This window comes from Phodopus roborovskii, unplaced genomic scaffold, assembly GCF_943737965.1.
Source record: "Phodopus roborovskii unplaced genomic scaffold, PHOROB, whole genome shotgun sequence".
Classification (NCBI taxonomy): domain Eukaryota; kingdom Metazoa; phylum Chordata; class Mammalia; order Rodentia; family Cricetidae; genus Phodopus; species Phodopus roborovskii.
In genome coordinates this window covers 28,329,773-28,618,130 of record NW_026126469.1, presented here as the reverse complement: position 1 = coordinate 28,618,130, position 288,358 = coordinate 28,329,773, and the positions used below count along the sequence as shown (strand labels likewise).

The 288,358-nt window shown below is 43.0% G+C and overlaps 3 protein-coding genes across 4 annotated transcripts; 1 reads left to right on the top strand and 2 right to left on the bottom strand.

The window, feature by feature from the left end:
- Positions 1-86,041: 86,041 nt before the first annotated feature.
- Boc (BOC cell adhesion associated, oncogene regulated) lies at positions 86,042-160,210 on the top strand. Of its 2 annotated transcripts, none has more exons than XM_051191527.1 (19): positions 86,042-86,493; positions 121,788-121,964; positions 122,572-122,850; positions 141,112-141,258; positions 143,110-143,253; positions 144,408-144,701; positions 145,037-145,309; positions 148,853-149,157; positions 151,993-152,152; positions 152,540-152,650; positions 152,891-153,097; positions 153,441-153,622; positions 154,126-154,231; positions 154,541-154,663; positions 156,571-156,792; positions 157,453-157,688; positions 157,816-157,895; positions 158,382-158,572; positions 159,445-160,210. In XM_051191527.1, the coding sequence occupies exons 2-19, from the start codon at positions 121,868-121,870 to the stop codon at positions 159,630-159,632; spliced, it is 3,345 nt and encodes a 1,114-aa protein (XP_051047484.1). In that variant the 5' UTR covers positions 86,042-86,493; positions 121,788-121,867; the 3' UTR covers positions 159,633-160,210. The 2 variants fall into 2 exon arrangements, with proteins under 2 accessions (XP_051047484.1, XP_051047486.1); XM_051191529.1 differs by having other exon boundaries at positions 86,043-86,493; positions 157,819-157,895.
- A 2,816-nt stretch (positions 160,211-163,026) lies between these two features.
- Cfap44 (cilia and flagella associated protein 44) lies at positions 163,027-231,253 on the bottom strand. Its single transcript, XM_051191526.1, has 34 exons — positions 231,144-231,253; positions 229,277-229,402; positions 228,656-228,806; positions 226,905-227,067; positions 225,173-225,275; positions 224,184-224,400; positions 222,481-222,595; positions 219,337-219,501; positions 217,050-217,205; positions 216,708-216,755; positions 216,144-216,243; positions 214,917-215,011; positions 213,636-213,845; positions 212,718-212,828; positions 210,649-210,807; positions 209,411-209,650; positions 205,322-205,467; positions 203,253-203,523; positions 202,018-202,073; positions 201,691-201,853; positions 199,994-200,124; positions 198,224-198,420; positions 195,630-195,804; positions 191,921-192,098; positions 187,116-187,628; positions 183,965-184,168; positions 181,966-182,161; positions 172,890-173,000; positions 172,213-172,343; positions 171,123-171,239; positions 170,094-170,295; positions 166,493-166,653; positions 165,391-165,525; positions 163,027-164,121 (listed from the first exon to the last, which is right to left on the bottom strand). The coding sequence occupies exons 1-34, from the start codon at positions 231,229-231,231 to the stop codon at positions 163,930-163,932; spliced, it is 5,526 nt and encodes a 1,841-aa protein (XP_051047483.1). The 5' UTR covers positions 231,232-231,253; the 3' UTR covers positions 163,027-163,929.
- Positions 231,254-246,847: 15,594 nt separating this feature from the next.
- Positions 246,848-283,380, bottom strand: Spice1 (spindle and centriole associated protein 1). The gene is made up of 17 exons (XM_051191525.1): positions 283,285-283,380; positions 282,674-282,721; positions 280,937-281,080; positions 274,739-274,841; positions 273,621-273,727; positions 273,059-273,171; positions 264,012-264,151; positions 263,674-263,811; positions 263,085-263,350; positions 261,127-261,258; positions 257,646-257,796; positions 256,183-256,407; positions 253,926-254,410; positions 252,026-252,209; positions 249,703-249,805; positions 248,788-248,875; positions 246,848-247,749 (listed from the first exon to the last, which is right to left on the bottom strand). The coding sequence occupies exons 1-17, from the start codon at positions 283,378-283,380 to the stop codon at positions 247,696-247,698; spliced, it is 2,577 nt and encodes an 858-aa protein (XP_051047482.1). The 3' UTR covers positions 246,848-247,695.
- Positions 283,381-288,358: the final 4,978 nt, after the last annotated feature.

Sequence of the window (288,358 nt, the reverse complement as noted above, 5' to 3'; positions counted from 1 at the left end):
AAGTTGTACACTGCCACCACCGGATTCTCTGTCCTTTCTTTCATTCAGGACAGGTTTTGTGTAGCCCTGGCTGTCATACTAGAACTCAACTTATAGACCATGGTGGCCTTGAACTCAGATACCTGCCTGCCTCTGCCTCCCAAGTGCTGGTCTGAAAAATGTGCACCACCACACCCAGGTTTCAGGAGTAACATTTAAGTCTTACTTACTTGACTATTTCTTTTAACAGAATATAACAAACTGGGTGCTTTGCTTATTCATCTTGTTTTTATACTGGACTTTTCACCTGGAAAGAGGGTGTTCCCTTCCATGAGCTAAGACAGATGCCACACTTGTGTGTTTGTCAGATGTTGAAGGTGTCTGGGAGAGCCAAGATGACTAAAATGACTCACAGAATTAGATAATGACTTGTTTTTGTTTTCTTCTGCACTTGCCTGTTTTGCTTTGTGTGACCTTCTGCTGCCCTGTGCTAATCATAAACTCCATCTTCCCTAAGGCAAGTCTGTGTAAGCTCACAGAGAGTAGTGTAATAGTAGTAGCATTTCAACTAATGGGCATAGTTAAAAAAAAAAAAAAAAAAAAAAAAAAAAAAAAAAGAGGCTAGAGCTGTTGGCTGTCTTTTCTGAGGCCTTCAAATAAGACATTTCTAAATAGCTCTGGGGTAAATAGTCTTGGCTGAGAAGTCTAGTATAAAAAACAAGATGAGGTCTGTAAGTAAAGCATGCAGTTATTTGTGTTTAGTTCATTTCTCCCCAAGGAATAGGTAAGAGATGAAGCATTTAAAATTATTGTTGAGTTGTCATGATCAATAGATGGGACACACATCATTTTCATTTAAAATATAATACCTGTGGCCACACCTAAAGACACCACAAAGAAGTGCCTTCCTTGTGAGTTCTGCTCTGTTCCTTCTCTAACTTGTGAGGTGGCTTCTATCGTCCCATTTGGTTGTTCTTGACTTCTGCCCCTGAACAGCACCACTGCTTTTTCTTGGCAATTCTTTCCATCTAGGGCCCTGATTTTCCAGTCCTGGTGTAACTTCCCAGTGCTAAGTGGTTTCATTTCTCTCCGTGTCCTCATGAAAGGTCTGCCTGTGAGTCTAGCCTTTGCCAATCCTCCTTGACATTACGGAGAATTTTAAGTGCTCAAGCCACGCCCAGTGTCTCTCTCTGCCTGTTGTTTGCAGATCCTGATGTATAATTCTCATCTCCTTCTCCAGCACCATGTCTGCCTGCATGCTTCTGTGCTCCCCACCATGATGATAATGGACTAACCCTCTGAAACTATAAGCCAGCCCTCAACTAAATGCTTTCTTTTATAAGAGCTGCCAAGCTCGTGGTGTCTTTTCATAGCAATAGAACACTAAGACAGGGCATTTTCTCAGTCAAGGTTCCCTCTTCTTCCCTTACAACTGAGCAGTATAATAGCTTATGCTGTGACACACAGGGATACAGAAAAGATCCACCAATGGGTTTGACCTCTGAGTCACATGACTGGGTTTTCAGGCTCCAAATTTTGATGTAATTGTGGTACCATCCCCCCATGCCCCAGGTGTCATCACAGAAACACCAAAATCGGGGGAATGGGGGGAAGAATTGTCCTGCAAAATGCCAGCTTGTTAATTTACCTAGATTAGTAAAAAGGGGCTGGCCATTCACTCTGGCCTGATCAGCACAGTGCCTCAGTGTGATCAGAGGCAGTTGACCCTCAGAAATATCTCTCTGTAGAGGAGCTCTGGGCTGTTACCAAGTACAGATCGACCTCTGTCTGGGACTTTGTCCAAAGCTACCAGTGTTGCTTGGTTTTCATTGTTCTTATGGTCAATCATTGCCTCCTCTCCAATTCCCCAGGCTGACACAATCTGACCAGACACGCACTGGCTGGATTATGAGAACTGCCGAGCTCACTGACCTGGGATTGCATCTCATTCATCCTAATTGATTTCTTTTATCTCCCTAGGCCTTTGGCTCACACATTTAGGGACAATCTTGTTTATTCACATATCTCTCATACTTGGATTTAGTAGTATGCCTGTGAAGATGAACTGCGTCCTAGAGTCACAGCAGTTGTCTTATAGAAATCTGAAGGCCTACAATGTTCCCTGAGCTTCTCTTCTGTTGGCAAAATCAAACATTGCAGAAATCATAGCTTCTAAAAGCCACATACAGAAACTGATGTGTATATTCCAGCCACTGTCCCTTCTCTGAGAAAGACATTGACTTTCACTCCTTCAATTAAACCAACTTAAGCTTTCTTTCCACACTTTATGTAAGCACCTGAGATAATAGCTAAATCCCTATGCAGAAGCAGTAGACACAGATCTTGAAGCATCACTTGCTTAGCAAATCCCTATTGGTAATCTCCATTGTGCCCAGGCTCAGGATGTGGTCAGGGGAGGTAGGCACGAATAAGACATGATGCCTGTACCGGAAGTCAACAGGAATTTTTCTTGGAAAATCTCAGCCTCCAAGATCCAACCTGGAAGTGTCACTTGTCATTTCCAAACGAAATTCATATAACAAGAGGCTAAGAGTCTGGCTCAGTGATAGAGAGCTTGCCTAACAAGAGCACCACCAAAAATAAATTAAATTAAAAAAAAAAATCAGAGATTTTAGTCGCAACACTCCATTACACCTGATCTGTCTTAGTTAGGATTTCTATTTGCTGTGAAGAGACACCATGACCACAGCAACTCTTACAAAGAAAAGCATTTCATTGGTGTTGGCTTTTTCAGAGGTTTAGTCCATGATCATCATGGAGGGACATGGAAGCATGCAGGCAGACATGGTGCTAAGAAGGAGCTGAGAGTTCTACATCTTGGTCTGCAGGCAACAGGAAGTGAACTGTGTCACTGGGTGTAGCTTGAGCACAGGAGACCTCAAAGCCCACCCCCGCACGACACACTTCCTCTCACAAGGCCATACCTACCCCAACAAAGCCATACCTCTTAATAGTACCACTCTCTATGTGGGCCATTTTCTTTCAAACTACCACATAATCATAGCAATCTAAGACATTTGATACACCCTGTGTCCAGAAGTAAGGAAAAGGAAATAGTTGGCAAACAGAATCACTAACTACTGAGGTGGTGGGAAGCAAAGTTTGCAGTGTGGTCTCCATCCTAAGATGTGTTCCTGGCTGATCCCAACCTCTTCAAAGTGAATTACGCCTCTTTAACTTTAAAGTAAAATAGGAAATGGTCCATTATCAGGTATCTTTCCAGAACCATCTGATTCCAGAGTGTCCTAATTTGCTGTCTGTCACTGTGACAAATATTGTGACAAAAAGCAACTTAGTGTGGAAAGGGTTTTGTTGACTTATGCATCCCAGGTCACAATCCATCATTGGGGGAAGCCAAGGCAGGAACCTTAAGCAGGAACTAAAGTAGAGATCATGGAGGAATGCTGCTTACTGGTTTCTCTCCCACAGTTTGCTTAACTATTTTTTGTTTTAATACAACTTAGGACCATCTGTCTTGTAACCATTATGGACAGTAGTAAGTTTGGAATAAGAAACATCAGGGCAATTATCTGAAAGACATCATCATGTAACAGATTAAAGATTTTATGTGTTTGGCAATCTGTTGCCTCTTTTTTAATTGCTCAAAGGAAAAGGAATAGAGGCAAGACATGACCACAGGTAATGTAGGAGACAACAAGTGCAAGCACAACTGGAACAGGCTTCCCCACATAAGATTTTAGGAATACTGTATATGTATGTGTACCTCTAAAATCATCCCAGAAAACCCTCTCAGTGCTTGGATATGGCAGTACCTGCTTGTAATTCTAGCACTCAGGAGGCTAAGACAGAACAGCTGTGGGTCTAAGGCAGCATGGACTACACAACACAACCATGCGTCATAAAACAAAACAAAACAAGCCCTCTGTGCTGGAAAGTCAGGGATGGCTACCTGACAGCAGCGTGGAGAAGAAAGTACACTCTGGTGTGGGCTGGATGTGTGTAACTCTCCTCTCCTAGTACATGACTTCATAACTGCTGTTCACGTCACCCTTCCTCACCTATAAAGTGGCAGTAATTACATGGTATGGAATTGTAAATGCTGCTGAAATAAATAACACACATTAAATCCTGAGCCTGGGTCTGGCATGTCAGAAGGGCTCCGTGGATGTTAGAATTATCAAACATGAGGAAATCAAGACTCCAAAAACTTAAGTCACTTGCCTGGGGTCACATGGTTAGTAATTAGCAAAATTTAAACTCTGGACTTTCCAAATCCAAAGCACATGTGTCTGTGTTTTACCACATCATTCCATTATTTACACTCCCATAATTGCCCTTAGGACTGCATTAATCCGAAATTTGGGTCAAGCAGTTATTAGGCATAATTGAAGAATAGCAAGAAATCATGCCATGGCCAACTCTGACAGCGATCTCGAGTAAATGGAGCCATCCCATTTCTCTAGACCAGTTCCAACAGGATCCTTAAGATGTTTCTCCTGTGAGGAGTGAGGGATATTGGAGCACTGATCTGGCAGCCTCTGTAGGACAGGATTCACTACTTTTTGTCACTTACATTCAAAGAAGCCTTGGAGGGGGGAAGTATTAATTATTCCCATGTTGATAAGGAAGAAACTAAGATTAGAGGGGTGAGCATCTTCCTTAGGGTTTCTACTCTGTGAAGAGGCATCATGACCACAGCAACTCTTAGGATGGAAAACATTTAATTGGAGCTGGCTTACATTTCAGAGGTTTAGTCCATTATCATCATGGTGGGAAGCATGGCAGCATGCAGGCAGCCATGGTGCTGGAGAGGTAGGGTAGAGTTCTACATCAGGGTCAGCAGGCAGCAGGAAGAGAAAGAGAGATACTGGAACTGACTTGAGCTTCTAAAACTTCAAAGCCCACCTCCAGGGACACACTTCTTTTGACAAGGCCACACCTCTATGAATATATGTATGCATATATGTTCATGAATACATGTGTATACATGCATGTACATATGCATGCATGTATACATAGGTGTGTCACTATAAGAAGATAAACATATATACTTTTGTTTAGATCATTAGAAAAATAAATGCATCTTTTTTTAAAAAAGCTGAAAGCAAAGTGTAAAAGAAATGGGAAGAATTATTCACAGCCCTGCTCCCTGAAGTCAACAGCTGTCACCTCTACCACAGTACCTTCAAGACTTTGGCCTTCCTTTTTAATTTTATAATTGAGATCAGACTTCACAATTCCATAGGGCAATTCTTTTAAGAGACCAAGGATTAATTGAATGAGAGTTTCTAATTAATATAGCAAAATCCTTGGCTGTTAGATTTGGGTCGAGACAGCAAGATAGCTCAGTGAAAGGTGCTTTACTCTAAGCCTGATGATCTGAGTTCAATCCCAAGGACCCACAAGGTGAAATAAGACACTCAAACTCTGAAAGTTGTTCTCTCTGACTTCCACACAAGTGCCTTGGCATGAGAGTGTCCACATACACATACAAACATACATACATGTAACATAAAGAGATTTGAGGGAACTACAAATAACCAAAAGATTTGTGTAACTACTATTTTTAAAGATTCGTTTACTTTTCAATTGTGTGTGTGGGGGGTATGGACATGTACATGCCAGTGTAGGTGCCTCTTGGAGGCCAGACGAGCGAGGTTCCTAGAGCTAGACTTGTAAACTATTGTGTGATGCTTGGAACTACATGCTCTTAACCTCTGAGGCATCTCTTCAGCCCCTACAGATATTATTTTCTTATGTTACTTTTAAGAGGAAAAGGTAAACAACAAGTAAGCTGAGAGATAAGTTTATTTTTTTAATTAAAAACATTTTATGCACATAAGTGTTTTGCCTGAATGTGTCTGTGAACTCTGCATGTGCAGTGCCCGTGGAAGGTCCAAAGAGGGCATCATGTCCTCTGGGACTGAAGTTACAATGGTTGTGAAACTACACGTGAGTGCTGGGAACCAAACCTGGGTCTTCTAGAAGAGCAGTCAGTGGTCTTAATGGCCAGAATCAAGTCTGTGTTGGCTTGCCATACATTCTTTCTGTTTTCATCTACAGGAGTGAAGACTGGTGTCCATGATTAACCAAAGGATACTGAACAACACTTCTCTCCTTGGCTTGGACATGGCCAGGCTTATGCTTGAGCATCCCATGTTATATGGGACCATTCTGTGGATGTAAGAAACAGGAAATGAATCATTTCTCCCTAAAGCAGCTTGAGTCGTGTTCCACTTTCCTCTTTTGGCCATTTTAGCTGGCTCCACAGGAACCCACTGGTCTATGAAGCTGGGTAGCAAGCCTTGTTTTTTGCTTTGGCTCTCAGAAACTTATTTGACAAGCCATAGAGTTAGTAAAAGACGGTAGTTGAATTGTGGAAGACAGGAAGGGAAGGAAAGAAGAGAGGAGATCTTTTGAGATGGCCATACCCTTAGTCAAGTAAACTCTAATATAGCTAATGTGTTTTCAGAACATGCAGCCCTCATGGGTCCTAAAGAGATGCCAGAGGAGGCTCCAGCTACAGAGACATTGATGGTCAGGAGTTGGCTTTGGGGTTTTCCATTTTATATGTTTAAAGACCAGGTCTGTGTTTTGACAACTGAACTTGCTAATAGCCAGCCACTGGAGTTGCTGCTTCCAGCTCTGTTTGTTTTAAATAAGGAGATTCCACCAGTAAGTGAGGGAGGAGCTGCAAATGACTTCCTCTGGCTGGGAGCGCCTGCTTATTTTTCCTACAGCCTGACCAAGCTGATGTGCAGGCTACACTCAAAGCTCACGTCTGAGAAGGCAGCCCAAGGGACTTCTTGATCTGTGTATTTTTATAGGTTGTGTGCCTAAGTGGGTGTCAAGTATCAAAACACATAGGTAACCATGGGCAAGAGCTTAAATATACCATCTTATACATCTCATTCCTTATTAAATTATCTGACAAGCCTTTGCTGGGAGCACAGAGATATGCTATTTTCAATGAGACCTGCTAAGATTCCTGAAAGATCCTCCTTCCTCCCCTTCAGATGTGTATATATAAATATGTGTTCATATACACACACACATACACACAAACACACACAAAGACTGAGAAATGCAAAAATATGCAAAAGCTCATTATTCAAATTACCCATACTTCTAGGTGGTGGATATGTTTAGTGATGTGTATTACACCTGTAAAACTATCAAGAACCAAGGAGAATGAAATAGGCTGTAGTGAGGTAGTCCTTCTGTAGCACTGACCACGCCCATTGGGGGGTGGAGCTATGGGCGGAGGTGACCTGAGGAAGGAGGTCGGAGGGGGCCAGGAAGGCGCTCTCTTGCTGGCTTGACTCAGACAGGAGAGGATCGGGTTGAATTTCCTGGTGTTCATCTGTCTAGGTTGTAAGTTATTTCTCCCTGAATAAACATCTATCCGGCCTATTTGTTTATCCTGATCCTTATTTACCGCAATATCTGGTCTTTGGGTTGGTTTTAGTTATTTGGGATTGGGTGATGCTTACACTTGGGTTTATCTTTTAGACAGGAATAGGGAATGGTGGGTAAAGGTATGGTTTAGATGGGATATAAGTAGATTAGCCTATTTCCTTGAGAATTTGAGTATGAATGAGATAGTATTTTACAGCTTACATTGTTATGTATTCCTATGTGGTAAGCTATGTAAAATTAAGTTTATATTTTGTTATATTGTGTTAAATGTTTCCACTTATAATATTTATGCACATTATTTTTTACCATATTCTATGTATGTATACTTTTCCTGTATTCAAGACATTTTGTATATTGATACAATTTGGGATATTTATCTTGCTGCCCTTTATAGTTCTACCTCTTGTCTTGACACTCTATTTTAGGGATTTACATGTAGGTATATGTAAATAGTTATATTGTTTAAGTATTTGTTCCTGCTTTACTCAGGAAAGTTTTAATCAGTCTTTTAGCTAAGTTTCCGAGTATTACAGATTATCTTCACTCACATTTCCTGTACCTATGAGATTAGTCAGATATAGATGCTTAATCTTCAATCACTTCATAGACATGCAGAACATGGCATTTAAATGTTTTAATATTAGTACTCCATTGACATGAGACACTGTTGCTCCTGACAGCACCGTGCACTTTCCCGAAAATATGTTGGACACTGTTGTTGCTCCTGCTGGAGTTCAATCTCGCCTCAGCTAATGGCCTGTTGGGCATAGAATTGCCCCCATCTTGACCACTGATTTGGACATGCAGTCCTATGTGCTTACAGGAGACAAATATAGAAGACTGCTTGACCTTGCCAAGTCAGGGTAAGACAGCCATTCTATTTCCCTGCTGTTGTTGTGGTCTGTCAAGTTCTCTTGGCCTTAGCCAAATCTGGGTGTACCAACGTCGCTGTGAGACCTAGGGTGACTGTTCAGGTGGCTTGCTGTTTCTGTCCTTGCTACACCTTTTGGAAGTTGTCCATCCGCATTTCCTGTCTACTCTAGTATTGTTATTTACCTTCTCAGGTCTTGATGAGGTTGAAGATTAAACTATTACAACTATTATTCTCTCTTCCTAGTTAGATATATTAGGTACTAGACTTACGTTTTCCAGCTTAGGACAACTCTATTGTAAACTCCATTATGCCCTCACCCTAGGACTAGATATGTAGGTCATTTTGTTCTCGATTTTCCTTTTCTTAGAGCACACTTGTTATTCACTGTTTTGTATATAGTTTTGTATTAAGCCTAAATCTTTTCTTTAGACTAAAAGGGGAATTGTAGTGAGGTAGTCCTTCTGTAGCACTGACCACGCCCATTGGGGGGTGGAGCGATGGGCGGAGGTGACCTGAGGAAGGAGGTCGGAGGGGGCCAGGAAGGCACTCTCTTGCTGGTGTGACTCGGACAGGAGAGGATCGGGTTGAATTTCCTGGTGTTCATCTGTCTAGGTTGTAAGTTATTTCTCCCTGAATAAACATCTATTCGGCCTATTTGTTTATCCTGATCCTTATTTACCGCAATAATAGGCTTATACTAAAAAGCCCTAGATGTTTGTACTTTTTTAAAAGGTATTTTTAAAGTTATTTATTTTTATTTCATGTGCATTTGTGTTTTGCCTGCATATATGTCTGTGTGAGGGACTGGAGTTACAGATGGTTACCAGCTGTCATGTGGGTGCTGGGAATTGAACCCTGGTCCTCTGGAAGAACAAGTTCTCTTTAACCACTGAGCCATCTCTCCAGCCCATTGTTTATACTTTTTAATGAAATGGTATCAGCAAAAGATGTGCCCAGAACACACCTAAGCAATCTCAAAACACACCATGAAATAAAACAAATTTGTATGTGTGAATAAAATAATATAATGAGCTCTTGAGCCAAGAAGAGATAGATGGATGATACACAAACATTTAAAAGTTATTCAACAACATTGGCCACTAAGGGAATGATAACTCAATCCATAGTGAGTTACTACTGCATGCTTATAAAAAAAAAAATGGTTAAAATACTAAGAAGCACTAAGTCAAGTCCTGATAGGAATTCATATTGTCTGAAACTTCTGTGCAGCAGAAGTATACATGTAAAATGCTAAAATTCTGGACAATGGTTGAATTCCTTAAAAAGTTAAAATGTCTGCAAATCACATGAGCAAATAATTCCAGCATTAGAGTATGTATTTTACAGAAATAAAAGCTTATCCATACACACATGTGCATGCTTATAGCAGATCTAGTCATAATCACCCTGAATATGAAAACAGCCTAATGTCCTCCAGTAGATGACTGAGTGAATGAATGTTATTTGGGGATCTTACACAATGATTAAGGCATTATGCTCAGTCAGGGTTTTGAGGTGACACCCTCAAATGCTCATATTTTTTATTCTACTACTTAAGATTCCAAACACTATGAGGATTTTGTGTCCCTATTTAGAGAAAAGTATGAGGGCTACCAGGAGGAAAACTCACATTAGCCCTACTGTATACGAAAGTTTCATCTCATCGTGTAAAAAATAATGGATTAGGTGTGAGAAAAGCAGGAGAGTCAATTACAAGAGCAGCAGAAGCAAGAGAGAGAGGCCACAGGTGGACTTACTGAGGCTGTATTCACCAGACTTGATTTCAATCCCAGAGGATGAATGGAGGGGAGGGGGGCAGAGGGAGGGAGGGAGGAAGAGAAGATGCAGTATGTTTATTGAGAGACCCAAACACTTTGATTAATAATTTTAAAAAATCAATACTCAAAATTGTTCAGTGTTTGTAAACACCAGTCTTATGCTGGGAGGAGATACCCCATATTTAGACGGATGCCAGAGGAGGCAATCTCCTAAGCAGGTGGGCAGGCATCTACCCCTGGCACCCTGGTGGGGTCTACACACCAGGCTGCTGCACTTTTTACTTCTATGCTATCTACACACTGAGGGACATGGCATCATCCCTCAGAGTTTACCCTCCTGATTAATTGCCACATGTGGAAACTAGTGGTCACTGCCACATCTGTGAAATTTCTTTTGCTGCTCATTTCTCTTCTGGTTGAAACTTTGTTTAATTAGAGGCAAGAAAACCATTAGCTGAATTAAATGAGACCCAAGCAAATTTACCAGCAGATGGCAATAGAGTTAATTGGGTCTCCCAGTCCATTAAACTTGAATTATTTTCTAAGACAAATTGTAGAGATGGGAACTTTTAAAGCTCAACTGCTTCCCAAGGTAAACTCCACTTTGTCTGCCTGTCATTCTGTAAGATAGATTTTTTTAAACCATGATGCAACAGGCAAAAATACCCCCCCCCAGTTCTATAATGGAGCTGTATTCACAATACTCTTTTGTTCGTTTATTTAGAGAAAGGGTTTCACTAAGGATACCCAGGAAGAGCCTTGACTTCATACTGTAGTTGAAGCTAGCCTTCAACCTGTGATCCTCCTGCCTCAGTGTCTCAAATAGCAGAGATACAAGCCTGAATCACCAAAGCCCAGCTTCAGATCTTCTTTTTAACTGGGATGCTATTGTATTTTATTCCCTCAAAATAGATACTCTGGATGGCATTGGAGTTAAAAAATTGGAAATAATAATGAAAGTATATCTAGTCCCATAAATTAGGTATTTGGTGAAACTAGGTGAAGTAAACTATGCTTACAATATCACTTTTTGGCATTACTTAATGATTGGAGCCCAAACACTCATTTTAACAAAGATGAAGCAATTTGAACACTCAAGGGATGCTGTTTCTAAAGAAGTTCATCAAATCTTTGTTATCCCCTCCATTGCTGAGAAAACCTGGAGATTGCAACGGAAAATTCAAAGTTTTGATTTTTCACAGAATAAGTTAGAAGTTTGGTGGGTATGACAGTTCCAAAGTTTATGAGCCAAGGGGATCAGTTTCCAAAGCTATGATATACAAAAATCCAAATGCTGCGATCTTCAAATTGTCCACAACTTTCTAGTCATCTTCCATCTCTGGTTGCCTGGCCCTGTCTCCTGGGTGAGATCCAAGTTTGTGGCTGAGGAAAGGGCTAAACGATAAAGGTGTTTACCCTGTACCATTGCACTTTTGAATCTAATGGGTATGTGAACTTATTTAAACATGAAGCCAGATAATGAAAAATAATTTATACCTGTTTTTTTAATAGATATGGAAATGACTCAGTCTTTCAGATCATGAAATAACAGTGATGAATAGTTTTTAGTTTTGAAATTAGGTGTTCTAAGCTTCTGTTTAGTATTAGGAGAGAGAATTGGGGAAATGAAAGGAATGATGAACCCTAGAATGGAGGAACCTTGGAAAAATGAGACCAAGTTAGTCGTCATGTGGTTCAATAATGATTGTTATTTGAATTTAAATTTGCTTCCAGATGTATTTCCTATTCTGATTAGTATTGCTACTAATGTTATGGTGCTCTGTTTTTACACTTTCAACACATTTAATGATTTTCATTGAGTTTCATCTTCATTTTAAAACCTTTCAATCTTTCATTAATTCTCATTGTGTACATTTAAATACTCTAATAAAGTTTTTAAAGTATTTTCATCTTTCCATTTTGTGAATTTGTCATTTACTGGATGTTTGTACCCCATCAAAATTCATTTGTTGACTCCCTAATCCTTAATGTAACTTCTTCTCTAAGAAAATAATTAAGGTTAAATGGTGCCTAAAGGGCAGAGCCCTGATTCAATAGGATTAGTGCCCTTATATGAAGAGATTCATACATTGTGAGAAGGCAACACTTACAACCAAGAAAAGAGGACTTGTCAACCCTAATGGACCTAAGGCTCTCAGAATCTAAGACTGTGAGAAAATACATAGCTGATGATGATCAAGTCACTTTGACTGTGGCATGTTTTTGTTTAATGCAGCCTGCACTGACTAAAACAACCTATAATTTTTTTTTTATTTCATTAACTGCATTGGCCAGAAACAGTACAATGAAAAGAAATGTGTTGATTGCAGATATCTTCTTGATTTTCAATAACTTTTGTCTATTGTTTGTTGAATAATTTGGGAATATGTTCTAATATCGATGATGACACTCACATGACTTTTGTCCTTAGATCTATTGACAGAGCAAAACAGTGTAATTTCTTTTATTTGTTGTGTTTTTGTTTGTTTGTTGTTGTTTTTCAGTTTTTCAAGACAGGGATTCAGCTTTGGAGCCTGTCCTGGAACTTACTCTGTAGACCAGGCTGGCCTCAAACTCCCAGAGATCCATCTACCTCTGCCTCTCGAATGCTGGGATTAAAGGCGTGTGCCACCACCACACAGCTAGCGTAATTTCTTAAAGTGTGGGTCCACCACCCAACATGTTCTTGACAGCAGCCTACATTTATCTGTATGATCCCTCTTGTTCCCTAGCTAGTTTCTCCTGTGTCCTTCCCATGCTCCCAAACAAAGATAAGCATCAGGCTGACTTTTCTATATTTTGCCTGTATGTATGTATGTGGACCATGTGCATACACCACCTTCAGGGGCCAGAAAATGGCATCTGGATCTTCTGGAACTGGTGTTACAAACAGATGTGAACTGGCCATATGGGTGATGGGAATCTAACCTGGGTCCTCTGGAAGAGTAGCCATCACTCTTAACTCTCTAGCCCCAAATATACTTCTATTAAAAAAATTTAAACTGCTTATTCTTTTCTGTATGTTCTATAGTCTTGATTTTTATTTCTTCTATAATGAGAGGTGAAGGGAGGGAGAGTGGGAGGGAAGGAGAGAGATTGTGGAGACAAGAGATGGATGCCAGATTCCTTCCCCAATCACATTCCACCTTATTCTTTGATAGAATCTCTCAGTGAACTGTAGTTCACCAAATGGCTAGACTGGCTGTGCAACAAGCTCCAGGAATCCTCTGAATGTTTTTATTGAATTTATTTATTTATGTGGTTGCATATGTATGCAGGGAGAGGTGTGTATGTATTCATGCATGTGCTCAGATGTGAATGGGGAGGTCATGGGGCAACTTGTTGGAATTGGTTCTCTCCTTTTTACCATGTGGGCCTGAGGAATTAAATGCCTATACCCACTAAACTATCTTGCCAGCCCCCCAAGAGTTATTTTTCTAAACATTTAAGAAATATATTTATTCTGTCGGGGGAGGAGGGAAGAAAGACATACATGAGTATGCCATGGTGTACATGTGGAGGTCAGAGGTCAACATGGAGATGTTGGTTCCCTTCTTCCAATGTGGGTCAGGAGAATAAAATCCAGGTCATCAGACTTGGCAGCAAGTGCCTTTACTTGATGAGTCATTTAGCTGCCCTTTCTTCTTCATCGTGTGTGTGTGTGTGTGTGTGTGTGTGTGTGTGTGTGTGTGTGTGTGTGTACAGAATGATGGAGGTCACTCCAGAATTACAAGTTGAAAGCCAACCTCAGGTAAGTAGCAAGACATTATCTCAATAAAATAAAGTAAAATGGGTATCCTCGATCCTATCCCAACAACAAAAGTCACTTAATCACTGTCATATAAACCATGGTTTTTCTCTAGGTGTTCCTTATCGAGCCAAGGGCCTCTCTATTCCTGCTTTGCCCAGGCTAGCCTTGAAGCAACTGTGTAGCTCTGTCAGGCCTTGCACATGTGATCTTCCTACCTCAGCTTCCCTAGCCCATTGGAACTTACAAGCCTGTGCCCCAAGTCCCGGATGAATGTTTTGTTTTGCATTTGATTCATCATCATCTCTTAGCTTCCTGGATTTATAGATTTGCATCTAACACCAATTTAAGGAAACTTCCCAGCTATTACAACTTAAAACAGGCCCTTTATCTTCTCTTATGGTATTCCCTTTATAGATGTTTATATCTGCTGCAATTGTCCCCTGGTTCTTGGATAGTCAAGTCTTGTCATTTGTTTGATTGGGTTGGGCTTTTTCTTGCTTTTCAGTTGATTTCCTGTTTTTGAGCCTTTGATACCCACCACTTCATTTCTTATTTCCATCTTTCAGCTTATGTCACCCAATGATTTGCCTTTTTTTTCCCCCCTTCTTCTAGTGTTTTCCCCACTGGAGTCCTCAGTGTGGAAACTACTGCTGTTTTAAACTCCTGGTCTACCAATTCTAACAGCCTTGCCAGATCTGCAGCTTTTTCTGGTACTTTCTCTGTCTACTCAAGCTGTGGATACCCCTTGCTTTTTAGCGTGCCTTGTAGATTTTTGTTGTTGTTGAAAGATAGGAAGTACTGGATAAAAGCAACTGCACTCTCAGGACTTGATGCAATGGTACACTGGAGAAAGAACACATCCCATGCATCTATGAGGAGCCCCCTTCCTAGGTAATCCTGTGAACTTCTGCAGAGCACTCTTTGGGTAGGACAGAGGAGGTAGAGGGTCTGGAGATTGGTGTGTTCTTCCTTCAAGGTTAATTGAGTTCTAACATTCCTGGAAATTAGACATTGAACACCAAGTGTTTTCTGAGTGTGGGCCATGGTAAGAACAGAATGTTCTAAGTTATTTCAAAATCGTTTTTCTTTTCCCACCCCAAACTTGGCTGTGAAAATTTGATATTGCTTCTAAAGCATGCACACATGAGAAAGAGAGAGAGAGAGAGAGAGAGAGAGAGAGAGAGAGAGAGAGAGAGAGAGAGAATAAGCACCTCCTTCCTGTTCCTCCTGACTGGGACCCCACAGTAGTTTTTAGGTCAGACTAGTCAGTGTCTGGCCTCCAGCAACTCATCAGCACGGCTCAGACTTTCCAACCCTGGCACTGGTTCCCATATCCATAGCGTTTGTTTTGCTAGATTGAGATTCACCATGTCCACTCAGCTGTCTCTCACATTGGGAAGGCAGGTTATGCCACTATCTCAGCTCTCTGCCAGAGTGGAGAAGAGCTGCTGATGTCTCAGTTTGATTAAGTCTACTTTTGAAGTGCATAACATAACATTTTGATATGCATGTGAATAGTGAAAGGATTTTTTTTGAGCAAGTGAATTAGCTTCCCCACTGCCATCCATTATTGCCAACCTTATATGTAGGTGGGAGATGAGTTCTAAAATAGCTAAAAATTTCTCTTTCGATTGCTTCGATAAAAGCACGTGACAAAAACAACTTACAGGAGAAAGGGTCCATTTTGGCTTAGAGGTCAAGGTATAGTCCATGCATGGTGGGAAAGTCAAGGCAGCAGGTGCTTGAATCAGCTGGTCAATACAAGTCCACAATCAGGAAGCAATGAATAAGATCGAGGGTTTCTCAGATCCCTTTCTCTCCACAGTGGGTGGAACTTACCACCTTGATTAGCACAATCTGGATAATCTCCCTTTGGGCGGGGCCAGCTGTTAAATATCCAAGTGAGTCTTAATTCCATCCAGTGGCAATTAACACTAACCATCACATCTGCTCTCAGCAAACTTTCGGTAGAGAATACATTTAACTGCCTTCCTCACACTGTGCAATGGTCCTGTATACTGCCTCACACAATTGTAAATTTGTATATTGACTTTCCTCTCCTTTTTTTTCACCCTGGTTGTCTCTGATAGCAACCATTTAACCTATTAGATTTAACTTCTTCACTACATTTGGGATGAAGGAGTAACTCTAAGCTCCTTCCATGTCAGGCTAAAAACTGTGTGTTCCATATTTGTTTGGTTTTTTACTTAGTTTTTGTATTGATATTTTTAAAATAAGTTTAAAGGTGATAATTAGTTCACCCTTTCAAAACTTTCATTAACTAAGTCAGAATGACTCTACAGTGGCAATTCAGAGTCTTCTGGCACCTAAAAGCTTACTCATGGGCCCACAACAGTCTAGAAGATGAGCAGAGACTAGCTTTGGAAGGCCTGACTCCCAGCCACAAGGGTAGACCACACTATCTGTAGTCTGGCTAACTAACAACTAAAACAGATAAACGTGCATGGAAAGGGTCACGCGTGGCTGCCAAACTTGGCTTCTTGTGTAGGATCCAAAAATCAAGACCTTTTGAATACACGTCATCCTGAGAGCACAGCCCTCAGAGGCTATGCCCCATGAAGCAAAGGCCCAGCAGTCTTTGGTGGTCATCAAGTGATCGTATGTTGCACTTGGAAGATTTTCTCCAGTGTTTGGAACACTTTTATGTGCCTGTGAGGTATAGAAGGAGACTAGGAACATCATCTCTTTCACGTTAATAACAGTCAATCTCATGAGAAGCTGGTTACACAGCACTGGGTGCTGGACCTACGGTAATGAGTATAAGGAAGTGAGATGATTCCCTGATCTCCAGGTAAACAGGAGGTGATCTTGGGGATCAGAGCTAAGTAGGATGCACAGGACTACCCTGAGAGAAGCAAGGGGAGATGCAGCTTGGATGGGGCCTTGTGTGCCTCTTGGCTACTCATATGAAGAAAGATCCAGCTTAGGTTGTGCCCCATTAAGTATGTTCTTAGGTTTATTTTTACACCATACCTGTCACACGGTGTGGTATACAGAAGGCACCCTCTGCACATTGTCCAAGAATGAATGAACATTGTACTTCCTGTACAATGGTGTTAGCTTACTCTTCCTCCTTATTTGGAGATAAAAAACGGTTACTAAGCATCTTTCAGGTTAAGAGTTTGTGGTGGTTTGAAAGAAAATGACCCCCAAACAGAGTGGCACTATTGGGAGAGATGGCCTTATTGGAAGAAGCATGTTACTGTGGGCCTGGGCTTTGAGGTGTCCTATGCCCAGTGACATGGGTCACTGTCTGTTGTTGTCTTCAGTTCAAGATGTAGAACTCCCAGCTCCTCCTCCAGTACCATGTCGGCCTGTGTGCTGGTGTGTCCTGCTTGATGATAATGGACTAAACCTCTGAAACTGTAAGGTAGCCATCTCAATTAAACATTTTCCTTTGTAAGAATTGTCATGGTCGCCTGGCAGTAGTGGGTACACACCTTTAATCCCAGCAGCATTCAGGAGACAGAGGCAGGTGGATCCCTGTGAGTCCCAGGACAGGCTCCAAAGCTACCCAGAGAAACCCTGTCTCAAAAAAATGTGGGGAAAAAGTTGTGGTCATGGTTCCTTTTCACAGCAGTAGAAACCCTAACTAAAAGTGGAATGTCTTTGGATGCATTATTTAATTTGCAAATTTGCCGTCCCTAGGCAGGTGGTCCTGGGCTGTGTAAAAAAGCTAGCTTAGCATGACCCAGAGATACAAAGGAAGCAAGCTAGGGTGAATCATCGAACAACTAGCATTCCCCCATGATTTCTGCTTCAAGTCCCTGCTTGACTTCCTGCTCTGACTACCCTCAGTGGTGGCCTGAGACCTAGAAGTATAAGCCAAATAAACTCTTCCTCCCTTAAGATGCTTTTGGTCAAAGTATTGTGTCACAGCAACAGAAAAGTAGTTAGACACCTTTCTTTGTTTTCTTTGCCCTCCTTTTTATCTAAATATTTTCATTGCTACCACCTCCTTCCTCTTCTCTTCTGTGGAGTTTGTTGTTGTTGGTGGTGGTGGTGGTAGAGTGTGTGTGTGTGTGTGTGTGTGTGTGTGTGTGTGTGTTGGCTTGCAATGATAAAGTTCCCCTTTGACTTTCTTCAAGTTTAAGGGTTGACATCATGCATTTTGTTCTCGTCTCTTTCCTGTTTTAGTCATTCTACTACATGCCTTCTTTGACAGTTGGATTGCAAGTTAATCTTTAAGAACGGGGCTTATGTTTGGTAGAGTACCTAGCATAGCTCCAACTATACAAGGGCAGTTCTGAAAATAGCTTGATCAACAATAAAAACATGTCTGACAACAAACAAACAAACAAACAAAAATATCCAAGAAGGCTCCCTGTGATAGCCACCATTTAGAAACCTCCTAGAAGTCACAGGATATTAGACATACAACATCCTCAGCCTTGCTAAAGTGCTAAAATATAAAGTTCTCCTCAAAGCCAAAGGAACCAGCCCCCATCTTCAGCCTCCTTTACTATTAAGCAGAGTAATCTCAGCAGCAAGCTTCATTCTTCCAGCCAGCTCTAGCTTCCTGAGCTATCTATTGCCTCCAGTCCTCCAACTCCATGAGCTGCCATGATACTGCCTCTTGGCTCCACCCACTCACTTACCCACAGGGCTCACCCTAAGCCTGAACCATGCACCCAGCTCTCTCTAACAACTGGCCAAAAGCATATGCACAGAATGACTGAAACTTTAGAAAAATTAAACAAGGGCTATGCAATGTGACTACTGTAACTCAGTAGTATTAAAATTATGTTTTATAATTAAATTATAAATTCAAATATAAAATACAAATTTAAAAATAATTCATTAAATTCAGATCCTTGTTTGTTTATGGGCCTGACACATATTAGAGACCTGATACATACATCAGGGGAGCTAACTCCAGCCCACTCAGAAGAATAGAACACTGAACCCTATTCTAGTAGAAGTTGCTAACCCTACCAGATGTTCAGAAAGAGGTAAATCAGACCATTATAGTATTAAAGCCATGTCCTATGAGAAGCAATAAGAGTAAGAGAATGTCAGGGCATGTACCTTGTGTGTGTATGATGTGTGTGTGTGTGTGTGTGTATAGTGTGGTATGTAGTGTATGTGTGGTATGTGTGTGGGTAGTATGTGGTGTGTGTGTGTGGTATGTGTATGTGTGGTATGTGTGTAGTGTGTGTATAGTATGGTGTGTAGTTTGTATGGTGTGTGTGGGTAGTGTGTGTAGTGTGTGTGTTGTGTGTGTGTGTTGTGGGGGGATAATGTGTCTAGTGTGTGTGTAGTGTGTACATGTGTGGGTTGTGAGGTGTGTGTATAGTGTGTGTGTGAGAGGTGTTTGTGTGTATAGTGTGTGAGGTGTGTGTGGTGTGTGTGTGCACGTGTATGTGTGTGTGTATGTGCATGTGAGTGTGTGTGTTGTGTGTAGTGTGTGGGGGATAATGTGTGTAGTGTGTGTGTGTGTAGTATGTTCATGTATGTGTTGTGAGGTGTCTGTGTATAGTGGGGATGTGTGTGATGTGTTTGTGGAGGGGAGTAATGTGTGTGTATAATGTGTATGTGAGGTGTGTGTGTATAGTATGTGAGGTGTGTGTGTGTGTGGGGGGGAGTTAGGGATGGAAAGAGAGGGATAATGTGAATCGCAACTGCCTTTTAATAATTGGGAAACTGGCCATGAGGAAGAATAGGTGGGTTCCACGTGGATTACTACTTTGCAACACTGTGGAAAGTGATCCTATACTGGGTATGAAGTTATTCAATGACTTCTCTTCTGGAGGTTCCAAATTGATCCCCAAGAAACCTTCAGTTGTAAAACATCAGGAAATGCTGCTGTTCCAAGTTTCCCTGGCTTCAGAATTTCCGTGCCAACTCTGTCATTCCCAGAGAATGACTCTGGCTTATTGCAAAGGTGAGAGGAGGTTTGTGAAAGTAAGAGCCGTGTGTTACATCAGAGAATAGGCTTCAGAGATAAGAAAAGCATTCCACTACTAAAGACCCTCTTTTCAGATGTGTAAATTTAGTTAAAGCTTTAGCCAGAATACCTGCTGAAAATATGGCTCAAATTGATTATTGCTCAATTTCAACACAGATTGTTCCCTCTGAAGGTTGCTGTGTCATAAGTTTGGTCTCTACAATGGTTGCTTTGAGATGAGTTGGACCTTGAAGAGATAACTAGGTCATCAGCAAGGCAGCCCTTAAAAAGCATTCAGCTTTGTGGGGTATGATGCTCTGACAAGAAGGGACCTTATAAAAGAGCGAGATTAGCCCTGTCTCATTTCCAACTCCGTCTAACTACATGATCATCCCCTCTGTCATTGTGATGTCTCCCTTCAGGGAAGAATAAGATTGCCCAATCTTAGGCTTTCAGCCTCTCAAAAGCTATGCAATAAATAAACTTCCTTTCTTTATGAAGCACCCTGCCTCAATTATTTTGTTATAGCAATGGAAAACAGACTAGCACAATTGCCCACATCATAATGATTTAAGAGATCAGTGTCTTTATAAGAAGGAAGAAAGGCTTCATCATGTGGGTTTTCTGTGAAGATCAGACTCAATTAGGCACCAGGAAAAAAATGCCCAAAGATGGTAGTGTGGGGGCTGGGGTGGCCTGGGGTAATGCCAAAGTTAAGGAGTGAAAAATGGAGTAAAGCAGAGTTTTGCCTACTTTGCAGTTTAGCCTGAGGCTTTGGTATGGTGCTGAGAATGTTCTAGGAACTACAGGATTTTTTCTTTTTTTTTTTTCTTCCTTTTTTTTCCCCAACACCCAAGCTGGAATGTGAGGACTTGTTTATAAACTGAAAATAGTTTACTCTATCTTAGTCCAGGCTTCCCAGTCTAGGCCAGTCTAGACTCTTTGGGCTCAAGTCTGTGTCTCTTTATCCCTCTCTCCAAAAGTGGAGGCAATAAAGAGCTGGCTGAACTAAGTCTTCTCCTGGAGGTCTCCCTATCATTCCTATGATAGGCCAGCCACCTACTCCCAACTAACTCTTCCCTGTCCAATTTGACTCCACAACATAATCCCAATACAAATCTATAGTTTTTCTGTCAGAAGATTCCTGGAACAATTCAGCAAACAATGCCTCAATATCTAAACCAGTGTTTCTCAACCTTTCTAATGCCAAGACCCTTTAATACAGTTCCTCTTATTGTGGTGAACCACCTAGCCATAAAATTATTTTAATTGCTACTTCATAACTGTAATTTTACTATTGTTGTGAACTGAAATGTAAATATTTGTGTTTTCTGATGATCTTAGGATGATCCCTATGAAAAGGCCATTCAACCCCCAAAGGGTTATGACTCACAGGTTGAGAACCACTGCTCTAAGGCCTAAACAAAGAGTATCCCAAATAAGAAGGCAGGCTGGGCACTGCATGTCATCAGGTGACATACAGGATTAAGATGACCTCAAGTCAAGAAAGCCTTCACAGGGTAAGAGGGAAAAAATAGCCCAAATCTTGAAGAAATACCAGTGTCCAATTATCCAGCAAGACAGCAAGAGACTTTCAGGCTGGATAAAAGAGTGTCCAAGAGGATGGGAAGCCAATATGTGGAAGAGCCAGGATGGATGAGCTTATTGAGGGAGGTAGTACTTCCATGTAGCAGCCTTCTACATCCCTCTGTCTCCACGCCATACCCTTTCTGTGTCCAAGACTGTGAGTCTCCAGACAGGGATGGCCATTCCCTTGTTAGACTAGTAATTAGGAGTTGTGTGCTTTGATAAGGCTGAGCTGTCAAACATGTGACTAAACCTCTCATGAACCTTCTGACCCAATGGAGAAAGGCTACTTGGATAGGAATAGGATTAACGGAGATACTTAACTGGTTCAATCACTGAACCAAAATTAGATTCATCTCTAGTCCCCAAATCTACCACTGCTCATGGTTTTCCCACCTCTATGAGGGGCAGTGAGATTGTGGTTTTTTGAATCATCTTACATGCAGATGAAAGTGGTTTCTTCAGGACCTATATGCAGTACAAAACAAAGAACAAAACACACACACACACACACACACACACACACACACACCAGGAAAACCAACCAAACAACAACAAAAACCTCCCTCCAAAATAAAAAAGTAAAAATAAATAAAAAATAAATTTAAAAAAGTATTTAAAGGAAGGCATAGCAATGATCCTTTAAATTTTCAAATTCCAGAATTTCAACGACTTTTCCTCAGATTGACAGAATCTGTGAACCTGTCTCCATTTATTGCACATTGATGGACACTTCCTGGATAGTTAGGAGAAAGACAGTCAATAACCTGAGTACAAGTTCAAATCCTCAGTGTTTCTCATGCAGGCCAGCTTTAACTAACAGTGGGGCTTCCAGACAGCATTTAAGATAAAGAAAAGAGGAGGTCTAATTAAAAGGACTCTCTGCAGCTGCCCTCATCATTCTGGTGTATATTATAATATTAGGGAGTGTTGTATTGGGGCCATCAAGAATCAGATGCAGGGAAGTTCTCTGCCGTTGTCTAAGAGAACATTGGACTTACAGACAAAGGCATCTTTCTCCTTCCCTTCCCTAGGGAGAACAAAAGTTAGCCACTAAAGGCAACTTGGGGTTCTTAGCAGCCTGGATCTGGCTCCAGAGAGATGTCATGGAAATACCTTTCTAACTAGTGTTCGACACTAGTGTGCTAGCAGCATTTACATACAGAACGTGGTGCAATCTAAATTTTAGGAATTGTTCATTTCTGAAGCTTTACTTTTTTTTCTTGCAATAATGTGGTTTCCTAATTAGGTTTCTATTGCTGTGATGAACACCATGACCGAAAGAAACTTGGGGAGGGAAGGGTTTATAATTTGTCTCACATTTCCAGGTCACAATTCATCACTGAGGGAAGTCAAGGCAGGAGTTAGAGGCAAGAGCCTGGAAGCTATAATGGAAGTAGAAGTCATGAAGGAGCACTAGTTACTGACCTCCTCCCTCTGGTCTGCTTAATTTCCCTTCCTACATACCTCAGGACCATCTGTCCATAGGTGGTACCATCCACAGTGGCACCCTGTCACATACCAATCATTAGTCAAGGAAATGGTCCACTGGCGTACCTATAGGCAATCCCATGACACCTTCTCCATTGAGGTTCTTCTTCCCGGATGACTGACAGGTTTGTGTCAAGATGACCCCCACTCCCCAAAAAGTATAGTAAGAGGAATTGTGGATAAAAGGATGAGGGCTGGCTGTATTTGCCTTCCCTCCAAGCAGGTAGCCAAAGACTACCTTTTCCTCTGGCTTGTCACTTTTTCTGAAAATGTACTGGCTTGGGTTGGCAATGACCTATAAATGCTGGATAAAAAGCCATCTCACTGAAAGGGACTCTTCCTTGAGCAGCATCTGATGAGTATGCTTAGAAAATAAACTCCTTTGTTTTTCTTGTGAATATGCAACTAAGAGCTTATGAAAGGGGGTAGAGCGATGGCTCAAGGGTTATGAACACTTTTTGATCTTTGCAGAGGATCTCGGTTTGGTTCCCAGTACCCACATGGTGGCTTACAACTGTATTTAACGCCAATTCAAGGGTATCTGGCACCTTCTGACCACCTTAGGCACCAGGCACACACATGATGCACATACATACATGTAGGCAAAACACACACACACACACACACACACACACACAGTTTTAACCCCCCAAAAAAGTTTTTAAAAGAATTTATGAAGGTTTAAGAAAATAATTTTTCTTCTGCTATACCCTCTTTCAACAAAAGTGGCATTCATTTAAAGCAAGTTTTCATTCAGCTTTGTAGGAAATAAAGTTAACATGAAGGACCATTCTCTAAAGGAAATGATGTATTTAAACAGAAATCTTCTCAACAATGAGGTATCCCTGGAAACCGAAGCCAAAGGGTCCAAGGAGGGTAGTCACATTCTTAGCTCAAGTAATATCACTTTTCCCTGAGCAGGAAGATGGCCAGCCAGCTGGTGTCCCCGCCCCCATCATCCCCACTTCATCACTCATTCTCTCCTTCCCTTTCTCCCTCCCGTCCCCTCCCTTCCTGAACAAATATTGCATTCATGCCAATTAGTCACATACAGGACTGATTCCATGATTCATGGATGTGCTCCCTCCAACTCACCCAAGTTCCGAGGAGGGTGAGAGCTAGAAATGCCACCTGGGGTCCAACACCCACCAGGGAGGGCTTCAACTCCAGGACAATTCAGCCTCCAGAAAGTGCCTGGCTTTTGTCTTTTGTCTTTCTAAAAGTCTGCCTGATCCCAGCCCTAAAACATCACACTCCCCACTTTTGAAACGTGTTCTTTACACAACTTTTGGAACGAAGCGTTTGGTCCAGAGACCTTGAGAAAGAAAAAGGCACAGATTTCTGGGAAAGGGTCCTGGAAAATCTCACACAGACACATCTTCACTGCAGCCCTGTGGACCTGTGGGAGAGAAAGCGCGCCCAGAAGGATCAGCCCTGAATTCGTTCCAGCTCCAGGCTCTCAGCCACTCCCTTCTCTCCATTTGGCCAACATGTTCATCTTTCCATCTCCCTCACTCCCTCCCTTCCTCCCTCCCCACCCCCTGTTTATTCACCTTTTCCATTCCCTTGTCTCATTTTCTCATTCTTTTTGATTGCCCCACTCCCTCACACTCGTATCCCCTCACGGATCATCTTTCTGTTGGAGCCTGTACCGGTGGCCTCTTTCCAAGAGCAGCAGGTTTGAATCAGCTCCAGTTTGAAGTGAAGGCAGGAGGTGGGGGTGGCGGGGAGAGCTGAGATCTGATGCCCAATGTACAGAGAGCACAACCCTCCCCCAGCCTCCAGCCGGGCTCCAGGGCACACATATTCTCTCTTAGTATCTTTCCCCTCCCAGACATGTACATGAAAAATCCTAAAAACTCCCCCATAAACAAACAAACAAAAAAATTTCCCACTCCCCCCAACCAGGCAGCTGGTTCCCATTAGATGTTACAAGCCCTATAAATATTCTTTTTTTTTTTTCTCACTTATCTCTTATTATTTTTCCTTTCCCTTTCTCATGTTCCTGCCTCAGGATCCCCTCCTGAGAGTAGGCCTAAATTAAGAAGGAAGAGATTGCCAAGCTTTGAGTATAGCATCCTGTCCTGCCCCAGGCTTCTGGCAGAGCAGAACCTAGGAATGATGGATGGTGATGGGCTTGTCCGGTTTTCAGCACTGCATAGCCTAGGCTGAAGTGACCACCCCCACCCCCACCCCACCCAGGACAGCTACAGAATTGAGCTTGGCTTGAGTTCCCATCTAAGCCTGCTAGGTCCTCAAGAGGCAGAGCTGTACTGAGCACTGGACGTTGTAGGTGTCTTCAGTCTGAGGGTCAACATGCTAGGGTTCAGATCCCAGCCCCTTTTCACCCAGGTCAACCTGACCTCAGAGGTTACACAACTTTCCTCGTTGGTAAAATTGTGCTGATAACACCTGCCGTCAGGTGGGTGAAAAAACAAAACACTTATCTTAAGGTCTGAAGGTGGCATATGCCCATCTCCTCTCCCACACTTTGTAGGGTTTACCGTAGAAGAACCCAGCTCTCTTGCTGCAGGGCCTCAGATACCATCTAAGCTGTTAACTGGGCAACCAGAGGTGAACTAAGGCCACAGTACCCAAGGAGTCTACAGTGATCGCTTCTTATTCTGCCCTCTAACCCGCTTTAGGATGCAGATGGGGAAAGAATGAATATAAAAATCCCTGAATTAGAACACTGTTTACAGTGATTAGAAGCTCTTATAAACCAGGCAACAAGAAGCTATGTCGTTTGAGCCCATGACCCCAGAGCTAGAGTTCCAAGCATCTCATCCTAAGCCCTGGCGGCTAAGAATGCAGCCACTGCTCAGATAGTTTGGGGTTCCACAGTCTTGCCCCTCCTCATCCTAGCGGTGGAACTAGGCAGCTGACCACATGAGCTTCCTTGCCTCTCTAAGGACAGCAATAGTGATGACTTCATAGGGGTGTTGCAAAGACTGGCCAGCTGAGGTAGCTAGCTGATTCTCAAACCATCCAAACATCCTCTGGCAGAATGAATGCACAGTACAGTACAGGTACATGCCAGCCATATGGGACTTGCCCAAACTGACCCCTGTGTACTGACAACAATCCGGCTAGGACTGGTTCCTCGACAAAGTCTAGCCACATCCGGTGGCACATTAACGACCCACCCGGAAATACCCGACTGGCCTTCCCATAGGGATGAACCTTTAGGAGAGAGTGCACTGAGTGGTTGGGGTGTTCTTCTGGGGCCCAGCAATCCACAACTAACATCATCCCTTTGCTGTGACTAGGGCCTTCCTCTTAAAGTGTGCTCCATGACAAGCAACACCGATGGCTATCACAAATACAGCCAGTCTCCAGGGTTCCCAGAAAGGACAGTGCCCACTCAACCTGTCTTTTGGGCTAAGGGCTTGGGTGGCCTTTGCACCCTTAGCACAAAGGCATGTAGAGTACCCAACCCTCAAATCTACACTTCACACAGATTAACTCCCTGAATTGTGTATAGACATAGATGCATCTCAACTAAGAGCGCTTTGTAATGTGATACCCCCCCACCCCGCCATTATTTATTTTTCCCCTCTGTGTCAACTTCATGTTACTGTAGAGTCAGCTAGAAGTGGTTCAGTGTGGCATCAGGCAAGTTTCTTAACCTCTCTGAACTGCCATTCATTGCTCTATAAAATGGGGCTAACAGCTTTACAGCCCTGTATATAGACATCACATATCTCTCGATAGAGTTGAGCGGAGGCAGCTCACTTTTATGACTACTTCTTCTCTCATTTTGCCACAATCTCATTCCGCTCCCTTTTACTCTATACTTAGGGCCGTCAGAAAGCAGCTGGTCACCATCATTGCTATGTCTAACTACCTTCCAGAGACCTGAAAATAGTTAATAAATCAATCTTCCGCCTAAACTGAACTTCAGGATAAGTAACAATTTCTTTCATCTTCTTCTCAAGGTCCTCTCTGAGAATTGTGATGCTTTTGGCTCTCTCTGAAGCTTGATGGGTTTTAGTGCCCAAACATGAATGTAAAGTTTTTATATATTCCCCGCCAGCAAATTTTACCATTTAATTAATCTAATATGTGCTCGATTCACACACCTGCTAAAGGCTGCCTTGTTTATTTGTTTTAACTTAATTTTACTGGCTTTTTCATACATAGTGAAAATATGAAATAGTGAACAAAGTTCAGTGTTCCTGTACAAAAACAGCCTTGAAATTTAGTTGGTAAACTTTGGTCCATTTGCCAGGGTAGAATGAAAAACAAACAACTAGGAGACACTCTGGAGAAAATTATAGAGATAAAAACTTTTAAGGGCTGTTTTCTGCCCTCTGCACCTTCCTAGCTCCGGGTCCAGTCTCTGGTGGTGACAGTACCATTAATGGACGTCTGTGCTCTGTGAGGCTCCTGCTGAGCGGAGCTGGGGTAGGACAGGAAATCGCCACTCAGAAAATAAATGACCTGTCCCAGAGTCTTTTGTTAATGAGTCCAGGGCATAATAAATCAAGGTGACCCAGTCTCAAGAAACACAAGCCTGTTTAAAAAAAAAAAAGCCTGAAGCCCCAAAGCCCCAAAGCCCAGAGATGAAGAGGAGGAGAAGCTCCACAGAGAAACTACAGGGACACATTGTAAATCACACCCAGGCGAAGCCAGGGCAGATGTGTTCCAGTTTCAACCCCACTCAAGAGACAGAATATATGCCTGGAGTCGTGAACAGAAAAGGCTGCCTAAGCCAGAGGAAAGATGGAGATGGGGGCTCAAGGAACACAGCCTGCCCCGGGGTTTTCAGTGCCCGCAGACCCTTGCCCTGTGTCCCACCAGTATCACGTTGTCTCTGCTGGGTCTCCCTCGGCAGCAGGGTGTGAATGCTATATTCTGTGGTTGAGGAAACCGAGGTCTCCTTGTGGAATGGGGACCCAGCTGCCTGCAGTGTCAGGCCCCAGTGAAAGGGTAACGGTGGTTAGAGCACAGTGACTCAATGTTAGCTTATCGTGTAAACTGCAGACTTACCTATGGCGAGATTTGACAAGAGAGTTAGAGACAATTGACAGGAAAGCCCACAGTGAGCTTACTGTGAGACCTGGTTACGTAGACAGAGAGGGCTTTACAAGGAGCTGTAATAACTTGGTGACATAGGTGTCACTGCTCGTGTTTTGCAAATGAAGAAACCTACGGGAAGGAAAACAAACAGCAATAATATGCATTTCTGCTGCTCCTTAGAGTTTGCTGTGTCACAAATACCATTTCACCTGGGACTGCCTGGGCAGAAGGTGAAACACTCAACTCACTCTTTCCCTAGAGAAGAAAAAGGTGAAAACCCTTCTCCTCCGGGTCACACAGACAACCTGTCCTTCAGGACACCACACGGCCATTGCGTGGTACACCAAGCACACCTGTGGATGGATGGTAGGGCTGCTGGAGCAGGTCAGGTCAACGGCAGCTCTGCCAAGGCAGACCTCAGTGTGTCCTTTCTTCTCCTTGCCTTTTGCTCTTCTGCGTTGTGGTCCTGCTCTATCCACCTAAACCTTTCATACTCAGATAGTGACTTTTAGCTGGGGGCCAGAAGCAAGCCCTCCCAGGGATGCCGGCTTTCCAGTGAATTCTGGCATATTAGTCTTTATTGTAAAAGTCATCCACCCATTCCAGAAATATCCATGGATTTCTCCTAAGTCCGGGTGTCTGTGTTGAGTATGAAGAAGGCTGAGACTAGACTTTTTGCAAGGAACTGACAGGAAGACCTTAGGAAGACCTCCCCCTCCTCAGGCAACTCCTGCCTCTATAAAGTGAACGTAGATTGTTCAGGTTCTAAAAACTTTCTACCCTGCTACTGTGCCAATAAATAAATAAATAAGAAAGTAAAAAAGCAATTAGAGGAAGACACTCCGCATCTGCCTCTGGCCTTCATGCTCACACATATGAGCACACACATATGTCTACACATACATATACCACACACCAAAAATAAAAAAAAAAATAAACTATTGTATGTAATGTGATGAGAAAATTCTCAAAAGCACACATCACATTATGTTTTTTCCCATCGTATACTGTATAAGCTATGATCAATGCCTGTACAGTGGCTTCCATCCTTTCAACACTAGGATTTACATACATTCTGTGTAACTCAATGTTTTCTTGAGCATCTCACATTTTCATACCACAGCTTACTTATCTACTCCCCCAATAATAGGACATGGTATTCAGTCTTCTTATTTAATTAGTGGTACTGGCATAACTTTTCCCCTAAATTAATTCCTTTGATCACCTGTTGACTCCCACTCGGTGTTGTGAACTTACTTTTCCAGAAGACCCAGCACGTTCAGAACTATGTATATCAGAAGTTTGTGAGCATCCCTACTTTCCTTAAGTCCCTTCCACTCAAAATGTAATAATTTTTATCTTGTTTTGATGATTTAAAAATAATATAGTTTTCCCACTACCGTGAAGTTTTTATACTTTTATTTATTTCATCGTTATCAGGCTGTTTCCTGCACGTCGAGTAATCTGTATTTTCTCCCTTGAAAATAACTTACTCATGCCTCAGTCTAATATTTAGTGACTTTCCCAAAATATATGAGAACTTTTGCATTCTAAGTTCTTATATTTTTGTTCTTTGAGACTGTTTCTCTGTCTTGACATTGGACAATTGACTGCACATTTTTAGGCTCCTCCACTACCATGTGAGTCACCTGCCTAACTACAATGTTAGCAAAATGAAATGTGATCTATAAAATTTTTTATGATTTATTTATTTTTGAAGTTTGTGTCTTCATGTATGTCTGTGTGCTACCTTCATGCCTGGTGCCCTCAGAAAAGGCATCACAGAACTTGCCACAGAAGAAGACATCAGATCCCCTAAAACTGGAATTATAGGTTGTTGTGAACCATCATGTGAGTTCTGGGAATAGAACCTGGGTCCTCTGGAAAAGGAGCCAATGCTCTTAACCACCAAGCCATTCAATGAGCCAGCATAATGTGAATTTAACTCAGACAATGAACATTTGTTCAGTTCTTACTAATCCATGCAGGCACTATACCAGCTGCCATGTTCACTGACAAGTACGAGGCACAGTCAGTATGTGTCCCTAGAATGGAACACTATTTACAAGCCAACAGAATGACCTGCTGATACACACAGCACAATAGGTAAATCCCAGAAGAGCTCATGGTAAGTGAAAGATGTGAGATGGGAAGGAACATAGATGGTGAGTTTCCCCATCTATGAAATGTGGAGACAGATCTAAGGAGAAAAGTCTAGATTTGTGTGACATGTCCAGACACATCCACAGAGATAAAGAGAAAACCAGTGACTGTCTGGGGTAGTGGTGGCCCGGGGGTGACAGCATACAGACATGGGGATCTCTTTCCGGTAGAATCATTCAAACAGTGCACTATGGCGAGAATCCATTAACTCCTACTCTTAAAAATGAGTTGACTGTATGTAATGTAAGTCAGGCCTCAATAAAGCTGGTTAGTCAAAAAAAAAAAAAAAAAAATTAGAAGGTGAGTGGCCACTGAGTCCCATATTCTTTTAAACAGAGCTGACATTTAGAACGTGGGTAATAGTGACAATACGGTGAGTCCAGGGGCCTATTCCAACACCTGATACCTAACCCAAACCTGGGGCTCAGGAGACATTTCACAGAGAAGAATAATTCCAGGCTGAGGAAGTGGAAGGTGGATGTGTGTGACAGGTAGTTTTGAGGCTGATGCCGGTCTTGGTTGGACAGAGCCGGTTTCTGGGGGAAGCTCCACACTGAGAAGAGCATCAATCACTGTCATCTTATGAGCACTGTGCTTTGGAACTTGAGCAACAACTATCCTGAAGGACAGAATTACAGGCTAAGCAACGGCAGTGAAGCAACTCTTCACTCCTTGCGGGGGTCACATTCCTTGCAGAGCTGAAGCCCATGTCGTTTGTGCCCTGCTCTCTGCCTATTATGGGGGTGGGATCAATTAATGAATTAATATTGGGAAGGATGTAGGGTTTGCTTCTCTCCTCTAAAGAAGTCATAAAAGCCCTTCTACAACGAGGTCTGCGACCTCCGTGTGACAAGGCCAGGGAGCCACAGCCCCCGTCATCCTCCACTGTCTTGGTGCCCTGTTCTACGTAAGCAAGCAGGCAGTTAGGATGGTGCTGCTCTGTTTAGCTTTGGATGTGTGAATAGAGACTTCTCCGGGCTCAAGAGAAATGCAAGGAATGTGATTTTTCTGAAGTATCAAGAAAAATTTGAAAGGCTACAGAAATCCCTTCCATAACACAAATCCCTTCCATATCCACAAATCTGTATTAACTGCTCTCCAATAATAATTTGAAAAAGTGTCACAAAGCACTTAAGAAGACATGGCCCTTGCCAGAAACATGATGTGATGGGAGATGCCATTAAAGGACTATCTCACTACAATGATGTCTCTAACAATTGCACTCTTTCTCTTGGCTTTCTTGAGGGCTGTTCCTTCCTCCTTTAGACAAAGTCTACTTGCCCTTTATGGGAAATTGTTGATTGGCTTGGGTGAGGCAAAAACACACATTCTTCCCTTGGAAGAACAGACTTGCATTCCTGGGAGTAAAATAAATTAAGCCCAGTTTCTCTGTCCATTAATTATGTGGAATAAACAACCTTCTCCTGGTCTCCAAGAAGCACAGGAGACCAGCACAAATTTCCTTCCAGACCGGGGGGATTGGAGATGGGGGGTGGGTGGGAGGGGACCACTTGCCCATCCAAGAGAACCCTGTGGTGTGGGAGGACTTGGAGACCTGCTAAGAGACAAGCAGAACTACCAGACACTTGTAAGAAATCCACTAATGGAGACATGGTAGATCCATGGAAATTTGCTGCCCTGGGAAGGGGTGGGTAGCAATTGCAGAAGGGCAACTGTGCAAAGGAAGCCGCGCAGACCAGACTCGGTGGTCGAGCACTGGCCTAGGTACTCACATTAGTTTGAGTCTTACAGTACCATTTCTTTAGGGGGCCTGGAGGGGCAGGCAGAGAAAGGCACTGCCCCATTTTTGATGGTCTCAGTTAAATGGAACTTTCTGGGCTGTGCACTGTCACCTCTCTGACCTGAAGGATGGAAGGATGAAACAGAACACTTTCAGCATGGAGCATGTTCCTCCGAGCCCTAATTGTATGTTATTTCATTATCCTCATTGACTTCACTGGCACAAACTTAATGTTTTTAAGCCATTGCACCTTAGGGGAAGCCCAAGGAACCCACTTACAGACAATGTGAATCAGTGGGAAGTCTCTGAGCTGGGGGTTGTTAAATCACACTGCTTCTGCCCTTGCCCACAGCCTCTCTTAGCACCCATCTTTAGATGGTTAGTCTAAGTTAGTCTAGCAAGCAGAAAGACAGCAGCAGCCCAGATCCTAGATGGATCGCAGTAAACATTGCCCTGCACGCTGGCTGCTACAGCCACACTTCATTTGTTTCTGTGTTTGTTTTTCTCTCCAATGTTGGGGATTAAACCACAGGCCTCCTGCTAAGCAAACACTGTCACTGTGTTGTGTCACCCCTACATCTTGTTTAAGCCATGCCTTGTTGGGCCTTTGCTACACACAGCCAGGCATAGCCCTGATAACTGCCTGAGTTCAATTCAGTTCCACAGTGATCCCATAGGATGTACCAGCACCACACTGAGTTTGGGACACAAAGATGAGAATTATAAACCACTACCTTCAAAAGGGTCACAACTGAGTGCATTAAAATGGGTAACATAAGCAAACCATTATCGCATAACTCATATGTTCTTTTAAACAGATTTGTATTACACTTATGGATTTCTGGGGGTAGGGGTGGCATGCAGATCTTTGGGGAGGGGGTTCTAGGAATCAAACTTGGGTCATCAAGCTTGGCAATAAGTGCCTTTCTCCAGCTCATGTTTTTATGTGAAGGTTTGTTTAAAGTATATTAGAAACACCAGACATGGTGGTTCCCACCTGGAATTCTAGCACTCAAGAGGGTTGGTAGTTCAAAGCCAGCCCGTATAGTCAATGAAGGCTGTAGTGAAATCCTATCTCAAAAAAGAAAAATCAAGGTTGGGGATGTAGCTCAGATACTAGAGTGTTTGCCTGGCATGCAATCCCCAGAACTGCCTGAATCAGGTATGGTGGTCCATGCCTGTAACTCGATGCTCAAACAGTGACAAATAGGGTCAGCAATTCGGTGTCATCCTCAGATCCATGTGGAGTTTAAGGTCAGCTTGAGATACACAAGACTGTCTTTTTAAAAAGTGTATTGGGAGCACATATTCACAAGGAACAACTATAAAGCTTAGATGGAATTTATCTCAGTAAGATTCTCATACCTCACACTAATATGTATGCCTATGTGGGTGGCTCCTACTAACTCAATATCCAGTGTTCACACTATTGATGAAGTCTGTGGAGCTATGAAAATCACAGTTATTTTACCCTCCCCTAAGTGACACTTTACACTTGCTTATTTTCTCTGGTGGGGGTCAAAAGACCTCTGTGTTTCCTAAGTACGTTTCTCAAACCTTTCGATGTCTAATACACAGGCGAAACCCCGAGAAGTCCATGGAAAAATAAACTCCATCTCAAAGAGCAACAGTAGCAAAGGACAGTTTGGTCTGAAGCACACCCACAGGGATGCTGAAGTACAGACTGGCATTTTATCCTACAACGGGGCCGCCTCTGCCTGGCTTCCTCCTTTCTGTGACTCTTTCTTGTCTGTCTGTCTGTCTGTCTGTCTGTCTCTTCTTCACTGCCTCTTCATTGCTAGTCTCCTGAGTATTAACTGGTACTCCCATGTTTTCACCCTCTATCTCCTTGTCCCTTATCCAAAGTGAGTGAGGAATAAGAACTTTGGGCTAGGGGAATGGCTTAGTGGGTACATCATTTGTTGTTCTAGCTACAGGACCTGAATGCAGAGCCCCGAGCACCCTCCACATGAAAGCACATCTATAACTGCTTATTGCAAATGAAGTTTTACAACTTTCACACATTTGCAGCTAGTAGTGTATTCTTTTCTGTTAAATGTTCTTTATTCTTTCTATGGAGTCCATAGGTTTTTAATTGATATTCCATGTTCTTTAGTTATTAGCAGAATGAACCATTTGTTATGATTTAAGATGCATGTTTGGGCTGGAGAGATGAATCAGTAAAGAGGACTTACTGTTCTTCCACAAGACCTAACCAAGTTCAGTTCCCAGCATTCACATCAGTGGCTCAGCTCACATCTCCTGTAACTCCAGCTCTAGGGGAACTCATACTGTTTCTGGTTTCCACTGGTGCCTGTACTCACACAAGCACAGGGGTCCACACACTATTACAACCATACACACATACTTCAAAATAAAAACAGCAAAGAATCATTTTCTCACATGTCATATATCCTTCACTCTGTATAGTAGAGAGCTTTACCTTACAAAGATATTAGTTTCTGAATAATCAAATTTATTCATCTTTTCACTGCTTATTTCTGGGTTCAGTTTCCTACTCAGAAAAGCCTCGTAATAGGACAAGAATTTCTCTGTACCTTCTTATCCATAGATTGTATTGAGTTTTTTTCAATATGTTTGTTTTATTTGTTTGTTTGTTTTTATTAGGGAATGGGAGGATTAAAAGTCAGGGCAAACTGGGCATGGTGGCACAGCCCAATAGCCTAAGCACTTGGGAGGCCGAGGCAGTAGAATCAGAGGATATTATGAGAGCTTGCCTCAAAAAAGAAAAAAAAAGTCAATATTGAAGATGGGGGGGGGAGCAATGAGAATCCAAATTCCAGCACTCTCCACTCGGGGTAATCTTGCTGGACAGGAGCACTTGGATTGTTGTTTTCCCATCTATCCCATTTGTCTCTAGGGAACCAAGGGCTAGTGAGCATGCCCAAAGTATTAGCGAGAACATGAAGTGCAAGTGCTACAGTGCTTTAAGGGCGTGTGCATGCGCACTTGCACTCCTCTGCGTGGGCATACCACAGTACCATTCATCCATGTACTGTCATGGCTGTAGTTCCTCCCAGTGGGCAAAGATTCTGTCGTGGAAATTATGACTAAGTCCACAAGCTTGAAAAGGGAAGTAGGGGAAATAAAAGATGGCCAACACATGGCAACAGAAGGAAAGTTACCAGCTGAGATGCAAATGCCTATACTTGGAGTGGTAGAGCACGCCTTTAATCCCAGCATTCTGGAGACAGAGGCAGGCAGATTTCCGGGTTCAAGACCAGTCTGGTCTACAAAGCTAGCTCCAGAACAGCCAGGCCTACACAGAGAAATCCTGTCTGGAAAAAAACCAAACACAAAGAAAGATACAAGTTCCTTGATTATGTGGGCTTGAGAGTGAGTGAATGAACCAGCTTAGACATATCTAAGAAGGCAGCTGCCACTACGTAGAGTCACTTGCCTCCCCTGGCCTCCCTCATCCTCAGGTACAGACTTTCTACTTCACAAAGCCCAGCCCGCTTCTCAAATGAGACCAACATTTCAGAGAGGCAGCTGGCAGAAGAGCTGCCATCCTGTGTGATTGTGACACTTCAGTTAGGCAGGGAGGGAGGGTCCCAAGATGGCAGTGTCTGGGTGTTCAGCATCATCAGTGCCCAGTTCACAGCCCTCAGTCTGCACAAGAGCAGAAGAGTTGGCTAGCCCAAACTGCTCCAGAGTAGCTTGGCGTTCTTCCAAGAAGCCCTAGTCACAATAATCTAATGCTTTGTTCTTTGATTTTTTTTTCCCTCTCATTTTAAAAACATGTTGAGGCAATCGTGGAGTAGGAGTTAGAATCTTGGGGCAGAGTTAGAAGAGGGAACTGAAATGGAGCCGGCCCCCCTGTGTCTGTTTGTCATAACAGGTAAGATGGTAGAGGTCTGATGGTGTTCTTTTACTAGCTCGCTACACAGTTGTTTAACATTTCCGGCACTGATTGCTCATACTGGTGAGAGGCGGCTAGCCTTGCTTGCTTCAGGACAATCTCATCTATATCTAATTTGGGTAGAGAAAAGGTGTTCATATGAGTGGAAATGCTCAGAAGAGTTTGTCAGCAGCCTGAATAAGGATGAATATATACTCAGGGAAATTCTTCAGTTACATCTGACAACCCCCAAGTTGGGATTCAAGTATTTGAAGCCATTTCTACCTGAAGCTGTAGTTGTAAGACAAATTATTAAAGCCTGCAACCTGAGGATTGATTCTAAGAAGAGACCACAGCTATGAGAGAAATTCCTGCCATTTATAGACTGAAAGATAAAGGTGGTTCCCACCAGGGGGCTGGAGAGATGGCTCAGCAGTTAAGAGCACTGACTGCTTTTCCAGAGAACTCAGGTGTGATTCCCAGCATCCACATAGTGGTTCATAACTTTCTGTAACTCCAGTTCCAGGGGACCTGACACTCATTATCAAAACACTAATGCACATAAAATACATTTTTAAAATGGGTATTTATTTTGATAGATACTTTTGAAAGGTACCAATAACATAGCAGCGAATAAACAAAATCCCTATTCACGGGATGGCTACATTTGACTGTGGGAGATAGATGATAAATGAGTAAAATGAATTATAAAATGTTTTACCTTTATAACAAAATGATAAACTAGTTAGGTACAGCAGTGGTGGTAAGTGTAATAGAGCCAAGTAACAAAATAGAACAGGAAGAGAGAGAGAGAGAGAGAGAGAGAGAGAGAGAGAGAGAGAGAGAGAGAGAGGTGTTAATAATTAAAGAAGAGTACCAGAGAGCACTTTGGTCCTTGGTATTAATGAGACATTTGAGCAGAGTTGATATATAATCAGAGGGAATTTGTGTAAGTATCAGGGAGAAAATCATCCAAGGGAAAGTGAAAATAAAGGTCAGAGGAACAGTGAGGGCCCCTAAGAAGGCCTTTGTGGCTGGAAACTAGAGGGTGAGGAGGTGTGGTGGGAGAGGAGTACACAGAGGTTGAGGTGGGAAACCTTTCAGATGATGGTGAATGTTAGGTCTCACTCAGTACCTGTGGTCCTTTCATTATTTCTCACCTCTATCCTACCCTAAACCTCTCCCTCCCAGGGGCTGGCCTTCCAAAAGCTTCCCTTTCCCAAGCTTGATCCCTATCTAACTCTGCCATTTTGGCTACCCTGTCCTCTTGGCTTGGCTGCTTCTCTTGCTGTCCCTCCCATCTCCTCTCATGGTCTGGTTTAGTGTGCTGGCCATGTTCAGCCTGGCTCTTCCCTCTGACTGCTTTCTCCCTTATATCTACAATAAAAATCTCCTTCATGCTTTAGGAGTAGTCATGTTCTCCTTTTCTTTCATTATTTCATTGAGTAAGGATTAGGAAATTCCTTCTGCGCAGAGGGAGAGGATACTGGAAGATTCCACACCTGCCAGGTTACTGAGGGCTTGGAAGATGGACTCTAATTTTATCAGTGTGTTTCTCCAAGATGCTAGTTACTTTCTGCCCTGTGAATAGACTGTATGTCCCCAACTTCAACCCAGGTAAACCAGTTATCCTGTTTCAACGAGGAGCTATGTAGCTCCAAGATAGGATTTGAACAAAGGTGCAAATATTAGATCACTCGAGAAAAAATTTCATCCCCTAGATGCTGGGATCCACACTGCAGGTTGTAGGTGGGAGTTATTTTGCCCCCTGAAAGTGTATCATATGTACCAGTGTATGGCTGTTGCCTGAACATTCAGAAACACCCCAAATTCTGCATCTCAACTTCTCATCAACCGGCCTAAAGGAAGACACCTGCTACGCCCATTTCCTTCCATCTGTGACAAAGTACAGGCAGGCCTTCGCAAGTTTCTTCCTTATGTAGGCAGTGAGACCCCTCCCTCCACCCCATTCGCCACACAGGTAAAGAAAGAGATTTGTCTAGTACATTTATAGATTCAGTCTGCAGTCTCCCAAGACTCAAATGAATTAGCAGATCTGTGCACAGAAGGAAGCCAGGTACTAGAAACTGATCTCTTTCACAGGTGTTCTTTCTTGAAGCCTTAGACAGTGCAGATGGTTTTGTTGCTGTTTGTATTTTATCATAAAATTCTTAAACCTGCACATACCAAAATTGTCATGTTGTCAAAGACTAGTTCCTTGGGAAATGGTGAAATTGCATGCTCATATGAGCATGTGTGTGTTTTCAATGAATATCAAAGTATGTGTAAATATTTTGAGATATATCCATCAAAGTAGTAGGATTATGGGCGATTTTTACTTATCTTTATGAGTTCATCTTAAAATTTAAGTGTGTTTAAAATACCTTTATGTACCAACTAGTTGGACATGTCAGAAAGCTTCAGTCAGTCCTCCATTTATAACTACAAGATGGGGCCTCATGTGTCCTTCCAGAAGATCTCTTTTTGAAACAGAGCATATAAGCTGGGTGTTGGTGATGGTGCAGGCTTTTAATTCTAGTACTCAGAGTCAGAGGCAGCCAAATCTCTGAGTTCAAATTCAGCCTGAGCTACAGAACAAATTCCAGGATGGCCAGGGCTACACAGAGAAACTTTGTCTAGAAAAGATAGATGATAGATAGATAGATAGATAGATAGATAGATAGATAGATAGATGATAGATAGATGAAATAGAGCATTCATGCATAGTGAATAATACCTCCACTAATCCCCTGATCTGCTGACCAGTTCCCTTCTGTTAAGTACCTGAGCATGGCTTAGAATTGTTTATATACAAGAACCCAGAATGGAAGAGACTTCAGAAATGGTCTTGCTTAGCTTATGGCTCAAACCCTAGCCCTCCTCATCATACTTCTAGCTGGGACTCATCTCGCTTTTGCTTAACTCTGTCCTAAGATAGGGAACCTGGGGAATAGGCCCAGCCATTGGTAGATTATGGTTTTCATAAGAAGGACTGCCTCATAGAACAGAAGTATCTGTCTGTCTGTCTCCACACTAATTCCCACCACAGATCCTAGCCCTTGGATCTATGGTACGTCAGGGTTGTGGGAGAGCTGGCTCTATAAGGTTAAGAGCATTCCTTCCTTTTCCAGAGGATCTAAGTTTAGTTCTCAGAACCCACATCTGGTGGCTCACAACCAGTCTAGCTCCAGGGACTCCAACACCCTTTCCTGGCCTCTTCAGATATCCATACACATGCCCAGACCCAGACCCAGACACACATACCTACTCATAAATTGTTTTTTGAAAAATATTTTTTAAAAGTAGCCTTGGACCCATGAGATGGCTCAGTAGGTAAAAGTGTCTACTGCCAAGTCTGACATGAATTCAATCTTTGGAACCCACGTGGCATAAGGAAAAAAAAAAAAAAAACACCTGACCCCTGCAACTTGTCCTCTGACCTCAACAAGTGTGCATGTTCATGCTATCCTCCACTCCACTTAAATAGATGAATGTAAGCAAAAAAATTTTAAAAAGAAAACAACAACTATCTCATCTCACTAGGAACGGTGACACATGCCTGTAATCCCAAGCATTTGGGGCTGAAGACAGGAACATTAAGAGCCCATAGCTATCCATGACTACATAGCAAGTTGGAGGCCAGCCTGGGCTATATGAGATCCTGTCTTAAAAAACAAACAAAAGAGCCCCTCAGGTAACAGGAGATAAAAGGCAGGTGAGGTGAGGCATGACCTTTACAGAGTATTTTTCATTTTGCTTCTCCTCTGTCTTATTGGTTTTTCCTACTCTGCCTAAGACTTACCTGTCTCCTAAGCAGAAAACATTATGAATCCATTTGCCTCCCTCCTTGGCCACATTTTGCCCATGGCTTTCAATGACCTACTGTACAGATGGCTTTCCCACATCTACTCCCATCACTCTTTTACCTTCATTCTTCAGCATTTCTTACCCATCCATCTTCTTTCCCTTTTAGGGTCCCTTTAACATGCTAACTGTCTGGAATACTAATCAAATGTATTGTAGCACCACCTTGTACATGAGCCCACTTAAAAGTGGTACCTACCTATAGACCAACTTTTCGGGATATTCAGAGTGGTTATTACAATGATTTTTCTTGTTGTAGAAAATATGCAGATTATGAAAGTTATCATTTGAAGATGTATGACTTGGTGGCATTATATATGTCCATGACATGATGCCACCAGTGTCTCTCCCTAGTTCCTAGAACTTTCCCATCACCTCAAAAGGAAGCTTTATACCTAGTGAGCAATTTCTTCCTTGTCTCTCTCCTGAGAGCTCTTGGCCTTGACTAAACTGTTCTGTTACTATAGATTAGCCATTTCTGGGTATTCCTGGTAAACTGAAATCACAAGAATATGGCATCTGGGGCCTGGCTTCTTCACTCGCATACAATTTTCAAGGTTGGTTTATGTCACTGTGTACATTATTATTTCACTCCTTCTTGTGGATGAATAATATTTTACCATACAGACATAACACGTTTTGTTGACTCACCAGTTGATGGACATTTGGGTTGCTTCCATCTTTTGGCTATTGTCAGTGATGCTGCTATGAATATTTGTGTACAAATTTTTGTTTGAACATGAATGTCGCTTTTGAAGTATTAATTTTTTCCTCCAAAACACAAGCTTGTTTACTTGTGTCTTGCTGGGGGCAGGGGTGGATCTGCCACCACTTTGCTGATGTACTAAGTATGGCTTAGCTTGTCCATGGCAAACCTCCATCTGTCTGTCCCTTCCACCTTCTGTTTCTCTGCCTAAGTGTGTGTGTGTTGGGGGGGGGGGAGGTTCTCTCTCACCTTGAACAATGTGGAATTCATATCAGCAAGTGAATTTCTTCCCTCTTAATAGAGGTGACCCACCCCCACCGCCTCCATCTCTTTACATAATAAGTACAGTGAATGTGTCCAATTCAGAAAACCCTTGGGCTTCAGTTCTCAGCCTCCCCTAATAAGGCCTCTTTCCAGGCCAGTTCCAGGAAAGCTGGCTGCAGGAGCTCAAGCCAGGAGAGGCCGCCTCAGGCCTCAGCTCATAAAGCCAAGGTGTGTCTGAACCTCTCAACCCTGTCAGACTTGGATCTTGAGCCTTCATTCTCTGGCTGCTGTCAAGAGTACCCTGCTTCCTGCCAAAAAGCCTAGGCTGGAGACAGAGAGGTGTCAGATTTCTGTCTGCAGAAGGGACAGGGTCTCCCAGGCTCCCCAGGGCTGGCCTGTAGCAGCCAGCAGCATTATCAGCAATCTGCATCACATCCAGAATACTGTCTTGGTCCCTTCTTCCTTGCCTCCTGTCAGTTGCAGACAGCGGCGGCCCTCCCTCTTTCCCCCCAGTTGCTGCCGTCCCTTCCCTTGTACACCTCTGCTTTCTAGTTTGGTCTTCTTTGCTCCCAAGCCCTCCTACCCCACTCCCACCTCCCACCAGCCCCCACCGAGGGCTCTCTTGTTCTCTCACATCGCCCCCTGGTTCCCTGCCCCCCCCTCCTTTCATCCTCCAAATCTTTTTCTATGGACTCCCTGTCTCTGCCTCTCCTCTGAGTTCCTTTCGGGTCTGTTTCCTTTGACACTGCTCCCAGGCCCAATGCCAAGTTTCAGACCCATTAGTGAGGTGCCTTGCTGACTGAAACACAAATCAAGACTGATCCGGGTACAATTAGCAGCTGCTCGCACCTCATCTGGAAAGCATTAGGCAGCGCTGGGAGTGGAAGGGGGAGACGGGGAAATATTGATGCCAAACAGAATAGATCTCCTATTTGGAACATGAAAGAAACCTGACCCTGTAGATATATAACTGACAAGAAGATATGAATAGACAAGGCGGAGTGGAAAGATCTTACCTTGGGTATCCCTCAATGTCTATGCATTTGACAGGGTTGTCTTTGTTCTTGATTTGAGGGGTTAACTGTCAGGCAAGAAAAGGGGTGTGTTCCACTTCAAGTATGATTCGGGAATCCTTTGCTTTCTTGCAGCATGCTCTTGTCTTCCAGAAATGAAAGGTGCTTTTTAAGAGTCACCTGGCCCCAAGTTTAAATTGTGAACTTTAATTCATCAGGACTGGGGAGAATCTCAGACTCTGCATCAAATCAAGCTGATGGCTGTGTCACATTTTAGCACAGAGCCTACTGCAATATAATTTGTTCAAGTTCTCTGATAATGCCTTCCTCTAGCACTCTGTTCTTTTCCCTTTTAACACTCACAGTTACAAGTAAGGATGCCTGATGTCGTGAGTTGCTGATGTCTATCTTCTCAACTCAATTCGAGCTGCTGGGTGGGGGATGTGTAAAAAAGTAGATGTGTTCTCTTCTGAATTATCAGTACTAGTGTTGCACATTCTAGTTTTCCAATGAATACTTCAGATATATGTTCTCCCCCTTTTCTTGGCAACACTGGGAATTGAACCTAGGACCTACAGCTTGCTAGGGAAGTGTTCAGCCACTGAACTACACTTCCAGCACTACAAATGCTTTTTTGTCACATCTCAGTGAATTAGCTCAATCCTCAAGGCCCATCAAAAGGCACCAGCTTTTTGCCAAGCCTGATGACCTGAGTTCAAACCCCAGTTTACCTGGGGTAAAAGGAGAAAGGTTTGTCCTATGAATGTGGGATGCATGCCGCCATCCCCCATATCCACACACACAAAAAGAAATAAACATTAAAAACATCTTTTGAGGGACTGGCTCAGCAGTTAAGAACACTGACTGTTCTTCCAAAGGGCCTGGGTTCAATTTCCAGCACCCACATGGCAGTTCACGCCTGTCTATAACTCCAAGATCTGAGACCGTCACACAGACATGCATGCAGGAAAAACGCCAATGCATATAAAATAAAAATAAATATAAAAATAACTTTAAAAATATTTTTAAAAATCACTCTTTGATGGGTGGTGATGGTACATGCCTTTAATCCCAGTACTTGAGAGGCAGAGGCAGACAGATTTCTGTGAGCTGGAGGCCAGCCTGATCTACAGGGTGAGTTCCAGGACAGCCAGGGTCACATAGAGAAAACCTATCTCAAAAAACAAAACAACAAAAAATCATTATTCTTCAAATGGGTCTTCATAGTCTAACATTCCTAATCTAATGCAGCTACTGGTACATTCGATAATTTCCTACGTGGCTAAGCCTCGCAACTATATCATGAGGGGAAACTTGAAGCTTAGACTACTGGGTCTCCCCAGCTTCTGAGATTTGGAATATTCTTAATGCCCATCTTCCTTTCCAACCTCATTTTCGTGTACTTGCTCATTCCAATACGTATTTGGTGTTAATTGATTGGGAGACCTTAGGACAGCCAAACACTGCTTAGACTTCAACTATAGTGCTCAAGGGGTGGCTGGATTTGAACTTGGGAAAAAACCAAGACTTCATGTGTCCCAGTGGTAAACCTTTAGTACTACCTAACATGTTTGGGAGACACAAGTCTGAGATATCATGTGGGTACAAACTCAAGGGATATGATATTGTGAGGCTTCCAAAGCAGTTGTAAATCACAGCACTCCAGAGTGCTCACTCTGGGTGGTGGCTACTACCTCATTCCTTTTTCTCAGCTGAGTAGCATGAGCCACAGAGCCAGGCTTTCTGGGAGGGACTGTTGTCCCCCCAAACTCAGAGGACCATTCCTCTTGGAAATACAGAAAACTAACTCGCAGTATTCTGTCATAGACAGAAGAACTTGGTCATGTGTGAAATTCATCAAATACTTCTACAGTTTCTCAAACACTTGGGGCTGCCTGCAACACAGCGCATCCATTTGCAAGCACTCCCCACCCACCCCCATCTCCATCATCTTAAACCACATGTGTATTTTAAGGGATGTTTAATCCATAGGCTTTTAATTTACTTGCCCTTAAATCATGAAAAATATTGTTATGAAAGTCTTGTTTGATGTCTAAGAAACTTTATGAGCATTATTTGGAAATTTTAAAACCCTCTTTTAGCAGGGAAAAAACAGGAATTTGGATTTTTCTTTCAAGCATTTGTTGCCTTTAACACAAAAAGATTTGACAGTTTTTTGTTTTTGTTTTGTTTTTTACAGATCTTAATGTCACAGGGTCTGAGGAGTCTAGGGCCAGTGGCCTAGGACTCTGTCTCTTCTACAAGTTGTAAATAGATGTCTCAAGCATGTGAGACTGGGACTAATCTGATCGGAATCTGTTACCCTTAATGCAGAGCAACAAGAATGCCTCATATGTATAGGGTCCCAAGTGTATTTTACAACCCTTACCCCAGAGGTGAATTTCATATGCATTCCATGTACAAATGCCTAGCTGGGGCCTCAGTACCTTCTCAAGTCCATGAGAAACGAATCCAACAGGATTAGAGAAAACATTAGAAGTGTGGAAGAACTGAACAAAGAAAATCCTGCTGAATAGTGTGAAGATGGAGCTGTCTGTAACAGACTTGCAATGATTTGGCTCAACACAGAGAAGGTCAAGAGGCAGGAAACGTGGGCTTTCCTATACTGTCTATTAAAGCCTTTCCCCCAAATCTATATACAAGGGAAGTCAGCAGACAGGTGAGGTATAAAACCAATGCTGATGCCTGCATGCACACACATATGCACAATGCTTGTACACAAATGACCATATCCAAACAATAAGGCCAGAGAGTGTAAATGGTAAGGATCAGAGAGAGCCTGTGGTACTTCTGGCAAACCAAGCTCAGGGTACAGCTGTTGAATGAATTGTAACTGCACATTGCCTGTGACAGGAATTTGTGTCCATAGCTTCATAGACCCAGATAATAAGTTCCCCAATTCCAAACATAAGTACATTCAGAGTGGGTTGGATGATGAGAGGGTGGGTGTGGGCAGGCAGCAGTGGCCTAAGCAGGTGCTGGGAAGTAGAAGTGTGTGCAGGTCAGTATTACCCAGGCTAGCTGGCCTGCCTCCCATTGTCTCCTCTGCTGTGATACCTTGGAGCGCAGCCTAAAAGGAACAGAATCGTGCCCGGGGAATGAGGCTCCCAGGAGTGATAGCATACATTCATGGAGGGCCTGCCATCTGTCAGGCATGGCACAGCCACCACCTCAGAGCACAATGATGGGATGATGGATTTGCTTTTGGTCCCCACCCTCAGAGAGCACATTCTGGTGCAAGAGATCATCTTCGTTTTTTTGTCTGCAGTGAGTGGTATGAATGGAAACAATAGAAGGAATGATGAAGAAGAGAAGGAACAGAAAGCCTTCAGACCTAAGTAGCCATAAGGTTCATGGAGAAAGGCAATATCCAGGACACATAGAGGGAACACATAAAAATAACAGGAAGTTTAAAAGGAGAAAAGCAGTTGAGTGGGGATGCTAAGGTCAGTTTGGAACTTACCTGCTAAGTTTGGTGAGACATCCCTGTAAGAAGACAAGAGAGAGAAGAGTAGTGGCCTTTCCAACGGGAAAAACGGATGTCTAAAAATTCATACAGTGGCAACAAAGGGAGCAGAGGATGAAGTATGAGCCCCGAGAGCTCTTCCAGAAGGGGTTATTTTGAGCTAGCAGGAAAAAAGTCGGGGTAGGGGGCTCTCCTGGCATAAAGAGGCTTCGCTCAAAACTGGCACAATCCTGCCTCACTTTTGGTCCTGTTTCCAGTGTGAAAGAAAAGAGTAGTCTGCTAGCCCAAAACGCTGGCCCAGATGTGTGTGCTCCCGCGGGTAGTGTGAATCCACACATGGAAAACTATTCAGAAAGGCCTGACTCCAGCACTTACTTCCCATGGTGCACATGGAAGGAATAGAGGAGACAGCCAAAGCTACAAAGAGTCCCCCCACACTGGGAGGGATGGTGTCCTGATGCGCTTTGGAAACTGAAGAGAACTCTGGCGGGGAACCCTCCCCGGAGTTAAACACGAGCACCTTGAGCCTGGACTTGGCTGTTTGTGAGACTCTTAGTTCACTAAACTTGTCATGTTCTTTAGGTAGGGCATGGACTACTGTCTCTGGCAATTCACAGGTTTTTGGAATACTGAAGAAGTTTGGTTGGAGGAGCTAAGCATTCTAGACAGCCAAGTGTTTAGTCTTTCAGTGACAAAACTTCATTTCTTTCAATGATTTTTTTTTTTGAATGAAGTCTCTCTCAAAGGGATAAACACTTTTCTTGGTTTCTTAAATTGTGGATTTAATTCTACTTAAGAACTGTGGACCACAAATTATGCTATAATAAGACAGTCTAGATTAAAAGTTCTGTGAACAATGAATGTATTCAGAAAGTGGTAAACCTCAAATAAGATCGATAGTCTAGCTAGTAGCATTGCACTGATATCTACTTCCCTGTCCTGAGTGTGGGTCATTATGTAATGTGATAGAATTGGGGAAAGCAGGGAGAAGGATATCAGGATTCTTTCAGTAGCTCTGTGTGTGTGTGTGTATGCATGTGTGTGCATGTGTATATGCATGTGTGTTTGTGTGTGTACACATGTGTGTTCATATGTATGTGCATGTGTGTTTGTGTGTGTACGCAGGTGTGTGCATATGTATGTGCATGTGTGTTTGTGTGTGTATGCAGGTGTGTGTATGTGTATATGCATGTGTGTTTGTGTGTGTATGCAGGTGTGTGCATGTGTGTGCATTGTGTATGCATGTGTGTGCATGTATGTATGCATGAGTGTGTGCATGCATCTGTGACTGTGAGTTCACGTGTCCCACTCTCTCTCTTTCCACCTTTATCCTTTGAGACAGGGTCTCTCGCTGAACCTGGAGCTAGGCTGGCAACCAGCAAGCCACGGTGATCCTCCTGTCTCCACCCCATAATTACAAACCTCTGCATTAGCCACCCCTGGCTTTTTATGTGGTTCTGGGGATCCAAGTTCAGGTCTTCATATTTGGGCAACAAGTTTCTTAGAAGCCTAAAAGGGTTCAAAGTAAGCAGCTAAGGAGGGGCTAGGGAGATAGCACAGCCAACAGAGTGTTTAGCTTCTAAGCATGTATCTGTGAGTATGACTCTCAGGACCCACATTTAAAAATCCACTTGTGACAATATTCCCTGTGAGCCCAGTACTGGAGGAAGATTCCTGGGCTTACTAGTCAACCAGCCTAGCTCACTTAGTGGGTGAGTCCCAGGCCAATGAGAGAACCCTGCCCAGGCATGGTGGCTCAAACCTTTAATCCCAGCCCTCGAAAGGCAGAGGTAGGCAATGCTAGATGATTTCAAGGCTGACCTGATTTATAAAGCGAGTTCCAGGCCATCCAGGGTTACATAGTGAGACCCTCTCTCAAAAAATAAAATAAAATAAAGCAGATGACTGAAGCGACACTGAAGATTGTCTTCTGACAGATAGACTGTCAGACTACTATGTTAGTTATCAAGTGGAAGAAGGAAAAAAGAGGGAAGGAAACGGGAAATAGAGGGAGAGAAGAATGAAGAAAGGGAAAAATCTATAGATCTACAAAGCTATGAGGGTGTGTTGTATGTACTGTACCAAGTGTAGGCTGTTGACCTTTGTGATGTCTGGGATGCAAAATACATCCTGCAGAAGATGTAGATTAAATTGAGAAGAATGCCCAGTATACCTAGTAGAGTATTTATCACCCAGGACACATTCATAAATTACTCTATTCCAAGTATCTTTGGATAACATAGATTGAAATTCATTCGTCTTTCTTTTGAAGTTCTGGTTGCCAACCATCAGGCTTGGGCTCTCTCCCTGGAATGCTATTGGCATGTTTCCTGCCAGATGAGTTGCTTGTCCTTCTGCTGTGGACCTAGATACAGTTCCATCTGCAGCATTCATTACACTCAAGAAGAGGATCCCATCTGTGAATAAAGCATTTTTGCTTTAGCCTGCACATGTTCATTTTATCCTGCTAAAATGCTTTTTTTTTCTTTTGACTTACTTTCTCAATTTTGGCTAACTCCCAGATAGATAAAGGACTTAGGTCTAAGTTAGATTAGATGAGGCAATGAAATTAGCAAAAAGTTGTAGTGGTCTATTGATCCTTAGAGACATGGCCATGCTCAGCTTTCTACACATAGAGTCTCACTCCATTCTCTCTGTGTGGGAGAACTGTTCATGTCTCTATCTTCTTGCCCAACGTCCCAAAACTAATTATCTATAATACCAGCAGGACTAGACCTGGGAGACTCCAGAGCCCAAGCTTCTAGATGGTTCAGTTCTGTGATAGCTTTGTTCCTTCCATGTAATCAAAGGGCTTTGAAAGAGCTTCAGGCTTTGGGAAAGGAGGTTGGTTCTTTTGATAAAGTAGGTTAAGAGGATGTAAGAAGAAAAGGAAAGGATAATAAGAAAGCTATAATTGAGGGAGATCAAAATATCCCACCCTGGGGCAGAGGAGGGGGTGGACGAGAGGGATAACTAACATGAAGGATGATTGGAAAGGCCAGAAAGCTGCTATTTTATAAGCTTTCTAAGTATATATTTTATGTTTTTACAAGCTACCCAAATACATATTCATGTCAAAGAGTTTAAATGGAGTTATATGGGAATGATGCTTCTCCCAGAATCTATAGGATGCCAAATAAAAAGCCCAATGCTTGGTGTGGGATATCTCCTTTAGAGTTATTGGTCTGGTGTCTCAGAGACCTTAAAAACAATACATGGTCTTGCCATTTCTCTTGGTTGCCCATGAGCACTTAATGGAGACCCTAATATTGAAGACATTCCATGCCTTGCTCACAAAGACATGGGAAAATCAAGTTGATAAGAACTAGGAAGCTTTCCCCCTGATGGCTAAATATCATAGTACTGGAAAGTGGTATGCCGTCTGCTGTGGGAGAAGAGTTATTAACAGCCTCACCTAACTATGAGCCCTGTGAACTATAACAATAACTGTTATAGCAAGATTGCCCATAGGTGCAATAGTGGAATGAATGTTATGTAGGTAACCAACCACTTTCTAACTGAATTTAAAGGTTGCTCTATAGGAAATGCCTGACTGATACTGTACATCTGGCCAACAGCCCATGATTGGGGCACTTATAGATTCCAGGGGTTAATCTACAATTATTTTGCTAAATGGACATAGTATCAAACTGTTCTCCAAATTTGGGACTCTATACCTATAAATTAGTGCAGCTGTCAGTCCTCATCAGAGAGAAGTGTTGTAACGAGTATGGTTTATCCTCCCACCGCCAGTCTTGTCCCACCGCCGCGGCTGCCCCAAATAATACACAGAGACTCTGTATTTGATACAATGCTGTTGGCCCAGTTACTTGTTTCTTATCTGCTAGCTCTGCCTTAATTATTACCTCATTTCTGTATCTATGTATTTCTCTTACCGAGGAGCCGGCCGGCATATTGCTTTCTCCAGACTCTCCATCTTGACTCCTTACTTACTACTTCCTCTCTCCTCCTTGTCTCCTAGTCCCTCCTATCTTGCTTTCCTATTGGCCAACAGTGCTTTATTCATTAACCAGTATGAGAAGCATATATACATAATGGCATCTCCCATCATCTCCTCTTTTCTGTCTAAATAAAAAGAAGGGTTTTAACCTTAACATAGCAAAATATATTATACAACGGTTACCAAGTAAGAATCACAGTTAACAATATTTAGTCTATTAACATTTAGTAAGATTTGAAGAAAATATTCTATCATCTATTCTATCTTTGTGTGTCTAAAGTCTAAGTAACTTATCTTTAATCCTAACTAATGAAAACTATACCATAACTATCTGTCTTCAACTTCTTTAAAGACCACAGAAGGATATTATATAAACTCTAGAAATGACAGAGACACCTGACTGCCTGGCAAGTCATTGGAAGTTTTGTAATCTTTCATCTTTAGCCCATAGGCCATAGTGTGTCTAGCAGACTCTTCAGCAAAGCAGGAAACTTTAAACTGTCTTCTTGTACTGGCAGTTTGTCAGTCACTTTTCTCTGTGTCATGTAGACTGTCTGGAAAACTCTTCCATGAAGCAGGAACTCTGTAGCAATGTCCATCTTAAAATAGCAGTCACTTTTCTGTGGGTCCTGCATGTCCAGTTTATACAGCATAAAGTCAAAGAGTCCAGACAAGAGCAGTATCTTGTCCAAATGGCTAGTCTTGTCACATTGGAGGCAAACTCCATAATGAGTTTCTTTAATGGCTATCTTCCTTTCTGACTCAGGTGGTGTTGCCAGGAGCATTTATGTCTCACTGTCAAGAAAAACCCTAAACCATTTTAAATGCCATATTCTGTAGGTCTTTGAAAGGTTTGAAGAATTTCTATCTATCTTAAATACATCTCTATATATCTAGAAAACCTAACTCACCTAGCTATTATAAGTTTTTACTATTATAGGTAACTATCTAAAATCTGTACTAAATTATACATTACATTTTTAAATGAGCTATATAAACACAATACCTAAATAAGAGGAGAAATATACATATCACAAAATCGACCTTAAATTGTATTAATAAATGAAAATCCATTCCAAAACAAAGTTGACATCTCCCATCAAAGTGTCTCTGTTCAGTATATATAGTTAATGCAGGAACTCACCCTGATTAGTGCCAAGAGTTAAGTGTCTGTGGAGTATTCATCCACAAATAAGACATCTATTTAGCATCCCATCTCCCAAGGTTCAGGGACCATTATGGTAAGTAAGGGAAACAGAAAGATTGCAAGATCCAGAGTTCAGGGAGGATCTGACCAAAACAGTATCTTCTGGACAGGTCCAAGGCACTCATAAGCTCACAATAGCCATGCTGCTTGCATAGGATCAAGGCAGCCAACCCTCCAGCATGGAGGTGGGGAGCTTCCAAGCCTTGACCACTGCCTGAGGTGCTATTAACGGTTAATCGGTTTTCCTTAAGTGTATGGCCCCTGGTAAACCAACCACATGCCAGTGAATGGCTCCATACCCATAGACTCGATGAGTTATAGAGAGAGAGGAAAGAAAAGATGACATAAAGTTGGGAGGGAGTAGGGGTTAAAGGTGTACCTGGAAAGGGTTAGTGGTAGGAGTGTGAGGCAAATATAATTAAAATACATTGTATTGATGTATGAAATTTTCAAAATATTGATAAAAATATATTTAAAATGTAGCTCAAATAATAGTTTGATATTTTCAAGCTGGATAACTAAAGAAGCTCCAAGGCTCTGTGGATGTGAGACTACCTCTCAAAAGCTGTCCTTCTAAAAAGGGGGATTTAAGTATACCTGCTTTAGTAAAATAGCAGCCTGGTATAAGGGCACAGGTCTTTAATGCTGGCACTCAGGAAATAGAGGAGGTGGATCTCTATGAGTTCAAAGCCAACCTGGTGTACCTAGAAAGCATCAGTCCATCCAAGGCCAAATAGTGAGACCTTGTACCCCCCATCCCATCCCAACCCCACCTCTTCCCAAAAAGGTAAACCAAGTAAAAGCTTGGGGAAGGAAAAGAGAGAGAGAGAGAGAGAGAGAGAGAGAGAGAGAGAGAGAGAGAGAGAGAGAGAGAGAGACTTGTCTATTAGTCTTCTTTCTGTATAGGAAAGACATTTTCACAGGACAATGATGGGGTCTGCTATCTGCTCAGGCACAGATGAGCAAAGCTGACTATTCCCCAGGGGCTTCATCAGCATGAGATGATCCCTGCTGGTGTGCACACCCTCCCTAGCCTGGGCCACCTACTTCCTGCCAGCTGCCAAGCCCCTGGTTTGCTAAGCTCAGTCTAAGGCTGGCTGTCTCCTGCCACTCAAGGCTCACACATCACAGAAGGCTTCTGTGCCAATGTCGCAAGTAGATTTGTAGGCTTTATTTTTTCTTAAATCCCCATTAATCTGTATATTGAAGTTGCATTTCGTGGACTAAAATTAATGACCTTTTCACAGGAGAAAGGGTAAACTTAGATTTTTTTTTTCCCTGTACAGTCAAAAGAATCCAATTCCTGGGGCTGGAGAAATGGCTCAGCAATTAAGAGAACTACTGCTCTTCTGGAGGACCCAGGTTCAATTCCCAGCACCCACATGGCACCTCACAACTGTCTGTAACTCCAGTTCCATGGGATCTGGCATCTTCACACAGACATACTTGCAGGCAAATGACCAATGAACACAAAATAAAACTTAAAATAAAAAAAAAAATGGAACCCAGTTCTTTAAAGACCCCAAGAAGACAGCAAGTTAGGGCACTGGTTTATACTCTTGGGTCCTTCATAATGTCTGTTGGGGAGACTTTGGCTAGAAAAGGCTGTCCTGGTCTGGGCATGTGTGTTGCAATGGGTTGTGGTGTGAGGGATGTTTGTGGCAACTGTAAACAGGAACTGTTATGTCCTTATTAGGAATAATCATTTCTCCAGGCAAAGCAGGGACCCTTGAGGCTTTTAAACACACTCTTCTTGTGAATTCCTTTCTCTGCCGAAGGCCTCGCCTGTCTTCTCCAGTCCTCTGAGAATAACTCACTGAAGCTCGGTTCTATGCTTGTTTTTGAGACTGCTGTTTGGCAGGACCCAAGAAAAGAAGAAACTGGAGACCCCATGGATCTGGTTCCACCTTGATCCCAGCTGCTCACAAGAGCTGTTTATTCCTCAACACAGGGCCTTGTGCGGTCTTTCTCCCCCTAGGGTGGCCTTAAGAGCTGTCCAAGGGGCATGGTAAACTTTTTGCCAAGGCAGAACACTGGGCTGAAATTCAGGGGTAGAAATTGATGCCCAGCAGGCTGCATTCGGAGCATGAAGCATTCAGCAGAGTGAGGGCCAGGGAAAGAGCACAGGGGTGTCTCAGGTCTCCTGAAGGATGGGTAGAAGAACCCACAGACCTCAGTGCCCGGGGCCACTTTGATCTTCCTCACCAATAAAGAGCCGATTAAACACAAACTATGACTCAAATAGAATGGTTTGAAAAAAATCTTGCTTTGTCTCTTCCTATATTAGTCTTATTAAGTACTACAGTAAGACTAGCCAAGTACAGTCATGCTGGCTTAATGACAGGCACCCAGCTTGAGAAATGCATCATTAAGTGATTTCATCACTGTGTCAATATCACAGGGGTGTTCACAGAAGTCTAGGTGTTACAGCCTTCTACACACCTAGGCTTCGTGGTGAAGGAGGTAGGGAGCTGAGAGTTCCAGTCACAGGGGACATTAGGGACAGGAGAAGCTCGAGCAGAGCTTTACAGTGAGCAGTTGTTGGGAATTGGGTCACCTGGGTGAATGCAGAAGAAGGGCTAGGCAGGGGCCCCAAGGACAGAGAAAACAAACTTGGCAGTGGGTACCACTCTATACTTTGTTGTTTTATGATCTTCATAACTACATAGTCGAACAGGTATCCCTAAAGATGTCCTAAAGCACCATACTCAGGTTCACAGCAGTGGAGTCTGAAGCACAAGGCTTCTGTCTCTAGATTTCTTTCCCTTTCCTGGTCCACAGCTCCTACTCAACTGTTCTAGCATCCACTCACATATCACCTCAAAGTTCTCACCTCACTCCTGATGGGGTCAGATGGTGTGGTAGTTTCAATGTAATTGGTTCCCATAATCTCATAAGGAGTGGCACTATTAGGAGGTATGGTTTTGTTGAGGAAGGTATGGCCTTATTGGAGGAAGTCTGTCACTGTGGGGGTGGCCTTTGAGGTTTCCCATGTTCAGAATACCACCCAGTGTCTCAGTCAACTTCCTGTTGCCTGCAAGGTGTAGTGCCCTCATCTCCAGCACCAAGTCTGTCTGCATACTGCCATGCTCCCCATCAAGATAATAATGGACTGAACCACTGAAACAGTAAGCAAGCCACTCAATTAAGCATTTTCTTTATATGGGTTGCTGTGGCCATGGTGTCTCTTCACAGTTATAGAAAACCCTAAGACAGATGGCCAGATGTGAGTCCATATTTCTTCATGTAATTTTATGTCTCAATTGTTTATCTATATGCCTCTTTCCAGCTAAAGCAAAAGTGACTGTGTCTTATTTATTTCCAGTGCTGGGTACCATTCTTGAGTCACAATGGGCTCAGTGTAAGTTATGGAGTTAATTCATACATTCCAAAAAGTAGACTGGTCCCAGAAACATATTAATCCAGGTCTCTGTGATGTTTGGGCTCATCGTTCCCTTAAGTTTGGCTTTTTTTGGTAGGGAAGGGGAGTGATTATTTGTAAAATAAATACAAGTCAGTGTGGAAGAGATTAATGGAATGCAGGGAGAGGAGTTTGGAGAATGGGTGGGCCCAAATGGCTAAGAATGATTTGAGAAAAGAGTGAAAGAGGTACAATAGGTACCCAATAGGCATTTGTTGAAGTTGGTCCTTAATTATAAGCTCCTGGCTCCTGGGTCACTAGACAAAACTCTAGCTGCCCTCCAAAGAAACCCCTGCCTATATTGCCCCAACCCCAGATCTGAGAAGTCTCTGCCTGGTTCATTCCCCACTCACTCCCTACAGATGTCCATCCCTCCTCCCTACCCCCAGATGAGGGAGGAAGCTTCTTCTTAGTTTCCCAGACTGTGAGAAGCCTGTTTTCAGTTAGTTTTGGTCACACACAGATGCCTTTTCCATTACTCTTGTTTTCCTTCTTGAAGTGTAACATTTCCAATTAACTCTCCACAGGGGAGCCCGTCCCGCTGAAGGGTGGAGGGAGCATGTGGACAGGGAAAAGGGGGCAGGGTCCTTGGAGGCCTGCCCTGGTCAGGCTGCAACTGACTCCTGGACAGGCTGTAACAGGAGCTTCCTTCCTCAGGGTTGAAGAAGGTGACCGCGTGGCCAGTTTCAGCACATGTCACAGGTCAGGTCTGCCGTCTCAGTACTAAATCTGTGAAGCGGACTGTCCCCTGATCCCCTTTATTGATCCTTTAACTCTTAACTGCCTCAAGACACTAAACAAAACTAGCCCATCTGTGGGTGGTGGCAGGTGGGCACGAATGGCTTCTGGGACAATTTTCCTTATCAGTGGCCTTTGAAGTTTTCTGACTCTACCCCTCTCAGGACAGCCAAGCCAGATTCCAGGAAGAAAGGCTCCTCTTTCTTCACATGTCCCTTGTATTGTCTAGCTTTTTAAATTTTGCTTCAAGTCCCGTGAAGATGGAATTCGGCTTGTTCTTAGGATCCTATGTAAACAGTTTAAAAGCAAAGACCTACAGCATCCATCCCTCCCAGCTCTCCAATTTTGAGCACACCTCTATAGTTTATCTGCCAGAAAATTCCTGCAGGATGGAAATGACAACATACACAGGATTTTGTCTTCTCACCCATCCAGGGAGCTGCTTGTGTGATGGAAACTGCTTAGCATTAAGATGCTAAGGGGACTGAGCTAATTCAGTCACTAGTACACACTCATGTGAGCGAGTGCACAACACACACACACACACACACACACACACACTAGCTCTTCAGTCTGGAAATTCAAACTTGCTCCTTAAGAAAAGATATTTTCATGAATCCTGAAGGCTGGCCCAAAGTTGTCAAAGCAGCGAGTGCCTCAGTTGTGAATGTCAAGTGTTGCTTTTTAAGAGTCCTTGGTGTGATTGTTTTAAAACATGAACTATTATAAAGCAGGCCTTGTGCTAGGGAGCCTCCACAGCACTTGAAGGTTTGCGGAGATTGACTGCCACGAAGCAACCCCAGCCAGCCATGCAAGCGGGCTGGGCTCCATCTCTGCCCATTTGGAGCTCCACTTCAGGACTCCTTGACCCTGGGTTTCATGGCTGGAGAATTACCTGATTGGTTCTGGCATAGGGAATTGAAATAGTCATCTTCGTCGCCACCCCCTTCCCCAGCAGGAGGAACAAAAGCTGCGGAAAATGGACTGTGGGGAACAGTAGGGGGTCAAGAGCTCTTTACTTTGAAGGGAAGAACTGGAGATTCCTGTCAGATTGGAGGTCCAGAGCACTCTAAGAACACAGGCCATTTATAATCCTATGCAAAACAGGCTTGATTACACCTTGAAGCTCCCGTGCCCCGCCCCCAGGCACCTGGCTGTAATTATCGGGGTCCCCTCCACCTAGAAGAGCATCTGGCTCTAGTTCCCAGCCAGATTTTCACTTCCAGTTTTGGAGATGGACTTAAAGGAGCCAGATGATGCGGACCCTGAAAATACATCAGTTTTCCTTAATATACCTCTTCCTGAAGCTTTGCCACCAGCGACTTGTCGATTCCTCTGCATAGTAGCTGATTTAAATCGAGACAACCGGAAGGTCTGGTGTGTGTGTGTGTGTGTGTGTGTGTGTGTGTGTGTGTGTGTGTGTGTGATATTAAAGTAGTGATATTCACTGCACAATCCTTGCATGAAGAGTGCAAAATGGGAACTTTGAAGAGGAAAGAACATGGCCCTACTCTTCAAGGATCAAACCTGTTACACCAATCTTTTTCCCCTCTCCAACACACTTGTTGAAAGTTCATCCCCAATGCAACAGTATTGGAGAGAAAAGACATGATCTGAGATGTTAGTCATCTGCCCTTGTGAATTAATTCAAACTATTTTTCAGCAGACTTGCAGCGTGGGTTTTGCCCTCCTCTTCTTCAAGGCCATGTTTGCAGGTGGCAAGCCCAGAAGCTCATTGGCCAATAGCTTCCCAGGCTCAGAAGTGGTGACAGACACATTATCCAGACTTGACATTTAGAGCAGCATAAAATGTTCCAATTGGCCTTCCAAATGGAGTAGTAGAACCACCCAAAGGAGAATTAAGTGCTTCAGTATGGAGGACACTCAAATGGAAGATTTCCATGGGCTTTGAATGGGAAAAGTGTCTCTGAAATGATGCATTTGAGACAAGAGATGAAAAACGAAAAGGAGCCAGGCTCACAAAGTACAGGAGACAGTTCTTTGCAGAGGGGAAACTAGAATATGCAGAGTCCTGTTGGCTAGGATGTTGTATTTTAGGTAATAGGGAATATATTTCCTATGTTATTTTTTTTCCAAAACAGTTTTAGCTGTAGAGTTTTTAGTTTGGTTTCTGTTGCTTTGATAACACATAGACCAAAAACAACTTGGGGAGGAAAGGCTTTATTTCTTCTTACACTCTATAGTCCATCAAGGGAAACCAGAGCAAGAGCTCAAGGCAGGGACCTGGAAGCAGGAATGGAATCCAAGATCTGGACTGACTCCCCCTGGCTTGCTCAGGCCCATCTGCAGTTATGATGAGGAAAATAACTGATTGCTGTGTGGTGGTAACACACACCTTTAATCCCAGCACTCTGGAGGCAAAGGCAAGTGGATCTGTGTGAGTTCGAGGCTAGCCTGGTCTATAGAGTAAGTTCTAGGACAGCCAAGCCTACACAGAGAAACCCTGTCTTGGGAAAACAAAAAACTTGATGGGTAAAATGAGAAGAAGTAAGATATGTTAGGAATAGAAATTACTTCAAAATATGTAGACTCAAATATATGCAAGAGTCAGTACAAAAGTACTTACCAAGCCAGTTTACAGCTTGAAGAAAATTATTTGGGAAAAATAGAAATTTCCCTCTTACCTTATATCATATACTAACCTATGTTCTGGATGGATGAAAAAGCTAAAACTAAAAGGGAAACTATCAAAACAAAACAAACACTGCATTCCAAGAGAGTGTGTTTCCTTGAATCACAGGCAAAGGCAGAAAAAAAGACAAGAAAGAAGATGTAAAGGAAAAGATCTATACATTTTTAACTTAGCCAAAAGGTTTCTTCATGCACTGGGACTGGAAAGATGGCTCAGCAGTTAAGAGTGTTGACTGCTCTTACAGAGGACTGGGTTTCAGTTCCCAGCACCCATGTCTGGTGTTTGCCAGCAAGTTGAAGTCCTTATAAAAAGTCTTCTGCACTGACAGGTGGTACTCAGGTTTCATTGATATTAATGATCTGCATGGCAAAAGCATGTGTATAATTTAAAAACTGATCATTCCAGGTCCCCAGGAGAAATGTAACTACAACTGATGCATTCTCAGCTTTAGCAGGTATAACACAGATATGTGTGAAAGAAGAAGAAGCCATATGGGCCTCTCACAATAAATCCAATTTTTCCTATAGGAGGCTAGTTTGTAGATTTAGTTTTAAAATGCCAATTTTTACTAGATTACCGAGTGTGTTTTGGGTGGCTAAGGCTATAGCCAATTCATTTTATTCACTGTGCTTGCAGTATTTACAGATTGGGTGAGGGCTATCCTTGAAACTGTTGCTGCAGTGGCAGAGGCAGCAATGGTAATAACAATCGCAGGTGTGATCCCGAAATCTCTTTTTCCTTTGTGCACAAGTTGGTCATCTGTAGAACAGGTCTCCAGCATAGGTACCACCCTATGAGAACCACGACAGCTGTTGTTTCATACATCCAGCCGCTAACCAATAGGCAGACCTGCTGAGAACAATTTTGACTTCCTCCAAAAAAAATTAGTAGCATTAGTTAAAATGAAAAAGAAGGGAGCCAGAACACAGGTGCTTGAAATGAATGTGAAATTCTTATCCTTTGAACCAAAATGTAATTTTATAGCTGCTTTACCCAAACTATAATTAGTGGTCAGGAAAAGTGGCCACACCTGTGAGCATCTGAGAACCCTCTGAGAAAAGGTAATGGCTAGCGCCTGTGTGGCGCGACAGAGCTGCATCCAATAGCCAGGGGTGCAATTTAATGCTGTGAAAGACTCAAAACCTGCCCAAGTAAAAGAAGCATGGGGCCCATAAGCAGTGACAACCTCCTTAAATTGTTTTATATCCTTGAAATTTAGTGGTTTGTGCTCCCTAATCCTGTTACCCTGAGGATCCACTGTCTCAATCACAGGACAAGCTTGTCTTTCCTTTCCTAATGCTTCTACCTTGGTTATTAAATCTTTGATCTTCTCCTCTATCCCTTGTGGCTTAGAGGTCCTACTAAAGGGATCACAAGAAAAGGGGTTGTGCCATGGCAGAATGCATTTGTGCTCATCAGCTTCAGCAATTGTTTTTAATTGTTCAATTTCTGCTTCCAAAGTATCTTCTTCATCAGTTACGGTAGGACTATCATCTCCTAGTTGTGATCCCTCTTGTTCCCTGATAGATTTCACAGATTCTAAATCTTGTACTTCCTCAAAAGTCTTATTCATCCCTGCCATTTGTTCTTTTACTTTGACATTGTTGCTCAGGAGCGCATCTTTAGATGCCGAAGGGTAAAGATGGCAATAGGAAAATTATCAGACCCCTCTTCTTTATAAGCCTTTTGGAGATCTCCTTTTACCTGTTCCCCATCGGGGGTGTTTAAGCCTCCAGAGTGTATAAACCAGGGACTATGTTTCTCTAATGTGGCAATGAATTCTTTAGCTGTCATAGTTTTAATCCCAGAGCCCTGTCTTTTCAATAGGGCCACTCATTGCCCACTGAGAATATCCTTAGAGTTACTGGCACTAAATACACCCTCATTTACTTACTTTGCCAGCCAGCCTCTGAGGGCGAACTCTTACGTGATCCCTTTTTACCCCAGATCTCGATGGGATCTCCACGTGTAGTCCCACGCTACAATATATTCCACTAATCAAGCAAAGGCCTAGAGATTTAAATAAAAGTCCGCAGATCATTCCACAACAGGAATGCTAGAATGCCAAATGCAGTTTATTGAGGGGAAGATGTGGGCTTATGTACTGACTCACAGCACAGTGGAAAACAATTCAGGGTTAAGAGTGAAAGCTCTAGGGCTTAGTTCCTCCCCAGCAGATGTGTGTTAGCAAATCAGGCAGAGTACCAGTAACAACTCTGCAGCAAGATGCTCCAGCCAACAGCTTCAGGCTTGCTCAAGGTACCTTGGGGGTCCATGCAGGGCTGTACAAAAAATAAACATTAGAAAATATTTCTTTATACACAGGGAACTGTGTGCAATCCAGCCTGATAGGAACATACATTATAACATATACATCAAGGACTATTTCAGAAGTCCTGTAAATGTAAATTCATCTTCTAAGAATAAATTGGTGCCACGAATAAATAGATAGCAACAGCTAATGTGTTAAGTCCTTACAAGGCATTCTTGGAAGTATGTAATTTATTTGCCTCTCTCTCTCTTCCTTCCTTCTTTTTTCTTCCTTCTTTTTTCTTCCTTCCCTTTCTTCCTTCCATCCCTTCTTCTTCACTTTATCTTCACAAAAATCCTATTACTGTTTACTCTAGTCTTTGCAATTATTACATGATGGTCATTCTGTTCGAATTAGTGGAGATTGTTTTTAAAAGAGAAAATGACAATAAATATAGTTTAGTATATCTTAATTGGCTTTCATTTGAGAGTCTAGAATTGAGTAGCAATTTAGCCTAAACTCAGTTCAGAATGTTCCCCTCTACTTTATATGCAGGCTATCTGTCCAGCCAGAGAAGGGAAGTAGCAGACAGAAAGCAGAAGTGAGGTGTGGACATGGATGGCTAAGCTTTGTGTTTACCTTTTTAATCTATGAGTGGTTAGTTGTTTATGACTGGAGCTAAGCTGCTGTGATTGCCCGAGACTTTGCTCCCTGTGACAAGAGTAGGTTATAGTGTATGTCCATATCAGGTTGGACTGTATACAGTTCACTGTGTATGGAGAAATGTTTTCTAAAATTTATATTTCTATTATTTTAGCTCTCTCTCTCTCTGTATGTGTGTGTGCGTGTGCATGCGTGCATGCATGCGTGTGTGTGCGTGCGTGCGTGCGTGCGTGCGTGTGTGTGTGTGTGTGTGTGTGTGTGTGTGTGTGTGAAGGTGCCAGCAAAAGGCCAGCGGTATTAGAGCCCCCCCCTGCCCCAGTCACTGGCAGTTGTGAGCCACCAGACATGGGTGCTGAGAACTGAAGCCCAGTCCTTTGTAAGAACAGTCAATACTCTTAACTGCTGAGCCATCTTTCCAGTCCCCATGCATGAAGAAATCTTTTGGCTAAGTTAAAATGTGTATGAAAACAGGTTTAGTCTGACTTAATTAAACACTCTTGCTGTCAACCAGAGTTACCCCCAGGGTCATGCAGCCACAGTAAAATTGGGTCTCTGTGGTGCACTGGTCATTTCATTCAGGATACTTAGGCCCTGCCCTCCTTTTGCATTGCTCCCCAGACATTAGCTGACCACCAGATAGCCATCTGCCCATGCATGGCAGTTGGATGTATCGTTTACTCCTCCTCTCATTCCATCATCTCATCTCCTCCTCGAGCTGAGGAGTGTAGTTTCACAGATACCAGCCCCCCTGAGACACATGGGGAACCATCCAACACTTAAGGGAGCCATTTGGGGATCCCACTTATTGTGTTTTTTCAAAGTAAGGCCAATCGAAGATGTCAGTGGAAATTGGGGCTCATATCTGGCTCTGAAACTAAAAATAAATACAGCACTTACAAATATAGTTGTAAACAAAGGGTCAACCATTACCCTGGTTCATCCTCCATGAGCCTCCTATATCCAAAGCTCAGCTATTTACCAGTTGGGAACAGCATTCTCTGTAATCCTTATATTTTCATGGAGGACATGGTATGATCTTAATCAAGACTGTATACTCTGCAAGCTTAAGCTTAAATTTCACCTCTTTCTTCTTTTTCTTTTTCTTTCTTCCTTTCTTTTTATGAAGGACCTAAACGTAGAACTTTTGATAGTAACTTTTCCCTTTCCCTTCTCTTCTTTAGACAGCTGCAGCTTTGGTTAGCGCTGTCTCTGTCATCTGCTTGGACCACAATAAAAGCCTCTCCTGTACCCTCTGGGTCACTAAAATGCACCCCAGTCACACCCTCTGACTTTCTCCTCTACTGTCTCAGCCATGTCAGAAGGCACCACAGGAACCAGGAACAGAAAATATTATTCGAGCTGGTATCATAATTCCAGGAACTCTTTCCATGAAGCTAAAACAGAAGATTGATGTGTTTATCAAGAAAGATAACACTTGTCAACAAAGAGCCCCTTTCAAGCCCTAGGATAAACAGAGGGTGTCTCTGGATTGGCCTCTGGCTTGGTGCCTGGACAGGGCTTCTGTCCTGCTCCAGTGAGAAGCCTGTTGACTTCACCCAGCCTCCAGTCCTTCACCACAAAGGTCCCGGCTCTCAGGCACAGGCTGCTGTTCCTCCGTGTTGCTTTACTTTAAGGAAATACTCAAGGATGATTAACAGTGTAGAAGGAAATAATTCCTCAGAAGAGATTTAAAAGGCTAGACGTGCACAATACAGTTAAACAATGACTAACACTGGCCCGTTTAGTCCCTTGCCTATTCCTTTGGGCCATGGCATTGTTTAGACTAGCTTGAGGGCTAAGGGCAAGGGCAAGGGCTGGCTCATCCCCAAGTGGCCCTCACTACCAAACATTGCCTCACTCTTTGGGGAAGGAGTTCAAACCCTTCATCTACAGCATGTTTTAGTGAAGTGGTCTTGAACAAAATCCTGAACCTAATCTTTTAGTTTCATTATTGGTTAAACAAAGATAATATTTCCCACCCCTTAGAACAGCAGTTCTCAACCTGTGGGTCACAACCCCTTTGGAGGTCACATATCAGATATTTACATTATAATTTGTAAGAGTAGCAAGATTCCAGTTATGAAGTAGCAATGAAAATAGTTTTTATGGCAAGGGGTCACCGCAACATGAGGAGCTGTGTTAAAGGGCCACAGCATTAGGAAGGTTGAGAATTACTGGATTAGAACTAGTTTGATGATTGATAATAAGATATTCAAGGAATGCTATTACCATTTTTTAGAATTAAACATTACCTTCCCTACCACTATATTTTCCTGAATCCCCTTTCTGTCCCTCTCTTTTCTGAATAATAATAATAATAATAATCATGATAATAAATGAGTAGGTTTTCAAAGAAAGTACCAAAGAAGAGAGTACCAAAAACAACAGTCCCCTACCTTACCTTTCCCAAAACCTAGTCTCACTGGACCAAACAAACACTTTTCTAACAGTCTCTTCTTGTTCTCCCACTTTGCTAATCACATGCTTAGATGGTTTTTTCTTCTTCTTCTTTTAGATAAAATAGACACGACAAAAATAAAACTTCAAAAGTGTAAAGAGAACCATCTGTCATTGTTGTGAACAGTGCTGCTCAGGTCTCCAGGTGCTACCTACATTCTGAAATCTATCCCCACAGGATGCAGTGATGAGAGGCTGTGAGGAATACTAAGGAAGGCCCATCCCTGGAAGAGCAACCTTGCTGCAAGAATGGCCCCATCTACCTGGGGACCCACCTTGTAGACTGCCTCATCTGGCATTCTCTTGTCATCCTTCTTTACTGGTAACAGGGCCAGATACCATGATTTGGACGTGCCTTCCATGCTTCCATCCTATGGGATAGTTTGAGAAGAATTAGTTCCTTTTCCTCCTCCCAGCTCCCCCTCCCCCAGGGGTTTCAACTGAAATGACGTAACAAGTTACAATAAGACTAGTCACAAACCCTCATATCAAGTCTGGATGAGGCAACCCAATAGGAGGAAAAGGGTCACAAGAGCAGGCAAAAGAGACACAGACACCCCCACCTCCACTGTTAAGAATTCCACAAAAGCATCAAGCTAACAATCATAACATATTTGCAGAGGAGCTAATGCAGACCCACGCAGGCACTGCGGTTGCCGCTTCAGTCTCTGTGAGCCCTGCTCTGTTGTTTCTGTGGGCTCTGTTCTCCTGGTGTCCTTGAGCCCCTTGACTACTGCAATCCTTCCTTACCCTCTTCTACAGGATTTTCTGAGCTCCACCTAATATCTGGCTGTGGGTCTCATCTGCTCCCATCAGCTGCTGTGTGAATCCTCTCTGATGACTCTAGGCTCCCATCTATGAATACATCAGAGTACCATTAAGAATAACTTTCTTCTTCTTCTTCTTCTTCTTCTTCTTCTTCTTCTTCTTCTTCTTCTTCTTCTTCTTCTTCTTCTTCTTCTTCTTCTTCTTCTTGCTAGAGTTAACTGTGTTTGGTTCGTGCTAGGTCTCTGAGCTATCCAGTCTCTGGTTCCTGGCCCTTGAGGTGGTGTCAGGTGTGGCCTTCCTCTCATGGCGTGGATTTCATTAGACCAGCCATTGGTTGGCCACTTGTACAAGTTCTATGCCACCATTCCCCTAGTACATCTTGCTGGCAGGACAGATTATAGGGCAAACGTTTTGTAGCTTGGTTGGTGTCCTAGTACTTAATTCTTGCTTAAAATTTCAGTAAAGCCCTGCAATGAAGCCCACCCAGCCCAGGCTTTTCTTCACTGGGAAGTTTGTTTGTTTGTTACTCTAGCTTTTATGTTGTTGTGGTTCATTTTTGGTAGATAGTAAATTTGGTAGATAGTAAAAAAATATATTTTTCCATTTCTTATATTTAAGTATGATGGCACATGCCTCTAACCCTAGCATTTAGGAAGTGGAGGTAGAAGGATTGTGAGTTTGAGTTCAGTCTGAGTAACACAGTGTAACCTTATTTCAAAACAAAACCAATGAAACAAAACCCTCCAGGGCTAAAGTTCTAATTTAGTACCGTTATATTTGCTTAATGTGCAGGAGGGTTCCAGCCTCAACATTGCAATAAGTTCATTTCTTATAGGTTTTCTAATTTTCTAGCACACAGGTTTTCATAATTGTGCCTAGCAAATCTGGGTATTCTATAGTATCAGTTGCAATGTCTTCATCTTCTTTCTTTCTTCCTGTTTTCTTCCTTCCTTCCTTCCTTCCTCCTCCTTATTCCTCTTTTTTTTTTTTTTTTTATGTTTTTTCAAGACAGGGTTTCTCCGTGCAGCCCTGGCTGTTCTGGAACTCACTGTAGACCAGGCTGGCCTTGAGTTCAGAGATCTATGTGCCTCTGGCTCCTGAGAGCTGGGATTAAAAGTGTGTGCTATGCCTGGCTGCAATGTCTCCATTTGCACTTCTAATCTTACTCATTTTGGTCTTTCCTCTGTTTTCTTGGTTATCCTAAAACATGATTAACATCTTTACCTTCATAAACACTTTTTATTATGTTGATCTTTCATACCTTTTTTTTTTCTATTTTGTTTACTTCTGCTTTGATCTTCATTGTTTCTTTCCTTCTACTAACTCCAGCTTTGACTTCTTTTTCTTTTTTCTAAATTTTTGAGATGCATCATTTGGGGATTTATTTAAAGTCTACTTTGGGGAGTTTTAGTTGGTAAAGTTCTTGCTAAACATGCATGAAAACCTGGATTCCATACCTAGCACCATAGAAACTCAACATTGTAGCTCACAACTACCATCTCCATCCTCACTTGGAACATAGAAGCAAGAAGACCAGCAGTTCAGTCATCTTTGGCTGCATGGCAGGTTTGGGTTTGAGGACATCCTGAGACTCATGAGGCCCTGTTTCAAAACAACAGCTTACTTTTTTTTTTTTGTTTTGTTTTTGTTTTTTAAACGTAGCTCCTTGTTACTATAAACTTCCCTCTTGGCAGGGTGTGGCAGTCCATATTTGTAATCTCAATATGCTGAAGGCTGAAGCCAGAGGATCACAAACTTGATACAAGTCTTGGCTGTCTTGTGAGATTCTCTGAAAAAAAAAATCTGACAAACAAGAACAAGATATATTTCCTGTCTGATGATGATAAACCAGAATGCAGATTATGTAACTGTCTCCATTTTGTAGAAAAGAGTCTACTGTATTCATCTCACTTTGTTGTTGGTTTATTGTGTTTTGAGACAGGGTCTCTTTATATAGTCTCAGATGTGCTGCAGTTTTTACTGTGTATACCAGGCTAACCTCAAACTCACAGAGATCCTCCTGCCTCTGCCTTGTGGATGTCGGGACTAAAGGCATGTACCACCATGCCCAATTTAATCTTATGTTTAATTTCAGGCCAGCCTTGGATAGATAGTATGATCCTGACAAAGCAACAAGATGAACTCAATTCTTACTGTTTCATTGCTAAATCCCGGGAGTTTTAGTATGTTGTATTTCCATTTTGATTTATTTTTCATTTCTTTGATGACTCATCCATTCAAAAGTATGTTGTTCCGCCTTCAAGTATTTGCATAAATTTTAATTTATTAACTATTAATTAATAACTTATTCATTATAAACAAGAATTTAAATATTAATAGCTAATAAAGCTTATTAATAAAATAAAATTATTTTGTGTAATTGCATTTTAGTCATAAAATATATAGGACATGACATAAATCTTTTTTAAAGATTTATTTTAAGGTACTTTTTCCTAAGATTTTAAAATTCATCTTTTATGTGTTTGACGTTTTGCCTGCACAAGCACCACATGTATGCATTGCCTGAGGAGGACAGAAAAGGTTGTCAGATCCTCTGCAAATGGAGATGGTTGATGTAGGAAGTGCCACCCCTGGGCAGATGGTCCTGGGTTACACAGGAAAGAGAGCTGGGCAAGCCATGGAGTGCAAGCCAATAAAGAGTGCCCCTCTGTGGTCTCTGCTTCAGCTCCCTTAATGGTGGACTGTCCTCTGTAAGCTAAAACAAACTTGCTCCTTTCCAGGTTGTTTGGGGTCAGGTTTTAGTACAACAGAGGCCAAACTAGGACACTAAACCATAGCCCACAGCCCATCTGTGACTTTCCTGGTGTGATGAGTCTCTTGGGCAGAATGGTCTTCAATGATATTAACACTGTTCTTTCAGCCAGTTTGTATCTTTCCATTGGAGAACTGATTCCATCCATAGCCACAGATCTTGTTGATAAGTGAGGACTTCCTCCTGTCTTTTTCTTTCTCTCTCTGTGTGTGTGTGTGTGTGTGAGAGAGAGAGAGAGAGAGAGAGAGAGGAGCATTCTTTGTTTTTCCTTCTGCTTTTGTTTATCTTTGTACTTTAGTAGTTTGCTGTATTAGTGATATTTGATTATTTTCCTTGTCTCTTTTGCATATCTACTCTTCTACTGGAATCTCTATTTTCATAGGCTTTCAATGGTTGTTAGCTTTTTTTCTTTCTGGGTATAATCCCTGTTATGCAAGGCTAGTCTCTGGTCATGAACTCCCTTGGTTTCTTGTGTTAGAAGGATTTTCTTTTTCCTTTATTTATAAAGCATAGGTTTGGTAGGCGCAGCAGATACTTTGTTTCAGGACTTATATATAATATGCCATTCTATTCTTCCCAAGCAATAGGATTTCTGCTGAGAAAGATGTCATTAACGGTGAGACATCTTGTATGCAACCTCTTGTAGTACAGTCTTTAAGATTTATTTTTGTATTTTATGCAAAATTACCACAGAACCAATTTAATGAATTTTTTAAACTGGTGAAAAGAGATTGTCTCAAGTCACAGAAGAGACACTGAAATGTTTGAATATGGTGAGTTTATTGAACTATAAGAAGTTTGGGAGTTGGATTAGTGGATTTTACATTATAAGATGGCTTATTATTACTATTTTGCATTATGAGAACAGAAGGTTATAGTATGAATGTGAACTGCTCACCTTAGGATTAATTGTTTGAATACTTGGTTTCAAACTAGTGGTGCTGCATTGGGAGGTTTTGGAGAAAGCAGGTCACTAGGAGACAGGTCTTAGGGAAGCTAAGCCTGAGATCTTAGCTTCTTGGTCAGTGACACATATTAAGCTGCTTCACAAGCTGTCACTGTCAAGGACCTGCCCACTTCAGCCTTCTGCGTCAAGATCAACTGTAGTTCCAAAACCAATCCTTCCTTTCTTAGGTTGTTTCCTCAGATGTTCGCCACAACAGTGAGAAAGGCATTTAACACATACTGCTCTATTGAGATGTGCCAATCTCCAGAACAGGGTATCTCTACCACTTTTAAATACCTTCATAATAAGCAAATTTCCCCTAAAGATGTGTTCTGAGGTGTTGTTATGTAATGTTAGCTTTATTCACCACAGTGTGGTCTCCTTATAGCTTGTTGGGCTACAACTAATGACCACGCACAAATATGTACAAAGTGACAAATCAGTCTGCCTTTCTTAACAGGAGTAGGGACACTCTAGGAGTCTGGGAAAGTGGGGTACAATCAACAGTAGGGCTAGGGTAATACTGTATAGCTATCCTTACACTGGGAATGGAGGTCCCTATTGAGTGATAATGCTTCTTCAGAATGCTGATGCAATGGGCCTGAAGCATTTGTCTGGCTGGTCAGTGGTATCAACCCACAAACGGAATAGTAAAGGAAGCACCAGACACTACATCAACCCCTCTGTGTCATTCACGTCCAGGCCTGATAGAAACACATGGTCAGCCAAGGTCTGGGACCCTGAAGTAGTGGGAGCTATGTAAGTGGAGTGGCAGTGGGAACTCTCCTGTCATAGTGTACACTAGAGAATGGGACAGAGGCTGACATGGACAATGCTCATCTCAGCACTTGGGCTGAGATGGGCCTGCAAATGAGGCGTCTCCCTCCATCATGTGCACACGGGCTCAGGAAGCTGGAGCCAGAGTTGTACAAAGCTGCCTTAGCATGCCCTTGTGAGTGAGCCAGCATGTGGTATTCTCTCCTGCTTCAGTAACAGGCACCTTGTAGAAGTGTAGCTGAAGGCCTGTTACTGACCGAACAGGGAGGGGACATCAGAGCCAAAGACCATGCATAGCTAGGACAAGTGCCCTGTATCGCGGTTAAATAAGGATCAGGATAAACAAATAGGCTGAATAGATGTTTATTCAGGGAGAAATAACTTACAACCTAGACAGATGAACACCAGGAAATTCAACCCGATGCTCTCCCGTCCGAGTCACACTAGCAAGAGAGCTTTTCAGGGCTCTCTCTCCGACCTCCTTCCACAGGTCACTTCCGCCCATGGCTCCACCCCCCAATGGGCGTGGTCAGTGTCACAGAAGGACTATTCTCACTACAGCCCTGCTTTCTTGCTTCTTGAAGGTGGCATCTTCTCTCTGACTTTCTCTGTATGGCCACATTATCTCCTACAGTGCGGGGCACTTCATGAAGCCTGCATAATTGATTAGCATGTACACCACATGTGTGCCTAGCCACCGCAGAGGTCACAAAAGGACATCAGAGTCTCTGGAACTAAGGCACAGGTGGCTCTACTGTATGGGTGCTGGGAACTGAACCCAGGTCTTCTGCAAGAGCAGCAAGTGCTCTTGACTACTTAGTCATTCTTCAGCCTGTGATTCTCAAATTTTAAATTATTATTATTAGGTTGTTATTATATGTTATCCTATATTACTACTACTACTATTATGGGTTGGGTTTTTGTTTTACTTTGGGTTGTTTTTTTTTTTTTTTTTTTTTTTTTTTTTTTGAGACAGGTTTTCTCTGTGTAACAGTCCTGGCTGTCCTGGAACTTGCTCTATAGACTAGGCTGGCCTTAAACTCACTGAGATTCTCCTGCCTCTGCCTCCCGAGTACAGGGATTAAAGTTGTGTGCCATTACTTCCTGGTTCACATTTTTACTTTTAGTTATTTCATTTTTGTTTCTTGGGAGTTTCTGTGGTTTTCTGCTTCACTTTATAATGTTCCACAATTTCATAATTGATTCGTGGAGAGCACCTTTATCCCTCCACCACAGAACATCCTCAGAACTCCAAACGCTGGACATCCAAACATGAAGGAAAGCCTCTCAAAACATTACTGAAGGACTATGCGTGTTCCCCAAGAGGAGAGCCCAACCCCTTGCTCCATGTCTCCATAACCAAATGCTGAGGCTGGCATACATGTGGCTTTTCTGACTTTGAAGAAATAGCCTTCTATGGTTACCTTTCTTACCACTGACCAGAGTTTATCTCTTGGAACCTGGGGAAAAAAAAAAGAAAAAGAATATATATATATATATATATATATATATATATATATATATATAGAGAGAGAGAGAGAGAGAGAGAGAGAGAGAGTAAATGGATGCTATTGTTACTATGCTTGTTTGGGGGAGAATCTTTGAAGTCCTTGGTTTCAAACCAGATAAATCCGATAAACTAATTTATGCTAACATGCTAATGGGAAAACCCAGAGACCCAGGCTCTCAGGACCTGGCAAGCTTTTGAACTAGAAACCCAACCCTTCTTATCTCTAAAGACCTAGCAGCCAGCCATTTGCCTCACTGGGGCCCCTAGCTACCAACAGAGAGCAGAGGAGAGAGGGAAAGAAAACAGAGAGAAGGGAGCAGAGACAGCTCAGGTGGGCTAGTGATGGATGGCAACTCAAAAAAGTCAAGCAAGCACCCTTGAGGGCATGCGTGTTAGAGGATGGGTCTAAGGTGAAGGAAGACTCATGGAACCAGATCAGTAGATGTGAATAAATATTGAGAATTGCCTTGATCTCTTTATCTCCTCTCCATCAGGTAGAGCAATCTTTACTTATTTGAATAATTAGGTCAAACTAGTATAATCGTGTGATATAGTCAATAGGCCTAATTAACTAGGATGGAAACCAAGGAACAGCTCTTGTCCTACACAGATACAGACTTCATGAGTTCAACATATCTATATTAACTGGATGTTTTGGAGGGGAAACAGAAGGTACACACATGCCCTATTTATGTGCACATGTTTAGCCACGTGTGTGTGCACCCACATACACTCTGGATAGCAAGGAGCTAAGGGAAAATCCTTTTGCTTTTAGCTAATCTTTCTGTTAGTGAGCCAGGAGGTTATAGAATCCTCCCAAGATGCCTTATAACTTCCCCCACCAACTGCAAGCTCAGATGCAGTTTGGCCACTCACATTTTAAATCCAAGCTCTTCCAGGTAATGAGCCAGGGAGCTAGGGCTCCCAGGATGTCTCTTGTGTGCAGTGCCAGCAGAGGAAGGAAACTTCTAGTTTCAGCTCTTTTTTGTCTGGGGTTTTCTAAGTTTGATTCCATTGTGGAGCCTGGAGCCAGGAGAGGGATTAGCGAATGTTTCCCTTCAATGTTGTTTCAGAGGATTCCTGACAGAGCCTGAGCTGCCTGTTATCGCATACCTTACTTCATCTGTCCTGGCTCACAGACACACGAGTTCCCTGCTGGATTAACTGGGCCTGCATTCACCCTCAGGATGTGGGCCACTGGGAGGGAGGAGGTGGGGTGAGCTGGAAAAGGAGGAAAATAAAGTGAGAAGAGAAAGAAGAAACACTGGAAGGACTAAATGACATGCCCGGGAAGGAAAAGCACAGCAAGCTAATTTGCAAGGCTAAAGGAAATACAGCTTGAACACATAGAAACAAAAAATAAATCTACAACAGAAAGTGAAAGGGGGCCCAAGAGAAGGACCTAGAATGTGAGGCTCATTCCATGTCAAAGGAGAGACTCAGAGGTGCTAACACTGCCAGAGGTGGTTAATATTTTTTGTTTTTATAGGTTCATACGTTTTCATTAGATATACATTTGTGGATAGCTCTCATGAAAAGATGTATTGCTATAACCCACTGGAAAGTATCATGGACCCAGGTCTGGCCCCCAGTTTCCTCTAAGACAATCTAGGTCATTGAAGGGATTTTCAGATACAACGGTTTCTAAGGTTTTGCCCTTGCAAACCATGTGTCCACAGGGAACCCAGTGGAAAAGCACTGCATGTCCCTCTCTAGGAAAGTCAGGACTACTCTCCTAGACCTCACAAATTCCAGTCCATAGACAGTCTCCATGTGCACTGGTAACATCTCCACAGGCTCACCAGAGCTGCAGCCATTTGAGAGTACAGAGACAGAACCACGTGTGTGAGCATCTTGGGGACAAAGATGACATCTGTGGTCCCTCTGCATGCTGCTCCTTATACTTCCTAGATGCTCAGTTAGTTTCATTGATCAAGAAGAGTCAGAAAGCAGGAGAAAAATTCCACAAACAAGAGTTGTAACTCAATAAACGAAGCTCAGTGAGTCTGTGGAAAGAAAAACAAAACAAAACACAGAGGAGCTAGACAGTGGTCCACGTCTTTAATCCCATAACTCGGGAGACACCGGCAGGCAGATCTCTGTGAGTTCGAGGCCTGCCTGGTCTACAGAGCAAGTTCCAGGACAGCCAGCACTATTACACAGAGAAACCCTGTCTCTAGCGGAAAAAAAGGAAAAAAAAAAAAAAAAAAAAAAAAAAAAGCGGAGGGATTGAGAAATAAAACACATACTGCCTTCAAGGAAAAGAGATTTGTTTGGAGTGGTGAGGTCAGCACCCTCCTTTCATACAGGTACCTGGGGTCTCTACATGATGACACTCTGACTCTTGGCTTCAGAGGCAGGGCAGAAGCAGGGGCATCTGCATTTTGTATAGCTCTGCCGATCTATTTTGTGTCAGGTAGCCAGCAGACTGCACTTTTGGAAACAGGCAGGCCTAGAGATCTGGGGATGGGGGGGAGGAGGTGAGGGGGTAGAGGGCCCAGCGGAGGGAGTCTGTGGAAACAGAAATCTGAGTTGGCTTGGAAGACTTTGGAGTCTTTCCAGGCAGGGGCCCCTGCAAGGTTTCTAAGCAGGGTCGTGACAAGGCTAGGGATGTGATGGAAAGCAACTGTTCTCACTGAAGCTCAGGTCATTTTCTCTTTGCTTCTGCCGCATTAGATAATACTGTTTCAAGGGCCCTGCACAAGAAACATTCCACGAAAGCCCGCAGGTTCTGTAGGATCCAGCATTCCAGTGCCCAGCAGAATGCGTGGTGCACAGGCTGCGTCCAGGCTTGCAAGGAGAGGATTAATTAGGTAAAAAGGCAGTTGCACATATAAGTGGGTGCCCACACCCGGGTCTGGCCTGATGTTTTGGTGCGCTCATTCAGGCGTACAATGCGCTCTTCAGTTCTAAGCACCACCTCTTGAAACAAGTTAAAAAGCAAGTTCCAAGTGAGATGCCCAAGTGTTGTATTTTACACAGACTAATGATCAACGACCTTCTGTTTTTACGGCACAGTCTGGGCTCACATTGCTAAGAACACTATAAAAAAGAAACACACGTCAGTCAAACATCTGACTGCATGGCTAAACGCTAAAAAAAAAATATGGTTTGGGTTTTTTTTAAAAAAAAAAAAAAAAGATGGAGGATTGCTTTATTAAAATTGTTTCTGGAAATTCCTGCTTTGTGAGTTTTTTTTTTTTAAACATTAAAAATGACATATGTTTAATTGTACTAGGACAGGAAAGTTATAATTAGCACCCATAATGTGCTTTACTTTTTAGGGACCACTTTATGTCAGAAAACACAATGTAATCTTGGTATCTTGTTTAAAGCCATACAATTTGAATCCACATGCCAGGCAGCTTCTGGAGCCTCCCAAGCTGGGGACTTAGGAATCTGAGGTCAATGGGAGTGTGGCCAAGCCAGGAATCGCCTGCACACTCAACAGGATGCTGAAGGGTAGCCCCAGAGCTCATGTCAAATGCACTGTACCCAGAAAGAGGTCTTGATCTCAGAGTGAGGCTAGTACGCCATACCAGAAACAGGCTAGACTGCAGTTTGTTATGGTTTGTCTGTCTTGTTAGAGATGTCAGTTCAACACTTGGAACTTAAAGTATCTCTCAAAAACTTGGAAACTCGAGACTTCAAATATAAAATATATTAATGCTAGTGGACGTTCCCACAGTGATTTGCACTGCATCAGACAATTTCAAACATGCCTTTCTTCTTCTTTCTTGCCTCTGTTCCCTCTTTTATCTGCATGGCCATATTTTTTTTCAACTTTGATTTCTTGATTTTAAACTTATAGAAATTTTGCACATATAGTACATGGAGTTCAGACATATTTTTCACCTATTTTCATCGCCCTTAGTGATGAAGTCCAGCAATCAAAACTAAAAAAATAAATATTAAGGGCTAAGGAAATGGCTCAGTGGACAATGTGTTTGGTGTGTGAGTATCAGGAGCTGAGTTCAGATACCTGATACACACACATGAAAGGCAGGTGTGACAGAACACAACAGTGACTTTGGCATGTTAAATACAGGGGCAGAGAGAAACAGGTGGACCCCTGAGCTCTCTAGACATCTGGTCTAGACAGTTGGTGAGCTATATGCCCAGTGAGAGATCTAGCCTCCAAAGAGAAGATGAACACCTGATGTCAATTTCTGGCCTGCACATACATGCACACGCATGTATGCACACACATCTATGTTCATTCTCACACAACGCATGCACACTATGACCTATAAACACCCACAAATTACCAGCGTTATACTACCACTAAGTACAGCATCAACTTTACTTGGATTCCACCTACTTTTTAACCAGTTTCTGTTCCACTTTAAGATTCAGTCCATGGTGCTATGCTGCACTCAGTCATCATAGTCCCTTGCTCTTTTCAGCCTGTAACAGTTCCTTTCCCTGACTTGACACGTTTGAATACCATTGGTCAGCTGTTGCATCAACTCAGTATTGATCGTGCAATGTTTTCTATTGGGGAACATGACTACCATAGACATGTTCCCAGTACGTCACACTGAGGGTACCTAACACCTGTATGCCCTTTTACTGGTGATGTTTGAACACTGATCGCTTGGTTAAGTGATTTCTGTTGGGTTTTAGCCCATGAAAGGTGATTAAGAGGAAAAAAATGTTGTATGACTAGAGGTGTAACTTAGTAGTATAGCACTTGTCTGTTGGGCATGAGGCTCTGGGTTTGTTCCTCAACCCCATAGAGAAAATAATAAAATCTTAGAACCAGTACATTGTCTTGTGGAGCAGGAGTTGGGAGGTGGTCTGGAAGTTAAAATCATACACTGTTTCTACAGAGGTCTGGAGTCCACTCCCAATACCCATGTTGGGTAACTCATAACCTCCTATAACTCCAGTTCTAGGGAACGTGATGCCTTTGACCTCTCCTGGCATCTGTACTCATGTACACTCCCCCCCATACACAATTAAAAATAAAAATTAAAAAATATAAATCTTTAAAATGTCTTGGGATCTCCTCAAGATGATGTTTTGAGACTATTTAATTATATTATATCTTTAATGTCCTCAAATATCTACACGAATGCTAGCATGTGTCATTGGATCTTGACCTGACATTTATGGATTTTTTTCTCGTGTGTGTGTGTGTGTGTGTGTGTGTGTGTGTGTGTGTGAGAGAGAGAGAGAGAGAGAGAGAGAGAGAGAGAGAGAGAGAGAGAGACTGGAGATAGAACCCAAGGCCTTGTGTACGTTAAGTATTCTAGCTCTTGATCTAAAATTTCATTGCTATGGTATTGTAATAACTATTCTTTTAAAACAAGGGTTCTCTGTGGTTTTGAAGCCTGTTCTAGAACTCCCTCTGTAGACCAGGCTGGCTTTGAACTCACAGATTCTCCTGTGTGTGCCTTCTAAGTGCTGGGATTAAAGGTGTGTGCCACAACCGCCTGGCCTATTTCTATTTCTGTAACTCCTTCTATATTTGTTCTTTGACTTTACCTCATTCATTAATTCTATCATTCATTTATATCAGAGGGACTTGTGACTAACTATTGCATTTTAAGAGTTACAACCCCAAGCAGAAGCAAGTAAATCTCTGACTTTGAGGCCAGCCTGGTCTACAGAGCCAGTTCCAGGGCAGGCAGAGCTATGTAGAGAAGGCCTGTCTTGGCGGTGGGGTGGGGTGGGAGGTCTAACCTGATACATTTGATATTTATTAATTGTCCCACTTTCAGTTCCAGTTTGGCTTCTTTGCCTTTTCAGCTCTTCTCTCCATTCTTTTTTTGAGCACTTGCATTTTGACAACACAGAATACTCCTAAGTCATTTGCAACAAACACTTGAGATGTGTAGAAACCAAGGTTTGGATTCAGAGCATTCTCACTGCTACTAAAATGTCATCTCACCCATTTCCTCTCAGGAGACTTGTATGAACATTAGGTGGACCCTCAGTTCACATACAAAGGCACTGTAGGTATACACACATGCATACACACATAGGTATATTCTTTAGAAGCAGAAAGATGAAACATAAAAATCTTTTAGCATTTATTCAATACCCATTATTTACCAAATGCTTTGCTGGATGCTTTGTGTGTGTATGTTTTACACCATGAATTCCCAGTGATACCCCAGACTCTAATACAACATCAGGATTTAACGTCTTTGTCTAACCCTAGCATGCACAAAACACCCACCTGAGAAATAGACTTATTAACTACAGTATAATATTTGTGTACACTTCTTACTTTGTGTTCCAATACCCTTGCGATAGTCCTCTAACATAGTTCACATGGTCCCCACCTCTCTGTTATGGCTATGCTATTCATCTGAAATATGGTTAGATCCAATTTTACAATTTTAATACCATTTTGAGTCCCCTATTATCATGGTTGATCTATTTTTTAATTTTTATATACAGTGGGAGCCTCCTCTTGTGGAGTACAGTTTTATGGACTTCTTTTTCTTGAGATAGTATTTCACTGTGTATGTAGTCCAGGCTGGTTTTGAACTCACAGTCATCTGTCCTAAGTATGCTTCCTTGCCCAGCTCCTTTCTATAGATTTCATCAAATACACATTGAGCAACTTGAAGTTGTTTTTCTATGTCCATGAAGCTTGAATTTTCTTTCTTGTTGTACAACATTGGCCAATTCTGTTTATTTTCACAGTGCCTTACAAAAATGTTATGAACTGATTAACCCCACAAGAGTAAAGTGTCAGGATTTCTTGTCTCATGTAATCACTCCCAAGCTGAGGGGCCAGCTGTGTCTATATGAAGCCACCACATGAATTTGATCAAATCATTTTTTCCATCACCTAAACAACTGTGCCTGCGTGGTCAGCTAGAATGGCTTTTCGGAGAACCCATGTGGACACCTAAGACCCAGCAGCTGATAGGGAGAGCATGCTAGTCCACAGCTGGAAGGAAAAGAATTATTACAAGCTGGCAGCTGGTCAGTTCCTTTCTTTCCTTTCTTCAGCAAACATCTGGCCGTTACCTATCTTGTTCCAAAAACTCTCCAAGGACAGCAAGGATGCTAACCAGGCCTGAGCATCATGAATTTCAACTCAAGTACAGAAAATGCAGACAGACCAGGTAACTTCCAACTGTGAAATGTAGTGGGTAGTACAGTAAGGGATTTGATAAGAATAAATACCAGCTGAGAGGTGGACTCAAGTAATAGGCATCTAGCACAGCCTGAATGAATGTGGTGGGCAAGGAGGGCCAGTGGTATTAAGTATTGAGCAAGATTTTACATGACAGGTATGAGTTTGGTGAAGTCAGTAGAGGTATAGCAAGCAGAGCACCATCTGCCCAAAGCACTGGAGACATAAAAGATCCTGGGGCATTTTGCAAAAGTTGACCAGCAACTGGGGTGGATGGGGAGTGATTGGGAACCACATTGGTGGGTTATTGGGACCAGTATAAAGGATTTGGTGTCCTTTGTTAAGGAGTTTGAGTTCATACTAAAAGCAGATGCTGAGGTCAACCAACAAGTGTAGAGGGTACATGATGCAGCTAAATTTGCCCCTTCTTTTTGTTTGTTTGTTTGATCTTCTTCCTTCTTTTCCATTCTTTCTCCCCCTTCCTTCCTGTCTTTGTGGGGTTGAGGATTCACATGTACCCTTTCAAAGGTGTCTCTCACAGGAATGTGGAAAGTAAAGCTGTGCTGGAGGCAGACGGAAGCTTTTGTAACATGCCAGGTAAAAAGTGATAAAGGTCTGCACTAGGGCAATTGTAGAAGGGAGTAGGTGCCAGGATTTAGAACGTGGCACTGTGCACTGTGGGAGTTACTGACCACGTGGTGTGAGCTGTGAAGAAAATGGGAGCAGGAAGGGTCAGTTTCTCTTTCAGCTAGGCAGCTGTGAGGTTAAAGTGACTTTTAAAAAATGTGTGTGTGTGTGTGTGTGTGTGTGTGTACACATGTATGTGTGTTTAACCATTTCAAGAAATTTTTTTATGACATGGTAGATAACCTTGCCATTTGTTGAATGGTAATTGATGAGCAAAATTAGCATTTCTCTAGCTTTCCTGTTGACACTCCTGACAAGGGTCATTGGGCCATATGTGTGAGGATTTGTTTTGGGCTCTCTACATACTGATTGTCTATTCATCATTATATGACTCTAATAATGCAATAATTGCTATTGCTTTGTAGAATGCTTTGAAATCAGAGCATGCAGCCCTAAGCTTTGTTCTTTCTCAAGATAATTTGGGCTAGTCAGGGTCTCCTGAAGTTTATATGGCTTTTAGAATCGTTTTTCTCTATTTCTGTTGAGATTTTGATATTGAATACACTACATCTGTAGACTTTCTTGAGCCCCAAATTTTTTTAAACACATACAACTATTCACTAAATTAAGCATGTAAGCCTGGCAAAATCTGAATGCAATTGATGGTGATATCATGCCAATTTATTAAAATATTGTACTATAGTTTGAATAGTGATTTTGTTGTAGCTGGAAGTGAGCAAAAGGTATATGGGATACTTGTGCATTGTTATTCTTACAATTTATGTGATTTATAATTATTTCAAAATTTTTTTTTAAAGGCCATACTGCCGAAAGTCATTTCAGACATACCATTCATTTCTAAAACGAAATGTGATGGCCATACAACTTTACATCTAAGATAAACAAATCTTAACTTGCTTTAGGTAAGAGATTATATTTTGCTTTTCAAGTTATGATTCACCTGAGGCCCAAGGTTTTGGAATCCTTTCAACATTCCAGCCCACACAGGTACATTTGGCTTCCACGGCTGTGACAGGATGCTTGGTTTTAATTCTTCATTCATTCATCCATTTGATTTACTATATATTGTTCAGATGTGTTGAACATTGGAGGTACAAATATGAAAAATTAGGAATTGGTTTTGGGCTTGCAGGTATTCGAGCCAAGAATACCTGCAAGAGACAGGTGGAAACACCCCCACCCCCATCCCCTGTGACCATTACAATCATAATGCTCATAGCAGATTCAAGATGAAGGCAAGGAGGATTCCATGTACAGCGGAGTCGGGGAGCTGGGAATAGAGGCTCCGCTGAGGCTTCCTAGAGGAGATGCTGCCATAAGGAAGTCTGGAAAGAACGTTAGATGGCAGAGAAGAGAAGGCAAAAAGTGAGCCATCTAGGAAGGAAAGACAGCATGGTGCTTAGATGAAGTTCAGGGAGACACATGGGAGGAGAAGGTACAGGTGGGTAGATCAGGGGGAATCAGCTCAGCGAGCTGAACTAAGCCAGATTGGTGCTGGCCACTGTATCAGAAAACTTGGAGAAAAGTCAAAGAAAGGAACATGACTGAGCCCATCATTACCTCTCTTAGATGAATCATAGGTTTTGACGGTTCTTAAGACTAGAGACTTTAAATAAAGCAGCACTTAAAAAGAAGAACAATTGGCATTGCTGGATTGTATGATTCATTTTCTTAGTCCTTCCTTATCCCGAGAAGAGACCAATACACTTCTTCAACTGGGGCCCTCAAGCCTCAAGCAACTTCATTTCCTTGTTGGCAAATCAACTAATGTGAGGTAAGGAAGAAGGAATGATTTTTCATTCTGAGGGAGAGACGTGCTTCCCTTCCTTCCTCGTGGCTCAGTCAGGAATTAGAGACCTTCCAGCCACCGTCTAAAGAGACTGGCCAAGCTTCGGTTATGCCAAGGAGAGCAAATGGCAGGGCTCAGTTTCCATCAAATTTTGCCTGTGGGTGAGGGGTGGAAAGGGAGGAGAGTGTGAAGTTGAATGGCACATGGTGGGTTTTTCTGCTGCTGTGGCCCAATGTTCCAACGGCTCCCCAGTATTTTATGAAGAAGAAAGAAATTAATGTGCTTGAAACAAAACAAGCAAACACGCTAACCAAGTTTGCAGCCGTAGCTTTGGCATTCGATTGTGCACTGCTCAGTCCCGGGAACACTGATCTCTCCATGGAAGCATCCCCTCACTATAAATCCTTAAGGGGTGTGTGAGAAACTTCATTCCCTGGTGAATGGCTGACTGAACAAATTTAACGGAGGTTGTTACCCACTGAGTTTGGTATCAATGCTCCGAGGTCCGGTTCTCTTTGAGTTTTGCTTTCATCTGGAATCTCTCGCCTCTGTCCCCTTTACCGCTGCTGCCACACAATATTAAACAGCTGGAGTCTGGGCAGCTCCAGAATCCAAGTTTCTCAGCCTCACACGTGAGGGTGGGGGCAGGGGAGGACAGATGGAGGCATTTGTGGAAGGTGGGGGTTTCATGTGGACTCCGTGGGGGCAGTGCTTTCTTCAGAGAAGTGGAACTCGGGGTTAACAGACAGATTTTGTTTGTGTGGGGCTTAAGATGTGTGCAAAAGCAAGCGTGCCAGGATGGGTCACAAAAATGGCTTTCAGTAACTACCCTCTTTTCCATTTGTGTAGCTCATACTCAAATTTTCAACAATATAACAGCTCTTTATTACAAGGCTACCAAAGGTTTTTGATTAAATAAAGTGTTACAATGGTCAGAACGGAGAACTCAGTAGTCAGAATAAACATTAGCCCTAAATAGCTGGTGTAGCTATAACAGATGACCCATTATGACCCATTCAGAGTTATATCGTAAGAGAGATAGGCCATATAAATTATTTCTAACTTTCACAGATGAAGATATGGGGAGGGTTTGAAAGAGGCAATTTGTCTTTGCTCACAGACTTTTTGAAGACAAAATTCAAATCTCAATTTGCTTTGTGCCTATGATATCCTCTTTTTACTGTATGTCACCCTTTCCTAGGGTACACTTGTCCATAGGCAGCATTAGGGGAATCTAGTGACTAACCCCTTAAAGTCAACAGAACACATGGCCATAGGATCCCTGAGTTGACAGCCTCAGGCTAGAGATGTCAGTCCTAGTCAGTTCAACTTGTACCAGGGATCAATGGCACCATGCCAGACTCACCTGTAATTTTTCCTGAACCATGCAATTTAGGCTCTAATTACATGCTGTCATGCACTGCTTGCTAATTGTTGCATAGGTCAACCTAACACATTCATTCATCATTCTTTATTTTGTCAGACAAGCAGTGCAGAGCTTGTCCAGAAGCCCCTGTTTTACCCAGTGTGGAGAGGAAGCCAACTCAGATCCTTGATGAAGGACCTGCTAATGAGCAAGCGAAAGCTGAATTTTGAAATGTAATTTTATGGATCACATAATGCATTTATTTTGAAATATATTTAGGTGGTATCTGAACAAATAAAAGAAATAAGCAATAAACAAATAAAGTAATATTCAGCAGCAGTCGGAATTTTTAACTAGAGAGTTGAATTCAGGAGTAGTTCATATCTAACAACTCCTACCAAGGCAAAGCATTTTATCCAAATGTTGACTTTGAGAAGACGAATGTACACACAACCAGTTTACCACTTACAACTTACTGCATGCTACTTGTTAGAACTGAGTTTTGGTATCCTGTTTCTAGTCTTAGATCAAACATCAGAACTTAGCCTCTTATGGGATATAACTCCTATATCCTTTTTGTTGTTGTTGCTTCCCCCCCCCCCCATTATTTTTTTATTTTGGTTTTTCTTGAGACAGGGTTTCTCTGTGTAATAGTCCTTGCTATGCTGGAACTCACAGAGGTCTTCCAGCCTCTGCCTCCTGAGTGCTGGGATTAAAAATGTGTGCCACCACAACCTGGCATTCCTTTATTTGATTTAATTCTTTTTCTTTTATGTGCATTGATATTTTGACTGTATGTATGTGTGTCAGATCCTCTGGAATTGGAGTTACAGATGGTTGTGACCTCCCATGTGGGTGCTGGGAATTGAACCCCAGTCCTCTGGAAGAGCAGCCAGTGCTCTTAACCACTGAGCCTTTTCTCCAACCCCAACTTGTAGACTCTCAAGTTATTAACACTTAGTTACTTTGGTTCTTTGAATATACTGTAATGCATCTCCTTGGAAAACCATTAAAGACTCTTTAATGGCTTGCCAAATTTCAGGCATTGTTAGATGTACTTTTCTTTTGGGGCATGGACTCACCCGGTAGGCCAGTTTGGGTCTAAAACTCTTAATTCCACTACCTCAGCCTCCTGAGTGCTGGAATTATAAGCATAAACTATCACATCCAACTTAAATGCATCTTTTAAAAACTATTTATTAGATTTATTTGTTGTTATGTTATATAAGTGTTTTAACTGCATGTATGTCTGTGGACTGTGTGTGTGCTCAGTGCCCATGGAGTCCAGGCTTGGGGGGCAGGTGTATCAAATCCCCTGGAACTGGATGGCTATGAGCTGCCACTTGGATAGGTCGTGAGCTGTAGTGTGGTACCTGGGTCCTCTGGAAGAGAAGCCAGTGCTCTTAACCACCTCTCTAGCCCCAAAATGTACCATTCTTATTCCAAGAAGCAACAGCCTATAACTCATGAAAAAGCAGTGAGAAAATACTGTGTTGCAAGGTTTGAGATGAGTACCACCTTTGTTGTTGGAGATCATGGGCAAGTTAGGTAAGTTTCCTTATCTGCAAAAAGGAGAAGGCAATTCTACCCAAATAGGCTGTTATGGGGATTCTACACAAAATCCATCCCAGAGACTAGAAAGGAAAGTGGTCAGGGGTTATTCTTATTAGCTTATTTCTTAGAAGGATATTGAAAAGATTAAACAAAATAATAAATATAGGCCAGGCAGTAGGGTTGCATGCCTTTAATCCCAGCACTCAAGAGGCAGAAGCAGGCGGACCTCTGTGAGTTTGAAGCCAGCCTGGTCTACAGAGTGAGTCCCAGGACAGCCAAGGCTACACAGAGAAACCCAAAAAATCAAAACTAGGAAGAAGAAGAAGAAGGAAAAAAAAAAAACAAATATAAGCCGGTTCTACTAAGTGGTAAGCAATCATTGCTCAACTCTCACACTTCAGGGTTGTCTTCTCTGTGGATGCTTGGAAATTTTTTTCCCTTATCTGGTGAGTACAATCCTCCCAACTGGGTAATTCAGTCAAGTCTCCACTTGGGGCCTTGTGTTTAATGATGTCATTGTTGTTTTTGATTCAGAGAGTTGGAAATGGATACTGGCCTGGGGGAGTTCATTGTTTGAATACAGACAAAAGCAGCAGTAGTATTTAGAAGGTGTTTGCTATCAACTGATGCAAAATTCTTCTTCTAGAAATTAATGTTCGGGAAATAATCAGAATCATAAAGATTTGTGGTAAGATATTTAGTCAACTGTAAAATAGGAGACCAATGTAAATAAAGCCTCTGAAATGTATAAAAATAGAATGACAAAAAAATAACCTTTTTGATGCAATAGCATATCAATTGTTGAAATCACACTTTGAAGATAATTCAAAGTCATGGGGAAAATAATCATATTAGATTGTTAAACTTAAAAAAAAGCAACAAACTCAGCCAGGTGTTGGTGGTGCATGGCTTTAATCCCAGCAGAAGCAAGTGGATCTCTGTGAGTTCAGGTCTAGCCTGGTGTACAAAGTGAGTTCCAGGACAATCAGGGCTATGCCACAGACAAACCTTGTCTTGTTAGACCAAGACCAAAGCAAACAAACAAACAAACAAACAAAAAAAGATTTGGAAAGACATTCAGCTACAGATAAATCAGTGAAGAAACTGGCTTCTGCCTGAATTGTCAAGTACATAAGAGAAAGGGTAATACAATTTTGAATGCATGTCTCTGACTGATACTTGTCCTTTAAATATATTCTGATTTTTGATTCAATGAAAATCATATACTGAGTATAAACTACATGTTGATGAGAAACAAAACAAGAAAGAAAAAAAAAATGACTAAAACCAAATCCACTCTACTATGTTAACAATGATGTGCTTAGATGATAGGTTTACTGTGATAACAACCCTGCTGGGTCTTGCTGTAGTCTGGATTTTCTTCAGTGCACATATTTTATAATCAAGAAAACAATAAAATCAAGAACAAAAACAAATATAGTCAAGAAAATATGAAGACAAAGGGATTAACTGCTAAGTTCCCAGTCACTTTTAGCCTAGACCATAGTAATTCTCGTAGCACAAGCTCCTATAGGAACTCTTTCTGACTAAGGAATCCTCAGTTTCTATGACCTGTGGGAGTGTCTGCAGCCCGCCTAAAGGGAAGCAACATTACTCTCTGGGCTCCTGGGTTATTCTGTGCAGTTTAACATCAGTGACCAATGTAGACCTGCAGTCCCTGCCTATCCTACCACTTCCCAGCAGGATACATTAAGAAGTTATTATTAAATAGGACTAAATGCTTCCTTCCTGGTGACCTTAAAGTCCTTCCAAAGCAGGAAGCCAGAGGTAAGTTACCGTTGACAGAACATAGAGCTGAGCACCTTATTGAGCTCACAGTTCATCTAGCGGTTACAGCAGCTGGTGTACTAAGATGAGGCCAGGGAGGTTAAGAAACTACAGTCGAGCCAGGTGGGGTGGTGCACACCTTTGTTTTTAGCACTCAGGAGGCACAGTCAGGCAGATCTCTGAGTTCAAGACCAGTGTGAGTCCCAAGACAGTCAAGTGAGTTCCAAGACAGTCAAGTCTACACAGAGAAACCCTGTCTCAACATAAATAACAAGGAAAAAGAGAGAAACACACACACACACAGAGAGAGAGAGAGAGAGAGAGAGAGAGAGAGAGAGAGAGAGAAGCAATGTGTTCCATGCAGAGAGTGAGGAGACACAGTGTGCCAGAGAAGCTGTAAAAAATAAACACAATCACATTAATAAAAAGATCATGAAAACAATAACCACATCCAAGATGCCAGCAGTGGGCCTGGTGCTGCTGGCAAAACTAAATCCTCCTTATTAAAAGCTCTCATATATGTTCTGCCTAAATTATAGCGCAGGCCAGCGGGCGTGGTGACCGGAGGAGGGCCTGAGGCATAGGTTCCTCTCCAGGCTGAATAATGCTGGCAAGAATGAATACTTTGATTTGGACTGCAAAGACTGTGTAGACCTAAAGGTCAATGTGGAAATAGTGGAGAGCCCTAAGAAAAGAATAATTGGAAGGGGTAGGCGGTGTCTTCGAGGTGTGAAGCCATAATAGATTGTCTACGTAGGAAAATGGAAATCTGCTAACTTCAAGCACCTTGTTCTTACTGGATCCCACAATCGCTAATGCGGATGGTACATGAAAAGTGTTCCCGAAAAACAGAAATCTGAGACTGGACAAAAGCTAAGTGATTAAGGGCACTGGCTCCTCTTGCAGAGGATTCAGGTTCGATTCCCAGCACTCACAGTGCAACTTCCAACTGTCTGTAACACCCATTCCAGGAAGTTCACTGCCCTCTTCTGGCCTCCACAGACACCAGGATACATGTGGTATTCACCCAAACACATGAGAAAAGTAAACTGAAAACCTTGCAAACTTCAATAAAGCACACAATTGCCCTGCTCAGGGCTCTAGGAAAAGGCGGTACTTGCACAATAGAAGACCGACGGTCAGCTGATCCATTCACTACCTTTGGGAACTCCGAGTTCTGTTCCCAGGGTGGTTCTCAGGTGTTCCTAGCCTCACTGTGCCACAGAAGGACAGTGAGAGGACAGAGGCTAGCATCGTCATTGAACAGGGGAAAAAAAACCCAACCAACTGATGAAAACTAAAAGAGAAGGAGGTGTGCTGCATGTGAGCATGTCTGTGTGTGTGTGTGGGGGGGGGGGGATGCGAGTGGGAGGCTCAAAGAGGGATTCCAGAACCTTTTCATTGTCTTTTTAAAAATGTTTCATCCACTTGATCCATTTTGCCCCAGGGACTATGCCCACCAATGTAAGCATATAGATAAAGCCAGAAGTGCCAGATAAATCAATGCAGAAACTGGCTTCTCCTTTAATTAACAAGCACAGGAAGAAAGGGTAGTGTAAAATGTGGATGTAGATGCTTTCCCTCTCTCCTCCTGACTCAATTAGAATCATGTGCTGAGCACAAACTTTTTTTTTTTCCTGATGAGAACCAAAAACAACAGAAAACAAAATCATGGCCTAAAGAAATTATGCGACTTCTTCTGTCACATAGTGACTGAGTCCCAAAGCCACTGTTCTGCCATTCAGGAGTACCTCTGTTCACCATGCTCTTGCCTGGCAGACCCATTCCAAGGGCCTCCGCCTCTCCACCTTGGAACGTGGCTTTGGCAAATGGCTTCACTACTGAAGCATGAGGCATAAGGAAGACTTACAGAGTCTGTCTCATCCTTAGGAAAGGACTCGTAATTCGGTTTCTCCGACTTAACTCAGCATTGGGCTTGTGTAAAAGACTTAAAAAAAAAAAAAAAAAAAGTGGACCCGAAGAATCCTCAGTGTCAGTTCGCCTGAAAATTAGTAATTCTTGCTCAGACCAGACCTACTCAATCAGAGATCGGAGGCGGAGCCTATCCATCTAAGTTGTAACAATTTGTCCCAAGAAGTCCTGCTAGAATGGGTTTGAAAGTTACTGTTGTGGATGTTTTCTGTCCAACCAACACAGAGGTAATGAGCTAACTCTGTGACACCGCCCCCGCCCCGCCATTTCTAGGATGATGAATGGAGGCCAAGCCAAGGACCTGGCAAACCCTTCCAAGCCAGCCTAGTGAGTGTGCAGAGGCTGCCTTATGGCTTTGCCAGGATGCGTTTTCTTGTCGGTTTTCCTTATTGCTCTGCCCCACTTTTTTTTTAGGGGGGGGGCCTGCTCTTATTAATTATGGTTTTGTTTTTACTGGTTTATCTGGTAGGTTTTATTGCGGAATGAAAGAGACATTGAAAGGTGAGTGCTAGTGGGAAAAATGCTGGGGTTGTGGGGGAGGATAGACTAGCCTTAAAAAGGGTAGTACTGACAAGAGGATGACTCCAAGGTGAAGCTAAGCAGGGTGGAGGGCGCCCCGCGAGTGGCAGAAAGCACTTTTGATGTGGGCAAGAGAACGGAGTTGGAAGGACTGAGTGAGTCTAACGCTGCGTGGAGAAAGTAGGCGTTAAGGGGGAAATTGTCCTAGAGTTTGGGGGACCGTGTGTGTGTGTTTCCCCCCAGTTTCCTTTCCAATACTTTTTCTTTGCTCCCTTTCGCTCCTCCCCCTCTCCCCGCCTCCTCGGCTCCCCGCCCCTCCTCGAGCGGTAAGGGGAGGCTCCTAGGCAGGAGAAGCAAAAGAAGGAATTGTTTGCAAGTTCAGTCATCCAAAAAAGCGTCTTCCATATGGAGGGGTTGGGTGCGCTGGGCGCGGCGTCTCCTGCCTGGTCCTCCTGCTGCCGCTGCTGCCACCACGGCTCCCGCTTCCTGCAGCGGGGACCCTGAGCTTGGGTTTCGCCGGTGTCAGCTCTGGCCGCGCTCACTCACTCTCGCACCTCGTACCCGCCGCGGCCACACAAGCCCTTCCTTGTCGGCCCGCAACTTCTGGGTCCCGGGCTCCTTTGTTGCTCCGGCTGCGGCCACTCTCCCGTGGCGTGTGTCCCCGTGTGTCACCACGCTGTGCGAGTGTGGCGGTGCTGCACGGGGCCGTGTGGCCCTCTCCGCGCCACCACGCGGGACCCGGAGCCCCGGCCCCCTCTTCCCAGGATCTGGCTGCAGGAGAGGTGAGTCATGTCACTGAAGTTTGTTTTCTTTTCATAAAAAGTTGTGTTTATTTGTTGGTTTGGGGCTAGGAGGCGTGTGGGAGGCGGCCGCCCGCCCCGTGATGCCGACGGCTCCTGCGAGGAGTGCTGCCGGGCGCGGGCTCCGAGTGCTGGGCTGCGGCTCCCAATGGGGCTCCGAGCGCTGGGCTAGAGGGCCGGCCCGGGAAGGGGCTCCCAGTGTTTAACTGGGATTCGGGTTTGGGTTGGGGCTCAGTTGGGGCTCTGAGTGTTCTTCTAGGGCTCAGATGGGGTTTGGACCCTGGGCTGGGGCTCGAGCTGTGAGCTGGGGCTCGGAGCGCTGAACTGGGCTTGTGTTTTAGCTCCGATCTCTAGGCTGGGTTCGGTTTGAGCTCCGATCACTGAGGGGGACAGAGCTGGGGTTCCGAGCGCTCGACTGCCTCCGGCTGGTGTCAGGCCCTGACGCTGCACCAAGTTCCCGGGGCCACCGCTGGTTGTGCCCGGCTCAGGGCTGCCGCGCCTCCCTCTCTAGCCGGGTCTGGAGCTCCCGCGGTTCCCGGAAGCTGCGCCGGTGGTAGGAGGGCGCGGACATCTTCCCAAACTTACCCCGAAGGCTGACACTGTGCCCCGGCTGACAAGCCTACACTCAAAACCCATTTGCCTCTTTGGGGGGAAAAGTTACCACTGGCGTTTTGAAAGGAAAAGCCTTAAATAAGGGACCGAAAGAGACCAAAAGCTAAACTGCCCCCAAAGAATCCCCTTGGCTGTACGGTGGATGGGAGATACTGAATTGGCATCCAGAGGTGTTTGTGAGGCTAGGTGTCTGTCTGTCTGTCTGTCTGTCTGTCTCTCTCTCTCTCTCTCTCTCTCTCTCTCTCTCTCTCTCTCTCTCTCTCTGTGTGTGTGTGTGTGTGTGTGTGTGTGTGTGTGTGTGTGTGTAGTATTCCACTGGAATTGTGTTTTGGGAATTTTGTTTCTGTTAACTATGAGAAGATGGGGAAGTAGCTGCTGGGTTTGGAAGGGCCTGTCTGTTAGTTTTCCATGCGGAAAAGCTGTGAGAGGTGGGAGGCAGGCAAAGCTGGGGAGCCTAAAGGAGCCTTGCAAGTGCTTTTGTTGACATGTGGAGATGACCCAGGCCCAGTCTCCTCTAGAGATGTGGCAGTTATGCCTAAGAATACGCAAACCACATACCAGCAATCCCAAACAGGCACTTTCTGGGTGTGGCGAAGTGTTCTGGGCTCCCCTGGTCCTTCCCTGCAAGCTCCCTTCCCATAGGCTTTTGAACTGAAGTTACCTCTTACTGGATTAAGTGACAAGAATATTCTGTTTCAGGCCTGTGTTGCCAGCACATTTGTCACCTAGCTCTTTGTTGTACAGAATTTTGTAAACACAGACTTTTATTGAATGTAGCTTCATGAATTCTTGAATATGTAAACACTTTTGATTTTTTTAACCACTGGATGCTAATTGTAAGAATGTAGTCCAATACCATGACAATTTTCTTTTTCTTTCTTTCTTTTTTTGCATATCTTTGGTTTGGCCAGTAAGTCTGTCTCCATTTCCTCAAGAATAGTGTGGAAAACATTAAAAAGATCCTGTTGGACCAATGTGAGGGACTGGGCTGCCTATACATCTGGATGGCCTGTTTCTCGAGCTTTAAAGTGACTCTGATGCAAGAGGCTGGCCATTTTGAGGTGTATAACAGGTTTCCCAGGAGCACTCTGAGGTCTTATAATTGGCCCTTTTTAATGGTCTCATAATTGAGACCCAGGAGGTTCCCATGGTAATCTGGAAGCACTCTGGGGTCAGCGGGACAGAGTTGAGGTGGAGACTGCAGTAGAGTTATGATTTCCCAGCTAGACGAGACTTTGGGTTGAGTTTATGCAAAGAGGAGGAAAAATAAAGGAAGTTATCATTCTCTCCTTGTGTCTCTTGGCTGTCACTGGCAGCCCTTGTGGGGAATGAGGATTTGTCCCTTCAGGAGCTGGCTAGAGGCTGCCTATACCTATGAAGTCCAAGGACTGAGATGTCAGACACTGCCCCTTTGACCCACTTTTGTGATATCTCAGAAGTGTAACTCTGCAAGAGACTTTCACTCAGGGGAAGGGGCCAAATCATGGGCAGTTGGAAGTGGATGTTGACAGAGTCCGGAATGGGCAAGTTCTTTGACCACAGCTGGGGAGGAAGACTGTAGGCAAGACCTTGAGAGGAACCTGCTTAGCTGCTAGCTGGTTGGCCAGTTCAAGATAAAGGGTGTAATTTATGTCCCTTCCCATCCTCCAAATGGGTCCAGAGATTTTACTGTCTTTGAAGTGTTTTATTTTTTTTCCCCCCAATGGCATGAGATCCCTGCTCTCTTAGAGGCCTCTCTGTGGTTTCCATGGCCTGACATGAATAGGAGATTATTCATGAAGTAATTCTGTTGACTTCCTCAGGGACTCCTGGGGTTTAAGAAAAGAGGGTAAGAAGTAGGGATCATAGTATTCCATGGGCCCTAGGGGGTCTGGGTTCAAATATCAGCAGTCACCGATATGCTTAATGACTTAGGGTTTTGTCTCTGTGTCTTTCCAACAACAGCTGAAGACCCAACTACACTAGGTAATTACTGTCTAGTGTTTTCTGGACTCTAAATAAGAAAGAGTTAACTAAGCTTAAAAAGATGTCATTATACATTGGGAGTTTGCTTTCTTTCCTTCACACTCTAAGCTCCCTTGCCTTTGAGGGGAGGTAATGGAAATGAGAGAGGGAAAGGGAAGAGTGATATGCTTCCATTTTGAAAAACACATTTACTTTAACGTATGCAATTTCTTGTCACCTCTGCACTCAACAAATATTTATGGTGTACCAGACAGCAGGATGGGAGCTTCCTTCTCCCAGGACAGTTTTCTTTATCAAAGAGTAGTTCCCCTCAATTTTTCTTGATTATATAAACATCTACTACTACTACTCACAAAAATGTTTTGATGATTACCCATAATCCCATTCTATACCCAACTTCTCAATTTTCATTTGTGCATATGTGTTTTCCACAGCTGTGATGAAAGTGAAGGCCATTGTCATTAGACATTCTGAAGTGTCTTCATAATTTGACCAAAGACCCAGAGAAAGCACATATATCCTATCACATTGCTGTTGATGGAATAAATGGATAAATGAATAACTGTTGATGGAATAAATCAAACCCTAACTATGCTCTCCCTAATATGCAGCATTTTTATAATGGGTGAGCTTGAATCAAATATTTGGAGTAGGTGAGCTGGTAGAACATGTTTGTTTTTAATCTAGAAATCCACGCTTACAAAAGCTTTCGCTGGGAAGAATGTTGCCTCTTTGGATCGCTCAGGACTGGTTAGAGTGGGGAGGTGGGATTCTTCGGGAAGAGGCTCTAAGGAGGTCTCAGGTGGTATTCCGAGCACCAGCCCACTGCTTCCAGCTGCTGCCCTCATCTGTCCCTGCATCCTTCACCTTTACCCTCCTTCTTCACTCTTGCCCCATGCCCTTTGCTCTATCTTTTGTTATGCTGCCATCCCCTCTTCATTCCCACTACCGCCACTCTTCATTCCCACAATTGCCACTGCCCACCTGTCACCCCCTTACCATCACCCACCATGGATTCATCACGTGCAACAGCTTTAAGATTCAAATCTCTCATCTTTTATATGTGCTCCATCCCATTTTGTGGTGCTAATACCTTCTGCTCTGGGTTGACTATTGATATCTGATGAGTCTATTCCCTGTCTCCTACCTTGCCATTTGGGGCCCTGTCCTTATTAACTATGAGTCCTGCTTATGTGTTCTTCAGAAGTACTTTATGAATGTTAATGAAAGTGTCCTGCTGGATGCAAAGACAATGGTTTTGTAAAATAATAATCATTGCTCTTTATTGCTCATCAGTGCTAGCAAGGAGGTAGGTAACTGGAAAATTAAAGAGGCCTGTGATCTTAGAAAACAATGTTTTTCTTCTCTTTTCTTATCCATAAAATGGATAATTAATAAGGGACTGCTGTTGTTCACAGCACCACACTTATAAATAGCAAGGACTTCAGAACTCTGTGTATTCCCATTGTTCACAGGGTGAAACAGCTCTTTGTCTTCAGTTTGGACACAGGCTTCGTGGACTCCATGACCCATGAAGTCTTATCAACATCCACCTAAGGGTATCAGGGAAGAAGCAGAAGACATAGATGATGTTTTCTGCTCATTGTCCCCTCGCTCTCTGGCCCACTGACTCAGCTGTTTCTTCATGTTCTGTTACCACCCAGATGCCAGTGTTTCCCATCCAGTAGTTCTGGAAGAGTCCAGCTTTGACTCGCAGCTCATACACTCTCATAGGCAAAGCTTGTGGTGGCCATGGGAACCCCCTCTCCCAAGGCGAACTCTGTCAGATATGTTGGAGTCAGGTCATTAACCTAGAGATTTGGAGTCTAAGCTTGCTGTGGAAAAGTGCTGTGCAAGTTTGGGTGAGGAATGCCAAGTGTTTATGCCTCTGTCAGTGGTATCACAGTGAATGCCTTGTGGGCTGATGTACCAGGCGTTGTTTATCTCACAGAACCCAGAGAGATTCTGCTTCTTGCCGTCTTCTAAAATACAGCTAGAGAATAACTTCTCTTTTCCTAATGACGAATTTGGCCTTATCTTCAAAGGAGGCCTTTGATGTTTGGGACAGGATTATCGGGCAGAAAGAAGAAATCATAGCAGTAATGCACATTGAATTCATTGCAGTTGCCAGAGAACATGTTGAGAAAGTAACCGAGAGTGCAGGGTAAGCAGTCCTGACAAAAAAATAACCCAAAGAAGCGCCGAGAAGTATGGAAAAGAGCATTATTCTTCTCAAATGAGTTTGAACGATGTTAGGCAAGATGAGGGTGAGGAAGGGTGGCCAGGCCAGACCCTCCATCCTCTCACTGGCCTTTTACTGCATCCATGCTATGCCCCTGGTATCATGGCATGAGCTTTGCCAGCTTTCTTCAAGAGTCCATTTCTAATGTTTGCTGGGAGAGCCCATAGCAGCCAGCAGTCTACTGCTGGCTGTAAGGGAAGAGCAGGGCAAACCCTAATGTTAGTGCATCAGCTAAGAAGTACTTCCTGAACCAGGGGACACAAAAGCTCAGATGGAGTCAAAGCCAAACATGGGGCCCGCAGTCCCGAATGCTCTTTTGCATATTTGCCTGTATGAATTGTTCCCTAGTTTCTCCCTGAAAATTCAGTTTTTCCCCCTCTATGGGTGATTAAGCATGCTGGAGACATCAGACACCAAAGTCAAAGTAATTTTGTTTGCATTTTTTCCAAGAGATTCTGAATTGAAAGCAGAATCTCTTTAGTTTGGGTCTTGGACATGTTTCTAAGATCAGTCACTGGACATTTTTCAGGGTGAAAGGGATAAGTAGATGATTTTGTTCCTTTCTCAACTCCATCAAGTGTTTCTTGAGAATTAAAGAAATGTTCTGCATGGTGGTGCACACCTTTAATCCCTGCACTAGGGAAGTAGACATAGGAGAATCAATGTGAGTTTGAGGCCAGCCAGGACTACATAGAGATACCCTGTCTCAAGAAACAGACAGGCAGACAGACAGATAGACAGAGAGACATGGAGAAACTCGTGCTTGAATTTAGCATTTTGCTTATCAGTTGCATTTGCTCCCTTGCATATCTCTGGATATGTAAACATCTACAGCAGGTTTAGATGACTGTGAAGTCTATCTCAGAGTAGCAGGTGAAGAGAGATGTATTTTAGGGGCAACCAAGTCACTAAGCTTCCCAGTTGCTTCCAAACCTCCAGAACTTCCAAGAGATAGACGTCACACATGATGGGAGGTAAAGATGGTTGCAGATGGCTGATCTTTGGAAGACCCCACCCAGAAAAGACTAGACATGGACTCCTACCACCACCACGTTCCCTGGCTCCGCCAATACTTTCCCAGATTAGTCTAAACCAAATACCTCTACTTGTCCAGGTTTACCTAACATAATCCCGGCAGGTTTATTAGGTATGGGTCACAGTTAATTGGAGAGGAAAATTGGGGGGTTCTGGGTTTATTGGTTTTCCATGAAAGTAGAGGCTGTCCTTAATTATCTCACAAATAACCTCTCCCACGTGATGCTTTTTCTGAAGCGACTGTCACCTTCCAGCAGTTATAGTAGCCCTTCCTTTTTCCATAGGTGCGCTCAAGGGAGGGCGATGTAGTAACATGTCTGTTAGCACCGTGCCTCCTTTTACAGATGCAGCCACAGAAAGTCACAGCTGTTTACCTCTGTCATTATGAAAGGATGTTTTGTAGTGGGTGAGTATACTTGTATACTCATTTGTTGTCCTATAGCTTGGAGTGAGAGTTCAGCGTATGGCCGCATAGACAGATATGCAACCCTTTCTTCAGACCTTGAGACCCCTGGTGGTCTGCCATCTGTAAGGTCGAGTCAGCCCAGGTGACAACCCAGTCAGGTGACTTTTCTTCTCTAAGCTTCTGTTGCAGACACGGAGGCTGGGACAGCAGCCTGGCTCTCACCCTGCTGGACTGTGGCAAGTTGCCAGCTAGTTCCAGTGGGTGGTCTTTGACAATAAAAGAAGGGGGTTGGAGGAGCTTAGCTCTCCTCCCAAAAGGGGAACAACAAGGTGGCTTTCTATAGGTGGGCTTTACATGGGCGGCCAATGCCCTTGTCGAAAACACACCACTCAGGTCTTGAATGTGGGAGAAAAGAATTGAGAAGCTTGTCTGAAGGTGGTATTGTATGGCATTCGTTTTTTGTTCCCTTGATTTTACAGACGAAGCCTTGTGTTTAGGTACAAGTGCGTGAGCATACATGAGCAGCAGGTACCCTTCAGGAAACAACGGAAAGATTTCAATCTCACTTCTCGGAGAAGCAAACCCCACACAGCTTCCTAACTCTACCACTCTGGGAGGCAACCATGAACAAAGGGCAGGAGAGCAGCCTGCTCAGTGCCAAGAGGCAACGGCGACCGCCTTTGCCTTTTCTAAAGATGGACAGACTTAGAGTTGTTTACAAAGCACCTACTGTGTGCCAGGCCTCGAGCCCAGCACTCCATTACCCATGCAGCCCTCCAGTGGCCCCTTGAAGACATTGCTTCTTTCTGCAGACAAGGCCGCAGAAGCCGAAATAAATGCAGTGACTTATTTTGATCTCTTAGCCGGTAAGGGGCAGAGCCAAGATTTCATTAGAGTCCGATAACTCCCAAACTCTCATTTTAAAACAAGCAAAAACAAAACAAAACAAAACAAAACAAACAAACAAACAAACAAACAAAAACAGTAGACATGCTCTTCCCCAAGCAAAGCTCCCTGACTTAGGGGGACTATTTCTTTTGTAACTGCAAATAAGGGGCAAGTGGGATCCTTTCTGTGACTGGCCTTAAATGCCACTGGTATAAAACTAGAGCCACAACCGGAGAATACATCAGCACTAGGGATGCCAGGCTCTGCAGCACAGCCGATGGTGGATTTTGTAGGCAGTGGTGAGAGTCACAGCCGCACTGGGTTTCATATCAGAACATGTCTCTTGAGACTTGCCCCTCCCCTGGGACATTGTCTGAATCTCCTGGATCTCAGCTGCACTGTAGTTGCCAGATGAATCCATTTGCACCTAGGATCTTTGCAAGTCTAATCAAGCAGGTCCTCCATTCTCTCCGTGGGGTGAGGGGGAAGAGCTGTTAGGCCTAGTAGACACTTTGACTGGTCAGGAGAAGTGGCAGCTTGTATAGAAAAATACCCCGGGGAAGGAAGAAGCAGCCTTGACAGACAGGTAACTGACAGGAGATGCTTCTTTGCAGGCAAATATTCAGAAGGCAGCCAGCAGAAAGGATTGGACAGGCAGTTACCTGCAGGAGCTCTAACACTCCACTCCCTACAGGCTCAGCAGTGCACTGGAAGTTTTGGTGCAAAAAATGTGCAGTTAGCTGCTCCTTCTCCCCCACCCCCACCCCTTTATTATTTTTTTTGCAGGGATTAGAGATGTGAGATCTATGTGTATGTGTTTATGGGTATTTGTGTGGATGTGGTGTCACTGTGAGTGGGAAGGGCAGAGGACAACTTTGGGTGCTGGCATTCATCTTCTAGCCTGCTTAAAGCAGGGTATTTTTGTTGTTCTCCACTATGTACACTGGCCCATGCTACCATACTCAGCTTTACCTGGGCTTTTGTGAGACCAGTTCAGGTTTTTACACTTGTGTGGCAAGCAGTTTGCTTAGTGAGCTCCCTCCCTAACACCAGTAGCCGCATATGTTCCCTGTTCTTAAACAAACAGAGGAAGCCTCTGGTGTGGAGAGATGTGGGATGCCTGGGTTTACAATACAGCAATGGGATGGAGTGATGGCATTTTTGTTATCACAAAAGCCACGTTTCCATACTTGTGTATGTAGTGAACTGGCACAGGGGATGCGGGTTGAAAACAGTCTCCTGGAAACTGAAAATCCCAAGCTGTCAAATCTGTGCTCACCCACCTTAAGTTCAAAGATCAGAAATCCCTGGGCATTAGCTAGAGGTTGGGCAGAACGCAAGGGATCTGCCTCTCTCTCTCTCTCTCTCTGTGTGTGTGTGTGTGTGTGTGTGTGTGTGTGCTTTCCTTTGCAAGATTCTGAATAGAAGGCCATTTGATCAACAAATCAGAAACTCTCTTGGGTCCTTCCATGCCCACCTCTCTGCCACTTCCTCGGGGAAAAGGCAGCAAAGGGTCTCATGGTCGATGAAGAGTTGAGTTGGAAAATACCCTTGTAACAGAATTCTAGGTAGCATCTTTCTTTGAGAAAGGAAGGGATAGGTGTCTAGAATATTTATGGGTGTCTTCTGAACAGGCAGTTCTGTAGGGACTGTCATTAGGAGGTGCTATGCTGGGGGAAAATACTCTGCAGGAGGTCAGGAGCTAAGATGTATCTCATCCTGACTCAGGGAAACTGGCCTAGGTTCAATCTGCCTTCGGCAATCTCTGCTGTGCCAACCTGTCCAAGTCACCTGAACACTGGGATCCTAGATTCTTTCCTTTTCTTTTTTTCTTTTTCTTTCTTTTAAAACAGGGTTTCTCTGTGTAGTTCTGGATGTCCTGGAACTTACTCTGTAGACCAGGCTGGCCTTGAACTCACAGAAAGCATCCTGCCTTTGCCTCCTGAGTACTAGGATTAAAGGCATGCACCACCACCAGCTGGTCTGGGATCCCAGTTTCTTAACATCATTAAAGGGGAGACAAGGAGATGCACATAAAGTGTGTGGGATGCATTGTGGGCAATTAGTAGGCAGCAGCTTGTGTGTGAAGAAGAACAGCGTTCTTGGAAGTGAAGTGGATGCGCAGATGAGAGAGAGGCTTTGCTGATGGGATCCCCATTGGCTCCAGGCCTCCTGAAAGGAGGGAAGGAGAGTAGAGAGAAGGAGGAGTACATGGTAGAGCCAGGCCTAGTCACCAGCCAGATGCACCTTAGCAGCCTTCCCCTCTACTTTTTCTCGAGTGTGGTACATCTCAGCCTACCCCATTATGCCAGGAACCCTAGCATCATCTTCCACTTGGCTCTTGATCTCCTACTCCACCTTGTTATTTATTTCTTGTCTATTTGCAATGCTGGGAACAGAACCTAGAGCCTCCCACATCGTGGCAAGCACTCCACCATGGAACCACATCATGAGTCCCAATATCCTTCCCTAAGTTGACAGGTTTAAGGCTTTATTTTCAAATGTTTGTAGAATTCTTGACTCTTTACCACCTAGTCTTCTGTCAACAGTTCTAAACTGCACTGTGGGCATCATTGTTTTCTGCTGAGCTTTGGTGATAGATTATTTTTGATTTATTAAAGCTCGCCTGAGGATTCAGAAAGCAAAGTTAGCCACAAGCTATAGAAGTTAGGCAGTGGTGATATACACCTCTAATCCCAGGACTCAGGATTAAGAGGTAGATGGATCTCTGTTAGTTCAAGGCCACACTGACTATACAAAATTGATCCAGTCCTAAAAGAAACAGCTCACACAAAGGTGATCTCAGCACCTGGGATCACACGCCTTTAATCCCAGCACTAGGGTACAAACAGGAAGATATGGCTGGGTGGAGAAAGGAACAAAAGGCAGAAGGAGACAGGAACTGAGAGCTTTTGTCTCTGAGGATTCATGGAAACAGGATTGCTGTTTTAGCTGGGTAGAGATAAGATCTACTGGCTAGTTGCTTTGCTTCTCTGCTCTTCAGTTTGAAGCTTGAATCCTGATATCTGTCTCTGGGTCTTTTATGTTTCTTGCTACACTGAACCCTCTCTGTTGCTCCTGGCTCATTCAGAGAAACATCCAAATGATATTGCTGGCTCCATGCCTTCCTAGTCTTATCTTACCTGGCCAGCCTGCCTACCTCCACAACTACAAAGGCCTCCCTGGCTCCTCAAGCTCACTGGGCAGCCTTCTTGCTCAGGCTTCTTAACTTGGCTATCTGTTTGGAAAGTCTTCCCCACATCCTTCCCACGTGTCATGAGAGTCCCTGCTCCCTGTTGCCTCAGCCTGGGACCCTTTTTCAAGCAGCACTGCCACCATCATTCTCTCCCTTTTCAGACTAACTCATAATTCCTGACTGCTGTCATTTCCTGACATATACTTAATTGCTCATTTGTATATCGACCCCTTCTCTGCAACTAGAGAGACCCATGAGATGAAGTCTTTGCTTTGTTCATTGGAGCTCTCTGTATCTAGAATAGGGTCTGGTACTTTCCTCCACCTCATCTACCAGACTCCCCTCAACCTCAAAAGGCGTGTAATAAGAGTTCCTAACAATGATCCCATTACTCGGGATGCAGAAGCAAGCTGATCTCTGAGTTTACAGAGTAAGTTCTGTAAGACCAGTAAGCCTGGTCTACGGAGTAAGTTCCAGGGCAGCCCCCCCACAGAGACAGACAGACAGACAGACAGACAGACAGACAGACAGACAGAGAGAGATTCTAACAATGAAACATAGCCAGCCCTTGGTAGTGACAGGGTCTACAACTATTAATTCAATCAATATCAGATTGAAAAAAAAATAAATTGTCTCTACTAAACATGTACTGCCTTTTCTTGTTATTCTTCCCCAAACAACCTAATACGTCAACTATTTACAGAACATTTACAGCATATTATTATAAGTGATCTAGAGATGTAAATGTAAATGTAGATGTAAAAAGAATTAAATTAGATGCAAATAGTATTCACGCTATTTTATGTGAAGGACTTGAACATGCACCGATTTGGGCATTCTTAGGTAGATCCTGGAGCCAATCACCACAGATGTCCCAAGATGATTATAATTATCCATAGGCTTGTACAGGCGGTGCATTCTGGGGCATGTGTCTTTGGGAGCACACAGAAGGGAGGTGTTGTAGAGTTCTAATGAAAGAGTGAGTTAGTGGGCCTCTTTTAGAAAAGCTTGAGAATAGTGGTCAAGACCACAAAGGAGTGGTGTCTTTTCAAGGTGCCGAATTCAGAAACATTCACAGGACAGCTGTTCCATCCAATGTCCTCTCTGCCCTTTCTTCTTCACACACTTCAGCACAGTTCATTGAGCATCTACTTTTTGTGCTGCACAACAGCCTGCCTGGGAGGTGCAGAGAAGCTGCGCACCATATCTCCTGGGTTTTGATAAATATAAGACGCCCCCGTTTCAGTCATTACAGATCACACAGACTCATCATCCCCTGCCTAAAAAGACTTCATTTGCACCTGATCGGCTCTCAGCCCTTCCTCCAGATGCCTGGTGACACTGATCTTGTCACCATCTGTAGTGTCACCCAGCAGGTGACTGAGATCACCCAGGTGGCCTGCATTCACTTGCCAGTGTTCTGTTTCAAACATGGCTTTCTGTCCTTACACTTCATGTGCATATCCAGCTAGGGAGTAGAGGCTGGCAGAGCAGAGGCTTCTAGCGCTATTCCCACCTGACCAGAGCCCTGTGGCTCCACAGTGTGGCTGCCCCCCTTACTACCTTCTGCTGGCCTTGCTCCATGGTGGTGCCACTGAACCCTAGCCCAGCCTCATGTGCTACCAGAGCTGCCTGTCTTTGGGTTCCACATCTGGAAGCATCAGTTAGGCCAATCTTCCTGTGTGTTTTTAAATACACAGGCAAGAGGCACATATGGAGCTGTTTGTTTTACCCACTTTAGAGCTGTGGGCAAGTGTGTGGAAGTGCAAGCCCCCAGTGCCCTTGTACGTCAGCATCGGGGACGGGCCACTGGCCCCTCAGCCTCAGTGGTGTCTGTGCTCAGCCCTGGGGCTTGTTTTATCGTCCTTAAAGAAGCCCAACTAAGGCACAGAAAGATCCAAAGAAATTGAGAAACTTTTTTCTGCCTAAAGGTACTTGGTTCTTACCAGCCTTGAAAACTGGGATTCTCAAGGAGTCCAGAACCCCCGTATTTTTTAATTCACCAGAAACATGGGGATCTCTAGGGAGCAGATGATGAGGATAGATTCGGTGTTGGGCTCTTCCACCTCTACTCTAGCCCTGGACCGCATTGAAAAGAAAGGACATGTGAATGAGAGGTCACGCCATCACCTGAAGCAGACTGACAAGTTTAAAGGGTGTGGAGGTATATTCAGTAGACTGAGCTCCAAGGCGGGGAACAAGAATTTTAAGTCAGACTCCAGTTTCCACTCCTCTCCTGACTGAGCAGAGAACTGGAACAAGGTGGTGTCTTCTCACATTAATAGATGCCAGCCATCTGTATCGGATTCAGAGGAATAAGCCTCTTCAGGTGCCTTGGGAAGTCAGCTTTTAGGTGGGAAGTTCCATGCTGATGATCCAAATCCATCCACCCCTCCACTGACTTTCTCCATCTAGCTCACTCTTCAGTCTATAACCTGACCCGTGAATACTTTTGAATGGCTTTGGGCTGCCACTCTCTTGTTCCAACTCCCACGGAATGCACACGAATGGTATAGCTGGCCCAGGTTTGCTCCTGAGACTATAGAGATTAATACAATACAACGTGTGCACAGCACTCCTCAGTCAAGCTGCCCTTGCTATAACTACACCCTCTGAGTGGAGTCTCCTGGTTTGTCTTTGCCATCTGGAACTTGTAAGGCATCACACTGATGACTGACCATGCAGAAGGAATCTTAGTCGTTGCCTCAGTTTGCCTGGGGGTGAGTGTGGGACCAGTGTTCTTTAAAGAATGCAGTCTTCAATCCCAAGTCACCCTGTCTACCCTCTGTATCTCTTCTCCAAAGGGGCTAGGCGGTGAAAACCCTGAGCAAGAACTGGGCAAAAGGTATGCCAAAGGGTATGGTGTATAAGACGGACTGCCTTTTCTGAATCAAAAAAAAAAAAAAAAAAAAAAAAAAAAAAAAGGAATATGTGATCTGGCAGAGCATTTGGTTGTTATTCTAATATTGTTGGGCTAGGAGTTTCTGGGAGAATCTAATTATAAACATCACATGTCTTTAGTATAAGACACAGTAGGGCAGTTCTTCCTGACCTCCTGATGGTCCCCTGTGGTCAGAGGTGCAAGGAAGCACAGGGTGGGCCTTGCTTCATGTGGGGGGTGTTGGTGAAGGACAGCTCTGGTGTGGTCTGGGTCTTCTCCAACTATGTTGTCTCTAGAGCAATTGTAGAATTGGGGCTAAGTTCCACTTTACACCCCTACCCCCACCCCCTCCAGAAAAATTGAGGCTCCAGGGCAAGTGGAACAGGGAGGCTCCTTAATAATTAATCCTGCACGCTTTGAAAATCAGGAAGTGAAAAGGACATGCATGGCCAATTGAGACGGAATCTTAGGCAGGCAGAACTAATCTTTCCCACACTTGAAGTAACCCAAAATGCCAGTGCTAATGTCCCTGGAATGGGGTGGGGGGAGGCAGAAAGACCTTGATCTCTGTATTTCAGCCCAGAAGAAGCATGTGTCCCTACGGAAGTCCCTGTGGTGAGGGGCTTGCACCTGGCTTCCTTGTGTGAAGGATGCCACCCACTACAACTCATGATGCCATTGCGGCCTCCCTCCATAGTAATTTGAGGTTTCACACCGAGCTGTGACCCCTTACCCTGGTGTCCCAATGACTTCCAACAGCACAGCACATGCCTCTTCAAGCAGTCACCACAGCGGCCATCAGAGTAGCCTTTTACATGGCAGGATATTTATTGGGCTCTGTGCCTCCTTCCCTCAACACACTAACATCTCAGCTTCTAGAGATGTCCAAATCAAAACAAGACTTCATTTCACACTGCACTGTGACATATGTGTCTCTCTTCAGAAGACAGCTTGACTCCAGTGACATGCTCTATTAGTTTTTCATGACTGTGACAAAAGGAGGGGAGATTGGGGGTATCATTTGTTGTTCTATTTGCTTGTTTGTTTATCGGTTCCTGGGTTTTAGATCATGATCAAATGTCTCCATCACTTTGGGCCTGTGACAAGGCAGTGTATCATGGTGGGGAGTGCATCATGAAGGAATGCTCCGTACTTCATGGCACCCCAGAGAAAAGGGAGAAGGGAAGAGGTGAGGCTCCCAATATCCTCCGTAAGGGAAGGATCTAATGACCCAATGTCCTTCTGTGAGGCCCAGTCTTGTAAGGTTTCACCTCCCAATAGTTCCACAGACTGTTGTTACCCCTTTAACATATGGGCCAATGGGAGGGTATGCTACAAAACTAAACAGTTAGATGGCCACTGCTGTCACCGCGCTCCCCTCATCCTTCTATCATTGATACTTGGAGACTTGCCCTGATTGGCTGACTTTAAATTATCTACAGGAGCCCATATTTTGCACCATGTGACTATTCAGGGAGTTTTGTTACTTGACAGTTGGAATCACATCAAACTAAAATATCAAACAAATGTCACAGTAAAGGAAACAACCAACAAAATGAAGAGATAGTCTGTAGAGTGGGAGAGGATAAATGGCACTGGCCACAATAGTTAGGCTGGGGGTAAGCCTAGGTGCCTATTTACTGATGAATAGATAAAGAAATACAGGACTTATTTCTATATAGAAGACAGCATTATCCAACTATAATGAACACTAAAACCCTGTCAGCTGCAGCAATAGCAAAAGAAGGATCCGGCTGCCACTTGGCCTAAGAGATCCAGTAGATTCCAAGGCTAAACATCTTTTCAACCCAGACCTGAGAATGTGCTAAAGTGAGCTTGGCAGAACTATTTGCCTTACCTGACAGGACTTTGGGTGGGTAGGAGTTCCTCAATGTTGGAAAATGCTTGAGAATATCTTGCCATAGTTATCCTATTGTTAATGAAACATTTTAAAGATCATTGTTTTCTAACTTAAAACCTCAAACAAACATAAAGGCAAAAAAATTGTATCACAAACCCTATGCAGTGGTTCTCAACATGGGGGTCGTGTTGCCTTTTCACAGGGGTCCAATATGAGATATTTACATTACAATTCATAAAAGTAGCAAAGTTAAAGTTATGAAATATCAACAAATATAACCTTATGGTTGGATCACCACAACTCCAGAAACTGTATTAAAGGTTTGCAGCATTAGAAATGTTGAGAACCACTGACTTGGAGAGACATTTTCCCTCTGCAGACGTGATAGCTATCATTTATGAAGCTAACAAGCAATAGACAGAAACATGACAAAAGAAAAACAGATTTTACTATTTGCCTAAACGTACCGGAAATGAGCCTCTCTGGGGGCAAGATGGATGCTGAAGTTATGCAGAACCTGATAAATGAGAGAGGGGTTTGACTTCTGGAGAAAGGAAATGGCCCAACTTGTGGAAGATTGGGGGAGGATGTGTATTTGGACAGGGACTGTCTTCTGCAGATAGTCTCCTAGGTCACAGCCATCTGTGCTCATCTGTGCATGAGCAGATGACAGCCCCCTCCAGAAAGCACCCCACACAACCCCCAGACAGCCCCCAGCCAGTCTCTCAGCCAGCCCTCCATCTCCTTGAGGAAGGCGCCTGGTAGTGGTGAGGTACTAGGCCAGGCAGAAAAAGGCCTTGCCTGTATCTGGTTACTAATGCAAACATGAGCATTTCCTTTTTGCAGAAGGATATTTCTTGGCATGGCTGTGCATACCTGTAATCCCAGCCCTCTGGAGGCTGAGGCAGAATGGTCAGCAATTCCAAGCCATCCTAAGTTACAGAGGAAAACACAAGCAAAAGAAAAACAGCTTTCCTGTCACCATAGAGGTCTATAGTTTCTTTAAATACCTAAGCTGAAATATGCCAATTTTGGAGTTGGAAATTTTTTTCTCTCCTACTCTCCACACAGATTCAACAATTATCAAGATAGAACTTTAGTTTTGTTTTGTTTTGTTTCTTGAGACAGGGTTTCTCTGTTTAGCTTTGGCTGTCCTAGAACTAGCTGTAAACCAGACTGGCCTCGAACTCAGAGATCCACCTGCCTCTGCCTCTGCCTCCCTTCTGAGTGCTGGGATTAAAGCGCCACCATCACTGCCTGAAGGAAGTTTTTCTTTTGTTTTCACACATTAGCCCACTGTCCTTACCATGCTCATGCTCGGTATGAGTGGGACAGAGGTGGATGCTGAGGCTTCTTATTCCAAAGCAGGCTGTAATCGACTCCTCACCTCCTGGCCGTGGCAGGCCACGCAGGTTGGATTCACTAGTGATCTGTGCTATGCATTCAGTCTGTGACCCTTCTCCGGCAGCTGAATTCTGGCCTCAGAGCTTGCATATCATCTTTGAAGGGCCCAGGATTTAGCTGGTGTTCTGTGCTGAGCTATTTGTAAGGCAAGTTAATTCCAGGAGCTAGCAGGATTCCACTGGGTAGGTATAAGCAGGGTGAGTCCTCCATGTTTTGGAGAAGTAGTAGATAATGGTAATACAGAGTTGGGGGTGGACCATTATTCCAACTCTAGGGGACAATGGGCAGGACTGATGGAGCTTCGTAGATGTTTCTGGTTTCTGGAGCAGAGCTATTCCCCTGGTCCTCAGATTCAAGCATCTGGCTTTGGGCCATGGAAGAAGTAGGTCCTAAGAAGGAGCCTCCTTCCCTGACCTCTTTTATGGTGTAGCCACAGGCAGCCTTTAAGCTGTCTGCACCTACCACGAGCCGTGTGTCATTCCAGTACTGTTTGGTTCATTTTGTAATTGTCAAGAGAGGGAAACAAGGAAGAGTTCTTCTGAGTATTAGGGACAGGGATCTTCTTCCTGCAGGCAGTCAGGCCACAAAGAGCTGCTCTGGGGATAGAGCTGAGTGGGTTGGGCAGTTAAAGTGAACGCTGTTGAGTGCTGGAGAGTCAGGGGAGGTCATACTTCAAGGCTGTCCGATCCTGACATCTACATAGCACAAAGAGACTTTAGGAAGGGTGTGCTGGCTTCAGGGCCAGTCTTCAGGTCCTGCCTTTCAGCAGCCAATGCCCCTCCCCTCTATATTTGGTGTTTTTCAGTTTAAAGTCCCAGGCTGATTCTCTCCTCCCATGCACGCATGATGTGCGCGTGTGTCTAAAGTTTTATTCTTGGCAGAAGTTGAGACACAAAATGGATTTGGAAGCAGATGAAACCAGTCTGGGTATAAGTTGGGCAGCAGGCAGCTTCATTCCTGGAGTGGGATGGACTCTAATGTGGGGGTGGAAGTTGTCTCCTCCTCCTGTGGGGACCAGGAAGAGAGGCAGTTAATCTTTTGGATTCCAGTGATGCCCAAAGGATATGAGACCCTCAGGCACACTTCTTAGAGATCTGTGAACCCCTGGATGTCTCCCTTTTGCCTTTGTTAGGGAAATCGCTCTGGCTTCTCGGGCCCTGAAGTACAAGCACTCAATTTTGCAGATGCTTTGAAAACTTCTCGTCACTACTAACCTCTTCCCTGGTTCCAAGTCTCCATGCTCCTAGCAGGAAGCAAACAGCAGCAATGGGTTCAGGGACTGGCCTGAGGGCCTCCATCTTGACTCCCAGTGTAGATACTTTTTGCAGCAGGGTTGTCTTCTCAGACATTTATTTCTATGTGACGAAAAGTAACTAGGAGTCTAAAAGCATCTGGCGGCCACTGCACAAGCATGAGGACATAAGTGTGATGCCCAGTGGAAATGCCACGCCTGGTGGTGTGTGTGCTTGTAACTCCAGCTCCCATCCCCCAGAAGCAGTCAGGAAGGTTTCTGGGGCTTGCCAGTTCTTCTGTTGAGGCTAAGCCTACAAAAAGACCCTGTCCTTGGAGGGGATGGTGTTTTTAGGATGACATGAAGTTGTCCTCTGATCTCCACATGGGCACCTGTACCTGAACACACATGCTCTGTCATAAAGAAATTCAACTAGGGACTGGACAGACAGGGGTTTTCAGAGTACTTCCTGCTCTTCCACAAAATAGCCTCATTCCCAATCCACTTGTCAAGTGGCTCGCAACCAACCTCCTGTATTTCCAGCTCCCGGGGGCCCAGCACCTTCCTTTGGTCTCTACTGGTGCCCACACACATGTACACACATACATACACATAATAAAATAAATAAATCAACTTACAAGATGGGGAAATTAATTTTAGTTTTAAAATTGTAAAAGTTTCCTTAAAACATTGTAGTAACGTCATCTTTGCGCAAAACCCCTTATTCTGGACATTTCGCCTCATGCCAAAGCTTTTTTTCTTTTTTTGGTTTTCGAGACAGGGTTTCTCTGTAGCTTTGGAGGCGTTCCTAGAACTTGTTCTGTAGACCAGGCTGGCCTTGAACTCACAGAAATCCACCTGCCTCTGTCTCCTACGTGCTGGGATTAAAGGTGTGTGCCACTACCGCCCAGTGCCAGAGCTTTTCTTGAGAACATTCTTTCTAAAATGGTGTGGTCTGTACTAGAGACCTCCACAGAGGGTTCTCAAAGCTGACTGGATGATGCAATCAATAAGCAGAGTTGAGAAGTCTGATACCCATGTCCTCTACAGCCCCCATCCTTTGCCAGAGGTGCTGCCTGGACTGGCATTGCTGTTCCTGTGAATTCTCTGCTTAAGCAAGCTCCGGTCTATAAAATGGGACTGGGAACATAGTCTATCTCTGGGAGCTGCTTAGAGTTGAGACAAGGTTACACATGTGTTTGAGATGGTTTGTTAATTCAACAATTAAATAATTGTCTTGGTTGTATGGTAAGTTTGGGGAATTCTTTTTATCCTAAATATGTGCTTTAATCATACACTGCTTATCTCAAAAAGCCAAGTTTATTACATCTACTAAATCACAATGCTACTCATGTTACAAATCAGTGATCTGCCACAAAAAAAAAGCAGTAGTTTCCTTTATTTTTTCGGAAACAGTTTCTCAAAGCCCAGAGAGGCTTTGAATTGACTGTGTAGGTAGAAGTAACCCTGATCTTATGACCAGCCTGCCTCCTGTCAGCTTGTTAAATTACTATGTGTATTCTACACACCTAACACACTTTCCCAGATATTATCTTTTATTAATCAACAAGCCTAAATTGAGTTACACTTTCCATTGTATACAGGCGATGATGCAAGCATTACATAGCCAGCTATAGCTGGTGGGAAATTATATGTGGCATTTTAAGGGAGTCATATACTCCTTTGTATAATTATGCAAATAAGTGAACTAAAGGTGATATGAGTTCAGATTTAGATTTGATGCACCAAAGGGTAATTTTTGAAACATTGCTGGTATTAAAAAAAACATCAGGCATTAAAATTCAGGGTTTTACCAAACCTATTTTGACTGTTTCTGATGTTTCAAGTGAAAAGCACTTGAATTGTCTCTTGACGTTTTCCTATGTCACCCCAAACAACTACGTGCCATACATTTATACATTCATATGTTTTTGTTTGTTTGTTTTTCAAAATGGGATCTTCAAGAACCTCTTAAGTTAGGTCAGCATGTGCAAAAATGTGTGTGGCAGAAAAATCCTCATCATTAATGGTATTCTAAAAAAGAATGACCCTCAAATAATTCCCGGGCTAGGGGTCATATAAGTCCAAGCTTGTGGTTACAGACTCAGTGTGCACTGTGTTGGTGATTCATGCCATATAATAGCAAATTAAAGGTTCCAAAATGCCTGCAGTAAAGCAATCTGACTGGATTTTCATACATAGCATTTCCCTAAATTATTTTTGGTTTGAGTCTGTAACATCGTTTCACATTCGGTAGGGTTTCGAATGGTCTTAGGTGGTACTCACCAATGTCCTCGCCACTGCTGTCCTCCACTCTCCATACTTCTGGAACCTGTGGTACAGGGAAGAAAACAACTCGTCTGTTTGTGCAATTGACAAATAGCCACTGTGTTCCTGTCATGAGCCATGTGCTATGACTGCTGTCCAGTGTCTAACAACGGGCAAGATGGCAGGGTGTCTGCCTTCAAGACTTTGACTGCTGCCCCAACATTAGTCACAGCCACAACAGCTGGCTGTTGTGCCCTGTTCTGGGAATAGCAGTCCTGCAGGGAAACCTCCCTGAAGATGATAGGCTGGAGACTAGAATTAGCCCGCCCCCTTTGCTCTTCTCATCAACACCTTGAGGCAGCAGCCCCCCGCCCCTCCACACTTGCTGGTGCATAAACAGTGGCCCCTGGTCCAGCTGTGAGACTCTGCATGTTTATTTTCCCTACATGTGCCAGCCTTGCACTAAGGTCTCAGCACTTCATGAGTTGCGGAGAACTGTCAGGGGTGAGGTGGGAGCTTCCAGCAGAAGGCAGGGACTGACTTACTGGCAGACAGACTGCAGGCTGCTTCACATTTCCACACTGGTATTTATTTAAATTGCAGGCAGTTTAAAAGAGCTTGGTAATTGAGAAAGGAAAGATTGGAGGTGGGACAAGGGACTCCGTGTGTATGCTTTGGGGGTAGGAGGCGGGGAGAGGGGGGGCGGAGAGTCCAGGGAGGTGGTGAAGAAAGTGGGTTTGAATAAGGTCAGATGGGAAAGTAAACTGTCATGATTCTAAATCATGGCTACCAGCCAGAGCCGCAGCTCCTCGTGTGTGTGTGTGTGTGTGTGTGTGTGTGTGTGTGTGTGTGTGTGCGTGCGCGCGTGCATGTGCGCGCGCCTGTCTGTCTATCCATTTGCCTGCCTGCCTGCCTGTCCATCTGTCTGCCTGCACTTTAATTCCTTTGCTTTAGAAGCTTTATTTACACAGCCTGTATTTCCTTCACCATCTCAGGATGAGATAGATCTTATGGTTCTATGCCAAACCAGTTCCTCTACAAGTTCGGGACAAGGGAAAGGAACTATTTCTCTCTGTGTTAGTGTGGTGACGCTCAAAATCAGGGTCCTGAGCTTGGCCATTTCACCCCCAGGCTTAGCTCTTCACTTGAGTCCTTCACATGTCCTCCAAGCATGCAGAGGCTTGTGAGCATCAGGGTATGGGGGTTGGGGCTGATTTTGCCTGGCCTTGGCCTGAATCGGCCCCAGAACCACATAGACTGACCTTCCTTTAGTCTGGGACTTGGAACCCAAGAGCTTTTGGAGTCATGTGAAAGGTTTCCTCAGGCCTGGTGCATTGGTTAACTAATTATTGTGAGGAAGGGGTGTAGGGAATGGCTGCAAGCCACAGTATGCTGATTCTGCCGCCTGAGCAACACTAAGTCCACATCTTTTCAGTAACCCAATCTTCCCAAAGAACCTGGGATATGGGGCTCTGCATGTTTTGAATGACTGTAGTTCTCTCCAGCTGTACCCTTCCATCTTAAGTCATTACCGGCTGGTTCAACAGGTGTTTTCTGAATACTTAGAAACATATTGTGGCTACAGATGAAGGTGTAGATAAGAGCATCACCACTGTTTGGCCTTTGCTCTAGCAGGCAGGAGGACATAAAGAATCGATTGTGTGAAGAGCTCCATGGGAAAAGAGTCAGGAGCCTAACCACTGGCTGGGGAATACCTAACACGCCTATCAAACGAAAAGGAGCTTCCTCAAGCATCTCCTGCCCTTTTGCTCTCCTCCACTTCCTCTCTCATGAGCCCACTCCATCCACTCCACACTTGCAGGGAACAGGGGGAAGGCCTCCCTACTGGAAAAGGGTCACAGTGAGCTGGAGCTCAGGAACAACCAAATCCCTGGGGAAGAGAGCCGAAGAATCCCCCTTGTCCTGTTCTAGTTCTGCCATTGCAGTGGAAGCCTTCTGTTGGGAGTTCACCAGGTTGAACTTCATAGACTATGGTAGAACCTGGGATATGGGGCTTGCACAGCTTAGCAGACACTGGCTTACTGTGTGTCAAGGAGGAAAGAAAGTTGTGTGTGTGATAAAGATGAGGCCCAGGAGAGATGGCCACACTGCCTTCTGTTCTGTCCCAGCCTTTGTCTTGGGACTGTCAGACTTTGACTCTCCTGGAACTGGGTAAGCGATGAATATAGGCGATAGAAGGAAGGTTTCTTTGGGAATTTATGAAAAGGGTTGTTTTTGAGGGCTGACTTTCCAAGCTCTGTGGCACATGAGCAGACAGTAACATATATTCATATTTCTCCCACCGTTCTTCTGATGCCCTTACTGCTGGTGCCTGCATTTAGCCATCAGTGAAATCCAGTTTACCCTGTGACTCATCTTTCTTGAGGCCATCTGTGCTGCATTTTAATTTGGGCATGACCAAAGTATGCAAGAGCAGAGGCTTGCCTTGTGTTTCTCCATATTCCCCTCGGGCCTCCATACAGTGCGTGCAGCCTCCTGCAGGTTGGCTGGACTGCACTCAGCCATGTCCCTGACCCACCCCAGGGCCCTGTCGTCCTCAACAGGAGTGACTCGAGGTTACCAGCGGTGGATCGACCACCTCTTCTTAGTTTGATCATTAAACAGGATGCCCTTGCTTTTGTTACTCCACGTAGGAACCAAGTCCTGTTCCCCTTCCGCATGCTTTGGAGGAAGCACGGTCCTTGAGCCCCTGCATTTGGCTGAGCACTAGCACGCTGCTAGGAGAATTCCCTGGGATAACAGCACCCTGTTCTCAGGGCTGTTTTCCTCGGGCTGTTGCCGAGGGGAAATTGTGTGTAACAGTAGGGTTTGTGCTCACACACTCATTCCTTTGTCCTGGGAGATGGGATTTTAAGATTTGAAGTCTGCTTTAAGTGCAGGTCCTGGGCAGGGTTTTCTTTCACTTTTTTTTTTTTTTAAAGCTATCTATCCAGGCTATAAAATAATAGCTTTTCCTTTGTCGTTTTGTCTGTTTCCTCTCCAAGGATTACAGTGTTTGAACTGAGTGACACGTTGCGGAGGATGGTCCTGGCCACCACCAGTATTTAGAAACACACAGATGAGAAAGGTCAGGTGTTTTTCTTTGTGCCAATGTGCCGTCCCCTGTGCCATGTGCTTTCACTAAGTGAGGTCAGAAGTAAGATCCTTTCAGGAGCCGGGAATAAGTACTGCAGAGAGACTCCAGTTATGTTTTCCCTCTGTAAACACTACCTCAGAATTCCTGGTGCCAGGTGGCCTACTGTTGGGTGGGGATATCTTCTCTGTTCTCTCTGAACAAGTAGAGACACTTTAAGAAGAAATTATGATCATTAATGCCATTATCGTCATCAAGAGTGTGCAGAAAGGGCATATGCAGGAAGGGGAAGGATACTAGCTTGGGTTGTAGTAAATGCTGACGAGGTCTGGGTAGAGATTGGGCATTAGAAACTAATGAGAACTTGTCCAGGGATTCCTTCCCTACACACACACACACACACACACACACACACACACACACACACACACACACGGCAAAATAGGGCTTTTGTGAGGTTCTGTAAATCATGCAGAATGCATTGCTCTTTGCACACCATTCATTCCTTGACCTTCAGCTGCACGTGTGAAGAGCAACAATGTCATCCATTGCATAACTGTATACAGGCTACAAGCAAAGAGCAAAAGCCGCACATTTTATGTGTCTGGAGTTGTGAAAAATGCAACATGTCTTTGGTCTGAGATGACATTAGTTGAAAAGCCCACCCGGTGGCAATGCCACTGCATGAAATCAGATCCCCAGTGACTGATTTCAGCAGAGAGTTCATGACCCCTGCTCTCCAAATTGACTGTGTGACTGCTGCGCCGGGCTGCTTTTTTGCACATTATCCCATTAACGGTTTTTAGTAGCTCATCAAAGTCCTCAGACTCATTTTCACGGAGAGTAATCCAAGGCTCAAAGAGACTACATAACCTGAGGTTATCTTATAGGGCACTTCGAGGGCAGAAACAGTAATGCCCATACCTGAACCTCGGGTGGAACATTCTTTAGTGTTAACCCTAGGTCCCAACACTGTCACAAGTAGAGAAGCTTTTATCAATAGTGCAGATTTAAGATGAGCTCTAAGATCCTTACGCCATAAACTGCCATGAATGGCTTGGGTAACGTACCTACTGGGGACAAGAACATTCCTAGGTGGCAAAGATGAAAGTGATCGGGATTATGAAGCAGCCAGTACTGAGCTGAGTACACGCTTAATGTACTTTCCCACGTCTCAGTCCTCATCTTCCCTCCCCCCCCCCACCCCGTGCTCTTTTCTTGAACCCCTCAGGCCCAGACCTGTCTTTCTCTCTCTGACTCAACGGCTTCACTCTCTGCAAGCCTCTTTCAGCCTGAAGCTGAGGGCACACTTAAATAGCATAGGCAGGTACCATCCCAGATCGGATTGTGCCCAGTCCTGCAGCAAGCCTAAGGCTTCCAAGGAGAAGAGATGCTAAGGATGGTAAAAAGAAGCTCCTTGAGGGGTAAGAGCCACAGGACAGTCTGCTTGGGTGTAGCCTCATCCCTATGGAGCATACAGCCTCCACAGCACTCAGCTGACTACACTGGTTGGGACCTTCTGATGTTTCTTCTTAAGAAAAAACCCCAAATCCCTAAATCTCTTTCCACCTCAGTCTTCTAATTGGACCAAACCACTCCGTTCAGAAAACAAGTATGGCCAAGGGAAGTGCCAAGGAATACTAAGATGCATTTGACACATTCTGGCCTTGAGGAGTTTATAGTCTATGTCAATGACTACAGACACACTCATCAAAACTTATAAATCACCATGGAGTATAAGAGATGCACAAAGTGCTTCAGAAGATAGAATGAGGGACAGTTGTAGGAAGGTTTATGCAGGGGAAGGAAGAGGCACTGAGGCTGAGTCGGTCCTCTGGGATGAAGTGAGAAGGGGGCAGTAGTTCAGGCTGATGGAGCGGAAGGTAAAAATGTAACCTGCTAAGATTAGAGCGGGTGGGAAGGAGGAAGTCACAGGAAAGGCTAACTTCAGGCCAAGTGTAAAGAACCTGGAAGGCTGTCTGCAGCCTTTGAATGTCACACATCACTTACTCATTCTCAGATGGGGAGAAATCAGAGCAGGCGTGTTCACCCATTTCCTCTTTCTTTTCTACATCTTTTAGAAACTGAAAGGGTTAAAACATCACTTATAATTCTTCATATCCAAGTCACCCGATTTTCTGTGTGCCTTCCGTGGCCTCACACAGACGCTGCTCACTTTCCTTTTACCAAATGGGAGCTGCGTTATTTTCTCCTCTTAGAAACAATTATCTTCATGTGGCTACTTGATCCTTATAATTATGATATTAATTGCTAAATTCACACCAGAGTCATCTGAATTATTATGCCTGAACTTCTTACATGAAGCCGCAGAAGGCTGAAAAGAATCAAGGGTTCAACTCTGACCCTGAGGTTTACCTTGTGATCACAGACAAGATATTTAATTACCACCCATAAATCCTCAAGGGGCTGATAACACACTGATCTCACAAGACACTGGGGACCTAGTCAAAGGGACCTAGTTCTGAGCGTTAGAAGACACTTGAGCGGTAGCTGCCCTGTTACTGAGATCTTGTTTTGTTTTGTCGAGACAGAATCTCACTTAGCAGCTCTGGCTGTCCTAGAATTCACTCTATAGACTAGGCTACTCTCAAACTCACAGAGATAAGTTTGCCTCTGCCATCCAAGTGCTGGCATTAAAGGAATGCACCGCTTTGCTCAGATGTTATCACAACCTGTACCTGTTGGGTGAGCTAGATAACCTAGAAGGAAGGTAGGAGAAAGACAATGTGGAGTGGTGGTAGCACATGCTTGTGATCTGAGCACTCAGGAGGCTGAGGCAGGAGGACCACTTGGTTGGAACCAACCTTGGCTATATAAGGAAATGCTAGCTTAAAAAAAAATGATGACAAGAGAGAACCAGAGACCAGTCCAATACAGTGGCCACTTGTCAGCACTAATGATCATCGTTTGTTGAAATGATAATATTTTGGATATATTGTTAAGCAACATTATTAAATGGGACCTCTGGCCCTTCCACACCTAGAACATTTCAAGGGAATCATGAAGAGCTTGGAATTGGTCACTGACCTGGCACCCTGGAGAAGTGGTACCATTGGTTTTAATGAGTATTTTTAGTAGGGGTTGAGCTGGCCAAGAGAAGGGAATGGTGGGATTACTTAGGCACTGATGTCTAAATGAATAAGTGTGAAATGCTGCCCACCCACCCACCTATCCTGTCCTTCCTGTGTGCAGTCTCAGGCGCATGCCCCATGTGCTCTGTGCTATACCTCTCAGCTGCCCTCCCCTTCATCCTCTACCTCACTCCCAACCTCCTTAGGTCCAGTGTTTCCAGGAGCTCAGGACCCTCCAGATTAGAGCTCTCTGGGGACCAGCCCCTTTTGAAAGGAAGAAAAAAGAAGAAAAAGGGAAGAAAACCAGAGAGAAAGTGAGAACCAGGAGAATGAAATCAGCGAAGGGGCAGTGGTGCCTTGAGCTACCTCACTGCATCACAATGAATATGGACTCTATTAAGCTCCGTTCTGCCTGTTAGTGTCTCCCGGGGCAACACAGCCCCCATATGGCAAGCATGCAGCAGATTAGGGTAGGCCCCCAGGCCGCATGGAAGGCCAGGGGCTTGACTGGCAGTTGAACCCCCTCTCTCCTCCCTCCCTCCTCCCCCTTCTCCTCACACTTGACACCGCTTGTGTTTATCTAAAGCAAGGAGGGTGGGGGGCATTGGAAGGTTTTTGTCCCAGTTCTGGAGAAGGGGAGGAGGCAGGAGCAGTGTGGGGAGAGGGGAGAGAGGTGGGAGGGTAGAGGTGGAGCTGTAAGGAGTGAGGCTAGAGGGAAGGCTTCATACATATTCAGAAGGAGCGCTGAATAGAGAGAGAGAAATAAAGCAGACGGAATTCGTGTTAAAGAACGGCACAGCCACCCTGTTTTGAGCCCTCCAAAAAACAAAAAGAGAGAAAGGAAAAGTAAAAAGAAAAGAAAAGGGAACAGCCTTCTAGGAGCGTAGGAGTTCTTATCCAATTAGCAGGGTTGTCAAATTGAATTTATATGGAATAAGGGTGAGGGGATTGTGATGGGAGTGTGGAAGAAAAAGTGATTTTTTTTCCTTTTCTCATGTCTGTCTGTCGGTCTGTCCATCTTCATTCTCTCTGTCTCTCTCTGTGTCTCTCTGTCTCTGTCTCTCTCTCTCTCTCTCTCTCTCTCTCTCTCTCTCTCACACACACACACACACACACACACACCTCTTTATAGAAACTCAGCCGTCTTCAGGAAGGGATCACAGAGAAGTGAGACTCCCCCGTATGTCTTTCTTCTCTGCTGGATGTGGAAGCTATTTAGATGAATTTTACAGAGAGTTCTGTGGCAAGTCCAAGGGCAGTCTTGCCCTTCACTAGGATGGCAGAGGGTCTTCTCCCTGGGTATTCTCTCCGGACACATCCCAGATGCCTTTGCCTTGAAGGTGAGGGTTTTCCACCTGCCGGTGGGAAAAGCAAACTTCATCAGCTTGTTATAGTGGATTCAGAATATGGAGCCCAGGTACACTGCTCTACCCCAAATGCCACAGATTATGAAATCCCTCTGCTGTCTTTGTGTTAATTTCAAGCTCTCTTACTCTGGCCTTCACAGCATGACTCTGACTCAGTGTCCCATCTGTCACCTTTTATACTTGGTCTCCAAAGCGGGGTGTAGAGGTGAATCTGAGTGATCCCACTGTGGCCCTGAAAAGTAGCAACTCCCCCAGCATTTATTTCCATCTACAAGAGAAGTAGGGCATAAGTCCAGCCCCTAATATTTAACCCAGGAACTGACAGGAGGCTCTGGGCTGCAGAACAGTGTCACAAGTCTATGCAGTATCCAAGATATCTCTTTGGTGGAGGGGGTCTGCCAGTGGGGACCCTAGCCACTCATTCATTCTCCCCTCAGCTTTCCTGCTCTCTCGTAAGTGCATTTTCAGATTATATTATTTAGTTTTAATTAAATTAATTCTCACAAAAGGGCTATGGGCTTAAGGAGATGGCTGCACAGAAACTGGTTTGAAGAGAGGACTGATCATCTAAGTGCATGCGAACCATGCAGCTGACCTTTCTATGGCCACAGGAGGAGGTGGAAGTCAACAAAAATAATAAGCACTCAAGCAGGCTATTTAAAAGAGATTATAATAGTGATCCTAACCCACGTAACGCACAAGCCTGTATCATGAGTTATTAGCTAATGATTATAAAATGATCAGGAGTCTTTCAAATATGATTAGACTTACTTTTTTTTTAAGTTCTTTCCTATGTGTATTTACTGGTGAATGAGGCATGTATTAGGGATCCTTGTTCATACTATCATAAGGGAATAAATCAGGAAATGGTGGGAGACCACCATTCCAGAAATGTCTTTTCGGTTGTGCCTGATTGCGTGACATGGCAGCCTTCTCGCAGAGCACTGCGTTCTCACAGCTCAGCTCTGCCTTCTAAAGAAGATGTCCTCCTCTTCCTGACATGGACACCCCCTCTCGGGCTCAGTTCAAGCATCACCACATGCAGCAAGTTCTTCCTGAAAATGTTCTCATTCGCTCTCTTCCATTTGTGACTGACTCCATCACCAGCCAGGCTTTTAGGATAGAGGGCTGAGGTTGGCCTGTGTGACCAATTCCAGGATTTGAATGGTTAGGAGCAAGAAGGTTTACTTCGTCCAATGTCACATCTTAAGCTGCTTTCTTCCATCTGGGGGCTCTGAAATATGTAACTTATGGTTACTATACCAGAAGAGACAGACCTGGCTCTCTAGCCCATGACGAGCCTAGTCCAGAAGCAACATCATGATTTACTCATATTTCCTGGCCATCACTAGTCACATGACCTTCAATTAGCTGTGGAGGAGCCTGAGAAATGGAGACAAGCTCAAGTGTATTTGCTGGATACTAGTGAATTTATATCCCAGATTTGGCTGTAAGTTCCTAAGAAATGAAACCATGTGTTACCGTTAACAATGTCTTTATATTGTCTATATGAGGTAGATTATAGCAATATTTTCCCCCAGTGTAAATCATAGTACATGTAGATTTTTATAGATTTTTAATAGGCATTAGTGTGCCTGCCACACCCACATGAAGATCTCAGTCCAGATCTCCAGAATCCATGTACAAAAGCTGGGCTAGGGGTGGGGTGGGGCATGGTAGCCTCCTGGAATTCTAGCACTGATGAGATAGGTGGATTCCCAAAGCTCATTGGCCAATCAGCCTAGTGGATTTGGAGAGCATCTTGCTCATTGAGAAACCCTGTTTAAAAAACAGAGAAGATGGCAAGCGGTCAAGGAAAGACACCTGGTACCAGCCTCAGGTAATACATCAACTATACAAATATCACGCGCGCACACACACACACACACACACACACACACACACACACACACCACTGCGACAGATGGCAATATTATCTTTATGCATAGGGAACCAGATGCAGAAACAGTTATAACTAGTTCTGAACCCTGCAGGGGGTGATGCTGGATACCAAGAGTTGAGCACTGGATTGTGATTCTGAGACAACTTGTAGCTAGCTCCAGTCTTTTGCCTTAATTAACTGGGAGATTCAGATGCCTGGAAACACAGGAGATTATTCTAAGCCATATTGCATTTTTCCTGAGGCCCTTCCAATTAAAAAAAAGTTTCCTTTTAATTAGGTCTGTGGGTGTAGCACAACATTTTAAGCAAAAATAAACATTTTTACTATATATTTCAAGGGTGTGTACATAGTGTTTTGGGTAGTCTTTTTGAAATTCCTTTTAAATCTCTCTCAATTTGCATTTCATCCTCCAAGAAATGAATGTTTGTGATTTCCTAATGCCCCCTGCAGCGTGATCTTTTTTTATTCGTTTTTTAAATTTAAATTAAAAACAATCTTATTTTACATACCAAGAGCTTTTGTATAGGGGTTCTACTCTCTTGAGACCTGGGGCTACCAACATTCACACCCACTTATTTCTTGTCTCCACCCCGTGATAAAGTGGTAAAGAAAGTATAGCTCTGCCTTCACAGACCACTGGGAATGGGGAATCTTACTCTATAAAATGGGAAGCCTGTCAAAACATGTAACTTGGCAGATATACTTAATTGTCTAGCCTTTCTCAGCCAGCAGAACAAAAGACTCTGCCAGCTCTAGTTCTTGCCAGTCATTTGTTGCTGAGGAGTCTTACGTGGTCTGCTTATTACCTTCTCCTGTCATCGGTGCAGGCCTGGGCCCTGCCCAGGAGCTGCATCTGAGCAGGTGAGGCCGAAAGAGAGGAGTCCTGTGGAGGTTCACTCTCTTCCATGTGCTCAGCCAGCTTCATGGGAAGTAGTGGGACAGGCTGCCTCCTGATGGTAGACTCTCTGTTGTTTGTAATTTTCCCAAAAAATAAAGAGAAATAAATCTTCCAAGGTGCATGGTCTCAACCCCAGAAATGTGTGTTTTGCTGTTGCTTTTGGGCAGCATCAGAAATGACTGCTGGGCAGCGGGAAACCTGTATGTCAGGACTGAAGTTGCTCAAACTTTTATGTACAGATCATCCTCTAAAATGGCGAGTCACTAGTCCTCGTGGACTAGAATTCATGGCAAGAATTCATTTTCCTGTTTGTCTGCTTTGGGTATTTTAAAAATCTCTTCTTTTTCTGAGAAAATGCATAAGAAAATAGGTGGATCCAGACATATTTTTATATTGCCAAGAAAAATAACAGGCCTTGCTGGTGTCTTCCTCCAACTTTGAAAATGTCTCACTTATTTCACAATGAGGCAGTCACACTGCAGTTAGGTTTTCCATCTCAAGCCTTGCGTGTGTGTGCGTGTGTGTGTGTGCGTGCGTGCGTGTGCATGTGTGTGTGTGTGTGTGTGTGTGTGTGTGTACACACACACATATATTCCTGCCGTATATAATAGATATAGATTGTGTGCATATGTGTTTTAAATAAGATTCTTTAATACCCATACCTTTGGAATTGTTATGTGATCAAGTGTAGAACAGACTAAAGCAAAGAATGTAGGGCTATAGTTCCATGGTAGAGATCGTGCCTGTCCTGTGTCAAGATCCTGGGTTCAATACCTAGCTTTACAAGTTAAAAAGAAAACAAAAAGACAAAGTAAAATAAGTCTAAGCCAGATATGGTGGCTCATACCTATACAACCCTGTAAAGTGTGTAGAAGTCAAGGCAGAGTGGCTGCTTTAAGTTCAAGACCAGCCTGAGCTATATAGTAAGCTCCAAGCCAACTTGAGCTGCAACGTGAGACCCTGTCTCAACAAAAGAGTAACTTGAAACTCAGTTTCCCTAGCCACCCAGAAAACAAAAACAAAAACAAAAACAACAAAAATCAGTGACACACAGCCTTTTTGTGTTGCCCCCTTCACAAGTCTACTTTTACAAAATGAGACCCCAGAATTCCTCCTTGAGGTCAGCTAATTCATGCTTCCTCTCTCCTCTCTCACCCCACTACCACATCCTTTTCTTTTCTCCCCTTTTCCTTAAAAAAAAAAAAAAAAAAAAAAAAAAAAAAAGCAGGCTGTGGCTGGCAGCAACAGTGAGGGCTGTTTCCATTTTGAGCTGTATAAATTACCAAGGGTGCAGAAGTAATGGGAACTGTTTGGCCTGTCCTCCTAAAGCAGTAGGGGGCTTGGGCTGCGTTTCCTCAGTAAAACCTTTGTCCGTTTTACAACCCAAACACCTCTATGCACCCTGAGCGTGCCTAGATGAGAAACAGCCCTTGGCCTGCTTTGTCTGCTTGCTGCCTCTTGGCTATTTATTGCTTCATGCTCACATTCCCTCTCCCCTCTCCCTTTCTCTGCCCCCTCCCCTGTCTGCCTTTCCTAGGCTGGGAAGAAAGTTGGTGCCAGTCTCCTTAAGGGGATGGAGAAACTGGGGCATGTCATGAATGAGTTAGTTCCCTTATAAAAGAAACCCTGGAACTGGGAAACTCAGGCAAGGTTCTACTGTAACACATCATCTCATTGGGAAATAGTCTATTGAGAACTGAGAAACAATGATCTGGAGAACTGAAAGAACACAGAAAGTTATACTTTTTGGCAAGATGCTTCCTCTCACAATCACTGTCTGGTGATGCTCTTATTCCAACTCTGTTTAAAAGAAAAAAAAAAAAAATCAATGGGCATACAGCCCTGATAGGAAAGGTGGACAAAGACTGCCATGGTAGCAGAAAGGGCAGGGCCCTGGAGGCAGCCCATGTGGCTTTTAGCCATGGAATACAGTTTTACAACCATGAGTAATTATGTTTCTGGTACTCAATTTCTTCACCCATATAGCAGAGATAATGGCCCCCACCTCACGGGACGGTGTGCTGATGAGAGGACTCGTCTTGCGAGGGTCTGGCTGGTCTCCGGAGCAGTAGCAGGCAGGCACTCTGTCACCCTCCTGCTGTCTCCGACATCTCTCACATCCTATGTATGAGCTTTACATGCTTCATGAGTTTCACTTCATGGAGCCCTTTGAGTTATTAGATTATTGAACAGGAAGTTTCTAGATGGTGGGACATTATTGAGACTGTCAGAAGAGGACTTTTCAAACCTTCCATAAGATGTTCCTGACAAACAGAAAACATCCCTGTCTGCTTGGAGGACCCTGGCAAAGGGTGGGAGTGAACATCAAGGGGCAAGAACTCTATCTTGGAACACGCCATGAGCCTCCCTCATTGTGGGTTGGGGCGGAAGGTGTGTGTAGAGGTTGCACATTGGGTGGAGCCTATGTGGTCCTCTGCATCCTAACAGCATCCAGGCTGGTCCAAGCCCAGAGCCAAAGGACCTCAGAAAAGCAAGGTCTCTAGGCAGGTCCTAAGCACAGAGCAAGAGACTGGGGCAGAGTTGGATGGGAAGGACTGAAATGTCCACCTAAGGCACACCTGTGGGCAAACTGACTGACCAGGTTTACTAGATTTACCAAATTAGACAACTCTGGATCAGCAAGAGAGCTTGCCTTAGTAAACACACACACACACACACACACACACACACACACACACACACACACACACACACACGAAGGAAGGAAGGAAGGAAGGAAGGAAGGACTCTTTGAAAAGTGTAAATAAAAATTGTATAAAGGGCTGTTGGTAATATGCTTGAACACTCTTCTCTCTTGAAAGGCTCGCACGCATGTCTTGAGTGTATAAACTTTTCCCCCACGCACCATCTCTTCTGCAATATTCTAATGTCCATGTTTAAATCTATATTAAACTCTTCCTGGTAAGCCGCAGGGATTGGGACTGGGAGAGGGGTACCCAGTCAAAATACTTGCTGCTACACATAAAACTGGCACGTCAGTGGGTGCCATTTACAACCCCAGTTCTGGGGAGGCAGAGGCAGGAGGATCCTGGGAGCTTGCTGCCAGCTGGTCTACCTATTGGTGAGCTTTAGGGTTTTTGTTTTGTTTTGCGTTTGTTTTTGTTTTTACTCTTTGGGGGCCCACCACCCAGCTCCAAAATAAATACACAGGGACTTATTCTTACTAATGAATGCCCGGCCTTTGCTTGGCATGTTGGGAGCCAGCTTTTCTAACTTAGATTACCCCATTTCTCTTTAACTATGTTTTGCCTTTGGGCTTTTTATCTTTCTTCATTCTACATATCTTTCTTTCCTTCTTATTCTGTGAGTGGCTGTGTAGCTGTGTGTCTGGCTTCCTCTCCTCCCTCTTCTCCCTTCTCCCTCTTCTCTGGAGTTCTCCTTTTATTTATTCTCTCTGCATGCTAGACCTAGGTATCCTTTTTCCTGCCTGGCTATGGCCATTTATCTCCTTATCCCAATCAGTTGTTTTAGACAGGCAAAATAACACAACCTTATAGAATGAAATAAAAGTAACACATGAAAATATGCAGCACATCTTTGGATCATTAAACAAATATTCCACAGTATAAATGAATGTAACACATCTTAAACTAACATACCACGATAGTAGGGTGTTGTTGTTTTGGTTTGTCTGGTTTATTTATTTATTTATTTATTTATTTATTTATTTTTGATATTAGGTTTTCTGTGTCATCCTGGCTGTCCTAGAATTCTCTTTGTAGATCAGGCTGGCCTCGAACTCAGAAATCCACCTACCTCTGCATCCCAAGTGCTGGAATTAAAATCATATGCCACCGTGCCTGCCTGAGCTCTATGTTCAATGAGAAACCTGTGTAAATAAATAAATAAATAAATAAGATACAGAGAGACTGAGGACATTTCATGGGGGGGGGCTCTGCCACTGACTGGTCATTGGAAGCTCACTTTGATGTCTTTGTCTAGTAAAGGTGTTAGTTCATCTTCCCTTTTATCAATGCTACTGATATGTCAGTGGAAAGCTAGAAACAATGCAGAAAATGTATCAGAATATGCAGCTGCCTTTGGGATTTTTGAAGAATCTTTGAAAGAACCATAGCTATGGGAATAATAATAACTGAGGAAGAAGTGAGCGGAAGGAGACTTTAAGCAGGTGTTAAGGGGTGGCTGATAACGTATCAGGCAGCTGGTGGAGCGGTGCGGTCAGAATCTCCAGACAGAGATGCAACCTTGTGAATTATGAAGGTGGATGCCCCAGAGTTCCGGCACGGAGAGAAGTAAAAGCAGGAAGGCAAAGCTGAAATAAGGTTCAGAGTCCTGGGCGACGCTGTGACCAGTGCCTGTTTTGCTTTTGGGGAAACAGGCTATTGGCAAGCTTAGGAGGCAGGTCTATTTTGGGAATAAAAGAGTTCCTAAGGACATAGGTGAGGCATAGGGGAAGTGTAAAGCTTTCAGGAGTCACTGAGATTCTGGGATTCATTGATAAGGAACATCCCCCAAAGAGGAACTCAGTTTACACCTAACAGCATTGTCCAACAGCGTTCTGCACTATGGCATGACATGCCACGTAGCTGTTTCTGATAAGGAACGAGAAGGATGGTTTTTGCCTGTTCCAGTGTCTGCACTCACCAACATAGATACCCACTGCTCCTACCTGACCCTTCCATAGTTCCCAGCCCCTCTATACCCTGGGTTCTCCTGTCCTCACTGTCATTCCCAGACAAGACTCAAGTGAGCACTGTTTCCATGATGGCATTACCTCCTGATGCAGGAGGGATTCTGCATCGGATAAGAAAAGTTATCAAGAGCCTCTCTGATCCTCCGGCAACATTAACACGTTGGACACTGCCTGCAAGTGTGATAGATTGGGGTTGAGGGATGGTCCAGGCCCCAGATATCCTCACCATGGCCATTCTCGCAATTTCTCTCACAACAGGGTTACAGAGGACTGCCGTAGCTCTGCAGGGGTCACACGCAGCTTATGGGACTTTGGCTTGGAACCTTCTGTGACACACCATGTCATGTGGGAAGATGACAACGTGCCTAGGAAAGCCACCTACAGTTGCACTGGCTGGGCTCCTCTTGGCTGTAGCAAGCTGCCTTGCTGATTTGGGTGAGTGCTTTCCTTCCGCTCCAGCCTGCCTCTCCTGGAAGAATGCTTTGCCTCTGTGTCAGATGGGAGCCTGAAGCAGCTTAGTGTCCTTAGAGTGCTACACCTCTGCTAACCTGGCTGTGGTACACTCGAGAACACAAGGGGTGGGGGGTGATCAGGACAGTGCCATATTGGTTATAATTTCATATTGAAGTAATTTCAGAGATATATGACTCATAGAAAAAGATTGCTGTAATAGCTGCCTGTAGTGTGCATTCATTTAAGAGCCCAGGGTAGGCCATTTGCATACTCTGTGAGCCTTATGACAATGCTGAGTTAGTTAGTAGCCATAGTTTACAGAAAGGTCTGAATTGCCCAGCTCGGTAGCAGTGGCATTGAATTCAGCCAAGGTCTGAGCCTGAGCTTTTTCCCTTTATACTGCATTGCCACATAGCAAGGGGACTTTCTGTAAACAGGGAGGGTGGGGAATGGGCAAGGGGAGCTGGCTTATTCAAGAGAAGAGCAGCTTGCCTGAGTGCTGAAGCCTAAGTGGCTTCCCAAAAGGCAGTGGTGGCAGCAGTTTCTCGGGGAACTCTGCTCATTGCTGCTTGATGCATTCTATTTCCAGGTGAGGTTCCCCAGGTCACTGTGCAGCCCGTGTCCACTGTCCAGAAGCTGGGAGGAACTGTGATCCTAGGCTGTGTGGTGGAGCCGCCATGGGTGAATGTAACTTGGCGCTTCAACGGGAAGGAGCTCAATGGCTCGGATGATGCTCTGGGTGTCCTCGTCACCCGTGGGACCCTCGTCATTGCTGCACTCAACAACCACACCGTGGGACGGTACCAGTGTGTGGCTCGGATTCCCGCAGGAGCTGTGGCCAGTGTGCCAGCCACAGTGACACTAGCCAGTGAGTCTGCTTCTTGCCACACTCTGTGGTACAGCCTCGCTTCCATTCCCATTCTTTTCTCATACCACCACTCCCTGTCTGTCGGGAATCATAGCGTTAAAGGGACCACAGCTGCTAAAACCTTTCAGTCAAGTGGTGGCTGCTCAACAGTCTTGGGTCTGTAGTGTCCTGGAGAAGTGTCCCCTCTGAGCAGGGTGATGTGTAGAGAGCATCTGCAGGGAGAGAACTGTTCTGTGGGCTCAGAATTGGTGCCACGTCTCCATTTGGTCAGTGTGTTAGTAGGATATGACAGCTGCTCTCTGGGTACCCCTCTTGACCTCATACCCCATCGTCACAGTGATTTCAGTCAGGGTTTTTTTGTTTTGTTTTGGTTTGGTTTGGTTTTGGTTTTGTGTTTTTGCAGGACTATGGAGAGAGCTTGTGCACTCCAGTCTTGGCCTCAGCATATTCCTAATGCCTGGGATATCAATTATTTAAAATTTATTATTATTATTATTATTATTATTATTATTATTATTACGTGTGTGTGTGTGTGTGTGTGTGTGTGTGTGTGTGTGTGTTGCTGCTGAGTGCAGATGGAGGCTAGAGGATAACTTCTTCTTCCACTGTGTGGGTCCAAGGAGGACTGAACACAGGTTCAGGCTCTATGGTAGATGCATTTACCCACAGAGCCATCTGACCAGACCCTAAATTCCTGAACAATGCAAAGGAAACTGCTTAGTGAATGGATACAGAGAAGAGAAATACGAAGGACGTGGTGCCCACTCATAGCCTGCACCCTTTCCTTTTATCTTTCTTTCCTTCTTTTTAGGAGCTTGCTCGTCTGATATTGCTGCTCCTGTGTAAGGCAGTTGATTGAAATCGTTGTCTGTAGGCATTCAGCTTGGGATGTTGAATTAGTCTTATCTCATCTGTATTGTCTGTGATTATTACCTTAAAAGAACATGTGTTCTCAGGCCAATATATGGAGGCCAAGGGCTAAGTGACCTCCAACCTCCCAGCCACCCACTACAAACACACACATACATACACACACACACACACACACACACACACACACACACACACAGGTCATTCTGGTGGACTCAGTACTTTTTGCCACATGGTCTTTAGGACTGCTCACATTCTTGTATGCTTGTGAGAGAGAGACATAATTTCCATAATGATTTGAGAATGTATCTTGAGGATCCAATAAAACAAAGTAAGGATCAAGTGACTTGAGGGTCACATCTGGATGAGGAGTCTCATCCAGGACAGGAATTGCTAGTTGACACTCTATGTACCCTACTCGGCTCATTATGTTAGGCCATATTGTGTGTGTGGGGGGGGCAGTGTGACACACTGCCTTTCTATGTGATTGTCACTAGGTGTGCAATGTCCTGTGCACAGAGCATTTGCTACCTGTTTTTCATCCTTCGCTCATGAGCCCTTCATGACAATGACTAATCAAATATTTTCCTGAAGCCAGAAGAGCAACCTCAGTGCTCACTCTTGTGTGCTTAACTTATAACCAGGGAACAAAGTATTCTTCCATTTAGAACCCTTACCACCTGAAATGCAGGAACTAGGGACTTGTCAGGATGTTAGACACTTGGATATAAACTTTGAGATTTCTAGAACTCATATTCTCAAAGCTTAATAGTGTCCCCTTATCCCTGACAAGCTTGGTTTGGGCTTCAGTGTCACCATCACCATTGGCCTCATGGGTAATGTGGTTCTAGGAAGTGAGCTGTCCCACGTCATAGGTCCAGAGGAGAAAACTTCTGCAATGTGGGTCTACTGAAGTCAAGTGAGGTTGCTGCATGTGAGCCCTGGAAAGAGTGTCCAGGAATGGGGAAGCTGATGAGCAAGAGAGAAAAGCTCCCCCAGCAAGGGAGAAAGGCTCTCCCTGCCTCTGGTCCCAGGTCCCTAACAGGACATCACCATGGGAAAGTGGAATAGGGCTGCTGGTGGTTCCCCTAGTTTCTTAGGAAATATTGAGAAGTTCTGCCCTTTCCTACCAGGGGTGGGCAAAGAATGTCTCCCTGAGGGGCCAGATTGACATTGAGCTATATCTGTCCCCGCCCTATTTGGCAGAAAGAGTACTGTTGAGTCTGAGTGTCAGGTCTCTGGAAGTAAGTAAGCTAAGCACAGGGTGAAGTGCAGCTAGGCGCTTTGTCCTTTGGCTCTTTCTTCTCCCTGTGCTTCAGGGTGGCTAGGGGGCATGTTGGAAGGCTTAGAGGAAGAGGTGGGGATAGGTAGGGAATCATCTCATCACATTAAGAGTGGGTGAGAGCAAAATCACACTTCTTGGCATCAGACATTTCCCACTTCCTCTGTTACTAATTTTAAAATTAGAACTGCCCTATAGAAAGTTTGGAATATGTAAAAAAAGCAACCTAACCCTTAAGTCTGCCAATCTCCGCACAGCCATGATTGTCATTTTGGCATATACTTATCCAGTTTTTATCCATACCAATATATTTATGTTGTTTTTATAATATATATATATATACATATATATATATATTGACTATAGTATGGTTACCTTTCCCCTTTGTCATTGCTTAATAAGAATTTTCCTTTGCCCATATGATAATTTACCTTTTCTCCTTCAGTGAATATAGGATGCATACAATAAAGTGCAAAGGCATGGTTCTTACTTGGACAACCAATGAGTTTCTGCATATGTGTATACCACAAAACTAACCATCGCTCTAACATATCCCATTGTGTCCTTAGCTAGCTTACTCAATCTCCCTCCAGCAGGATTTTTCTATAGTAAATGTCAGTATTTCCTGTGGCTGGGCAATTCACTCTTTCCAAGTTGTTCATTATTACCAATAAGATGTACCTTTCAACATCTGTGCCTTAATGAGGTGTCTAGAAGAGAGATTCTATCTGCAAATAATCAGCGTGTGTAAGCTCAAGACACTAAAATTGTCTGTCCAGGTTAACAAGGAGCCAGCCTGAACCTCGTACTGTTTGGAGAAGGCAGAGCTGGAGAAGAGGTGGTTTGGTTTGGACCTCTCTGTTTAATTCAAAGTGTATCTGTAAGGAGGTTCGATTTACAGTCTTTATTTAAAACAAAACAAACCCTGGCTCCTGCTTTCTTGGATGCTTGAAGGGCTGTGTGGTTGGAAGAGGAAGGCATGTGCTAGAGTGGGGTTGCTCTCTTTGAAAGCCAAGAGCTATTGGCTTGTCATTCAGACATGCATCCAAAGTGAAATGTTTGGTCCTGGCTTGAAAGAAGGAGTTGGAGAAATGAGGTTGAGTGGATGGGGGTGGGTATCCTACAGAGGAGGTAGTGGGAGGGAGAGTGGGGATGCAGACTCCCAGGCTGAGGGAGGCATCACTAAGCTGGCAGGAAGGCTGGTGGGGGCCAGAGAAAGGGGTGCTGTCTTTGGGTCAATGCCACTGGGAGGGTTGGCCCAGACTCGGCCGGCCGTTAGATTAAGTTTCTGAGAACACATTCCTGAGCAGAATGGGGCTGTGTTTTGCTGGCTGGCTGGTGTACAAGGAGACTTCTCTACAGATGGGATTGCCAATGGCACCCTCTGCATTTAGAGGAAGGCAGGGCAGGGGAGTGTCAGTGCACACACGTGTAAACACCACACTCGACACTAAGGCCTGTTCTGAGACCTTCCTTCATACATTCATCTTAGCACAAAGCAAAGTGCTGTTTGGCCAACCGGGCAGCATGCTGTTTCCTGGCTTCAGTCTAGAGACCACTAGGATTTTTTTCACGGGAGAATTGAGGATCCGGCTTGAAGATTTGGGGATAACGAGGCCCCTAGAGAACTCTGATACTCTACCCTGGGCTCTGATACTCCTGTGTTGGGGCTGGAGATGGATTTGCTCCTGACCAGATAGCACCAGCTTCTGGATTTTGGTAAAAATGGAGCTAATTTTGGGGTGATTTGAGAATCACCCCAAGAGTCTCACCCATGTTTCCCTGCCTGTCCTGCTGTGAGGGTAGGAACTACTCCCTCTCACTGTGCCTGGTGGAGAATTTTCTTTGTTGTTTAACCCGACCTTGCTTTTTGGTAACACTCTTCCACCGCTAATATCTCAGGTCCCTTGGTCCTACTCCACATTTGAAATGCTGTTTGAGTTCCTTCCTACTAATTTTTTACTAGGTGGCTACAACTCTATGTGGCTCAACCAGCAGCCCTCCTGCTCTGCTCCAGAGTCAGCAGTAGATAGCAACTAGGGGACTCCAGGCCCCTTAATGGCCCCTAGTTCCTCTCAGCACACAGCACATCAAGTAATCATGATGGCTTTAAGGAACAGACATGAGACACAAAGGTCCTCCTCTCTGTCCTCTACCTCTAGTAATCTGCACAAATTCCTTCCTTTCTACTATTTTTTTTTAAAGGGCAGCTCTTCCATTACCCGACAGCCACAGTAGAGTTAGGAACTGAACATGTGATGACCGAGTAGCTAGCTGCCAGCTGGTGCATATTGTGTGTGGGGGGGGGAGTGGGTGGGGGGGGATAGGGAGGGAACTCAGTGTTCAAGAGGACAAGAGGTCTTAAGTTGAAGCCCAGACAACTGGGAATTGTAGCTTTCTCTAGAGCCTGTGAGTATAAAGTCCCAGAAGACCACTGAATAGTCCTAGCTATGGCTTCAGAAGCCAACAGGAAAGCTAAGGATCTAGTTAGGCAGCTCTCTCTCTAAGATCTACTTAGACAGGGTCTCTCTATGTAGCCCTGGCTGTCCTGGAACTCACTCTGGCTTCAAACTCAGAGATCTGCCTCTTGAGTGCTAGGATTAGTACATACCACCGCTGTCTGGCTAAGACATTTAACTTAATGCTAATAGCTAGCTCTGATTATTTCTCAGTCTTTAAGGCCCATAAACTCCACTGGGCCCTTATAATGCCCTGGATTTCAGGACCGACGGAACTGTCCACAGGAGACAAGGACTCAGGGACTTCATTGTTGCAGTCCCTTCGTGTTATGAGGGTTCTCTGGAGGGACAGAACTTGTAGATTGAATCTCTGTATATGTAGAAAGCGGATTTATTAGAATGGCCTACAGGTTGTGGTCCAGTGAGTCCAACAATGGCTGTCCACTAAAAGAAGGTCCAAGAACTCAGTAGTTGTTCAGTTCATGAGGCTGGATGTCTCAGCTGGTCTTCAGGTATGTGCCAAATCTTGAAGAAGTAGGCTCTAATGCCAGTGAAGGGACTTGCTAGGGGAGTGGGAACAAACAGGCAAACAGAGAGCAAGCTTTCCTTCTTCTGTGTCCTTTATATGGGCTGCCAGCAGAAAGTGTGACCCAGATTAAAGGCAAACCATCCTGCCTGCCTCAAAGATCTGGATAAGAGTGGGTCTTCCCACTTCAAATGATTTAATTAAGAGGCAATCCCTCACAGCTGTGCACAGCCATTTGGGTTTTAGTTAATTCCAGATGTAGTCAAGTTGACAACCAAGAATAGCCATCACACCCTCCCAGGGGATAAAGGCCCCAGCTTCGCTCAGGCTTCTTGGCTTGGTACCTGCATGCTGTCAGGAGTGGCTTTGGGCACATTTGACGATTCTGTTAAGGCTTTTGTTTATGAAATTTAATTTGCTGATATTTTATTCATAATATATACACATTATATCTTGATTTTTAATTAAATTTCTTTTTACACTTCTGCTGTACTTACTAGCCCTTTTAACCCTTTTCTAGAACAGAGAGGTAGAGGCTAAAAGAAAAGGAAGTATGTAGGCTAGTCAGTCATTCCCCAGAACCTCTTTCATTTCCTGCCGTTACTATGATGCTCTTCCTAAAACAAATTCTGTTGCCTTGATTCATTATCTGGCCCCTTTGAATCTGGCTTCTTCCTCAACCACTCACTGCTTACCAACTGCTTACTTAGTCTGTCCTCAAAACCCTCAGTAAGGCCAAACCAAAGTCAATGAGTACATGTTGGGAAACTGCAAATTGGGACATCCTCAGTGCTGACTCTTCTCTCTGGATGTTTTAGAGGCTGGTGTCTTAACAACTGGGATGTGTTTAGAGTTTCCAGTATGGCACAGTAAGATCTGGTCCCAGTTCTTGGGGGCATCTCTGTCTAATAGAGAAATTAAAGGTGTCTAGGCAGATTTCAATGAGAGCTGAGAGGCTAGCAGTAATATATTTAAATCTGGGTGGTGGGACTACTGAGAAAAACTAAAGAATTGAATCTCGGAGAATGTGTATGGGTCTTTACATTCCATCCTCAAGCCTTTTAACACATGGTGAACAGACGTAGGGACTGTTTCTGGAACAACACAGATTCTTCCACAATGAACACTATGAAATTATTTTTAGTTTTCTGTGTATGGCCTGCATGTATACCATATACATGTCTGGCACCCAAGGGGACCCCTGGAACTAGAATTATAGATGTTTGTGTGGGTGCTGGGAACTGAACCTGGGTCCTTTGGAAGAGCAGCCAGTGCTCTTAACCACTAAGCCAGCTCTTCAGCCTCCCCCTACTCCTCACCCCTACAACCAAATTCTTAATCTAATTTAAGTTAGTCAAAATAGTTAACTGTCTCTTCTTATTCCATGCCAGTCTCCACTCAGTTTTTCTCACTATTTTTTTTTTTTTAATCTCTTTACCTTTGGGGAATGCAAATATTGTGATTCAGAAAGGGGTCCTAAGAGTCTTTCCTTCATTTGCATCCCCAACTGCCAACACATACCAGTCCGGCACCAGCAGAGAAAACGGGAAGAGGCCATTTGCTCCAAACTGGGAAAAAAAAAAAAAAAAAAAAGCATCGTGCAGCAGCTTGGCTGATTTGTGGAATCTGTGCACGCCCTCTGCTTTGGGATGAAGGGATGGCAGAGGAAAGAAGATGCTGGGGGAGAAAAGAAAACACAGGTGGCTTCCTGAGCTGCCCCAGGAGGGGAAAGCAGCCTGCAGCTGAAGCCAGGCCAGGACAGCTCCATGGCAGCCAAAGCTTGGAAAGGGAAAACTGGCTCAGTTTGAGATTTAGTGCTTTTAGTGGTAAATGATGTGTTTGACTTGGCCAGGTGAGCAAGAAAAGCACCCAAAGATCCTTAGAGCCAGAATGTGCCAAGGAATGTTAGGGAATGTTAGGAAATGTTAGGGAAAAAAGAATAAAAATGCTTGTAGCTAGGTCAAAGTCATAACTAATTTCTTCTATTTTCAGGTAAATAAGGCATGAATTTACCTTATAAGAATTTTGCCGATATTCTGGTAGAATGTTCAAAGGGTGCCAGCAATTTGTTACAAGCATCAAGACAGACCTATGCTGTGAACTGTATGCACAGAGGCTTACTTAGCAGATATCTGCCCAAGATAGTCAGGAGTCCAGTTTCACAGCAGCCACTATTTACCAAACTGAGCTCAAGTTTATGGTGCTTTTACCAAGAACACATTTATTTATTTATTATTTTTAAAGATTTATTTTTCTGTGTAAGGGTATCAGATCCCCTGGAACTGGAGTTATAAAAACAGTTGTGAGCTCCCATGTGGATGCTGGGAATTGAACCCAGGTCCTCTGGAAGAGTAGCTAGTGCTTTTAACTGCTGAGCCATCTTTCCACCCCACCTCTACCCCCTCCAAAAAAGACATTTAATGACTTGTAGATAGGACTTTCTTTGGGGAGTCAGCTCCCAAATAATGACAGAGACTTCTTATTAAGTATGAAAGTTGGCCTTAGTTCAGGTTTGTTCCCAACTAGCTCTCATAACTTAAATTAACCCGTTTATATTAATCTACATTCTGCCACATGGCTCATTACCTCTCTTCCATACTGTATGTCCCAGTTATTCCAAATCTTGCTGGCTAATCCCCCTCTCTCTGATTCTTTCTCAGCTCCTCTCTCTTCCCAGAAGTCCTGCCTATCTTCTCCTGCCTGGCTATTGGCCATTCATCTCATTATTAAATCAATCAGAAGGTGACTTTGCAGAGACACATCTTCACAGTGTACAAATAGATTATCCCACTACAGATTCATGACCCCACCCCAATTCTTTGTGTACTCGGCCACCTATTTACACACTTATGAAAAACCACAGGCCCATTGTCTAAGCCAAGAGAAAATGGGAGGGCTTTCAGAAGATGGAAGGCGGGTTGAGTAGTTTGGTTTGAAACCACTGGGCCACTTGGGGGAAGGAGGCAAGATGGCTCCTGTAAGATGAAAGAAGACAATCCAGGGAGTTGATGAGTCCCTTCACATTACATTGTGGTATGTGTGGAATGTTCCACTTTGATCTTACTTGTAGAATTCCGACCATTTTGGGATCTAGTGACCAGTTTGAGAACTAGAAAACATATCTGAATTAAAGGACTGTCACATAACACTGACAGAAAATATAAGCAAAACAAACAAAACCCAACAATCTGCTGGGGCAAACAGAAATTTTTCCTATAAAGAAAATGGTCCTAAGCTGGGCAGTGGCGGTACACACCTTTAATCCCGACACCTGGGAAGCAGAGGCAGGCAGATCTCTGTGAGTTCTAGGCCAGCCTGGTCTACAGAGCAACTTCCAGGAGTACATAGTGAACCCTTGTCTCAAAAAACAAAAATAACAAAAAAGAGAAACTCGATGGTTTTTGTTTGTTGGTTTGAATGAATGAACGATTTGTAAGAAATAAAATTTTGACTCAGTAGAGTATTCAGTCTGTAGGGATTTCTCTGCTGACCTGGGTCTCAATTTTAGTAAGATGGTAATAGAAAAGTAGATTGTGAAGCAGTTACTTCAGGTACATCACAATGTCAAGGCTTAGATTGTTAAGACTTAGGTTGTTAACTCTTATTTGCTTACATGTATAAATTTTTTTGCCTACATGTATGTCTGTACACCATATGCATGCAGTACCCACAGAGGCCAGAAGAAGGCACTAGACCCTGACACTGACACACACACACACACACACACACACACACACACACACACACACACCACTAACCACCACCACCACCATCACCAACACCACCAATGACAATTACAAATATATGTTAGCTGCCACATAGGTGCTGGGATTGAAACCTGGTCCTCTGGAAAAGTAGCTGGTAGTCTTAACCACTGAGCTGTTTCTCCAGCCTCATTAACTGTCTTTCGAAAAGATTCAGTGTGTGTGTGTGTGTGTGTGTGTGTGTGTGTGTGTGTGTGTGTGTGTGTATTTATGTGTGTCTGTGTGTGTATCTGTATCTGTGTGTGTGTCTCTGTGTGTGTATGTCTATGTCTGTGTGTGTCTCTGTGTGTATGTCTGTGTGTGTGTCTATGTGTGTGTATGTCTGTGTGTGTGTGTGTCTCTGTGTGTATGTCTGTGTGTGTGCATTTATGTGTGTCTGTGTGTGTATCTGTATCTGTGTGTGTGTCTCTATGTGTGTATGTCTGTGTCTGTGTGTGTCTCTGTGTGTGTATGTCTGTGTCTGTATGTCTGTGTCTGTGTGTGTCTCTGTGTGTGTGTCTGTCTGTGTGTGTGTGTATGTCTGTATCTGTGTATGTCTGTGTGTGTGTGTGTGTGTGTATGTCTGTGTCTGTGTGTGTCTCTGTGTGTATGTCTGTGTCTGTGTATGTCTCTGTGTGTATGTCTGTGTGTGTGTGTGTATGTCTGTGTCTGTGTGTGTCTCTGTATGTATGTCTGTGTATGTGTGTGTATGTGTCTCTGTCTGTGTGTATGTGTGTGTATGTGTCTCTGTCTGTGTGTATGTCTGTGTCTGTGTGTGTCTGTGTGTATGTCTGTGTGTGTGTGTCTCTGTGTGTATGTCTGTGTGTGTGTATGTGTCTGTGTGTATGTCTGTGTCTGTGTGTGTCTCTGTGTGTATGTCTGTGTGTGTGTGTATGTGTCTGTGTGTATGTCTGTGTCTGTGTGTGTCTCTGTGTGTATGTCTGTGTGTGTGTGTATGTGTCTCTGTGTCTGTGTGTGTATGTCTGTGTCTGTGTGTGTCTCTGTGTGTATGTCTGTGTGTGTGTGTATATGTGTGTGTGTACATGGGCACACATACACCCCTTGTACCCATTTGACAGTATGTCAGTGCAGATGCCCATGGAGGCTTTGAATCCCTAGAACTAGAGTCACAGGTGGTTGTGAGGCCCCGCTCCATCCTGAACTTGGGTCTTTTGCAAAAGCAGTAGTCATGCTTAGCTACCAAGCCAACTTTCTAGCCCCAGATTAAAACAAGCAAAACAAAAACCCAGCTATATTTTAATTAATGATTTTGAGAGTTCCACACAATGAATTGTGATCCTGGTCACCTGAATCTTCCGCTCTTATCAGATCCCTCCTCTATCCCGACTCCCTATCCACCCAATTACAAGTTGCCATCTTGCTTTCTCTCCTCCTCCTTCTCTCCTCTATCTTTTCCTCCTCTCAAACCCCTTTTGTATTTCTCAGCCACTCTTGGGAGTGGGGCCTGCCCTGGAGTGTGGTCAACCTACCAAGGGACACACAATTAAAGAAAACTCTCTCTCCCTCTCCTAGCAGCCCTCCAATCTCAGGTAGTGGTGCAACCCCAGATTTTTAACTCTTCTTTCTTATCGACTAGCATACATCCCCATGAAATGTATTTAAAACCAACCGGGCATGGTTGCACACACCTTTAATCTCAGGAATCCCGAGGCAGAGACAGGTGGATCTCTGTGGGTTCACTGTCAGCTTGTCAGCTTACTCTACATATTGAGTTCCAGGCCAGCCATGGCTGCATAGTGAGACCCTGCCTCAAAAAAAAAAAGGAAAGAAATCAGGGGGAATGCGAGCGAGGCTTGATACACTTCCTTTAAGCAACTGTCCACTTCATTTGAAAGCTTTAGGCATGTTACACCCAGCCATTTGTGTCATGGTCCAATTATTAATTAACAGAAGCATAGATTCCCAGTTAAGCAAGTGATATGGTTCTTTAGGAAACCAACAACCACAAAAAAAAGATTAGTTTTTGTGGGCAAGAGTAACCCTTAATACAAGAAGAGCTAAAACCTACACACAGAGCTCTTCTCCTGGCATGTTTTTACATGTTAAGTGGGTAGTTCATTCTTCTGCAATTTTCATGCCTATGTGCTGTTTCCTACAGCTTCATGTTTTGTGTTTGTTATAGTATGATGAGTTCTGTGAGTTCCGTGCTTCCTCTAGACTGGAACAGATGACTCTCACACATTGGTGTTAATTCTGGCTAACCCTAATTCACAGAGTTGGTCTGATTACTTTGAAACTGAAGTTGCTAGTCCGGAACTTTTGAAAACTAAACAGAAAGATTGTATAATTTCAATAAGTCACCGAAACTATTTTTTTTAATGAGGGGATTGTGACAGAATTAGAAAGAATGAAGAAGAAAATTATATGAAAACAGGTTGGTAATACAGAAGAGTTTTTTTTTTTTTTAACTGTTGCAGGCCAAAAGTATATTAAATGAAATGGAGGGCTGGCAAGATGGTTCAGTGGGTAGCCTCACCTCTATGCAGGCCTGGCCCTTGAATTTAGCCCCCAGATCCTACAAGTTGGTAGAAGACAACGGACTCCTAAGGATTCTCACTGTAACACATGCACACACATACTGAATAAATACATATGTTAGAAGAGATGAAGGTGCTCATTGGAAGCTTCAGGTGAAAGCCAGTGCTGGCAAGAGAAACAGCCCCCACAGGTGTGGAGGAAGAAAGGAGGGCCGTATGAGCCCATCTGTCCCCAGACAGTGGTCCTGTCTCTCCAGCTTGGAATTTTACAAGGGCTGCAGAGCTCCTCTGCCTTCGGAGCTGCTTGGCTCCTGTTTTCATCCTCCTCGCTCCCTGTGCTGGCCACCAGCCCTGATGAAGGCTGTGCTGGGATCCAGATCTGCCTCTGATGAGTCCAGACCACCAGGATTCACATGAATTTTCCCATTGCTAAGTTTATATTTGGATGATCAGAGAAGTATGTGTGATGTGGGTTGTTGGCAAGTAAATCTTTTTTTTTTTTTTTTTTTCTTCCTCTTTATTTCTTCAATGTATTTTTTCCAAACAACTATTTCTTCGGGTCCAAAAGAAACTGCAGCTCCGTGTGCCAGCCCCACCCCACAGAAGCACTGAAACCAGGTAGAATGAGGGTGGCTACAGACCGCTCACGGTGCATCTGGCTGCCAGATTCGGTGGAGACATGGCTCCATCTTTGACTTGTCTGAGGATTAATCACATTTCATGTTCTCTTATGCCTTTCAAAAATATTTTTAATTGGTTCAAGCCAAAAAAAAAAAAAAAAAGAAAGAAAAAAGAAAAAAATCCTAAAGCCTTGAGCCAGTTTATTGCAAATCATTTAATAACATTGCAAAATAGGTTTTTTTCTTTCTTTCCTTCCTCTCACATGTCTCCCTCTGTATGCCTGCTCTCTTCTCCTCACCCCCAATTTTCTCTCTCTTGCCTTGACTATGATTTTTTTTCTGCCTGTAATTTTTTCTGCCTTTAGTTCACCTCATCGCCCCCAGCCTCTTTCATCCCTCCTTCAATCTTAGCCCCTTCTGCCTTTCAAACGTGGGGAGCCACACCTCAACAAAACAAAACAAAGGTTTGACAGCTAATCTGTTTGGCAGATGCGAAACCTCCCCCCACCCATAGAAACTGTTTTTTATTTAAATAAAAGACAGCATAGCATGCCTTGCTTTCATCAGAAACTGTGTTTCAGAAGTTTCATGTCATGTTTCCATGGCTGTCAGGAAAGAGTTTTGTTTGGAGCCAAAATTATTTGTACAATTGGATGGGGGGGGGGCAAAGAGAGCAAACACATTTACCCACTGCCCTGGCCTGCCAAGTGAGACACAAAGCTTGCTTATCCAACTTCCTCCCTAAATCGTGTGCAGCTTGTGACAGCCTGGCTTGGGCTGTTGGTGGAGGAGGTGAGGACCACGCCGGGGATACCACTTTTATGCTGGCATCTATTAGAAGCCCCCCGCTGTCCAGGACCTATGTATTTTCTCTGCATTTTATGTGCTCCCTGGTATGATTCTAAGTACCGATGGCTGAATGGTGGCACCCATGACACTTGAAGGATGGCACTGCACTACATGCCTGCTATAGAAAACAGTGCTTTGGTCCAACCTTGTGAGTTACAGTTGTTTAGCTTCAGTGGTCTGTGTGCCCTGGCTACCCGCTGGGAAGCGCTTAGTCATTTCCTTAAACCACCAGCTTCTGAGAAGCCTGCCCAAGCCATGGTAACCCCGTCACTCTCCAGGTGCCAGGCTCCCTGACCCCATGGGCACTGCCAACTGCAGCTTTACTGGGGTCCCTGTCCTTAGCCTATGGCTTTTGTGGTTTTCCTCTTGCGAAGTACTTTATGTCGAGGTTAATTCGTGGATGAAGCCAAGCTATGGTGTCTTAGATGACCGAAGGACTGAATGCGATATGTGATTCTGTGCCCGTCGATAGGGCAGTTTAGGGCTCAGGCAAACACCATGCTGCCAGAGGCCACTTACCGAGGCAATGCGGTGGACCCGCTGCCTCCTCCGCTGTCACACCCAAGTCCTGCTGTGAAGTTATGAACCAAAGATTCAGCCAGCAGAAGCACTCAGTACCTTTACTTCCTTGTCCAAAGTGACCGAGGTATGGGGAAAGACCATGGGGTCAGTCTGTCACCGAGCAGTGGTGCCTTTGGCAGGGGCTCTTCCCAAGCTCTCTAACCTCAGCCATAGACAAAATAAGCTGCCACAGGGACAAGTTGAGGCTTGGAGGCGTGAGGGTTGGAGAACAGAATTGACAGTAAGCCCAGAAAGTTGCCTATGGCCCGAAGGCTGCTAAGTATCCCAGCAGCTTTGCCAAGTGAGCCCCATGCAGTACCCACAATCTGGTGAGCCCATCCAGACCTGAGCAGATAAGTGTGGGCTTGTCCTCTGGTCTCTGAGAATTCGGGAGGGAGGTGGATAGGACAGGAATGAGTGTGATAAAATGTCGGCATGGTCAGAACACCACACCCGTTTGAGTCCTGAGTCTAGTGCACAAAGACCGGAGTGTGGGTGACTCCTCCAGCATCCAGCAAAGGTCTCATCTTTCCTGCCTGAACACAAAGGGCTTTTGATTTACCACCATGGAGGGCAGTGTTCAGGGAGCACATTGAGTGAAGAGTCTCTTGGAAAGCTGGGCTTTGGGTTATACTAGGAACATAGCACCCTGTGAACTCTCTTAAAATGGGATAAGCCTTCAGTTAAGATTTGACAAATCTGTATTGAGTATGTAGTCATGTTCCTCTGAGTTTTGTAATATAATACATAGTTCTTCTTATTATTTTGGTTTTTTGAGACAGGGTTTCTCTGTGTAGCCCTGGCTATCTTGGAACTCACTCTGTAGACCAGACTGGCCTCCAAGTCACAGAGCTCCGTCCGCATCTGCTTCCTGAGTTCTGGGATCAAAGGTGCCACCACCACCTAGATTCTTCTACTTATACTTAAGAGCTTCTTATTAAGGCCAGAGTGATGGAGACTAGAAAGTGGTTAAAAAGTTCAAATGAACTCAAGATACAATGTGCCCCTATGTGCTTCCACACACGCACCTCAACAATGAGGAGTGCTTGCAAATATCTCTCATATGCTTTCTTGTTTTTTCCATGGTCAAGAGAATTTGGGTCTGACATTCCCTTTAAGTGGAAGAAGGAAGTGTAGAACACGCCACATGGTGCGCATTTAAAGAAATCCCTGTAGGACAGTACATCTGGGCATCTCACAGAATCGACATACTGGAATATGCAGCTTCCCTTTGGAATCCTAGCTTTCCGGGGGACAGAAACAGGCAGGGCTCCACATAGAGCCCAAAACGCAATGAGCTTTCTCATAAAAGACAGGGTTGCTGTGGCAATAAGACATGTTAGTAACCTCAGAGGTGGCCCCAAACACCAGGGCTTTTGGCCTGTGGAGAGCCGAGAAATTAGTAAGTCTAGTGGACAGTTTAATGAAGCGGATGGAAGAATGTGTGGAGAGAGGATACAGAAGGAGGGTGTGAGGGAAGGTAAAAGATTAAAGCTGAGAAAACATCCCTGCAATGTGTTTCTCAGGCACACAGGCAACAGGCGAGGACAGGTGTCCTCTCAAGCTATTTCCCATGAAACTTGACCCACCCCTCCTCCAACAGAGGCCTGTTAACCCCATTTGTAACCGAAGGGCCTGCCCCTTATTCCCAGTGAGGCATTGTTGAGGGTCAGGAAACTGTTGCAGAGCCTTGTCCTGGGAACAGGCTGCTCCCTTCATATGAAGCCAACCGGAGTTATTGATCATGGAGTCCCCTCCATCTCTGGCCTCCTTCCTGCCCAGAAACGCAAGGAATAGGGACCCTGATTTTGACATCATTCATCACTTCATTTCTCTGCCTTTGATCCCTTAGCGAAACCCGAATTTTGTGGCAGCAGCCAGACTGGGAGTGATGGAAGTGGCAGCTAAGACTTAGGCTTAGGAGGCACAAGGAGGGGGCAGCAGCAAAGACCAGAGTGCTGCTTATTTGTTTCGAAGCCAAGCAGCCTTGCCTGCCAGTCAGCCCTTGCGAGGAGTAGGGTACCCAGATGGGGTGTCCAGGGCCCTGCCCACACGGGCTGTTGTGCACATGTTGGCATCAGAACAAAGAAAGTTGGGCTGCCTGGCTGACCAGTGCCCAGCTTCATTCCTCCCTGAATGCAAAGCCTTCTGTTTCTACTCTAGCAGCTGTCAGAGGGTGCAGTGAGAGCCAAGAGGGGCTTAAGGAGGCCCCAGTGCTCTAGCATGGGGTTGTTGAGGTGGGTGCCTGGTGGAGCAAATACTCCGCGCCTGGATGAGCCTTCAGTTGTAGTGGGCAGGAGCCTGGGGCCATTATGATGGAGATGGCTTTCCGATGCCAAGCTCCTTTCAGTTGCTCACATCTTTCTTGCAAAATGATCTGCAAGGTTTAAGTATATTCTTGCCCGAGGCAATTTTTCTTGGAATGATGTAAAGGAATGGGGGGGCGACTCTTGGTGGGGTAGCTTTAGATTTATTAGACCATGGAGGAGAGCGCTTCCCAGTGCCTGGGGAACTTTCCAGGGGCCTCTGAAGTGCAGTTGCTCACAGCTTACTTTGTGGGGAGCTTCCTGACTTGGCAGGTATAAGCCTCTCTACCCTGAAGGAGGATTAGGGCCTCTGCATGTTTCCTGTGAAATGCTTTTTAAAGGAGTGGCATTATCAGTGTTCAGATGGAAACTCACTCATCTTCTTAACCAAGAGGCTCAGCCAGATCTAGGGTGCATAATTTGCAGGCCCCAGTGCAAAATGAGAATGTAGGATCCTTTGTTCACATGGGGTTAAGGATTTAGGATGGCTCAGCAGTTACGAGCATTGGTTGCCCTTCTGGAGGACTGGGGTTCAATTCCTGGCCCCTCCATAGCAACTCACAACTGTCTATAATGCCAATTCAAGGGGACTGGATGCTCTCTTTTGACCTCCTGGGTAACCAGACATTCTAAAATGACTGCCCTTGATTATACTTAAAGTGCTCAAGGAACATCTGTGTTAGGATCTTGTCCTTGAGCTCGAAACGTAAAGCTTTGTGAGAAGATTTGGGTTCATCTACCATGTAAATGGGCATCTGATTTGTGAAGCTTGGTTCCCATGATATTAATTCATTGATTATCAACTGTCAGTGGAGGCCAAGACCCAAGTTAGGCTCAGTGACATATATGAACAAGTCTCAGCCCCTGTCCTTAAAAAATGCATGGTTTAACACTGAAATAAAAGGGATAACGATCTTTTCATAAGTATCAACAACAACAATGACAAAAACCCACAACAAAATAAACAAACAAGCAAAAACCTAACAGTGGGCTTTCTTCCCTAATGTGGCCTAACTGACAACTTCTAGAGAGTTCTATCAAGTAGGCGGCCTCCTTGACCTTGCCAGTAACTTGATCACCAGCTCCCCCTATGGTGACTACAGTTTCTTTGGGACAGTTATTTCTCATGTTTTGTGAGAAACTCTATTTCTGCCATCCTGCTTGCCTTTCTGAGTGGCCTGTGGGAACAACACTGCCAACAGGAGGGAGCCCAAGGCTTAGAGGCTGAGCAGAATTTGGAAGGGCCTGCTATCCCAGAGTGGGCCCCCACGTCTTCCGTGGTAACGCACTGAGAAGAGTGTCCGAGTAAAATATTTTAGTTTTCCTTTGTGTTCTATTAGCTTTATTCCTTCTCTTAAAATAGATCCAGCTACAATCCTGAAAACCCAGCTTCCTGCTCGGAATGTTGGAGAAATGGCTCTGCTTTTCTTTTTTTTTTTTTTTTTTTTGCATATAGAGTATTTTTTATTTAATTTTATATAACAAAGTCCAATTAAATGAAAACAAACATTTATACACAATATTTGGGAATTTGGGCGTCGTTCTTTCCAAACTACTTCCTGCTGGTAAGGGGCGCTGTCTTGGGGGATTCGAAGAAGATTCAGATATCCTAGCTGTAGTCTGTAGGGCTGTTTTGTACAGCTGTTTGGAATGTAGGATCAGCTTGTACTCTGTTTCAGGCGGTCTGGTGTGATCAAACCACATTAGTCTGGAAGGAATCCACATCTTTTCATTTTCTGTGGAAACAAATGGCTCTGCTTTTCAACAGCATCATTGAGATTTGTTTTTTAGACACGTGAATTGTTTGGGAAATATTCTGCTCTTGCTCCAAATGGGCCTCCATTCTCTCCCAGTTTTGACTCAGTCCTCTCATAAAGCCTACACAGAACAAAAGGCCGCGGGATGCCAGAGGATGTTGAAGCTTTGTGTCAGGATCCTTGGGTACTCTCAGATTCCACACTGGGGTGCCACCTGGGGTGTCCTAGTGTCCTGAGAGACCTCTCACCATCTAGGGGTATCATTGGGGCATCTATAGAGCCCCAGCTATCACATATCAGAGAGGATTAGTCATTAGAGAACATAGATCCTGGGCAGCAGCATCTTGGCTATGAACATGGTTGATAAGGGAGTCACTTTTCACTGTGAATGTGTAAGAAACTGGGAGGGGGGCATTTTTAATGGAACTGGAGGAAACACCATTCAATCTCCATTCTCAGAACCTTCTGACAGCTGTACCATGATCCCTTGGACATTTGTGACCTAACCATGATCCCTATCTAGGATAGCTGAGTAGGACCAGCTCACTCTTAGGGCTTACACAGAAGAAACTGTTCTGCCCCCCCCAAACTTATGTACATAGATACCCCTTGCATTCTGTCCTTATAAACCTCTATATACCACCACAAGCCAAGAAACGTCTCATCGTTCACTTATGGCCCAGAGTGGATTCAGAAACTGCTTACTGTATTTCCAGCACCAGCCCACCCTGGGATGCCACACAGGCACTCTCCACCCAAGTCTCACTGGAACTTTCCTTCCGCTTCACAGATCTCCAGGACTTCAAGTTAGATGTGCAGCATGTGATTGAAGTGGACGAGGGGAACACAGCCGTCATTGCCTGCCATCTGCCTGAGAGCCACCCAAAAGCCCAGGTCCGGTACAGTGTCAAACAGGAGTGGCTAGAGGCCTCTAGAGGTAAGGAATGGGCAGGAACCCCAAGGCAAAGCCCAGGAGTGCTGGCTGGCTGGCTTCTGATGGCTTTTATTTTTGTCAGCTGTTGCTAACTCCCTGAGTGCCCATGATCATGTTGACAGCGCCAACCTCAGGCCAGCCAGCTGTCCTTTACTGACATTTGGCTCTAAAAGATGCCAACGGGGCAGTTTCCATGGTGGAGGAGCTCTTCTGTCCTGTCTTGCAGACTTTAATTCATCTTGTGGGGCCCTTGGAGGTGTTGCCATTTGATCAGGCACTCAGCGCATGGCTGCTCCAGATGCTCCCTGTTCAAGCCTCTGCCACCAGGCATGCATGTAGAGAAAAGCTTCCTGACAAGCCCAGAGTCCCCAGAGCTTCAGCAGTCCCTGGTGGGAGGGAATCTTACCCCACATGATCTTTGGTGGGACCTCACAGCTGTCCCCATTTCCTGAGGACTCTGGTAATCTCAGTTCTCACAGCTTTCTTCTCAGACCATAGTGGACATGATTGGCTGGCCTAGGGGAGGCCACAGTTTGGTCCACAGTGCCAACAGGGAGGCATATGTCCATTAAGATGAAGTCAGCCGCCCCTACAACAAACTTACATGTAAGGCCAAGTTGACTTAGCTCACCCTGACCTTATAACTCAAAGTGCATTTGTTTCATAGTATAAACTTTCTTTGCTTTTGAAAAGAACATATGATTATGATAGAAATATTTGAAGGAAAAAAGAAACTCAGAAAGAACAGAATGCTGCTTTTGAAACATAAGCACCCTGGTCCTTATAGCAGAGAGGGGAGAAGAGACAGCAGGAGTTCTAACCCCAGTCCCATGGCAGAGGCTTGGCAGCAGCCCTGGACAAAACGCACTCCATCTGGCATTTGCCTAAGCAGCTCACACCTGGGTGGCCCAGCAGCAGGCAAGCACTAAGCTTGGTGACACCCTGACTCCCAGGAGGGGGCCAGTAGGACAAAGCTCAGAGCTGACTGATAGCCAGTGCTCTGCCTGCCAGGAAACTGAGAGCCACCCCTGTGGCTGGGCTGTCCAGAAGCTGGGAGTCTTCCCCTGCCTAGCAAACCTGAACACATGCTTCAGGAACCCCCCCCCCCCACCATGACACTCTTGGCCCAGGAGCAGATGGGCCTGCCAAGCCAGTGATGCATGGGATGGAGCTTTAGTGGCTATCATAGAGAGGGCAACGGTTAGGGGTCAGAAAATTGCTCTCCAGTAGAATTTCAATAGTGAGGTGGCTTCAAGCGGCAGATTGTGAAGCAGATGAGTAAGAAGTTGCCACAGTCCGTTGCATAAACTCACCTTTCCCCCATTTGTGTGGCATGAGCCTCAGTCTTAATAGCCTTCATTTTCCCCTCCCCTTCAAGACAGGGTTTCTCTATGTAGCCCTGGCTGCCCTGAAACTCACTCTGTAGGCCATGCTGGCCTGGAACTCAGAGTTCTGCCTACCTCTGCCTCCTGGGGTGCTGGGATTAAAGATGTGCACCACCACTGCCCTGTTACCTTGTATTTTTGTGTAAGTGGATTGAAGACGTTGATTGTCTTCTTCAGAGCTCTGGCCCAAGTTGATGCCCAGCCCTGCATCCATTCTCCCCTCCTCTAGCTCCCTTGAGAGTGTAAGATGATCCTCACAGACAAACTCTAACCCACAGGCATTCAGCCAAGCAGTTCAGGAGCTTGCAGACTGGCGTCCTGCCCACACCGTGTTAAGTTTTACGTGGAGAACGGCATTTCCGGCTTTGTTTGATTCTCTCTGGGACCCCTCAACTCTAGGGGACTTATAGACTGTAAGATTCTGGGCCCAAACTAATTTCACCTTCCTTCTCCCCTAACCTCTCCACAGATAACTACCTGATCATGCCATCAGGAAATCTCCAAATCGTCAATGCCAGCCAGGAGGATGAGGGCATGTACAAGTGTGCGGCTTACAACCCGGTGACGCAGGAAGTGAAAACCTCCGGCTCCAGTGACAGGCTGCGCGTGCGCAGTAAGGATCAGTGACTTCTCAGTGGTGGGCTTTTGTGGATAAGGGTCACAGACCAAGATCAGGGTCGGTGAGCCTAGATGTAGAGGAGTGGCAGCACCCCAGCCTTGCTCACCATGATGACTCATTGCTGTAGAGGGCAGCTCCTTTACCGTGTTACTTTGCAAGAGGGGTGGGTTTGCTGGAGGGGAATGTCGAGCACAGTGGCTTCATGCAAGTGACGCTCTTGTGCATGGGCTTTGGGCCTGCCTTCTGCTCCTAAACTGTGTGTGTCTCTGCTGAAAATCCAAGGAAGCCCCACAGGCGCCTTCTTTCCGGTGTGAACACTCCCCTCCACTGAGCGTCCTCTTAAGAACTCCATGAACTGGTACAGGGCGCCAGATGGGGTTTTCTCCTAAAGCTAATGGAGCTAAATTTTCCCCCCTTCTTCTCCCTACTGAGGTAAAAGTCTCCAAAACTGTGTTTCAGGGTTTATAAAAACTGGAGCTGCTGATGGCTGGGCTGACTGGCTCAAAGTGTGAAAGCACAGGGCAGGCTCTGCAAAGGATTCCCCCTCCATATGCTCTAACCCCCCACCCCCCACCCCCCACCCCCCACCCCCACCCCGGGGATAGCAGCACACTGGAGAGCTGCTGCCTTTCTGCCAGTCTGTGCACTTTCCCCTCAACATTAAGAAAGATGGCTGTTTTCCCTATCAAGCACCTGCCAAAGGCATTGTTTTGTGTTTGGGGACCTTGCAGCATACAAAAATGTATGACTTTAAACAGTGGCTCCCCTTGCTCACCCTGTGAGGGACACGCCAATTTGGATGCTGAAGTCTAAGTGGTACCTAGTGGACACCTGTCTCTCACTCCGTCCTCAGCTCAGGGTACACTGCCTGAAGACAGGCAGGAAATACTGCCCCTGCCATTCAGACGGTTTTCCCTCTTCTCACTCTTGTTTCTCTGTAACCACCTATAGTTAGTAATTTATGTTCTCTGTAGGAGGAAAACCTTGGCCCTGACAAGTGGCATGGCATTAGCTATTCCGTGAGCCTCCGAGGGGCTGTTTCATCTCAAGTCCATGCTCTCCGGAACCCTTCTGGGGCTGAACCATCAGAGACAGGCTAGAGGAAGTTCAAATTTTATTATGTGTCCTGTCCCTCCTCCCCTCCGCAGGGTCCACCGCTGAGGCTGCCCGAATCATTTACCCCCTGGAAGCCCAGACTGTCATTGTCACCAAAGGCCAGAGTCTCATACTGGAATGTGTGGCCAGTGGAATCCCACCACCTCAAGTCACATGGGCCAAGGATGGGTCCAGTGTTGCCGGCTACAACAAGACTCGCTTCCTGCTGAGCAACTTGCTTATTGACACTACCAGCGAAGAGGACTCAGGCACCTACCGCTGTATGGCCAGCAATGGGGTTGGGGAACCTGGTGCAGCTGTCATCCTCTACAACGTCCAGGTCTTTGGTGAGCATCTCCCAAGACTTCCTCCTGACATTCCCGGGCATTCTAGAAGCACATAACCTAGTTCAGAGAGGGTTATGTTATGAAAGGCCACAGAGCTGGTAAGTGGGAAAGCACATTGGAAAGATAGAGGTTCTTAGATCTCAGGGCTAGCCTTCTGGATCCTGGTGACCTCCTTTGTCACTTAGACAACCCCAATCCCGACTCCTCTCATAGGAAGAGTCCTACAGCCAAGGAGGAAGATCCCACCCAAAGGCAGTGTCTTATTCTGGTCTATGTTGTCCTGGGGGCTGGAAAACCCAGCGCTCTCTCCTCATTCTGATCTGTTTTATCCATAGAGCCCCCTGAGGTGACTGTGGAACTGTCCCAGCTGGTCATCCCATGGGGCCAGAGTGCAAAGCTTACCTGTGAGGTTCGTGGAAATCCTCCACCCTCCGTACTATGGCTGAGGAATGCCGTGCCCCTCACCTCCAGCCAGCGCCTCCGGCTGTCTCGCAGAGCCCTACGCGTGGTCAGTGTCGGGCCTGAGGATGAAGGCGTGTACCAGTGTATGGCTGAGAATGAAGTTGGGAGTGCCCATGCTGTGTTCCAACTGAGAACTGCACGGCCAGGTGAGTGCCCACAGCCCAGCTGAGCAGGCATACAAGCCCCTTTCTCAAATAAAATCGAACTTAACCACTTTTAGTTGCAAGTTCAAAAATCACACCCTCTTATTAATGAATCAAGTGTGCAGATTTTCATTGGTGAATGTGACCTATTTGGTGGGAATTTTAAAAATGGATTAGCTTTCCAACTCTGTGGGCCTCGGTGATTATGCAGAATCAAACGTAGCAAGCGGGGCTTTAGAACAAGGAAAAGTTAAGGCCTTTCTCCTTAGCTCGAGTCTTTCAGTTGTCACTTGGCTGGGCACCCATTGTGCTCAGCATGGATCAGGTGAGATGGAGAAGACAGAACGTGAGAAAGACTCCCTCTATTGGAAAAACTTCCTATAAAGGAGGTAAAGCCATGGTGAGAATTTGAGAGAAAACTGTAATGGATGATACAGTGTGGTATCATTGTAAGGATTCGAGCATTATACTGGCCTGCCCCTGTCACCTGGCAGAATACACTCAGGCAGTACCCTGGTCAGCCCAGGTGCAAAGGACCCCTTTAAAAGAAAGACCTCCACCCACTTATGCTCTCTTGTTTCTCCTGCCCCTTCTTTCTGCTCTCTCTTTCCCTTTGTTCCCCTGGGGCAGACAGGACTTTTCCTGTCTCCCTCTTATCTCTGTCTTCTCTGTGTCTCTTTACCTCCTGCCCCCACCTCCTTTCTAATAAACCTTCTCACTAAGCTCTGTCTGAGGTATCCTATGGGCTGAGACCCAGGCTGGAAAAGCCTGTGGATGGAATTGTTGCCATGCTGCTTTTGGCTCCTAGATTCTCAGAGAACATTCCCAGTTGAATTCATGTCTCCAGTCACCTCCATGGAGAAGGAAAAGACTGTCATTGCGTGTTGGTGTTAAAGTCTCATGGTAAAAGGACGTGTCCCCAGCTCAACTTAGAAAGGAGAACTAAGGTCCTGGTGCCTCCAGAGCAAATTGAGAACCCATGTATGTTTGTTGTTCATTACTGTGACAGCTACCCTAGGGGAACAACTTTAAAGGAGGAAGGGGGTTTTTTTTGTTTTGTTTTGTTTTGTTTTGGCTCATGGTATCAGTCTTTCATGACAAGGAGGGTTTGGTGGGGCAGAGTCACTCACTCACAATCAGGAGACACTGAGAGATGTTTTCTACATTAACTGGCTTTATCTTTGCCACCATTTTATTTTCCTGGGCCCTTAGCCTCTAAGATGGCAGTGCCTATGCTAGAGGTGGATCTTTCCCTTTTGTTAATCCTCTCAGGAGACACCTTAATCTCTAAACCCAGAGGCATGCCTTCCTAACCTCCCACATCTTCTCAACAAAGCCAAGATGACAGTCAAGATTAACCATCAAAAGTCTGCCCTTTGTCAGCTGGAGGACCTGAGTTCAGTTTCCAGAACCAACATCAAGTAGCTCACAATAGCCTATAACTCTGGCCCAGGGCCTCTGACTCTCTCTTCTGGCCTCCAAAGGCTTTTGCACTCATATAGTGCACATAAACTTATACATATACGTACACACAAATAAAAAAATAAATCCTAAAAAAGTCCAAGTTCAAAGTCTCTTCTGAGACTCAAGGCAAACTCTTTGCTGTGAGCCACTAGTGAGTAAAAGACCAGCTATATGCTTCCAGGGCTCAATAGCACAGAGTAGACACACCCATTTCAAAAAGATAGAGAGGTCTGGAAAGGAGAGATGGGAACAAAGCAAGACTAAAGCCCAGCAGGACAAGCCTTAAGTCACACAGCTCTGTATCCAGTGTCTAGGACAACATGGGTGTAGGTCTCAGATGTCTTGGGCATTTGCAGCCTGCCTGGCCTGGGTTAGCTCCATACATTTCCTACTGCTTTCCTTGACAAGCATCCCATGTTTGAGGGTATCTCTAACATCCCTGGGACTCTGCTATAACCCACAGATGCATGTTTCACAATCTTAAGGGCTCCCCACAGGGATTGGGATCCTGCTTTGCTTTGCTTGGTCTCACAGGCCTTACTTTAAAATCTGGAAGGATGCTTCTATGACCTCACGACTCTTGCATTATGCGCGTCTACACAACTATTGCTTTGCGGATGGCACTGAGGGCTTTTGTTTGCTCAAGGAGTAACCTATTCCATTTGGATCACACCTACAACACAATGGTCAATGGTGCCTGAATGGCCAAATGAAAAGGGAACACTTCCCAAAGTGACCCTGTGAGAACAGGATGCCCCAGAGTTCTCATCCCAAAGTAAAGTTTTTCAAATGGTTTAAAACCTTTACACACTTAAGGCTGCCCTGAGCATGGTCCAGCCATTTCCTGACATGCTCTCAAGATGCCTTTTGTACCATCTTGGTGCAAAGTATGTGGCTTCCTCTTAATGGTTCTGGTGACTTTAACCACCTCCATGGCTAAACGTATATTTTTCAAATCATTTTCACAGTCCTTCCTGTAACTCTCACTACAGACCTTATAAAACCAGCTAGCAATAATCATGCCAGGGCCTGGATGCTGAACCACCTTGTAATTTAGTCTGTCGCTTTCAAACTTAGCTTTCTAAGAAGCCTTTGCCGCTGTGTCACATGTATGGCTTCCAGGCCAATTCCTAGTGGAGTGCTGGTTCTGTCTTAAGTCTATCTTGTCTGTCATCTCAAGTACAGTTCCTCCCACCATCCCCATCAGCATCTTGCTCTTCTGGGCTTCCATCAGAATGCCTTTAACTTCCTCAGACAGTACCTCAGAGCTTCCCTAGCACTCAAACCCATTCTACGGAACTTCCTATAAATCAGCACAGTGAAGCAGACTTAGTTGCATCCTCAAACCCCATTTCTTTGGTGCCAGTGTTCTGTGCTTGTCCCTTCTCCCAGCATTGTAACAAACAAATAACTTCAAAGGAGAAAACAGCTCAGAGGGTGGTGGGAGTTACTTGTTTTGGTTCATGGTTTAGTGCAGAGCTCTTAGCTCTACTGAGTCCAGGCCCATAGTGAGACAGAACTTCATGTCAGTTTCTCTGACACCAACTATATAGCTTATAGTAAATGGAGAGGAAGGGGCTGGGGGGGAGGATAACCTTCAAAATTATGCCACAAAGACCTACTTCCTCCAGAGAGGCTCCCACCTCCACCAAAATTGCACTATCAGCCGAGAACCAACCACTTAACACAGGAGTCTGTAGGGAACATTTGACATCAGTGCCAATGAGATGGCTCAGCAGGTAAAGGCATCTCTTACCAAGTCTGAAGATCTGAGTTCACACACTAAAAATTTAAATATGAACTTAAGCATCACTCAAGTATACATCCTGAAGACACAGGCTACAGATTACACAGACTTCTGCCTCCAAACTACAGCAAGAGGCCAGATCCAAGTGGATAGTCTTCCTTTCCTTCTGACAGGACAGAGGCACAGCCTTCTGACAGCACAGAGCTTGGTTGTGTGTCACAGGTGGGCTGATGGGATCTGAGGTCCTTTCTGATTTTCTTCTGTTTTCTCCCTGGCAGGTGATCAGGGCCACTAACACCTTCCTCCTTCCCTTCTCTTTCCTGCTTGGTCCTCAGACACGACCCTGAGACCCGAGAGGGACGCTAAGCCGATTGCTGCCACACCCCCCCTGCCACCCTCCAGACCCAGCAGACCTGACCAGATGCTTCGGGAGCAGCCAGGGCTTGTTAAGCCTCCAACCTCAGTACAGCCTACTTCCCTGAAGTGTCTGGGAGAGGAGCAAGCTGCCCCTGCAGAGGCCCCCATCATCCTCAGCTCACCCCGAACCTCCAAGACTGACTCATATGAGCTGATCTGGCGACCTCGACATGAGGGAAACAGCCAGGCACCCATCCTGTACTACGTGGTGAAACATCGTAAGGTATGACCCTGGCATTGTGCCACCCTCTCTCTCCCTGCAAGCCTCCTCTTAGTGAGGCTGAATTGAGTCCCTCTGTCACCTGACCTGAAGCCAGACCCAAACACCATCAAATGCCTATCACCCCTCCCACCTCTTGGAATGTTAGTGGCCACACAGAGCCTCTACCTGCATGGTGTAGACTTTGTACATCTTTACCTGGAAGTCAATGCCAGCTCAAAATCCAGAGATAACTTACCCCCGCTCCATGACTCTCGCCATCACCACACTCCCCACTAACCCCCATCATAGTTTGGCGACGCTGTTTCAATTTGTTTTCCAACCAAAGCAAGTTCCCTGTAGGGACTCTAGCAAGGTCTTCAGGCTATCATTCTTCTAAGCTGTACAAGCAAGCTGAGATGACATTCCTCAAAAAACAACATTCTGTTCACCACAAATTTTTGCTATTTCTTTCTGATGCCATCAGATAGAAAAGTGCTGTTTTTTAAATGGATTAAAATTTTTATTGCCAACAGCCTACTCTAAATTCGGAATTTGTATTCATTTAGTTGGTTTTTTGGGGGGAGGGGCCATTTGTTTGTTTTCATTTTTGCTTATAAAAATACTTTGTGCACTTGGAAGAAAATGTTGGAATGTGAATAGAACTGAAAATATTTGCCCACTTTTTCCTGTTCCAAAAAGCAAACAGGAAAACAAGACTGCAGTGGAGTGTTATGGATCTATGCAAACCAGGTCTCTACTGCAAACACCACCGGCCTTTCATAGTCTGTTCTTTTCATTGTCTTGCCCTCCCAGAAGACCTTGGAGTCAGAGAAGTCTCTAGAGACCTCAGAGGGTCAGAAAAGTACCTAAGACAGAGCAAATGTTGTACGGCCACGTAGTTTCCCATGTAGGCATAGGAGACACCACCATCCACACCTCCCCCCCCCCCCCAGAACAGTGAAAGGTGTAAAGAATTTTCTAAAAGAAACAGCCTTGCTTAGCCTGTGTTCAGGGCAGGGCTTGTCCCCATCTTTATTTTTCTGTGTAATTAGACAACTCCCTGTGAGTCGTAGGCCAGGATCAGAGAAGGCCAAACATGGTACCCAAGAGACAAAAACCAGTGTGAGAGTAAGAATAATATTTTCTAGGCCAATAGGTGGCCCTGAAGCTACCTCCCACAACAGGCAGGCAGGCAAAGACCGCACTGGGGTAATCCGGAAATGCCAGGCCCGTGCGGCATTTACCCTCCCAGTGTGTGTGACAGTGACTAATTACCCTTGCATTTTTTATTTTCATTTCTGGGTCCCAGTGGAAGTGTGCGGCCGGCCAGGCCAGTGCTGGGAGGGCAGAGGGAGGAGAGGGTATAGAGAAGTGACAGTCAGGACAGGGTCCCTGCTGAGTCTGCCTTCCATTAGGCACTACCCTGTGAACACTTGGAGCTTTTAGGTGGACTTGCCAAGGGGGAAGTACATCTTGAAAGCCGTTCTTGTTTGTGGAAGTAATATAGCTCTCTATGGTCATCACCCAAGAAAGAGTGTTGGAATCAGAAGTCAGCATTAGGTTGTGGGGTTTTTGTTTGTTTGTCTGTTTGTTTCTCCCCATGTCCGGTCTTTTGCAGGACATTGGGAATTAGTCAGCTGATTTTCACATCCATGAAGCAACTTTCACCTCCTAGTCCATTGTAGACCCGGGCTACTGTGTTTGGGTTTCCAGCACCACTGGGGATTCTCAGTTTGTGAAAACCTTTCCCCTTGGAACAAATCCTAGAAGCCCGATGTTAATGAGTTTAGAGCATCCTCTTGCCTTGAATGGGAGGTTTTGTTCTACTCTGCAGTACTCTGCTTATGGGTAAGAGCTTTCCTCACCAGCTGTTTGCTCTCATCATCACGCCCCAGCTTTCCATTCCAGAAGGCTCTCTGAGATGCATGATGCTGGCCGTTCTTAAAGGATGCAGGGTTGTATGAAATAATCTCGCACCATTGCCTTTGGGCTGCCTGGAGCCCTCTCATATTTTTTTTTAAGAGAGCAGGCTATTAAAAATACATTTATAATCTTGAGCATGCATCCTGTTTTTAAGCTTCAAAATAGCAGAAACAGAAAGAATTAAAGTGAGAATTCTCAGAGGGTGACATGTATAGAAAGGGAGGAGATGAGCCAGGCGTTCATTTGTTGGGAACCTTGTTGTGCCACCAAATTTGACTTCAGAATGCCCCAAGAGATTGCATTTGCCTTGTTTTAGGAATGAACGTCTTGGGGCTCAAGAGTGAAGGGGTTTGCTCAGTCAGAACTTGGAGTTTTCTACTCCCAGACTCCTCTTTCTAGAACATGTTACATTGTGCGTGCACTCTTTGGTTTCTGTGCACACTAGCTCTGCAGCCTTGAACAAATTCCTCAGCTCTCCAAGCTTAGGGCCCTTGCTTGTGATGTAGGAACAGGAATGAAGACTGATTGCTGGGACTTGAGGACAGGTGGGGTGGGGTGGTCACAGCAGGGCACTCTCTGGTACCCTGCCCATTGCTACAGCTATTGTCACCATTCTCATCAGTGTCTCTTTGAATGTGGACAGAAGGACCTGTGCTTGGCTCAGTGTGCAAACAGAGAGAATACTAGATGAGGATGTTGCAGGAGATGGGGTAGCCTTGGGGACAGTTTCCAGCAGTTTCAGCCTGGCTTTCTAGCTACCCTTGCCAGCTTCCCTCCTGGGATTATTACCTGAGAGACCAAGAGATGGGACCTACAGTGCCCCCCACCTGGCCCATGGTCCTTCCCCTCTTCCTGCCTACATGGGCTCAGGCTGAAGTCCTCCTGGACACTAGGGGAGAGGCTGATCCTTACCCCAGTCACCTTCTCCATCAGGTCACAAATGCCTCTGATGACTGGACCATTTCTGGCATCCCAGCCAACCAGCACCACCTCACCCTGACCAGTCTTGATCCTGGAAGCTTATATGAAGTGGAGATGGCAGCCTACAACTGTGCAGGCGAGGGCCAGACAGCCATGGTCACCTTCCGAACAGGTAAGGTCGAACATCCTGCCTGGCTCAGCGTTCCAAAGGCCTGAAGAAGTTGTAGGAAGCAAATTCTGGTGACTTTGTGCAGCTCTTCACCCACAGCTCTACCCTTCTCCAATGGCTGCCTCTGTGGACTTAAATGCCTGAGCCAAAGTGCTTACCTTTGTTCATGGGACTGATGAGCCACCCCTCTGGCATCCCGCCATCCCTGCCAAGCACAGGGGCCAGGAGCAACACCATAGTAGAATTGGCCAAAGCGGGGGATTACACCACACTTTCAGTACCCTGAAATCATATTTGTGTCATCTGGTCGTAGCCTTTGGTAGATTCTTAGGCAATAAGGGAGGGCTCGCAAGCTCTCTCACTCGCTGTCCTTAATTCCTTCTCGCCCAGGGCGGCGGCCCAAACCTGAGATTGTGGCCAGCAAGGAGCAGCAGATCCAGAGAGATGACCCTGGTACCAGCCCCCAAAGCAGCAGCCAGCCTGACCACGGCCGCCTCTCCCGTAAGCCCAGCAGCAGTGGTGGGCAGGCAATGAGCAATGGGGACAAACTTTCACAGAGAGCTTGTTGCTGAACATTACATGAGGTTAGGGTTCCACAGTCCAGGAATCCTGGTGGCATATTCTTAGCATCTCCTTAGTAAACAGCCCCTGCCGGGGTTGGGCTGGGTCTAGTCAGTCCAGAGCATCATCCCATGGTGTCCCTTGTCTTTCTGCATCTTCCTCTGTGCATGGTCATCCCAGCCCCAGAAGCTCCAGACAGACCCACCATCTCTATGGCCTCAGAGACCTCTGTGTATGTGACCTGGATTCCCCGAGGCAATGGAGGCTTCCCCATCCAGTCTTTCCGTGTGGAATACAAGAAGCTAAAAAAAGTGGGAGATTGGATTCTGGCTACCAGTGCTATCCCTCCCTCAAGGCTGTCTGTGGAGATCACAGGCCTGGAGAAAGGTAGGGGCCTGGCTTCTCTCTTTCTCTTCCTGGCCCTCTCTGCCCTAGGATGCCATGGAAGAGGAAGAACAATGAAGGGTCATTTTGAATCCAGTCCCTCCCTCCATCCCCCTCCATAGTACTCACAAGTATGGAATCTGTGGCTCTGCCTCATCCCCTCCTTCCTCTCTCCATCAGAGGGTTCAGAGCCAGTTCCTGTGTGACTTGAGGAGGATGAGTATTCTTATGGGTTCTGTGTGGACATCTCCCTGGAAGAGCTGACCAGATCTCCCTGGGCTGGGCCTTGGTGGGCAGTGGAGGTGATCAGCTATATTTCCCAGCTCAGGGAGGATCTCTCTCACAGGCATTTCCTACAAGTTCCGAGTCCGGGCTTTGAACATGCTGGGAGAGAGTGAGCCCAGTGCTCCCTCCCGGCCCTACGTGGTATCAGGACACAGTGGCCGTGTGTACGAGAGGCCTGTGGCAGGCCCTTACATCACCTTCACCGACGCAGTCAATGAGACCACCATTATGCTCAAGTGGATGGTAAGTAGCCTGGCCACCAACACTGTGGAAATGTTCTTGCTCCTACTTGCCTGCAAGCTTGGCTCCCATTTAGTACACCTGAAGGCCCTCTTGGGGGACCTGGGAGGGTGATGGTAGCTAGAGCTGCTGTTAGCTGTCTCTTGTAACCTGGTTCCCTCTTTCTGTTGCATCTCACCACCCTCCCTGCCTTTCACCTGATACCATAGGGAATCCTGACACTTGTCCAGTGTCCCTTTGTGTTTTTGGAGAGGCCCAGCAGGACCAAAGTCTTTAAAGAAGTTCAGTCTGTGTCTTGCTTCTAAAAGCTCCAGGGCCTATCAGCAAAATAAAAACAATGTGTGATCTGTGCAGCCTTCTCCAAAGAGCCCGAGGGACTCATTCAGGAATGTTTGCTGGGGCCCCACGAAGTTCAGACCCTGGGGAGAGGATTCCATAGCCTTGTGATTTTGCTTTGATGATTGCTCTGATGCACTGTGAACACGTTTGTTCTCCATTCCATGTAGTATATCCCAGCCAGTAACAACAACACCCCAATCCATGGCTTTTATATCTACTACCGACCCACAGACAGCGACAATGACAGTGATTACAAGAAGGACATGGTAGAAGGTAAGAAGATGTGTTGATGAGTGTTTCCTTTGATGGTAAGGGGGCCTGAGTGTTGGCAAAACCTCATCCATGCTTAGTGTCATTATTCATTTATGACATGCATGGAGCCATCCAGTTAAATGATGCAACATGCTTCTTTTTGTAACAATCACGGCAAAACAGAAACATGGATGGTCACCAGATAATTCTCTAGTATCTCTTATGTTGGTCAGTGGCACTAGGTTAAACAAACAGCTTTGTCTGACTGTGTGTCCAAAACTAAGCAAACAACATATGTGTCACCATAGTGATGCTCCCTCTCCTTCCCAGGGGACAGATACTGGCACTCCATCAGCCACCTGCAGCCAGAGACCTCCTACGACATAAAGATGCAGTGTTTCAACGAAGGAGGGGAGAGCGAATTCAGCAACGTAATGATCTGCGAGACCAAAGGTGATTCTCCCAGGGTCCTGTCCTATACTGGGAATTCCCATGAGGTGGAGCAGAGTCTTGCTTCTACCTTTCCCAGAAGACTCTTATTTTCCAAGCATCCCAGACCTCACCAATTGCTACCCTTCCTATTAGCTTGTGCTGTGTTAACACAAATAGGTTACCATCATGACTTGAGGATTAACTGACCCATGAACTCATTAGGATTAGAATCTGTCTTAGGATGGAAATGTTCTATACACACTATATTTCTTGGTATTTGGTGTTTATATTGGTTAGTTTGTTTAACTCTGCTGTAGCCTGATGAGATGGGAAGGAAATCTGAACCTCTGAACCTCAGGAAACTTATTATATATGCATCTTGGCCAAAGTCGTATAGCCAAGATGTAGTAGAACCTGCTTCAGACAGTTCCATATAGCTACAAGCCCAGGTGTCTTCTCTACACTAAAACATATTGAACATGCATTTGCACTTGTTAATATGCGTGCATTGCTCAATGAGGAGGTATTGTTATGTCCAGTTTTTGAATTTTGAATGAGGTAAAGGCACATATTGCCAAAGCCATAATCAGAAGATCACAAAGGAATCCAGAGGCAACAGTGCTCTGTCCCACCTTTGGTCACTTCAGCGATACTCACTTGGAACCTCCCATGTGCACGTGGCCTCAGTGCCACGTCCCTAACTCTTGCATCATTTGGAACACAGAATACTCAAGGGAGAGCAAGAGGCTTAGTAAGGCTGTCTTAGGTCTTCAGACTGACTCTTTAGGCTGGGAGGAGGAGGGAGTGGCCTGGATGGCATGCCAAGCCTAAAAAGTAAGTGGCTCCAGCTGGGAGGAGGAGAAAGGGCAGCTCAGAGGAGAGACCACAGACACTGGCAGCAGTGGACACCAGAGGAGGAGCTTTGTAAGAAGGGTCATGGTAGGCTGAGGGGAGAGAACTGGGGCTCTGAAATAAAGGTGGGGAGAATAGTTTTTGTCGTTGCTTTGGGGCAGGACCGGGACCGGGACCGATTGTATGCTCGGTTGGGAGCTAGTAAAGTTTTTCGCTTGAAGCACCTCTCAGCTCAGGTGGCTGCCATCTATTGGAACCGGAGAGGGTAAAAATGAGAAATGGACCACAAGGAAATGGAAGGCGAGAAGGACTGGGAAAGTTTCCAAGTGGCTGATTCTTTGGGGGATGCTAAAAGTGTCTGATAAAAGCAGTAGGTCACCTGCCTCCAGAGTCCTTGGACACAGCAGGATCATGGGAAGAAAGATTACACAGACAGTGGAACTGGGGCCTTCTCCCAGGATAGGAGGAGGCAGGAAAAAAAAAAAAGAAGAAGAAAGATGAGTAGTGGTAGACCCGATGGCTGTGACATCTGAAAGCTGAGAGGGAAGCACGTGGCAGAGTTCATGCAGGCTCACCTGCAGTAGCAAACTCCAATGAGGAACATGTGGTTGAACGTTTGCCTTTGATTCACATTTACCAATTACTATCTGCCCCCTGATGTACCCAAATGTCCTTCTCTTCTGCAGCCCAAGCTAATACCTAGCACGTCACATTCTTTAATCCACCCAGAAATAGAAAGCTGTGGGAAGGCTCTCTCACCTGAGTTCCTTCACGGCTCTCGTGCATTTTAATTGTTCTTTCAGAGAACACACCTCTGTCCACTCTGACTCAGTGCTTGGCTCACAAACATGTACGCTGAAATATGTTTCAGGCCACCCCAACAACAGCATCTCATGTTAGATGCCAGTGTCATGACAAGTTACAAACATGATCCAAATAAGGACTATTGAGACCCCCATCTTGGAAACAGGCCAAGCCCTGTTTCCTATTGAATTGAGGGATGTGTTGTTTTTCTATTTGTCATAAAGAAAATGACAGAGAAATGGATACTGATGTGAGTGTGTCTTCAATTGCAGCTCGGAAAATTTCGGGTCAGCCTGGTCGACCCCCGCCCTTAACCCTGGCCCCACCACAGCCTCCACCCCTAGAAACCATGGAACGGCCAGTGGGCACTGGGGCCATGGTGGCACGTGCCAGTGACCTGCCCTATCTGATTGTGGGCGTTGTTCTGGGCTCTATAGCCCTCATCATCGTCACCTTCATCCCCTTCTGCCTATGGAGGGCCTGGTCTAAACAGAGTGAGTACCACACTTTAGCACAGATGGGAAGGTGCTCAAGGAGGGGGAAGTTCTCTCAGCCCAACAAGCAGGCCAGTGCCCAGGCAGGACCAGATGGTCCAGTTCTACCTCCCTGAGAGCTCAAGCTACCAGGTGACCCCTGAGGTCCCACAGAAACAGTTAACATCTGAGGCAAACCCTTCCCTCCTGATTTGCAGGTCTCTATCAACAGCAAGTGTCCTTTTACACCTCCGGTCTTGGTATCTATCTGCTCCATCTTTTTCTAATGTCTGAAGCTGTTTCTGGAACAGATGTTCGTATGCAAATGGCCCCATCTCTTCCCATTTTACTCTCTTGTGTCCATCGGGGGCTGCCTCAAGCTTTCCCTCCCTCATGAGCTAACCTGACTTGCCCACTAATTTCTGCTTCGCATAGCAGTAGTCTCAGCCGACTACCCCACTGCACAGTGGCCCTTCTCACTCATCATCACTTTCCAAGCCACTGCCCCATTGTCTTTATCTTTCTCACTTAAAAGAAGAAATGGGTGATTGGAAGACTTAGAAAAAGCATTCTCAGGCTCTCAGACAGTGGTCTCCCGCCTATATCCTCCGACACTAGAGTGTGGGGATTTTTCCAACTGTAGGAGATTAAGTATACCTCTCTTGTCTTCTGTTTTTCCAGAACATACGACAGATCTGGGTTTTCCTCGAAGTGCTCTCTTGTCTTCCTCCTGCCAATACACAATGGTGCCATTGGGAGGACTTCCAGGTCACCAAGCCAATGGGCAGCCCTACCTCGGTGGCATCAATGGGCGGGCCTGTGCCAGCCGACTGCACGGAAGCAGGGCATGCCCTGCAACTGCATTGGGTTGCCCAGGCAGGAAACCTCAGCAGCATTGCCCAGGGGAGCTTGCACAGGTAATGAGCTCAAGAGTATGGACCCCAGGTGCACATACGGAGCCAACCACAGCTCACCCTGATCAATGGTGAGTCCTGGGAAGTTCCATGGACTCCTGGCATGACCTTTCCCTCTTCTTCCCTTAAGCAGCAGGAAGACACCAACAGCCCACTGAGGCAGACCACGGTTAGCAATGGATATGACCCCCAGAGCCAGCAGGTTGCCAGGTAACCAGGCCCTTCCCATCCCTGCTTTTAGTCCCAAGTCCCAGAGCCTCCCATTCTCTTTAGCTCCTCATGTCCAAAGTCTGTCACTCAGAATTGAGCAGTGCTTCATGCAACGATCCCCAAGTTTGCCATTTGTGGTCCCTACAGCTCTTATGCCATGAGCAAGTGTCGTGTGCACAGTTATGATGCCCTGCCTACTCAGTTACACCACGGGCCAGTGCCATGTGCACAGTTACTCTCTTCCTGCTTGGAGCTTCAGTTGTTTCTCGACATCGCTGCTCATTGGCTCACCAGAACCTTTGAGGTTATAACCAATTTTGTTCACAGGCTCCTGAACAACCAGTTTGCCACCTCCCCCTGTAAAAGTAAACTATCACTGGCTGAATTAAGTGTTCACTGGGGAATGGTATATGCTGTCATCTCTGACAAGGGACCAGACCCATTCTGCCCTGCCTTACCCATCCCATCTGGTCTTTCACAATGCAGAGGTCCCAAGTCCAGCTCTGAAGAAGGCTCTTTCTTATACACACTGCCTGATGACTCAACTCATCAGCTGCTCCAACCTCAAGATTGCTGTCATCTCCAGAAACAACCTGTCACCACATGCCAGACAGCGATGAGGAGGGTACCTGAAGGTCCTGGGCCGGAAGCTTCGTGGGATCCTCCATATCACTCAGGTCAGCCAGAGACAACAAGGATCAATGATCTGATGGGATCACCCATATCCCAGTAATGGATTTGAGGAGAAAGGACAACTGTCTACAAGGAAGTATTTGGGTATTGGAGTCAATGGTCACTCTCCTTTACTGCTAAATAGGGCCGTGGGGACTTGTCTGGTCAGTCTGATTCCACTGTCACTGTGGTCCTCACAGGCTGAGAAGAAAGGCATTCTGTATTCCAAGTGAAGAAGCCAGTTTAGTCTCTCCATTTCAGATTCAGGGCCATTGGCAGATTCTGCCTCTCATCACACAGAGACCGCTTTAATCCCTTACTCTGTTGAGCCATATTTGCTCACCAGGGAGCCATATTTGCATACACATCATCCTTGCAATTGTGTGCTTTCATAGAACTTGTTCTTCTGGGGCTGCCCCCACCCCACCCACAGTTCCCCCGGTACCCCACTTCAAGTCAATCTGCTAAAACCTGGTTGAGGGCACTTAGAACTTCAGAGAATTAGCTGACAGCTTTTACCTTCCAGGGTGCACATGCCCAGTCTATGCTAGACCATCTCTAGGACATTCAATTCTAAAAGACAGTCAGCTCGCAGAGCTGGACCAACCATCATGAAAACAAGATTTGGTTAGACAAGAGGAATAGATTGTAGAAACACAGCCTGAATCTAGAAAGAGCTGAACCTCCCTTTGTGTCTCGTGTATAGCCAATGGCCATGAGCTGAGTGATTTACACTCTAAGGTCTCTGGTCCCAACACAGGTGGTTAGTAAGTGGTCCTCCTTTTCCTGGACCAGTGTGGCCAGTGTGGCCAGCCACAGATAGATAACTGTTTGATCAGTCTGGATTTTAATGCTACCTACTCTTTTCTCTCCACAGGGCCCCGGTGCTGTTTGGGCCTAGTACCAGTTGAAGAAGTAGACAGTTTTGACTCCTGCCAAGTGGGTGGAGGAGACTGGTGTCACCAGCACCCTTCTGGGGCTTACACAAGACAGGAACTTGGGGTGCGACTCTCTCCCAGCCCATCAGTTCACGTTTCCTTTGAAACACCACCTCCCACAATTTAGGCTAAAGCCAATATCCCAGAAAGACTATATATTGTTTTTGTTTTCAAAGAGACAGAGAAAATTGGTATTTATTTTTCTATTATAGCCATATTTATATATTTATGCACTTGTAAATAAATGTATATGTGTTTCTATCATTCTGGAGAGACAGGGAATCCTCCCCTTTGTGGCACAAGGAGGAAAACAAGCAGCAAGATAACAGAGTCTAGTAGGAATGAGTAGCACAGATTGGCAGGCTTCAGGACGGCCCATGGAGCCTGCAGCTGCCCAGGGCTGCAGGAGGCCCCCGGGCAAGGTGTTGAAAGGACCCTAAACTCACTGTTCATGAAGAGCACACATGAGGGAAAGAAACTTCAAAGGCCATGCTGCTACAGACTGAAGCCACCCAGAAGCCACTCGGACTTGGTGGCACAGGACTCGTTTCCAAGATGCCATGAGAAAAGCCCCAACCAGATGTGTACAGCACTCTAAGCATTAACGACCATCCAGAGTCAATAATCTGTGGCAACATATCTCTGTAAAAACAAACACTGTAGCTTCTAAATAAATGTTTAGTCTTCTCTGTAACCTTCAACTTAGTCACATATGAGTCAGCGTTTTCTTTAGATGTTGGGAATCCTGTCTTGGAGTGTACCAGGAGAAAATAACCACTCAGGACAATCTCTAACCCATTAAGTGGCAAAATGTGGAAACAGTAGCAGATGTTTTTCATATTTTTGTCTTTTTAAACAGTGAACATTGTGTTTGGATTCATGTAAAATGACATTTGTAACTGTTTACTCCAAGAGGCAATATACAGACAAGGGGAAGCAGGTTCACTGCTTTCTTACAAGACTGGAGGTGAGTGCCTATTGCAGGAACAAAGCTGATCCTTCTTGCATTGTGTGTGTGTGTGTGTGTGTGTGTGTGTGTGTGTGTATACTTAAAAACCTCTCTGTGTGGAGTGGAACTGGATCTAAGTGGAAACAGAATTTGATAAGCAGGATACTAAAAAGCCCAGGGAAACTGCCTTCAGTCTGATTGTTTGGGATGAGTCCACCATCTGCTGGCCGGAAGAAGTACTGATGCAGGCAAAGAGGCCTCCGAGGTCCCTGCAGAAGAGTCATGAGCAGAGCTAATGTTCACATTCTCAGCTAATCCGCTTCCAGTTTGAGCTGTAGTTCACCTCAGACTGCTGGAAGCTTATTTTTTTTAAAACCTCATTTTGCCTTTATTTATCTGTGATATAAACTAGTTGTTAAAGTGGGTTCTGGTGAATCCCAGGAAAAGCAGTATATGACAACCTGCTTCTTGTACCCATCCCTTCAGATTGCAGGAGTTCCCCAGGCTTCCTAGGATCTCCTGTTTATTAAATTTCCAGAGCCTAAAGAGACACCCAGATGATCTGCTACCAGATTCTTTTTTTCTTTTAAAATCTTTATTATCTCCTTCTATTTGTACTTATTTTTCTTTTTTATTTAAATTTGAAACAAGCTTGTTTTACATGTCAATACAATTCCCTTTCCCTCCCCTCCTCTCCTGTCCCCCCAACCACCATCCCACCCCATTTCTGCTCCCCAGGGAAGGTGAGGCCTTCCATGGGGAATCTTCAAAGTCTGTCATATCATTTGGAGCTGGACCTAGGCCCTGCCCCATGTGTCTAGGCTGAGAGAGTATCCCTCTATGTGGAATGGGCCCCCAAAGTACATTTGTATACTAGGGATAAATACTGATCCACTAACAGAGGCCCCATAGACTGCCCAGTCCTCCTAACTGACATCCACATTCAGGGGGTTTTGACCCCTTTGCTCATCACTCCTCCCTCTCTGCAACTCTGTTACCAGATTCTTGAGCGGACAAACCTTCTCACCTTTGGGTGTGATGATACATTTGGAGCCTGTCCTGGAATTCACTCTGTAGACCAGGCTGGCCTCTAACTCACAGAAATCTGCCTGCCTCTACCTCCAAAGTGCTGGGATTAAAGGTGTGTGCCACCATCTCCTGGCTAAAGCTAAATTTTGAGGCAAATTTTTACACATTATAAAACAATGAATGCTATGGTTAACATTTGTTTGCTTTAATTAATAAAGACACACACAGTTGAGTGTGGAGATCAGGTTGCTTCGAGATACTCCATATTACATGAAGCAATAGCTTCTGGGTAGCCTTGTCCTCTTACAACAGCAGAACTCCAGAGGCAGAAGGATGTCATGTCTTGCTTGTGCACACAGACACTACCATGTCCAATGTGAACCACGAGAAATGGACTGGTAAGTAATTTATCCTTTCAAGTAAAATGGTACTACCTACCAGCTTACCAAAACAGACAGTGAACGTGTTTGTAGACACATGGGTGTGTTTAAATTAGATCAGAAAACCAGGCCCGAGAACTTACTGGATTCACCTCAACCCTCACCTGGGCACCCTAAAAGGAAGGATCCCTGACACTATGATGTCAAGAGGCTTTGCCCAGTCATCTGACCTCCCAGGGTGTGTGCCAGGGGCTATTAACAGACAAAGCATCCTGGAGGCCTCTGCTGTAGCGGCAGTCCATTCTAGATGGCTGCCATTGGTTCAACTGGACCCAGGCCTGAGTATCAAAAATCTGGCATTTCTGCTGTGAGGACAGTGGTTCTCAACCTTCCTAAGGCTGAGGCCCTTTAATACAGTTCCTCATATTGTGGTGACCCCGGACCCACAGTTTTTCTCATTGCCACTTCACAACTGTAATTTTGCTACTGTTATAAGCTGTAATGTAAATATTTTTGGAGATAGATGTTTGCCAGAGGGGTCAGGACCCCCAGGTTGAGAACCACTGTGCTAGGGTCAGAACCCAAAGTTGCTACCAGATAGCTTACTGGGCTGGATCATGAAACTTGGTTCATTAGAGCTTGGCTTCCAACTGGCCTCAACATCTAACCACCTATAATGACTCTCTGCATCGGTGTCAGCTCCCTTGTTTCCTGAAGGAAGGCCCCCTCTGAACTCCGTGACCTCTGACTTCCTTGGAGCCATCTGTAGGCATCACTGTATGAAGTGTGATCTGTGGTCTGAGGGCTAATTATCAGTATGGAAGAGTAACATTGAAGTCCACAAACATCAATAGCCAGCTAGGGAGCGAAACTGAGACTGCTTGGTAAACTGCAGTCCGTAAAAAACGGATGCACCTTGTGAATATATTATTGTTCAACACACGGTGACCCTGTGGAAAGGCACAGGTGGGTCTGTCTAATGCTGGTGGTTGTGCTCACAGATGTGCCGTACAGAAGCTGGGAAACGCTCTCCAGTACAGCCTCTACGGGCCAAGGTTTATGGTACAGGTGTAAGTAGTACAACTGAGAATCCAAAGTGTCGCTCCTGGAAGGACACCACGTGGCAGGGAGATCATTCTGCAAGGGTTGCAGCCTTGCAACCCTTTCAATCAACCTGTTCTGAGCCTGAAAGTACACGCTTAAGTTTAAAATGTCACACATAGTCAGAAGTGGCTGCTAGTGTTAGTCCTTCAGAGATGAAAATCTATTTCATCCCTTCCTCATCTGGATCTAAGCCGGTAACAGCTCAAGTGAACCCTGGCAGAAGGCATGGGGCACAGGAAAACTGGAGGAGAGCTAGGGAGAATTCTGCTGGAGTTGCAAAGAGCCTAGAGAAAAGCGTCCCTGACTTATTTTGGAAAATGTGAACCTCAGAATTAAGGAGTTTGCAGAACTGGTGGGTGACTCAGGAAGCTGCCTCTGCCAACCCAAAAAGAGCTGTTTTGCTGCATCTATCTGCATTTCCTCAATCCCCAGCCCTCAAATACCTGCTTTATGAAGTCAACAATAACAACATTCACATTTGCATTTCTTATTCTAAGTTATTATTGGCAAGATGGTTTGCCTTTTTTTCTCTTAGGTCCTTTCACAGACTACTTAACACAAACAGTTTATTTTCTAAAGATCCAAGGACTAAGAAAAGGAAGTTCTCTTACTGATTGCTGAATAATAGTTTTTCTTGCCAATGGCTAAATACTCAGAATACCAGAAAAACATATGTTTCTGAGAACACACTATATAACAGCTGCTTTCCTAAATTATGAGATTCAACCTTCTTCATAGTCATCTTAGACTGGAAAATGTAACCTGTCTTAGCATGGCCATAATTACATGTCAAACATTACAGTTATCTCTAATGTGGAGAGATGTTGATTCACACGGAAGGGTGCTTTTATGGTCTTGCTATGATTCGCTTTAAAGCGAGAGGATTGTTGTGGGCGACAATGGGGAAGTAGACTTGGTGAGTTCTGCCAGAAATCTGGGTGAAAAATGAGAAGACTGGGAATTTAGGCATCCATGGACTTCATTTCGTTCTCTTGTGTGGATATGATGGGCGGGAGGATGAGCCCTCCTTTCTTCCGCAAAAGTGCAATCTCCTCCTTCAAGGCCAAGATCTTCTCTGACTGGTTCTGGACCAGCTCGGCGATCTTCTGTCTTGCCACTGTGTCTGCTTTCCGAGGGCCCTGGAAGGCATTCCCCTATTTTGGGGAGGAAAAATACCACTCTTACAATCCATTTAAACCATGACTGCCTCTTCAGGAGACTTTTGCCTCTATACTAAAATCTCACCCTTACTCGTGTGACTTTGGACAACTTTTAAAATTCAACCCTGCTTTGGAAGTACTTTACACTAACTTATCAGTCCTTCATGATGTGGAGAGCTCCTCACTGCAACTGAGGCAAGACACAAAGAAAGATTGAAAGGACCCGAGATGGAGAGGCGTCCATCACACTGGAGTCTAGTTGAAGGCTCTCCCCAGCTGAAAGTCAAGAATTCTAGCACAATTAAAATCTGTTGTGAAGGCTGCCTGCATAGAGGTAGCATTCCTTCTATAGATACTGCAAATAAAAATGTTAAAATAGCAATGGGCTACGCACAAAATGGAAGCAGATATGACCTTAAGGTGTGGCCTGTCTTCTTCCCTAGCTGAGAACATGAGGTTTTCTGTAATCTTATAAATAAGACAATATAAACTTTGCTTATAATAAAATCATATCAACTCCCCTATGCAGCCCTCGTGACCTACGGTTTTCTCTGCCTATAATCTCATCTTATATTTTGAACAAGTCCCCAGCTATTGTAGATGCTGTCCCTAAGGGGACCGTAATTTGAAAACACCTGGTTTAAATTATTTCCAGGATTCTTGAAGAAAACAGAAAGCAGGGTAGACTGAGACAGACAACTGATATTTTTGAAGATCCTATAGGAGATGCTGGGCTACTAGAGGACAAGACTAGGTCTGGTGAACATTAAATAGGTTGCTACCCATCACATATTCTGTAGTAAGTATGTTCTTAGATTCAATATGTATTTCCACAATGCAAGTTGAAACACTCAAAAAAAAAAAAAAAAAAAAAAAGCAAGCATTTCATCAGGAGGCATGTATGGTTCCACAGTTCAAGATGCCTACTTCATATCAAGTCAAATAAACACAATGAAAATAGATCCTGACACCAACCAATCCCAGGGAACACATTGGCATCGCTGTTTGCAATTAAATAATCTAACCTCTCCAAGATCAAGGTAAAGCCTACAGATGAGTTCATGGCACCTTAGTTCCCCCCCCCCCAAAGCCCTGTGCTCAGTTTCCCCAGGAAGCCACTCTATCATGGCTAGTGGCTAGCTAGTATTGAGTCAGTATCCAAGTATAGATGGCCTGGAAGTGGTCCAGGCTGAAGGTCTGTTTAAATGCCAGTGCTTTGTGGGATGCTGGATTGTGCAAAGGGCTGCTTGGAAAAGAACACACCTGCTGGTTCTGCAGTGTGTTCAGCCTGGAGTCGAGTTTCTTCTTCTCGATGCACAGGTTGTTCATCTGGTGAAGCTTCTTGGTGTGCTCTTTTGTCTTCATCATCAGTTCCCACCGCATCTGAGCGATCTTCTCCTGCCAGGGAAGGAAGGCCGGAAATGAGCAACGTGGATAGGAGAAGTAATTAAATTAAAAAAACAAAAGAAGTGTTTGGCTCAACTAAAATCACCACTGGGGACATAACTCCACTGTAGAGTGTTTGCCAAGCATGTGTCAGGCCTTGGGTTCAATACTGAAGACCAGGAAAAGGTTAAATTTAAAACCAATCATGCAAAGGGAGAACTATGTGTACATGAAAATATAGTCGGAAGCCAGTATGAAAATGTAAGCAGAAACAGCTGTATTGAGTCTGTTTTGGTTAAAGAGAACTGTAAAACACTTGCTGCTATGCCTGATGACTTGAATTCCATCACCAGGACCCACTTGTTGGAAAGAGAGAACTGATTCCTGCTAGTTAGTTGACTTCCACAGATGCACTATGAGGCTGTTATGGGCACACACAAATAACTTTGCAAGTGTAATCTGCAAGTGCAGGGGACTGAACCCAGGACCTTGCTAAGGCTAAGCAAGTGCTGTCGTCACTGAGCTACAACCCCAGCCCCTAAATGTGTTTTCTAGTTTCCACATTGGAATAGTAGGCCAAAGCTTTTAAGTAGAGCAACAGGATTCCCACAGAACAGTGGTACCATGTCCGAAACCGTAAGAGCTTATATACACTTTGATGCAGCATATGTTGTATATGCAACCTAGACTCTAAAACCCAGTTTTGGTGCTGTCTCTAAAGACTCTCTAGAAAGAAGTGAGGCAGAAGCTGATCAGTGGTGGCACACGCCTTTAACCCTAGCACTCAGGAGGCAGGGTCAGGTGGATCTCTGAGAGTCTGAGGCCAGCATGGTCTGCAGAGTGAGTTCCAGGACTGCCAGGGCTACCGGGCAGGGGGCAGGGGGTAGGAGGAGAGTGAGACAGGCTCTTGGGTGCTGCCTAGACAGTTCACAAGAGCCACTTAAGCCTCACCAAAGAAGACGGCCCCTTCCCTTCTTACCTCCCACATCCTAATTTCCTTTGCATTCGATAGCTCCTTTCGCAGTTTTTTGATCTTCAGTTCTTCAAGTGTTGTGTTCACAGAAAGTGTCTGGAGGGCTTCCAGATCAATCACTCGGCCAAACTTGCTGATCATCAAATCACGGACTGTTTCTTCCATTTCTGAAAGAACATCACTGTCTCAGTCTCTGCAAGGGCTCCAACCATCAGCACATGAGCAGAGCAGTAATAAGAGAATGCCAAGGAGCAGCTTTTGCAAGACCGTGAAGATGTTTGTTACCAGATTTTCCCCTGTGGATGTTTGCCTGCTGCTTACCTAGAATGCTGGGTCACAGACCTTCTTCATCTTCAAAACCTGGGGTAAAATGGATTCATTTTCCCCTGAGTGGCTCGTACGCTCTGTTTTCTGTACCTCCTCAACTACTGGTGGGTTCCCACTAGATTAAGTGATCTGCCTGTTCTAATTGATAGCTATGGGATCTAACATTAAGAACAGAGAAGGCACTTTGTAGAACTTTCTATCTCACTCCAAGCAAGCATTACAGTAAGTCCTTGTGGTCTTCTCAAGGACCACCTGGTCTACTCTGCCACACCCCTTTGCCACACCCCTCTGTAAGGAACACCTGGTCTCTCTGCCACACCCCTTTGCCACACCCCTCTGTAAGGAACACCTGGTCTACTCTGCCACACCCCTTTGCCACACCCCTCTTAAGGAACACCTGGTCTCTCTGCCACACCCCTTTGCCACACCCTCTGTTCCCCACACCTCTTCTCCTTTCCCACTCCACATCTAATCTTGGAAAATAATTCTAAATGAGAAAGTCTTTTCCAAAGACTATATAAGATACAATAGTTTTATAAGGTTCCAAAGTAACAGTAGCTAAGTATAAATATAAATATGTATATTGGTTATTATTATTATTTTTAAGAAGTGGGTGCTAAACACAAAATTGGCAATATTGACTCCCCTAGGTAAGGGAAAACAAGAGAATGCACCTCTCCCAGGCAGGTGCTACAATACTGGCAACATTGAGTTGGGAGGTACATTTATTGGATTCATTTTGTTTTGATACTTGATAACTTACACATAAATTCCAAATACAAAACATTATAAGAAGTATTTAAAAAAGATGATTATCACCACATGTGGTGGTAAATACCTTTAATCCCAACACTCTGAAGGCAGAAGCAGGCAGATCTCTGTGAGTTCAAGTCCACACCTTGGTTAATAAATTCCAGGACAGCTAGGGCTGTTACATAGAGAAACCCTGTCTTTCAAATCTGTCCCCCAAGATGATTATCTTCCTATTATGCATGCTGCATTACACACCACCTTAGCTCTAGGTAGATTACAAACATAATGTAACATTAATAATAGAGGAAACTAAAAAATAATGTTTTTAAAGCCCTGACAAAAAATTATATACGTTTATCATGTATAACACACATTCCTGAAATGTGACTTGTGGAAGGTCAAACTAAGATAGTCTGATACATTACTTCACAAGCTCCCGCCCTCCCTCCTACCCCCACCCTAACGTACGTGTGTGTGTGTGTGTGTGTGTGTGTGTGTGTGTGTAGAGCGCTTAAAATCTATTCTCTTTAATGACTTATCTTTATTTTATGTGCATTGGTGTTTTGCTTGCATGTGTGTCTATGTGAGGATGTCAGATCCCCTGGAGCTGGATTACAGACAGCTGCCATGTGAGTGCTGGGAATTGAACCCAGGTACTCTGGAAGAGCAGCCAGTGTGCTTTTAACCTCCCAACCATCTCTCCAGCCCCTGAAATTGATTCTCTTAGCAATTTTAAGGAATACAATCCATTGTTGTTAACCAGTCACCATGTAGTTTATAAAAGGACATCTCTGGGTCTATTTCTCTTGTTTCCCTGAAATTTTGCAACACTGAACCCATATCTCCCACCCCCATCCCACCCAACAGGGCTCTACTAACCATCAAACTCTATTATACGCCTCTGAGTTTTATTTATGTGTTTTGAGGGAGGGCCTTGTTATGTAGCTGTCATCAAATTTGTAACAGTTATCTGAAAGTTGAAGTGAATGTGTGTGCCACCTCCAGATTAGTTCAACAGTTTCTATAAACTGCTTATTAGTGAAATCACATGGTGCTTTATTTTTCAGTGCCTGGCTTATTTTGCTTAATACAATGCCCTCTAGATTCATCGATACTGTTGTAAAATGGTGGTGTCTTGATCTTTTTTTTTTTTTTTTTTTTTTTTTTTTTTGTAAGCCTGCTAATTTTTTTGATTGATAGCACATTTTCCTCTGTCTACTCATCTGCTGATGGAACTCGGGCTCACTCCATATCTTGGCTTTTGCAAACACTGATGCACTGAGCACAGGTAGGCAGCTTGTTAACATACCGATTTTATTTCTCTTGAATATTCATCCCATAGCATAGAGGGATTGCTGGACCAAAACTTACCTCTTTTTTTTTTTTTTTTTTTTCCAAAATGGGGTCTCACTGTGTAGCCCTAGCTGTCCTGGAACTCACTATGTAGACCAGGCTGGACTGGAACTCATAGAGATCTGCCTGCTTCTGCCTCCTGAGTGCTGAGATTACTACTCCCAGCCAAAATTTATCTTTAAGAAAAGGACTTATTTAAAAGACACATTAAAAAGTGCACATCATAGATTCACCATCATAAGATTTAAAATACCCTTTTCACTTTAATATAAAGTTAAAAAAAAGTTGACCCAATGAGAACATACAATGAACTGAGACGTTTAGAATTCCCTAAAATCAATAAAAAAGCAAATAGAAAATGAGTAAAGGATATAACACACATTACAGAAAGGAACGTAAGAATGGCAGATAAGTGTATGTGAAGATGTTCAATCTCACCAAACTGAAAACACAATGAAGCATATTTGGACGTCCACGAGACTATGAAAAAAACATCTGAACCTGAAAGAAACAATTTAAGACCCAGGCAGCTCTTACATACTCAGTCGCTCTGGGGAGCAGTTTTGATGAGATTCTGGAGAACTGAAAAACACACGAATGCTCTTAGACCTGGGAGACCCTTTATGCATGCATGCATAAGGAATCATGGTCTTACTGGGATAATGAAAAGTTAGAAATATCTAAGTGCTCGTCAAGAGATGACGGGAGAAGTAAATTCATACAATGGGATACTATGCTATCAGCTAAACAGAGTAAGTTACCTAAGGCAATGTGAATAAAAAAACATGGTCACGAAGTCCACCACAGACTCTGAGTACCATCACAGACGCATGCTGGTTAGCTTTCCATCTGTTTGAGAATACATTGGCATCTGTATGGGGTGGTCTCCCTGGAGGAGAAGCACACAGTACCAGAAAGAGGAGAGGCTTGGCTGTGTCTGAGGCATGGTTTTAGGTACAGCAGAGGTAACCACATTATTCTATATTTCCTCAGACACAAAGAGAAAGTGAAATGCCAGCATCCTTTCCCTTTCAAATAGGAAGTAAAGGGTATGTTGTTTCCTCTTAGTAATGCTGGGTCTGTGGTTACTGTTCTTCAAGCTGGGAACCAGTCACCTGTTAGTTCCCTTTTCTCCCAGTAAGTGTTACTAGCAGTCCATGGATGAGCTACTCACTTTGGATGGTTTTTGACATCTCTCTCTTCTCCCGGATGAGTATCTTCCGCCTCTCCCTGCATTCTTTGTTAAGTTTTTGCTGCTTGCAGTTTTCCTCCTGGAGCTGTATGATTCGTTCTTGTAGCCGTCCCAGGGAGTGATTAGAGAAGACCAAGGTTCCAGAAAGATCAGTAGGAACCTCCCCAAATATCACATACTCTATCTACAAATACAAAGCAAAGCAAAGCTACATCAGAACCAAAGCAGACTGAAATCAGACTCTTGCTTAAGACCCCTCACACTGTGGTTTTTTTTTTTTTTTTTTCCTTCTTAACCCTAGTGACAGTGACTGAGTAAACAGAAAATGCCATCAGAGAATAAACCACATTAAGTCTATCTGGGGACAGCAAAGTTTCTGGTACAGATCTTGCCTGATATCTACTTTGTGGCAACAGGGGAAACATTTCATGGATGACACAATAACCTGTTGCTGAGAGCTCAACTAGCTTGAGCCAGGTCACAAAAAAATACCAACAAACTGATTTTGGAGTATTTCTTGCCCCTTAAGAATGGCCTTTTCTCTTAACATAGCACGAATCTACAGGACACCTTTCTCATATGAATTTCCGCAGTTTAATGTAAGTTGTAATTCAAGTAGACAATGGAAATGAATGGAGATGGAAAAATATTTTTACAAAGAATGTTTGTGTCTTGTCCTGACCTCCCTTATTAATGACACTAAGATAAAGCTCCCTTCTACTCATCGGTTCACAGACTTGAACTAAACATGGATGGAAAGTAAACTGTGTGCAAGACCCAGCACCTTAATCTTCAGCCATTCTGTCCTTACATCATTTCTCCAGACCTGAGGTGGCTGGACTGGTGAAGTAACTATGGACCAGTAAAGCATGGATGTTTTGGTGTTTTCTTTTAGTTAGCAGTCGGAATGGGTAGGAAGAATCCTCCCATCGAATGTCATGATGAGTCATGAATCTGTCTCTGGAAAAGTTTAGGTGTGACACTGCTGCTGGCCCAGTGATGCCGGGTCACCTGGTGGAGCTTGAGAGGGATGACAACCAGCAGTTCGTTCAGTCTCTGCTGTTTCTCTCGTTGATAGGCCTCCAGGGCCTCTTCCGCTGCATTCAGATTTGTTGCCACAACTTTTACCTGAACAAAGCGATGTGAAAGATTGACAAGATTCAGTGACAGTATGTATATCCAAGGTGGTAAAGGAAGGCACGGTAGGAGGAAATGCAAAGGGCACAGAGTGTGTTTGGGGAACCATGACCCAGGGCCTGAGTCTATGCTTCAGCCCAGGAATGTGTATGATTTTCTTTCTGCCAGGTTAGGATGTATATTCCCTAGTGAGTCATCCCTGGGTCCAAGAATTGTAAGGGCTTTATAAACAAGAGGTCAAAAATGTCTCTCTCTCTTATTTTCTGTACAAAAAGCAGCCCTCCGCATGATACCTTTGTCAGAATGGTAGACTTTTGTTGTTGTTGTTGCAATGACCCAAAGAAATTTAATTTTAAAAAGGTGTTTTAAAGCATGAAGCTACAGCATCCCCAAAGCATATTTGTCGTCTCATAAGCCCCCAACAGTGTTCCTGAACATTTTCATTTACAAAAAAAAAAAAAAAATCATTAAAAAATCTAAATGTAAATCTAATTGAGTGGCATTGTTCTAAACAAGAGTACTTAAGAGAAAAGCCAAAAGAAAAAGAAGAGTAATAAAATTCCAAAAGCTTAGCTCTGGAACCTCCAACACACAATGCATCAACTCCAGAAGACAAAGTCCAGAGAGAAAAATACCATTCTAAGGATGCTTCCTAACCAATATACAAAACCAACATTTCCTAAGTGTTACTCATAAATCCAAACACATTTGTTATGTAATATGTGCTATGGTATCTATTGCTCCTAGAATTGTGTCATCAAAAAAGTTGAGAGACAAATAGGTGACATAAAGAAAAAGCAAGCATCCAAAGAGCAAGGACCCTGCCACGCTACAGGCCTGTGGTACGGAGGGAAACCTGAACATAACATTTGATGCATTTCTTCTCTGAGAAGCCCTAGCAATGCCATGCCTATGATAGAGGAGGTGAGTGGCATGATAGAAGACAAATAGGGGGAACCCATACTTTTTTGGAGAATGTATCGTATTCTTTTTTCAGGTTGTCAACAATTTTCTTTTCTTCAACTAAAGCTTCCTCTATATCCAGTCTTTTCTCTCGAAGTTGGAGGGCCAGTTCGAAAAGGCTTGCATCACAGTCTAAAAAGAGAGTTAAAACAGTAAGGCAGCCCTGTTTGACTGGGAATGTAGTACCACTAGGAGCATGGAGCTTGGAGACTCAGAATCAATATCAACTATTCACAGACCCACCCTAGACCCAGCAAAGGAGGAATTATTTCCCTGTTTTTAAAAATGAAATGTATGTGACTGTGTGTGTGAGACTGTGTGTGTGTGTGTGTGTGTGTGAGAGAGAGAGAGAGAGAGAGAGAGAGAGAGAGAGAGAGAGGGAGAAATACAAGCTGACATCTACTTATACATTTAGTTTGTTACATAATTCATAATATCTCTGAACCAGCAGTTGTTTACCACAGATTAATTTGTTACTAATAAAAACCTACCAAAAGTATTGGATAATTCTCCTCCCAGAGAGCCCTCCCAAAAAGCTGTAGGCTTTACTTCATGCATTTGAACCCATTCTTTTCTTAAATTTCATTACCAGAGAGCTGATAAATAGAAGGGGACCATCTTGGCATTGGTAGCCCACGTCCCCACTATACAGCAAGCATGCGGCTCTGCCTAACTTACTGTTTGGGCAGATGGAGTCATCAAAAACATCATCTTCAGATCCGGATGCATCCTCATCGCTCTCCAGGCTGGACTCCTCTTCGCTGGATTCCTCACTCTCCTCATCTTCATCTAAGGGGAGAAGAGGACCTTATCAGCGGAGCAGATCCACAGGGCCAATGCAGGGTTTCCCAACAGTCCGTTACTAGGGAACAGACTACACGAAGAGCTTAACACCATTAAAGTCTCAGCTTACTGAATCCAGTCACAGCAAGAAGGCTGTTACACTGGCCTTTGAGAACCCTCACCCTTGCCAGCCAACAAAATCCTCAAATCTCCCCTTACCCTAATAGCTTGTCACTCTGGCCTGCCTTTGGTGAAAATTCTGCTAGATTTTAATAAAGAATCGCCCTACTTGTTAGCGGTTTTCTATCCACTGGCTACTTCCTTGCTCCTCTGCTATATGTTATCATTTATTCTTGTGTCCAGAGTTGAATTCTGTAATTTTACTACGTCAAACCCCATTTAGCAGCCACCTAGATAGTCTGCATAATTGCTCTTTAGCAAGGGTTATAACTAACTTTTCATTATTATGTCTATATAGCATCTTTATAAAAAGTACACATGTCTGAATAATAAAAGGTATCAGCCCCATTTTGCTTTTAGAATACCTTGGGAACATCTATGAGCCACACACCACCAGTGTGCAATTGTGGTCTTATGGAACTTCAAATTAGACATAAGTGATGGTCATTGTACTTTTAAATTTTACCTATTTATTCATTCATTTCATTTTTCTTTTTTATTTGTGCATTTGCTTTTTTTTGAGACAGAGTTTCTCTGTGTAACAGTCCTGGCTGTCCATGGAACTTGCTCTGCAGACCAGGCTGGCCTCAAACTCAGAGAGTGAGCCTGCCTCTGCCTCCCAAGTGCTGGGATTAAAGGCATGCACCACCACCACCCAGCTTATTCATTTCTTTGTATCCAGAGCCTCCTGTATGTTAGGCAAGCACTATATCACTAAGCTTTAACTCTAGCCCTCTTTTAATTTATCTGATTATAATGCATTTTTTGAGACAGGGAATTGCTAAATTTCCTAGGCTGGCATGGAACTCACATAGCCCAAGTAGACTAAACATGTACCTGTTTTAACCTTCTGTGTACCCAGTATTATAAGCCTGTATCTCTATTCCAGGCTCTTTGTATACTTCTAACATCTAAAGCCTCTATGAAAATTACTTTAAGTAACCTCTACCCCCATGAATCAGAAACATTTTACCATTAGGTATCTTTACAAAGACTATTTTCTGAAAAGGAACTAGACCTACTTCCCCCCCCCCCATTTCTCACAGTAAATATGACCAAGCATTATGATTTAAACAGGCAAGATTCTGAGAAATAGAGAGAAGAGAGAAAACCAACAGTGTACCTTGGAACCTGAAAAGCAATGCTGTAGTGAGTTCCCTGGGTCTTTTTTGCCTCATACATGTCAAGACTTAGAGACAAATGAGTTGGCAAACTGTAAACACCAACAGATGTAGAAAGGTTCAACAAACACTTACCTTCACTTGCCAAAAGATTAGAGAAAGGGCAGCCTAACAAGCCCAAACTTTCAGAGAATACTACTCCAACCAAATACTAAAGAAAACCATGGTCCCACCTCCAACCATACCATCAAAGGCCAAAGGAAGACCTCTCACAGGGCTGTAGTGAAGCCTTTCAATGTTCACCTTGGATGGTATCAAGGGAAGGCAGAGTAGGGGATTTGGAACATTCATCCCTGCTAGCTAATACACAACTCTCTCACAGCCACCAACACCAAGGTAGCTGCAAAGATCACATGGTTTTGGCTGGGTGTGGTGGCACATGCTTGTAATCCTAGCATTTTGGAGGCAGAGTTCAAGTTCAAGGCCAGCCTGATCTACATAGTTGTGATGTCCAGAACAGCCAGAGCTACATAGAGAATTCTATACTAAACAAACAAAAAAAAAAAAACAAAAAAAAAAAAAAAAAAACCAAAACCTATTGGCAGTCTGCTCCTCTCCCATCTTTCAGTACCAAGAAGATCCCAAAATGAGAGTCAGAGATTTTACTACTGGCCCTGGGGTGCCAAGTCTATCTCCACCATGTTGACAGTACAGACAGTGTGTGAAGACAGAACTCATTCCCATATATAGCAGTAACAAGGAGGTCCCACTTTTATTTGGTGACAATGAAGAATGAATGGCATATTTCTGCTTTATTAACAGGGACAACAGAAGATCCTAAAGGATACCCTATTTTGTGGCAGGCTCAGGAGGAAAGTCTGAGGACCTATCTCTCAGAAGACATTGCCACAATAGCACTGGTGAGGATAACGTGATGGTTGCTAACACCAGACCTTTTCAGGTCTTCCACATCAATGGTAACCACACTTTAGCAGGTTGCATAGAACTAGCAAGAGAGTCTCCTAGAGAGTATATTAGTTTCTTTTCCATTGCTGTGATAAAATGCCCCGACAAAAATAATTTAAGGTAGAAAGGGCTTATTAGGTTCACAGGTATACATAGCAGTCCATCATGGCAGGGAAGTAAAGGAACAATGTCTTGAGAGAATTAATCCTGTTTACTAAAGCCATGGTGAAGAGCAGAAAGCAAGGAATCAATGCATGCATACTTGTGCTCATCTCATTTTCTCCACTGTTACACAGTTCAGAATCCCCTTCATAGGGAATGTTGCCACCCACAATGGGCATGTCTTCCCATCTCAGTTAATATAATCAAGATAAATCCCCATTGACATGCCTATAGACCAGCCTAATCTAGACAATCCTTCACAGAGAACGCCTTCCCAGATGACTCTAGATTGAACCAAGTTGACAATTAAAACTGTGATTCTAGCCTCTGCATCTCCCTGTGAAGTATCTAGATACCCACCAGTGTCCCATCAGAGGACAAGAATTGTAAGCTCTTCACCACAATCAGAGCAACCAGCATCAGCATCACTGTCAGTTAGGGAGTTGTGATAGTTAATCTTCATTGTGAACTTGATTGGATTTGAACTCACCTAAGACTTATACCTCTGGGAGTGTCTGAGTATGTCTTGAGACAGGTTTAACTGAGGAAGACTCATCTGAATGTGGGCAGCATCATCCCATGGGCTAGGATTCCAGGATGAACAAAACAGAAGAGAAAGGAACCTGGTCTCTTTCTCTCCCTCTCTCTCTCTTTTCCTCTCTCTCTCTCTCTCTCTCTCTCTCTCTCTCTCTCTCTCTCTCTCTCTCCCCCCCTCCCCTGTGGACATGATGTGACTTCCTACATCACAATCATACTGTGGTCTTCACTAACATTGTGTTCTGTGTCCCCCAGATAAACTCTTTACTCCCTAAGTTGTTTTTGTCAGATATTATATCACAGTAATGAGAAAGGAACTAACCCAGAGGCAGTGCCAACAGAGTCCATGGATATTCATCTATGGTGAGGGTACTGCTCCCACCATAGATGAATAACATAGAGTGCACCCCACATGCCCTGATGTTTATATGTACAATGAAATTTTCTCTTACTCTAATAGAATGGTATATATATTATATTATATATAAAACTAGTGAAGAATTAGAGACAAAGAAATGCATGTACACCGTTCACAGGAATGTACATTAGCACAGAAACTCAGTGGAGGAGGAGCTGTAATTACCTTCCTCAAAAATTACAAACAAAACCATCCTGTGACCCAATATCCCACTCCTGGGTGTTTATACAAAGGAAATGAGGTCAGCATACAAAAATGCCTGTGGACTCATGTTTACTGTGTCATTATTTACTATTGCCAAAATACAGAATCAGTCTGTCAACAGACAAACAGATAAAAGAAAGAGGGTATTTTATACAGTGGAGTGTTATTACTCAGTCCAAAAAAAAAAAAAAATGGAATCTGTCATGAAGGGGGGAGGGGAGCAAGCAGACATGTTGCATAAAATAATCCAGAAAAACAAGTGTCACGTATTTTCTGTCACGTATGAGAATTGTAAAGAAGAGAAAGAATGTCCTATGAGTAGGATGATTGAGCACTGGAAAAGGACCATGGGAGGAGGAAGATGTAGATGAGAGGCAGAAGGACCAGTGCACAGTCTATGTGTTTGTGGAAACAGTACAATAAATCACATCAATTTGTACAATTAACATGTGTTAATAATTGTCCTGAAATATGATGGGTTATATTACCATGCCCTGCAGTTACTAAATGATAACAAGGAAACAGTGAACAACTTTACAATCAAGAACTTTGCTAGAAAAATAGGATGCTTTCTTAAGAAAACAGTACTCACTACCCAAGTTCATCTAATATAAAACAGATTGATTGCCACTGAGCTATTAAGAAATTGTACTTCATAATTTAACCCCCCCACCACCAAGTCTTAAGTTCCAAACAGCTTCGCAGACAAATTCCACTCAGTGTTGAAAGAAAAATCAGCATCTTCCAGAAAACCAAAGATGAGGAAAAGACTTCCTAATCCATAGCAGTGATGACAACTGATTCAGGTCCTTGGCCCGCAGCTGGAAATGTCTTGGATTCTGACACCTGGAAACATTCTGGATCCTGGTCTGGTTTCTAGTTATCCCCCTTCCCCTAAATGAGACCCCTGCCTGGAGGCCATATCTGAGGGTGTAACTGATGGGTTTTGGTGAACACTTATGGAATTGGATCTCTGGGTTTTCTTGGAGGAAATGGGTTGTATCTACTTCCTGTGTCAGTTAAGGAATTAGAAATAACCTCAGAGACACCAAGATGTGCTGATATCTCATGAAGGAGGGAAAACAAAGCACTTTCTCTAGGAGTTTGACCAAGAGCGAGCCAATGTTTGAGTTCTCTACTTCTCTCCCTGTGTCTTCCTTCTGCAGTCTGTATTTTCTAGCTTATTTGTAGTCTGTCTGTTGTCTGGCGTTTGTGTGTGTATGTGTGTGTGTGTGAGAGAAAGAGAGAGAGAGAGAGAGAGAGAGAGAGAGAGAGAGAGAAAGAGAGAGAGAATCTGTGCCCTATTCATTCTATATCTAAGAAAGGACTTTACTCTAGTTATTGAACAGCATAGAAAACATGGTATGGGAAAGAGATTAGGGATTCTTTACAGAATTTTTTTTTTAACAATTTAGGAGGGAGGAAATTCCATCTAACTCAGGCACACAAATAACACTGCAAACAGACATTATCAAGCTATACCCATGTGCTGCTTCCATCATTCATGCTAGGTATTTGTTGCTTCCAACCTGTTGGCTGCTTTCAGCAAATGGTTACTGCCACACACACATGCATACATGCATTACTCTGTGGCAGTTGCATGATGAGTACATAAAATTCCATTAAAGGTACTCTCTAGGTTGTAAAAGCTGGTTGCATGGGAAACCCAAGGATCTGAGTACGGCTGGTTAAGTTGTTCTTTTAAAGGCAAGTTAAACATGCTGAGTACGCAGTAGGGCAGCAGTCTGAAGTGATCCCAAGGGATTATTAACTTGCTGCGATGTCTGCTGGAAGTTCATTTTTTGGCGATAATGAGATTGTTTCATAAAAAGGTATCACTACACTCCCCAATTTCAGTCCCTCCCCTAAATGATTTTAGGGTCTCCATTCTTGAGCGGGAAAGGTAATCTTGGGGGCCACTAAGGATGGACATCAGGACTCTGTTGTGGTCCATTAACAGAAAGCTATTTCCTCCTACTCAAAACAAAGGAGTACCTCTAACCCTGGGCAGAGATGTGACATGCTCATCTGCCCCAAACATTAGAACATTATATACTATGGGGTATATCAATCACCTGGCCAAGAATCCATCCACCCTGGAAAGTTGATTTACTTATGGCCATGCTAAGGTGATGGGAGAAATAATTATCCCTTTAATGAGGTAATGTACCTTCCTCCTCAGAAACCCTGCTCCTATGTCCCTGTTTGCAGGGCATAGCACTGTGGTCACCCCACTTAAACGTTTTCCTTTTTCTTCTTTTTTCTTTCAGATGCTGGTCAAGGCTCATCCATGATTTCCTAGACACTCAGGCTTTCTCATTCTCTCTCTCTCTCGCTCTCTCTCTCTCTCTCTCTCTCTCCAATCCCAGTCCCCTTCTGTGTGCAGTTATTTGTCAGCCATGTGGCTCTTTGCAGACCTCCAGTGTTGAACTTTCCTGCTTCCTTAAGGCCTATGTGGTGGTTTGAAAGAAAATGGCCCCCAAAAGGAGTGGCACTATCAGGAGAAGGTGTGGCTTTGTTGGAGTAGGTGTGGCCTGGTTGGAGGAAGTGTATCTCTGTGGGCGTGGACTTGAGGCCTCCTATGCTCAAGCTACACCCAGTGACACAGTTCACTTCCTGTTGCCTGTGGGTTAAGATGTAGAACTCTTAGCCCCTTCTCCAGCACCATGTCTGCTTGCATGCCAACATGTCCTACTATGATGATAATGAACTAAACCTCTGACACTGTAAGCTACCCAATTAAATGTTTCATTTATATGAGTTGCCATGATCATTGTGTCTCTTTATAGCAATAGAAACCCAAACTAAGACAGGCTGTGTGTCTTTTCCTTGTCTCCCTCCCTTCCAGAAACCTCTGAGGTTTATAGGTTGCTTACCCTGTTGTTTCTCTCAAACTCTTAACAAAATTTCCATAAGTTTCCTTCCATTTCTGTCTCTAAAATTCTTTTATTAATGAGACTAAGAACCCCTAGACAGAATTCTGATTTCCCCAGTCACATGGGACTAGCATTGCCCTCATATTTAAATTAGACAAAAAGGAAGAGGGGGAGGAAAAGATAAAGAGAGGGGAGAGAAGGAAGAAAAGGAAGGAGGGAGGGAGAGTGGGAGGGGAAGGGAGAGAAGGGGAGGAAGAAGGAAGAGGAGGAGGCTAGGACTACTGACCAATGGCCCACACGAATATTACATCAGCACATTTTGCATCATTATAACAGAATACCTGAAGCTTGGTAATGCATAAAGAAAAGTTTGCTATTTAGCTCAAGATCCAAGATCAGCAACACCATATGTCGGGCTTCTGAGGAAGGACTTCCAGTGGACGGTGTCATTGTGGAAGCACATGAGGGAGGGATCACATGACCGAATGGAGAGCCACCCTGGGAAAGGGGCTAATCATGCTGTGTTACTACAACTGTTTGATTCTTCTCCTGTGAATGAACTGGGGTGGGAACTATGTTAATCCCTTAAAAGGCAGCGCGCGCACACACACACACACACACACACACACCTAAGCATCTTGAATTAAGTCCTAACAAGCAAGCACCCAATTAAGGGACACAGTGTTAGTTTCCTCTGCCACCAAAGCAGTTAAGTCATCACCTATCACCGGGCGCCTCTCCACCCTATGCGGCATGTGCACCTCCTAAACGAGCCTGCCAGGCACAGCTGGCTCCTGCCTCTTGCTCCTCTCTTGCTTCTCTTACCTTTCTTGTCTCTTGCTCTCTTCCCTGTTTTATCTGTTTGTCTGTCTGTCTGTCTGCCTCTTTCATGTCCACACTCCATCATGGCCTTTCACTCTCTCCCACCCCCAAACAAACCCTTTGCATTAACTCTATTGTGCACGGTGTGGTTGCTTAGTGGCATACCTTGGCAGGGCACTAAAAGGTACCCTTCATTTTTTAAAATCCTTTCACACATTCAAACCATAAGCACACTATAACAAATACAAAGGGAAAGGCTTCTCTCTCTTTTTTAACACAGCAAATAAAATTCAGCAATATACAAGATAATTTTATACTCTGCCAATGATGGTTTACTTCAAGGGAGAAGTCTTGTTCAGTGATGGACAATCAGTTGATGAAATCTCCCATGATATTTGGTGAAAGGGGGGAAAGGCCATATAGTCATCAATCACCACAGAAAAACACAGGACAGAATCCAGTACCCACACCTGACGAGAAGTCACAAAACAGAGGAAGCCCCTCAATCTACTCCAGCAGGTGACAAGATACTTAATGGCAGGAGACTGAATGCTTTCCCTGTAAGGTCAAAAACAAAGCAGGGACCTCAACCTGCCACTCCATTTCAGTCTAATTCTGGATGTTTAATCCATGCAAAGGAGAAAAATAGGAAAATATGGATACAGACCAGAAGTAAAATGGCTGATGTTTGCAGATGAAATTATGTCTACCCAGAAATTTCTGAGAATCTACCCAAACCTTCTAGACTTAATAAGTCCATGGGACATGAGGCAAACATATACCAACCATATGCCACCTGGTGGTGGTGACAGCACACAGTTTGAATCCCAGCAAAGGCAGGCAGATCTCTGAGTTCTAGGCCAGCTTGGTCTACAGAGAAAGTTCCAGGGCAGCCAGGGCTATAAAGAGGAACCCTGTCTCTCGACAAAACCAAAAGAAGAAAATAAGAATGACAGCAAATAAACAAAACAATCATACTTGTGTATGCTAGCAATAAGTATGAAAACACCAAAAGCAAAACTGTGGTTAAAAACCCCAACAAGATTTCTTTGTAGATATAAACAACAGTCTAAAATATGAAAATATTAAAGACATAGAACAGCTAAAGTTATTTTGAAAAACAAGACTAGAGTGGGAGGAACTGGTCTGCCTGATTTCAGGACTTAGTATGTAGTTACAGCGACAAAGGACATAGGTCACTGTAACAAAACAGAAAACCCAGAGATACATGCACAGAGGTCCAGACAACTGTGATAAACAATTCAAAAGGTCAAAAACAATTCAAAGGAGAGAGACAACCTTCTCAACAAGGGCTGCAGATGCAAATGTTACCAATGAGGGGGAAAATTGTGAAGGATGTGTCAGGCAAAGGACTAGTCTCAAGAACACAGGGAACTCTCAAAACCCAATGCCAAGACAGCAAGACGATCTTATTCAAACACGTATAAAAGATGAGGAGAGGCATTTCACCAAAGACAGCAAACTATCCTGTATTAATTCATACCACACACACACACCACAAATGCACTCACACTCCAGGTGTTCAAATCCACCGTAACAGCTACGGCACATCTACACTGCCTGTGTGGTGGTGCGTGAATGTGGCACCAGTCGGAGAGCCCAGTTACTTCTCTTTTTGGTGTTAATGAGAAGAAATGGACTAGCACTGAGGGAGGAACACCAACCAGCATCGCCTTCAACTTCCTTCTTCTTTGCCCGCTTGATCTTCTTCTTCAGGACTTTCATGAGGAAGTTTGCAAATTTATTATTTTCTCCAAGCGCTGATTGGAACCCGGCATAGAGAGCCTTTTCCTGCTCCTGGAGCTTGGTGATCTCATTCTTTTTCTCTTCCATCTCTTTCTGAGTTTCATTTATTTTCCACTGAGGGAAGGGAGGGAAGAACATAGGGTATGTAATGCTTCTAGTGAGCTGGCTTTGGAGGGCAAAGTACTTTCCAATGCAAAACTAGAGTCTACAGAAAGAATTTTTTTTTAAGATTCTTAATAGAAATTTAAATTTCTGATGTTTGTAGAACTGTTTGACTAAATTTATATTCATTCAAAACATTATTCACGTTCAGTATCTTTGGAATGTTCACTTAAAAAATCAAAATTAAACTTTTTCTTTGGGGTTTGTTTTGTTTTGTTTTTTGACTCAGGGTTTCTCTGTGTAACAGCCCTAGCTGTCATGGACCTTACACTACAGACCAGGCTGGCCTCAAACTCACAGAAATCACGTGTCTCCTCCTCTAAAGTGCTGGAATTAAAGGCATGTGTTGTGAGATGTCTTTCTGTATTTTGTGAATATGTGTTGCTCTCATTGGTTGATAAATAAAGCTGCTTTGACCTATAGCAATGTAGAGTAGAACAAGGCAGGAAATTCAAGCGGAGATACGAAGAATAATGGCAGAATCTTGGAGAGGTCAGCCAGTCACTAAAGAAGCAAGATATGTAGAATATGAAGTAACAAGCCACAAACCATGTGGCAAAGCATAGAGAAGAAATATGGGTTAATTTAAATGTAAGAGTTAGTAGTAAGCCTGAGCCATCGACCAAACATTTACAGCAGGATTCCTGAAGGACCATCACAGAAGACTGACCAGTATCTCCAACTCAGTCCTTGAAGGCTTGTCCACTGATATGACCAGAATCTATGACCAGAGATGAGCCTCACTGCCAAGAGTGAAGATAGCATTTGAAACCCGACCTGGGACTAAAACCAGCACTTGAGACCTGTCTACACCCAGGGCTCTGACAGGCATCTGGAAGTCTCAGGACGACTGCCAAGGAAGGGGAAGCTGTAGTCAGCAATTAGACCCTCTGCCCCCACAGAAGAAGGAGAAGAAGGAGAAGGACAACAACAGGAGGAGGAGGAATAAAATTATTTGGGAGGATCTGGGGAGCTGAAAGGAGGGAGCCATAGGGTGGAAACTGTCAGGATACATGTGTGCAAATGTGAAAATGTCAACAAATAGATAGAAATGTTCTTATAAAAAAGTACTATTTACAGAAAAGTGGTGTAACTGGAGATAATTATATTAAGCAAATTAAGCCAGTATTTGTCTTTCTAGACAAATATGTTTTCTCTCATATGTGGTTCCTAGATTTTGTGTATGTCCATATGTGTATAAGGAAACATGTATTCACACGTGTAGAAGCTAGAGATGGATGCTATGTCTCTTTTAGTCATTATCTTATTATACTTTATTGTTTTTAAGCATCTCTCTCTCTCGTGTGTGTCTGTCTGTGTGTGTGTGTGTGTGTGTGTGTGTGTGTGTGTGTGTGTGTGTGTGTACCACAGTGCATGTGTGGCCAGAAAACAATTTTTGAGAGTTGGTTCTCCTTCTAGCATGTGGGTTGAAGGACTGAGCTCAAGTCATCAGGCTTACTGGCAAGTGCCTTTACCCACCAAGCTAAGATAGCCTTCTCTGTCTTATTTTTCGGAGACACCCAAAGCTTGCCAGTTTGACTAGATTGGCTGACTGATAAGATCCAGATACCCTCCTTTCTCGGCCTCCCCAGACTTGGATTACAGACAAGGTCTGCTATGCCCAGGTTTTTACCTGGGTAAAAACCACACATTTTACAGGGAGTCAAATGTATGTCCCCAGGTCTGTGTGGTTAGGACTTTAATCACCTCCCTAATTTAAGGGGAGCAGCCAGCCAGGGTTCAACCTGTTCTTACTTGCATGTCTTGCTCCTCTTTGTCTAAAGAATTAACACGCTCTTGAAGAATATTTTCCTGTTTTTCAAAATTCTTGAGGAGAAGCATTTCTTGAAATAATGTGACATGGTGTAGGTCAGATAGTTTCATCTTAGTGTCTAGCTTCAGCTTCCGGTGTCTCAGAAGATGGAGTTCTGCATCAAATGTGACAGTCAATTCTTTGATCTGAGACAGAAAAAGAGATTTGAGGATGTATAAGTTAAAATGCAAATTTTCGTTTTTGAACTATCCAACAGTACTAATGTGTCTATAATATTTTTCATTAAGCAATTATTTTGAATAGAGATATAATTATGTGCTCATTATAAACTCACGTATAAGTGGCATTAAATCTGTACAATTTAGTGGTGGGAATGCTGTAACTGTAGTCCTCTCAGCCACATCATCATTAGCTAAGCCATTGTTCAGTGACATCCTTTATGTCTGCGTCCTCTTTATCTACCCCACTTTCAGTGCTTTCTCACAGTAATTCTAACCCTTAACTCCTAGATTTTGAAAAAGATTCAAAAATGTAGAATGGAAGATCGGGGCCTAACCCAATTGTTATCAGAGGTGTGTGATCCAGAAACGGATGGGAACAGATAGAAGGACCCACAGCCTAAGACTAGGCAAAGCCAGGAGAACCCTGCAGAGGAGGGGGAAGAAGGACTGTAGGGTCAAATGGGTAGAGGACACAATGCGAACACAGCCCATGGAATCAGCTAAGCAGGACGCAGAGGGGCTCACAGGGACTCACAGGTCATGACAGACATGGACCCTGTCTGGGTCTGAGCTAGGCCCTCTGCATCTTCCTTATGACTGTGTAGCTTGGTGTTCTTGTGGGACACTCCTCACAATGGGAGCGGGGCTGTCTATGACTCTTTTGCCTGTGCGTGGGGCCCTTTTCCTCCTACTGGGATACCATATCCAGATAAAATATGGGGGTGTGTGCCCAGACTTATTGTATCTTTTTAGGCCATGTTGGGTGGACATCCCTGGGATGCCTGCTCTTTTTATCTATTTAATTTTTTTTTGAAGGGAAACAGAGGAGGAGATGAAAGGCAGGGAGAGGGAGGGGTGCAGGCAGGGGAAACTGCAGTCAGGATGTAATGCATGAGAGAAGAATAAAAGTTAAAGAAAGCAGAATCATAGAGTCACAAAAAGCTGTTCAGTCGTCATGTTTCACAAGTGAAGAAATGAGGTTAAAGGAGATTTCCCTGTAATCAAGGCTACCTCACTAAAGAGGTAGAATAGAAATCCAAGTCCCAGTTCCTGAGCTGGACCTTACTCTATCTGCTCTGACCACGGTGACTCTAAGTCCCCGTGTGTGCTCTGATTGGACACAGCTCTATATGCTCATCTCAGAGTTTGTGAAGAACCTAAGAGGGAGCCCTGAGTGTTGATATCCCTGAGGGAACTCACACACTGGAAAGAGGAAAACCACTGACTGTTGTTAGGTTGAACATTACAAAAAGTCTTGGCTGTCAAAAACAGTGTATGTGAAGTTCCCTACTAGACTGTAATGGACAGGATGAGGTCTGTGGGTTTGTGGTGGAGAAACTGCTAGAGAATTTTAGAGTGCTAATATACAGAAATTAACCCAAAACAAGGAAAAAAGAATCAAGCTTTTAAGTAAGTGTGGTTATAGAATATATATTTGGGCTTTCCTTTATGTTTATTCAATAAAGTTGAATTCTTCCTAACTTCTCTGGAGGCAGGAGGACATTTTCTTTAAAAAAAAAATGCTGAAACTGGACTACATAGGTGTCCAAGTCGGTAAGGGTTATTCCTATTCTGCTGGCTCTCACAGCTAAGAGTTTGCTAATTTTATGGATAATAGTGTTTTTCTTGAGCATTGCTATGTTCCCTCTACCTGGCTAGTGTGTCTCTGCAGGTGGTATAGCCAGCAAACATTTGTTCAGTTGCTAAAACCAATACATTAGTGTGATTATGACAAAGCTTGTATATGAACATCTATTACTATATGTCTGCCATGCCCTGTGTCTAGGCATCCCGGGAGAAACAGAAGAGGTGTGGCCCTTTATCTGAACAACTGTTCCATCTGCTTTGTAAGGCAAAACTAACACATGTGACGCACCAGGAAAGACAAGTGTAAGACATGAAGAGCTGGCTGCAGTGTGAGGAGTTCTCAAGCAAAGACAGGGTGTGTGCAGAAGATGCTGCTGCAGAGGGTGTGGACTGCTCTGTGCAGTTATTGCAATGACAAGAAAGTAGTAAAGGGAAAGCTCTGATATGCAATGGGGGTGAAAGGAGAGCCCGAGGGGCAGGGATGGTGGGAGAGTCAGCCTGGATGGAGTAGAAATGATGATGATGATGATGAAGGGGGGAGCTATAGGGAGGGAGGGAGCACTGTTGCAGGGTGACGCTGAAAATGGCTGAGGAAGGGCCTCCTTCTATAGGTCTGGAGGCAGGGCGCTGTTGATGGAAGAAAGGTTCTCTTCTGTAGTCCAACTATGCCCCACAATTCTGGTCCGACCGACCCCAGTTCTGATTTTCCTGGAAATACCAGTGCCTGTCATTTCTGGAAGTTGCAAACCTTGTTGTCACCACAAACACTACCACCTACTGTTGCAAAAACATGCAGTAAAGAAAGGGCGTGATTATATGTTCATATCTGTAATCCCAACACTGGAGAGGCTGAGGCAGGTTTAGCCATAACTTTGAGGCCAGTTTTGAGCTACATAGTGAGTTTTAGGCTAACCTGAGCTACAAAATGAGACCAGAGAGCAAGGTCGATGGGGTGGAGAGAAGAGACAGACAGACACAAGCAGGCAGGCAGGCAGAGAGGATGGTATGTGAAAAGCAGAGAGTCCCCCCTTTAAGAGCATTCTATTTGTCTCCTCAAGACTGGTCCTCCAGCTCCCTTTAGACTTCACTGTCCTCCAATGTATTAACCTGTAGGAAAAGATACAGAGCTCCAACGTTATACAGAGAGCACAAAGATTTGTTAGGAGACTAATGATGGGAGAAAACCAAGCCATCGGTGAATAATGAGCTGGTCAGCACTTGGGTTAGTGTCTAGAAATTTGAAATCAATCAATCATAAACCAGACCAAATTCTCCTACTACTCATTCTCTTGGTTTTAAGTAGAGGGATGGCTTTGCCTCTTACCCTGTTGCACAAATACTGTTGCATGTACAAATGTTTGACCTCTTCTCTCTTCATGATCTCCAGCTCCACATCACTTGGCTCGGCCTTTTCAAACTCTGACGACTTAGGAAGATCCAAGATGAATGCTGATGCCTTGGATGACCTAGACAGGGAGTCTCGCGTTGTCACATCTCCTTCCTTTCCATGAGATAGTTTGAGGAACCCTAAACCTCCTCCACCTGAGCTACCAGATCCAACCTGCTTGCTGTCTTCCCTGTCCCTGTCCCCCTGGCGTTTCTTTTGCTTTCTCTGAAATCTCAAGAGTGTTTCCTCGTCATATTGAAATCTCCTTTCTGGGACTTCTTCTGGATATATCTGCGGGACTTGAGGAATGGGTATGTGCTTGGACGAGGGGATGGACAACTGAATGTTCTTCAGTTCTTGTACCAGGCACTGGATTTCCTCGATGACAGCAAGCTTAAGATCTCGAAGGGAAAGAATGCACTTGTTCATGTACTTCTTCTTTGCATGGGCCTGAAACAGGGGAGAGAAAGGAAGCAGCATCACAACTGTCTCACGAAGGGCAGGCTGGAAGTCATTTACCCTTTATCTTCCAACTGGTGGGCCTAGGGAACCGTGGACATCTCTGCCCACTGCTTCAGTTTGCTTTCCTCTAGCTTACAGGTATCACGCATTAGGACTGGAGGCCAGTCTGGCTGTGACCTCTGGCTTCCTTTCACTTTCTTCCATTTGCCCCCTTCTGATAGCTGGCTTGCAAGGCTGTTTTCTGTCCTTCACCCTTTCATGACAGTCTCTCGGGAAACCTTGTGCTGAGATAGGAAGGCCATTAACTAACTGCCTTTCCTAGAGGGAGATTTGTATCTTTTTTATTTAGATTCAACACGACCGCCCACCCAGAACCTAACTACATGTCTTCCTGTTCTCACACTGTAGTTCAGCCATGTTTACTGTAACTCTTTTGTGGTCATGATTTGAAACATCAGTGCCACACAGCACACCATGAGATCCTTCTGTGGTTCTCTCTCCATTGATGAGAGCCAAGGCACACCTGCACAAGTACCACATCCATCCATGGCTTGTCCGTAACCATCTCTGTCTTAAAAGTATCGCCCAGCACCTAACAGCACAGCAAACCCTGGGCCAGCTACCCATACTAAGCATCACTTTGCATGAAATAAAGTGTTTTTAAATAAAAGACCAAAAGCACTTTGTCAGGTAATCTTACAAAACTTACCTATAAATTTACTATGACAAACCTAACGTGTTACTCAAACAAGATCAAGATGTTTACCTACTTGAGAATAAGGCTTTAAAGGATTAAGACTTAAAATGAAAAGAAAGCATTGGCTATGTGTGGAACCCACCTATGAAGCACCTAGTAAGTAGAAGATGAGGCATACATGAACAAACCTGATGACTCTAATGACTACACAGCCAATTTCACTGGGGAGCCCTGTGATAGTCTTCATTGTCAACTAGACACAATCTAGAATCATCTGGAAAGAGCCTCTGTGTTGGACTGTCTACATGAGGTAGCCTATGGGTGTGTCTGTGGGGGTTGTCTTGCTTACAATCATTGATGTAAGAAGAACCAGCCCACTGTGCATGGCAGCCTTTCTTGGTTTGGGATCTTCAAATGCATAGAAGCAGAGCAGGGAAGCTGAGCCGTGAGCAGGTACAAGTAGCTATTAACTGTTGACACACTATGATTGGCTGTTTTAAGTCCCCTTGACTTCCCTGCCATGATGGACTACAGCCTAGATTTAAGGGGTGAAATAAACCACCCCTTAACTTGCCACTCAAGTTGCTTTCTGTCGAGACACCATCATCACAGCAACAGAAATGAAAGTAAGACAAGCCCTCATCCTTTCTGGTTCTGCAAATAACAAATTGAAACTGCACTAGTAACTAACTGTTCTTGTTGCTGTAATGAAATAATCTGACAAAAACAATTTAAGAGGAAAAAAAGGTATTGTTATTTCAAGATTTGCGTTGTTTCATAGCTAGGAAATCTTGGTAGCAGGACCTTTTGGTAGTTAGTCATGTTGTATCCACAGTCAGGAAGAGGGAAACAATGAGAGCTTGATATCAGTCAGCTAGATTTTCCTTTTTAATATAATCTGGAACCCAAGCCTAGGGAATGGTACCATCCACTATTTGGATGGGTTTTCTCACCTGGGTTAATCAAGATAATCACAGGCATGGCCCTAGGCTAATCTAATCTAAACAATCCCTCACACATGCCCCTAGAAGCTTGTCTCCTACTGATTCCAGATCTCATCAGGATGAAAATCAATACTATTATGCCAGCTGAATTGATGGATATGTGATTAAAGAAAAAACAAAACACTAATCCTTCAATGATCTTAAATTGACCATGACAATAATTACTCATTGATTCTGAGCATTCCATTAACTGTATAAGGTTATTATCATATTGTTTTACTTGATATTAATACTGCTTCTCAGGTGAAATAATTCAGACTTAAGAGATTTCTTCGACCAGTAATTCTGAAATAGTTTCTACCCTCCTTGTGTGCAGAACAGTGGGCTCTAGGATGCTGCATGCTACTGTTCTATTGCAGTACATCTCAGTATGATATAGCTAAGTTTATTCTTCATGCCACAGCTGCCTATCTCTATGCAAACTGAATTTCAGGCCAAGTAGACTGGGTTAAACTTGTTGCCTGACATATGTGAGGCCCTGAGTTTGATTCCAAGCACTGCAAAAAAAAATTTTTTTTTAATGAGGAAAGGAAAGGAAGAATGAAGGAGAGAGATAAATTCTGGCTTGAATGACTAAAGTTAGTGGCTTAAAATATAGATTATGAGATATGAAAATGTAGGCATATAGGCAATAGCTAGTTAAGCAACTTCAGAACTTCAAATGGACTTAGAATAAAAATTGTGGCCAAGTGGTGGTGGCACACGTGTTTAATCCCTGTACTTGGGAGGTGGAGACAGGAGAATCTCATCTCTGTGAGTTCGAAGCCAGTCTGGTCTACAGAGTGAGTTCCAGGACAGCCAAGACTGTTACACAGAGAAACTCTATCTCAGTGTGTGTGTGGGGGGGGGGCAGGAAGAATGTGGTCAAGAGACAGGAAAGATGATCAGCAGCTAAGATCATTTGCTGCTCTTGCAGAGGGCCCAGGTTCAGTCCCCAGCACCTACATGGGGGCTCATAAACATCACTAACTCCAGTTCCAGGGGATCTGATACCCTCTTCTGGCTTCCACAGGCACTAGGCATGCATATGGTATACATACACAGGTGCATATGACATAAAAATAAATGATGTTTTTTTTAAAAAGAGTGCACAGAGATCTCTTTTAAAATGTGTGGTCAGGGCTGAAGAGATTGTTCAGCAGTTAAGAGCATGAGCTGCTCCTACAGAGGATCCGGATTTGATTCCCAGCAACCACATGGCAGCTCACAACAATCTGTCACTCCAGTTTCAGAGGATCCGATGCCCTTACTTGGCCTCTGTGGGCACCATGCACTCACATGGTACACAAATATACATGCAGGTAGAGCACCCTTACAACATAAAACAAACAATATGCTCATAATAATATATGTCTGTAAATAATAAATACTACTAAGTTGCCTTAGTCAAAAAAAAAAAAAAAAAAACCAAAAACCAAAAAGCTAGAAAAATAATCTAAATGATCACTAATAAGATGTCTGAAATGTTGACCAAAAGGATGAATCTATGATCTATGATCCTTCATTTGTGGATATTAGCTAGCATGCCAAGATATCTATTCACCACTGGCATAAATAACATCTTTTGTGAAAAAGAACATGACAAATCTTGTTCAGTATATTTTATCTCCATTTCTCAGAAACAGTTAAAACATTCAAGGACTGGAGAGATGGCCCAGAGATTAAGAGCACTGGCTGCTCTTCCTGATGTCCTGAGTTCAATTCCCAGACATCACATGGTGGCTCACAGACCATGTGTAATGAGATCTGGTGCCCTCTTCTGTCATGTAAGCATACATGCAGGCTGAACACTATATATAATAAATAAAAACAAGTAAATAAATCCTTTTTTAAAAAACATTCAAATATGCTACCAACAGATACAGAAGTGGCACATTTGTTGGCACCACACCTTGAGCTGTGTAGGTTGTACAACACAGTAGATGGCCAGCTAGCTAATTCTCCTTCAAAAAAAAAAAAAAAAAAGGTAGCTTGATGCTTTCTGAGCCTAGAGGTGTGAAGAATCAATCACCTCTGGGTTTAAATGGTGCCTGAAAAATTAAAATCCCTCAGAAAGGAAGAAACGAGTAAGGAAGGAAAAACAATAAGAAAAATGAGGATCAGAGTTCATATGATCAGTCACACTTTAAAAACTGGAGAGTTTTTAAGTTTCTGACAAAAGATGGAAGTGCTGTAAAGAACAGATTAGATGGTGACATCCTTCCTAACTGTCTAGTGGTCCCTGACATCCAGTAAACAAATCTACCAAGGATTTCACTGAATTTCAGAAGTTCAATGTTCATGAAACAGTACAGTACATTCCACCCCTCCAAAATGTATCAAGCTATATAATTAATGTGAAGGCTGGTTCTGCCATGTGAGCTTATACACTCATAGACAAATCTCCCGTTTCCTCTGGGTCCCTGTCTCATCGTTTATAAAAAAAGAAGGTATAATCTAGTTTCCTATAAAAATCATTTTCAACTCTGAATGTCTACGTTTATATACATTTCTGGACCAACGAACTAAGCAGATGGTTGAGCAGACTCTGGATAACAGCAGGGCACTTGTCATGGTCAGGGAGCCTGAGGGTTAGGTACCATTGAGTCAAGGTGCCCCAGTTCCTCTTCCTTCTTGGCGGCATTTATCCTCATGTGCTCGGGTATCTTGTAGTCTGGGGATGTCTTCAGATTGAAATCCCCCATGAATATTTGGGCTTCTCTGATGGCCTGAACGTCCTTGGGGTCTTCGTAGTCATCATCTGGCTTGCTCTTGTAACTGTCAGGAAAACAGGCAAGGTAGGCATGAATGAAATAATGAACTCCAAATGGGCACTTGATGCCTCCTCCCAGAGTCCCCTCAAAATTACTGCAGGGAGGCACAAAAGCCAATGATAACCATCAGAGATGTTGTAAATAGGATGCAAAACTATGAGCAAGCCAATTACATTGATGCAGTTTGGGAATGCATAGAAAAATCTATGGCACAGAATACCTCATTCTGGAGGATATCATTTGTATATCATTTTCTCAGTAGAGCCTCCAGGGAACAGGTGTAAAGAATGAAGTGGAATGCTAGGCACACTTGTAAAATTCGTTAATGGGCTGTAGATGGCTGCATCTCAGGTATCCCATCTCCATGCAAACCAATCAGTGGCAGCTTTCAGGCCAAGACAAAAACGGAGAATTGCTCTCTAAAGAAACCGAACTCCTGCTTAGGGAGTCTCAGGTATCACTGGCTATCCCTTGCAAGGTCTCTAATTGCGAATTTTCAACATCCCCCCACGATTCTTGAAAGTGGAGTATGCCAGCCCATACAGGCGTGTGTATTCTTGGCCTGCAGTCACACTTTCCTTGAAGACTAAAGCCCTTTGGGAACACACAGTGTGAGCTAGCAGAGGGAGCACATGTAATGCATGTATTCATAGACAACCATTCATTCATTCATTCACACATACACCAAAAAAAAAAAAAAAAAAAGACTTGTGTTTAAAGTGAAGAATGGCCACATACAGGGGAAAAAAAGAAGAGGAGGAGGGGGCAGAGAACACAAAATATGGCTATAACCATCCTAGTGACATAAGCAACTAGACATTTGAACCAAAGAATACGAAACAGCTACTTTGAGACATATAAACATCATCAAGAGACATAAATTATAGGCAATATGAAACCAATTCCTCAGAGAAATAAAACAAGTAATTTTAGCCTCTGATTTCAGCATGGAAGAAGTCACTAGATTACAGAGTTTGTAGGGTTAGAGTCCTACTGTCCCAAATGTAACCAGGAAGCTCACTAGTTGAGGACACAGAGGAGCCAAAGTAGATAGGTCCTTGGTGGAAAGAATATAGAGCCATATGAAGTAAGACTGTCAGAAATCTATGTCAAAATGAAACAGAAATGATGGGAGAAATCCCAAGAGATCATAGAAACATTTTATATTGAATGGCAATGAGAATACATGAAAACTTACAAAACATGATTAAGTTCATGCTTAGAGGGGAATTTAGACTTCACAGGCTAGAAAAGGAGAAAGGCATGAAATCAAAGCTGTTACACTCACTTTACAATGTAAGAAGGAAGAAAAATCCAATTAACACACACACAAAAGAAGGAAATCATTTTTAAAATCAGCAATGCAGGAAGTGGACAAATTTTTTAAGGCCTGTGAGCAAAAGTTAGTTTTTTTGAAAACATTAGTAAGATTAGTGAATGATAGGCTAGAATGGCCAAGAAAAATAAATTATTAACTGAACTAAATTCTCATGGACTAAAGGTAAGTGACTGAAACAAATACCAAGGAAGCCACCCCATAGTGAAAATCTAGGTAAAATGCATCAATTTCTTAAAAGACACACATTGAAAAAACTGATGCAAGAAGAAATTTAAAAATCTGAAAAGCACTGTCACAATAGTTGGAATTTGTGTTTGGAGTCATCTTCCAGAAACACTACAAAATCAGGTCGTTTACTTGTGACTTATATCAAGTGTATAGGAAAGTCGAAATAGCAAGCCTACCCAAACACCTTCAGAAAGGACAGTAGGAACAGACGCCTCTCACTTGTTTTTTGTAAAATCTATATTCCTTCCATAGACATCACGGCTTTCCCAGGGGCTCCAAAAAGAACAGCTTTCTCAGAAGGCCTTGATGGGGCTGGACTGAACAACCAGAGCTGGCAGAAGAGTCAGGATGGCATGTCCGGCTGTGTAAGAAGACATTCTCTCCTTTGCTTAGCACATACTCAACAATGAAAAAATCCCAGTTGCCAGGATCTCCTTGGGGTGGGGGGAAAGCTGTGTTCTCCAGAACCTTCTAGAGGTTCTTGCCAGCTTCAGGTCTCTGAATGAGAGAGGTGGGAGGAGAGAGGCAGGGGAGAGAGGGGAAGAGGGGGGGAGGATGAGAGAGAGAGAGAGTACAAAGGCTTGGGTGATGCCCAATAACCTACTGTATGAGAAATGCCAAATGGAGAGCTTCAATTGAAATGAAAGAGCAACAAAGAGAAATGTAATGCACAGAGAAGTATGGAATGCACTTGCAATGGTTAATATACATGGGTTTCAGTAGTATAGAATGTTTGTATTAGTAAACCTGTAATGATGAGGGATAAGTAATTTCTAAATTTCACTATGAAAACTGAAGCTGACTCTCAAAAATCATAACAGTTCAAAACAGTTTAAATACTATTCAAGTAGATTTAAATGGTGACAATAATAATACAAACCATGGGGGATTTAAGAGTATATTTTAGGTGGCTGGAGAGATAGTTATGAGTGCCTGCCACACGACCACAACTGGAAGAGTTCGTATCCCAGCACCCATGTGACCAGGCTGGTGTCCCACAGATGCCTGTGACTCTAGCTCCAAGGGATCCAACACTCTCTTAGGCTCCACAAGCACACAGGCACACACACTCACAGACATACACATCTAAATAAGTAAAACTTAAAAGTAGAGCTTTCATATGAAGTTGAACTTAACTTGTTGTGATATTAAAACCGATTGAATTAGTTCAATTAGTTCAAAAATGGGCAAGAAATTGAAGAGGTGTTTCTCCTCGGAGGACACACAAATACCCAATGGGCATGATTTTTAAAAGGCAAAGAAGTCACCGGGTGTGCAGGTTCACCCTTTGATCCCAACACTCAGAAGCAGAAGCAGGTGGATCTCTGTGAGTTTGAGGCCAGCCTGGTCCACATAGTGAGTTCCAAGAGAACCAGGGCTATGTAGAGAGAGTCTCAGAAAACAACAACAAAGTCCATCATTGCTAACCACTAGGAAAATATAAATCCAAGCCACAGCAAGATGTTCATTTCACATCCTTCAGGGTGACCTACAATCAAAACACCAGGCAGCTCAAGCACTGGAAAAGTGTGGAAATATGTGAGTTCTTGTGTAGTATCAGTTTAATGAAAGAATGGTACCGCCCTAATAGAACCCAGATGAAAAGTCCCTCAAGACATGAAACCTACAACTATTATATGACTCGCCAGCCTCATATCTGGATACAACTGACATCACATTCTCTATGATATTGGGACATAAAAGAATTTATGAATCTTTAAAAGACCTTCTGTCTGTATTAACAAAATAGACTTTTTGAAGCAGAAACTAAAGATTACAGGAGTGCCAGCAAAACGTAGGCACGGCCACTTCAGAGCGATGCCAACTGCTCCTTCACGTCTCTGTCCTGTTTGTAGTTTTTATTTACTATTTGAAAGTAACCAGCATGTCAACAGAGATAAAATGTATAAAGTGACATTTGTGGGCCATGGATTAGCAGGGTACGGGCACGGGTTAAGCATAACTTACAGCTCATCCCACTCCTTCTTGCGCTGCAGAATCTTAAGCTGGGCCCGTTCAGCTTTCTGTATAAGTTTCCTTGTTTTCTCAATTTGATTTCCTACCATAATTTCACTCAGGGTTCTAGGCCGATATTTCTTCCCTTTTTCTATGATTGATTCTTCTTGTAGGTTAGCACCTCCGCCTGTACAAAGAATCACTTTTTCAATACTTCTGAGAAAGAAAAATAACTCTCAAATGTTGTTTTCAACTTATACACACACAAAAAGATCAAGAGCAAATATGAAATCAACTCATCATGAATTCAGCCCCCTGGCCATAGATACTCCTTGACCTTTGACCCAGGGTCACATCCCGATAAAACCACTGCAAATTGAAAATGGCTGATTTTGCATTTATTATATCTAGCCCATAGACTGTCATCATACTCAGAATACCTGCATTATCTTACACAACAGCCAAGGCCTAGTCTACAGTAAGATGTTGAGTATCTCATGTAATTCTTAAAATACTGTCCTGACAGTGGAAAATAGAATGGCTGGGTGAAAAATGTTGAAGTTGAGTAACCATTACATTATCTACTATTCCTACTGTGAAAAGTCAGAATAGAGCTCTAAGTCACAAAGAGTACTCTTAAGCATTTTTATTTAAAAAGTTAGCCAATTTCAGTACAACTCCTAAGAGGGGGGTGAAAGACGGTGAGAGACAGCAATCAGGGAGTTTGCTCTGAGGCTGTGTCTCCTAAGAACGTCGGAAGCCACACCCATAGAGTCTCAGCATCATGACTGCCTACACAGGCTGAACAAGGATGACAGGCATGCTAAGTGAGTGGGGAAAACCACAAGCCCTCAAGTCTACATAGAAACTACAGGCCACTAAGGGTTGCTAAGAGTGAGAGAAATAGTCTTCCCCTGGGAAGAGCACACCAATTGGTTAGTCAGTACCAGAAGGTCAGTCCTGAAAACACACATACAAGTAACATTACACAGACTGAGGAGGTTGCAGCACTCATGTATATATGAACATATACACATACATGTACATACATGCATATGTGTATGTAACAACTGATGAACAAAGAGGCCACGAGCTTGAAAGTGAACAAGGAGGGGTATGTGGGAGGGTTTTGAGAGAGGAAAGGGAAGGGAGAAATGATGTAATTATAATTTCAAAAATAAAAGAAACTTTAAAATACATTTAAAAAATATCCTCTGGTTTTAATTTTTTAAAATATCAAATGTCAGCTGAGTAAATTTTAGAGTCAAATACAAAAAAAAAAAAAAAAAATGGCAAGATAAAACCAATGTCAACTACTTACAGAATGGCAAAAGTAATGACGGGCCACTGACAGGTTGACAAAACTGAAGAGGGGTGTCCGTGAGATCGCAGTCAGGACTGAGAGAGTCTTGATTTGACATAAAGTTTGAAGTACGACTGAGTGAAATGGTCTGTGGCTAATTAAACAGAGTGCTCTTTATTCAGGAGGGCACGGCCACTGTAGAATTCTCATGTTCTGGTAGGACAGCCCCATATGCAAACACATATGAGCAACACTAAAATGGACTTAGTACGTTATTTTTAAGACATGATTGGGTGAGGGATCGTTGTTCATTATAGTCATGTATGAAATTCTCAAGAATAAAAGAAGAAATAAAAATTAGTCAGAAGAACTTGGGAGGGAGGGAGAGGCAGAAGGAACAGGTGTCCAAGGCTAGCCTCAGCTACCAGTAAGTTAGAGGACAGTCGGAGCTACAAAATACCCTGTCTCAAAAAAAAAAAAAAAAAAAAAAAAAAAAAAAAAAAAGAAAAGAAAAGAAAAGAGAAAAGAAAAGTCGGGCTGGAGAGAAGGCTCAGTGGTTAAGAGCCTTCCAGGGGTCCAGAGGTCCTAAGTTCAATTCCCAGCAACCACATGGTGCCTCACTGAGATCTGGTGTCCTCTTCTGGCCTTCAGGAAAAACATGCATACAGAATACTGTATGCCAATAAATAAATAAATATTTTCTTAAAAAGCCGGGTGTTGGTGGCACAGGCCTTTAATCCCAGCTCTCAGTAGGTAGAGGCAGTCGGATCTCTGTGAGTTCAAGGCCAGTCTGGTCTACAGTTCGAGTTCTAGGACAGGCTCCAAAGCAATACAGAGAAACCCTGTCTCAAAAAAAGAAGTCAAAACAAACATTGATTTTTTTTTTTTTTTTTGCTCTACATTTTTGGGGTGGTGGGAACCAGGAATATGGGGGAAGGAGGACAGACTCTGGGGAAATCTACATTTGAGGCTACTTGGGTATCTGAAGCAAGAAAGCTGCCTTATCCCACGTTCTCAATCCACGGTCAGAGTAACACCGCCAAGGGTGAATTGCTTTAGCAGCGCGTACACAGTAACAAAAGCAAGCACTGCGCATGGGTGGAGGGCTACTGTAGCTAGTCTCAGCTGTGCTATTGCACCCTGACTTGCAAGATTACATTTTGCAAGGCAGAAGATCATAGAGTGAAGACAAATTGAGCACAAGTCACCAATGCAAGATCAAAGTCCCTTCCTATGAAAAGTAAAGTCTGTTTTGAAATCTTTGCAATATGGATTTAAAGCCTCTTGTCATCCGGACACCCACTTGTATCTTTAAGGCTCTCCTTCCTTCCGGGACCTTCCTTTTCAAACCTCTCCATTTTGCTCGCTCTTCTCTCCGACTGACTTGGTCGTTTTAATTTGGAATACTTTGACGGCTTCACCAGTCTATAGGATGCTATCTGGTGGTCACTCTGGATGGCATACACCACAACAATATCACTTTCCAGTGGATCGCGAAATCTGAAAAAGAAACGAAAACAGAACAGGTATTTTCACTAGTTATTATTTTGATCATTTTGCCATGATCACATATTACACCAATATGTTTATGCAGTGCTCAAAATTTAACCATATCTATGCCATTAGGGTGCTATGAAAGTTGGACTGGGCTTGATTAAAGCACAAATAAAAAATACTTCTAGAGAAAGTACTAAACATTCCATAATTAAACAATAAGACATCAAGTTTTGCTAATCTGTGGTAAATAAAAATTTATAGTTAAGTTCCAACTGGCTGGAAAGCAGATCATAACAAACTGAATATCTATAATTACTGCTGTATGCATTCTGCATAACAAATTGTATTATTATGTAGGAATTAATTTTATAGGAATATATAAATTGTATAAAATGTAAATATCTGTGTGCTAGTGAGAGATTTCTAACCTAAAAAGCAGGGGAAAACTAACATTTATTTATCAAAGTTGTGATAAATTTTTACTTCGCTGAGATATTTCAAACACATTTTGTTTCCTTAAATCCTATGGTGTTGTATGCTCATATGCACATGCTAAAGAGATTTGTTTGTACATAATTTCTATGAAATGAGCAGACTATGGGAAGCTGACAATAAGGGTAGTTCTCAAATGCCTGTCAACAGAATGGCTGAAGTTTGAGGCCAGAGCGTGGCTAAAAATACTTGCTATTCTTACAGAGACCTGGAGCTGAGCTCTCAACACCCATGTTGGGCAGCTCACAAACTCTCATAGCTACCAACTGCACTGGATTCAGTGCCCTCGACTGGTCTACACACACACACACACACACACACACACACACACACACACACTGAAATTAAAATAAATCTATAAGAAGAAAGACAGCTACATGAACATTATTGTGGATAATCTTAGACATAAATGCATGAAAGAATCTAGGTGCAAAGATCATACTTAGCACTGCATTTATATGGAGTTCACAGATAAAAGTGACTTATGGCAATAAAAATTCTTTATCAGAGATAAGGTATTAGCTGAAAGGAGCCATGAGGGGCCTGGAGTGATAAAAATGTTCCCTATCTCAAAGGGAATCATGTGTGTGTGTGTGTGTGTGTGTGTGTTAAAGAAAGTATTAGGCTGTTCAATTAAGATGCATGTGCTTCACTATCTATAAATCAAATTTCAATAAAAAAAGCAAAAGAGCTGTTTCTTCTGGGAAGCTGAACTGGCACTTGGAGGCGATCACACAGGAGTGTGCTATCTTTTACTCTAAGTCTTCTAGCCATGTTTGAGTTCTGATTTTAAAACATGTATGCTTTCATGTTCATGGTTTAACTTGTCATAAAACAAATACTTTATCAAAATAGAAACTAGTATTTATTATGTAAATTTTAAAAATATAATTGTCCCCCAAATTCCCAACATGTAACTCGAATGAGTGAGCATTCAGCCCAGGAAACCCCAGCCACCACAGGAAGGCTGCTTGTGGTGTCCACTTGCTCACTGGGTACTTCGTAAGACAGTTCGCCTAGGCACCTCGCAGGCATCTATTCAAAAGTGTGCTTTGTAAAATCTTAACTTGCAGGAAAGACATACCTGTTCTGGAGCTTCTTCAGGCCCAGTTCATATTTCTGCTTTTCCCAAGCTAGTTCCTTCTCCACTTCCTGAATTTTGGAAATTGTTGTCTTATTGATTTCAGCATGAATTGTGGCATCGATATTGAAATCCTGAAGAGAAGTTGATTGTTTATCCAAAAGGCCCTTCCTTTGTTTTTAAATTTGTGTGTGTGTGTGTGTGTGTGTGTGTGTGTACATGTACCTACATGTATCTGTGAAAGCCAGGTGTCATTCCAGAAAAGTTATCCACTTTATTTCTTGAGACAGTCTCTCACTGGGACTTGGAGCTTGCCAGTGAGGCTAGGCTGATCACGCAGCAAGCCCCAGGTGGGTGTGTCCATCTCTATCCACCAAGTGCTGGCAATTATAAACTTGCTCCACCATGCCTGTTTTTTTTTTTTTTTTTTTTTTTTTTTTTTTGTTTTTTTTTTTTTTTGAGACTATTGGGGCTTGAACTCAAATTCTTGTATTGACTAAGACATCTCTTTAGCCTCTTTGTTAGACTCTCAATAATCATTCTATTTAGGAAATAGTTAAGAAAATAAAAGGGGCTGGAGAGATTGCTCAGTGGTTAAGAGCGCTTGCTGCTCTTGCAGAGAACCTGGATTTGGTTCCTAGCACCCACATTTTAACTCACAAGCATCTGTAACTTCAGTTCTAGGGAGCTGAAACCCTCTTATGGCCTCCATGGACACTAGGCATGCACACATTGCACATATATACATGCAAGCCAACACTTGCATGTAATATACAATAGATAAAACTTTCAAAGAATGAAAAAAACATAGCCCAATTATCAGCAGGTATATTGAGTTTTACAGGACAGTCACAAAAGAAATAATGAATATAAAATTGGCTTGAACACTTCTGTGTTTGTTCTTGTAGCTAAGTTAAACTGTGTTAAACTGTTGTCTTTTAGATGCTTTGTGACTTGGCCCAGGCACTGCTTTCCCATAGAGTTAATGAATTATTAAAAAATGAAATGATGGAATCAAACTCTACCTGTACCTTCACAAAAGATAAGTCAGGTTCCAACCTGTGTTTTTGTTTTATCTTATTACTGAATAATAATTTAAAAAAAGTACATCACAGAGGTAGCCAAGTCCAGCAATCAACTTTGTGTTGAAGAGGTGCATTGGCTTCCATCCCAACTGTGTCAAGTGTTACAGCTCTTGAGGTGATGCAAATACATTGACTGGCCAGGCAAGAGAAGACTTAATGACAATGTCCCAATTTCTTTCCTGTCTCTTTGACAAACACCACAACCAAAAGCAACTTGGGGGAGGAACAGGATTATTTGGGTTACACTTCCATGTCACAGGTCACAGGTTCTTAGTCAGGGCAGGAACTTAAGCAGGAGGCAAAGCAGGACACAGGGGAATGTTGATTACTGCTGGCTCTTTACCTCACACTCAGCCAGCTTTCTCACATAGCCTAAGGGATGGTGGTGCCTGGCTACAGTGGGCGGGGTTCTCTTACATCAATCTACATCAAGACAATGAATGCCGCCCGCGACACATGTATCACAAACCAGTCTGATCTGGGAAATTCCTCAGGTAACTCTGGGCTGTGTTTAGTTGACAATGAAAGCTAGCTAGGACAAAGGATTTCTCTGCATTCGTTGTTACCAACAAAATAGTCCTAACCCAGAAATAAAAACCAATCATTCAGACTCACTGTCCGCTGAAACTGCATATGCACCGGTAATTCTTTATTCATTTCTAACAGTTTCCAAAATTCATTCCTCAAAGCTTTGATTTGCTCTCTCTTCGCGGCTTTTATTTCTTCTACTTCCTTCATTAGCTTGTCATACTCCCTTTTCCTCCTGGCGTTCTCAATACTGAAAGCAAAAATGTAAAGCAACAAGCATCTCAGTGACAGAAAAGGTGTAAGAGACAATTAGCACTCAATAACTTGGAAGTGCATTTGCCTTGGTCAGCTGCTGTAACATGTCAGTTTGCTAAAATCCCAGCCCTGATCAGTAGTTATCAAAATGTTTCAAACCTGTAGGCTTTGGGATCTTCAATGTCTTCTGGAACGGGCTCTGATTCAATCCCAAACTGTAAGGAGAGGCAAAACATCAGCTCGCAACAACTGTGATTAGGTCACCTACACAAAACCTGCACAAGGCCAAGCCAGTCAAAATTCCATCCTGGATGGAGGGGGGGGTCCCCAAGGCCTCGCCCTTGGCAGAGAGGTACTGGCAATGCCTGGCTGCCATGAGGGAAGGGGAGACTCACTCTCCTTTGTGAAATTGGTTGCCCAGTCCCCACATCCATGTAGATATGGGCAGCACCAGGTGGATTTAGGAGTTGACTGATAACAATATTTGTTTTAAAAGGACATGATGTGGGAAGGGGGTAGAGTGGAGGACAATGGGGGAGTTTCAGGGAGGTAGTAGTGAATGGATATGAACAGATACATTATAGAAGTGCATGAAGGTTTCAAAGAACACTTAAATCTTTCAAAAAGAAATCCTGAAATGACACGTTCTAGGTATATGAATAAACTGGAAACAGTCTTCTCAGGAAGTAGAGCCTGGTTAAAAATCATATCTCACTAATGACTGGATAGAGTGGTTTAGGCTTGTTACCTGCTTTCTAGAAGCAAAGATAAATCTTCAGGAGGTAAATGTAACACACCCAGAATCACATAAAATGTCTAGGGCTCAATAAAGGAAAAATACCTAGGCATGCAAGAAGGACAAGATTTGATTGAAAAAAAATTCAGGAGACCAATGAAACAGAATGACAAAAGATATCATAGGGAAGTTTTAAAAATCGACTCCAGGACAACTCTAATTAATATGCTAAAGAAAGTTGACGGCACTATTGAAAATTCTAGAAGTGTATCAGAGTATATTAAGAAGTAAATAATGGAAAAAGAAACTACAGACCTGAGAAATATTGCCTTATTTTGAAGAAAACAAGAAAAAAGAAACATTGGCTAAGAGAGTGTTTGATAAAGAAAACGTGATGCAGTAGGAAGCTGTATAACTTTAATAATAATAATAATTCAGTACCATTAATATTTGATACAGAAACAACAGTAACACTGTGGGAATACTAGATTATAAAGTATAAGTTACAGATATTATAGATTATTGCCAATAAGATTATATTATAATGTTAATATGTCTAAATTATTTTCAATATTTAAAGACTTTAACACCACATCATCACTTTATTTTAAAGTCCACTATTATTACTAGTTAATTAATTGGTTAACTGTTTACGTACCCTGGGAGGTGGCACTTTGGCTTTGGTCTGTTTTTCAACCATAAATTGAGAAAAAATGTTGAACACAAAGATATTACCATCTGCCCCAGCAGTGACCAAGTACTGGCTATCAAAACTGACAGAGATGCTTTTAATACATCCATAATCATTGTCATGCACGTTGAAATGCCAGTAGTCATGCAAACTGGTCAAGAAGGGGTCACTCTGTCTGAGGACATACACTCGAATTGCTCCGTTTCTCATTCCACAGAACATCATCATCTGGTTAGAACTATGAGACAAAAAAATGTATATAAACTGGGAAATAATCTTTAATTATTTACCTATTTATGTAGGGAGCAGAGGGAACCCTGAATAAGTGAGGTCCTGAGATAATGTGTATTTGGCATGGCCTGATGAGGACCACAAGGCCAACTGAAGCATGGGAAATTGGCAAAGCCCTTATCCACACTGACCAGGCTCAAGATGAATGACAAAGCTTTCTTTGGGGTTTGAGGATGAGAATGTATGAGGAACTGATCCGTGTGTTCAAAACACTAGTCCCGTGGCTTCTTTCCCCCAGGTGTTTATAGCTAGAGGCTGCTAGCCAGTAGAGACCTCCTACCAAGGTGAGCCAAGCCCTATTTCAGTGTTATACCTAGTAAACATGCTGATGCCCCCAGTCTGCAGGGTAGTGGTAGCATTAGATAACCCCTCCTGACTCCATCTTCAGGGTATGTGTATCTATGTGTCTGTCCTTTCTTCATTCCTTTGCCATCTCCTACCAGGGTTTTAAGACTCAAGCCAGACAGGACACAGCATATTTAGACAGTTTGTGAAGGTCAGAGAACAACTAGTGGGAGTTGATTTTCTCTTCACTAATGTGGGTCCCATGGATTAGACTCTGCTCATCAAGCTTGGCCTGTGGTACCTTTAGCACTGAGCCATACCACCAGCCAAATAATGTTTAATTTTAAATGCTAAGAACTAAGTTGTGTGCCATCAAATGCAATTGCTTAAATCCAATACCCCAGAGTGTAACTATATTGCAAGTTAAGGACTTTTAAAGAGGTAATTAAGCATAAGAATAAATCCTAATCCAGTCTGGCTGGTGTCCTTGTAAACAACGTCACAGAGTGACACTAGGGATACCTTGCACATAGGAAAGACAGGATGAGGGCACAGAAACATGACAGATACGAGAAAGCCACAGACAGACTTCATGAGAAACTGCATTTGTCAATACCTTGAACTTCGAGCTCAAGTCTCCAGACTATGAGAATATAAGTTTCTGCTGTAAACCACATATTATGAGGTGGTTCCGTCACAGTAGCTGTACTGAGCTAACAAGAAAAGATAGGGAGGGAGAGCCGATCTGAACATTGGAGCTAGTCTCCAGTCCTCAAAACAATGACTGGCATTTGTGCTTAGTTCTTGATTATTAAATGGAGAGCAGTCCAATTTATCATTGCTTCAGAATCATTGTAAACCTGGTCCTTTGTTTGCTTACCACACAATCACGTCTTTGTACATAAATGGACATAGATCCATGTGATAAACAGGTACTGTGATACAATATTCAGCACAAACAAAACCTGTAGGGTTTAAATACAATTTCAAGACTAGGCTAGCTTTAACTCTATTTGCTCATTCGATTAACTTAACCAGGTACCATGTGTGTTTCCCTTCACGTGAACAGATCTTTAAAAAGTGACAATTCCATTTACGATGGTTCCTGTTGTCTGCTTGAAAGAATGCCTGAAAGGGATTATCTTTATTATTGTAATTGCTAAGGGGAAAACTCCGCTTAATTATGGGTTAGGCCATTGCCATGGCAGGGGATTCTGGAGTGTATGAGGAAAGTAGGCTGAACACAAGTTTATATACATGGCTCTCTCCTTCTGACCTGAGGCATAATGTGATCCTGCTGTCTGATGTCCCAGCCTTGATGGACTGTACCTCGGATGGGACCTAAAATCGATCCTTTCTCCTGTGGTGTTTTGTCTGGGTGTGTTACAGCAGCAGGAAAAGAAACCAAGACATCCAGGATCCACAAAGACACTAAAATCCTTTTTTAAAGTTCTCTTCACCTGAAAGTGAATGTTTGGATGGGGTTGTCCTCTGTGTCCTCAAGAACACGGAAATCAAATGGTTCATCTTCCTGTTCTTGGAAGTCACTGGCACTGGAAAGTGGGGGAAACTGACAGTGATATAGAAAACCAGAATCATAGCTGCCCTGGAAGATAGAAAGCACAAAGGTTGTTTGTGAACATGGTACACAGCCAATTCCCTGAGGAGTTTAAGATCATTTCCAATTTAAAACACAAAACAATGCTGTAACACGTCCTCTGCTACATGATTTGGATGGTTAAAGGCAGGTATTATTTCTGTAAGTGTCCCCATATCCCACTAATATGTAATTATGGTGATAATTAATTTCTACTCAGAAGTCAGCATGTGAGAGATTTCACCTGTGAGTATCTAATGAACTGTATTTTATGACTTGAAATGGTATTCTGCATAAACAGTATTTAAAAACAATAGGCTTTGTAGATCAGTTTGGGGTAACATTAAGCACTACTAATTTTCCAGGAAAGACAATTTAGGGAAATATATATCTCACTACATAAGGAGAAGACTACTAAGCATTTGTAGCATTGACACAGTTTTAACCTGTCTTCTTTCTCTATATGGATGGGACCTTTAATAAAGGAAGTGAATGAAATGCTCTGGGCATCAATGTATGAGATAAATGAGTAAATAACAAGGAAAACGTAACAAAATGATCAGTCTGAAAAATAAGGAGGCTAAGTTTTCACTCTGGCCAGTGGCAGACAGAATTGTTTCAGCTACTCTTGCCCACTGGGGATAACCAGAAAAACAAAAACAAAAACCACACACACAACCCATGTTTGAAAGCACTGGGAGCCACCAGCTGTAAGGCCTAAACTGGAAAGAAACTCAAGAGTAAGCCAGGCTGTGCTGTTTTTCTGCCTGAAGAGATCAAGTGGGAGATCAGAGGCAAAGAAGCTGAACAGATCTACCTACGGTTTCTTGGGCATATTGCAAGGCCAGCTCTTTCCATTTCAAAGAGAAGGGGGTGTTATAAATATACTTTCCACTGGACTCCATTAAAATCCCAGAGTGCCACTGATATGGGGATGATAGAGATGGTGTCAGGGGTGGGAACTGTTGTTAATTTGCTACATGGTCAAGTTGTCAAACTGCTTTCTAGATATTTGTTTATGCCCAGAGGTTTGAACTACTTTCTGCTTTGCTCAGAGAAGCTGTTTTTGCAATGGGTAGTAGGTGTGCTCAAATAATTATGTATGTTCAAATGTGGATAACTCATCTATAGCAACCTCCTGTAGATCCAAGGTTCAGTGAACATTGAGGAAGAAGAGGCAGAGACAATGTAAGAGCTGGAAGATAAGGGGAGTTGTGAAATGTTGACTTCTGGAAATGACATCAGCTCACAGAAACTGTGTTTAAGTCACCTACACAAAACCTGCACAAGGCCAAGCCAGTCAAAATTCCATCATGGATGGAAGAGGGGTCCCCAAGGCCTCACCCTTGGCAGAGGAGCTTTTGGCAATATCTGGTTGCTGGGGAATGGAGACTTTGTCGGTAGGTTCATGTTAAGTTGCTCATGGGTCCATGTCCATGTCCATGTGGAAATGGGCAGCACTAGATGGATTTAGGGTTTATCAATAACAATTTTTTTTTTTTAAAAAAAAGGACATGACATGGGAAGGGAGATAAGGTAGAAGGCATCCCGCTGTGGCCTTTGACTGGTGGTGTGGAGTGTCTTTCCATGTGGTCCTTGGACATTTGTACTTTTTTCTTTGGAGAATAATCTATTAAAGTCTTTCCCCTATGTTTGAAATAGTTTTAGCAGGAGTTGCTACTAGCTTGTAATTCTCATTGTGTTTAGTTTCTGTTATGTCATGCTATCAAATTTTTGATTCCTTTTATTTTCTTGTGCTTATATAATTTATATGTGCACGTGTGGGTGTCTGCAAGAATGTATTCCCCATGTGTGCAAGTACCTGAGGAACATATCATTCCAGGTTTTCTTTTAAAAATTTAAGTTATTCTTTGAAAACTTCATGCATTTATATAGTGTATTCTGTTCATATCCATTCACTACTACCTCCCTGAAACTTCTCCACTCTCTCTCTCTCTCTCTCTCTCTCTCTCTCTCTCTCTCTCTCTCTCTCTCTCTCTGTGTGTGTGTGTGTGTGTGTGTGTGTGTGTGTGTGTGTGTGTGTGTGTGTGTGTGATTCTGGAAGCCAAGAGAAGGTGGGAATGCAGCTTGGTGGTAGAGGGTATATCTAGCATGCATGAGGCTCTGGGTTCAATCCCAGCACCACAAAATAACAATGGTGGCCATGATGATGTATTGGAAGCCAGGTCAAGAAAGCAAAGCATTTTAAGGAGGAGGAAGAGTCAACAGGTGAACAGATCAAATGCACAGAGAAGTGACCACTGAGCCTGACAATGGAGAAGTCATTGGAGAAATGAAGAGATGGTGATAAAACCCCAAATGGAATTGGCTGAAGATCAATTAAGAGGGGAAGAACACTCGATGGCTGCAGACAATGTTTTCAGGGTTTCCTCTAAAGGAACAGTGGAGGAGGGCTCAGAAATCACAGGAACTTCCTGTGCTGGTGGTTATGAATTGAGTTTTAAAAGATGGGAGGCGATAATACATATTAAGTAGTTTGTTTCAGAAGCAAAATCACATTGTGGGGGAGGGGGCAGCGGGAGGAGGGGTGGAAGGGAGAACTTTGGTTGGAATGTAAAATTAAATTTAAAACTGAGTTTAATTAATAAATTTAAAAGAACGAAAACTTCCCCCTCACCCCACAAAAAAAAAAAAAAAAAAAAAAAAAGAAAGAAAGAAAGAAAGAAAGAAAGAAAGAAAAAAGTCACATAGAGCTTGAAAGAGAAGGAACAGCCCCAAGAGGCCTTTTGGAATACTGCTGCCCTGGGCAAACTGCTAAGCAACAGGCAAAGCAGAGCACAGATAGACCTCTGCAGGGTTCTAGAGATGGGAAAAGATGGGGAAATTCCATCTGACTGCCTTTATTTTCTCTGTGAAATATGAGTGTCTGGAGAGATGGGCAAGTTGCAAAATGTGTGTGGGGAGAGGAAATTGAAATAATAATCTATAAAATAAACATAACTGGGCAGAAGAATTGACCAACAATATGAGGCCTGATTTAAAGACGGGAGACATGACTTCCCAATTCAGCCAGCTTTTCTAAGGCATCTGCTTGGCTATGGGTAGAGCAGTACGTGGCTGGATCAAGCAAGGTGAACGCTACCTCTGTGATCTGCGCTTCATCTCATGATGGGGCATAGAGCCTCAGAGCATGGACTATGGACCCAGCTTGTCGGAGATGCTAGATCCACTTTGTATTGCTTAATTGAAGTTGGGGATTTCAGTTAAGAGCTCCATGCCTAGGTTTTAAGAGGCTAGGACCAAGTATGAATTAGTAATAATCTTCCCATATAATCTGGGAGGAGAAAAGCATGAACGTGTGGGGGGAGGGGCACGCGCAAGTGCATTCAGAAGTGAAAACTGTAATATCTATAGTGAAGAAAATCTTGTTTTGCAATATATTGAGAAAATGCTTCATGGTAAGACTATTTGGTATGTAAGTGTAGGACATACAACCTTCCATACACATTGTGACACTGCCTTATATCAATCTTTGTAACATCCATTATTCTTCCTTATTGTGTTTGGAGTGGAATGAGGCCACTTGAAAACGCACAGATTCCTAGTCTCTCCTAGGCCACACAGCATAGATTAGGTGTTAGCAGAGTGACATTGCACAGTCCTGCCACAAAAGCTGTTGTTTTCAAACAAAAAAATGAAAACAACAACAAAAACCAGATTCGGGTAGAGGGCCCCTTTAACCTTTGACTATCTGCTCTTAAATTTTCCCCCACTTTGGTATTCCTGAGCAGGTGAGTTTGAAGTTCAGATACAAAAGGTAGACATATTTAAAAGAGATGCTAAGATGATATTAAAAAAAAAAACCTGTAACTTACATTAAAACCCACAGCTACATCAATAATTACATTCTCAACACACAAATTGGTGAAAGACAGTGACCATAAGCAGAACTGGACAAGGGCTGAGGTAAAAGTCTTGGATTTTCACTCACCAGTGACACCCAGAACCTCCCTGGCCCTGAGTAAAAGGCACGGAGGATGGGAGAGGGGGTTGGTGGGATGAAGATCTCAGGCAGAGGCTCCTCTTCCTCTTCCTCTTCACCATTGCCCTCCTCCAGTAACTCCTCCTCTCCAAACGCTTCCCTCTGCTCTGCGAGCTTCCTCCTCCTTGCTTCCTTCTCCTTCTCCTTCAGCTCCCTCTGTTTTTCTCTCCTTTCAATTTCCATTAATCTCTTTTTAAAAAGATAATAGACATTTTTAACGTGTGTTATTCTATGGCTGATCATGACAAAAAATTGTAGAAGGAAGAAGGAAGTCATGGTTTCTAGAAAAATCCACAGCTTGAATACGATACCATTTACACATAACTACCCTTTGGGGATACATTTGTATCATTAAAATTCAAATCTTTGTGATGAGCATCATTTCTTCTTAATCTCTTGATACCCGTTGTATTGAAATCATTTTGGTCATTCTTCCTATAAGGGAAGGAAAGTGCTATGTTTTCTCAAAGCCTGTCACTGTCAACCCAGGAACCATGTGGACTAAAATAGGCAGTGAGGAAATTTGTGATGTAGCCACTCAATCTCAACAACTGTCCAATGTAGAGTACCCCAGCACCAGTAGCCCTACGTCCTATTTACCCCTCAGAACTAGCTTCCCAACGTATATGCTTTCTTCACACTAATCATCTCTTCACAAAGCATCACAGTGGCTCAAACTGGTGTAGCTTGATTGGCATCTAAAGAGACCTTCACTCTAGTCCTGTTACATCTGCTACACACTGCATGAGGCCATTTCACTGGCCATTCTTCCCCTCCTGAAAACACTGAGAAGTGTCTAAATGGTGGCCTCTCCAGGGTTCTCCCAGCATATTCCCTCTCTCTTCCTCTCATTCTCTCAAGCTTCTTCCCATCCTCTGAGTATTGACTGTCACTTCCAGGATGAGCATTGATTATCACTTCCAGTTATCCATTTTTGAAACCCTCATCCCTCCATCAGCAACATCAGTCCTGCCACACCCTGAAGTTCCTTTCTTTGTACTAGGGTTCTAGTTATCTATCCGTTATTGCTTCCTACTACAGTTGTCCACCTTCCTCCTAGCGTGTAAACTCCTTCAGGCCAGGGTCGGTTTTAGTTCATTTTATTTGTATTCTCCCAGAATTTCAAATAGAATATTACATATTCAAATAAAAGAAAAGGGAGATAATGTTTGAAGAACATCTCATACCAGAATCTTAGACTTGACACTTGAGAAATGGAAACATTTGAGGAGCAAGCCTTTGATTTCATAGGAGACAACATCATGATCATCAACATCCTTAATGGTTGGGATTGGACATTCAAGAATATAACCATTCTCACAGACCGTCATTAAGGTGCTCTCAGGCTAGAAAAGAAACATCAAGCATATCATTTACATGTAGGCATATTTTTACAAGTTCAAAAAAATAACAAGCCTGGAAAAAATATAGTGATCTTTTTAAAAAACAATACACCACTGTAGTTATTAGTGATAATTCTAGTTACTAATGATTATCATAACATTAGCTTAATTATTATCATTTATTATTAATCACTAACCCTAATTACTAATGTTAGACTTATATTTGTTTCCTTTAAAGGTATCATAACTTATTCCTTAGCCCAATACATGGTTGTGAAATCTGTTAGCTTAAAGGCAGAAAGTTCTAATTAGAAATGCTGAGGAAGTCTGTGGTATGAATGACTTCCCAGCCCTTGACAACCATCCTCTGTCTTCCTAAGTTGATTTAAATGCAGATGTTCTCAAAGTCTTTGTTTTCTTTCCAATTCTCTTCTCTCTCCATAAGTGTGCTTCCAGAAGTCTTAAACATTGACTTCCACTTCCATAAAACAGATCCCAGATTTATCTGTCCAGCATAGAACTTTCTTTTGCCCCAAACTATATCTGGGAAATCCCTATCTTGGCATAGTTTGCTATTTATCTACCATATACTTAGCATTCTGTAACTTACTAGAGATGGAATTGTTTTTTTTAAAAAAAAAAAGCTGCTATTCTCATTTCCATTATGGCATTTGATTCCAAAGGGAGAGCATGTCAGTGACCAATTCACACAGATTAATATAAATTGCAATTGCCAAAGTCCTGCCAAGAGGCCACAAGAGCTGCACAGTTGTGGGCGATTTCCTGAAAAAGTGGCATCTAGCTTGAAGGAGTAGATGAATAAAATATACTTATGATTTGAGGTGTGTGTGAGCACTGTGTGTAAAAAGGAGACACTGTGGCAAGTGTCCCGTGGCACATTTGAACTTTAGAACAATGACGAGCTCGTAAAGCATCACCTAGAGCAAAATCGCAGGAGGAAGGAGAGACAGGGCGAGGCATTAAGGGATTTAATGCCTGCTGACTGGATGGAAAGACTGACCAGATGCAAGAGCTGGGAGCAGAAAGGCACTAACATTGGAGGAAGAGGATGCTTCAAAATGGAAGGAAAGGTCAATGGGGTCAAAGGACGCTACAGTATCAAGCAAGATAAGAATCAAATATCAGGTGGGTATTAATAGTGCCTTCAGCAGAACTGCCTGGTGGAACCTCGGAACTAGAAGACAGGCAGGAGCCACAGCAGGATGGAGTGAATGTGGAAGGCAACGTGTCCTGGGGACAGTCAGAGCTGCTGAGAAGGGAGATGGGGGGGGGGGGAAGAGGTAGCTGTAGAAGGACAGATCACGGATATTTACTTTCTGTTAAGTGGTAGAGACTACCCAGTGAGCATCACAAAAGGGTGAATGTGTGTGCCAGAAAAGTGAGAGGGATAATGTAAAAGATTGAAGAGAAGCCAGCCTGAGGGAGTCTACTCCAAAGGACAAGAGGCAGAATGGCCACTAGGGAGGAAGTGGGGGAGCGCCTCTGTGGTAAAAGGCAGAAGAGGAGGGAGACAGAAGCAAGAGAGACTCATCTGGTAGGGAGAAGGCCCTGGCCTCTCTGGGAAGTGGTGCTGAGTGCAACAGTCAGGGAGGAATGAAGCTTTGAGGTTTGAAGGCGCTCATCTTGTGTGGGAGAAGGCACTGGTAAGAGCCATCCCAAGGGCTGCAGAGAACTCATTTAAATCCCTATATTCTGGGGAGCTAGTAATCCTCCTTGACATAGTCTTCGGATGACACTGGTGGCAATTTAGGAAAATTAGCTGGGGCAGCTCAGGGATAGGTTTTTGCCAAATAGGAATGAAGAAAATGCCACCCAAGGGGGTGGGGGTGGGGGCAGGGCTCTAGCTCCAAGACACTGAAATTTAATCTTGAGGACAAATGCTAATGACTTACATAATTGGCCGGGGACCACATCAGCTGGCAGACAGGCCCGGGAGTATTAAAATAACCAATTGGCTTGTAATCTTTTTCCACATCAAAAAAGAAGACAGTATTATCTTTACTCTAGGGGGAAAAAAAGAGACACACACACCCAACATATATTACTATGACATCAATCTCATAGAGCTCAAAGATTTAACACCACATAGTCTATCTTATTCACACTTATAAACACAATGGTCATACACCCCAGATTAATGTTACATATATATGTATGTGTGTGTGTATATATATATATATATATGACTTCATATATATGATTTCAAATGTTTGATTCATTTTTCCAAGTGTTTCAATTCATACTTTTAGAAATGTGATTATATATGTGTATATGTATATATACATGTGTGTATGTATGTATATATACATGTTTACATATACATATGTGGATATATCTATATATATTTAATTTCTAAAATAATTCCACAGTGCATCTGCTCACCTCTTACTTCCTGTAGATTATCTGGTTGTTTCCTTTATCTGAGGCAGCCTTTTGTTGTGGTTTGCTTTTAGTGGGGTATGAAGGATGAAAGTAGAGCCTGCTACGTGCTACATAAGAGCTCTCTCACTGAACTTTATAAACCTCACCTAAGGCAGCCCTGCTTAAGAACACACTGATGTTATAAAGTAGTGATTGTAAGTAATTCATGCAACGTGACTCCCAACAGGAATTTTCTAGTCATTTAAAATACGCATTAAAACTTCATTTATGAGACTATTCTTATGTAATATGATACAGACTGTACTAGAAAAAAAAAGAAAGCAAAATGTGAATTAATTTTGGTCAATAAGTCACAATGGAGTAGGTGGATTTACAAGGGAAGGTAAGTGTGGAATTCCAATAGGAAATGAGAGAGAATCTCCACTTACCCCAGTGGCTAGGATCTCCCCTTCACGTTCATAAGCTAAAGCTGTGACTTCAGCTGTGTGGGGTTTGAAGACATGTTTCAAATGTAACTCAGCTTCTAAGTTTTTCTTCCGTCCTGCAAAAAGTGTAAGTCCTTTTGGATCATAAAGTTCCAGAATCCGGACAACACCATCCTGGAATCCTATGATAATCTGTGCTGCAGAGAGGCTCACCTTGGGAAACAATCAAAGGGGGGGGGCTAGATTTAGTTAAGAAATTCTCAGTGCTCAAGTGCGCGCACACACATACAAGTCCACATCTTGTTTCCATTTGGGTAACTTAGCATTGGCTTCCCTTTTCAACTCTTGGTTTCATGTTATGGCAACCTCCATCAATTCCAGGGCATGTATCTGTTATAACCACAAGCAGGGTAAGCAATTCAAGCTTCCAATGAGCAAACACTAACACTGTGCCTGCCTCCTGTGCAAAGGGCACCTGTCACCAGCAGTTTGGGGTGAACACAAATAGACATTAGCATGTAGATGAGTATAAAATAGGAGCTAACATAGGTGCCAAAGCACAGAAACATAGCCACTTAGAGCATTTATCACATAAAGCCAACCTAGATTGAGGACTCCTCTAAGGCAAAAGTGGCGGAGCTGAGATCCGACAGGTGCTCAGTCAAGAACTAACTAGATACAAGAAGACAGAATAAGAACCCGTGAGACTGGACAGAGCCTGTGCAAGGGTCCAGTGTCAGGAGAAAGTAGAATTCAAGGAAAATTCAGCCTGATGAGAGCAGACTAGAGTGAAGGAGCCATGCTACCATAAGACCTGGAGGTAGAGACAGAAGATACCAGGACACAGAATGTCTTACAGGATACACTGAAAGTAGTCTTTATCCACACGATAATGGAAAATCAGACCTGTGGCATGCCGGGAACATTTTCTCTGTGGTTTCATCCCCAAGTAATAAGAATGAGTCACTCTGAAAATAGTCCCTTGATGCTTAAAAGGCATAGTTGCATGGACAGAAGATGCCTCAAGTTCAGTTGCATGGTTACTTTGCAAAACAGCTATAACTATGCCATTGGTGGCCTAAAAATAGATCCTCGTTTTAAAAATTAACCCTTGACAGTGAAATCATGAGGGTGTCTGCAATGTTCTAGGTAAAAGAAACTAACTTGAATTATTTATACTTCTAAAATTCTGAGCTAGGAAATAACTACATCTCTACCAAGTATCTCTGATGCAGTACATTTTCCAGTGTTTCTGGAAGAATTGGATTAAAACAACAGACTTACTGTTAGGGGTACCCAAGTAATGGAAGTACCTCCTTGTTTGAATTTCGTTTGAACCAAAGGAGTTTTGCTAGCAAAATCATAGACACGAACAGAACCTACAGGGGAAAAAGTTTCAAAAGAAACAAATTATAAACATACAATTTCTTTAAACAATCTTAGCTCACTTTTTACATAGTACATATTACAGGATTAAATGCCATAACTCAGATCAACTGATAGCCTAACAGCCCTTTCAATTTGTATTTATTTTTCCTTTTAATTATTTTTAAATGAATATTCATAGTAACAGATTTCCTTGTGGCATGGTCATGCATACTTAGTTTTGGTTTGCTTTTGGCCACATCACAGACATCATCTGCTCTCCTCCACCTCCTAGGCCATCCCCACTGTCTCCGCCTATCCCCAGCATCGGTCCTTTTACTTCCACATCACACATGTGCTGTTACCCTCTCTATCGCTTCCCTTAGAGCCTCTTTTTCTCCCACCCATGGGTGCTCTGAGAGTTTGATAAAAGGCATGAGTTGTGGTTGAATGACAAAAAGTGGTCCTTTGCACAGTTTACAAGATTACGAATACCCAAAGTCAAGAGAAAAGAAAGGTGATGAGAAGAGAAAGGACATATCTATGGTTACTAAAAAAAATGAGTGGCATTTTCATACTTTATAATTATGTCTTTGTTCTAATCGCTAATTGTGTCTGCTGCTGTCTGCATACTTCCCACTCCAAAATTCATCTTGCTTCCATTCAATGGGATTCTCTTTTGGAAGACTATTCAAATACTTTTATTAGCGTATATTTTAAATTTACATACAAACACGACCAGGTATATTTTCACTAAGAATTCCCATTTCCAAGACTAGAGTGATAGCTGACAGTGAAGTGCCTGACATACAAACCTGGGGACTTTAACTGGGATCCCCAGCATCCATGAAAAAGCAGCCTGTAACCCCGGAGCTGGGGAGGCAGAGACAGGGGAGTCCCTGGAACTTATTGGTTGGCTAGCCTAACCACTTGGTGAACTTAAGGTTCAGTGAGAGACCCTGTGTCAAAACATAGGTTGGAATGCAACGGAGGAAGACACATGTGTGGCTACCACATACACACACACCAGAGCACATGCACATATACATGAATGCGCGCACGCATACACACACACACACACACACACACACACACACACACACACACACACACACACACCAGGCTTGGAGGGTAGTTCATACATACAATCCAGGGAAGTTGTGGCCATGAGATAAGTGAGAGGAGAAATAGCCAAGGCTTCAATGGCTCCAGAGTGGAAAGAGAAGAGGCATTCTGGGTCCTGGGTCTGAGAACAAACAAAGAGCATACCAGATATCAAAAACAGAGAAGCACAGAAGTGAAGTCAACTTTAAAGAAATGTAAACAGAACCCTATAACATAATGTGTCTTGTTACTCTAAGAGAAATTTTTAAAGTATGACAGATTAGTAAAAGCACTGGACGTGGGCATTAGGAAAACCAGATGGCGTCTTGGCTCTGAAGTTAATGACTAATTTTACACTGATCCCATCAAATGCTAGCTCCCAGGTCTTCCTGCTGGCTCAGCTGAGCAGCTGTAAGGATCGCATGAGGTAATATAAATGAGGACTCCGTCTATTTAGGAAACATGCAAAGAATAAGGACATAGTCCCTTTTTTATTTTATAGAAACAATGATCTATGTGGAGAAAGATGAAGCAGATTTTTTAAGAAATATATCAAAGAATTTCTACTACAACATTTAGGAGAAAATAAGGAAAATATGCACTTACAATATTTGAAAAGCTAAGGTCAAGCTTCCATATGGCTCCGTTGGCATCCTAAAAAATTAAAAAGCTAATAATATTTTATAATTTTTAATGTTCACCAAATTAAAATTATTATTTCCATGACTCATTAAAATGAAGATCAACAATAGCATCTAGTGCTTACATATATTATAGTGTGGTTGAAATATGTTCAAAATATCTTCTATATAAGATTATAAACACATAATAAGCAATCACATAATGCTGTAACATGGAGTGTTCTAAGTCCAAACAATCAATTTTATTTCTATTTTAAGCTTATGTCCTGGTACAATTAAAAAGGCAAAACAGAAGAATGTAACATACCTGAGCCAGCCAAAAGTTATTTCCAATTTCATTCATCTTTATCATTGAGAAGATGTTAACATTCTTGTCCACTTGAAGTTCATTGATGGGCTCTATCTCCAACAATCCGGTATCGTCTATAATGTCAGCAGTATCTATTGTCTCAAAATCCCAAATCTTATAGAAAGCAATAAGAAAGTATTTTATCACACAGAAACAATGCCCCAACTAGACACCAGAGGCTAAAAAATACAGGTGCCAGGTATGAGTGACTTCTTTTGGAGTTGTTGGCCAGTGAGGTCCCATTGGCCACCAAACATAACAGGCTATTTCCATTGCTCTTGATGATGCTTCCAAAATTGGATGGTGAGACCCTGTTGCTTAAGATGCTGTATGCTTGAGTCATAGAACACAATTGGTACAGGCCTGTGAGCTTCAGCCCTACTGAGTAGCTTTCATGGTGCTAGAAAGTGCTACATATGCTCCTGGAGGACAAAAGTAAAACTCAGTTATTCCCAGCTACGAACCCTGAGAGCTACAACTGGCCTTGGAAGACGTGTAGTGATATCTTGTTTATACTCTACCAAATAAAGCTTGCTTGAAGATCAGAGGGCAAAGCTAGGCACTAGTTAACAGTAGAGGTCTGTACAGACAGACAGGAAGTGATATGGCTGGGTGGAGAGAAGAAACCGTAAGGCAGAAGGAAAGAGGAACTCACTCTCTTTTTGGCTGGGAAGTTGAGTAGGTAAGGTGGCTGTGGTTTGCTCCTTCATCTCCGTGATCTTTCAGCTTTTTCCACAATATCTGACTCCAGGTTTTTATTATTAAGAACGCATGCTACAGACATGTCCATTGGTGTATAAGTGGCAGATGCATCATTGGGGTAACCAACTTTCAGACTGAAGTTAAGCCCCACTCCACAAGATGAGACCCATACCCGACATCATTATCTGACTTAGAATTTATGGCTAGACAGTTTATGGGCTCTACAAGGGAACCAACTGCTATTATGCAGTTAAATAGACATAGTATTAAACTGACTTCCAATGACTTATTCTTATACCCATAGATCAACGTGTCTCTCAACCCTTGTCTGAAATGCTTTTCTTTTCTCTTTATTTTGATTAACATGGTGGCTAACACAGTGACCTACAACTGGCCAAGGTATAGAGAGTTAGAGACTGTACAAAGCTCATCCCTGAACTGCAGAAAAAGAGTAAGAGCACGTAGTGGTGGGTGACTATGAGGACACAGCATCTTCTGGGCAGAAGTGCAACTGCACATATGAATTCACAGTAGTTGTGACGACATGTACAGAGCCCACGCAAGCCCTAGCCAGACCAAATTCCAACATGGAGAGGGGAGTAGGCACCCAATTCCAACCCAAACTCAAAGCTATTGGGATTTGTTAGCTTCTGGGAAAGGGAAAAACAGTTTTCTCTAAGAATACAGCCCCCTGTAAGTTGACCACCCTTCCAGTGGAAGCCCATACATTCAAGAGTATATGGACAGTGCAAATTGGTCTCGAGGAATTTAAGAGTGTAAAGGTCCCAGAAAAATCATGTACCAAGAGGACAAAGCAAATCACAAGAGTACAGGTTTGTGAAGAACAGTGGTGTTCACAGAAAGGGCCATGCAGGGTGAATGGGAAATATAGGACAGAATAGCAACTTGGGAGGCTTAGTTTCTGAAGCAATCTTCCAGCTTCCTCCAGGCTAAAAATAGGACAGCTTTCTCAGTGAAATCAATGAATTCCCTAGCTCAAGGGCTTGGGAAAGGGCTGTACATAGCAACTCCCACCCACACATCTCTGAGACTATTTCCAATCAACATTCTCACCACCAGCCTGGCAATGACACCTTTAATCCCAGCTCTCAGAAAGCAGAGGCAAGCATATCTCTAAAAGTTTCAAGAACAGCCTGGTTTATATCGTGAGGGCTATGTAGGGAGACCTTGTTTGAAAAAAAAAAAAAAAAAGTTCAGCATTTTCATTCCTTAGAAAATGCCCGCCCACAGTGGACATTTTGAAAGGATGCATGCCCAATGTTTATCAGTTGCTATTATGAACTTTCATTTTCTGAAGCTCCTATGTAAGCACCTGAAGCATAAGAACAAGTGAAGTGATCCCCTTCATAATGTTTCAATTAATTTTGACAACAATACAAATATTTATCATGTGAGAAGCATTATTTAAAGTAAGTGTGTCTTGGAAATAAGTGAGCATTGACAGCCTCCCCCCATGAGGCAGCCTATAAGACAAAACCACCTAGGTGAATTGCAAGTCTTCAGTGGAGTGCCGTTGCCTTACCCGAACACAGCCATCTGAGCCAGCAGTAATAACTTCCCCCTCATCCAGCATTATCTGGTTAATGGGACCCTGGTGACAAGACTTCATGCCAGTTCGACAGAGCTCCACCTTGATGAGGCTGCCTTCCCAAAGCAGCAGGTTACCCCACTCTGATCCTGAGAGTACCTGGCAGGTGTGAAGACAGAAATGTGCATAAAAATGAAATATGTGTATATGGGCCTCAAACAGGTAAGAGTTGCTTTCAGTTGCTTTTTATTTTTACTATAAAGCTTGAGGATAGAAGTAAAGAAAACAAATAAAAATCCAGCACTACAGATTCAACATGCAATTACATTTTGATGTGTTTCCTTCCTTCTAGAGCCCTGTGACTAGGGTGTATGCTAGTGGCAATTTGTTCACAAATGCTTGCAGTAGATCTCTTTATATACCTCTTAAGGGCAAGATTCTGCAGTGGAATGACTAGGTCAATGACTAGGATACTTAAAGTCTTTCCCAGGTGAGGCTCTATGTCTAAGTGTAGAACTGTCTGCTGAGTTGTAGGCCACTACTGGGCTGAGCAGATTATAGCTCAGTTTCAAACAAGGAAAACATTTGGGACCACCCCCAAGTTACTCTATCTAATTCAGCAGCTCCCAAAGAACATGCCATCAAACACTGGTTCTCGGAACGCTTAATGAATGCAATTAATAGTAATACTTAATGGTGTCTGGGCTTTGTGTCAGCATTGCCTGAATACTGTATTTATACCGGTATTTAATGCTCAAAGCCACATGCACTAGGTACACTCATCAGCATCACCATATGCAATTGGGCACGTGGTGCTTATTTTCCTAGCTGTAGCTTTGTTCTCACCCTCACAAATGAATAATGTGAGCCAGTGATGACTTTGACTATTATCTCCCTGTTTTACACAAGAAAAAAAATTAGACAAAAATGAGATACAAACACTTAATCCATTTGCCCCTTAGTTTCCCAGAGAAGCCCAGATTCTGGTTCAAAAGCTATGACTCATAAGTCCTAGCTCTGACCACACTGTCTCAGAAGCAGGAGGACAAGGAAACCAGGGGACATGTATCTTTTCTGTGGGATCTCTGTGCAATTTTGTCTATGAGAGTCTTATTTCCACAGACCCTTAGTGTGGGCCAATGCATACTGGGAAATTCTTTCCTTCTCATCTGCAGGAACTGATGATTTTAGCTCAGTCTTTCTCACTAATTTTACCTCACTTGCCTATGTGACCCATTACTTCAGCTCACATTAGTAGAATCTTTAATTTGCCTTTTTATCGAAGTGTTTTCTTTGGTGAATACCAATGGTGCACATTTGTGTGGCACAGTGTGATAACTTGATTCATGTATGCAATGTCTGATGGTCAAGTCAGGGTCATTAGCATTTCCCTCTCCTTCAACATTCATCGTAAGTTTGTGCTGCGAGCTTTGAATGCCTGTGTGTAGTTCTTCCCTAAATATTAAAGAGATGGTTGTGAATCAGACACCGACTGTTAGAACGGAGTTCTTCTGCATATTTGTACTTTGGTATCCATTGTCCAATCTCCCTCTGTCCCCCTTCCCTTTGCTAACCTCCAGGGACCATGGAGGCTTGTACCTCAACCTGTATGAAAGTAACTGTTCAATGATTAAAGCCACCTAAAGGGATTAAAAACTTACAAGGCTTTCTTTTCTGAAATGTCAGTCACTTCCAGCTTTCTTTGGTCCTCAGAGCAGGATGCCCCGCCCCCATCGGCCCTTTTATCTATATGAATGTTCATCATTTTGATTCCAGATTTCCCTCCTGACAGCCTACCTGGAACTCTACGACCAAATGTTATCTACTGCTTCTCCAATTTCTAACATTTCTCTTCCCATGCAGCATGCCAGGTTGTTAGACCACACACACACACACAGGCCAAGACCCAAACATCCTTCTCAATTCAAAGTGTCCATTCTTCTCCAACATGTGTTAATCTGATCCACCCTCTAAATACCTCTAAATACCTGATACTCATTCCTAACCCTGAATATTTCCTTCTGTAGCTTTATCATTTAAAATGGCTACTTTCCCCTTACCTCTACTGGAATTTCAGAGACACAGGTCACACCATACTTTAAAGAAAGGCTATCCTGATGTTTACCTTAACAAGCATTCAGAGTTTGAAGACAGACTCATTAAGATTGCTATATAGGTTTGGGGTTACAATTTAACCAGCGCCTATGGCTTTTTGTCAGGGAAGAGAGGTGAGTGGTACATGCATATGTAGGTGCCTGTGTGCATGAAGCACATGGGGAGGACAAAGGTCAACACCAGCATCTCCTTTCCCACCCTTATTTTATTATTGTGATTCTGCCAGAGTCTCTGACTGAGCCAGAAGCTTGCTAATTCTGCTAGACTGGCTAGCCCAGAGACTTTGATTTCCTCCTATATGCCGTACTTTTAATTGACACTACCCCATCACTTAAATGACCAGATCATTTGATTTCTTAAAGTAATATTTTTGTGCTGGCATGTTCTTATAGGACAAGTGATTGAAAGTAACACAGTGTAACTCATTCTAATAGGAGGCCCAATAAAATATTAATGAAAAATGGATCCTTGGTGCCTATCATTTTAGGCAAAAAGTCCATAGATCTGTAAGAGTAAGAGAAAAGTGAACTAATAAGGTCAGAAAATCAAATTGTTTTACAATTCTACAATATCAAAGATATCTCTGTAAAATGATTCCATCTTCCTGAATGACAATATGACAGCAAAACAAAAGACACATGATTGATTAAAACCTTGACCCTGTAAGTTCCTTGGGACATCATGCCAAAAAAGGAAAGACAATATAAATTATTATAATTCCATGACATCATTGAAAAGCAACAAGCTTGTCACTATGTTAATACAGGAAAATGCTTCATACTTCATATGCATAGAATATTTACCAAAACCAGGAAATGGTGAGTACATATGGATTACAAAAAAAGTTAGGGGAAATGTTTTCATTTCAATTGATAGTCCAGAAAAAGTAAAATGAGGTTTTCGCTAGTTGGATAGTTACAGTACCTGCTATCATCGACAGTCTTACAACGTGTGGTTGATGCCCAGATAAGTATGCTTTCATTCACACACAGTCTAGTTGCCGAGGAGTGCAGACACACTCACCTTCCCATCCGGAAGCTCAGTGTAACCCTCTATGTCACTTGTGGATGTTTTGCCAAATCGCCCCAGTGACCCTTGCAGCTTGAGACCGGTGAATGTAAAGGCCATCTCCCAGAACCTGCCGACAAGAGGGGAGGAGGCCAGATGGACTGGTCAGTGTGGCTCCATTTTATCTCCAACTGATCATATTTCATAAGCACCCATAACTTCATTGACTTATCTGACTAACATGTAGTGTCTACTCCGTGTCGGGCAACACAGATCCATCGCTGGAGGGGACAGTCCTTTGTCTTTGCAAGACCTGAGGTTTGAGTTGTGCTGTTTGCTGCAGCACTTACCAGCCACACGTGAAAGTTTAGACCAGATTGAAAGTAACAGATGCTGAATGAGAGTAAGATAGATAGAGACAGTCTATATTATTCCATCCAGGAAGCAGAACAACGGTGTCATGGAATTTGGAGCCACAGACTTGAGCTCAGGAATAGACATTGCTTGTGGAGAATGACTGTGAGAATTCTTGTTTCACCATGAAGACCAAGGTGCTGCTACAAGAACCTCATAGGGATGTGTTTCTTTTATCTATGCTGGTTTTGCAGACCAATCCCCTATAACAAAATTTTTAAAATACAGTAAAAGAAAAGGGGAGGGGGAGGAAGGGAGAAAAGGTAAACTATTGGTTAATTTGAAAAAGAGCACATGCTGGGCATAATGGCCCATGCCTTTAATCCCAGCACTGGAGGGAGGCAGATAGATCTCTGTGAGTTTGAGGCCAGCACGGTCTACAGAGTTTCAGGACAGCCAATGATACACAGAGAAACCCTGTCTCAAAAAAGGAAGGAAGGAAGGAAGGAGGAAGGAAAGAAGGAAAGAAGGAAACACTTATGAAGCTAGCGAGATGACCCCACAGTTTAAAAGCACTCCTGCTCTTCCAGAGAACCTGAGTTTGGTTCCCAGCACACACATAATAGCTCACAACCACATATAACCCCAGTTCCAGGGGATACAAGGTCCTCTTCTGGCATCCACATATACTACACACGTGTGGTACACATACATGTACACAGGCAAGACATTCATAAACATATGTACTGGCTGGTTTTGCAAGTCAACTTAACACAAGCTAGAATCATCAGAAAGGAAGGTGCCTCAGTTGAGGAAAAGCCTCCCTGATATCCAGCTGAAAGGTATTTTCTCAATTAGTGACCAATGGGGGAGGGCTCAGCCCTTCGTGGGTGATGCCATCCCTAGGCTAGTGGTCCTGGGTTCTATAAGAAAGCAGGTTGAGCAAGCCATGGGAAGCAAGCCAGTAAGCAGCACCCTTCGATGGATTCTGCATCAGCTCCTGCATATAGGTTCCAGCCCTAGTTCAGTTTATGTCCTGGCTCCCTTCCATGATGAACTATGGATGTAGAAATATAAGCCAAATAAACCCTTTTCTCCTCCTGAACTTTTTTTATTTTTTTTGGTCACAATTATTTTGTTGCAGCAATAAAAACCCTAAGACAACATAAAATATAAATAAGTATTTTTAAAAAATATGTGAAATCTCCTAATTTTAAAAACAATTCTTTGGGGATTTTGTGTGTTTTTCAAGATGGGGTTTCTCTGTGTAGCCTTGGCTATGGAAAATTATCCCCAAGCCTTTGTTCCTCTTAGAGGCTACCTTTACCCTATTCATTGGTTTCTTTGTTGGGCACCAGACTTACTTGATGTGGCCTAACCCTGATGTGGTTAGCTGCTCATCATCTTCAGGATTGAAAGTGACCTTAAAAACGTCCTGAGAAAACGCTTTTGTCCTCAGTGTAGGCTGCTCTTCTCTCCAATTCCAGATGGTTATTGTGTAATCAGGCTGACTCCCAACCGAGGCCAGCAAGGTCCCTTCATTGTTAAAGTCTACATACGCGTAGGCCTTCTCTGTCCCATCTGCAAAGATGAGTGGGAGTCTGATAAATAAGAGAGAAAGCTGAGTTCACAGGGGACACACCTATCATCCTAGCACCGAAGGCTCTGCTGAAAACTAACAAGATCCTCCGTTGCAAAACAAAAACTGAGAGGGAGGAGGAAGAGGGGAATGCTCTTGTGATCTGTGTTCATGTTCAAATGTTAAGACTGTACGTGTGCTGGGGAGATGGTCCAATAGCTGAAGTGCCCAGTGTGCAAGTGTGGGTACCCGAGTTCACATGCCAGCATCCAGGTTCAGGTGTCGTTCCCATGGTTTAAATTAAAATGCCCTGCTCTCCCACCCCACACCTACCACCCTACCCACCCCCACATTCCCCATTGCCCCTCCCTTTCTCCTTCCTCCCCCCCCCTTCCCACCACTACCCCTGCATTTACAGTTTCCTAAGACAAAGGCTGATAAACACAAACATGACTGGTATTTCTGATCAGGTGACTGGATTGTATCCTTGAAGATCTAGGTGGGCGTTCAATCAGTTGAAAGGTCTTGAAGAAGGAGACATTCTGCCTGGAGACTGCCCATGAAGTCCTTCCCAGGAATTTCCAGACCATGGGGCTGACCCATAATGTTCAGACTTACTAGCCTAGATAAACTATAAGGCAATTTCATTCAGTAGATTTCCTTCCTACCTCTTACCTTTGTTTCTCTACTGAAACTTGACTAATTCCAGAGCCTAAGCCATCTTCCTGATATTAATCTTCATGTGGACTATTCTAAAGACCCTCTTGGACTCACCTCGGAGGATTCTGTAGGGCCTCAGAGAAGGATATTCATAGATAATAATATTTGGAAAACTTCCTTTTTCAGCAACTGTGAAGTAAGTTTTATCTGGATGAACCTAGAAAAACAGAATCTCACTAAAATATTAAAAGGAAATTTTCACATTGATAATCCTATCCATGCAGTACTTAGAAATTTTCACATTGATAATCCTATCCATGCAGTACTTAGTGGCTGTTATTATATAATTGGCTAATTAGACTATACTTCAATCTAAAATTTTAAAAAAATGAACATCTGATAAACACTTGATGGATATGATTTGAACTGAAAACTAAAAGAAAGTAAAAATAAAATGAAAACTGACCTTTATTAAGGCTATCATTTTTAATATCACAAGTACTAAATTCATAGTGAGACTGATAGCTCCAATCTTTAGTGAGTGCCTGAATCTCTTGAAAGGTTCTTCAAAAACACGGATCTCAAGTCCCCCACCCAGAATTTCTAAATTCGCATATTTTTAATAAGTGCTACACTGCTGCTGACCTAGATGGCTGTGTGAGAAGAGCTAAGCAGGGCCTGGTGACAAACCCCTGCATAAGTGACCCTAAATTGTATCCAGAAACAGTCACAGAATGTATGTGTCAGTCCACTTACTAACTGAAAGCGGGCTTATGATGGACAGAATTTATTTGCCTAGCTATTCTGAAAAGTTGTAAATCCAGAACTGAAAGACAACATCTATCAAGGGCTTTTGTTTGCATCACCCTGTGGTATAAGTTGGGAGGGGAAGAAAGGGTGAGAGCTAAGGTAGGTGTGTGTGTGTGTGTATGTGTATGTGTGTGTGTGTGTGTGTGTGTTTTATGGTGTTAATTTACTAAAAATAGCAAGCAAGTCTAAAGTGGCCGTGTTATAATAAATACCCACCATAACCCTTGAAAGCAGCATGGATATATAGATATGGTCTCTGGGCCGTGGTGTTTGCTTTGCATCTGGATTATGTGCAGATCAGTGAGGTTTCACCCCTTGTAAAAACGCTCTTAAAGATTTCTGTAAAGTAGCCCTCATTCTGTAGTCATGTGATAGTTTCTGCTCCGTTCGATGAAAGAAAGAACAAAGCCCTTTGTTAGGGACAGACATAGCAGACATTAGGCAGGGACAGAGACCAAGATTCAGAATCGTACAGGAGGTTACAGATAGACCAATGACCATAGCTACAGAGAAAGGGAAGACACAGGGAGAGAAATGGAGAGTTCAACTTTGGGCTCACTCTTGGTCAAGCTCCTCCGAAAGGAAATATTTGATTTTTTTTTTAATTCAACATCATGATTCTTTACTTGCAGCTACTGAAAAACTAACACATGCATATATAATATGTATAATATATATATAATATATATAATATGTACACACATTATATTTACATACACACACACATATAAATAATATTACTTTCTCTTCAAGAAGCTAAAGCAGGAGGATGCCAAGTTTAAAGCCAGTCTGGGCTATATTCTGACTTCAAGGCCAGCCTGAGCTATATATTGACTCCAAGGCCAGCTTAGGTTACATATAAAAACCCTATCATAAAAAGAAAGAAAGAGAAAGAAGAAAAGGTCTTAGAATAAAGATAGCTGTACATCTCATGTGACCCCCCCCCATAACACCTTGCATGCCTCTGGTGCCTAACAGCCACTGTGGCATTCACAGAAAAACTAAGACCCCCCCAAGGTCACTAAACGTTACATACCCCAATGGCACCAATTCCTTGGCCACTGCTACTGTGCAGGTATATTTGGTCCTTGGTTTTAAAATCCAGCAGGACCAGTTGGTTCCCAGCAATGTATATCACGGTACTGCTATCCAGAAGTTGTAGGTTGGCCCGTTTTTTGCAGTCATAGCCAAAAGAATGCCTGAGGTTAGGCTGCTAAGGAAAATAAGTGAAACAAATAGCCATCTAGGAATAGGAGGAGTGATTAAAACAATGGAGTCTATTTTTAAAATCAATATTCTATTTAAACAATAAAGATTTGAAATAAATGTAGCTTAACTGTACTCTGATACTTGGAATTTTTCTATGGATCACAAACACAATCTTATTTTTAAAGTAAGTAAAAATACTCATACAACGATTTAGTTTCTACTTTATTTTTTAGAAGAAATCCTGAGATTTGGAAATAAGCAGATAGCTTTTGTAAGTAGATATCGTTTTCCTCTTGGAGTACCACAAAACAGTGTGTGTGAAACCAAGTCCACATCTTCACCTTAGTATTGGCCAGTCAAGTTTGTTGAATTCATAGTAAAAATTATTTTTATTATTACTTATGGGGTGTGTGTGTGTGTGTGTGTGTGTGTGTGTGTGTGTGTGTGTGTGTGACTGAACTCGGGTCATCAGGCTTGTGTGGCAAGTATCTTTACTCACTGATCTGTCCACTAAAAATATTTTATAGGCCTCTTCATTGATGATAAAAGGAACTTAAAATTCTGGCCTGTTGGAGCTGCTGGATGGTTTATTGGGTAGAAGTACTTGCTGCCAAGATTGATGACCTGATTCTCATCCCTTAATGGGAGGAAAGGGCAGGCTCCTGAAAGGTGTCCTCTGACATCTGTGTACATGTCCTGACACACATGGGAACACACACGTGCATGTGCGCGCGCACACACACACACACACACACACACACACACACACACTAAACGTAAGAAGCAAATTTTTAAAAATTCTGACATTTGGGGAAGTCTAATACAAATTTTGATAACATACCGACTGTACTAGTCCTAATTAAAACAATATAAACAAGTTATATGTAAAGGCAAGCCGAAGTCACCATGGAAATCGTCCTCTAATTACCTTCTCACAGACCTAACATACTGACAACAAATACAACACACTCCTATCAGTGCCTTCCATGTTTACCTGCCTTTACAACCCCACCAAAACTTGCTATGCCATGGCCTGAATGCTCAGAATTGCATGATGGGAAAATACCAGCCTTGACAATGGTCCCATCAATGCTTTGAGATAAGAAAGCAATATGTCACTAGACAGGCATTGGCCAAGAAAGGTCAGCCTGGAACAAGAAAAACATGGCAATGAGAAGCTTCACAGACTCCTTCCACATCTCATGAACTGCCCAGTCCATCTGTGCAAAGAGCATCCTCAAAATATCCTTGCTCCCTATGGCTGGCATCAAACAAAAAGTTTAGTTTAAATTAAAATCCCCTGCTCTCCCATCCCACACCTACCACCCCACCCACCCCTACATCCCTCATCGCCCCTCCTTTCCCTCTGTCTCCCACCCCCTCCCTTCCTTTCCACCACCACCCCTGCATTTTTTACAGTTTCCTAAGACAAAGGCTGATAAACTTTTTCTTCATAAGGCAAGTAAATCTTTAAGCCTTCTAGACCAACTGCTCTTGATCATAACTACTCCAGGTGCTATTGTTGGTACATTGAAATGAAACTTTCCCAAATTATAAATGTGTAGCTGGAGTGGATACTCAAGGGTGAGAAAATCCAGTGGGATATTTGCTTCTGGCGTCACATAGGGTGTGGAAACAAGCTCCTCATAATTGTAGAAGAAATTCGCTGATATCTTCTTTACAGTCTCCTCTGCCTCTTCCTTAATCTCAGGAGGAGGTTCCTGGGTTACTAAAACATGAAAATATTTTAGCTCAGAAGGGTTGAACCTTAAAATTGTATTTCACAAAGTCAGGGGGCTGTCCCAGCAGTAAGAACAAGCACTCACCTGAACAGTACTTCACGCTACCAAACTTAAGAGGAAGAATCGAGAGGTTGTGCACGTCTAAGAGAGGCTGAGTTCTGCCCATGCTTTCTTTCCACAGGGAGAGTTGGGGAACTCTTAACTAATCTGGGTTACAGCACTCCCTTGACCACATTATCCCCATATCAAGCACAAGGCTGTCCAACATGGTCCTCAGAAATAGAATGTAGCTAAACTACCCTACCATGGTACGTGTATTTCTTTCTGTTCATAACACATGTTCACATCCTGCAGAGTTTCTGTTTCTTAGACATATATACAAAAAGCTATTTAATTTGTCCAAGCAACTTGCCTTTTAAACAGTGACAATTACTGAGAGAAAGCTAATCACACTTACAACTAGTAATCTGAGGAAAATCTTGAAATGAAGTTGAATTTTGTCCCATGTCTTCAAAGTCCAGGTCATCATCGAGGTATGATTCTTCTTCATCGGTATATAGGTCATCTGTGGTGTCTTCTTGAGCTTCTTTTGAAGATATTAAAGACAAGTTGTTTTAGTAATTTCACAAAATTTCAACTAAATGTTCTTATTTCCAAAGGGACTAAAACCTCTTATTTGTTGATGCTTTAAATGTAATGAATTTTTTTTTATTCAAAATTTCCTAGAATTACTTTACTTTATTGGTCTTAAACTTGCACAAAATCCAGAAACCTTTTCTGTGAGTTCATTTTCATTTTCACTCCATCTCCAGTTGATGTCCCTTCTGACACACTAACAAGAAATGATAAACAGCGAGGCAGACAAGTGCTGGCATACTGATATCATAACCCCAACTCCACCTATGCTATGCTATAGTGGTGCTATTTAAGAGTAGCCGCTGAGTGTGTTCATTTCTCTCTGAAGTAAAATAAAAGAGAATTAGCTAAAATATGGGCTTCAGAGTAAATGAATGAGGGGGAATCAAGATCAGAAGTGACTTCCGGTATAGGCAACATTCATTTCAAGTCCAAACATGGACATGCTTAAAACACACATTGTCGATCACATGAAAGATGGGGAGACTTTCAGAAGAACACAGAAGAAACAGCAAGTGCACCCAAAAGTTCCTAGTAGATCTGAGATGAAGCTGAAAGGCTAGAGACAGGTTCAAGACTAATATAAATGAGAGCAAAGGTCTGGGTCAAGTCAATTAGCTGGGCCACAAGGCAGAATTCCACAGGATGTATGCATTGGAATGGAAAGAAGGTAGCTGGCCAGCCCAGACTCAGCTACGCTCACAGGGGCTCCGGAGAGCTACTCCCTGTAAGCACCTGAGTTCTTTCCTGTGACTCGAGCAAACAAAAGCTACTTCCTCACCTCTCTCATTTGCAGCCTATGAAATCCATATCTCACCCAATTCAATTCCCAAATAACTCATTGAAATGGGCCAGAAGAAGCTGAAGAGATGGCTTGGTAGTTTAGAACACTGGCTGCTCTTCCAGAGGACCAGGGTTTGATTCCTAGCACCCACATAGTGGCTAACAATTGTTGTATGTAACTCCAGTTTCAAGAGATTCAATACCCTCTTCTGGTCTACACAGGCACAGTACATATGTGGTGCAGACATACACACAGGCAAAGAGTCATAGACATAAAATAAAAATAAATAAGTGGGCTAGAAAGCAGAGGCTTTGAAAGTTTTTTGTTTTTTTGTTTTTTTTTTTTTTTTTTCTCCAATGTCAAGCATCTCCAAGTGGTTGACTCGGGGCTTAAAACCTAACTCGAGTTCTTTTTCCACTAAAAACCCGCAAAAGACACAGATCTCATAGAGGAAACAGAGATCAGATATTCAGGCAGATTGCTCTTAACATAGACAGCTGCCATTTCTTTCACTATTCTAAGACAGGGTCTAAGGTAGCCCCGCAGTTCTCAAGGTGGCAGTTGCTAAGGCTGAGAATGAGTCTGAAGTTCCGATCCTCCAGCTCCCACCTCTAGATTGGCTGGGATTACACCTCCATTTTAGGCAGTGAAAGGGGTCAAACCCAAGTTCTCTAGTATGCTAAATCCAGAGAGACAATCTAAGAGCTAGAGATAAAATAAATAAATTAATTAAACAATTAATTAGATAAAATTAATGCATAGATGTTACTGCTAAGGAACAGGAGAGTTTGTAAGGGAATTAAACAGGGAAACCATTTTTGTCTACACCCAGAAGGCACTCTTTTTCAAAATGATCTGACCTAAATTTGATAACAAAAAGGAGTATATTAGCATCCCTACATACGTTTTGAATCAGATCTAGAAGACTGCCTGCCTTCACTCCTTGACTCTGATCTTCCCTCATTAGCGTCCGGGTCATCTGGTTCCTTCATATCTTCTGTAAGTACAAAATCAGAGAGAAAAACATCATTCCAGAACACAGGCATTAACAGATCTTTCCCCACAATGAATTTCACAAGCACCAGAGCCCGTGTGTGCTGGCACGCCTGCATCCAAGATGACATACAGCCGGAGTCTGTGGCCACCATCAGACATCTCCATGAGAGGGAAGACTGGTCACAGATGTCCTTTCTCCAGGCATACTTGGTGCTCTGGTTTCCCACAGTGAAACACAATGCCCAAGCCTACCTTTCCTCCACATGCATTTCCCCGAAACTAAAACTAACATTCTGCCACTCTTCTTTTGGTCGATTTTTTTTTTTTTCCTTTCCCCCTTCCTGTTATCGATCCCCCTTGGGTTACTGCTCTGATGCATTTCAAATCTACTTTTTTTTTTTGAGCAAACCTGATATGTCTTAAGTCATATACAAGACACCGAATTACCAAGGTACAGGAGAAAAAAATGTGAGTAGTCTTGAACTTCAGGGAGCTTCTTGATTAGAAACACAGGCATCAAGCGGCAGTGAAAATACATGAGTGCTACCAGAAACGAAAATGAAAGACTGATGTACTCTGGGAATGTGCAACAAGAAAGTTCAGCTATGTTCGGGGCTTAGGGAAGGGGGCGTTTGAGACAGAAATGATGATGACTTGGCACAGGCTGGGGGGTGGAAATATGTGAGGCAGAGAATACCTCCAAAGGGCTGAAGCTAACCCAGTATTAGGAGCAGGAGCCATGTATTACTTTACACATTGCTGAGACAAAACACCTAACAAAAGCAACTTGGGAAATGATGGCTTGATTGTGGCTCACAGCTCGAGGGTACATTCCATCATGGCAGTATGTCATGGCAGCAGGAAGTTGGAACAGCTCATCGCATTGCAGCCACTGCCTGGAAGCAGAGGGCTTGAGTTCTTTTTTGTTTAGTCTATGACCCCATCCCATGGATTGGTGCCATCATCCACACTGAGGGTGGGTCTTCCCACCTCAGCAAACTTCATACAGAAAATCCCTTGCAGTCATGTTCAAAAGTTTGTTTTCCGGAGACTCTAAATGATGTCAAGTTGACCATCAAGATTAACCATTGCAAGAGGGGGACGCATATGAAGCAGAGGCAGATTGCTGAATCATGTGGGAGTTTCATACCATTCTCTAGGGATATCTGTACCTCCCTCTCCAATGGCTGTAGGACTATAATTCCAATCAACTGCATGTAAGCAGCCCCTTGCCATTTTTGATTTTTTTTCTAATAGTCTTTCTAACTGGGGAAATATGGTAATCGATAATTTCTTTGTAAAAAAAGAATAAAAGATCAACATTCAAAGTGTTGGAAGGAAAGTCAACCTGTTCTCTAGGCTGTCATGATGCAGTTTCTAAGATGGTGAAAGAAGATAGTTTGCTTCCAGGGGCCACTTGCTTTCCAGGGCACATGGCTTTCTGGAACTCCTGGTGTGTCTACCTCCCAAGGACTTGAAGCACAGCTTCCTGTTCTGCTCCCTGCTAGCCGAAAGGTTCATGAGTTCATTTTTTTACCTGCTGCCTTTCTTTTCCTACATATATTTTTAATATGCTATAACTCAGTGGTTCTACACCTTACTAATCCTGTGATCCTTTAACACAGTTCCTCATGCTGTGGTGACAAGCTCCCCAGTTGTAAAATTATTTCGTTGCTACTTCATAACTGTGATTTTGTGACTGCTCAGAATTGTAATGTAAATATTTGGTTTTTATTTATTTATTTGTTTGTTTGTTTATTTATTTATTTATTTTGATGGTCTCAGATGACCCCTGTGAAAGGGCTGTTCAACCCATAATGGGATTGAGAGCCACAGGTTGAGAAACACTGCTGTAATTGAATATAAATTAGAAAATTCTTGAAAATAATAGCCATGGCCCTACTGAATTTACTCATAATTATTAGGTAGAAAAAAAATAATGATGGCAAGTAGGACACTGCAAACAAATTGAACCCACAATGAAAAAGGTAAACAGATACAAGGACAAAAGTATCACATTGCTGTTAGGAACTAGCAGCCAGCTGACCCCGGCCCCCAACGATGGGCGGGATGCTCATGGCCATGTCATTGCTACATCAGTCTTACTTGGCCCTTACCTGGCGGCTCAAGCTTTACCGGGCTGCCACAGGACTCAGTTACGCATGCGCAAGCCCCCCTTTTAAAACAAGCATGCCAAGCACGTCTCTCTCTCTCTCTCTCTCTCTCTCTCTCTCTCTCTCTCTCTCTCTCTCTCTGTCTGTCTGTCTCTGGCTCCTGCTCTCTCTGGTCTCTCTCTTTCTGGCTTTCCTCTCTCTCTCTTGCTCTCTCTCTCTCTGCCCCCCTTGCTCTCTCTCTCTCTCTCTCCTGCTTTCAGTTGGCCACCAGCTACCCCCTCTTTCTCTCCCTTCTCTCAATAAACTCCACGTGGGCGCTGACTCTCGGTGTTTGTGTTTCTTAGGCATTAGCTGCAGCAAAAGAACAACAATTGATTTCTGCGATGTCATGAAAAATGTATCTCACATGGCCAACATTACCATGAAATCAGGATTAGCACTACAAATCCAGTCAATGTCAGGTTGTATAGAGTATGGAAGAAAATTCTAGAACCCAAGGACTTAATCCGGTAATCTGAACTACCAATAGTGGGAGGAAAAAAACAAAAACAAAACCTAGGATCGTTGTTATATTTCCTGGGTAACACAGAGTGATGGAGGATATGTAGGATGATTGTGAACAGCCCAGGTACAATAGACTCCTGGAATCCATTAGCAGGACTGCTGACATGGAGCAAAGTAGTATTCAGGCTTTTTATTTGTTAGCTTTTTTTTTTTTTTTTTTTAGAACAAAGAGATTGGGAAATTACACTTTTAACCTCATGAGGTTTTGTAACCAAAGAGAATTGGGTTCATATTCCAGCTTGGGCAATAAACAGGACCTTTAATCTTTCTATCCTTGTTTATGTACGTGTATTTGTAGATGTGTGACATCTATAACTACTATTTGTCCCTGTATATGTATGTTTATGTGTGTGTATGATGTACAATACCTATACTTCTCAACTCTGATTGCACCTCATAGTTACCTGGGAAAAACAGAGTCTGGCAAGCTTTTGTGCAGGCAGGTATAAAAACCAAGGCTAACAACAAGGGGTTAGTGTGAAATACATAGATTTCTCACGTGTGGTAGTTGGTTTCACGGGCAATTATACAGCTCTCCTTTAACACTGCTGAAACTCAATATGTATGGTCGTCCCAGCAATTCAATAGGCTGAGGGAGGAATGTTTCCTGAGCCCAAGAATTCCAGGACAGCCTCTGCTGTCCTTAACATAATCAGTTCTCATACCTACTGAGTTACAGGGATGGAGCCAGGTCATCTGGCTTGCATTATCCATAGGCGGCAAGTGTTTTTACCTGCTGAGACATTTCACTGGCCCACAAGGAAGTTTTATCTAGTGCAGCATTAAAGGGAACATATTAACATCTGGTCCAGCAATATTAGAAAAGTAGTTTACAATGTTAACCAGGCTGGGAATAGTGGCTTCTGATTCAGTCTAACTGGGTTTAAGTTGGGAAATGTTAGGTATTTAATATCTCTGTACTCCAAATTCCCATCTTAGAAATGTGGTAACTACATCACAGACCTGAATCAGTACAGTACATTTAGTGAGACCAGCAGCAAAGCTGCTGAGGATGGTATGTGGCTCCAGCTGAAGGCCACACATCTGAGAATATAGGAACATCATCAATTGGACTCAGTGGGTTTAAAAATAAAATAAGAAGGCAACAAAGAGATGGGTGAGTGGGGAATAGAGATGGGCCTGGGAAGAGTTGGGAGAGAGGGTAAGATGATCAAAATACGTTGTAGGAAAGTCTGAAAGAATAGTAAATGGCACATAGCCACGGGGCACGTAAATAGTAAATATGCTTTCAAATAAGTGAAGATGGTGGCATTTTAAGACATGACCAATCATCTTCCATTCAAACAGTTCAGCTAAGAGTGTAGCATGTCCTGTTATTCAGCTCTAGATCTTAGTACGTTTAAAATTAAGCTCAAATTTCTCTCTCCAGCTTGGATCCATTTGGCCTTTGTGCTCTCTTTTGAGAACACAAAGAACAAAGGCTGCAGCATTACAGACTGTTCTAGCTTTCCCTGGGATATCCTTTCCAGATGAAGCACTCCAATTCTTTCAATTATTTCTCAACGACATAATTTGAACTTTTTTCAAAATTATAATAAATAAATAAATAACCCAGTGGTGCCATGTCTTTAATCCCAGCACTTGGGACAGAGGCAGGAAGATCTCTGTGAGTTCAAGGCCAGCCTGGTCTACAAAGCAAGTTCCAGGATAGCCAAGCTGTTATACAGAAAAGGCCTATCTTGGAAAAAAAAAAAAAGTTAAATAAATACATTCCCAACGTATTAGGTATCTCCTCAAAATGTTTACCTTCCTAAAAATTTTTAACCTTCCTTTCTGGACACTTGCCAGAAGTGAGAAATCGTGGGTTCACCAGATTACCTGACTGCCTGGAGACATTTACAGCCTTCCTCCAAGGCAACCTAAGGCTTCATCTTTGCAGGGACAGACTGAATTATATGTTGACTCCTCTAAGTCAGTGTATAACAATGGGAATGACCATTCCTTGTTTGTGTGTTCCCTCCCACATCCTACTTAATAAACTGGCAATAGAAACTAACTAGGTTTGGGAATTTATTTGCAGAATGATAGCTAAGTCTCCCAATATTAGATTCAAGCTTATTGATTCTGCCTATAGCCAGTTCTTTTGAGCAACTCATTAATTAGACTGTCCAGTTTTGAGTTAGCCCTAAGAAAATGTAATGAAAGCAACAGTTCTCAATGGCGCAGAAAACTGTGTTCCTAAAGGGTTGGCTGGAAGCCAGAACAGAACTTCACAAGGTAACATTGCTCAGATTCATTCACCAGAGCCCAGGGCCAGGCCTTCACTCCCCCATCAAACAATCTCTGCAGTGTGCCGGAGCTGGTCACAGTAAATGACCAGTAACTGATGGGGAAAACCAACTCAATTTTGACTTCACATTGTGAAATATGACAATAGTTTGTGATGATTTTTGTTTGTGTATTTGCTTGCATGCTTATTGCTTTGGTTCTTATTTGATGCCAAGCACAGTTCTAAAAATTTCTACGCGTCATCTCACCTGTTTTTAAAACTTGAGGCAGATGCCATTATCATAATTTTGCAAGTGAGAAGGAAGAGCAGTTAGTCATTGACTCCTCTCCAGTCACCCATCTCATGCACTCCATTTGCAAGGCCTGCACCCTCTCCTGGCCCGTTACTGCTGTAGCTGACTTGTTGCCCCATGACCATGAACAGTATCATACAACTTCGTTTTCTGTTCCATTTTATCTGAATTTTTTTTTCCTGGGGGGGGGGGTTGGAGACGAGAGATGGCCCAGCAGTTAATAGAGCGCTGGCTGTCATTCTGGAGTACCAGGGTTCAATTCCCAGCACCCACTCGGCAGCTCACAACCTTCTGTACAACAGTCCCAGGAATCCCACGCCTTCTTACACCCTCCATGAGCACTGTGCACACGTGGTACACAGACATAACATTCACACACAGACTCAGACACATAAAATACAAATAAACAAAACTTTAAAATTTAACTTTTTGCTACGTGTGTGGAATGTGTGTGGAGGTCACAAGACAACTGTAGATATTGGGTCTCTCCTTCCACCCTGAGGGCACCAGGGACAGGACTCAGGTCAGGCTTGGTGGCGAGTGCCTTAACCCACCGAGCCATCTTGCAGGCCTCCTAATCCCTTCTATCCCTGAAAGAGCTCTCAGTGTGCCACTCTGGTTTAAAGCATTGAGAGATTCTGTTGCCATCACAGAACACTAGAACTCTGAGTTCTTGTACAAACACTCAGCGTGGCATAAAAGCCCTTCGTTGTGGGTCTGGATCATTGCGTGTCTCACATCCTACTCTGTCCCTACTCCCTCTTTATCCCCCTTTCTCCTGTATCTTACTAAGTAGGTAAGTAAGACAACTCAAGTTTAAGCAAACACAGCACACTCACTCCCTACTCCCTTTGCCTATTACCAGCATTTAGTTGCACTCTCTAGATACTGATCACTTGACCTGTGTTGGCCTGCAGTCCTAACAAGAACTCCAGGAGGTAAAGTATGGCCTTTTTTTTTTTTTTTTTTTTTTTTTTTTTTTTTTTTGACTAAGAGATAAGGAAACTAGTGCAGAGGCATACCCTTAACAACATCACAGGCAAGGGTGGTAGGGGTGGCTTTCTTGGCCCCAGGCACATTCCCAGCAGGCTCTCTTCTCCCCTCTGTGGTGATCTAACTCCTTTCCAGCTGCCTGGCTGCCTCTTGCCCTACATGGCCAGTTCCTTGCACACAGGAACTAGCCTGCATTGACTGCTTCAAATGTTTGCATTGAACTGCCATAGGAGGATCAGGGAAGTGCTCCAGGGAAACCGGACCACGCTAGTTCCACCTACAAAGTTCAGGCAGGGTTCACAGCTCTCTGGGACGCTAGCAGATTTAAGGTGGACTCGCGGGACAACCCAGCTCCTGCAGCCCACTTACCAGAGATGTTCACCACCGCAGCTGGTTTCTAGTCACACCTGCCCAAGGACTCCGTTTACTGCGGTTGCCACAGCAACGTCACTCAACCAGACTGGTGCTGTGGGGGAGGGAACCAAAAGGCTATTATGCGCATGCGCAGCATGCCCCAGGCCTTTCCCTAAACAGAGGTGTCACCAGCAGAGTCCTGTCTACCCTGGGGGAGGCTACTGCAACCCACCTCTCTCTAGGACAAAACAGACGCCCAGCATTCCAAAAGTTTAGTACTCAAATGACAGATCACTTTCAAAGGTACCTGGCCAACTTTCCAACCAACCACAAGGTCCTGAGACAACTACTTGCCAATCAAAAACAAAACTTTTAAGTGTGTGTGTGTGTGGGGGGGGGGGGTGTTAATGAGGGAAGGCAGCTTGCCAGCTGCTTCAGTATCGAAGACAGATAAACCAAGGGGCAAGGAGCATTTTCTAAAGCTACTTATCTGTCGGCTTTTAAAGAGGAAATAAAGTTTTATGTTGTGAGGCTTAACCCTCACTGTTGTTTTTTAATCTGCAATGGATGTATCGGGCAAAGAAATCGTATACAAAATATATAAAGCGCTCCTGCCTTTAGTAAAAAGGCAAATAATCTAACAAAAACTTAATTAAAACTTTTGAAGTTTCTTTATGAAAGGATGCATACAAATACACGAGTAAATGAGGCATCACCATCATGGGTGAAAACACAAATAAGTCACAGAAAAAGTAAAGACTGATTAAATATTGGGTAAGCTGAGGAATAACAAGAGACCATGCATATCACTGGTGAGAATGTAAAATGAAATGTCAGAAAATCACAACAATTTCTTTCTTTTGTTTTTAATTTTACAAATCGATCCCAGTTCCCTCTCTTCCTTCCTCCCTCCCTCTTTCCCTCTCTCCCCCCTCCCATGCACCCTGACCACCCTCCCCTCTCAACCCCCCCCCCACTCCACCTGTAGGGTGATGCCATTCATTTGGGGTCATGTAGATCTGACAGGTCATGTGAAGTAGGGACTAGGACTTCTCTCCTGTCTCTAGGTTAAGGCAGTTATCCCTCCATGGGGGATGTGCCCACAAGGTCCCTTTGTGTACCAGGAATACATCCTGGTTCCACTGTCTGAGGTCTCTTAGACTGCTCAGGCCTTCTGGCTGAGACCCATGTTCAGGATGTCTGAGTCAGTCCCATGCTGGATTCCCAGCTATCAGTCTGCCGGCCTGTTAGCTCCCCCTTGTTCAGGTCAGCTGTCTCTGTGGGTTTCTGTAGCCTGGTCTTGTCCTCCCTCTCTGCATCTGGATTCTAGTTCACCTCAATGTTTAGTTGTGGGCATTTGCTTCTGTTTCCAACAGGTACTAGATGAGGGCTCCATGATGGTGGATAAGTTAGTTGCTGATCTCACTATCAGGGAAGGGCATTTATGGTAGCCTTTCCACTGTTGCTCAAGTTGTTAGTTGGAGTCAGTCTTCTAGGTCTCTAGCATTTCTTTAGGTTCAGTTTTCTCTTCAAACCAAAAATGGCTCCCTCTTTGATGTTCTCTCTCTCTCTGTCTCTCTCTCTCTCTCTCTCTCTCTCTCTCTCTCTCTCTCTGCTTCTATTCCTTCCCTGACTCAATCTTCCTAGTTGCACGTGCTTTCCTCTACTCCCCTTCTCTTTCTCCTAGTTCCCTCTCCCCTCACTGCCCCCCCCACTTCCCCTGTGGTCTGGGGGACTTGCCCCTTCCCCCTTCTGTGAGGGACCTTATATGAATCTCTTAGAAACCACCTTGTATCCTAGTTCCTCTGGCAGTGTGAATCATAGGCTGGTGATCCTTTGCTCTATGTCTAAAATCCATATATAAGTGAGTGCATACCATGTTCCTTTTTGTGACTGGGTTACCTCATTTAGGATGGTTTCTTCAAGTTCCATCTATTTGCCTGTGAATTTCAAGATTCCATTTTTTTCCACAGAGTAGTATTCCACTGTGTAGATGTGCCACATCTTCTTTATCCATTCTTCAGTTGAGGGGCATCTAGGCTGCTTCCAGGTTCTTGCTATTACAAATAATGCTGCTATGAACATAGTTGAGTACATGTCTTTGTTGCATGGATGTGGATCATTTGGGTATAAGCCTAAGAGGGGGATTGCCGGGTCATGTGGTAAACTAATTCCCATTTTCCTGAGGAACTGCCATACTGATCTCCAAAAGGGCTGTACAAGTTCATACTCCCACCAGCAGTGGAGGAGTGTTCCCCTTTCTCCACATCCTCTCCAGCATAAGTTGTCATTGTTTTTTCTAATTTTAGCCATTCTGGCAGGAGTAAGATGGTATCTCAAAGTTGTTTTGATTTGCATTTCCCTGATAGCTAAGGATGTTGAGCACTTTCTTAAGTGTCTTTCAGCCTTTTTGATTTCCTCTATTGAGAATTCTCTCTTCAGTTCTGTTCCCCATTTTTTAATAGGGCTATTTGGTGTTTTGTTGACTAGTTTCTTGAGACCTTTGTATATTTTGGAGATCAGCCCTTCGTCAAATGTAGGACTGGTGAAAATCTTTTCCCAGTCTGTGGGCTGCCATTTGGTCTTGTCAACTATGTCCTTGCCTTACAGAAGCTTCTAAGTTTGAGGAGGTCCCATTTATTAATTGTTGATCTCAGTGTCTGTGCTACTGGAGTTATGTTCAAGAAGCAGTTTCCTATATCAATTTGTTTAAGGGTACCTCCTACTTTCTCTTCTAAGAGGTTCAGTGTGGCTGGATTTATGTTCAGGTATTTGATCCATTTGGACTTGAGTTTTGTGCGTGGCGATAGACATGGGTCTATCTGCAGTCTTCTACACACCATCATCCAATTGTGCCAGCACCATTTGTTGAAGATGCTTTCCTTCCCCCCCCCCCCCCATTATATACTTTTAGCTGTTTTGTCAAAAATCAGGTGTTTGTAGGTGTGTGGGTTAATATCAGGATTTCTTTTCGATTCCATTGGTCTACTTGTCTATTTTTGTGCCAATACCAGGCTGTTTTCAGGACTATAGCTCTGTAGTAGAGCTTAAAGTCAGGAATGGTGATGCCTCCTGAAGCTCTTTTATTGTACAGGGTTGTTTTGGCTATCCTGGGTCTTTTGTTTTTCCATGTGAAGTTGATTATTATCCTATCAAGGCCCGTGAAGAATTGTGCTGGGATTTTAATGGGGATTGCATTGAATCTGTAGATTGCTTTTGGCAAGATTGCCATTTTTACTATGTTTATCCTACCTATCCAAGAGCATGGGAAATTTTCCATTTTCTGGTATCTTCTTTAATTTCTTTCTTTAAAGCCACAAACTTCTTATTATATAGGTCTTTCACTTGTTTGGTAAGCATTACACCAAGATCCCTTATGCTATTTGTGGCTATTGTAAAGGGCGATGTTTCTCTGATTTCTTTCTCAGCCCCTTTGTTGTCTGAATAAAGTAGGGCTACTGACTTTTTTGAGTTTATCTTGTATCCTGCTACTTTGCTGAAGGTGTTTATCAGCTATAGGAGTTTGCTGGTAGAGTTTTTTGGGTGGCTTATGTAAACTATCATATCATCTGCAAATAAAGTTTGACTCCTTCCTTTCCAATTTGGATCCCCTTGATCTCCTTTTGTTGTCTTATAGCTTTAGCTAGAACTTCAAGTACGATATTGAAGAGATATGGAGAGAGAGGGCAGCTTTGTCTTGTTCCTGCTTTTAGAGGAATTGCCTTAAACTTCTCTCCATTCAGTTTGATGTTGGCTGTTGGTTTACTGTATATTGCTCTTATTATGTTTAGGTATTTTCCTGTTATCCCTGATCTCTCCAAGACTCTTGTCGTGAAATGGTGTTGAATTTTGTTGAAGGCTTTTTCAGCATCTAGGGAGATGATCATATGGTTTTTCTTTTTCAGTTTGTTTCTTATGGTAGATCACGTTGATAGATTTTCGTATGTTAAACCATCCCTGCAACCCAGGGATGAAGCCTACTTAGTCATGGTGGATGATTTCTCTGATGTATTCTTGGATTCAGTTTGCCAGTATTTCATTGAGTATTTTTGCATCGATGTTCATCAGGGATATTGGTCTGTAATTTTCTTTCTTAGTTGTGTCTTTGTGTGGCTTGGGTACCAAGGTGATTTTGGCCTTGTTAAAAAGAGTTTGGTAATGAGTCTTCTCTTTTTATTGTGTGGAACAATTTGAGGAGTATTGGTATTAGCTCGTCCTTGGATTTCTGGTAGAATTCTGCACTGAAGCCATCTGGCCCTGGGTATTTTTTGGTTGGAAGGCTTTCGATGACTGCTTCTATTTCGTTGGGGGTTATAGGTCTATTTGTTTGTCTGTTCTTGATTTAATTTTGGTAAGTGATAGTTATCCAGAAATTTGTCCATTTCCTTTGAAATTTCAAATTTTGTGGAGTACAGGTTTTCAAAGTATGACCTGAAAGTTGTCTGGATTTCCTCTGTGTCCGTTATTATGTCCCCCTTTTCGATTCTGATTTTGTTAATTTGCATGTCCTCTCTCTGCTTTTTCGTTAGTGTGAATAAAGATTTGTCTATCTTGATTTCTTCGAACAACCAAGTCTTTGTTGCATTGATTTTTTTGTATTGTTTTCCTGGTTTCTATTTTATTGATTTCAGCCCTCAAATTGGTTATTTCCTGGCGTCTACTCCTCTGGGGTAAGTTTGCTTCTTTTTGTTCTAAGGCTTTCAGTTGTCCTGTTAATTCTCTAATGTGACTATCCTCTGTTTTCTTCATATGGGCACTTAGTGCAATGAACTTCCCTCGGTGACACTGCTTTCAAGGTGTCCCATAAGTTTGGGTATGTTGTGTCCTCATTCTCGTTGAATTTTAGGAAGTCCTTAATTTATTTCTTTATTTCTTCTTTGACCCAGGTATGGTGCAATTGTGCATTGTTCAGTTTCCATGAGTTTGTAGGGTTTCTGTGATTTGTGTTGTTGTTGAATTCGTATTTTAAAGCATGGTGGTCTGATAAGATACAGGGGACTATTCCATTTTTTTGTATCTGTTGAGGTTTGTTATGCCGCCTAGTGTGTGGTCGATTTTAGAGGTTCCATGTGGCACAACGATTTCTTAAAATTCAAACATTCTATAAAGCAGCAATTCCAATTCTAGTTTTGTATACAAGAAAATTAAAATATTTGCTCCTCCTTCATGGTTGGCTCATTTGTAACAGCTTAAAGCTGGAAACAAAGCCAGGCATTTGGTGTCAGGACACCACCAAGTGTGGAAACTATGACAGTCATACAATCAAATACATATAAGCAATACAAAGGTTTATGGATTAACACACATAACATGGATCAATCTCAAAATCATGCTGAACGTGAGAAGCCAAAATAGAGGTATGTTCTGAATGACTCCATTTATATGAAATTCTAAAACAACCTTCAGTGATAGCAGCCAAGCCTGTGCTGTTTTCTGCTGGCCTACAGGGAAGACGACTAACAGATCAACATAAGGTCAGCTGGATTGGTACAACTAACCCATGTAATTTTAAAATCCAGATACAGTTTTCAAATAGATAATGCTAATTTGAACATTAAGATTGAAAATGAGCCATTAGCTCATGAGAATAGAGCACCAGAGTTCTAGCAGGGCAATATTTTAATTTATATTCTAACACATACTTTTGACATCTTTTAATAAAATACTAATTGCTTAGCCTCTACTTAAGAGCAAATATTATTCCATTACCTTCCCCTTTGGTACAGAGACAATGCTCTGGGGTCAGACATGTCTCCCCTATCCTTCCTTACCTAGTGATGAATGATAAGAGTGACCCAGAATAAGAATCTATAATTTGTGTCCCAAGTTCACAGAATATAAAGCCATGAGCTAGCTGCAATCCTACACAAAGCTGTACACAAGGTCTGACCTCAGAGGATGCATATCCCTCAGCAGCATGCCTTCAAGTTCATATCCCACCAAGCTCGCCTGTGCAGAAAGCCTCACTTGCTTCCATGTAGGAATGTGCTTCCTATCCGTGACTCATTGTCATTGCCAGTCATCTAGCTAATTGAGGCATCAAACTATTCTCTCCTTTGTCTCTAGGATTCTAGGTTTACTAAACCACTCACACCCCACCCCCAATTTCCTTACAGTTCAGAGACTTCTAAGGAAGACTTTTCTTCACTAATGTAAAGGTGCTCTGGCCTGAGGGGTCACTCGACGGCGTCCCTGGGGGAGGGAGTGAGAATGAGGGGACAAGAGACGCAAGAGATGGAGACAAGACAGTATTCTGATCAATATAGTTTAATGAATATAACCACAGGGTTTAAGTAGTGGAGAAATGATGGAATGGGCCAAAGGGAGGATGTGAGGGAGGCAGAATGTCCTTACAAGCAGGATGCAGGCGTTCTGCTATAAGATAAATTGCTATACGATAAGCCTGCAGTTGGGACTCTTTCAGGGTCAGGCTGCATCATATATTTAACAGAACAGTCATAGGAGAATGGAAAATTACCAGTACGTAATATCGAATAGAGTAGTAGGAAAGATGGCTGTTAAGATGCTAACTTTGCTCTTGGGTTCCCCACAGAAAAGGAAACGGATACTGACAACACTACTATTTCCAACATGGATGAGACTTTTGGGGCTATATGAGCTGGACTGAAACCAGGAGACAAAGCCAGGTAAGCTCAAACTGTGGAAGGCCGAGAAGGCTGGGTTCCTGACAGTCTGGATAAGATACTGTACCATATTTGGACAGTTTATTTCCAGAATTGTTCTAATTCATAGGGGTGCTAGTTAGGAGCATTCCAGAGTATAGCAGGGTTTCAGGGAGAACCTAGATACCTAGAAAAGATTGTCCTCGAAGCATACAGGAAAGTACAAAAAGCAAGTGGCTAACCCAAAGGTCAATTCTGTTCTAAGACAGGTCCTATGTGTAATTCCAACTCAAAGGGTTAGATGAAAACAAAGAGGTCTAATATAGACAGAATTATTTTTTCATGATTTAACTTGTTAAATTAAATAACTGTTTCTCATGCATGTGTGTGTACACATACGTGTGTGATCATGAAACATTAAGAGGAATAAAAATCTAAAGTATTCAAATTAAAAATAATGGCTTTTGAGGATTAAATATGTGGGGGGGATAAAGTAAAAAAATATAAAGGCAAATATGTGATGGGAGATGTCATTCTGTAAATATGTTTCTCATACTGGTTAATGAATAAAGCACTGTTGGCCAATAGGAAAGGAAGATAGGAGGGACTAGGAGACAAGGAGGAAAGAGGGAGGAGTAAGGAGGAGTCAAGATGGAGAGTCTGGAGAGAACAGGATGCCAGCTGGCTCTCCGGTAAGAGCCCGTGGAAATATTAGATTAACAGAAAAGGGTTAATACTTAAGACAGAGCTAGCCGATAAGAAACAAGTACCTGGCCAACAGCATTATATCAAATACAGAGTCTCGGTGTACTAATTGGGGCTGGTGCGGCGGCGGGACAAGACCGGCAGTGGGAGGAAAAACCATACTCCTTACAAATATGTATCAAAGAGTGTACTCGTGGGTGAACAATGCTGTTCCCAGAAGGCATGGGTCATTAAATGCAAATCTCAGTACTAGTACAGGACAACCTCTACAAGATATTTGTCAGGGAGGTAACACAGGTCCCCCCCCACAAAAACACAGGCTATTCTATGCCATTGTTTGCACACCATAACTAGATGGTGAGGCCATATTGCTAAAGACTAGTGTTTAAGTGTGAGTTGTCAGCTGCAAAATCGTCTGTTATCAGCCATACCACTCCATCCAAAGCTCAGGGAGCATCACAGGAGAGGGACAGCAAGAATATTAAGTGGGAAGGAAAGCAGTGAAAATGTCCACTTCTAGATATTACACACATCAGCTCACAGTGGCTAGACAGAATTCCAGCAGGGACAGGGAAGAGGCCCTGAGGCCCCACCCTTGGGGGAGAAGTTGCTGCTCCTGGGGAAAGGAGACTAACTCTCCTTTGGGGATGGTAAGTTGTCCATGCCCCAGTAGAGAGCCTCACACTTGTGTGCATATAGGCAGCTTTAATTGACTCAGGTTAATAACAACAATAAAATAAACACAAAGCAGGGAGGAAGACAGGATAAAAGGCACTAGGGAGAATTGGAGGGAAATAGTGGTGGATGGGTAAGATCAAAATACATTGTATAAATGTATAGAAACTGCCGAGAGAGAGAGAGAGAGAGAGAAAGAGAGAGACAGAGAGAGAGAGAGAGAGAGAGAGAGAGAGAGAACAAATACATATATACTGCATTCATGGAGTTGGAGAGTTCACTAAGGGGGTGAAGCATCTGCCATACAAACATGAAGAATGGGGTTCAGATTCCCAGCACTCACATAGTTGCCAGGTAACATGCTGGCTCACTTGTAATGTCAGTGTGTGGAGATGAAGACCAAAGGACCCCATGGGCAATCTGGCTGGCTGGACTAGCTGAACTGGTGAGGTTCAAGCTCAGCGTCAGTATCTATGGTGAAAAGCAATCAAGAAAGACATCCGACTTCAGCCCTTGGGCCTTCACAGAAAAGTGAACAAGTGCACTTGTACCTGTACACACATGCAAGCTCAAACACACAAGAACACTCCTACACATACACCATACACACATGGGGGTGTAGACCACATTTACAGAGCAAGCAGGTGACTTAAATTTTCAGTGAGGGGTAGCACCAAAATGGTTTTACCTCAGTCAAAGACTGGATTTAAGTAACAAGTTGTAAAATGTACAAAACAAGTAGAAGAAATTCACAAAAAAAAAAAATAAAACAAATACAGACCTCAAATAAATTCATCAGCACTAGAAGAAAATAATTTTACTTTTTGCTACAACTTAGAAGCCCAGGAGAAAGCTGCACAGGGAGATTTCTAGAACACGGCTCTCAACTGCAGAGTAAGGGAAGGGGAGGTCTGGGGACTCAGGATAGCTACAGTGAGAAGCTGTCCCCTTACCCCAGCTCACTGAGGTTGGGAATTCCCCTCATAGTATGGCAGATATCACTGAAATAAACTGGAAACAGAAGCCAACACTGAGAACCAGTCAGTTCATGAAAGAAAATCCATTCTGGGTGATTTAGGGCAAGGAAAATTGTGAACAATTTTTGTATTTCTTTTTCTAACATCATTAAATTAATAGACTGCATTTAGACATTTGAACATTATGGTTGATATCCTTATTTATTAGATGTACATGATAATTTTTGATAATTTCACACTTAAAAACTGCATGAAAATTTTTATTAAACATATAGCCACTTTTACTTGCATAAGAAAATAAACATTCTTATGCCCATCTCCTGTTCTTTTGTTGAAACAGGGTTCTCTACACAGCTCAGGCTGATGTGGAACTCGTTATTTACTAAAGAACCTCCTGCCTCAAGTTTCTGAATAAGTAGACACCACAGCCCCAGACTTTGTTTTCCAATACATTCAGTTTGGAGTGATGAATAGCAGAAAACAAAGTACCACATGTTTCTGAAAGCCAGAAAAAATTTTATTCTAAGTCATACATAAAGCTATTTAGTTCTTCTGCAAAGTTGATCCACATTTAAGAAGCAGTAAACAGTAACAAAAATAAAACCCTCAACAGCAATGACAAGGGTAACAATATATTACTAAAAAGTTTAACAAGGTTAATCAAATATAAAACTTAAATTTTCCTACAGTCAAAGTTTTATTCACAGGGAATTCACAGGTTAGATGCTATTTTGAAAAACCTATTTGAAAAGGTAAAATATTAAAATAATTTTCTTTTCCTTGTTTCCATTAATACAGGAAATCTTTGTAGGTTTCATCTGAAGAAAAAGTCACAACTTGAAAAGAGGATCCACGAAGAGGGAAGAGAAGGTGGGAATAAGTCACTGAGGACACTCTCTGATTTAACGTCTCCTATGACATGTGGGTAGAAAGCGCGAACCAGCCTTCTTCATTCTGCCTTTCAGTCTGTTGAACAGAGACACAGAAAGGAGCTAGACACGAGCCCACTAGAGAGAGGTTCATAGACATTTAGAACAGGTACATTCAACAAAGTCACCATGTGTATTAAGTGGCACTAGAATGTTACTTCCCCTGGCAGGACCTCACCCAGGTGCTTAGCAGGTATCCTAGAAAGAACCCTACCTTTCAAAGGGAGAAATCCAACATTTATTCAAACCATAGGTACAGTTTTAAACATGATGAAAGTTATTAGAGCCAAAACTATATCAAAAGACAACTTTAAGCTTTTCAGAATTTAAGAATCAGAAAGGAACAAACTTAATTCTAGGCAACTGGGGTAGCTAACTAAGGCAATTAGTTCATTTGGGCTGTGTGTCTCCAGTCCATGACCTAATGACTTCCCCATATCTGTTCCTGGCTTACCTCTGGAAAACAACTTTTACAATTCTAAAGATACTCTTACAATTTTCTATGATAAACACAGACAGAAATTGTATTTTTCTGTAATATCAACATACATAAAAATGCATCCTATGAAAAATCTGAACAAACCGTGAATGTTTAGCTTCCAGACAGTTCTGGAGCAAACCAGAACATATGAAAATGTCCAAGGCATTCACTTACCCTCTGTGTTATCACCTGTCTAACAGAGGCACCATCAGACCTGGTACACTGGGATAAAAGTACCAGACCCAGGTCTCTGGCAATCCCAAATTCTACCCAGTCATCACCAAAAGCAGGACCAATACCTCATATCTACCTATAAGCCATCAAGACCACAGCTCCTGGGAAGCAGGCCTGAAGCCAGTACTTCCTAGTCTTGAAGACACTTGAAATCCTACCAAATTTTAACTTATTACTTAGTAACCCTAAAAGACAAAATAAATGTATTTTTTTTTCAAACTGAGATAAAAATATAGTATTTCTTTTCTTTGTAAAATTGTACACCATGTTAAAGACAACAAGAATAGTATCTAAGAATGGAAGTTAGTCCCCCTCCACCCTCACACTTGTGACCCTACATAGTGACATTTTATAACGTACCTTTGTTCTTGGATTAACAGGTGTGAATCGCCCACTTCCGGAGGTGGCATTTAGTGGAGAACAAGAATTACTAGCAGCCCCTGAAGATCTATCCATGAGAAATGAACAGTCAGCGAGTGAGGTATTACCACTAGCCATCAACAACTATGGGAACAGCTCTCAATGCTGGCAAGAGCTTGAAAAGGTTTGGTGAGAGGTCCAAATGAGATAAATCACTTCACCAACAAAAACCTAAAACTAGTAGTTTACCACGTAGAGTAGTTTAGCTTTAAAGACACAGTGGACAATACAGTGTTCCGGGTGCCCTCACCTCCGACTCTAACACAGTTTCTCCTATTACTAACATCTTGATGGGACACATAGTTGACCACACAATGCTGACTCACTATTAAATGAAGTACAGTTTCCTTAGGGCTTCTCTTTGTGTGACAGATGCATTCTGTGGATTTTGACAGATAACTGTAAGTGACTTCCAGATATCATTCGGGTAAAGGCCGGGCAGTAGTGGGGAAGGTGCTCAGGGTAGCCTTGGTGTGATGAGAACTGGCACAATGTGGTACAATACAAGGACACAAAAGCTGGGGAACGAACCCCTTCCTGACCCACTCACCACTCAGATGGCTCACCTAGGCCAATCAGCTTTGTGTTCCCTGACTGCGATGCGTGAAGTGCTACTAGTCAAGGTACCTACGCTGGAATACAGCATCTCCATCTCCTGATTCTGTAGCCATAAACACATAAAGATTAGCCCACTTCTATTTTGAGCAGGCAACCCTACTTGGCTAAGCTTAATCACCTTCTTCTTCCCCAGTTACTTTCTCTGTGTGAGTGAATCTGTCTGAACTTAAGTTAACAGATGCTGAGCACAGAGAGAATGCACAGGCACTCTTGCTGCTTTAGTAACAGTCACCCTACCTTCTTGAACTGTTCCCGCTGACAGGAGAGACAGTACTGCCTTTCGAACTCTCTGGAGCCTCCACTCCTGGGACAGACACCTCGATGGTTCGCTTTCCTTCTTCTAAAATACAAAAATAAATGTCAGTTTCATTGATTTTCACTAATGGAAGTAACAATTTTGCCCAATTTCAATATCATCATAAATTACACAATACAAACTTAGGTGTTTTATATTTTTTCCATGATGGTTCATAGAAACACTTAAGAGATTATTATTAAAAATAAACTGTTAAGACAAGAAACTGCAGCTGTTTTTGTCAATTTGGCGGCATGCTAGTTCATAGAACATCAGAACTTTCTGACAAGTACTATTACACAGAGCAAGTGAGAAACAGTGAGCCCCAAGGTATACTGGGGAGCAGGAAGGTGGGTGGAAGGAAGGGATGAATGGGGGTAAACTTGATTAAGATGCATGCTTTTATGAATTTTCAAAGAATTTTTAAAAAGTTAAAAAACTAAAAAGAGCTAGCCCAAAAAATTGATTTTTTTTCAATTTGATTAAATAGGATTTCATTTCCCCTTATAGCCATGAAATCTCTATATTTTAAGAAGGATTTACAGGATCCCCTATGAGTATGGTGGACATAAAGTATTTCACTAGGAAATGTTTGCCTACTTATGAAACCCTAAGATTTCACTGAGAATAGACTTCGCTTCGGCCATAGGAGAATCCACGCCTGGAACTATAAATCTGATGAAAGCCCCATGGCTGGGAAGGTCACAAGCAATGGGTAGAAAGGCTTCCTACTGTTGTCTGGCTGAATTGTTAAGTCAAGCCGCCTTCTAGATACCTGTATTTACAGCCGCAGCGCAATGCCACTCTCACCTAATGCAGAGCAGCTTGGCCCTGCAGTGGGCAGTGGGGAACCCAGACTCTTGGCCAGTCACAGTGCTGAGAATACGAGATGGCGGAACACTCAGCTCTCAACAGGACAGTTACACCCTCCTCTAAGGCCCAGGAACATCACAGGAAGGGGGCGCAATAAATGCATAGCAGGAGGATGGGAAGGAGGTTGCCTGCCCTGGGCCTGCACAAGGGTGGGCTTGTCAATGTTCTGTCATGGAGTGGGAAGGGGCTTGTGCAGCCGTACTCATCTGTTGAACTATTGGCTAATGTTGGGGGGGGGGAGTCACTATCTTTAGTTATGAACACTATCCCAGGCCCTGTGGGACAGTACCATATCCATGGCCATTCAGACCACCCTTAAAATTGGTAGGTCACATAACAAAACTTATGTGTATGGGAAAGGGACCTGTAGGCAGGGGGCTGATGGGTGTGACAGAAAAAAGAGGAGGGTGAGATGAACCTCCACTATTACACACATCTATGAAATTGTCAAAGAACAAAGCCAATTAATTTTTTAAGTACTCAGTTATCCTATAAAAAAGGGGTTTTTTTCATGACATATTGTTTATTCTTATTTTTATTATACCTCACAGAGGTTCCTATAAAACCAAAGTTCTACTTTGGGTGTGTTGAATATTAGATAAAATAACAGAAATATCCAAGCATCTGCTCTCTCGTTTGTAATTTTAAAATCTAAATCCCAACGTAATGAAAACTCTTCCTGGTGTCCTTTGGTATCCCACTTCATCCAACCACACAGGACATGTGGATCCCTGTAAGCGCGAAGGCTTGAGCATCTCAGGGACACCACTAATAATCTTTCAGTCCCTAATAATCCAGGCCTCAGATGGGGCTCCGATCAATACCCCCCACCCCCCACCCCCCACCCCCCACCCGCGGATGTAGCACCATCCTTGAGGGCATAAGTTCATTTCCGGCTAACAGCCGGCTTAGAGCTACTTCGTTTAATCAGCACTCCTTGAACAGGACTACTACTGAACAAATTCTTCAGTCACATTTCAATTATTTAAGAGGCCTCTCCAGTTTTTCATACTCTTAAACATAATGGAAAAAAAATAAATTGAGGGGAAATGCTTTCCTGGTTTTAAGAGACTAATAATTTGTAATCTGATGCTGATAAAACGTATAGTCTAAATTTGTCCCTTACACCTGTGGCAGCATATATCCTAAGTGAGACATACACAGTACTGAGTATTTCTCTTGGATGGGGTTGCCCTGGATGCCAAAGACTGGCTACAGAACAAGAGACAGCTTTCCCCACTATTCCTGTCACTTATTCTGACCCAAGCCAGTTTCCTCTGGTACAGAACTGGGGCACTAGAACACAGTGTGTGCTGAGGTTCTTTTCATTCACTATGAGCTTTCAGAGCTGAGAGAGTGAAAGTATTTCTGAGTTGTGACCCTGTGACCCACCGGTCCATGCTCTGAGAGGGGACGGAACAGGAGACACTGGTGAAGAGGAAAGGTTCAAACCAACAAGTTTCTGCTGCTCTATCAGCTGCAGCAGTTTGCTGCGGGCCTCCATGCTCTGTCGGTTCAACTCTGCAATCCGTTCCTCCATGCTACTTGGCGCTGGAGATTGAACTCCTGGAAAAGTCTTCAGGGGAAAAAAGGCATGAATTCATTACTTAAAAGAAAGACAGAATGCCCAATTCTGATTTTTTAGTCTAAGTACAGTAACTTGGTATTTATAAGCCTTGCTATATACACACATGAATGATGGGGTAAAATGGCTTGCAAACCACTAATTGAAGAATTAGGACTAAAATGAAGGCATAAACAAATTCTCCTGCTGCTACTGCCACATGCACACAGTCTAATAGGACAGTGCTTTCCTGCATCTCACCGCTTGCCTCACGCGAGGAAAGACACCTGCCAGTGAGCCTAATGAATCTGAAAAGGATGTTTTATAAGTTCAGTCTTCAAACAAACTTCATGAATGATCTGGGAGAGACTATGAACATCCTTCTGCCAATGTGTCAGGCCCTTCAGGCCGCTTTTATAAAGCTTCAGAAATCTGATTTAAGAATATCCGTGATTAGAAAGGAGCTAAGATAGCAGAGAGTAAAGTCAAACAATACAAATCAGAAAACTACTCCAGGGATATAAAGTAAGTTTAGTGTGAAAGCCCCCAAGAGCAATGTACTTTCATCATTCATAAGAATTTCATTTAGCTAAATACATCCCTTTGTGAGAGAAAACAATTTTGAAACTAATACATATTAGATTGTGGGGGATTTTCATTTGTTTTCTAGAAAAAAGGTAAGTAAACCAGTAAAGATTAAAATCTATTTTGTATTTCCACCATGCTTGGCACTACAGTTACACAGGGAAGGAAAAAAAATCCTGCTCTATAATATGCAAGAATGACGCTCCTCAGAATGTGACCAGATTGACAGTCCTAACATCAGTGAGGGACATATTAGAAAGGCCCAAGTCCCACCCCATACCTACTGAGGAACCACATTTTAGCAAGGTCCTCAGATGGTTCATATGCATATTAAAGTTTAACCAATTCTTTAAATATAATTTCTATAGGAAAACCCACTCCTTAAAAAGTTATTAATGACTTAAGAGCCAATTACTTTTTAATAGACCACATTAGATTACTTTTAATTAAAATCTAGTTGTACAACAAGCATTCTATGTCCTCCTAATTCCATATTATTCATTTCTGGCTAATCCTTAGCTCTCATACACATTTTACCTAATTCTATTTTCTGTATTCACACGCTTTGTTTTGTTTTCAATTTGTCTTATTGTAGTGCAATACAAACAGATTTGTTTTACCTATCATGTAAGGAAGACATGTCAAAGCTATAGTCACTTCTGAAACAAAATCTCTTTGGATGCCTACTACGGCTTGAATATGAAATACACCACCAATGCACATACCTGGGGTTTGCTTGCTAGCTGGTGGGTGGGCTTTGGGAAGTGAATGGCTCCTGAGGGCTTTAATGAATGGATTGAGCCACTCAAAGATCCATTACACAGCAGCATTAAGGGGATGAAGAAGAGGTAGGCCTTAGCTAGAACACATCTTAACCTGGGACACATCTTAAAGAGATGTACCTTGTCCTCTGACCCTCTGGGCCACTATGAGATAGGAGCCTCTGCCATGTGTTCCTCCTACCATGGCACTCTGTCTAACCTCAAGTCCGGAGCAATAGATTCTGCCACCTGGAGTAAGCCCTCTGAAACCATGAGTGCAAACAAATCTTTAGTCCCTCAGTTTAAACTGTCACAGCAGTGAAAGGTCTATCAGTGTCCGACCTTAACCCCTGCTGTGTCCTTAGTGTTCGCTGGCACTTACAGCAGTCATGTCACAGACACTTCCCGGTTTGCTTGGCTCCCGAGGTCCATCCCCTTGCTCTACCACTGACCCGGTAACATTATTCAGGTGTGCCTTGATGGCTGAATTCTGCAGTGTCAGCTCAGCAATCCGCGCCATTATGTCCTTCCTTTGTAACAGTGCCTCATTTGTTCTACGCTGCTTCCCATCTCCAAGTACTGGGGGCTCTTCTGAGAAATTAGGAGTTCTTGACTGCTGAGGGGGAGGAAGGGAAGTGCAAGGGGGCTGCAACAGGTTAACAAACTGTGTCTGGGATTTGTTCTCCAGATCTTCTCCCATGTGAGAAACTCTCCACCTCTGAGTGAAGAGGCGGTTTTCCTCACTTGAGTTCTGAATGTCGGGTTCATCGGGCAAGGTCTTTTTTTCCCAGGTCTGTTCTTTCTCTATGACTTCCACAGTGGGAGGGATTCGGGGAGCAGGACGGGTCTGAACAGTTCTTCTCAATACTGCAGACAGAATTTTAAGACAGTCATGAGCATCCAATAAAATGGTACTATACCCAGCATATTACTCTGTCATGGGAGTCAGGGGAGTACTTCAATAGACAGGTTTGGCTTCTGAGTGCCTAAGTTATTTTCATAATGGAATGTACACAATCAAGTACAAATCTTTCATATTCCTGAGACTATCTATTAGCATTCATGTGAAAAATGTGTGTCTCAATACACTTTAACACATATAACTCCTCCTATCCAGGAATAGTAATGCATGACTGCATTCACAAATAAGGAGGAATAATCCTGAGTTTGAGGCCACCAAGGGCTACAGAATGAGGCACTAGAATTAAAAAAAAAAAAAAAAAATTGGAAATTGACTATAAGGAATAAAATTCCAATCTAAACAAATCATAACTCAAGCATACTTCCTTATTGTAGACATAATTAATAACTCCCCAGACACCTGAGAAAGAAATATTAAACTACATAATTAGAAAGCATTAAAGTAAAAAGTTCTCACATGCTAGAATAAGAAAGGTGGTATCCAGAAAAGGAATCTTAGCCCAACCCCCTCAACCCAGTACACCAGGGAGGGGGCAAGCTGCCAGCACTGACTCTCGGCCCAGCACTGTCTCCATCTTCATAGAACATATCTGACAACACCCTATTTGCCTTACAAACAGCAAAGTACAATTCTAGTAGCAAGAATTTGTCATTTTCTCCAACCTCTGGACCCTCTTCAGTTCCTTTATCAAAAACATGTCAAAGTACAGAAAGCTCTATGAAACTTTGAATCCCAATAATAAAAGTTAGGTTCTACTGCTCTGCAAGAAAATATTAGTAATGTTTAAAGAAATAAAAATCCATGCAAAATGGGGATGGGAAAATTATCTTCAAAAAAGGAGCTGGGAAGCTGTCTCCAGGTAAGAGTCACTTGCACACAGGCTGGAGTACCATTCTGTGACTCCACAGGAGATAACCAACTCCCCAAAGTTGTCCTTTGACCTCCACATACAAGCCACAGCATCCATATGCCTACACACCTTCTCTCTCTCACTCAACCAATAAAATTAACAAAAAATGTGGAGAGAGATAAAGGAACATAATGTCAATTGTTGGCCTCCACACAGGCACACATGGGTGAGTGAAACTCCCAACACACACATAAAATAAACAAAGAAAAATAATTAAAATATTTTTTTCAAGGACCACTGACACACAGCTCAGTGGATAAAAGCACTCACCACCTGAATTCCATGCCTACGCCCACATGGTGGAAGGCAAGAATCCACTACAAGTTTCCTCTGTGTGCCATGGTACATGTACGCGCGCGCGTGCGCACGCACACGCACACGCACACACACACACGCCAACAGCTGCATGCCTCTGGAGAATGTTATTTTTTTCAAGATCTTCCTCATTCTCTGTCTCTGAGATGTCATGAAATGAGCAGTTTTCCTCTGCCATGTCTTATTCTACCACTGCTCAAAAAAAAAAGCCAGATGACCATGGGCCACTGAATCCATGAATAAAAGTAAATTATCTAGTGATTTCACAATGATGGTGGGAGAAGGAAGAGGGATACAGATACACACGACATGGACGACATTACCCTAAAATTCACGTGTGTGGTGTGTGTGTGTGTGTGTGTGTGCATGCGTATGTGTACACAATACATTATATACACACACACACACACACACACACACACACACACACACACCATATGAGTAAAGGGAAAAGTCACTGCTCCCATGGAAATGTAGAAGAGCAATGCTTACCATCCTGTAGAGGAGAGAATTCTGAGTTGCTCTTCTGCCTGGGTGGTGTTAACATCACAGCTGGCTCGAAAATATGTGTTGGGAAATTATTGGCCAGATTCAAGTTCTCTGTAGAGGCTGGTCCCTGTGATAGTTTAACAGGCAACTCTTCCTGTGGAAATTCAATGGCTTCTTCCCCTCTGAACATCAATGGCATGGAGACATTACTGCTTACAACAGGGACCTCTGAGAACAGTAAGAGGACATTAATTTGAAAGAAACAAAAAGGAATCATGGGCACCTTTTAAGTATTTAGTCTATTTAAAAATCTTTTTTATCTACTTGTGTTTTATTTATGTGTATGTATGTGTGTGTCTATGCAAGTTCGAATGTACACCATATACTTTCAAAGGCTCAGAGGACAGGAGAGGGTTTCAGAACACTGGAACTGAAGTTACAGGCGGTTATGAGACACCACAGGGGTGCTGGGAACTGAACCTGTGTCTTCTGTGAGAGTAGAATTACTCTTAACTGCTAAGTCATCTCTCCAGCCCCCAGGTATTTATTCTTAAATGCATTTAAGTAGTATGAAAGGTCCCAGAGTCCTCAGTCTCTCAGCTATATCCTCATTTGCCAGTAATTCATCGGCAGGCTCTTGTTTTGTGTAGGAAGCCACAAAGCTATATAAAGAAAGCCTCTTACAGATCCCACCACCTACCCTCAGCCTTCCTAATGGTCATGACGAATAAGGCCAGAACAAAACTTTTTAATATACTAACTTCCATATACAAGGGGTGTTGCAAAACCAGGTAACCTGGTAAGTCATCATTAACAGTGTAGTATGTTCCATACTTTCTAATGGGGTTGTAAAGCTAAGACATAAGATGCAAAGCAGTTTTCACCTATATGGCCATTTCTGACTTTCCCACAGGCAATGATGAGAATTCACAAGAACCTTTAAGGTACCATAACCCCTGTATTGATGTTTAATAAGGATCAAGAGAAACAAATAGGCCAGACAGATGTTTATTCAGGGAGAAATAACTTACAACATAGACAGATGAACACCAGCAGGTTCCTGGTCCCAAGGATGCCTCCTGATGCTCTCTTGTCCCCGTGCTGCAAGCAAGAGAGCTCTCCGAGCCCCCTCCTCAGACTTAGTTCCCCAGGTAACATCTGGCCCTGTCTCCACCCCCCCATGGGCGTGGTCTATACCACAGGTGCAGACAAGGTGAATATCTCACTACACCCCTGGGTTTCTCATCCTTTGCTAACTACAGGTTTCTCAGTAGCAAAGCTTAACTCACCAACATTATATTAATGACATATTAATAGCAAAGCCCACCAAAGGACAGTGACTACATATAAGTTATATTTTAGTCGGCCACGTCTTCAAATCCATTAGCTCTAGCTTCTTTGCTTATTACTATTCTAAGGCCATTAGGTCATTAATGACAGTCTGGGAATAATAAGACTCCACCTACCTACATTATCCATAAGTCTTCTACCCATAGTTGTCCTTTCTGATGCTTGACTCTCTTGTCTGGAGTTATTTATTACAGGACAGTTCTTAATGGCATGTGTGAGTGATATAAGCTGCTCATCCGTAGTGACCATGTACTGCTGAAGTCTCGCCTAAAGAAAAGCACACATCACTGGCATAACAGACATCAAGCCATTATCTAAAGAGTAAGCCATACAGAGATATGTGTGTGTGTGTGAGAGAGAGAGAGACAGAGAGACAGAGAAAGAGAGAAAGATATCATTAATTTAAATACCCATTCTAAAACAAAGTTATTCATAATTATAAATACTCTAAAGCTATCATGATGATGAAATGATTACATCACAAACTACTAGTTACTAGATATTCTGCTATAAAATTACAACTAACCTTTTTTAATAGAGCTTTTAATTTACAAATCTTTTCATATAGATTATCTCTACTGACTGACTACAATAGAATGATACATTAGGCAGGGGAAACTCAATAGAGCATTCCACGGCATTTAGTGGATAAACTTAAAGACATAACATATAGATGATATTATAAACAAAAGAAAAGCACAGCATTTTATATGTAGTATTATTATAATTTTATATTTTATCTTTATATGTATAATAACTATTTTATGTATACTCATATTTGTCTATGCACATGCATATACCTATTAATATTATATAATTTTAAAATTTAAAATAAATAAACTATCACACCAATGATTTACTTTCTGCCATATAGCTGGACATGTTTAGAATTCCATTCTTACATTAAAGATCAACTTATTGCCCACAAGTCTAGATGGACTTGTTTTTTTTTTCCTTTGTCTTTTCCATACTGTAAATGTAAATAGGTCATATAAAATCAATAAATCTGATTAAAACCATAAAATGCAGGTATTTTGTAAATATTGGCATATGGTTGTTAGAAGCATAGAAAATGGCAGGTAAAAAGGAAAGAAAAAGAAGTTATATGAACTGTCAAGACCTTGTAACATAGACAAAGTAAGAGAAACCAAGGACAGCAGCTAGTGTCACATGTCAGAAATGCTTGGAAGCACACACAACTAATAAAAGTAGGTGTGGTCCAGACATCAGAAATATTATCAATAGTGTAGATGAATAAAGCACATGAGACAACTTTATATCACCAGCCATGTTCTTCCCAAATTTCACACTCATGTATTCAGTAATGTCTGAAGTACTCCCATCTAGGACTCTGTATATATGAAGCCAGCTCCTCTTAAAGCCGTCTACATCATAAGCAGCAGATTCATTTTTTAAATGCCTAAACCCAAACTGCTCAATTACTTTTGGCTTTTTTTCTCTCACATCCTCTCCTTCACCCCATTTCCCATGGGACTGGTTAACCTTCAAAATACACTCTGAATTTGCTCAACCTTCAGTTTCCCATTTCCACTCTAGACCAGGCTGCTATGCCCCATCTGGATCAATCTGACAGCTCTTAGATGCAATGCTCTGCTTTAATGGGCTGCTACCTTTCCTACTTCTGCCCTCAAATTGCAGTCTGAGACAACAGTGATTTTACAGGGGCACCAGAGGACAGCTTCAACTCTCAGGAGACACCAGTAAAGACATTCCTCTGCAGAATTAGTCTATGCAACTATTAAGAAGCAACAGTTCAGAGTTTGAAAATGGGATATCGTTATATTCTTTTTAGTAATATCAAATCTGCTTAGCCAAGCATGGCAGCACACACCAGCAATTCTAGCACACAAGAAGCTGAGACAGGAAGATCACAAGGTCAAGGCCACATCATACTACATAGTGAAGCCCACTCTCAAACGATAACAAGAAAGCCAACCAAATTCATCAAATCTGCTCATGGCTGGGTTTCTCGAAGCAGCTATGTTAAAATATAAGTACTTTGTAGAAATACACTGTGGAATAAGAAATAAGGACAATGATGTCCAATATAACTCTGAGCTTAGGATAGTTGTACACATCACATCCCACTGATAAATAATTGTAGCCTTTTACGAAAAAAAAAAAAAATAAATGCATGACTCTTATTACTAAGTGTTTTATTGTTTAAACAATCCTAACAGTTGTTAGAACCTGAGTCAAGAGACACAAAGTTACCCAATAAGGCAGCTGCACTCTCTGCTGAAGTCACACACAGCACAGTGAGATGAAGTCTTAGTCTTAGTGTGGTAATTAGCACAGCAGGGCACAGTGCATGTACAGTGGCCCAGGTGAACCTCCTAAGACTTAAGATGTATCAGGACTTCTCTTCAGTGGGTCCCCATTTCATTTACCTGTGTGAGGCACATAGCCAATCCTATCTCTGATTGCTCTCTCGTTCCACTTCTTCTACGCTGCATCTGTGGAGACTCTGAAGCCCCAATTACACTTATACCTCAAGATCTCTGCTCTTACTTTTTCTGCGTCTTACTGCTCTTCTAGCAATCTGCAAGTATTATTTACCCACAACAACAAAAAGACATTGAGAGCATTCCATGTTCTCAAGCAGCATATAGTTTGTAATGATGACTGACATATAAGTAACATAAGCAAGTAAATTCAATGATGCAATATCCAAATGCATCAAAAGTATTCAGAGGAAAACTGCTTAGGGGGCTAGGGACTCAGTCAGTAAAGTGCTTGCCACACAAACATAAGGACCTGAGTTCAAGTCCCTAGCACCAATGTATAATGCCAGGTATGGCAGCCCATGCTTACAACCCCAATGCTGGGGGCACAGAGGCAGGAAGATTCTTGGAGTTCACTGGCCAGAATCTAGCCAAACTGGTGATCTCTACCTTCCCTGACAAACCGGCCTCAAAAACTAAGATAAAGAGTCACTGAGGCTGACCCTGACATCAATCTGTCCTCCACACACATGAACACATATTGTCATATAACACATACACATGCTTAAAGAAGCATGCACACAGTTTCCTAGAAAAGATATTATAGGCCTTTTTTGTAGAGCAATTAGCTAAGCAGCAAATCAAGTATGAAGTCACTGAAAACAAACATGAGTAGCATCTGATGTCACTGTAGGAAGGCTTAAAGGCTAGGCTCCCCTCTGCTCTAAAATGACAACTGGCTATCAGAACACTCCTTCACACTTTGTATGAATGGACACAGTATTGGTAGCTATTTAAATGTAGACCTTGCTATCTCCACTCCATGGCATATTTCTTAGAAACTTATCCTATACATTATGTGCAGCTTGGGTTTCAAATAGAGGACCCTGGCATAACAAATGTCATTAACACCCACTGCTGCTGATGAGCCTGACAGGAAATGACAATAGTCAGCTAAGCCAGAGACAGCTCCAGGAGAAACATGCAAGCATATAGACATACTCCACTACTAAACATGAAGCCATTGGGAGAGCATGTGAATACCTGTGTGGTACTGTTCTCTAAGAACCCTATGTACATATAGACATGCCCCACTACTAAACATGCAGCCATTGGGAGAGCATATGAATACCTGCATGGTACTATGTTCTTCTCTGAGGAGAAGAATTTCAGCTGTCAGAGCATCGATGAGCTCTCGGTGATCACCTAACGACTGTTCCAGCTGCCGCCTTGTCTCTACTTCTTTCCTCAGTTGAATTTCACTCTACAAAACACAAAAACAAAAATAAATTCCCAAAAGTAGGACCACTTCCTGAAATCTTCATTTCTACAAAGACAGCAAAGATAATTACAGAAAAGCATGAACCATGACAATGATGACATTTAAAACTTTCATTAGAAGGCATATTTAATTAGTAAAAATGCACCTAATTTTGCCCTTGTCCCATCTTTAAAAAGATGTAACACTTTTTATAAATGGTATATAGAAAAAAAAAAACTACATTTTTTCATTTAGAAAGTGAAGGGCTGTGCATAAATACTGTTTGAATACACCGACCATCTCTAAAAAGACATTGTCTCTGGTCATAATCGTAGGCTACAAGGAAGCAAACAGGTTAGTTACAAGTAGGAATGAAAATTAGTGCTTCTGCATCTTTGGCTTTCATGATGTGTGATATAATGCCAATCAAAAGTTGATTGTTCAATATACCTTAAAACAAGTACAACCAACAATATTGCCTATTTCTACTATTAAATGTCATAGCTTTGGAAGTAAGTGAATAGCAAAAAGGCACGTTACTAAGCCTGAAATGCTTTCTAAGCACTCACATACTTTTCAGGACTACAGGCTTAAGAGAAAACGATGCTGAGAGGTGGGAGAATAACAGGAGTGGGGGGGGAGATAGAGAAGATTGGGGTGACAGTAATCAGAATGTACCACATACCATGTATTATGTGTATGGAACTGTCAAAGAACAAATCAAATAAAGATAAAAGGGGAAAAGAAATCCACTAACTACAATATCATTCACATCATAAAAGGTACATGAACAGTACTCTGATGGAAAGAATGAAATAATCCCAGAATAAGGATCTACTGAAAAGACCTTCACATGCCTGACAGTATAACAAAGCTTTCATTACAAGGCAATTTTAGAAAAACACATGAAGATGACACATAAATTACAACGATATATCTACTGCTTAAAGTAAAAGTTTCTTAATGTTTTTGTCATATTTGTTCAACAGGGTTAAGTTCATAGTAAATAAACTATATGTAGATTTTAAATGTGTACATATACATATGTATAAGGGTGTGAATGCATGCAAATGTCAAATGCCATTCTCAGAAATACAGTGTCTCTCACTGACCTAGAGTTCACCAATTAGGCTAGCTACACTGGCTGGTTATTGAAGTGAAGGATGGTAATCGTCACATCCCCAGTGCTGGAATACCATACCCAGGGTTTTCCTTACAAGGGCTTTGGGAATTAAACTCAAGTCCTCATGCTATCAAAGCAAACACTTTTGCAACTGCTATTATTACCCCAGTTCCTTAAGCAGATTTTATAGAAAATTAAATGTCCTATTAATTCTATACCACCTGAGGACCAATTATCATTTATAAACAAACAATTCTTTATTGTACAAATTACTTTCACAATAATAAGACATCTTCCATTTAGATAACTCTCATCTACAGAAATCATGAGCAGTTTTATGAAACTTATGTATTATAGGCAAAGCAACTCTCCGAAATGAGTTATGGGAGCAACCAGCTGAGGAAATCAACTCAATGAAGCTACAGTTAATAGTGCTATCTAAACCAAAATACCCTATTAGTAATACTTTATTTACACATCTTTCTTACTGATGACATTTTTCTAAAGCTTACAATAACATCAGAATTATGACAGAGGGGGACTACAAGCATAAATTCTACTGCAGATAAACTAAAACTGAGTAAAATAAAACTATTCAAATTTAACTTTAATTTGCAATAAACTAAGCAAGGAGAAAACAATCCACACATATTTACACTTGAAGAGAAGAGTCACATAACCTCGTATTATAACCTTGTATTCTTACCTCCTTAAGGTACCGAACCAGGCGGCAGAGAGAGCTCACCAGTGACAGAGTGAAGCCTGTGAGCCCCTGACCACCCTGCAGTCCCTTGACCTCACGGCCCGTCCACCGCTCATACTCCTCCATCTCATGTTCCACTTCATGGATCATGTGTTTGAGGACATCCAAGCTGGAGGTGTTGCTACTCGGTAAGTCTGCAGAGGTTGTGCTAGCGGATAACATGTTTTTCTTCTGCTTGGAAGGAGCGCGCATATCTGGTTTTTTTTTCACTGAGAACGACAAAAGTAATTCTACTTCAAAGCCAGGAAAACCACAAATACAAAATTACCAAGAAATCATTTAATTGTTCACCATTCAAAAAGTTAGAAGTTACCACAGTCTTTATAATTAAAAACCTAAAAAACTTACAGTGTTGGAACAAAGTTTACATTATCCTTTACAGAAAGGATTTCTTAGCTTTCCCTCAGCAAACTCATACTTAAATACATCCAAGCGGATGAGCACCAGGGGGAAAGTTCTACTTGGTGACTGATACAGCTCTAACAGGATGTGTGTTTAACAATTCATCTTTGTAAAGGGAGAAAATGCGGACCTTTATTTAACGGCTGCTTTTGCTTCCTTGAGTTGAGCACTTGTTTCACCACATAGCTGGAGTCCGCAGTCTCAGCAGACTCCTCGGGCTGAAGCCCAGCCTGGATTCTCTTGACAGCATCGGTCGCATTCAGAGCAGCTGAGAAAGAAGAACACAGCAGAAAGCATCTCAAGGGGAGACGTTTTCTCTAAAACACTCCCACGAACAGATTCATCAGGGTTTTAGTCAATGCATAAAGACTCCAAAAGTTAAGTAGCATTTGAAAATGATTGTGTTCAAAACGAACAAACAAAACCTAAAAAGCTTGCTACTGGAAATACTACAAAAGAGCAGCTCGCCTTTCTGTTCCTCTGCTGAGAACACCAAGGATGGAGTTCCTGGAGGGGTCCTCTGCGACTGGGTAGCTATTTTCTGCTGAATATCAGTCCACAATTGATTGATTAACTCAGAATTCTCTTCCTTTAGTTGGTGTAGAAACCTATAAATTGTGGGACAATTACAATTAATAGCTGCTATCATTTAAACTGTCCAACTGCTCATGTACTTGGTTTGAAAGAGTTTCCATCAATTCACAACTAAAGAAACAATTCTATTGAACGTTAGCTGACAAGACAATATTGTGATTGAACGAGAATGCACCCTATAGGCTTACACATTGAAACCCTTTGGTCCCAGCCAATGGTGCTGTTTGGGAAGGTTATGGAACCTTAGGAGAGGTGACCTTGTTGGAGGAAGTCTGGCCCTGGGGTGAAGCTTGGGGTGAAGCATTTATAGCTGGACCTCACCCCCTCCTCTCACTTTCTGCTTGCAGACTGCCCATGCAGTGGTACAGGCTGGCCTGCTGCTCCTGTCATCATGCCTTCCTGCTGTAAGGGACTGGATTTCCTCTGCAACTTTAAACCAGAATTCTTTCTTCCTTAGGCTGCTTTTGTCTGTGTATTTTACCCTAGCAGCAGAACAAAGCTGATACAGACAGGTAGAAGGTCAAAAGGCCCCTCATCTTAGGGACAAAATCAATCCACCTGCCTTCCAGTTTCTGTGTCCCACAGTCCCTTACACAGGAGTGTTTTTGCCTTTGTAGTTTTGTTATATAGTCTCACCCTTCCTTCTTTCTCTAAAGTAATTATGCATGTGTGCTTCTGTGCATGTGGTTTCTCTCCACTCCAAGAGCAGACAGTCTGCTCACACTGAAGTGAATGCTTCGGACCAGAGATGGGGCAGGAGTCAGAAGACAAGCTTAGGGCCTTGGTGAAAGCACTTTCATGACAGACCTCAGCCTCTTCCACAATCATTCTCAGAACTGACAAGGCTGACAGTTTATTTCTCATTTGAACTGAGACATATGAAGTGGGGAGATAGAAAACAGAACCAATTGTCTACCGGATAATGAATGAATGTGCAAAATGTGGTACAGCTACTCAATGGAGTACTATTCAGCCAGAAAAAGGGATAAAACATTGTTACTACAACATGAAAGACACCAGACACAAAAGGCAGCACACTGCATGAACTATATATGACATGTCTAAACAGGCAAATCTATAGAGCAAAAAAAATGTATTAGTGGCTATCCAGTGCTGAAAGGGCTAGGAGGAAATGTGTTTTCTTTCTGAAGTAATAAAAATAACCTAAAATTGATTGCAGTGATGACCAAATGACTGTTAATGTATTCTTTAAAATTACTGACTAATTATGTTATAAATGAACAGGCTGTTTATCTGTGAACTATAAATCAAACTGTTACGAAATTAAAGAGGAAGTAGATAATCTAATTAAACCATTCCATAAATCTCAATTTCCAGCAAACTCTATGCAGCACATTAGAACCCCATTTGCTAAAAGTGTATCTAAGCAAAAAGAGCCATGACAGTAGCCTACATATTAAACGAACTAATGGTAGAAATGGATGTTAGTAATTCCTCCCCTGAAGAGACAGGAAGAGCTGAGGGGCACTGTAGAGAAACCCCAAACTGACTTTGAGAATTCCCATAGTGTAAATAGAAAGTTGACAGAAACATAACTGTTGGTGGAGCTTCTAGAGTTCCGAAGGACACAAAGAACACGCTGCTACAAACTGGAGACAGGCCAGGCCAGTGTATAGGGTGGTAGAAATCTTAGTGTAACTGTATACAAAGCAGAACTTCTTAAGTGATCAATCAAGAAGTTTGCAGAGGAGATTGCAAAGTGCTACAAAGGATACAAGGAAGGAAAGAGAAAGCCTGAGGGCAGACTGTTAACCAAAAGGGCTTCAAGGTTAAGCTTCAGCTCAGTGGTAGAGTGCCAGCCTAGTGTGCTTGAGGCTCCGAATTCAATCCCTAGCACTGAAAAGATGAATAAGGAATTAGGACTTGAAATTAAGGGCTTCAAGGTTAAGCTTCAGCTCAGTGGTAGAGTGCCAGCCTAGTATGCTTGAGGCTCCAAATTCAATCCCTAGCACTGAAAAGATGAATAAGGAATTAGGACTTGAAATTTTGAGAAAAGCTTGGGCCTGCAGACCTCAAAAGATGTTCAAATTAGCAAAACTGCTGCTTAGAAAGCAAGCTCTGGAGAGGAAGGTACGTGTGCTGCCAAGTGTTGCCTGGTTCTGAAGGGCAAGATACAATGTCTAAATCAGCTCGGTGATCTCAGCAGAACCCAGGGTGAAAAGAGAGATTATCCAAGAAAGATCTATGAGGACCACTTGTCTATCAGGTAGAGCACAGCCACCTACAAGAGCTCCTAAGAATGTTTTAACAGCAGAAATATTGCCAGCTTGGACTGACAGGATGGAGTAAAGAATTGGTACCAGACTACTAAAATCCTACAGAGAGGAGTAAGCTGATAAATCCACCCATCTATAAACATGAGCTGTCTATTCTTCAGGCAAAAGGAGGAATGAGCTACAGATGTACATGTTAAATTCACAGGCACCAAGGCCAAGGGAAAAGTCTTAAAAACACTGGGCAGAGCTATGGAGCCGGAGGATGAAGACTAGGGCCAGAGATGATTATTTCCAGGCCTTGAAACCTAATGGAATTTGTCTGTCTGGATTCCAGTGTTGCTTATAACTACTGACTACATATGATAATTCTTCCTCTTTAAAACTGGAATGTCTACAACTCTTGTCCAGACATGTTCCGTTACTGTATTCTGAAGCAGGCCACATGTGTTCTAACTTCACAGAACTACACATGAAAAAGAATTCTGTGGTAGAGTGGATCATATCCAGAGTCTTCCCATATTTTATTTAATGACTTCTTCACTAGAACTGACAGAAAACAATGGGAGGTGCTCAACTATATCCACAAAATCCATACATACAATAGTGACATTACAAACAGAAAATTTAAATTCAAATGGTTGGACTAATGTAGAACACTCTCTGATAACACCAAGAAGAAGTCAGAATAAAGCTGCAACAACACACAGATGGAATTAAACATACAAGCATTTGGAGATACTGTAAGGATTCAGGCATTATGCGGGCCTGCCCCTGTCACCTGGCAGAAGGCACTCAGCCTAGGTGCAAAGGAACCCTTTAAAAGAAAGACCCCACCACTTACACTCTCTTTCCCCGATGTCTCCTTGGGGCAGACAGGACTTTTCCTGTCTCCCTCTTCTCTTCTGTTTTCTCTATGTCTCTGTGCCTTTTTACCTCTTTTCTCTTTCCTTCCCCCTCCCTACTCTTTCTAATAAAACTTCTCACTAAGCTCTGTCTGCCTGGCATGTCTGTCCCCTGCATATCTAGATCACAGCAGGACATGGTAGCTGTGCCTGCTGGTAATCCCAGCACTTGGGAAACTAAGACAAAAGGGTCACAGACTGGAGACCCAGCTAGGCTACAGGGTAAAACTGTGTCTCAGAAAACTAAGGGCTAGGGACAGCAATGGGGTACATCACCTGAATATACTCAAGTCCGAGTTCAAACTTTAAAACACTTCTAATAGCAAAAGTGTGTGTGTGTGTGTGTGTGTGTGTGTGTGTGTGTGTGTGTGTGTACGCACATATGTGCACACACATGCATATGTGTACACATGCTTTGGGTAAGAAATTCTAAAAATTTATTTATTTACGTACTTATTATTGGTTTTTGAAGACAGGGTTTCTTTGGTAGCCTTGACTGTCCTAGAACTAGCTCTGTCCTAGAACAGGCTGGCCTTGAAATCATAGAGATCCACTTGCCTCTACCTCCTGAATGATGGGATTAAAGGCATATGCTACCACACCTGGTCTAAAAATTAAATTTTTAAATGAATACCAGGAAAAATGATTTATTGAATGGAAGAAAGAAATTCTCTAAAGAAAATCTACCTGAGAAATAAAGATTAATACTATGTGTCAAAGGAGAATTTAATTTCATAAGGAGAACTGAGGAAGTTAAGGAAAGCAATACAAGAGTGGAAGTAAGATTAGATTAGGGAGATAACAAAGATAAAGGAAACAAACAAGAATAGGAAAGAAGTCAATCCTCCATGTCCACAACTAGTCACTGAACAGAGACACAGGACATCAAAAGAGCAGCTAGCACCCAACAACAGGGACAGGGAAAGACAAACCTACAACGTAAAGGGCCAACAGTTGGGTAAAGGGAAACTGACCTGGACCCTCAACTAGGGGACTGTAAGGAGTACGGGTTTTTCCGCCTGCTGCTGCTGGTCTTGTCCTGCTGCGACGCCAGCCCCAATTAACACACAGAGACTCTGTATTTGATACAATACTGTTGGCCCGGTTACTTGTTTCTTATCGGCTAGCTCTGCTTTAATTATTAACCCATTTCTGCTGATCTATGTATTTCTCTTACCGGGGAGCCGGTGGCATACTGCTTTCTCTAGACTCTCCATCTTGACTCCTCCTTCCTACTTCCTATTTCCTCCTTGTCTCCTAGTCCCTCCTATCTTCCTTTCCTATTGGCCAACAGTGCTTTATTATTAACCAGTATGAAAAACATATACAAAATGACATCTCCCATCAGGGGACACATCTTAGCAACACTAAAGTCTAAAAGCAGAAAAATAAATGTTGACGGTGACAATACACGAAATATCCTATAAAAGCAAGAAAATTACTATAACATCAGGTTTCGGAAAAGCAACACATAAGGCTAACCAAGAGTGAAGAACATTGCCAAAAAAAAAAAAAAAAAAAAAAAAAAAAAAAAGCCAGCAGTACTTGAAATACAGAAGCTATAGAAAAATGTCCAACTATTATGCAGAGAATGAGAGACCTTATAAACACTGAGACCCCTTCAGGGATCAGGAACCCTGTAAGAGAAGAGGTGGGAAGAATGTAGGAGTCAGGAGATGGAGGAAAGCAGGAAAATAAGGCCCTCTAAACACACATGAACAAAGTTCATATGAAGTCACAAGACTGAGGCAGCACGCACAGGGCCTGCGTGAGTCTGCACCAGGTCCTCTGCACATACAGTATGGCTTCGGGTTTGGTGTTTTTATGGGTGTATCTGAGTGTGGAAACAAACGGGTCTCTGATTCTTGCACATTCTCGTAGGCTCACTTCTTTCTGCTTGCTGTGTCAGCTTTTTAAAATCTTATTATATTTTATATAGTATATATCCATACTTAAATTCTATCATATGTAATAAAATATAGTATATTATAATTTTATTATTATATTTAGAAGCCTGTTTGTTTTCTAATGAGAGACAGAGAGTGGATCTGGTTGGGAGGAACAATTGGAAAGAACTGGGAGGAGGAGAGGGAGGAGAATCTATAATCAAGATGTATTCTATGAAGGAAAAAAAATCCCTTTTCAATAAAAGGGGGAAAAAGAAAAATGTCTAATGAATTCAAGAAACATTTTACTCACAGGCCACCAACAGCATGGGCTTCAACTAAGCAAGAGTCAATTACAAAACAATCAAGGCAACATGAAGGACTAGATGAACATTTAATGATTTCATGGCTGTAAGATTTTTAAAAATCATGAAATACAGGAAAGCCGTGTGTCGATGCTTTGTGTTCTGTCAATTCAAAACTAAGGGTGCAACTACAATAGGGTAGAAATGCAGAAGAGCTCAGTTGAATAGCCAATGTGCAAAGGAAAACCAAGAAAGCATACAGCTGACAGCAAAGATTAAGAGCATGTATAACAGCCCTATTAAAGGATTCATACACAAAGGTAACCATCACAACAGAACTACAAGATTCCTAAATACCAAAACTTTTTAAAGAACAGTGAATATATAGAAAAAGACAGTGTACAAACCTGCAATCCTAGCACACAGGAGGCTAAGGCGGAAGCTGATAGTTGAGGCCAGCCTGACTTTCACAGTGAGATCAAATCAACAACAGAAAGGAAAAACAATAACTACAGTGTAAGTACAGAACTACTAGTGGATATGGCAAATCTGACATTTAACACACCTACTGTATCAACCAGTATGACAGTCTTACTTCACCAATTAGAATTTCCAAATTGACTAAGAAGGCCATACTCACCCTCCACTGAATACAAGGAGCACGGTAATATAAAATAACTGCAAAAGGCTATATGTAGAAGACTATATGTAAAAAGCAAAGATAATGCAGACAATCGGAAACAAGAAATAGAGGTTTTATCCCCAATCTCAGACAAAACAGATTGAACCAAAGGCATTTACTATGACAAAGGAGATTATGATGCTAAAAGTCATTGATCAAAGTAAGATATATAGCATTTATTTATATACACATCCTATAAGTATAGCTTTCCTCTCCCACAAAAAAGGATGTATTAAACTTTGATTAAGTACATTAAAACAAGAAAGATGAAGAAAAACAGAAGCACACTAAAACTAGGAGTCTTTAATATATCACCCTTAGTATATAATATGGCAAAATTAACTAGAGACAGAAGAAATACAACATAGTCTGCAAGGGTAGGTGTTATGATGTTCACAAAGAACGTTATACCTTCCAATAGAATCACAGCCACTTCTCAAGCGCATACATGGAATACTCACGAAAATGTGATCATAGACAGCTCATAAAGAAAGCATCACCAAGTTCCACAAGGAGAAAGATGCCAGACTACAGGCTGAACACAGCATGATTAAACTAGAAATGGCAGGGAGGTTCCGAAGTTTTACTTTGTTTTGCCTTTAGCTATGTATGTATAGGCAAACTCAGTAAAAAGCAGAAAAATCAACTGAAATGATCTTGCTTCTTAAATAATCCATTTATTTTTGTCAACTGAAAAAAGATATACTACACTCCTAAGTCAAGAAGCAACAAAAGAAAGCGCAAAGGAAAAAAGGTAAGGGGGAAAATCTGGGGCAGGAGAAATAAAATTTTAGCTCAAGTTAATCAGCCAGGAGCCCAATTCTTTGAAAAATTAAGAAACTGGACTATTAACCAATGCAATCTTAAGAGAGGACAACCAAACAAAATGACAGGGAGGGTCCAGCGCACAAGCCCATACACACCCAAACAAGCATATTGTAATAAGATAAAGAACACAGCAGAGATGCCTACTACTTCAATACTGTTTTACACAGCCCTATAAGTAATTCACTGAAGAAAGGAGGTGTAAGACACAGGAAACAAGAACTGTCCTTTGCATGTGACATGATGCTAAACGCAGAAGCTGGAGAACTGCTTCTAGTACTCACTTAACTAAGATTCAGTGACATAGCTGGTCGCTGAGGTAAGAAGCAGAAATCAGAGCCTACAGAAACACGAATGATGACAGCTGGAAGAATTAGGGAAGGGAGCCTAGAGTGAAACTCATGAAAAGTGGTTACCTCCCTCCTGCAAGGCCCTCAATTCCCCCACCACACAGGAGAAAAACAAAACAAAACAAAACAAAAAAACAAAAACAAAAAAAACAAAAAAAAAAGATGTAGTGGAAGAAAAAAGTTCCACTTAAACAAAAAAAAAAAAAAAAAAGGATAAGCTGAGCAAAAAATAAGTAAACCCTACACCAAAAAAAAATGTTAAAACATTTCTCAAAAACAAACAAACAAAAACACTCATTAATGAAGGGAAACATAATGTCCTAACTCAAAATATCAATAAACTTTGTTTTATGATAAATAAGTTGATACTAATTTTCATATTAAAATTATTAAGAACACCTTAATTTGGTTTTTCAAGACAGGGCTTCCTTGTGTAGCCTTGGCTGTCCTAGAACTAGCTCTGTAGATCAGGCTGGCCTCAAGCTCACAGAGCCAGATGCCTCTGCCTCCTGAGTGCTAGGATTGAATGCATGAGACACCACCGCCCAGCAAGAACACCCTAAATTTAAGAAAAGCTGTAGGAAAGTCAGGCATAGTAGCACACACCTCTAATTCCAGCCTGGTCTACATATCAAGTTCTAGAACAGTCAGGGCTACATAAAGAGATCTTGTCTCAAAATAAACAAGTAAATAGAAAAACTATGGTGCTTATAAATGCTACGAGTTCTCTCTAAACAACTCTCTAGTACTAGAGAATGACTAGAGCAGCAAGTACAGAAATGTGCCCACACTAAGACAGACACTGAGTCTGTGGCAACGGGAGCTTCTCAAAGCAGTGGGATGAGAAGGAGGTCCTTCTAATAGTTTAAGGACTATCAGAAAGCCATTAAAAAGACAGATAGTGTGTACCTCATCCCATGTACAAAAACTAAACTGTAACCCGAGAAGACCGAGTCTCAAACATAACCACACACCCCTAGGAAAAAATAAGAGAAGCACTCTGTAGTCTGGGATCGGGAAGGAATTTCAGAGTACAATTCTTCATAAAGTAGAATTCCACAATTTTAAAGCAAAATTACACAGCATTTACATTTTAAACCTCAAGTTCCAATTTTCACAATTTTTCCTAAATATGAACCTCAAATAATATAAAAATACATATCGTAAGATTTTTATTTAGTGTTTTTGTTACAACAAAATGCTGGAAATACAAATGGCCATGTATCCAGGAGAGTGGCCAGTCAACTCTGACATTCACTCAATTTTCAGCCCAACAGCTGCTTCACTGTTCTGTAAAAACAAAGCAAGTGATCCCTAAGAAGGCTAGGGGGTGATTTCAGGTCATGTCAGGTGATAAATTCAAGTACAGAATGCTATTTTTTATATATGAAACAAGAGGACAAGAGATATATTTCTATACATTTATTTGTATTTACAGAAAGGGGTACAAGAGGAATAAAGAGCTTTTTGCACTCCTACAACAACTTATAAAAAAAGAACAGTCTAGTGGTGGTAGCGAATGTCTTTAATCCCAGTACCTAGGAAACAGAGGCAGGCAGATCTCTGAGAGTTCGAGGTCCGCCTAGTCTACAAAGTGAGTTCCAAGACAGTCAGGACTACAGAGAGACCCTGTGTCAAAAAATGAACAACAATACAAATACATCCTGGCACACTTGGAGTGACTTCATGGCATGTGTCGCTTCTTCTGCAATGGTCAAATGTACACACACATACCTCTCTGTGGTCCTGTTAGACTGTGAGCTGAGGGAGTTAGGCAGCTCACTCTCGCTGTCATCTGACTGGCTGTGAACAGTGCTCTCTTCTTCATCATCCACTTCATTAAGAGCCTGTCTCAACAATAACACCAGAGCACAACTTGATTACTGCTCACTCAGCCTCTCTTTTTATCATAACAAACTTCTCCTAAGGCTAACCCCTTCACATGTGTGCTAAACACTGAAACATCTCAACGCTTCCTCTAGTGTCCTTCTAATACCTCTAGAGCTCCCTTCAGCTCTCAGAACTTAAGTGTGAAAAACTTTCCCTTCTTACACACACACACACACACAATCACATACGCAATTACACACTCATCCTTCAACTTCTGTTCTTTTCTTTATCTAGCTGACCTTTCCCAATTTCCCAATTTCCTTTGTCAATTTTCTTTTTCTACCATCTCTGTATAGCTGACAGGACAATGGCTGACAGTTAAGCACTTAAATGTTTACAGTTACAGCCTTTATCAAGTTGAACCTCACTTCAGCACGGGCACGTGATTGTGAGTGCAGTGTATTACCTGAGGCTCTATGAGAGATTCATTAAGGGTGGACTGGGTGCCAGGATCTTGATTTATTCCAATGGGACTCTGAGAGGAATCTGGAGCCATTGTTACATTTGGAAACCCTGCAGAAGGAACCCCAGTCATTATGGTTTCTCTCATCTGCTTCAACAGTTTTCACAAGTTCTCCACTGCCACAGGCTCCCTTCACTTTAGGAAATCTCAAAGAGCAGCTCCTCCTACACATATGTATATGTACCAAACATATCTAAATTCATTTTTACCTTCACAGATCCCGTGAGATACAGTCTGTTATTTTACAAATCAGTAAACTGAAACTTGGAGAAATTAAGTAACTAGCCAAGAGTTACTATAGTAAATGGCTGACCTGGAATTCAAATGTTCTGCTAAAAATAAATCACATGCTTCTGAAAGATTAAACAAGTTATATACAGATTATGATTAATAATGTTGGAGCGGAAATGGTGGTGTATGCCTATAATGTCAGCACTCAGGAATTAAGAGGCAGGAAGTTCAGGAGCGCAAGGCCAGTCTTGGCTACATGGACCCTGGGGGGTGGGGAGGGGGGTGGGGAGGGGAGGGATAATCATAGGTAACTAAAGATCAGCAAAGTTTCCTTTAGCAAGAAACTAAAGTTGCTTTAGATTTTAAGTTAAGCTTATTCAAACTATATGTAAACATACATATATATATTAATTATGTGACAATTTAATACTGAAAATTAAGCCACGTTTTATAGGTACAAAACACTGTACTTCACACCAGATATTTGTAGATAATTCCCTTAGATGAATAATTTGTAACACTTCACATTCCTAGTAAAGAGAAAACGAATTGTGACTCTTAGCCCCAATAATCTTCCTGTCTTAGCCAGCTAGAGTTCTTCCAATCACTTACAAGCTCAATTTAAGAAAGGAGAGCAAAGCCAGGCAGTGGTGATATTTTAATCCCAGCACTTAGGAGACAGAAGCAGGTGGATCTCTATGAGTTCAAGGCCAGCCTGGTCTACAGAGCAAATTCTAGGACAGCCAGAACTGTTTACAGAGAAACCCTGTCTCGAAAAAACAAAACGAACAAAAACAAACAAAGAGGTTTTGTGCAGATTGAATGCGTACCTGTGCGCTTACGAGGAACATCAACAAACAGACCTTTGGTGGCAGCCATCAGATGATCGGACTTCTCCAGCGCATCCTGTGTCTGGTACTGATCAGAAAGAATCTACACACACATTAAGGGGGAAAAAGTACTGTTCAGAGAAGAATATACGTAGTTTTTAAAATCACTAAGGAAAAGGACTAAGGGAAGGCACCAAACACGACATTCTAAAGGCTTAAATATCAACCTGCATTGGTTGTGGTTGCTGGCTTTGCTTTTAGCCATGGGCCATGACCATCCTATAACCCGCCAATGGCAATATTAGATGACAGTAGATGAGCAATCACAGTAATCTATAGCTTCGAAGAAAATATATTACATTGTGATCTGGAACACATAGAGCATACACATATATATGCACACACACACACACACACACACACACACTCACGTTTTTAGCTTTCTTTTTACTCTTTGCATCTTTCACATCATACATCTTGATCCCTTTCATTTCCCCATCCCTTCATATCTGCCCTTGCAATCCCCCCTAATAAAATGAAATTTAAGAAAAAAGGTGGGGAGGAAATTTCATCATGGAAGCTGTAGTGTGACACAGTGATTCACACCATAAACCCCTTTGTCCATATATCTTTACTTGCGAGGGTTCACTAAAAAGAGTCATTGGTCTGGCTGGAGCCCTCTGGTTACTGCTACCCTGTCCATGCTGGGCCCTCACAGGAACTCCCCTCAGATATCCTGTTGTTGTCCCATGTCATGGAGGTCCTGCAGCTTTGGGTCTGCAGGACCGGTCCCTTCACATGCTCCAGCAGATCATAAATGGGGTGGATGTTGGGGTGGGCCAACTCATAACCCTGGTTCTGGGCCTGGGTAGCTGCAGGGCTGGTCAGCCCGCCAGTTCTCCCCACCCTCACCACCAGGGTGAGCTCTCCAGCATTGCCCTGGCTAGTTCACAGCTTGCAGCAATGAACAAGGGGCAGGGCCAGTTCTCAGGGTCGGCTCTCCCATACCTGGACCTCAGGGCCACAGGCAGTGAAAGGAAGGGGGGGCCTGATCACCCACACTCCTGTCAGCTCTGCTCTGCTGCCCAGATAAGGTGCAGGGCCCACTTTCCCGAGTGTAAGGGGGAGGGTTAGTGCCCCGGTCTGTCACAGGCAGCAAGGGCAAGGGGTAAGGGGGGACATCTCCCCCACGCCCACACTACTGCATCACAGATGATTAGTAGGGACAGCTCTCACAACTTTGGGGCTGGCTCACCCACACCTCCGCCAACTGGACCAGCTCTACTTGGTGGCCCAGAAGAGGAGTGAAGGCCTGCTCTCCAGAAACACACACACTTTCTAAAGTAAGACTTTTACAATAGGATCTCCACATGAGAATGACTTTCTAGGTTTTATTCCATTCTAGTTTTAAGTGTTGGCTATGCCCACTTACATTATATCATACCTCATTAGTAAATAATGATATAGATTAAAAGCACAAATTAAAGGCAAGAGTCTCTGAGCCATACACTCAAAGGTGTTTCCACCACTGAAGTTTTCTGATAATCCACTAACAGGTCGTGCATGGTCTGTGACTTAAAAAATAAGGTATAGGTTTTAGGATTAAACAAAAACATGTTACACTTTGGTATTTATAAACAAGTTAGGCTTTTACCATGGAGAGATGGTTACACAAAAGCACCACTACACTTGGGCCTCTAATTGTGCACTTTCCATTGAAGGACTTTAACATACATACAAAGATATAGGCCAAAGATGAGTCAATTCTATCTACCACCACCAGATGGCATTCTTAAGCCATAAAGGATGTTAAAATCAACTCCATTTCTAACACTGACTCAAGTCAATACAGCATCTAATAACAAACACTCTGCCTAGAATTTCACTATAACACAGACATACTGATGTCAATTACTACTTTAAGAAACAAAGAGAAAAGTGAATCACACTCTTGTGTTATCCTTTGTGCTATGGCCAAGTGGGTCAGCTAGGTTCATTACTGAAACTACGTCCTGAATTGGCTCCTCCCAGAGCAAACTTTAGAACTGCACAAGGCCAAGAGCACACATGGTGCAGGACACTGGGTTCTAGGTCCACACCAGAAATAGTAAACAAACCCCAATCTCTTTAAACTTAGTTTTCTATTGTGTCAATGGTGCACAGCATGGATTTTACTTAAGATCTGATTACAATTAACACTGGGCATCAATGCAGATATTTCTAGTTGTGAGCCTAGCCTTTAATGGCTGGGCCAGCTCTCCAGCCCCAATGTGGTTATTAATAAGATCATTCTGTGTAGTTTATCTAGCATGGTGACAACCATACTGTTATGCCTATGGTCCTAATATATATATATATATATATATATATATATATATATATATATATATCCCTTAAATACAGACACCATAAACACACACACACACACACACACACACACACACACACACACACACACAAACTTAGTAACTGAAACCAAAGATGCCAATACTCTTTGACTCTTTCTTTTCTTTTTTACCCCTAGTATTTGTGGTTAAACTGAAACATCCTAAGAAGTGCTCTAATACTGAGCTAAAGCTCAGCCCTTGACTTAGCACTTCTGTCAATAATTCATCAACAAACAAACCTATACCCAGAAACATGCTCAATATTCACTGAATTATTTATAGTGACAAGATAAGAACCAATCTGTGGGTGGCACACACTGCTACTTATCCCCAGTATTGCCCTTTAATAGCACAACTCCTAAATTTCAGCAATGGAGGCACCTAATTTCCCAACCCTCTTTGAACATGGGAATGGCCACGAAATAATATTCTGAGGAACAAGACATAACGCCAAAATCTCTGGCTGTCATAAAAGCAATAGCAGACGCCATCTCCACTAGCTGTTTACTTACATACAACTGAAGGATGCCATCCTGTACTAAGTCATGTGCTGAAGAAATGTAGGGCCCTCTACCAGCTACCTCTGAGCTCTTCCACAAGAGAACAAAATCTGTGTTTTGTTTAAATTACTGTATATTGAGTCATTTTCTTCCCAGAAGCTTAATCTGCACTCTAACATACAACATCAGTGTCCACAAATAAAACAATCAATAAATAAATAATGGCAAATCTATATGCAGCCTAGACTTTAAAAAAAAAAACGTATATTTGTTTCTACATATTGACTCCTAAGATACACTGGCATGTCAATAAAGATCTAAGCACCTCCTGGACCCTACAGGGGTGGCAGAAAGGTGATATACACTGAAAACCTGTACATGCTAGCCGTGCTTGGAATGCTATTACAATACAAATCACATTATTTTATGAACCACATTTCTATCTTTAGTGAAATGCCTTCCAAGCCCATGCAATTAAGAGCTTGTGGATTATATCTTACATTGGATATAATATATAATGGGATCAGCATTAGCTATGGCCACAGCAGGAGCTGACAAAGACAGAAAACGAAGGGATAATCTTACTAATCATGTTGATACAGGGTATTAATTACAATCAGATCTCACGGAAAGCCACTGCTTTGCGCTCTTCTGTTAGGTCTCTGTTACATTTCTTAGAGCAGGTTATGCATGCGGTCAAAGATCACTGTACTAGCCTTACTATCCGTTACTAAAAGGAAACATGGCTCTGAAGCCCTGCAGTCCAGGAAAGCACCCTGGGAAACTGAGGAAACTGTCCACACACTAGCTTCACACCAGCCTCCTTGGGAGCGAGCGTGGCAGCCACAAAGAATCGTCGTGTGCAGGGAGGACTGAGAATCATGGCACTGCAGGGGGAGGAAGCAGCATCCCTGACCCTCTACCTGCCCTCTCACTGCTCCCCTCCCTACTTCTACTATGACAAGCTGGACGGCTCAGTGGGTATCTCGGGTTGAGAGTGCTCGTGGCCCTTGCTGGGGAGCCAGGCTGGAGTCCCTGCACTCACATGGTGACTCACAACTCTGTGACTCGGTTCTGGGGGCAGCCGACACCCTCTTCTCTCGTCCACTGGCACCAAACACACAAGCAGACATGCAGGCAAACACTCATAGACAAAGGGACTAAAATAAATCTTCAAAAAAAAAATAAAATTGTAAAGAGGAAATTAAAGCTAGAGAAAGAAAACCAAAGCCTCGAGTCTGACCCCTCCCAAAGAGGTCGTCTGGTTTTCTAGGCCAGGGCTGTGGACTGGGGCCTTTCAGTGAGAACTGGCATGTACCAAATGTGAAAGGCTGGTCCAAGTTCACAAGATGCATTCCCCAAACCCACTGTTCCTTTTTCAAGTCATGGAAACATTATCTGGGAGAAACTGTTCTTCCTAATGCACAGGATTTCTGTGAGACAGTGGTTCTCAACCCTCCTAACACCACAGTCCTTTAATGCAGCTGTGCTCATCCTGCTGCGGTGACCATAAAATTATTTCATTGCTACTTCATAATTGTAACTTTGCTACTGCTATGAATCGCAATGTAAATATCTGTGTTTTCTGACAGTCTTAGGTGACCCCTGTGAAAGGGTTGTTTGACCCAAAGGGGTCACGACCCACAGATTGAGAACCACTGCTCTAAGAACCCAAGGAATTTCTCAAAAGGCAGCCTGTACTTAAAGCCACCATGAAAGGTCGCGCCGAGAGCACACACTGTAAGCTAAGCATGGTCAAGAATCACACACACAGCACATTCCTTCACTGTGACCTCAGCTCACATAAAAAGCTTCCTTCTGACTTCCCAGCCTATCCACCCTACAAATCTGATTACTTCTTCAAACACTCGGGCAGGCAAAAGGTTAAGCCAGAGGTGAATGGCTGATGACCTAGATCAACAGGCACACAAAACTGTTTGATATTATTTCTTTCTGTTGAATTGAGACATAATTACAGCAGTTTATAGTTATAGAGCACTGTTTGCCAAAGACTGCGGTGATCTCTTTAAAAACATTATGCCTGGGCTAGGTGGCTCAGTGGCTAAGAACACTGATGCTCTTCCAGAGGACCTGGGTTCAATTCCCAGCTCCTACATGGTAGTTCACAACTGTCTGTGACCCCACTTGTAGGGAATCTGACACCTTCTTCTGGCCTCCACAGGCACCAGGCATGCACATGGTGCACAGACATACATGAAGGCAAAACATGATACATGTAAATTTTTTTCTAAAAAATTTAAGTATTATGCCATTAAAATCTCATAACACAGCCAAGATTTCGGGGAGGTGTTTTTGTTGATGTTGTTGTTTTGAGACAGGTTTGTCTGTGTAACTGCCAGTCCTAGAACTCACTCTATAGCCTTGAACTCACAGAGATCCACCTGACCAAGTGCTGAGATTAAAGGTATGTGCCACCATTGCCCGGCAACACAGCTAAGAATTTTAAAGATTTAAAAAAGAAAAAATAAAATCAAGCTAATGTAAGAAAAATGAAGCTACAAAATTTGTAAGAAAACAAATGATTAGAACTAAAAGTATTATATTAATTAAGTTAGGCAACCCAGACCCAAATAGATGAGATCTGCATGTCCTCTCTTATGTGTGGGTTCTAGCTTTTAACTGCTATGCATGTATATTTACATGGGAGTAAGTGTGTATGGAGGTCAGAAAACTTTCTTACAGGACCATGAAACTGGAAAAGAAAAAGGTGAATCCATGTGATATGAAAATGAAATGGGGACGCTGGAGGCAGAAGAATCAGTGGGGAGGGCAGAAGGAAGGGTGGGGAGAAGAGGGGATGGAGTGGGAGTCAACCATCCGGAACTAAGTATTATGAGAATGGCAGAAGGAACATGATACTTTGTAAGCTACATTTTGAAAGGGAGAAAGAGAAAAGGGGGAAAAAACTCAAGGAGTTATATGATCTAAGGCTATAGAGCTAATGAGTTGTGGAAACATTTAAAGCAGCAAACTAGTCTCCACCCATCTTGCTGCGCTAGACTCCGCCCATCTGGCTACTCTGTACTGTAAACTCCGCCCATCCTGCTGCTCTCTGCACTAGACCCCGCCCATCAGGCTGCTCTCCACAGTAGACTCTACCCATCTTGCTACTGCTCTCTACACTAGACTCCGCCCACCCTGTTGCTTTCTGTACTATAGATTCTACTCAATAATCCTGCTGCTCTCTGGAAAGCCATGCAGCTCACTGTTAAGGTTATAGGAGGTACTAGAGTCTCTCCAATGAAGTCAACCCGAGGAAAAGAGAACTGGAAAACAATTTCACACACTACCTCCCTCATGATAGATAATCTTCTTTTTTCAAGACTTGAAGTTTCTGGTCTCTGCTTCTTCCATTTTCTCTTCAAAGCTTTTTCTTGAAGCTCCCAGTGCACCAATGCTCTATTCTTTGACTTGTGTATCTCATGACGGCGCACCTATACAGAAGAAAATCCTATAAAGAAATGTCTTCAGTAGCAAAGAAGTTGCCTGCTCCTATGTAAGGCCACTTATACTAGTTGACCACTTCTTATTCCTTTCTGGTTCAACGTGTGTGTGTGTGTGTGTGTGTGTGTGTGTGTGTGTGTGTGTGTGTGTGTGTGTACATTCATAGCTAAAACTTTCATAGTTTTCTATGTTTTCAAAAATGATCTAAAAGAGAAGCATCTAGAACTTGGGAGGTCTAGCCTAAAGCCACAAAAAATAGTAACTTTTACTACAGACTACCAAAACCCTAGTGTTCTTCAATTCACAGGTTAAAACTCATACAGTGAGTGCTAAAATAGCAACTAGTAGTCAGCACTGACACTTTACCGATGATGTAAAGGGTCTTTGGCAAAGCACACCCCTTTCATGATAACTGCATAACTTCCAAGTCAATGATGCACTGTTTGTATAGCTCTGCAGTAGCTTAATGTGGAAGCGAGGTCACAGATGATGTGGGTATCTAGGGAAGGAGAACTCCTGAGGCAGAGGAGATAGGAGCCAGAGCTCCTAAAGAGTGGGAAAGGAAGAGTCCACTGGGGTGACAAGGAATATAAGTAGACATTTGCCTTTACAAGGGCTCTAGTGCTCAAACTTGTAAGTACAAACAAAACTGGGTCATCTAATGAAGTTTTAATCATGCAAACTACCAAAAAGACTAGCAATCAAGAATTGTGAACATGCAAATCAGACTCACAATGAGGCAGTACTTTATACCCACTGGGAGAATTAACATTTTTAAAGGTTACAACAATGATGTCTATAAACTGGAAGCTCCACACATTCTGGTGGAGTTGAAATCATGAAAGCACTTTGGAAAACAATTTGGCAGTTAACCATGAAGTCCAATATGAAGACACAAGACCTAGATATTCTGTTCCAGATATACACAACTGCCTGCTTATGCATATGTTCACACAGAGAATTGTACGTGAATATCAACAATGGTATTACTCATAATAGACAAGAAGTATACACCAGATGTAAAACTAACAGATAAATCCAGAATCCCCATTCAATGGAGCATTATTTCACAACAGAAAGGAATGAAGTAAAGATAAATACTATAATATGAATAAATCTTCAAAATATACCAGAAAAAGAGCTACACTACACATAAGAGACCACATACTGCATTCCACCTGTAAGAAAAGTCAAGGCTAGACACATCTACAGAGACAGAAGGTAGATTAGTCATCACCATGCACAGGCTAGCCAGGGCTACACAACACAGACCTGTCTTTAAAATAACAATAATAACATTAATAAAAAATGCTGAAGATATTACTAGACAGGAAAGACAAACAGAGGTCTATATTGTAGGTCAATTCTAGATAAGTGATAAGACTGTAAAAGTCTAATAGTGGCTAATAAGCCTCAATAAAATCAGAAATCTCTTAAGTTATACTTTTAAGTGATCTACAGATGTGAACAGATTAAATAACGCTAAACAATTTCCAAAAGGGACAATGGCCTTTGTTCTAAAGATAGAAACCAGACACCAACTAAAACATAGTCCAGAACTTAACTTTCAGGTTTAAACTTACTAGATCTTCAGGAGTTGCCCGGTGCACTGTTAGATCATTCACAGTATTCTTTAAAAAGAAAATAATAAAGAAGAAGAAATGAGCTTTTAAAATATTAATAGTTGCAAAGTCCTAAGACCAAAAATCCTTTTTTTAGGAACCAATATTGTAAATATAATGTTAAGACAGATTACTTCTAAATGTCTTCTAGCAAATAGCCTACTTTAAGTGTTATACAGGAAATAAAGCACTCTATTAATTTAAAACAGGGAATAAATATTCAAAATGAGTAAACTTAACTGAAGCTATAGTTCCCACATACAATGAGGCAATCGTAAAGTTTTTTAACAAAGAAAGTGTGGTCACTACAGCAAGCTGCAGAAGAAACCTTTTTTGAGAATATAGTTTCTATCTCACTAAAACTCTAATCCTTGGAAGGAACTAGAAGTTATTGCCCTTAGTATATGTTCTCTTGGGGGGTGGGGAGATGGCAATATCCTGCTCTTTCTTCCAAGGACCAGAAACATGCCTAGAGACCCACGCTACCCTGTTACAGCTCAGCTCCATCTCATCACATGACAAGAGTCATACGCCCATTCCCCAGAACATGTTATTTACTACCCAAGACTTACATCCCATTCTTGCCTTGCTGTGGCTTTCTTCTTTACTTTTAGAGTTTTTCTTCCACCTCCCCGGGGACCAAAGCGATTCACTCTGACCAATGACATCTAGGAATAGTAACATTTTTTTTTTTTAATACAAGGCAAAGAAATAATAATACATCATGGGGGAAGGGGACATCTAGGACAAACAAAATCATTCTCAAAATATCCAAAGAAATTTAACCCCGATGAAAGGAATAGGCTATACTTGGTTTAACTTTTTGCTTAATAAAGAACTTTAGAAATATAGAAATTATGACCTAAAATAGAAAACTAAAATGGCTATATCTGTCATCAGATACAAAAGTCACAATTAAGAGAAAAAATGCCAGTAACTGGGTAACATGAGGAAGGAAAGTACAGTTCTAACCATGCTAACACTCATCCCTACCAGGCCCACATGTGCTCACCCCCCACCCCCAGAACCTAAGGTCTGACTCCAGCTCTAATAAATCTTCACACAGCACTGAATGGAGGCAATGTGTAATTACCAGTGTTAGCCCAACAATCAAAATTGCCATGTGGGACTAAACATTATGAAAAGCTAGAGAAAGACTATAAGTCTTTCTCTATAGTCTTTCTCTATGCATGATTTCTATTTCACAACTGTGGCAATGCAATATGAAAATCTCTCACATTCTAAGAGACTGGATCTCTCAGTCAAAGTGAAAGCCACTTAACCTGCTATTTTAGGATATACTTGCCCTGTTTGATTAATCTATCTTTAAGAGAACAATGGAACAATGAACCTTACTTGCCTTGGATTTCCCATGTAATCAACTTTTGCAACCTAAGCTAATGGTATAGCTATAATCTTAAACAATGTACTTTTTTTCTATGCCCCTGGTCCAGAACAATGCATGTGTACCCTTTGCCGAAAGGAACAAATACGAAGGTTAAAAGCAACCTTCTAAAATGAGTATTTACTTATGGATACTGGTTAATAGACAATGGTGTTTTTAATAGTTTGAGCCTGGGTCAGTTAGGCTCATTTGTAGCCAGTGATGTAATTCCATATATGTATGTGTGTGTGTACATAAATACATACATATTTAAAGATTGCTATAAAGTATCCCATTCTTTCCCCCATGTGATGCTTTCTGTGCTGTTCAGTAAATACAGAGCAAAGACAGACACAAGTGAGTATACAAGACACACACAAAAACACAATCTCTCACACACACCGACATGTAGACACAGACACAGACTTACAAAACAGCCTTCAGGCAGGCACAAATTCAGACTCATACAACAGACTGGACAGAAGACACAGAAGCATGAAGTAGAGAATTAAATTTGGATTCGCTCTTGGTTAAATGATCCCAAGGGGAAATGCTTTTCTTTCCTTAACATGATCATGCATTACTGGTAACTCAAAGTCAATCACCAATACATATAATCCATACAACCTACCAAATTAATTACAGAACTTTTGGGCTTATCCTCATATTTCCAACCAGTCTTCAGAGTTTATCCCCCTTCTACCCTCGCTCCTCCACACAGAGATTAAACACAGGGCATTCCACATGCTAGGCAAGTGTTCACCCTTAAGATACATACTGCCTTCCCCTTTCATTAAGCACTCTTAATAAAATAATCTACTGTAATAAAGACACCTAAACTCCAGTGTTTTCTGTAAATCTCCCTTGCTCTCTAACATTGTCTTTCTCTTATGACATTTTACTCTTTAACCATGCTGTCTAATTTCAGAGCTAACAATCCAGCAAAGGAAGAAAGTCACAAATGTTTAGAAAATGACAAGTAATTTTGTCTTTTCCGGTGGTGCTGAGCTAAGATTGATGCCAGGTGTAACACATGTGTGGGATGCCAGTGCCAGTTCCCACACACTGAGTTCCATCCTCAGTCCAACAATTAAGACTTGTTTTCCCATGACTAGGCCCTTTTTATTTACCTATTTTTACTTTGTTTTATTAGCATATATATATGTATATATATATATATTTGTAACACTTACATGCATATGTAATATGTTACATATGCATTTGATTCTATCTAATATCTAATCTGTATTTGATTCTATCACTTCCCCATTACCCTCTTTTCTCCCCCTCCATTTGGTCCCATCCCTCTTTACATCTCCATTTAACATAATGTCTAGTTTTATTTCCCTGCACATATGATTTGATCCCAATCTCTTTATTGCTGAGTAACACTCCCTTGCATATATCTTTACCCAGTTATCTGTTGGTGTGTATCTAGGCTGAATCTATAACCTGACTACTGAGAACAGTGTCATAAGAAACATGGGTGTACAGGTACACAGTGGTGCCCTTCGTTTCCTCTGGTATATACCCAGGAGTGGTACAACTGGATCGCATGTGGCTCTTCCTATGTTTTAGTTTGGAAGAACTTTCATACTGGTTGTACTAATTACATTCCCAACAACAACACATAGGCCCTCCTCTCCAGTTCCCAATAGCCACACTAATAATTGCTCCTGTTTTCTTGATGACAACAGCCATTCTGGTGAGACAGAATCTCAATGTAGCTTTGATTTCCTTTCACTGATGGCTGAAAATGTTGAACAATTTTATAAAAGTGGTGTGTGTGTGTGTGTGTGTGTGTGTGTGTGTGTGTATGCGCATGTGTGTTTGCCACACGTGGGTGCCCACAGAGGTCAGAAGAAGGTGTCAGAATTCCCAAAACTGGAGTTATGGGTGTCCATGAACCATCCCACATGGGTGCTGGCAACGAAACTGAGTCCTCTAGAACTGTACACACTCTTAACAACTGAGCCATCTCTCCAGCTCCTGAACATTTTTCTTATGTATTAGTTGGCAATTTGTACTTGTTTTGAAAACTGCCTGTTCAGTTCATTTGACCAATGATTAGTGTCTTCTTCTGGTGTTTAGTTTTTTAAAGATCTATATTCTGGGTATCACTCCCCTGTCAAATAACTGAAATACACTAGGGAAATAGACTTCTACCTATATTGTAGGCTGTTTCTTCACTCTCTGTGTTCCAACTGTGCAGATTTTTAATAGGGCATAACATCATTCGTCAATTCTTTTATTGCATTATGTACTGATCTCTGGAGAAGAGGAAGGCGCACATGCCACAGTACAAGGAGGAGGGCCAGAGAACAACTTGCAGGAGTTGGTTTCCTCCTTCCACCATATGGGATAAACTCGGGTGTTAGGTTTGGCTCTAACTCGCTGAGCCATCTCATCAGTCCACATTTATCAACAGTCTTATCCAGAAAGCCTTTGCCTGTGCCTGTTATCTTGTTTCCCTGGTTTCCTCTAGGAGGATCCTGTCATTCATTACAGTCCCTGATGAATTTTGAATTGAAGTTTTACAAACTGAAAAAGGAATATGGTTTCAGTCTTCTATCTATGGACACAATCTTTTCAGTACCATATGTCATCAACAATTAAGTTTTATGATGGTGACGGCAATAAAAGCTGTAGTAGAGGCAATAAGAGCATCAGCTAAGACAGGCTAAGTGCTTGCTCTGTGCTAGCTACCACTCTAAGCTCTCTGCACATCTTAGTTTCTTTCATACAGGAGGCTCAGCCTGGCAGCGGTGATGCACACCTTTAGTCCCAGCACTAAGGAGGCAGAGGCAGGCGGATCTCTGTGAATTTAAGCCCAGTCTGGTCTACAGAGCTAGTTCCAGGACAGCCCTGAGTTACCCAAAGAAACCCTGTCTCCAAACAACAACAAAATAATAAAACAAATAAACAAAACAAAAACAAGAACTCCATGAAAGGATTAATTGTTTGATTCATTTTATAGATGAGAAAACTAAGAGGCAAAGAATTAACCAACTGTGACGTTCAATTTTAGTAGACATAAACAGCACTTAACAAGTCGTGGAACAGGTGGGTTTCTCAAAGGCCCATAACTAAACAACTTGCTAAAAAGAGAAAAAAACGTAAGCCTGGGAAGTCGATTCTTTAAGTCAAGGATAATCTGCAATACAAATGAAGCTACCTCCTCTCCTTCAATTCCCTCCACAAAGTTGGGGCTAAAGGTTAAGCATGAATAAAAGAGTGCTAAGAACATGTCTTGTGCAAGGGGGAGACAAAGTTTATAAAACTCCTGTTCAGTTTGAATAGCAATGCCTTGAAAGGGTGACAGACTCGAGTAAAGTGTGGGGGAAAAGCTGAGGGCCACAGTAATTTGAGCACCATACTAAAGACCACAAGAAACAGGCTTGGGGCGGGTAAGGAGGCGGATTCTACCAGAATTTATCTTACCTAGTATGAAAACAAGCTGGAGGGCAACAAGAACACTGTCCCCGCCATCAACCTTACCCAGCTACAGATACAGACCTCATGTGCCTTTCTCCTAAGATTTTAATGGAGCCCACTGTAGAGAAGAAGCCAACCTTACAGTTTTCCCTCCCACACGGAGACGAAGCTCCGACCTTCTCATGCAATGCCAATCGGGCACGGTTTGCAACAACTTCATACTTTTGACTCCCAACCCCAAACCTGCCCAAAACTCCCAAGCGGCCCCTCCTCGGAGACCGTGTCCTAACCGCTCAACTTCAAGGACACGCCCCGTCCCAACACTCCCCCCCATTGACAATCAACACCTGGAACTCCGCACAGCCTCGGGGTATCTACCTCAATCAGGGCGACCGAACGCACCGCGCATGCGCAGGGGCGCCCGGCAGAGGGAGCGCCTGGTAGAACCCGGAAACGCGCTCCGGCGCTGCGAGGAGAGCAGCGGCGCGGCCCTGAATGGAGGGGCCGCCCGCCCGGATGCCGGACGCTTCTCCCCGCCTTCTGCGCGGACCTCATGCCTGCCCCCCGCCCCTTCACCCAACCTGCCTTGCCGCTGGCCGACTGCCGCTTCCACCCCGACTACAAAACTTCAGCCTTCAGAACCGCAGAGCCCGCCACAGGGGGACGCGGAAAGTGGCTTCCGGGATGTTGCCAGGGTTACAGAGCCCCGCCCCCACGCCTTTGCGTATATCCGGCGAGCCCCTCCGACCAGTCCCAGTCCCAGAACCTGTCCGTGTGGACAGCTAGGACCGGGGTTCTCTTGTCCTGTTTCCATTTGGAGAGCGGTC

Excerpts from the sequence above, each read along its gene's own strand:
- Boc (XM_051191527.1), top strand. The coding sequence starts at position 121,868 with ATGTCATGTGGGAAGATGACAACGTGCCTAGGAAAGCCACCTACAGTT. Across the intron at positions 141,259-143,109 it reads GTGGCTAGAGGCCTCTAGAG|ATAACTACCTGATCATGCCA; the intron begins GTAAGGAATGGG and ends ACCTCTCCACAG. Across the intron at positions 152,153-152,539 it reads CATGGTCACCTTCCGAACAG|GGCGGCGGCCCAAACCTGAG; the intron begins GTAAGGTCGAAC and ends CTTCTCGCCCAG.
- Cfap44 (XM_051191526.1), bottom strand. The coding sequence starts at position 231,231 with ATGAAGGAACCAGATGACCCGGACGCTAATGAGGGAAGATCAGAGTCA. Across the intron at positions 227,068-228,655 it reads CTGGATTTTCTCACCCTTGA|GCATTCTTTTGGCTATGACT; the intron begins GTATCCACTCCA and ends GCCTAACCTCAG. Across the intron at positions 187,629-191,920 it reads TGGGGCACCTTGACTCAATG|GCCCATGCAAAGAAGAAGTA; the intron begins GTACCTAACCCT and ends CCCCTGTTTCAG.
- Spice1 (XM_051191525.1), bottom strand. The coding sequence starts at position 283,380 with ATGTCATTGGTCAGAGTGAATCGCTTTGGTCCCCGGGGAGGTGGAAGA. Across the intron at positions 263,812-264,011 it reads CTCAGCAGAGGAACAGAAAG|CTGCTCTGAATGCGACCGAT; the intron begins GCGAGCTGCTCT and ends CTTCTTTCTCAG. Across the intron at positions 257,797-261,126 it reads AAGAACATAGTACCATGCAG|GCGAGACTTCAGCAGTACAT; the intron begins GTATTCATATGC and ends GCTTTTCTTTAG.